Raw genomic sequence first — 245,861 nt, forward strand, 5'->3', positions numbered from 1 at the left:
AAAATTAAATACACATTAAAAAAAAGTTGTCTTCGTTTGAGCCACTTACCGACCACGCGTGAACTCCTCTCCAAAGATGCCGTTTTTCCATAAACTTTTCACAACCTCACTATTTACATGCAGATACTGTCTTAAAAGTTTTTCCCCCCAAACAACCAGCTTCACTTAGGGCACAACCACGTTCTTCTCCCTAAACAACAAATACGTTCCCACTCCTCCTACCTTTTTTTCCTTTCTTCCTGACAAATTTTTCAAGAAAGAACGGGTACTTGTTTGACTGCTGGCCAACACACGCAGGAGAAAAGTCTTCTATTTAGTGCTGATAGTTCTAAAGACGTGTCTGTTTCAGTGAAACTAACAGTCCTAAATTAGCTTTAGGACCAAGTAGTTCCCAGATCAGGTGAACTTGGAAAGCTGTGTTAGTTTCTGTCTGAGCTTTGGAGGGGGGGGCCAGTTTTCAAATGCCTCCTTTTATTTGTTTGCCCTGAGGATCTGTTCAAGCTTTCTATTTCCTCCTGATTGAGTTTTGGAAGAGTGTGGGTGTTTAGGAATTTGTCCATTTCTTCCGGGTTGTCCAATTTGTTGGCATGTAATTTTTCATAGTATTCCCTGATAATTGTTTGTATCTCTGAGGGATTGGTTGTAATAATTCCATTTTCATTCATGATTTTATCTGTTTGGGTCATCTCCCTTTTCTTTTTGAGAAGCCTGGCTAGAGGTTTGTCAATTTTGTTTATTTTTTCAAAAAACCAGCGAAGAAATTGAATCAGTTATCAAAAATCTCCCAACAAATAAGAGTCCAGGAGCAGATGGCTTCCCAGGGGAGTTCTACCAGACGTTTAAAGCAGAGATAATACCTATCACTTCTCAAGCTATTCCAAGAAATAGAAAGGGAAGGAAAACTTCCAGACTCATTCTATGAAGCCAGTATTACTTTGATTCCTAAACCAGACAGAGACCCAGTAAAAAAAGAGAACTACAGGCCAATATCCCTGATGAAAATGGATGCAAAAATTCTCAATAAGATACTAGCAAATCGAATTCAACAGCATATAAAAAGAATTATTCACCATGATCAAGTGGGATTCATTCCCGGGATGCAGGGCTGGTTCAACATTTGCAAATCAATCAACGTGATACATCACATTAATAAAAGAAAAGATAAGAACCATATGATCCTGTCAATCGATGCAGAAAAGGCCTTTGACAAAATCCAGCACCCTTTCTTAATAAAAACCATTGAGAAAGTCGGGATAGAAGGAACATACTTAAACATCATAAAAGCCATTTATGAAAAGCCCACAGATAACATCATCCTCAATGGGGAAAAACTGAGAGCTTTTTCCCTGAGATCAGGAACACGACTGGGATGCCCACTCTCACCGCTGTTGTCTAACATAGCGTTGGAAGTTCTAGCATCAGCAATCAGACGACAAAAGGAAATCAAAGGCATCAAAATTGGCAAAGATGAAGTCAAGCTTTCGCTTTTTGCAGATGACATGATACTATACATGGAAAATCCGATAGACTCCACCAAAAGTCTGCTAGAACTGATACATGAATTCAGCAAAGTTGCAGGATACAAAATCAATGTACAGAAATCAGTTGCATTCTTATACACTAACAGTGAAGCAACAGAAAGACAAATAAAGAAACTGATCCCATTCACAATTGCACCAAGAAGCATAAAATACCAAGGAATAAATGTAACCAAAGATGTAAAAGATCTGTATGCTGAAAACTATAGAAAGCTTATGAAGGTAATTGAAGAAGATATAAAGAAATGGAAAGACAGTCCCTGCTCATGGATTGGAAGAATAAATATTGTCAAAATGTCAATACTACCCAAAGCTATCTACACACTCAATGCAATCCCAATCAAAATTGTTTGCCCTGAGGAGACACTGTTCCCTAGGTTTGCATTTCTTTTCTTTCTTTCTTTCTTTTTTTAATCTTCTTAACCATTTAAAAAAATATATAACTTATCGTCAAGTTGGCTAACACACAGCGTGTACAATGTGCTCTTGGTTTTGGGGGTAGATTCCCGTGGTTCATCACTTACCTAGGACACCCAGTGCTTCTCCCAACAAGGTGCCCTCCTCAATGCCCATCCCCCATTTTCCCCTCTCTCCCATCCCCCCATCTCCCCTCAGTTTTTTCTCTGCATTTAAGAGTCTCTTTGGTCGGCCTTCCTCTCTGTTTTCCTCCCCCTTCCCTTCTCCCACCGAGGTTTGCATTTCAGAGAATGGCTCTCGGTCAGGGGGGAGCCAGAGGCAGGACGTTTGTGTCACAAAGCAGACAGAGCATCTTAGGGGAGGCCAGGTACACCTCTGTTCCCCGGGGCCTTTCAGCAGATGGCTGTTTAAAAAGGCCTCATCCGGGGCGCCTGGGTGGCGCAGCCGGTTAAGCGTCCGACTTCAGCCAGGTCACGATCTCGCGGTCCGTGAGTTCGAGCCCCGCGTCGGGCTCCGGGCTGATGGCTCGGAGCCTGGAGCCTGTTTCCGATTCTGTGTCTCCCTCTCTCTCTGCCCCTCCCCCGTTCATGCTCTGTCTCTCTCTGTCCCAAAAATAAATAAACGTTGAAAAAAAAAAATTTTTAAACCTAAATGGCCGTAACAAAATAACCAAATAAGCCTCAACATATCCCTGGTAAGAGAAGCTAAGGTACACTAGCATTTATCACATGCAATGTAAAATGAGCCCGGGGAGCTAGTCAACCACTCCATCCAGGTTTGGAAAGAGTCGATTCCGACGCTGCTGCTGAGTCATTTACACTAAAAATCCATTTACTGTATCAAGTTCGCTTGTGCGAGAAGTAGTATACTAGAAAGTACCTGTTTCGGGGCGCCTGGGTGGCGCAGTCGGTTAAGCGTCCGACTTCAGCCAGGTCACGATCTCGCGGTCCGTGAGTTCGAGCCCCGCGTCGGGCTCTGGGCTGATGGCTCGGAGCCTGGAGCCTGTTTCCGATTCTGTGTCTCCCTCTCTCTCTGCCCCTCCCCCGTTCATGCTCTGTCTCTCTCTGTCCCAAAAATAAATAAATAAACGTTGGAAAAAAAAAGTAAAAAGGCCTCGTCCTTTTTTCCTTCAGTCTCAGGTGATTCTGGTCTGTGTTCACATCTTAAACGTTTATAATTTTAAGGGACAGAGAAAGAATGTAAAAACATTTTTTTTCCTAGAGTTTTAGAGTAATTGCTATTTAAAATGTCGGGGTACCTGGGTGGCTCAGTCGGTTAAGCGTCCGACTTCAGTTCAGGTCATGATCTCACGGGTTGTGGGTTCGAGCCTCGCGTCGGGCTCTGTGCTGACAGCTCGGAGCCTGGAGCCTGCTTCGGATTCTGTGTCTCCCTCCCTGTCTGCCCCTCCCCCGCTCAAGCTCTTTCTCTCTCTCTAAATAAACATCTCTTTAAATAAACGTTTAAAACAATTTTTTAAAAAGCAAGAATAACTCAGTGAAGCATATGTGACTTAAAACACACACGCTCGCCAAAAACAAACTTAGTAGGTAGAAAGGGGCAAAGTCCTTGGTTTATGAGCAGTATGTGGAACACCCTTCTTCATTTTCCTCGGCTGCTCACCCCTGAATCCCAGCCCCTTGTCTGGAGAAGTGTGGGATCGGAGCCTCCTGGCCTGCCAGGGTGGTGGGACAGGGGTGTCGCCTCTTGTGGCGTTCCCTTCCCGCACCGCCGAGAAGGGTGGCTCGTAGCTGCCCGGTTCCTGCGTGTTTTCAAGGTCGGTGCTCCGGCCTTTCCAGCAATTCCACGCACCCTCCAAGTTCCTTCCGGAATTTCCCTTTCCACTTGCGTCAGCCAGGGCTGGCTTCTGCTAGCTGCAACTGAGAGCCTTCCAGGTAGAGGAAGTTCTACAGAAACCCGCAGGAAACCCCGCTCTTCTCTGTGAAATACTAGCGCGTCCCCTTATGTCGCCGACGAGACCGCCATCAGCCCCACTCTCGAGATGGGAGAAAAATCACAGGCAAGGACAAAGGAAAACCGTTAAATGCCAAAAAGGAAGACACAAAACTGTCACGACGGATCCCCCCTCGTGGGCACCCCAGGTAAGTCCCGTGGGGGCGGGACTTTTTGCCTTTTCGGCTCATGATGGGTGTTGAACCGGGGCTCGCATTTGGTGGGTGTTAGGTTCGGCTTTGCTAATTAAATCAATGGATTAACCAAGAACAACAAAATTCAAGACAATGCACGGAGAAAGTCTGAACAAATAAGAATTCAGTAAAATACGTGCTGTAAGGTAAGCTTAGAAAAATCGGTGTTTCTGGGGGCGGTTCCTGGGGGACTCAGTGGGTTGAGCATCAGACTCTTGGTTTCGGCTCGACTCACATTCTCACAGTTCTTAGGTTCAAGCCCTGAGCAGAGACTGCTTGGGATTCTCTCCCTCCCTCTCTCTCTGCCCCTCGCCTGCTCTCTCTCTCTCTCTCTCCAAATAAATAAATAAACTTAGGGGCACCTGGGTGGCTCAGTTAGCTAAGCGTCCGACTCTTGGTTTCTGCTCAGGTCATGACCTGATCTCACGGTTGGGGCTCACGTCGGGCTCTGCTCTGAGTGTGGCACCTGCTTGGGGTTCTCTCTCTCTCTGTCCCTCCCCCACTCGCGCTCTCTGTCTCTCTCAAAATAAATAAATAAACGTTAAAAATAATCGGTGTGTTTGTTAAATATTAGCAGTAGCCAGTTTGGAAATGGAAAACTTCTCACTCATAGGAGTAGCAAGAACAAAATACCTAAGAATAAATTTCATAAGAATTGCTCACGACACAGAGAAACGTTTACCGTTTAGCAGGGAGGTGCGAGAAGACGTGACTCATCCCGTAAGGGCGACGCTGATGGGGGGCTTCTGGTCTGCAGAGTCGGTGGCCTCGTCTCGGCCCCTGACCAACCCTCGCGGCGACCCGGGCACGTGGACAGCACTGACGACCTTCCGTTTTACCGGACAGGGAACATGTTACCGAACTTTGCCTGGAACGACTCACACAGGAGGAAGGTACCAGCGTTCCGGACGCAGGCAGGGGACCAGCATTTGGAACAGTAAGTGGTCCCAGTAAAGCTCGAGGACACAAACATCCCAGTGGTAAGTGGACCGAGCCGCGCCTCCAAGAGACGGAGCTCGGATGGCGCCTGAACCAAGAAGAGGCTTCAGGGAATCGAGTTGAAGTGAGCGCCCCTCCCCCAATGCGGTGACTGTGCCCCACCGGCTCCCCCCTCCCCGTTCCAGCAGCCCCTCGTGGCACCCCCACTGCCCCTCCTTTCCTTGGCCACCGATCACTGCCCGCATGAGCCCCCCTATCCTCAGCCCGTCTCCCTGCAGGGTCCCCACCTGAGCGGCCGCTGGGCCCCGTCCACGCAGTTGGGAGGGAGTGCCCGAGAGCTTTCGTTGCAAGCTCACGTCCCCTCCCCGTGAGGTGGACGTGGGGCCTGAGAGCCCGCCTCCCACCCGGCCCCACGCCCAGGGCGTCCTTCCCCGTCACAGCCCTCAGAGCTGGGCACTGCTGCGGGCCGGGCTCCAGGGAAAGAGGCTGAGGCCGCTGGAGCTCTGGGGGACAGAGGTGGGTCACCCGGGAAAGGCAGGCGGGAGGCCGGAGGCCTCCGAGTCAGCAGCACAGCACAGGGGACCCCACGAGAGACACTCGGCGGTTCCCAGAGCTTCCAGAGACCCCGAAGGAGCATCTGGAGGGGGCAGTCCCCTGGGAGGGCCTCCCCCCAGGCAGTGCGCACACGGCTTTCCTGGGCCACGGCTGCGTTGGAGGAGGTTCTGAGGGCCACGCTGGGCACAATATCCCGAAGGCCAAGGCGGGTGTGTCTGTAGGATCTGGGGGTGACCAGGAAAGCCCTGGGCTTGGTTCCCCCGGGGCAGGAAAAGTTGTCCTGGGGAAAAGATTAATACGAGGCATCTGTTTCCCCAGCGGCCTGGGGGCAGCCCGTGACCTCTGGTTGTCTCAGGGCCGCTGAGGGACAGAGGGCTGACCTGACCTGACCTGACCGGCCTGTTTCCTCCCTCCTCCAGCAGAACACAGACTCTTCCGAGAGTTCCCGGGAGAGTCCGTGCCGTGCGGGCTATTTTTGGGAGTCGGCGTGACGAAACGCTTAGAACTGTAAACAGCGTGCCGTCGTCACTCTCGGTCCCCAGTCCGCACTTGCTCCACGTCCCTGGCGGTCTAGGAGCAGGGCCTCCTTCCAAAGGAAAGGGCGTTGTTTGGTAAGAGCCCGGCCGGCACCTGCCTGGCAGCGTCCAAAACAGGAAGGAGTTCCTGGAGCAGAGACACCGTCCCGCCAAGGGCGGCCTCCGGAGGGCTGGGCGGGCGCTGTTTGTTTGCTCCCGGACGCTGAGGAGACAGTTCAGCTGTTCCCTCGGGGAGAGACGGCCGGGCGCCGAGTGTGCAGCAGCCAGCGAGGGGCGCGGGAGCCACGCGCAGGGCAAACACAGTCACGCGGCCACGGCACGTGGTGGCCACGGGGGAGGCCGGAGGGGCGCACACGTGGGGCGGCAGCCGCGCTGAGAGGCTCAGGCTTCAGGCCCGGGAGCTCAGGACTTGAACGTGCCCGTGACCCAGGGCCGCCCTCGGCCCAGCTTCTCCGTGAGCGGCACCCCCGGGGTCCGGCGGCCGCTCGGGCGGGCAGTGCCGAGCGCTGCACTGGAGGGACAGGCCGCAGGGCCCCCGGGCGGCGGGGGGACGTGGAAGGCTCCCCCATCGGAGGCGCCCCCATTTTACAAGGAGACACGCAGGTGCCGTGACGAGCTGGCTCTCGGCGAATGTCGGATCCCCAAGAAGACAGGGCCAGTGACGAGCCCGGGGGGCGGGGGGGGGGGGCCGGTGATAACTAAGGTGGTGCCGGTGGCTTTGTCCCTCCATGGAAGCCCCCCAACCACACACACACAGCCACAACCAGAGTGGCAGAGTTCTGAGCCCTTAGCCCTGAGACATGGCCCCCAGAGCCTGGGCCCTGTCCCCGCATCCAGGAGAACAGGGGGGAGCTTTCTGGGATAGCCCGGGGGGGGCCAAGGCTGGGCTTGGCAGGGAAGGCCGTGACCTGCCCAACAGAGGGAGAGGGACCAGCCAAAGCTGTGGGGATGCGCTGGCTCAGGTGGCTGCAGGTGGGGAGGTCACGCTCTTTGCCAAGTGTGGGACGGAGAAGAGGAGCCGCTGAGCGGGTGTCTGTGGGATGACAGCAGGTGCAGCTGGGCGCAGACCTGGGGACCACAGCGGCTGGTCCGGGACCGACCGCCGGGGAGCGGCCTGCCGGGGAAGGGTGCAAGGACGGGAGCCCACGGGCCCAGGATGGAACGGGGCTGCACATGGCGGGGGGGCACCCAGGATGCCTGCAAGGGCCACCTTCTTGAGCTCAAGGCCGGGCACGGCCCCTTAGGAGGATAATAATTAGCCACCAGTGGTTTGCATCTTTGTCCAGACGCTTTCCCAGGACTGGGACGGGTGGAGCTGGTCGGAAAAGACGCTGCCTGCCCTCGGGAGCCAGGGCCACATGTGCGGGAGCACTGACGGCGTCACTCCAGACACAAAGAAGCGCTGGGCTCAGACAATCTCAGAAGTTTCTCCCGAGCCCGCCTCGGGCTCTCCGCCTCACCCGGGACACCCCCGTGCCCCGCGCCTGCTGGGGGTCAATGACCCGGGGTCCTTCTCTCCTGCTCCCCTGCTGGCTCGGGAGGTGACCAGCTGGTGACAGACGCGCACGTGTCTGTGTTGGCTGTGCCCCTCCTTCCGTGCCCACCTCCCCAGTCAAGAGTTTTACTTCTCCTTCTTTGGTTTTCGCTTCGTGCCTCCAACCACTTCAAGCCCACTGCCAGGCAGCCCAGAGTCTAGGAATTAAATCGAGCACTCAGCCCCCACGCAAGGCTGTGAGAGCACCGTCCACACCGTCCCGTCCACGGCCACACCATCCGCTGCCACACCGTCCACACCGGCCCATCCATAGACACACCTTCCACATTGTCCACGGCCACACTGGCCACACTGGCCCATCCACAGCCACACCATCCACGGCCACACCGTCCACGGACGCCCCCTTGGCACCGCCCTCACTGCCCCACCTGTGCCGAGCTGGAGCCAGGGTGCCCCTTGGGTGCCGTCCCTCCTCGTCCGGCGTCATTTTTGCTCCTTAACCTTATCCCTCGAAAGAAAGAAAAGGAGAGAAGCCGGTGAGGGCTTCCCATCCTGTGCACACACACCACTCAGAGTTTCTATCCTTTCTTCCCGATGGCCTGCCTCCTCCGGACGTCCCTGGACTGGTCTCTGCATTTTCCCAACGCCCGCCATCCCGCCAGGTGCGTGGCCCCATCGCTCTTGTCCATAGCACCCGGATCTCCTCCCGAGTCCCCCGAGCATCAGCGGCTGGAGAGAAGGTGACCCCGGTCCTCCCGGGGAATCCCTCCTGGGTGTGTCGATCTGTGCTCCTCCTCCGGGAAGGAGCCGGCCGCCGGTCCACGGAGCTTGCTGGCAGACATCCTCTGTCCCCTCCACCCAGGGGCCTTTCGTGTCCCCCGGACCCTGTTGTGGTGCCTTGCAGGAAATGCGGTCGGCCACACAGGCTGCCGGGCGGCCCGCCTGCCTGGAGGCAGCACGCAGTCGGTGGCCCCGGGGGGAAGCTGGCTGGAGGATTGCCCCTCATGGGACTTTCTGCCCCTCATGGGACGGCTCCAAGGGCTGGACACCTGCCTGAAGGCGATGAAGGGAAACAGAGAGACAAGGGCATCCCCAGGCCAGCCCCACTCTTTCCCCCCATCAGCTGCAGGTGGTGGTAATCCCATTACCCCCCCCCAGAGCTCTGGGACCGGACCCTCGCTGGGAACTGGGGACACAACGCGTGCTGGTGAGGAGGGAGGGCGGGGCCGGGGCCATCCGGAGCGCTTGGGCTGCTAAGGGCCAGCCTGTCCCACGGGACGGATCCTGCCTTGGGGGGTCGGGCACTGGCTTTTTAAAGCGGCGCGTGGGCGCCACCTTCCCCGCGTGGCCTCCTGGACGAGGTGCGGGGATCCTGACCGGCTTCCCCCTGGCTCAGGCCTCCCGTGAGGCATCCCATTAGCCGGAGATGGTCTTGTGCAGCCTCTTTTGTGTTTCAAATATCTAAGGGACCAAGTCAAGGTGTCTGGGACGCTGTCACTGTCATGACTCCCGAGGGCCGCGGTGCGGGTAGTCACAGGGGACATACTTGCCCGTGTCACTTGCATCCACGTGACGTCCGTGGGAAGGTGCCCGCTGGAGTCTCCTGGCAGCACAGGTGAGGCGGGAGGAGCCTCCCGCACGTGGGTAACCCGCTCACTGATCACTAAGATGTGTCCTTCTGACCCCGGCACGGATGTGTGGTATGACGACTGTCTTCCTACAATCAGTCTGGAGGTGTAGCGAAGACAAGCGTGGACAAGCAGTGGACAGGCCATGGACAGGCTCGTCCCTGCTGAGCGCGCCTGCCTGCCCGTCCCCTGGCTCTCGGCCTCCCCCAGCTGCCCAGGACGCAGGAAACTGAGTGCGCCCCGAGGGGAAGCCGTGGGCTGGAAGGTGGGGGCAGATTGGAATCTGGGAGGCGGGGGGACCAGCAAATGACACAAGGACGTCAGCAGTCCGTGGGCGCGAACTCCCGGTACCCACAGCCGTTAGGACGCCTCACACAGTGTCCACTACACGAGCTCCCGGGTGAAAGAGGCCAGGACCGCGGCCCTGCGGTCCTGGGGCAGGGCCGGCCGGGGACGCTCCGGGGAGGTGGTCGCGTTTTGTGTCCTGATGGGGTCTGCGTTACACGGATGGACCCCACGGGCAGAACTCACCAGCCCGGTCTGGAGGTGAAGTCTGGCCGGACGCGCCCTCCGGGGCGACCTCTGCAGGATCTCAACCCCCCTGGGCACCCAGGTCCCGGCGGAGCTGCCCCAGGCCGGCCTCGTGACCCCGGCCCGGACTCCGTCGCCTCCGGACTTTTGCCGCTGTGCCGCGCCGTCCCGGAGCCCCTGCGCGCAAGCCCCTCGGCGAGCGTTAGCCCCTCGGGTGAACCCCTCCCCGGGTTTGCTGTTCGGGGAGACGCTGCTTTGGGCAGGATCCCGCGGTCTCGTCACTTGCTGCAAACAAAACCCTTCCTCCTCCCGTTCTCTGGCCTGGTTGTGTCTTTTGTGTCCTCGACGCCCCAAGAGGGACCCCGGTCTCGGTGACAGCCGTGGCCTCGTGGGGGTGGGTCGCCCTTGAGTGGAGCGTACACAGCGTTTACGTGCAGCGCGGGAAGTGCACACGGTGCACAGGTGGGTGCGAGGCGCCACGAGCTGGCTCGGAGAGGGGTCCAGAGCTGGCTGAGCAGGTGTTCGGGGGCCCAGGGCCGGGGGTGCCTCCTCGGTGGACGTGCGTGCACGCGCACAGGCGTGGCAGGTGGCAGGTGGCAGGTGCTCCCTGGTGACTGCAGACTGAACCGAGTGAAAGGCACACACCTGCGCACGACCACGGAAGGGAGGCGTCTCGGCCAGCCCGGGCACCGTAACAAATCATCGCAGAGCAGGCGGGGTCCGAACAACTTGCTTCCCGGAGCTCTGGAGGCTGGAAGTCCAGCCGGGTCCCGGCGGGAGCCCCCTGCTGGCTGCAGAGGGCCGACTTCTCCCTGAGTCCCGAGTCCCCAGCACTGGAGAGACGGGATGCTTATGCGGGGGAGGGGTGGGGGGAGACTCTAATCCCATCATGGGCCCCACCCTCGTGACCTCATCTACCTCTAATGACCTCCCCAAAGCCCCACCCCCTAATGCCATCACCAGGGCAGGTAGGGTTTCAGTATACGAATTCGGGGACGGCGGTGACACGAGCTTCCTTCCAAAACAAGGTGTCGGAAGGGTAGGCTTGGCCTTGTAACAACGGGACAACACACACAGCGTGCGGGCGACTGTCTTTCCGTGAGACGGTTGACCTCCAGTCTGCGGATGAGGAATCCGTCGCGCCAGGGAGGTGAACGTCTCAGTGACCAAGAGGGAACGGCAGAGCAGGAGTTTGAACCTCGGTCACGTGCTCCCGAGCTTACGCTTGTAACCATCAAGCCAGTGTGGCAGCGCCTGCCGAATAGGACCCAGGGACCGTGGAGGGGACGGTCAGCAGTGACCTCAGAGAGGATACTGGCAGGGGCAAGGTTGTGACAAGCATGTCTGGGCTACTGAGCCAGGCTCAGCCGGTTGGCTGGAAGCCCAGTCACCTCTGTGGACTCTACTGGTTACCCGACTTCCATCCAGAGTGTGCGTGTCTTCCCAAGAAACCTGATCCAGAAGCGATGCCTACATTTATGAGAGACTGAATGCAATTAAGCGTGGCTTCATTCATTCATTCATCTGCCCATCCGTCTTTCTATTCCTTCCTCCTTCCTCCCATCCCTCCATCCTTCCATCCATCCGTTGATCTATCTATCCATCCACCCTTCCGTGTCTCCAACCTTCCAAAGTTCCTTGAGGAAGTAACATTAAGTTGAGTCAGAAACAGGAGAAAACGTGTTTCTCTCAGCACATTCAATGGTCCTGAGGCACAGAAAGCAGGAGGATTGGAGGAAAAGAAACCTGTTCGTCATGAAGCAGAATAAGCAAACAGAAGAGGGTGCTGAAGACAAGTCGGGAGAAACAGGAAGAAGGCAGGTTGTGGAGGGTCTCGTGGCCACGTGAAGCATTTTGGACCCGACCTGAGGGTGATGAGATGCTTTCATTGCTGGCTGAAGACTTACAGCAGGGGATGGGCAGGATCGGATTGGTGTTTTTGGAAGGTCTTACCCATGGATTAAGGTGGTGTCCAGTGGGAATGGAGAAAAAGGAGGCAGGCTTTCGTCACGGTCCTTGCGTGCGCCTGTATGCTTGCAGTCACCTTTCCATGCTGCGGTCACCTATGCGCTCGTGTGCACCTGTACGGAGCCCACCATGCGACAGGCGCAGCTCTGGGCTCTGGGGAGATGACACAAGGCAGAGCAAGGAGTGTGGTCTGTACCCTTGCGAATTCTACGTTCTAGTGGGAGAGATACACAAAACAGGCACCCGAAAGAGCACGCCATCTCAGAGGTCAGTTCGTATGATGGAGAAGAAGTGTAGCAATGACGCAGACTGGACGCAGACCAGGGAGAGGGTGCTGCCGTCCCGCCTGGGCCATGTGAGGAAGGCTGCTGGGGTGACATCTTCGCAGACCTTGAAGGAAGTGAGGGAGGAGCGTCCTGGAAGGGGAACAGGCGACGCAGCGGCCCGGGGCACTGGGCAACCAGCAGGGATCCCATGTGACGGGGGCGCAGAGACGGGCGGAGGGGGGCGGGAGACCGGGCCAGGGAGCCCGGCCAGCTGGGGGCCACCGGGTGGGGCTCCGGCAGCGGCTGGAGTGAACTGCCCACGCTTTAGGGCATCTCTCTGGCTGCTGTTGGGGCGAGGCCGGGAGCAGGTGTAGCACTTGGGGGACGGCAAGGATCCGGGATGCCGGCCCGGTCCTGGGTGGGGTGGGGGTGGGGGTGCCCAAACGGTGGAACTTTCCGTCTGAAGGCATAGTCGTGTTGAGACAGAGCGGCAGCTGTCGTTGCGGGATTCGGCACAGAGTGAGAAGAGAAAGGATCCGGAAGACGGTGCACCCGTGGTCCCCACAGAGGACCGAATGTGCTGTGCCCAGAAAGACCGCAGAAGAAACAGGCTGGGAGGAGCCGCGTGGCATCAGCGTTGGCGGGGGGGGGGGTTGAGACCCACTCCTTCCAGGGCAGGGGGGATGGGAGGGGGTGAGGAGGTTTGATCAGGGACGGGCAGGGTCTGACTGAGAAGGACTGGGGGCACGTGGGTGCCCAGAAGGGAGCCCGCAGTCCATCGTGGCTGTGTTACTCACTTTGTCTTTGCCTGGGTGGGGCTCCGGGAGGTATGGCCATTGAGCTCACCCTCCAACCCTTTCCACCGTGTGGCTCCGTTCTGCCAGTAAGTGCCGGATGGGGTGATTGTAACCTCATCACACCGACAGCATGTTCTCATGCAGGGCCTCCGCGTTCGCTGTTCTCTGCTCGGAATGCTCCCTCTCCAGATACCCGCATGGCTCCCTCTCTCCAACTGACCTCAGTAGGTCATCTGACCTCCTTATATGTTATAGAAAGCTTCTCTCCCTGCTGCTGTTGCTGGAATATTCTAACCTGTTTTACCCTGCATTTATTTTCTCCAAAACAGTTATACCTGACATCTTAAAAAGGTCTCACCGTCTGTCCCCATGGAATAGTTCTGTGAGGACAGAGGCTAGAACAACGTCCGGGGTCCAGCGGCCCCTGCACCATGAATGCTGGGCTGGGCAGATGTCTAGGTTTTTCACCCAGAACGGGGCCTCATGGCGATGTGGGGGTGGGGCCGCCAGGACCGTCAAAGTGAGTGATTCTTTTCACTGTCATCTGTGGGGTATTTTTTGAGATTAAAAATTTTTTATTTTATTTATTTATTTATTTCAAACTTTATATTATTTTTTTAATTTTATTTTTTAAATTTTACATCCAAATTAGTTAGCACATAGTGCAACAATGATTTCAGGAGTAGATTCCTTAGTGCCCCTCCCCCATTTAGCCCATCCCCCGTCCCACAACCCCTCCCCTAACCCTCAGTTTGTTCTCCATATTTACGAGTCTCTTCTCTTTTGTCCCCCTCCCTGTTTTTATATTATTTTTGCTTCCCTTCCCTTACGTTCACCGGTTTTGTTTCTTAAAGTCCTCATATGAGTGAAGTCATAGGATTTTTGTCTTTCTCTGACTAATTTCACTTAGCATAATACCCTCCGGTTCCACCCACGTAGTTGCAAATGGCAAGATTTCATTCTTTTTGACTGCCGAGTAATACTCCATTGTATATATAAACCACATCTTCTTTATCCATTCATCCACAGATGGACGTTTGGGCTCTTTCCATACTTTGGTTATTGTCAATGGTGCTGCTATAAACATGGGGGTGCCTGTGTCCCTTCGAGACAGCACACCTGTGTCCCTTGGATAAATGCCCAGTAGTGCCATTGCTGGGTCGTAGGGTGGTTCTATTTTTAGTTTTTTGAGGAGCCTCCGTCCTGTTTTCCAGAGTGCGTGCACCAGCTTGCATTCCCATAAAAATTTTTATTTTTAAGTGAACTCTATACCCAATGTGGGGCTCGAACTCACAACCTCGAGATCAAGAGTCCCGCGCTCCCTCGGCTGAGCCAGCCGGGTGCCCCCCATCTCTGTTAATTACGGTGAAAGACACCGAAGAGTGGGTCATCCAGGGCCGCCGAGATGTGGTCTTGGAACGGGCCCAAGAACGCGTGCGCGGCTCTTCTCTCACGCCGGCCGCCGCGTGGACAGCGGTAGTCGTGGCCTGCCCAGCGCTGGTTTTCCTCGGGAAACGCCGTCTGCTCTTGGCCCGAGGGGCCCAGGGGCCCAGGTGTGCTTCTGGGTGCTGTCCCGGGACCGTGGGAAAGAGGAGTGGTTCTCGGGGTTGATTTGCTCCTGTATTTCTAGGGCCGTGATGCATCTTTTTGCATCTTTTTCTTCTTTTTTTTTAAATTATTTTTTTAATGTTTACCTATTTTTGAGAGAGAGAGAGAGGGAGCACGAGCAGGGGAGGGGCAGAGAGAAAGGGAGACACAGAATCCAAAGCAGGCTCCAGGCTCTGAGCTCTCGGCGCGGAGCCCGACGCAGGGCTCGAACTCACAGAGCTTTGAGATCATGACTTGAGCCAAAGTCAGACACTCAACTGACTGAGCCACCCAGGCGCCCCAGCGTCTTTTTCTTCTAACGTAAGCATTTCAAGCTGTACGTTTCCCCTCAGGAGTGTTTTAGTCACATGCACAAATTTTGCTTTCCAGTGTTTTCATTGTCACTCAGATTACAATAGTTTCTAACTTCATTGTGATTTCTTTTTTGATCCACACATTATTTAGAAGTGTGTTGTTTACATTTTTTTTAATGTTTATTTATTCTTGAGAGAGACAGAGACGGAATGCGAGTGGGTTGGGGCAGAGAGAGGGGGAGACACAGAAACAGAAGCGGGCTCCAGGCTCCGAGCTGTCAGCACAGAGCCCGACGCGGGGCTCGAACCCACAAACCGCGAGATCGTGACTTGAGCTGAAGTCAGATGCTTAACCGACCGAGCTCCCCAGGTTCCCCTTGATCTTACTTTTTACCGAGTCTCACAATCTCTTTCAGCCGGAGTAGGCAGTGAATTTACAGTTATTTTACTCCTGACGTGCTTGGACTCCACCGTCTCCGAACTGGGTTTTTCTTCATTTGCTCAGAAAGAAAATGGTAAGCAGCTTAGCACTGTATTCTGTCCCTTGCCAGGTCCCCATCTCTTGCGCTCTCCTGTCACAGACTATGATTCAGCTAAGCCCCCCACAGATGTGAGGTCTTTTAGATTTCCTCCATATGCAGCTACACCATCCACAAATAATCCGGGTTTTCCCTTTCACCTTCCAATTCATATACGTTCTGGTTGTTGTTGCCGTCGCATTATGATGATGTCTGGGACCCTGAGTGCAGCGTAGAATGGAAATTATGATTGTGGGCCTCTATGACCTCTTCCTGGTCTTAGGGAAAATTCTATCAATTACGATGACCTATCCTTCCACTAGGAGGATCTATTTTCCTTTTTTTAGAAGATACCCTTCACCAGGTTTAAGAAGTTCCTCTCAGTTCCAGGTTTGCTTAGATTTTTTTTAAGGTTTATTTTATTTTATTTTTTTATTTTTGAGAGAGACAGAGCATGAGCATGAGAGGGGCAGAGAGAGGGGGAGACACAGAATCCGAAGCAGGCTCCGGGCTCCGAGCTGTCAGCACAGAGCCCGATGTGGGGCTTGAACTCACAGACCGTGAGATCGTGACCTGAGCCGAAGTCGGACGCTTAACCGACTGAGCCACCCAGGCGCCCCCAGGTTTGCTCAGATTTAAAAAAAAAAATTATGAATCAACGTTGAATTTTATCTGCTTATTTTTCCTGCGTTCATTTCCCCATCCACGTTTACTAATGTTAAGACTGATGAGTTTTTTTCCTCATTCTTATCAGGTTTTGCTCTTCTCATGAAACGAGTTGGGGACTGTTACCCCTTTTTCTATTATCCGGAGGAGTTTGTATAACATTTTTCTTCTGTTCCCTGCGCCTGTGGTGAAAACTGCCAATAAAGCCATCTGCGCTTAGAGTTCTGTTTGGGGGGGATTTTTTCACTACTGATTCAATGTCTTTAAAAATCACTTTTTTCTGAGTTAGTTTTGCTACACTTCTAGGATTGGTGCATTTCATTTCAAATTTATTGGCACAGAATTGACATACTCATATGATTTGAATTTCTGAAGGATTTCATAAATTTGTCAGAGGCTTATGAATTGTGTGGGTATTTTCAGAGAAGTCCTCGTGGCTTAGTTTGCCTCTCTGCGGTATGTTTCCCTCATTTCATCACGCTCTGCCTCGTACTTATTCGCTTCTCTGTTTATTTCACTGGGGTCTGGTTTGCCACTTCCCTGGGTTCCGGACGCTCAGCTCCTTCTTGTCAGCTGTTTTCCCTGCTGTGTACGCTCAGGCATGAAAACACTAAGTACACTTTAGTCCGTTCCACAAGCTTGATATTTAGCTTTTTCACCATTGCTTATTGAAAAGCGTTTTCTAATTGTTATCACGGTTTGTCCCTTGACCAAAATGAGTTATTTAGCAATGCGTTTATTAATTTCCAAACATATGGCCATTTTCTAGTTATCTTTTGTTATTGATTTCCAGATTTAATGGCATTATGGTCAGAGAATCTGCTCTGTATGATTTTAATGCCCGAAAAAATGTTTTTTTTAATCTATCCAAGTTTTTTTCTTTTTTAATTGATTTAAATTCAAGTTCATTAACATACCGTGTAGTATTGGCTTCAGGAGTAGAGCCCAGTGATTCATCTCTTACATATGACACCCAGGGCTCATCCCAACAAGTGTCCTCCTTAATGCCCATCACCCATCTAGCCCATCCCCCCCCCCACTTCCCCTCCAGCAACCCTCAGTTTGTTCTCTGTGTTTAAGGGTCTCTTATGGTTTGCCTCCCTCTCTGTTTTTCTCTTATTTTTCCTTCCCTTCCCCTATGTTCATCTGTTGTGTTTCTCAAATTCCACATGTGAGTGAAATCATGTATTTGTCTTTCTCTGATTGACTTATTTCGCTTAGCATAATACACTCTAGTTCCATCCACATTGTTGCAAATGGCAAGATTTCATTCTTTTTGACTGCTCAGCAGTATTCCATTGTGTGTGTGTGTGTGTGTGCGCGCACACACACATACATACCACATCTTCTTTTTCCATTCATTTGTTGATGGACATTTGGACTCTTTCCATACTTTGGCTATTGTTGATAGTGCTGCTACAAACATTGGGATGTATGTGCCCCTTCAAATCAGCATTTTTGTATCCTTTGGGTAAATACCTAACAGTGCAATTGCTGGGTCATAGGGTCAAAAATTTTTTAATTTTTTGAGGAACCTCCATACTGTTTTCCAGAATGACTGCACCAGCTTGCATTCCAACTAGCAGTGCAGAAAGATTCTTTCTTCACACCCTTGCCAACATCTGGTGTTGCCTGGCTTGTTAACCTTAGCCATTCTGATAGGTGTGAGGTGGCATCTCATTGTGATTTTGATTTGTATTTCCCTGAGGATGAGTGATGTTGAGCATTTTTTCGTGTGTCTGTTAGCCATCTGGATGTCTGTTCTTGTCTTCTGCCCACTTCTTCACTGGATTATTCATTTTTTGAGTGTTGAGTTGGTAAGTTCTTTATAGATTTTGGACACTAACCCTTTATCCGATATGTCATTTGCAAATGTCTTCTCCCATTCCGTAGGCTGTCTTTTAGTTTTGTTTATTGTTTCCTTTACTGTGCAGAAGCTTTTTATCCTGATCAAGTCCCAATAGTTCATTTTTGCTTTTGTTTCCTTCGCTTCCGGAGACATGTTGAGTAAGAAGCTGCTACGGCCAAGGTCAAAGAGGTTTTGCCTGCTTTCTTCTCGAGGATTTTGATGGCTTCCTGTCTTACATCGAGGTCTTTCATCCATTTTGAATTTATTTTTGTGTCTGGTGTAAGAAAGTGGTCCAGGTTGATTCGTCTGCATGTCGCTGTCCAGTTTTCCCAGCACCACTTGCTGAAGAGACTGTCTTTTTTCCACTGGATATTCATTCCTGCTTTGTCGAAGATTCGTTGGCCATACGTCTGTGGGTCCATTTCTGGGTTCTCTGTTCTGTTCCATCAATCTATGTGTCTGTTTTTGTGCCAGTACCATACTGTCTTGATGATTACAGGCTTGTAATATAGTTTGAAATCTGGAACCGTGATACCTCCAGCTTCGGTTTTCTTTTTCAACATTACTTTGGCTTTTCAGGGTCTTTCCTGGTTCCATACAAATTTTAGAATTGTTTGTATTAGTCTGTGAAACATGCTGGTGTTATTTTGACAGGGATTGCATTGAACGTGTAGATTGCTTTAGGCAGTATAGACATTTTAACAATATTTATTCTTCCGATCCATGAGCATGGGATGTTTTCCCATTTCTTTGTATCTTCTTCAATTTCTTTCATAAGCTTTCTACAGTTTTTAGCGCACATATCTTTTACCTCTTTGGTTAGGTGTATTCCTAGGTATTTTATGGCTTTTGGTGCAATTGTAAATGGGACCAACTCCTTGATTTCTCTTTCTGCTGCTTCATTATTGGTGTATAGAAATGCCACAGGTTTCTGTACGTTGATTTTATATCTGACAACTGTACTGAATTCATGTATTAGTTCTAGCAGGTTTTTGTGTGGAGTCTTTTGGGTTTTCCACATAGAGTATCATGTCATGTATGAAGAGTGAAATTTTGACTTCTTCCTTGCCAATTTGGATGTCCTGTATTTCATTTTGTTGTCTGGTTGCTGAGGCTAGGACTTCCGACACTATGTTGAACCACAATGGTGAGTGTGGGCCTCCCCGTCTTGTTCCTGACCTCAGGGGGAAAACTCTCCATTTTTCCCCATTGAGGATGATATTAGCTGTGGGTCTTTCGTATATGGCCTTTATGATGTTGAGGTGTGTTCCTTCTATCCCTACTTTCTTGAGGGTTTTTATCAAGAAAAGAGGTTGTATTTTGTCAATGTGCTTGGAAACTTTTTGAGACTTGTGCAGAACTACTTGGGCTTGAAAATATTGCACGTTGTTGAATATAGTCTTGTATATATGCCTGTTAGATCCAGTTTGTGATGAGGTTCAATTTTTTTGTATACTTACGGCTTAGTTTTCTGTTTAATAATTATTGAGACAGAATCTTTTCTTCCACTCTGGCTATGTATTTTTCTATTTCTCCTTATACTTCTGTCAAGTTTTGTTTTATATACTTTAAACCCAAGTTATTATATGCCTACACATTTACAATTCATATATCTTCCTGATGAATTGAACACCTTATTATAAGCAAACATCTTTATTTCTAGTAATTCACTTTGCCATAAAGTCTATTGTATCAGATATTAATATGGCGACACCAGTGTTGGGGTTGGTGTTGGGATTGGTGTTGGGGGTGGTGTTGGGGCGGTGTTGGGGGTGGGGTTGGGGATGGTGTTGGGGGTGGTGTTGGGGATGGTGTTGGGGGTGGTGTTGGGGTGGTGTTGGGGTTGTGTTGGGGGTGGTGTTTGGGGTGGTGTTGGGGGTGGTGTTGGCATGGTATGCTTTTTCCTCATCCATTCACTTTCAACTCACCTCTGTTTTTACATTTTTGGATGTGTCTTTGTTCCTAAATAACTTCCCACATTCTAAGTTCAGTTGATTGCTTCCTTCTGATGCCTCTCATCTACAGAAAGTCTGCTGTCTCCAAATTCCGGTATTTTTCCTTCATCTGAGACTATTTTCTTTCACTTTCTGTCTTAGTCCATTCAGGCTACGGTAAAAAAGTAGCACAGACTGGGGGGCTTGTAAACAGCCGAAATTCACATCTCACAGTTCTGCAGGCTGCAAGTGCCAGAGCGGGGTGCCAGCAGAGTCAGTGTCCCCTGAGGGCCCACTCCCTGCTCCACGATGGTGACCTTGCTGTGTCCTTCCAGGGTGGAGGGGCAAGAAGGGCCTGTGCTGTGTCTTTTACTAGGGCGCTAATTCCACCACCAGGGCTCTGCCTCGTGACCTAATCCCCTTCCAAAGTCCCCACCTCCAACCACCATCACGCTGGGCGGCGGGGTGGTAAGATTTCAGCATATGGACTTGGGGAGCACACACACATTCAGTCCACAGCAGTTTCATTCTTGAAGGATATTTTCTGTGCACATAGAATTCTGACAGGCTTTGTTCCCAGCATTTAACAATGCTGTTCCACATCCTCTATCCTCCATGTTTTCTGCAGTAATTCATATTATTTCCTTGTACACGATGTATCATTTTTCCTGGGCTGCTTTCAGGATTGTTTTCTTTGTCTTCGTTACCATATTGGGCAAGTTTTCAGCCATTATTTCTTCAAATTTTTTTTTCTTTTTTTTTTAATTTATTAAAAAAATTTGTTAAATGTTTTTATTAATTTTTGAGACAGAGAGAGACAGAGCATGAGCAGGGGAGGGGCAGAGAGAGAATGAGACACAGAATCCGAAGCAGGCTCCAGGGTCTGAGCTGTCCGCACAGAGCCCAACATGGGGTTCGAACTCATGGACCATGAGACCATGACCTGAGCCGAAGTCAGACACTTAACCGACTGAGCCACCCAGGCGCCCCTTCAAATATTTTTTTCTTAACCACACCTTCCTCTTTTTCTAGGAGTTTGAGAACACAAATGTGAGGCGTTTCAATATCGTGCCACAGGTCCCTGAGTCTCTGTTCATTTGTTTTTGAACCCCTTTTTCCTCTCTGTAATACAAAGTGGGTCATTTCTATTGATCTGTCTTCAAGTTCACTTCCTCTTTCCTCTGCCATCCTCGTTCCACCACCGAGTCTCTCTAGTGGGCTTTTTGTTTTGGTTATTATATGTTTTACTTCTAAAATTTCCATATCATTCTTCTTTATATTTTCTATTTCTTGGCTTTCCACTTTCTCAAGAGTGTTTACTCTTACTGGCCAGAGCATTTCTGTAATACTTGCTTTGTCACCGAATCCCAATGTCTGTTTTTTCGGCACTGGTGACTGTCATCTCTTCACATTCCTGTTGACATGTTCATGGTTCTTTGTTCGCCAGGCAATTCTGGATTGTATCTTGTACGTATTGAATATTATGTTATGACACTCTGGTACTTGTTCAATTATGGAGAATGTTGATAAGTGTCATTGTACGAGGCATGTAACACAGTTGAATTCATGCTGAATGTTCCATCTGACCTGCGCAGTACTGTGTGGGTCTGTCCCTTGGGTGCACCACCCAGCGGGACCAGGGCAGCAGCCTGGCCCTTTGTGCACTCTCACAGTCTATGGTTGGCTGCTCAGGTTCGGATGTGTGCCTTTGCAGCCCAGGGGTGTTTCCAGGAGATCACACACAACTTTCTTCCATCACTTTTCTTAGTAACCCCCTTTCTGCAGTCTCCTCATAGTTATCAACTTCCTGGAGCATCTCTTTTTGGGCATTTTCCCAGAAAGCTTTGTTATATACTTCTGATTACTGCACCTGCATCTTGGGCCACGTGGGGGAAGAGGAGGAGGACAGAAAGCAACAGTGATTTGCCCAACCTTTTGGGAGCAGAGTCCCCCAGTTAGAGAGGAAGATGCTCCCCTCCTGCCAAGGTGTTAGGCCCCTGCAGCCCCTGCAGCCCCTGGAGTTGCTGCCACCACCATTGGGTTTTGCGGGGTTGGCGCACAAGGGAATGAAGAAAGGAAAAAATTAGAGGGAGGGTGTACTCCCCCTTTGGTAAGCATTAGGGAAACCCTTTCCTATTTCTTCTTCTTCTTTTTGTATTAGCTTATAACTGCATATTTATTACACTAGAAAATAGTTTGCAAAATTTCATTTAAGTCCTAGTTAGTTAACATATGGTGGAATAATGGTTTCAGGAGTAGGATTCAGTGATTCATCACTCACATATAATACCCAGTGTTCATCCTAATAAGTGCCCTCCTTAACGCCCATCACCCATCTAGCCCATCCCCCCACCCACCTCCCCTCCAGCAACTCTGTTTTTCCATTTAAGAATCTCTTATGGTTTGCCTCCTCTCTGTTTTTCTCTTATTTTTCCTTCCTTTCTCCTATGTTCATCTGTTGTGTTTCTCAAATTCCACATGAGTGAAATCATATGTTATCTGTCTTTCTCTGCTGACTTATTTCACTTAACATAATACTTTCTAGTTCCATCCACATTGTTGTAAATGGCAAGATTTCATTCTTTTTGATTGCCAAGTAATATTCCATTGTATATATAAACCACATCTTCTTTATCCATTCTTTTTTTTTTTAAACATTTATTTATTTTTGAGACAGAGAGAGACAAAGCATGAACAGGGGAGGGTCAGAGAGAGAGGGAGACACAGAATCTGAAACAGGCTCCAGGCTCTGAGCTGTCAGCACAGAGCCCGACGCGGGGCTCGAACTCACAGACCGCAAGATCATGACCTGAGCTGAAGTCGGCCGCTTTACCAACTGAGCCACACAGGTGCCCCTTCTTTATCCATTCTTGAGTTGATGGATATTTGCACTCTTTCCATAATCTGGCTATTGTCAATAGTGCCATTACAAACATCTGAAGGGGCATTTTTCGAATCAGCTTTGAATCAATTTCGAATCAGCATTTTGTATCCTTTGGATAAATACCTAGTAGTGCAATTGCTGGGTTGTAGGGTAGTTCTATTTTTAAGTTTTTGAGGAAACTCCATACTGTTTTCCAGAGTGGCTGCACCAGTTTGCATTCCAACTAGCAGTGCAGAAAGATTCTCCTTTCTTCACACCCTTGCCAACATCTGTTGTTTCCTGAGTTATTTTCACCATTATGACAGGTGTGAGGTGGTATCTCATCGTGATTTTGATTTGTATTTCCCTGAGGATGAGTAATGTTGAGCATCTTTTAATGTTTCTGTTAGCCATCTGGATGTCTTCTTTGGAAAAGTGTCTGTTCATGTCTTTTGCCCATTTCTTCACTGGATTATTCATTTTTTGGGTGTTGAGTTTGATAAGTTCTTTATAGATTTTGGATACTAACCCTTTATCCGATATTCTCTTTGCATATATCTTCTCCCATTACATCAGTTGCCTTTTAGTTTTGCCCTTAACTATTTCTTGAACTAGAATTGGAAGGCGTCTCTCAGAATGCTCTCTGTTCAGCCCGTGCCCACTTCCAGGTTGGGGCTGGATTTAATCCTGGCTGGGAAGTAACAGAAACTCACAGCCGGGTGATGGTGCTCCAAATTCTGGTCTCTCCCCCCAATCTACCTGCTACCATTTACCTTCTAGAATTCTTAAATAGCTACTCCATGGTTTCTGTTCAGATTTTATGGCTGCATTTAGGACAGAAATGGGGGGGGCAGTGTCCTCACTCCATTTTATCTAGAACCAGAACTCTCTGTTCATGAGTGTTTTTCCAACCCTATCTGAGTTTCCAATTTTTATTTTGAGACAGAGGGAGAAAGAGTGAGAGACATGCACACACACAGAGAATCTCAAGCAGGCCCCACGCTCATTGTGGCTCAATGCAGGGCTCCTGATTGACCCTGGGATCATTACCTGAGCTGAGATCAAGAGTCGGATGCTTAACCGACTGAGCCACCCAGGCACTCCTATGTTTTGTTCTGTTTTTAATTTGCTGCTAGAGACACTGAACTGGCACAATATTTTTTTTTAAGTTTATTTATTTATTTTTGAGAGAGAGAACAGGGGAGGGGCAGAGAGAGAGGAAGAGAGAATCCCAAGCAGGCTCCACGCTGTCAGTGCAGAGCCAACGTGGGGCTTGATGTCACAAACTACGAGATCATGACCTGAGTCAAAACCAAGAGTTGGATGCTTAACCAATGAGCCACCCAGCTGCCTCTGAACTGGTACAATTTTATGTTGTAAACGGTTGTTATGCTTTATACAATCTTCATATCCATGCTTACCTTTTGTTTTGAAAAACATTCAAATATATAGAGAAGTTGTGATCATAGTGACTGTACTCATGCTGTTCCCTTATCCAGGACTGCTCATTTCATGGTGGCGCCACTACCAGTGGCGGGAACAGCCACTCCAAGGCTTCCCCGGGATTCAGGCGCCTGCCCTGACAATGTCTGCCTTAATGCCTCGGGGAGGGGAGAGCCTTTATGCCATGCTGGGGGAAACAGCAGGTGTGTGGGAGGGGTGCGCATGATAAATCCCCTCCATCTTGCCTGTCTCCCTCAGCCTTTAGATGAGAAGCCCCCTAAGGGCCTATTCGACCCATCCGACCAAAATAGCAAACTCTAAATTTAGTGAGCAGAACTGGACTTGAGTCACTATCCTAGAAGTCACCGCCCTCACACGACGGTCAGACCTGAATCAGTTCACAGACACCACATCCTTTTAATTAAGGAGAGGTTGGGGTGTCCCTGGGGAAGGATCCTGTGCTAACACCGTGAGTATTCGCAAAGTTTCCTCCCGGCCTTTCAGAAAAGGACCTGTAGCCACACTCCCCAGATCGTGCACAAGGGAAAGGAAAACACTAGACCTTTAGGGGATCACTGCACACTGAGCCTGAACCCGCACTCATCAGGACAGAGGCCTCACCAGAAACCAGGCCCTGCCAGCACCCAGATCTTGGACTTCCAGCTCCAGAACAACAAGAGGATACACGTGTTGTTACAGCCCCCCAGTCTGTAGGATTTCGTTGTGGCCGCCTGAGCAGGCTGAGACGAGATTGTTCTCAAGTAACATGTAAATAGGCTGCCCGAGCAGGTAGCTGACCCCCTCACCTTCCCTCCACGCATCTTTAGATTTATGACCAGCTCCCTAAAACCCACTGACTGATGGCTGAGAAACGGAGCCTGCTGTGCACATGATTCTGTGTGCGGTGACGCTCTTGGCTGGGGCGCTGCTGGAACGGGCCCCGGTTGGGGGTGGGGGTGGTGATGGTGGGGGGGAGCCCACCCAGTGGGTGGCTGCAAGCAGCATGTTTGGTTTTCCACTTTCCTTGGAAGGAGAGTGAGCTGACAAATTCCCCTACGCTGATGCTCAGGGACCGAGAAGGAACCACTTGGGAGGATGGGGTCAAGGGGGTCTGGATGGACCTTTTGGAGCGGGCTCAGGTGTGGGAATATCCGTGTTCCACACGCAGGCCCGGCAGACGGGGAGACACCTGTTCTGCAGGTGGCAGCCAGCCGCTCGCGGAAGGAGCCCCAGTCGTAGCGTGATGGCGATTCCACACGGGCCTGACGACCTCGCTCATCCCCAGCCCAGGCTACTGCCGCACCTCCCGCTCGGTCTGAGACCAGCAGCTGAGACCGACCCAGAGCCACGCCACGCGCCCCCGTGATCCGCCAGCCCCCGTGGGACCTCATCGGAGTAAAGGCTCATCCCGGGGTAGTTTCTCCTTCCCTGCTCGCCAGGTCTCCACCAGGAGCGCCATCCGGAGACTTACAGAGCGCGTTCTCTTTCACACTGAGCCACTCACCAAGGAAGGGCAGACGGGGGCTGCCACGGTGGGACTTCCAAGTCGTACTCCGTGTCCATCATCCGGATGGCAGGGAATGTTGGAATGGGCCAGTTGAAGGTGCCCCAGGGTGTCCGGTGGTGGGAGAACAACTCTTCACGTGAGCTTCTGTGCTAGCAAACGTGTTCTTAGCCAACAATCCCCGGACGGTTCTGGGTTTCCTGCGGCCAAAGTGCCTGGGTCTGGGAGGAAAGGAGGAGGGGCACATGCACCTGCGAGGGTCACCAGGAATCATCCGCTTGCAAACACATTTGCTCTCACGCGCCGAACTTTGGGGTCTGCTGATTTCCAAGTCTGGGTGTGGGAGAAGGAATGTCCTTCCCAGGGGCCATCGTACCCCACGAGTCGGTTTTCATACAATCCTTACCCTGCCCTGCCACACCTATCAGCCCAGGGAGCCCCTCCGGCAACTCTCAGAGGCGGGCACTTTTCCGGGGGGCCCCCCAGAGCCGGAGCCTGAAGAAGTGGGGGTGCTGGGACCCTGAGGCCAGCAGCCCCAGAGCCCGCGGCTTAACGATGGAATTGTGGGTCTGGTTCCGGAGCACGGAGAGGATTGTTCCACGCACGGCTCCAAAGAGCATTTCTCTCTCATCCGGGGCGTGGAAGGCAGCGTTTGGAGACGGAAGCCGGGAGTTAACGGCTAAAACACGCACGTGCAAGTCTTCCGGGCTGCGGGCTGCGCGGCGGCGAGGAGTGTGGGTGAGTGGCTCTGAGCGCGGACGCCCCCGGCAGCACGGGGTGGGTGGCGGTCAGTGCGGGCGCGGCCGAGGCGGGCCTCGCCCGCCCCCCCTCCGCCCTGCGCAGCACCCGGGTTATTTTCGGCAGCATCGTCGCCGGCTTTCCGTAGACGCAAACCCGCTCCCCGCCAGCCTGAGATGGCAGAGGAGGAAAAGAGGTGGGGTTGGGGTGTCGCGGGGCCGCGCCCGGCGGCGGCAGCGGGGAGTGTCGGGGGAGGGCCCTGGGTTTGGGGCGCCCGCCCGCCCGCCCGCGGTGACGCGCGCCCCCCGCCCGCCGCAGCGCCTCCGCAATGGCCGAGCCGGGCCGTCGGACGCCGCCCGGAGCCCGCCGCCCGCGGGGAGCCTCGGTGAGCAGCCGCCGGCCGCCCCCAGCCCCCCCGCCCGCCGCCCGCCGGGCCTCTGCGCTGCGCCGGCGCCTGGCACCGTGCGTCCCGGGGCCCCTGCGCCCTGCGCGGCGGGGTGGCGGTCGCCCCGCGCGCTCGTCCTGCCCCCCCGCCCCTGGGGGCGGCCGGCGGGTGGCCCGGGAGTGGCCCGGGGTGGGGTCCGGAGATGGCGGGGGGGGGGGTTAAGGTGGGGGGGTGGCCCGGGGGAGGTTCGGGGTTGGCGGGGGGGGGCGGGGGGGAGGTGGCAGAGTGACGTTCTGTTGGTCGGGGGGCCCGCGGCCGGGACGCCCCTGTCTGGAGCCAGGCTCCTCTCGGCTTCTCCGGGCGACCCCGCGGGCCACCTGTCTCAATCGCGCCCATTTCGCGGGAGCTCCCGGGAGCCGGCGGCAGGTGCACAGGCCTCTGTGCTGGCAGGGACGCCGGCCCGGGTGGGCGGCGCGCAGGTGCTGTCGTCCGGGTCCGCGCCACTTGGGCGTTTCCGCACCGCAGACTGAGCTGCCCCCACCCCCCCTCGGTGTCTAGTGTTTTGCTTTCACGTGTTCCTGTTTCCGGGGGTGGCGGCAGGGCGGTCGGAGGGTCACGGTATCCGAAGCCTCGGAAGCCGCAGCGCGAAGGGCTCGACTCGGGTCAGGAGTCGGAGGGGAGGCTCGGGCTCCACACCTTTCCTAGAAAACCCCTCCGGCCTGTCGCTTTGACCTTGTCTCTTGGAGAAGCAGGATTGTGGGCAGCGACTTCCTGCCGCACCTGAGGTTTTGGTTCAGTTTCACTTCCTGCAGAGGAAGGAGTGCGCGTTGTCTGCAAACACGGGGACCAGGGTGACCACTGGCAGGGCAGCCGGAAATCAGACGCACCCTCTCTGCCTTGGGTGCCACGGAGGGAGCGGGGAGCTGGTGGGCACTTTGGGGGGGTGCAGAGGGCTCTCCCCGCCTTAGGGTGGGTGGAGGGGAGAAGGCACCAGGCGGTGTGTCTGCCGGGGTTTAGGGTTAGAAGGAGGGACGCCCCCGCCCCTTTCTTGCCTTTCTGAAAGCCGGTCTGCATCCCTGAGTTAAGACTTGCTTTGGCCGCTGTCTGCAGTGTCCCCCCTCCCCCTCCCCCCACATTAACGGCTCACAGACCTGTTTACCTTCTTGTAAACTTCGGTAACAAGGAGTGATATGCCCCCTTTCGAAGCGTTTCCGGGACAGGTCGGCAGAACACTGACGTGCTTTCAGAAGCAAGAACCCTGGCCCAGCCCAGTCGATCTCGGGCTCCACTGGGGACCTGCTGTGGCGCTCACGCCCCATCCAGGGGCCGCCTGGGCAGCGGCTGCTCTGTGGGGTACAGAACAGCACCACCAACTGGCCGCAGCGGGTTGGGGTCCCGGCCACTAATGGGGAAGGGAGTAAGCAGTCCTTACCACACCTGCTTTTTCCCAAAAAGACTATGGTTGGAAAGAAGGAGCTTTTATAGGGGTGCCTGTCAGTTGGGGGCCGATGAAGTTACGATTTCAAGTCCAAATAGGATTTTCAAGCAGACTGATGCATCGTACGTGCTGTTGTTTCGGAACTTCACGTGTGCTGAAGATATTTACACAGGCGTGACTGGCATTTATTATCAGTACTGATGGTGGCCGCTGAGAACCGGGCCCACGGGGGGAGGGTGAAGGGATGGACTGGTAGCAGGGGGTCAGTGCAGATGCCCGGGGCCACGGCGTGTTCCTGCAGCCACCCTGTCCCACGTGCCTGAGGCCCCAGGAACCAGTGCGCGGTGTCTGCCTTTCCCAGGGGCGGCTGGTGACATCACGACCGACGCGTTCCAGGATCTGGGCTTTCAGCACGAGCAGTTTGCTTTCATGATACAAGATCTAAGAGGTTGTGAACGATGGCATAGCAACAAAAAACTGTTATAAAAAGAGGAAATAGTGAGGATAAAAAAACCCTCACCTGTTACACAGCCTGCTCTATGCCAGGCTCTGTTCTGATTTCTGTGTGTTAAGGTATGTGGGCATGACTTTGAGAGAAGGGATGGGCGGCAGGAGGCCTGGGAGAGGCTGGAGGATGCCGGTGACCCGCCTTGAGGAGGGTGGAGGGAACCAGGCTGGGGCCACATCCTCGAGGAACCTGCAAAGGACAAAATGACAGTATCGCAAAGAATCATCGAGAAGTGAGGAGCCCGAGACCCGGAGAGGGGGAGGGTCTTGTCCTAAGTTAGGATCTGTGACTCTTAGTCCTGGCACATAAGGGCCCTCCCCTGGGCCCCGGATCGCACCCCAGACCTGTGTCCCGGTCTCTGCTCTGCTCCCCCCTGGGGTCTCCGTGCCCCTCCTCCACGCTTCCCGCCAGGGCTCGGCCTGGACCGCGGGTCGTCAGTCACGGTGCTGTGCCACGGTCCGGAGCAGAGTGATGAGGCCTTGTCCCCGGCCAGACTTCCTGCTGAAGGTTACCTGCCATGCCTTGCCCTCCTCCCTCCCCTCCGTGGCGAGCCCAGGCTGTGTCCCCAGAGTCCCCTCCCTCTGCGCTCTGCCCGGGTAAGTGAGCCCAGGCCCTCAGCATCCGTGAGCGCGGAAGGATGTCGGGCTGGGAGGGCTGCCACCAGGCTTAACTTCCCTTTAACGACCCGGGGGCTGAGCGCCCATTCTGTCCTCTCTCTCTGGTTTGACGGTTCCTCTGCGGCTGAAATTTACATGGGTCATTACAATATTGGAGATAATTAGCAAAAACGGGCTTCACCAGCTTCACGTAGTTGGTCCTATCAACGGCCTTTCCTCTTGGGAAGCCTTATGGCCGTTTATTCTTTTTTTTTAATTTTTTTTTTTTAATTTTTTTTTTCCACGTTTATTTATTTTTGGGACAGAGAGAGACAGAGCATGAACGGGGGAGGGGCAGAGAGAGAGGGAGACACAGAATCGGAAACAGTATGCGTTTTCACGGTGGCTTAAGGCACGTCCGTCTGGCTGCTGACCACTCCCGGAGGGCAGAGACCACGTCTGTCCCTGTTCACCGACCTCCCCAACTGAGGGCCACGGTGCCCGTCCCAGACAAGGTGACTGATTTCATGTTTTGTGGGCAGCGGGAGGCCAGGTCACAGGCTCTGGGGGAACCGGGAGACACCTCCCGCTGGCTGGGGGTCCAAGAGGCCGCTCAGGACACAGCCGTCCGAGGGGAGGAGCAGGCCAGCCCTGGGGCCTGGAGGAAGCCCGTGAGGGTAGGGTGGGGACCCGCGGGCCAGGAGCAGGCTGCGCAGGATGCTATGGCCGGGGGCGCTTGCTGCGAGGCTGGGGCAGCTGGACCCTCAGAGCTGAGGGGCTTCTCAACATGTGTGGAAGACAGAGGTCAGGTCCGTGGGTTTGTTCTGTTTTGTTTTCTTAAAGTGTATTCATTTTTGAGAGAGAGACAGAGTGCGAGCGGGGGAAGGGCAGAGAGAGAGAGACACACACACAGAATCCAAAGCGGGCTCCAGGCTCCGAGCTGTCGGCACAGGGCCCGACGCGGGGCTCGAACTCACGAACCGTGAGATCGTGACCTGAGCCACCCGTGCACCCCTCTTCTGTTTCGTTTTTATAAATTGTGGTAAAACACACATCACATAAAATTGACCATCTCAGCCACGTTCAAGGGTGCGTTCAGGGGTATTAAGCACACTCACCTTGCTGTAGGGGTCACCACCATCCATCTCCAGAACTTGTCACCTTGCAGAACTGAACTCTGTCTGATGAAATAGTAACCCCCCATCCCCCTCCCCCGCCCCTGCACTCACCCTTCTGCTTTCTGTCCCCACGAGTGTGACTCCTCTAGGTTCCTCTGGGGACCTCACGTAAGTGGAGTCGGACGGTGTTTGTCCTTTCGCGACTGGCTTGTTTCACTGAGGACAACGTCCTCATGGCTCATCCACGTTGTGGCACGTGGCCGGATTTCTCTCCTGGTCAAGGCTGGATAATATCCCATTGTGTGCGTGGACCACATTTTGTTCACCGTCGGTGGACGCTTGGATTGCTTCCAGGTTTTAGGTATTGTGGGTAACGCTGCCATGCACCCGCGTGTACAAGTATTTCTTCGAGGCCCTAACTTTCTGTTCTTTCGGGTGCACACCCAGAAGTGGGATGGCCGGACCACGTGGCAATTCTGTGTTTACATTTGAAGGAACCTGCGTACCGTTCTCCACGGCGGCTGCACTGGTTTGCGTTCCCACCAACAGCGCATGAGGGTCTCGACTTCTCCACATCCTCGCCAACACCTGGTTTTCTTTTTCATTTATATATGGAGAGAGAGAGAGAGAGAGACAGAGAGAGAGAGGTGAGGTGGTGTCTCGTTGAAGTTTCGATTTGCGTTTCCCATTAGTGATATTAAGTATCTTTTTACGTGCTTATTTCTTAAAAGCTTTATTTTAAACTAGTTCCAGACATACAGGAAAACTGCAAAAATGGCACGGGGCCCCGTTTACCCCTCATCCGGTTTCCCTAGCGTTGACGTCTTCTGCAACCATCCTGCATCACCAAAACCGGGACATCGATAGTGGTGCCGCCATACGGACCTTATTCAGACCTCCCTACCCACCAACGTCCCTCTTCTGCCCTGGGGTCCCACCCCAGACCCCACGTTGCGTGCGGGTGTTGCGTCTGCCTGGTCTCCTCCAGCCGGTGACGAGTCCTCAGTCTTGCCTGTCCTCTTCCGACGTCGATGCTTCCGCAGGCTACTGAGGAGCGACGTTGTAAAAATACCCAGAATCGGAGTTTTTCTCATGATCGGAACACGGTTATGTGTCTTTGGCAAGGAGCCCGCGGCCGCGCGGGTGTCCTCTCCTCCGCGTCCTGCATCCGAGTTGTCCGTGTCTGTCTCCCGCTCGCGGTGAGTCTGGCCTGGGTGTCCGGGGGCCGGGGTTTCTCCGCCGTGGCCGGGCGGTATCCTGGGGAGATTCTTCGAGGCGTGCGGACCCTGCTTCTTAAATCCCCCCTCGCTAGCCTCGCCTCCTCCGCGTGTCCCGTGCCTGACGGTCGTCACCGTGCCGTTGCCACTGGGGGCCCTGGAGCTCCTCACGTGGCTGGTTGGAACGCTCCTTTCGGGAAAAGCCGCGCCTTCTCCTCGTTCTTCACACGATGATTTTCGTTTGGGTGCGGACACGCGGACGACCGTTTCGTCCCCCGGGTCGGCGTCCCACAGCCACAGGGCAGGCTGGTTTACCAGACGGCTGCAGCTGGTGGCCTAGGAGCACCTGTGTTCCTTCCACACGCCCCATCTTGTCTGTTCCGTGAGATCTTGATTACATTATCATTGTTATTTAGCACTTTCTTACTTTCTGGAACCGCGGATGTTCCGGACTTGGCTGGTTCTGAAATCCTTCGTTCATGGTTTCTTTCATTGATTTTTTTCTTAATGTTTCCATTGTTTCCTTGCTTCTGTGTTGGTTTAAAAGTCTGACCCGTTTCATTCTTTTGACTCTGGAAGGTAACTGATCTTTTTGCCTGCAGGCTTTGAGGATTTTACCTTAGTTTTGAAATCCAAATGTTTTGCTGGGCGCGTCTCAGGGTTCCCCAGTGAGCCCCTTGAAATGTGCAGATCAGGTCTCTTTCTGTGCGAGGAAGGTCTGTCTCCCTGAATCATAGCTCTGAATAGGAGGCCTGCAGAGCACGATCCCAGCCCAGGAGCACGTCCCCATCCCCCAAGCATGTCCCCATCCCGAGAACATGACCCTGTCCCACAAGCACATCCCCGTCCCAAGAGCACGACCCCAGCCCGGGAGCATGACCCTGTCCCGTGAGCACGTCCCCATCCCGGAGCATGACCCCATCCTGCGAGCATGTCCCTAGCCCAGGAGCACGACCCTGGCCCAGGGGAGCACAACCCCAGCCCAGGAGCACATCCCCATCCCAAGAGCACGATCCCGGCCCAGGAGCACAACCCCGGCCCAGAGGAGCACGACCGCAGCCCAGGAGCACGACCCTGGCCCAGGAGCACGTCTCTGTTCCAAGAGCACGACCCCAGCCCAGGAGCACGACCCCGGCCCAGAGGAGCACGACCGCGGCCCAGGAGCACGTCCCTGTCCCAAGAGCATAACCCCATCCCACGAGCACGTCCCCATCCAGAGAGCATGTCCCCAGCCCAGGAGCACATCCCCGTCCCAAGAGCACGATCCCGGCCCAGGAGCACAACCCCGGCCCAGAGGAGCACGACCGCAGCCCAGGAGCACGACCCTGGCCCAGGAGCACGACCCTGGCCCAGGAGCACGTCTCTGTTCCAAGAGCACAACCCCAGCCCAGGAGCACGACCCCGGCCCAGAGGAGCACGACCACAGCCCAGGAGCACGACCCTGGCCCAGGAGCACGACCCTGGCCCAGGAGCACGACCCTGGCCCAGGAGCACGTCTCTGTTCCAAGAGCACGACCCCAGCCCAGGAGCACGACCCCGGCCCAGAGGAGCACGACCGCGGCCCAGGAGCACGTCCCTGTCCCAAGAGCATAACCCCATCCCGCGAGCACGTCCCCATCCAGAGAGCATGTCCCCAGCCCAGGAGCACAACCGCGGCCCAGGAGCATGTCCCTGTCCCACGAGCACGTCCCTGTCCCAAGAGCATGACCCCATCCCGGGAGCAGGTCCCCATCCTGCAAGCACGTCCCCGTCCCAAGAGCACGACCCCAGCCCAGCACCACGGTCCCTGCTCTTATGGGCCCCGAACGCTTCATGAGCGCTCATTGCTGAGATAATTCGGGTCTTTCTTTTATTTTCTTCTGAGGTAAGTCAAGTTTTCACTTATTCTCATTTCTGATCCATTTTAGTGTTTGGATTTCTAACTCCGGGTGGTTGTCCGTGCCCTCCAGGGCATAATTCTGTGTGGCTTTACAGGTTTCTTCTGCCTCGTGGCTGCTTTTGAACAAGAGAGACTTTGCATCAACTCTTGTGTAAAATTTCGTTCCTGATTTTCTGCACGGGGCATCTGCGGACTTGACTTGTATTCGTGTTTATGACATCGGGTGTTTGGGGGATTTTACAAGATCCCTAACCTAACGGCCCCCTTTCCCGCCAGCCTGGCGAAGTCCCCACGCTTCAGGGGGTTGTTTTGAGGAGAGGGTCTTGGCCTGAAAGACCCTACACTTCTCCTTTTTTCTTCTTTTCTCCTTCTCTGCTTGATTAAGAGTTTCTCTTTTTGCCTTTTTTCTACCCAGAAGCTCTGTGTTTGGAAGGCTGACCTCTTAGACACGTGTGTCCTTCATGACACGCTGGCCTCTGTTCAGTGAGTTCGTCACTTTCAAGAGCTCAGCCGGCTTTCTCTCTCCGTCACTGGGGCCACCCTGCTCGGGGTTGGGGTCGGGGTCAGAGTCAGGGTCAGGCTCAGGCTCGGGTCAGGTGCGGGGCCTGCCAGCCCCTCCCCGCCACCGGCCGGACTCCGTGGTGCCCACACGGGGAGGTGTCCCCCCCGACCCCGTGTCCCCGACCCCTCCAGCCACACCGTCCCATTTCCCCGTGGCCGGGCACAAGCGTGAGGGTCGGTGGTGCTGGGATCAGTTGGCTTTTCCCTTTTTACTCGTGGTGACCTCACGGTTTGGGGACACTCTGTGTTCACGCAATGCCAAGCACGTGGCTTTGCAAAGAATGTTTGATGTGAATTATTTGTGTAGTTTAGGGAGGAGATTTGGGGGAAATTCGTTCCCATGACACAGCCTACGGGATTTTCTACGCGGGACCTTTTTTTTTTTTTTTTTTTTTTCCTTTCTTTTCAACGTTTTTATTTATTTTTGGGACAGAGAGAGACAGAGCATGAACGGGGGAGGGGCAGAGAGAGAGGGAGACACAGAATTGGAAACAGGCTCCAGGCTCCGAGCCGTCAGCCCAGAGCCCGACGCGGGGCTCGAACTCACGGACCGCGAGATCGTGACCTGGCTGAAGTCGGACGCTTAACCGACTGCGCCACCCAGGCGCCCCCCGGGACCTTTTTTTAATACATCTTTTCGTGGACGCGCCTTTTCGTCCTGTGAGGAGGTTCCTGGGAGCGGACGGAGGGCATCGTCGGGAAGGTGTACGAATTATTTTATGAGTGGCCACCAGAACGTTCCCCCAAAACGGCCACGCATTTGGTGCGAGAGTCCCGGTTGCTCCCGTCCTGGCCGCGTCTGTCGTTTGACCTGAGTCTTAGTCCGTTTCCGTTTCCGTTTCCCTAAAGACTGACACGGAGTCGCTGTGTTTGCGCTTGTTGGCGGCCAGCACGTGAAGCGGGTTCACATCTTTTGCCTCTTTCACTGGTTTGTCTTCTCGAATGGTAGGTCCCAGTTCTGCGTGAGACACGACTTCTTGCCTCTTCCTTGTCGTAGGAAGTTTTAAATTTTGACAAAGTCTGATGTATCCGTTTCTTCCTTTGTGGTTATTGTTCCCTGCGTCTCGTCCGGACCCTTGCCGGCCTCCCCCCCACGGCCCCGTGGTCCCACGTTTTCTCCTTGTCTTCCTGAGCGGAGCCCAGCAGTCTTGCATCGCGGCCTCGCGTTCAGATCCCGAGTGCCCGCCTTGCCCACGTCCTGAGCATCCCCCGGGGGCCCCGGCTCTTGTCAGTGGGAAAGCCCCACAGACCCGAGTGTCGGAGCCGAGTGCGGGGGGAGCCCGTGGCTGTTGAGCCGGTCACGATTTTCCAGGTTTTCAGAGGACAAACCTAGAAGAAATTCTAAGAGAAATGTATCATCGTTTTCTGATATTTTGTTTCTTTATTTTTCCTTTTCCTTTTATTTTTTTAAGTTTACCTGTTTATTTTGAGAGAGAGAGTGAGCGTGTGCAAACATGAGCAGGAAAGGGGCAGGGAGAGAGGGAGAGAGGGAGAGAGGGAGAGAGGGAGAGAGAGAATCCCAAGCACGTTCTGTGCCGTCAGTGCAGAACCTGACTCGGGGTTCGAACCCACGAACCGTGAGATCACGACCTGAGCCGAGATCAAGTGTTGGACACTTAACCGACTGAGCCCCCCAGGCGACCCTCTCAGTGGCAGTATTTTTAAGGTAGTTTTTTAGTTCATATTTCCCTTTAAAAATAGGTTCAGCAAATGCATTTGTGTGTCCACATGCCCTCTCCCGTCTTAGGCGAAATGCAGCCGACCGGGACCCTGCCCCACTTTTTCTCAGTACTGCGCCTCGGTCCCTTCCTGTCACCGAACAGCCGTCCCCCTTCCTTTCCTGCAGGCGCGTGGTCATCCCCGGGTGGCAGCTCGTTCTCTGTTCGGTCTCTATCAGAAATAGCTCTACTCTGAAATGGCTCTGTGTGTTTTCCAGCGTGTCTTTGACTCGATCATTACAAAAGGGATTTCCAGACCAAAAGGAAACAAACAGGACTCTGTAATGGGCTGTAGGCCACTAAGTCCCCTCCGCAGGGCCCCGCGTGTTGTGACTTACCACTTAGCTTTGCTGTTTCGTTACTTTCCTCTGTGTTCCTTGAAAGATTGCAAAGCATCTCTCTCCTGACGAGATCGGCTTGTCTGGCCGAGGCTCCGTTTGAGTGGAGACCCTGTTTTCGCGGTAAAGCACTTGTTAGCGACCCCTGGGCTCTGACGGACGAGGAGCGGGTCCAAGGCCCTCACTGTGTGGGCGTTGCTGGGGTGCCTACGCTCGGTCCCCCGGTCCAGGCAGAGCCCACCTCCCCCTCTTCTCGGTGGCGATGCCCGGGGCTCCCGGATGGCTGGTAGGAAGCCTCCGTAGAGACCCCTCGGAGAGACCACTGTTGGGGTGTGCACTCTGGGGACACGGCCACCGCCCTGGAGAGGACACCTGAGCTCCCACCACCCCCGCCCGTGCCGACTCCCCATCCTGGGGTGGAGCCCAGCCCCGCAGCCGCTCCTGACAGCACGGGGGTCGGCAGGGAGCCTCGCAGCTAAGCTTTCCCCCAAGTCCCGACCCTCCTGCCCCCGAGCAGAATAAAACACGTGTTCTAAGCCAGTAAGTGTTGGGGCAGTTGGGTAACACCATCAGCGGGCAGGAGGACGGTGTTTTGTCACCTTGCTGTGTGGAAAATGTTTTTGATGTTTCCTGTGCTTTCTTGCACTGACTGTTCCATTTCCGTGTTGAGAGGAGATGGGGAGGGGGGTGCTTGGAATGATGACATCGTCACTGCCGTTCTGCGTCCACCTGAGAAGTACGTTTTCAAATTTCCACTTGATGGTTTAGGGGGTGTATTTGGGGTTGAACTGTGTTTTATTTTGTGTTATTCTGTTTGTTACCCTTCTCCTCCCCCTTTCTTGCCTCATCTTGCACCGATTGAGGGGTTTCCCCCCTTCCCTCTAAATTTCGCGGAGTCTGTTTTCTGTTATTTTCATGATTATCATAAAAGTAGCAGCAAAATCATCTTACTGAAGGTAAAGCGAACCCAAATCTTCCCCAGAGAAGAAAAAGGAGCTTGAGAATTTTAACCGAGCTCATCCTTGTTTGAAATTTTGTGTTTGTGTTGTTGGCATCTTGTTTCCATCCTGTTTCTCTCATAACACCACGAGAAATTGTCAGTGTTTCACAGTCACTGATTTCAGACTTCCTGTTGTACGTAACACTTCTGTCGTTCTCCCTCTCTTCTTGCCTCTTGGACTGTCCGTTTGGAATCACGCTCCCGCCCGAGGCACACCCCGTGGAGGTTCCTTTATTTCCCCTTTTTTGTCTGAAAAGGTCTCTCTTTCAAGGATGAGGGTGAAACTATTTTCACGGGGGACAGACTTCTTGCTCGGCAGGTACTCTTAAGGCACGGTTGGCGCGTTACTCCGCCGTCCTCCGGCCCCCATCGCGCCGCCCTCCTGCCTTCCGACCTGAGCTCGGTTCCTCGGGCAGATTGTCTCCATTTCTGTCGTCCTTGCTGTTTTTTCCCCTCAAGTGTCATTACGATGCGCCTAGATTTGGGCTTACTTTGCGTCTTGACGTTTTCTTCCGTCAAACCCTGAGAATCCTGTTCACTACGTCCTCAAATTCTGCTTCTAAGTTTCCCCCCCTCATTTTTCCTTCCGGGAGAGCTTCTCGTTCTCTCTGTACCCCTCCTCTGTGCGTTCTCTTTTTTGTGTCTTTGTGCTCACTGCTAGGTAATCTCTTCCGAATTGTCCCCCCCCTTCGCGGTTCTGCTGCCCGATCTGCCACCGCGAGCGTCCACCAGGTGTCTGATTTCAGTTATTATATTTGTTTTTACAAAGTCCTCTCTTCTTATTCAGCTTTGGCGTATCCCTTCTTACAGTTTTCTACTCCCTGAAGTTATTTTCAAGCTTGCAACTTATTTCCTTAAATAAACCTGGAGGGTTCTGTGCAGGCGTGTACGGGAGTTCTGCTGTTTGCTCAGTTTTGCTGTGAATCTAAATCTGCTCTAAAAAAAATACGGTCTATTTAAAAAGCAGGGCGACTTGTTCTTTTGTGACCCGTGCTGGTTAAATGCAGTGCCTGAAGGTCCTGTTTCTTTGAACCTGGTTCTCGCTCATTTGCCTTGCTTCCTGGTTTCCTGGCTCCCTTAGCTGCGTGTTTGTCACTGTCCTCAAACATTTGCTCGTGGGGTTTCCCTGAGACCTTGGACGCACGCGCCCTTCTCTAAGGAGGGTCACGTCTGCCCTTGCCAGGCGGCTGGGGCACCCGGTAGGGACCATATCAGACCCGGCCGGACCTGGAGCCCCGATGCCGCTCAGACCGTCTTCTGTGCAAGGACCATCTGTGGTCACCCCTTCTCGGTGAGGGGACTCCCTGCTGCGACCGTGGCCGTCTTCCCACAGCCCCTTGGAGTCAGGCTGCGGTGTGGGTGGACATGTTCTAGCACGTCCCCCAGGGGCTCCACTGTGGGGCGGGCGACCAGCAAAATGCCCCACTGGAGCAGGTACCAGGGGTCTCTCCTGCCTCCTTCACCGCAAGAGGCTAAGGAGCAGGGGTCCATGTGCAGGGTGCGGGCCGACTTCTTAGGCAAAAGCTGCTTTGAGTCCTTCAGTGAGGCACTTCTCTCTCGGTTGGGGGGGGTGGTGCATCTGGGATTTGTCCCCTCAGCATTTTGCTGTCTTAGGAGGAAGGGGAGTTAGTTCTGACCCAGCCTAGCCCACCACTCCCTGGGAAAGAGTTCTGGAACTCCTCTGCCCCCATGGAGAATCAAGGAGGGTCTGCAGGTGTTGGCTTCTGTCCAGGTGGATCTGTTAGCAAAAAGCCACGGAAAGCAAGACTGTAAGCTCAAGGTCATATTGTTGGGGTTTCAAGTTCACTTTTGGAACGACCCAGGGGGACCAGGGAGCCTCACTCTGCGAACTTGGAGGAGGATGTGGAAGGAGGAACCCACATCACGAAACGATTTCTAAGCCCAGTGCCTACGGCCAGTGTCAACCGTGGCTTGGAGAAACCAGCGGGCTAGGGAAGCTTCGCTTAGGGTAAAGAGCGAGCCTGGGAAAGGCCCGGCCCCCCTTCTCTTTCTCCCAACAACTTCTGTCTCCCAAGAATTTTAGAAATGGTCGTGTGCGTGTGGGAGAGCCACCACGTAGCTCCCTCGGTGGACAAGCTGAGCAAATAACTTCTGGATTGACGTCTCTCAAGTCACTCACTTGGAAGGCTCTGCCGAGGTTAGGAGCGTCGGCAGATGTGGGAGCAAACGAACGGTGACCTGATTGGGGCAGGCAGGTGTGGGGCAGGCGGGGCGCGGGGGTTGGGAGCAGATTCCTTCTCCAGTGGGAGCGGGTTAGCAAGGACCAAAGTGTCGTGCGCAGTGGACACGGCTGTGTCACTTGGGCCACCGGCCTAGGTCGCTAACTTGTCTTGAGAACCACCACTCAGAGTAATTGCTTTGAGAAACGTCGTGAATCAATTAAAATTTAGCATCTCTTTTCCGCCAACATTTGGGAGGAAATTAAAGCAAAGCAGGCCTTGCCAAAAAGCCTGTAGGCCACGGAGAGACCAAATTGGGAAGGAAGACTGCCGGGAAGCCGGGGGAGAGTCAGCGGCCTGCAAAGCAGCTCGTGGGGCCTGAGCGGCCGGCACCGTGGCTTTAATTAATGCTCACTCTCACTCCCTGACTTTTTTTTCCATCTCAAATTCTGTCTGAACTTGGGAAGCTGGTCAGCAGGAGGTTAATGAGCGGCTGCCTTCCTCTCTGCAAGCGGGTCAACAGCCCGCGTCGTGAGACCCCTGGGCTGAAGGACCCAGTAATTGGCCTTCTCCCCCGGGGGCGACCCAGCCCTCTGACACCCCCCTTCTCATTCAGGCAGCCGCGGCGGGACTGCAGGGCCCTTTCCCTCCCTGCCACCGCATGTCACTCGAGCCTGTGTTTTCTGTGAGGTGCTGCTGGTGATCCCTTGTCCCCCCGGCCAGCTTGCCAGTGGCCACCCAGGGCCTGTCTTCCAAAAGTCTGGCTCGAGAGCTGGAAATCTGACTCCAGTGTGGCCTCCTCGCTCCTGGCGGGACTCCACTCACCTCTCCGAGCCCAAGCTTCTCCCTGAGAAGTAGGGGTGCTGCTCGCGTGGGGCTCTGAGGCCCGGTGAGGGCTGAGGCGGCTGCAGGACACTGTCCTGCCCACACCCCTGCCCGCCCTGTGGGCACCAGTTTCTTCATCGCCCTGTGAACATGGCCTCCTCTCTGCTGGTTGCAGAGAAAGCCTTTGAAACACTAACGCCTGGAGCCCCGACTGCCCCCGGGAGACCCCCCTCCCCAATAGCAGGCCTCGCCGCCTGGAAGGGGGCCCCCCCAGAGTCCGTGGGGCTTTGGGAAGAGCGGGTTCCCCGGAGCTCCTGCGCCCTTCCTGCTCTGCTCCCATGCACGTGTGGACACCCCCGTCCCCGTCACCGGGAGAGGCAGCGCTGTGCACTCTTGAAGAACAAAGGGCCCCCTTTCAGGACCCGCGGATCCGGCCCCAGATGGTTCTGCCGACGGGTGCTCTCCGTGAGCTGCTCTGTGAGGCTCCCCTTCCCTGCGCCCCGCCGTTGGCTGCCTTTGAACAGAGGGGATGCCTTTGGCTCCTGTCCCGCCACCGGCCGCCCCAGGGCTTTGCCGCGGACACAGCCCCCCGGTTTCCACTCCACGCCGCGCGTGTCGAAGCTGGAAGCCCGATTCTGGGCGCCTCCGCCACCGTGGGGTGTTTAGTTTCCTTAGGTGACAAAGGCGGCTGTGGGGGCGGGGGACGCGGCCTCTCCAAGCCCAGAGTGACACCCGGACACCCCGTCTCCTCCTCCCAGGCCCTCGCTTTGGCACCAGAGACCGCGAAGGCCGTGCACAATCTTCCTGGTGGACTTGTGTTTGTAGCTGGTTCCTGGACCCCGTGCTCAGTGGGCACAGGGGCTCCTTTCCCGCTGCCCCTGGGGTCTCCCCGCCTGAGGTTGACAGTTGGGCAAGTCTAGCTGCCATCCTCTGTGTGCAAGGCCACCATGCCGTGACACAAGTCCACCACCCACCGGCTGCACCGTGTGACCGCGATGGTGACCCCCCGGACGTAGAGTGACCCTCTGCTCCCACCTTCCACCCACCCTCGTCCTGCTCCACCGCCATTGAGGGTGCCACACCCAGCTTCTTGGTGACAAATCCTCCCTGGTGACAGACCCCTCCCTGGGGCCAGACCCCTCCTTGGTGCCACACCCTTCCCTGGGGAACAGACCCCACCTTGGTGACACTCCTCCCTGGTGACAGACCCCTCCCTGGGGCCAGACCCCTCCTTGGTGCCACACCCTTCCCTGGGGAACAGACCCCACCTTGGTGACGCTCCTCCCTGGTGACAGACCCCTCCCTGGGGCCAGACCCCTCCTTGGTGCCACACCCTTCCCTGGGGAACAGACCCCACCTTGGTGACACTCCTCCCTGGTGACAGACCCCTCCCTGGTGCCGCCCCTCCCAGAGGCAGCTCTCTGCAGCCACTGTGGGCATGCCTAGTCCCCTGGAGTCCTTCCTCCCCGAGACAGACCTGAAAAATGGCCTGTGTGTGGGGCGTGTGTTTTAGGAAGGGGTCCCGGGGAATAGGAGGGGGGGTGGGAGGGGCAGGCCAGGGGAGGGGGGCGGAGGGAAGGCCCACACGAGGGCTGTGTCGGCCGCTGGTCCCTGCTCCGCGCACCCTGGGTGGGATCCCACCGGAGCGGCGCTGGAGGAGGGGTGGACAGAAGGACGTGGGCGGGACGGCCGCGACAGCCGGCCGCTGCGCTGCGGGGTCACGTCAGGGCTGCGGGGACGAGGGCGCAGGCACCCAGCACCCCGCGTTGAGCTGGCGGTCAGCTGTCCGGGCAAGAGGAGTGTGTGCTGTCTGCCTCCCGCTCTTCCTCAGCGGGCCCGTTGGGCTGGGGCTGGAACAAGGACAGCTGTGTCCTGTGTTTTTGACCCTCATGAAAGGGGAGCCAGGGACAGTGGCCCACTCCGCCCCTCAGCATGAATGCGGCATTCTTCGCTGTGGCTCTGGACGAAACACGCTAATTAGCACCGGGCACAATGGGCCGGGTCGCCCTGCGCACTGGGGCACACGGCGGGGAGGGGCTCCAGGGACGACCCAGCCAGAGGGGCGCGAGAGGTGGGGACCTGCGCTCCTGCAGCCCCAGCCGCGCTCCGGTCATTGACCAGGGCCGACCCGGTGACTTGGGGGCCGCTCGGTGGTGCCGGTGAGTGCGTCCTTGTGGGTTCTCGGTCAGGGTACAGGCTGTGTGCAGGGGAGAGGGGGGGACTGGGGCTCATGGGTTCTAGAAGCAGCCAACACTCAGGGCGTGTCCCTGGAGGGCAGGTGCGGGTGGGGGGGGGTGACCCGCCCCTCCCCCACAGGAGGTGGAGTGGGCACGGCGTGAGCCCCTTCCCCAGGGCGCTAGGCTTTGCTGCCACACCTTGGGGATGGACATGCCCTGCTTGCGTGTGTCCGTGTCGCACGCGCTCTGATACGGGTGTGTGAGTGGAAAGATTAGTCACCCACTAGTGAAGTGAGTGGGGGTCCACAGGGTTTCTGGAAAATCGCAGCTGATCTTGGTGGAAAGTTCTATTGAAAATAGAAGGTTCATGGGGCGCCTGGGTGGCGCAGTCGGTTAAGCGTCCGACTTCAGCCAGGTCACGATCTCGCGGTCCGTGAGTTCGAGCCCCGCGTCGGGCTCTGGGCTGATGGCTCGGAGCCTGGAGCCTGTTTCCGATTCTGTGTCTCCCTCTCTCTCTGCCCCTCCCCCGTTCATGCTCTGTCTCTCTCTGTCCCAAAAATAAATAAAAAACATTGAAAAAAAAATAAAAAAAAAAAAAAGAAAGAAAATAGAAGGTTCGGCTTGGATCTCGTGACGCCACGCCCTCCCAGCTCCAGAGCCCTCCTCCGGCTCTGGGGCTCCGGGCACACGTGGCCCTCTGTGTCCTGTGCTCCCGTGCTTGTCCCCAGGCTCCCTACGCACCGGTGGGCGGGAGCCGTCCCCCAACGGGCGCTCACACGGTGGAACGGCCTGCCGTCCAGGCTTCTGGATGGCGATCCTCTCCTGTCTGATTCTGAGCAGTTGTGCAGGTCAAGGGCTGGGGTTTCCTCTCCTGTGGCCCAGGCGGGAGGGGCTTTCCTCCGGAAGGTTCTGTGCCGGGGACCGAGTTGCCATATTCCTAGGAAGGTCACGCAGTGAAGCCCCCTAGATGGTGTCCACGCTGCCCTCCACCCCCAGGAGACACACTTGTCCTGCCGCGGTGGGGGGTCCGTCCGGGGTCTTCAGTAGGAGCTGAGATGTGTCAAGAATCTTCTTGCTTGAAGCAAGGCCACCGTGTGGAGGATGGAGGTGGAATCGTTCACTTGTCCAAGTCAGGAGGGACCTTAACACACCAGCTTCATACATTTTCGAGTAAAGACCGCGTTTTGCGCAGCACCCGTGGCCGCGTGTGACCGCCAAGCTGTCCTGCTGAGCAGGAGGACCAGCGGGCTGTGGTCCTGCCAGTGGCTCTGTGCTACCCTGTCCTCGGGGCCTGGAGGACAGTCCCTCGGGACGTCTGGCCTCGGGACCGCACCACCACTGTGTGCTCCTCGGAGAGGAGGCTGCAGGGGCCGCTTCAGGACGGGACGGGACGGGGCGGGTGCACAGTCGGAGCCGGGGTCCCCAGGGTCTACGCTGCCCATCACTCTCCCGGCCGGGCTCGCCCACAGGGGTTCAGGTTTCGAGAAGCTGGCTTTTGAGAACCAGAGGGGGGTTGGGAAGTTGACATTTTGTTCGAAGCTCGTGGTATCGAGGCGGAGGGGCTGCAGTTTAAGGGGTGAAAGGAATTGTTGGCAAGGTGGCCGGTGAGCACAGCCTGGGAGACCTTGCCTGCTCCCAGCACGGCTGAAGGGTCCAGAGTTGTCTCCAGCTCCTTTTACAGGGGAGAGAGGGAGGGAGGGAGAGGGAGAGGGAGAGAGATCCATCTGGGGTCAGGAGACTGCGTAGACACCCAGAGCTGTGACCCAGGGTCTGCAGCCAGCGGCTGGGCGGGCAGGGGTTTGTTCCTGCCCGAGCCCGCACCGTCACGCCCGCGCAGGGACGGGGAGACCAGACAAAGCCTCGCCGAAGCGAGCGGAGACTAAGACCCGGCCGCGCGCTCGGACCCTCGAAAGGCCGCCCCTCCTGAGGGGGCTACGAATGCCCACCAGCCCTGTCGCCACTCAGTCTGGGTGGGAAACATCTTAGGGAGACTTTCAAGAGTCAGGGCTGTGCCTCTGCCAGGTTCGGGGCTTGGAAGAATGGGAACAATGGTGAGAGGGGTCCAGGCAGGCGACCCTGGGGCAGGGTGGGGGACACGAGGCCGGCTCCGAGGGACGGGGAGAGAACCATACGGTTCCCCTAACAGAAGCAGGAGAAGCCTTCCGGAACTCCCAGCAGCCCCCACAGTGTGTACAAACGCACGCTTGGCAGATTTGGGATGCAGGTACGTTCTTTAACCTGAGGAACAGAACCCATCGGCTTGGTGGCGAGACACCAGGAGCACCCGTCTTCAAGTTGGAAGTAAGAGAGAGATGCCAACTGTGTTACTTCCCCCTAACGTGCACTGGGAGTCCTGTCTGCACAAGAGCATGGGAAAAATAGTTTGAAAGTGTAAAGACTGGAGAGGAAGGAACAGGATGCCCGTTTCTGGAGAATGTAGACATGAACTGTCAGAGCTGGGAAGAAATTTTAGGCCGTTGCTCGCACAAGCTCAATATAAAAAAGAAAAAAATCAATTATGGGGGTGCCTGGCTGGCTCTCGGCGGCTTATGTGGCTCTTGATCTCGGGGTTGTGAGTTCAAGCCCCACAATGGGTGTAGAGAGTACTTAAAAATAAAATCTGAAAAGAAAGAAATAATGTTCCTCTACAGCAACTTTCTGAGTTACCGTGGAGAAAGGCGGTGGTGACTCCCAACACACCTTTCGTGATAGCAGCACAGATGTCAGGCACCACGAGTACGTAGATCAAGCGTTGTGCGAAACCTTTTGGAGAAAATGAGCCAACTCCGTTGAAAGACTTAAAAAAAAAGGTCTAAATAAAGGGAGAGCTATACTATTTCATGTGAAGGAGACACAATATCAAAGAGATGTCAGCTCTCTCCCAATTAATCTGTAAGTTCAGTGTAGTTCCAGGCAGAATCCAGACAGGGTTCCCACAGCTCTGGACTAGTTGACAAAGAAGAATAAACGGTAAAAAAAAAAAAAAAAAAAAAAAAATGCCAAGTTTGAAAACAACAGGGCAGGGGCAGGGCACCTGGCTGGCTCAGTCGATAGAGCATCTGACTCTTGATCCCAGGGTCATGAGTTTGAGCCCCACGTTGGGCATGGAGCCTATTAAAAAATAGTAATAAAATAATGTCAAAAAAAAAAAGGAAACATAACGGGGCAAAGGAGACGAACCCTATCAGACATCAAAACTTCTGACAAAATTATATAATGAGGCAGTGCGCTATTTGTGGAGATTGACAAAGAAACCAGCACATTGGAACAGGTGGCTTCGAGTCCTGTAAAATCAGGAGGCGGTGAGGCCAGGCTGGCATCAGACCGGCGGGACGGACGAGTCCGCACTAAGGAGGACGTGCACGCTAGGTTTTCGACGTGAGAAGATGGCCTGCGGAAACGGAAGACAGGAACACGTCTGGAGGGGAACCTCGGAGGGTGCCTTAGCGCGTCGGGGAGGCGTTTCTTAGGCGAGAAACAGAACCATCCTACAACAGAGGAAATGCTGGGCAGAGTGGTTGAGTTTGAAGTCTCTGCGGGATGGAAAACAACGTAACATCGAAAAAGACCAGCCAGGACTTTACCAACAAAGGGTCAGTACCCAGAATAGATACCGGCCTCCCTCCCAGCAGTGAAGGACGACTCTCGGACAGAGACACGGGTGAGGGAGGGGACGGAGGGTCACGGACGCAGCCGGCGCGGCAAAGACGAGCCCCTCGTCAGTCGTCAGGGACCAGGCTGGGGGCGCAGCGGGGTCTCCTCTCAGCCGTCACGCCGGCCGGCGTCACGCTTGCTGAGATGTGGGGAGACAGGCATTTCTTGGGGCTCTGGTAGCTTCTCTGGCCGCCCTCACGCCAGCCACGCCCTGCCGGGGACCTGCCCACCGCCATCTGACAGACGTGCCTCGGGTGTGCACAGGGCCGTTGGCTGTGGCACCAGCAGGGCGGTGGGAACGAACGCGTGATACGGTTTGATGCTGAGGGAGCACGCTGGAGTGACGGGATCCACGAGCACCATCGTGCTGAAACCTGAAGGACACGGTGTTGAGTGAACGCAGAAAATGCAGAAGGACACGCAAAGTGTGACACCACATTTGCTGTTTTTCAGAACACACGGAGTGGTAACAAGGGAGACGCGGACGCGCTTGGAGAGCCGTGCCCGGGAATGACAAGGAGTCTGGGTCAGGAGAGCCTTGGGGCTGGGTAGCGACGGTGACCGAGGGTGGGGGCTGCGGCGTCGCCCCAGGGGAGAGGGTCCTGGCAGGAGGTGGGGTCGGTGGACTGGAGGGCGGGAAGAGAGGAGGCCGGGACCATGGTCTGGCTTTGACTTGGACAACTGGTGGCTGGGGGGGTCCCACACTGGAACAGGAGGGAGGGACGGAGTAACTCTGGACCTGCTGGTTCCGGGAGGCCCTCGAGAGATGCTGGAAGAGGTGAGGCCAGCGGAGGAGGTGTGCATCTGGGGCTTGGAGCTGTGGGGACAGCAGGACGGGCCATCGGGAATGGCCTGGGGCACAGCCAAGCTCTCCTAAAGGCTGTGGGCACCTGCGGGGAAGGAATCGGAACCCAGGGGCCTCCGGGGACCTGGTGAGAAGGCCGTGTGGCCGGGAGTCTTCCGCAGACGAGAAAACGGAGGTGCCCCAGCACTCACTCTCACTCGGTGCTCCCAGAACGCCCCCACCGTGCAGCGCCTCGGTGCTGCCGGGCATGGCTGTTCCATCCTGGACTCTCAGCCTCGGTTTCCTTCCTTCCGAGTCCGGGTCGGCAAGTGGCTCTTGAAGCTTTGTGAATTAGAGCTTTTCTCAGTAGCCCCCCCTCCCCCCCTCGCTCTCTGGGGTCTTGGGAAGGGTTACTGTCTCCCATGGGGTTCTGTGCGAGCGCGGTCTGCAAGGGACATGTCGGTTATGGTGATAAAAGGCGTGTACGTGGGTCTGTGCGTGTGCCAAAGTTTGTTTGAAGATAAAAGTTTTTTTTTTTTAATTCTAACAATAAATACGTATTCGCGGTTTAAAAAGTGCATACGGTTCGGAAAGATTAAAGCCAAGAGTCGGATCACCTGAGATCCCATCCCCCAGAGAGATGGCCGCTTTCCACCTGGCCTGTACATTTTCACTTCAAATTTTTCTGTGAAAACAGCACACACACGGTTTTTCACTTTGTTACTGTGTTAAAATACACACGACGTGCAACCCACCGTCTTAACCATTTTTAGGTGTGCGGTTCAGGGGTGTCACACACATCCACACTGCTGTGCAGCCGTCCCCGCTGTCCGCCCACGGGGCTCTCTTTGTCTTGTACAACCGGAACTCTGCCCCCATTAACACCAACTCCCCGACCCCTCCCCTGCCCCTGCTGCCCAACCGGCCACCTTCTGTCTCTGTGACCTTGACCCAAATGCGTCATGTAAGTGAAATCACGCGGTCTGTGTGTCTGCACGACCCCACTCGGCAGCGTCCTCAGGGTGCACCCGGGCTGCAGCAGGTGTCACAGCGTCCTTCCTTTCCAAGGCCGAATAGTATTCCGTCGTGCGGATGGACCACACTCTCCTATCCCTTCATCTTGTCAGCGGACACTTGGGTGCTTCCGTGTTTTAGCTCTTGTGAACAGTGCTGCTGTGAACACGGGGGTGCAAATATTTCTTCGAGACTTTGCTTTCAATTCCTTTGGGTAGATACCCAGTAATGGAATTGCTGGACCGTGTGGTAATTCTATTTTTAATGTTTTAGGCGAGTCTTTGCAGTTGTCCACAGCAGGTGCACCATTTTGCATTCCCACCAATAGTATACAACATTCCAATTTCTCCACATCTTTGTCAGCACTTGTTTTCTGGTTTTGGGGGATTTTTTTGATGGTAACCGTCCTAATGAGTGTGAGGTGGTATCTCATAGTTTTGATGTGCATTTCCCTAGTGATGAGTGATGCTGAGCATGTTTTCGTGAGCTCATTGGTCATCTGTGTGTCTTCTGTGGAGAGATGTCTATGCAAGTCCTGTGCCTACTTATTTATTTATCTATCTATCTGTCCGTTAGATTTTTTATTTGAAAGAGAGAGAGAGAGAGAGAGAGAGAGAGAGAGAAAGAGAGAATCTCAAGCAGGCCTCACACTCAGTGCAGAGCCCAACGTGGGGCTCCATTCCATGACCCTAGGATCACGACCTGAGCCAAAATCGAGTTGCACCATCAACCGACCGAGTCACCCAGCCTCCCCCTTTTGCCCATTTTTGCATCGAGTTGTTTGTTTCTTGGTTGTTGAGTTGTAGGAATTCTCTGTGTATTCTAGATACTAATCCCTCATCAGATACATGATTTGCAGGTACTTTCTCCCATTCTGTGGGTCACCTTTTTGTTCTGTGGATCGTGGCTCTTGATGCACAGAAATTTTAAATTTTCTTGAAGCCCAGTTCGGCCATTTCCTGTTGTTGCCTGTGCCTTTGGCCCTGAATCCAAGAAACCATTGTCACATCCACTTTGTGAAGCTTTTATCCTGTTTTCTTAAAAGAGCTTTGTTGTTTTAGGTCTTACGTTTACCTCCTTGATCTATTTTGAGTTCATTTCTGTTTGTGGTGTCAGGTAAGGGTCCAGCTTCACTCCCTGGCCTGGGGACATCGAGGTTTCCCAGCATCGTTTGTCGAAAAGACTGTCCTCTTTCCATTGAATGGTCTTGGCTCCCTTGTGAAAAATCGTTTGGCCATATGTGTGAGCATTTCTTTCTTGGCTGTCTATTCTATTCTGTTGGTCTGTATGTCTGTCTTTAATGCACCCGCTTATTTTGTCAAATAGAAATGTGCTTGTACTATACACACCGGCGTTTAAAAAAATTTAGCGTGTTGTCTACACCCCTCCATGTCAGTAAGTGTAGACAAGCCATGTCCAAATGGTGCCCTTGTAGTCTGGCTTATGTGCATTCCATCGTTTGTGTGAATCATCTCTGTTGTGGGCATTTAGGACGCTTTCAATTGTTCGAGCTGTGTTATGGGCACATCACCATAATTATCCTTAAATGAGTTGTATTTGAGGTTGTCAGAGCAGTGCCTGGCACAGGGTAAGTGCTATAAAAGTGTTTGTTACATAGAATAAGCTCAAACGCCATTATTCTATCATTTCCTTGGGACAGATTTCCAGGCGTCACATTGCCAAGTTCATGGGCATGTACCACCTGTTGTCTCCCTCCACTGGCCTGGAGAGCAGCCGCCCCGAGACGGGCACCCGGCTGGACCCGAGCCCACGAGTGTAAGCGACCTTGTCTCTGGGCGCTGTTGAGGGTGGAGTGTGGACCTCGGTGTCCGGAGCCCCCCGGCAGGTGCGCGCTGGCTCCGGCAGCTGTCGCCTGTGTGATGGTGGGCAAGCTGCCCAGCCTCTCGGGGCCTCAGTTTCCTCGCCTGTGCGGGGGAGACCGTGACAGTCAGCCAGTGGGGCTTTCGTGACTGAAACGAGTTCACGCCTACGAGGAGCTCAGGAGAGCGTCAACCAGCACGGTGTTCTGACTGTTTCGAAGGCACAGCAACAGTCTTAACCGGAACGACTTGGTGATTTGTTCTAATTTCTTAGTCGCCCAGGTGTAGACAAGCACAGGATAACCCACATTCTCATTTCCGAGCTACAGGCGATTGGCGTGGGTATTTACCCTGTGGGTTCCCGTCAGAACGATGCCCTCTGGGACTAGGATGGGGTGAAATTTGGACGTCTGGGTCCAAGTTGAAGAGTTGGAGTGAAAGGGAAGGGCGGGTGCAGGGCTGGCTGGGGGCAGAGGGACAAGTAGGGCCCTCACGGGCCTGAACTCCGGAGAGCCAGGGCCGGGAGCCTCGTTCCTCGCCCCCTCACGGTTCTAGACCCCGGCGCAGCCACGGCCGATGTCCCCAGGCAGGGCCGTGAGGTGCAGGGACCATCCGTGTCCGTGTTTCCTTGGTCGGATCACACTGGCTCTTCCTAAGTGCCCTTCAGCTTCAGCCCCGTGGGCCCTGCGTCTTCCTGTGGTCGCACTGGCTTCTCTGGGGGTTTATTGTGGACTTGGCCGGATTTCTGGCAAGGAGAGCTCGTGCCACTGCACAGTCGCTCCACCAGCGCTGGTCTCATTCGTTGGATTCGTTTCTACATTTTCATTCTCCAGGGCTTAATGGATACACCTCCCTTCTGGCACCTCACCATTGGAAGAAAATAAAGCCGCCCTTTGGAGTGGAACTTCCTTCACATTGTGGACCCTGTAGCCACATAAAACCCAGGGGGGGATTTTCTCAGGAAAAGGGGCCGGAGATGCTCTCCTGCAGCGGCTGCAGACAGGGAAGGCTGTGTGCACAGGACTCAGCCAGGCCTGCCCGTGTCCCTCCCTTGTTTTCCCCGGAGGAGGTGGGCCCGGAGTCCTCCCCGTGTGCGCACGGAAGGAGGCGGCCGTCGGGCCCGGTCTGCAGGGCAGGGCTGTGCCTTTGCGGCGGGCAGGGCAGCCCGCCTCCTCCCCCACCCAGGGGCCGTCCACGCGGTCAGGGGACCCGACACCATGCTGGGCGTTCCTGAGAAAGCCTGTCCGGGCAGCGGAGAGCTGAGGGACCGCTGCAGGCATCTGCTTAGAAACGCCACGGAGACGGTCCCTCCCCCTGGATGTAGGCACGGCTGGTAAATTCCAACTGGAAAATAAAAGCTGAGTGCTTTGCTGAGTCATAGAACCCTGGGAGCCGGCCGCATGCGCTGGCCTGAGTCTCCAGCTGCCGGAAGGATCCCCGGGCAGGAGGCAGCGCAGGTGAGCGCCCGGGGCCTCGGTCCCCGGCGGGAAGGGTTTCTGTTTGGAATGGCGCAGAGCCTTGGCTCGGCCTGGCCTCCGGGTCTTTCTGCCTCTTACACTTGAATTCGCTTCTATATTTAGTATGCAGACGTATGCGGCCAGAAGCGAGCGGTGTGGAAGGAGAGGTCACGCTAGGTGTGCAGAGACCGGCACGGGATGCTTGATCTCACGCCCATCCATCTGTGGTGCTGCGTGCACGGGGGAGGCCGGGCCCGCGTCCTCCTGGGAGTGGGTTTCTCCTCCTGAATGTGGTTGTTTTCCCGTCTCATGGTCGAGGCTGGAGCTTGTTTACGTGGTGGCCGTGGGTGCGGCGGGGGGGGGGGGGGGGAGGGCGCCAGGCCGGGACCCTCCCCCCCCCCCCCCCCCCCCCGGCCGCTGCTGGGTGTGGTCAGCGCCTCACTGGCTCCCTCCTCCCTGATCCCGATCTCCCTGATCCTGATCGGAAGGGTCTGGGAGTGAGGGGGGGCGCCCTTTGGGCCTGGGTTTCTTTTATGGCTCACGTCCTTATCGCCCGCCTGCCCCCTGCTTGGGCGGTGTCTTCTCTGTGAAACTTACTCTGGACTCACATGTTGTCCCCCGACACCACGTGTTATGCGAGGAGCTCGTGTTTGGGGGAAACAATGGCTTATTAACTGGTTTCCAACACTTCTCCTCGAAAGAAGCGGTCGCTACCACACCGTGCCTCAGTTTCCCCTGTCGTTCAGGGAGCATCGGTGGTTGACCGGGGCGGGCACGGTGGGAACGGTATCGCAGGCGACCAGGCTGCGCGCCGCGGTGGGAAGACGAGCCGCGCGGCAGGGGAGGGTGCCGGCGGCTTGGACGCTCACCTCCGCCTCGGGTCTGCTGTGGGCTCCTAGGCGTGCGAGCGCCCGTGACAGCGAGAGAAAGTTTTCCCTCGTTCGAACCCAGGACCAGAGTCGTACATCTGCGAATGTTCTCTGCGGGGCCGAGCCTTGGAGCAGGTCAGTAGCGGCTGGTGGAACGGGGAAGCGGGCCAGGGCACGACCTCACTCCCACGTCCCGCGTGGACGGTCGGCCTCTGTCTGAGGCTCTCTGGGGATTTCGGGAAGCCCTGTCCCTGGCGGTCGGTTCCCTCTTCAGGCCGAGGATGTGGGGCGGGGCCGAGCGCATCCGAGATTCCGAGACAATCTGCCGCCACCGTGCTGACCGTGGGCAGGGCGCTGGCGGTTCCCGAGGTCACGTGCATGCCCGAGGCCGCCGACAGGCCCCTCCTGCAACATGCACACAGCCGGGTGCCGCGCCTGCAGCCAGGCGGCTGCGAACGAGGACCCAGGACGATTCGTACCCCTCAGTCCGGGGCACGCTGCTCTGAGGTGTGGGCTCGCGGGGCTTCAGCCTGAGTACGGGCTTCTGCGCACTGGGGTCTCCACGCAGGACAGACGTCACGTCTGCTCATTTCTCCTCGCCTGCCCCGTTTCCAGACACAAGTGCGGGGACCCCGAAACAGCCTCTGTGGGGCAGAAGTCAGAGGGTGAAGAAGGCCGACACAGACCCCAGAGACCACGGCCTTTCTAGAAACATGGCCCCACCCCGTCTTCCCCCACAAACTCACGGGCACACGTGTCCCATCTCAGGGACTCCGTGCTGTTGGTCTGGCCCCCACGTAGGCATCCAGCAGCATGAGGGCCACTCGGGAGCCCCTGACGGGGGCCGGCCTTCATGCTGCACAGGACGTGGTGCCGTGGGCTGTGGTCACCCAGCGGCACCCTCTCGGAGGCCTGAGTGCCACCACTTTGTGACGGCTCAGGAAATTAGAACATCTCCAAGCGGGCACAGCGGACAAGGCAGGTTGCAGGAACCCGCGTCAGTGACACAGAGGCTTGGGCCCAAGGGCAGCCTGACCTCAACGTGCGGCCAGGCCCAGGCCTAGTGGGGGAAGGGATCCTCGTCCGCGGGGGATTCTGTCCTGCTCCTGATGAGGGGTTTGACCCAAGACGAAGGCCGTGAATGTTCAAGGCCAGAGGCCCATAGACGCACATGGTGACTCCAACCAAGGTCAGAGAGCACAGCCGCCAGAGGAGATGCCCGCCACCAGGTGAGGGGTCCTGCCCGGGCACAGGCTGGGGCGACTGGAATACCTACTACAGCAAACTCAGATAAGAAAGGAGAGAAGGCTTCTTCCTGGACGGGCCCTGGGTGCAGAGACGCGGGCCTCGGTGCACAGCCTCCCAGCTCGCAGGCGGGTGATATCTCCTCCCACCCTTGGGGTCTGCGGCACCCGGCTGCCAGCTGTGTGCCCTCACGGATGTGTCCCATCCCCCAGGATGGGAGGGGGCACTGAGGGTCTGCATGGTTCTAACGCATCAGTAGATGTGTTTTCTCATTATGAAACTTAAAAAATCTAGAAAAGAAAAAAAAAAAGACAAGATACCAACAAGACAAAACTTCCCCTTTTAGAATAAACTCTTACCGAGCAATACTTTAAAGTCCACACGGTATCTCATTGTGCGGAAACGTAACCCATAAGAGTAGAGATTTTTCCAGGTGTTCACGATTATAGCCAGTGCTGCCTCGAACATCTCTTGAGTGTGGGGTTTTCCCCGTATTCAGATGACCTCTTTGGATAGACTGCTGGATAGGAGAGCCCTGAAAAGTTAGGGGCGGCCTGGAGATTTGTTCATCCGTATGATCACCTTCCTTTCCAGAGGAGCCTTTGCAACCAACCTTTCTCATCAGGGATACTCAGAACAGCCCATTTCGTGGAATATTTGTGGCTTTGAAACTTCTCTTTCCACCCGCAAAACTGCGTTGACCGTCAAGATAGTGAACTTAACCTCCCTCTCTAGAGGTTGTACATCCCTCACGGACAAGCCCCATCCCCCCAGGCCGCCGCCGATCCGCTTATCACTAGATCAGTTTGTTTCTCCAGAATTGTGTATAAATGCAGTCCTATGGTATATATATGTATACCTTTGAGGGGTGCCTGGAGGGCTCAGTTGGCTAAGCGTCAGACTCTTGATTTCAGCTCAGGTCGTGATCTCAGGGTTGTGAGATCAAGCCCCACTTCAGTTCTGTGCCGGGTCTGGAGCCCGCTTGGGATTCTCTCTCTCGACCCCTCTCCCCTCTATAAAAGATGTGTAAATGGCTTCTTTCACTCAGTGGAATTATTTTCAGATTTGTTGCTGCACGTACCATGAATTAATTCTTTCTTTCCCCTTTTTCTGAGCAATGTGTGGCTGTCCCCAGTTGTTTATCCACACGCTGAGCCGGTTGCTGGATTTGGGGTTGCCGCCAATGTTTGCTCTTACAGGTGAAGCTGCTACGAACTTTGACGCAAAGTCTTTGCACAGACCTGGGCTTTCGCTCCCTTTGGGCACAGACGTGGGCTTGGGGTAGGGTCCCCTCCCTAAGGAGAGAGAGAAAAGGTAGAGAAAACTTCAAGGTAAGCTGGCTGTGCGCCTGCGTGACAACATCCCTCATGACCTTGGAAAGCGGGACCGCTTAGTCAGACTGCGCGTTTATGTTACCATAGGTGGGAGACAAAGAAATAGAAAATGTACAGACAGACTCTGCCGTGTGATGTCCACCACTCAGTTCTTTGGGTAGGAACCCAACTGAGCGGTGCCGGCACGAATAAAAGTTGCTTCCTGGATAAGAAGCCTCGGTGTCATGACTCTCTGTGCGAGAAGCCTGCTACAGGCTCGCCTATGCTCTGTGTGTGTTTCACTTTTTCAGAAAGTAACAAAGCGTTTTCCGGGTGCTTGAACCGTTGCGCGTTCCCAGCAGCTGCGTAGGAGAATTCCTGTCTCCCCCCCCCCCCGTTCCTCGTGTTCCTCCTGTTCCCCACGGTCCTTCCGTTCCCCCTGTTCCTCCCCTTCCTGGTCAGCCGGTCAGCCGTGCTCCCAGGGGTGCAGCAGGCGTCCTTGCTTTACTCTAAGCATCATCTTGACGACTGATGATGCAAACACCCTTCCATGTGCTGATTTGCTGTCTCTACACTTGCTTTGGTGACGGGTCTTGCAAATCTGTTGCTTATTTTTAAATTGGGTTGTCTTTTTGTTATGGAATTTTGAGAATTTAAAATATATACATACCTATATATTCTGGGTACAAGTCTTTTACCGGAAGATGTGTGTGTTGCAAATATGTTTTCTCAATCTGTGGCTTGTCTTTTCCTTTTTGTTAACAGTATCTTTCAGAGATAAGACGTTCAAATTTGGGGGGAGATTTTTCTTTCTTTCTTTTTAAATGTTTGTTTATTTTGTTCTGAGAGATAGAGAGAGGGGTTGGGGAGGGGCAGAGAGAGGATCCCAAGCAGGTTCCTTGCTGTCAGCCCAAAGCCCGGCGTGGGGTTCCATCCCAGGAACCGTGAGATCATGACCTGAGCTGAAATCAAGAATCAGATACTTAACCAACTGAGCCACCCAGGTGCCCCTCTTTCCTTTATTTTAAGATTTTATTATTTTTAGGTAATATCTACACCCAATGTGGGGCTCAAACTCACTACCCCAAGATCAAAAGTCACTTGCTTCCCTGACTGAACCAGTCAGGCATCCCCAAATTTAAAATTTTTATAAAGTCGAATCTGTCGATATTTTCTTAAAAAACATTTTTTTTAACTTTTATTTATTTTTGAGAGAAAGAGTGTGGGCAGGGGAGGAACAGAGAGAGAGAGGGAGACACAGAATCCGAAGCAGGAGCCAGGCTCTGAGCTGTCAGCACAGGCTGACGCGGGGCTCGAACTCCCAAACCACGAGATCAAGACTTGAACCGAAGTGAGATGCTCAACTGACTGAGCTGCCCAGGTGCCCCTGTCAATATTTCTTATATGGTTTTTGCTTTTTTGTCTGAATATTGTGAAGGTTGGATGTATGTTTTCACCTAGAGGTTTTATACCTTACAGTTCCACAATCCCTTTCTACTTGGTTTCTGAATATGATGTGAGGTATGGGCTGATCTGTGGGTGTTTGGGGGCTTTTTTGTGACTTTGGGCATAAAGACGTGTAATATTCCAGCATGATTTCTTCAAAAGACCATCTTTTCTCCAGTGAGTTTTCTTGGTTCCTTCATTATACATCAGTTGATCAGATACTTTGTGGTCTGTTCTGTTCTGTTCCACTGACCAGTGTTACACTCGGTGACCATAGCTTTATTGTGAGCTGGAAGTCCGGTAGTGATATCCAACCCCAAATGTGTCATTTTTCAAAATTGCTTAATGTAGATCATTTACCTTTTCCGTAGCCATTTCAGAAACAGCTTGTCCGTTTATACAAAAAAAAGCCCTGTTCGGATTTTGATTGGGATTGTGTTTAATCTAAATTTCAATTTGGGGAAAGTGAACATAACAACAATGTTGAGTTTTGTGGTCCATGAACACTGTATATCTCTCTGTTTATTCAGCCTTTAATTTTCTCTCGTGAATATCTGGGGGTTTAAAGGTATAAATATTGTAAATATTTTGTTAGGTTTATTCCTAGGTATTTCATATGATTTTGGTGCTGTTGTAAAAGTTATTGTTTTGTGATAAAATATCTTATTAGTATAAAGAAATATAACTGATAAACATAATTGATTTTTCTCTTTGACCTTTATTCTGTTAACTTGCTAAACTCCCGTGTTCCAGGTACATTCTTTGGGATTTTCTACATAGGTGATGAGGTCACATGTGAGCAAAAATTATTTCTTTGCTTCCATTTTTTATGCCTTGAGATCTTTTCCTAGCTCACCGTTGGATGGAAGTGTTGAGCAGTGTGTGCAGGTGTTTTGCCTTGTTCTGTATCTTAGGGGAAAGGCGGTGAGTCTTTCACTATGAAGTATGGCGTTAGCGGCAGTGTTCTTTTATAGACACTTCAAGTTGAGGAGGCTTCGTTTTATGACTATTTTGCTACACGTTTTTATTGTGAACGGATCTTTGAATTTTGTCAAAAGGCTTTTGTGCATCTTTCGAGATAATTATGTTTTCATTTCAGTGTATTAATATGGTGAATTAAAGGGACTCATTTAAAAATATTAAACCAATTTTTGCATTCCTTATACATGCTCCATTTGATCCCATTGTATTATTGCTGAATACAGTGGGACTATTTTTTTATATATATTTATTTTTGCTGAATTTGAGTGGCTATTTTTGTTAGGTATTTTTGCATCCACCTTAATGAGGGACATTTTCTTGTAATGCCTTTGTGTCATTTGGATATCAGAATAAGGTTGGCCTCATAAGAAAAGTTCTAGAAGAGTTGAGTAGAACTGTTGTTGTTCTTCCTTGAATGTTTGCTAGAATTCACCAGTGCATACGTCTCTGCCTAGGATTTTTCTTGTTGGAAGATTTTACTACAAGTTCAGTTTCTTTAATGGATAAAAGGTTACTCAAGTTATGAGTGAACTTTGTTAGTTTGTGTCTTTCAAGGAATTTACCCATTTCATTTGTAAATCTTTTGATGTCTGTAGGACATGTAGTGATGTCCCCTTGTTGATTCTTGATATTGTAATTTATGTCTTCATTTTTTTTTCAGATCAGTCTTTCCAGAGGTTTATCAGTATTATTGATATTTTCAAAACACCGGCTTTTAGTTTTATTGATTTCTCTTATTGTTTTTGTTTTCAAATTTATTAATTTCTACTAACATCTTTATTGTTTCTATTCTGCTTATCTTTTTTTTTTTTTTTTTTTTAATTTTTTTTTTTCAACGTTTATTTATTTTTGGGACAGAGAGAGACAGAGCATGAACAGGGGAGGGGCAGAGAGAGAGGCAGACACAGAATCGGAAACAGGCTCCAGGCTCTGAGCCATCAGCCCAGAGCCCGACGCGGGGCTCGAACTCACAGACCGCGAGATCGTGACCTGGCTGAAGTCGGACGCTTAACCGACTGCGCCACCCAGGCGCCCCTATTCTGCTTATCTTACATTTACTTTATTATTTGTTTTCTGTGTTCTTAAGATGGAGGCTTAGACTAGGATTATATTATGATTGGAGACCTTCCTCATTCCCAATATGAGCACTTACTGTCCTTAGCGCCCTCCCAGTACCACTCTGGTTATGCTCTGCAAATTCTGGTGTTTGTGCTTTTATTTCCATTCAGTTCAAAACATGTTTCTAATTTATTTCGAATTTCCTTTTTCACCTATGGGTTGTTTAAAAGTGTGCTTAAATTGCCAAGTATTTAAATTTTCTCTTGATATCTATTACTTATTTATAGCTCATTTTGGGGGGAGGGGGCAGAGAACATCAGTTGGATCATTTCAACTATTTTAACTTTGATGAGATTTGTTTTATTGCACAGCACGTAGTCTGTTTTGATGAATATCTTATGTGCACCTGAAAATGCTGCATATTCTGGTGTTGGATGATGTACCCTACAAATGTCAACTGGGTCGAATTTGTTGATACTGTTTTTTAAATCTCTTATATCCTTAACTGATCTTTTATGTTCTTCTTTCACCGCTTGCTGAGAGGTGAGTGTTGCAGCCTCCAATTCTAGCTGTGAAAATTCCTATTTCTACTTGCATTTCTGTTGTTTTTTGTTTAAAGTATTTTTGAGGTTCTCTTTGATTGCTGTGTCCTCTTGATCCATCAATTCCTTTTTCATTATGTAATGTCCTTCTTAATCCCTGGTAATGTTCCTTGCTCTGAAATCTCCATGATTTAGCATTAATGTAGTCACTTCAGTTTCTTTTGATTAGAGTTTGCATGATATAACTTTTTCTGTCCTTTGACTTTTAACTGATCTATGCCTTTATATTTAAAGTGAGTTTCAGATTGTGTAAAGTTGGTGCTTGCCTTTTTAAAAAAATATCATCTGGAAGTGCCTGCCTTTAAATTGTGTTTTTTAGCCCATCTGCTTGTTGTTTTTAATGATATGGCTGGATTCGAATCTAGCTTTTTGCTCTTTATTTTCCATTTGTGTCATCTCTTCCTTGGTCCTCTTTTCTTGACTTCTGAGGGAGTGAGTATTTTTAGGACCCTGTTCACCTATTGCTTATTCATTGCCCTTCTCTTGCAGGGTAATTGTTGATTCTCATGTTAGGGGCTAAACATCGTCTTTAGCTCATCAGTCCTTCTTGATATTCTGCTAGTTCTCATGTAATTAATGACTTTCATTTTCATTTTCTTTCCCATTTTTAAAAAAAAAATTTTTTTTTCAACGTTTATTTATTTTTGGGACAGAGAGAGACAGAGCATGAACGGGGGAGGGGCAGAGAGAGAGGGAGACACAGAATCGGAAACAGGCTCCAGGCTCTGAGCCATCAGCCCAGAGCCCGACGCGGGGCTCGAACTCACGGACGGCGAGATCGTGACCTGGCTGAAGTCGGACGCTTAACCGACTGCGCCACCCAGGCGCCCCTCTTTCCCATTTTTTGTATCGTTTTCAGATATTTTAATTCTGTGTTCGCTGTGCTCTACACTTGCACTTCCTGGTTTTGCTTTAGCTCATTTGTTATCTTTTAAAGGGATGAAAAATAGGGGTGCCTGGGTGGCTCAGTCGGTTAAGTGACCGACTTCAGCTCAGGTCATGATCTTGCAGTTTGTGAGTTCGAGTCCCATGTCCGGCTCTGTGTTGACAGCTAGGAGCCTGGAGCCTGCTTTGGATTCTGTGGCTGCCTCTCTCTCTGCCCCTTCCCCGCTCGTGCTCTGTCTCTCTCTCTCTCCCTCTCAAAAATAAATAAACGTTAAAAAAAATTTAAAGGGATGAAAACTAAGAAAAGAGCCTGCTCTCCACACCCTCATCGTCACCACTGTGAGCGTGCTTCCATTCTCTGTGTGCATCAGTTTCCAGCTTGACAACATCTCTTCTGCCTGTAGAACTGCCTCCAACATTTTTTTGTAGCACAGATCTTTTGCCAATAAATCCTTTCAACTCTTGTTCTTCTGCAAAAGTCTATTTCTCCTTCTTTTTGGTAACAGATTTAATAATATGTAAGTCACCCACTTAAAGTGTGAATTCACGGGGTTTTAGTGTATTCACAGAATTTTGCAGCCATCACCACGGATTTAGAACATTTCTGTCACCCCAGATAGAAGCCCTGGACCATTAGCCGTCACTTCTCACTTCCCCTGTCCTAAGCCTGCAGCAACCACTCATCTGCTTGCTTTTTCTTTTTTTTTTTTTTTTTTAATTTTTTTTTCAACGTTTATTTATTTTTGGGACAGAGAGAGACAGAGCATGAACGGGGGAGGGGCAGAGAGAGAGGGAGACACAGAATCGGAAACAGGCTCCAGGCTCCGAGCCATTAGCCCAGAGCCTGACGCGGGGCTCGAACTCACGGACCGCGAGATCGTGACCTGGATGAAGTTGGACGCTTAACCGACTGCGCCACCCAGGCGCCCCATCTGCTTGCTTTTTCTATAGGTTTGCCTTTTCTGGCCATTTCACACAATGTAATCATAGAGCATGTGACCTTTTCTGTCTGGCCTCTTTCATGTAGGGCCACGCTTTCCAGGCGCGTCTATACTAGCCTGTACTGCTACCGTATTCCTACTCACTGCTGGGTGGTGGGCCATCGTATGGCTATGCCGTGTTTTATTGTCCGTCTACCAGTTGGTGGACATTGGTGCTGTTCCCACTTTCTGGCCGTTACGAGTAACGCTGCAGTGACCTTCGCGGTGACGTTCGTGTGGCACATCCCCGGGAGGAGAATTGCTGGGCCACATGGTGTTTAACTGCGTGAAGAAAACGCACCATTGTACGTCCCCACCAATGGTACACAAGGGTTCCAATTTACCCATGTCCTCATTTGTTCTTTTCTGGGTTTTAAAAAATATTTATTTAAAAAAACTTCTTATGGTGGCCGTGTTAATGGACGTGAGGTGGTCGGCTCCTTCATCCCCACGAGGTATTTTTGCCGAGTCTAGAATTCGGGTTTCATGGGTGTTTTTGTTTTGTTTTGTCTTTCTGGCTCTTTGAGCCACGGCCCCATCATCTTCTAGCTAGTTCTCGCCTTGTCCCTCTGCGTGTCGTGTGCTCTCCTCCCTTCATTCTGTTCCAGGTTGTTTCTTTAGTCATGGTTTTCGTCAGTTTGACTCCCGTGTCTACATTTCTCTCTGCCGTTTGAGGATCTGTGAGCTCCGAGTCCGTAAGTTGTTGTGTTTCACTAATTTTGAAGAATCCTCTGTTGTTTCCTTTCTTTATGTTTTCCTTCTCCCTGTTTTCTCTTTGCACTCTGGGAGTCCACCCCCACCTCTTCCAGGCTTCTTGATGTTGCCTGGCCCTGTTAGAGACTGTTTTCTTTCTTCTCCTGGGTTTCACATCAGACAGTGTCCTGTCTTCAAGTTCACGGAGTCCTTCCATTGCCAAGTGCGTTCCTCTAATTCTCACCTCTGATGTCATGACCCTTGTTTCTAATGACTGCGTTTGAGCCTCTCTTGTAGTTTCCATTTCCTTGCTGGGTCTCCGTCTCTTCCTTTAGACCCTCGGGCATATACGTTACTTAAATGTCCTGTCCAGTAGCAGCAACAACTCAGCATCTCTGAATCCGGTTCTTCTGACTGCTTGACAATGGGTGGTTTTCCTTGTTTTTTTGTTTTGTTTTGTTTTTTGTTTCCCTTTGTCTGTGTCTTGTAATTTTTTTGTTGAATGTCAGACATTGTAGAAGAACAGCAGAAGGTATCTATCTGCGGAAAATGATATTTAAAAAAAATTTTTTTTTATTAACGTTTATTTATTTTTGAGACAGAGAGAGACACAGACAGCATGAACGGGGAGGGTCAGAGAGAGGGAGACACAGACTCCGAAGCAGGCTCCAGGTTCTGAGCTGTCAGCACAGAGCCCGACGCGGGGCTCGAACTCCCGGACCGCGAGATCACGACCTGAGCCGAAGCCGGGCACTTAACCGACTGAGCTACCCAGGCGCCCCCGGAAAATGATATTTAGCACAGATGTGGACACATCTCTCCTTGTGTCAGCGTGCGGGCTGGAATGAAGACAGGGAGTAGTTGAGCCGGCTTAGGGGCTTGTAGCCTGTCCTTAGGCCAGCCCAGCGCGGGGTTGAGACTCGTCATGGCGGGCTGCCCACACACTGTGCTGGGGGTCTCTTCCGTGCTCCTGCTGCACCTAGCCCCCGCACCCCCTGCACCCCCGTACCATGCAGGGGCTCCTTCTGCAGCCTTGCCCCTCTCCCAGCTTGACTGCGGCTGCTTGTTCCTTGGCGTGAGGCTTGTTTTGAGGAAAGGGGATCTCAGTTTCTTCTGGTGCAGCCTTAGGTCAGTCAAGGCATATGCACCTGAACTTGGGTAGTTGGCCTTGTAAGGGTCCCTGCCTTCCTCCGCAGCGGCCAAGCTCTGCTCTGTTTCAGTGCAGGACTCCGAGCCCCAGTGCCTCCGTCTTCCTCCCCAGGGGCAGGTGTTTGGGGCTTCGACTCTGACCGTAGAGGCAGAGATTTTTTCCTAGTGCCTGGAGCAGGAAGGAAGGAGGGAATCTTACTTTCGTCCTGAGCCCAGGGACCCTGCGGACAAGAGGCTTTGCTGCCCTTGTCCCGGTGGCTTATGGCTTTTGCTCTGTGTGCAGGACGGGTTCTGGGGGTGGGGAGAGCCCCGTACCTGTCCCAGGCGGCAGGCGGCCTCTTGCATATCTGCACCAGGGGGGAGCCCCTCCAGCCTCTGCCCTGCCCTCAACCTCTCTCGTGTCTGGACTCCAGCGATTCCAAACTGACCTGCCACGTGCAGCCCTTAGAATTGTGTTAAAATTGGAGCTGATTTCTTCCCACTTCTTTCTCCTGTGCTCCGCCTGACCATGCGCCCGTCTCCCCTCAGGGGGGCTGGTCACCATTTGGAATCTGGTGCTTCGGTTGCCTTGGGACCTCAACTCTTTCATGGGCTCAAGGAAAGACAGGGTTTTGTTTATGGGCGAGACGTTCTTTTGCGATTTCCTACATCTTAAGCAGAGGAGGTTTCTTTGTGATTTTGAAACCCCTTTTTCCCTTCTTTGTAAATTCTCTCTTTTGATAGTTACCCATTTATCTTGTGAGATCTTAGTGTTTTTATTATTGAGTTTCACAGTCTTCTGATATAGTAAAGATATTAACTTTTTAATTGGATTTACTGCAAATACTCTTTCAGTGCATTTTTAGCTTAATTGCACGCCATCTGTAATAAAGAAACGTAAATTTTTAATGTGGTGGAATCTGTCGGCTTTCCCTTTTGTGAATTCCTTTTATCTTCTCTAAGCCCAGGAAGGCCTCTCTGTCCAGAGATTTGAGAAATGCTCACTTCTCCTTTCCCTGCTTTGATTTTCATCCTCAGCCTCTTTAATCCACTTAGAGTTCCATTGGGTGGGCAGTTTCCATACATCTATTATTATTATTATTATTTTTTTTTTTTGACAATTAGCCAGCTAATCGCCTGGTGTTTTTAGGTGACGTTCTTCTCCTTACTGTGGAACGTGACGTATGTGGGAGAGAATGTGGGGCCTGTTTCTGAACGGGGTGATCTTTCTCAGTCGTGAGGTTGGGGTTTTTCCTGCTTAGCAAAAGGACACGGTTTTGACCAGGGAAACTGTTTTCTGTTACAGAGTCTGCCGTGCCTCTGCCAGGCTCTCTCCGGACACCTCGGTCTGAGGGTGTCTCAGCTGTCACTGGGCGGGCCCACTTTCCTTCCCTGCCGCAGCCCTGGGGCCGGCCACTGGGCTTTAGGACCCACGTTTAACCATGGGCCTCCGAGTTGTAATGGACAAATACACACGTGTACCCTGAGCGTGAACAGGGTGTTGTGAGACCCTCCAGGCCCGAGGTCAGGCACGCACCCCAGCGCCCCATCCCTCCGACCGGACGTGGAGCGGCCGCCAGGTTGTCTCGAACGGGCCCCGAGGTGCCCGGTTCCCAGGGCCCTCCTCCTGCTGTCGTGCCTCCCGTCTCCCGCTCGCGCTTGTGGCCCGGGGGATGGGGGCGGCGTCCCGGGAGCAGCCAAGGAAGGGGAGACGCGGGCCTGGCCTGCAGGGGTCACCATGGGGGGCTGCTGCGCGGCTCCAGCCCCACCTCGGGCACCAGTCTCTGTATTAACCTTCTGTGGCTGCCGGCGCGAATTGCCACAAGTCTAGGAGCTTAAAGCAGCACGGACCCGCTACGTCGTGGTTCTTCAGCCCGATGTCTGGCGGGGGCTGAGCTGGAGCGTGGCAGGCGGCTCTCCTGTCTGGAGGCTCCGGGGCCCGTGTCCTTGCTCACTCGCTCGTTAGTGGCGCTCATTATCTTGCTCATTATCGAGTGCAGGCTCGATTTCCTCGTGCTTGGGACCTGCAGGCCCCTCGCCCCTGGCTTGCGGTGTCTTCTCCCGCGTCCAGGCCAGCGGCTCGGCCCGCGTCTTTCTCAGGCGGCGCCCCTGGGGTCCCGTGGGCCTGGATTGGACCACAGACCCCATCCCGGGGTCTTGGCCTCCCCCTTGTCGCATAAAGAAACACGTTCACAGGTTCCAGGACTAGGATGTGGCCGATATCGGGGGACCAAGCATTTGCTGTCCTGGCGGAGTGCTCCCTGGGTGTTCACAACCTGACCGCGGACCCTGTTTCCTCAATTAACACAGTTCTTCTGCTGGGATGGAATAGTCCGGTTTCTAAGACACCTTGTATTCAAAAAAACATCCTGAAACAAATTATTTCCATGGATAAAATGGCAGGGAGCTGAAAATTTCAGATTTATGGTAACCACGTAAATTGTCTACAAAACCTCACTAGTAAAGGAACTTCATCACTGTAGGTATATTTGTAATGGACAAATACACAATACATACTGGCTAATCGAGACAGACAAAATCAAGCTTAAATGTAAGCCGCGTCAATAGTAGGTTCCGGGACCTTCCGGGTAAAATGCAGGTCCCGTTACAAGCGGCAGCAGCACTTGCTGAGCTCCGGCCACACACCCGCAGCTGCTCGTGTCTCTGGGCTGTTTGCTACGTGGCCTGCTGTCTGCGTCGGGAACGTGGGGGCTCTGCGTCCCCAGCAACTGTCCCCCGAGGAGAGAGGTCAGGAAGTAGGTGTTTCTAGACGTCGTCCTGAGCACTTTCCTTTTTCCCAGAAGAGCTGTTTTGGGAGTCAGACCCCTGTCGATGCGGGGCGGGGCTGTGCTGTGTGCCCGTGTGGACACGGCTGCCTCCCGGCGTGGGGTCAGGGTCACCTTGTCCTTCCCATTCCTGGGCTCCATCAGACCCCCGCACACACACACACACACACACACACACAATTACAACTATAGGCTGACTGTTCTTAAACAATCTGCTCTCTCTCTGCTGCACACCAACACTCATTCCAACCATTACAGCGTTTCCCCCTAAATTATATTTGCAAAACCCTCGCTCTGAGGTGGGTTCCGTGAACACAGTGGTTCCCGAATTCCCCTCCTGGCGGGGACGGGGTCGCTGGCACTGACCTTGTCCTGCCACCGTTAAATTCCCCAAGAGCGATGGGGCAGGGAGGCCGTGCAGCCGCTGTCCTTGGGCGTTGGGCCCCGGCTGCGCGCAGGTCTGTCCCCGCGTGCGGTGCTGTCCCGGGTCACACACGCGTGCTGCCCCGCTTCTGAGCTGCGGGCCTGGTGCTGGACCGCTGTCTGTCCTGACTCAGTCCCTGTCTTTCCTTAACGCCCTTGGAGGGCCGTGGCCCCTGATGAGCCGCGCTGTTGTTCACGCACAGTGTAGGACTAGTCGTGGGATCAGCGAGGCCTTCTGTTTGGATATGTGGTCCTCGTGAGCTGAGGAGTCTCAGTGGACCCTGTGACGCTTCCCTGACACCAGGGGACCCGGGAGGCGGGGCACAGCAGGCCTCGCTGAGGCCCCGTGCTAAGGGCCAGGCCTGATGTCTGCTTGCGGCAATGAAACGCGAACCCTTTGGAAATGGGTAAACCCCCCTCCAGACCTCAGGCGAACTCCCAGGAGGCCTGGGAAAGCTCACCGGAACTCCGGCTGCATGCTCTGGGAGGGAGAGTGGGGGAGGCTGCTTTTGTCCCTCCGTCTGTCAGTCGGCCTTCTCGCCTACCTGAAGATCGTCCTTCACGTTACTTGTTTCGATCAACTGTTTCCTGTTCATCTGTGCCAGGGCCGCGAGGAGGAGCAGCTTGACTCTCGGGTTGGTTTCCGGGGCTGCTCCTCCGACGTAGTGACTGCCTTGCTTCAGGCCATTTTGCTCTTGGCCTCCAGCTCGGGCTGGGGGCTCAGGAGCTGGGTCCCATCCTCAGCCGAGGCCTCCTGAGGGGTCCCGAGCTGAGCGGCGACCCCAGACCACAGCCGCTGTCCTCCGATGGGCTCGGGCGTTAACACACACACGGAGGAGCACCCCAGACGCCGAGCTTTCAACCCCACGCTGCAGCTCAGTGGCTACCTGGTTTGAGAGCCACAGAAGCTGTCCGTGAGGACAAAGATAGAAAAGATTTCAGTGTTTCACTTAAACTCTTCCTGTATGTGGGGTGATGAATGCAGGAAGCCAGTGTGATGGGACCAGATGCCATCTGCCGACGGGAGGGGGGGGGTCCCCTGGCCCAGGTTTCTGGGGGGGAGCCAGGCCCAGAGGCAGTGCTGCAGGTGAGGACAGTTTCCTCAAACAGGTGGTCGGCTCCCACGATCATCTCCTGTAACATCTGCGTCCTCTATCCTGGGAGGTGAGCTGGCAAATTTTAAGTCACGCTTGTGACTTAAATTATAACCACTTATATTGTTATTATTATGATAATCATTATTATTATATGAAGGTAAACACAAGCGTAAGATTTTTCCTTTGATGGAGAAAGCCTTCCGCCTCCAGGAAGGCAGGGTAAACCCAGTTTCTCCTAGCCCTCCCATCAGTACGATGAAGCACTCTGGATATTGGATCTAGAACAAACATAAGAAGAAGGTGGAGAAGGAGGTCCACTAGGGACCCGGGGACCAGGAAGACAGTGGCGAGGGCGGAAGGGCCTGGAGGAGCCTGCCGCCTTCGCCGAAGGGCCAGGAGAGCAGCCTGGTAGCACTTCACTGAGGGGGACGCGCAGACGGCAGACGAGCACGGACAGGTGTCAGTCACGATTAGGAAAAGCAAAGGAAAACCACGGTGAGGTCGTGCCTGGCAAAACGCTGAAATCGAATACAGTGGCACCGAATGCGGGCGAGGAAGCAGGGGAGCCGCGTCCCGCACGCGCTGGGGGTGCGGCCCCTGCGGAGCGCGGCGTGGCGGCTTCTCTGACACCTCATCGCTCAGCCACCACGCGGCCCAGAAACGGCGCTGGCGAGCGTTTGTATCGGAGGAACGAAGACTGTTCCTCAGTCACCCGCAGGTGCACCTGTACAGCAGCGATGTTAGCGGCGGCCACCCCGCGAACGCCCGGACGTCCTGCGGTGGGCGAGCCGTGACACCCGCCACGGCGGGTCCGCGCCGGGAACACAGCACGGCGGTAAACACAGGGAGCCAGGGCTGCACGCGGTGGGTCCCCGCAAGGCCCCCTGCCGCACGCTTGCGTTTCTGTCACATTCTTGACGTGCAAGACAGAGACGGAAGGCAGGTTCGTGGTTGTCGGGCGAGGAGGGCAAAGGCGGGCGCAGGCTCCCCGGGCGGCACCGGGAGTCCTGTGCACACACTTCGGAGTCAGTGTCCTGGGGCCGTGCCGTTGTCACCTGGGGGCGGTCTGCTCCTGCCCTTGCCGTCAGGGAAGCTCCCACCCCGTGACCTCACGTGGCACGCTTGGACTCTTGACCTCTGCGCCTGGCTTCTAGAAGAGACACACTTCCGGATGGAGCGGAGGCCTCAGCCTCTGTGTCCCGACAGCGCGGTCTTGTGCAGCCCCGTGGTCGTCGGTGGGAAAGACCCCGGCGTGCCTGTGTGTCCGCCGTCCCAGGGTCGGTGCCGACGGGGGGTCGGCTTCTTCCCCGCCGGCACCCAGGCCCCGAGTGCTGCTCCCCTCCTCCCGAGGCCTGTCCCCACCCCCGCTCCAGTCGCTCTCCTGCCCCACCGACGCGACTGCCTCCCCGTCCGCTTGTGGACCCGGTTCTTGTGTCAGCACTTGCTCCCAGACGTGCCTGCTGCCGGTTGACTGCGCTCTGGGTGTCTCTTTTCCGGAACAAGTGCGTTTTGATGGGAGAGGGGTGTGGAGTGGTGGCCCACCTTCTGCCGGGCTCCCCGTGAGGGTCCTGCCTGGAGAGGGGCCCCCCACCGACGCCCCACGTATGCCCGACGCGTGGCCTTGGCCTTTGCCCACTCTCCTCCCAGATGCACTGCCCGACACGGGCCCTTGTCCGACTGCCAACAGGGAGCACAGGCTGTACTCGGAGGGTCCCTGTGGATTTGACAAGTGTCTCCCACCCCCCCTCCCTTTCCCCTGCCTTGGATTTCCGTGGAAATAAGGCTTAGGAACATCAGATTATCCTTTCTTCTCCGTAGATAAAATCTTTAACCTGGAAAGGATCTGGGTCAGATACTATCAACTTTACAAGGTCGAAACCCCTTTACGACCCAGGACACTTGCAAATTACATGGGGCCTTGCCCTGAGCGGTTCGCGGGCAGGCGGTTTTACTGCCATCAGGGACCCTCTCCCTACACGGTGCAGTGAGGACAGGAGCCTGGGCTCCGCGGGGGAGAAACCCTGGAGGCCAGCAGGGACCTGCTGGGGAGCGGCGCTGACCTACCCACTTCCTGGTTAGCGGCTCCGGTTGGCGGTCGGGGCAGGCGCGTTCATCGACTGTAGAGCTTTGACTCCTTCTAAACCCTCTGAACATACAACCGCTAACAGCGAGAGCAGAGGGAGCTCCTGACCCCGAAACAAAGGTGGGCGGACTGCACTGTTAATCTGCTCGTGTAGCGACTTCCTGAAAAAGTGTGACCCACGTGGCGGAGGCAGTGGGCATCGGGCCGGTGCGTGAGCCTGAGGCTTGGACGTGACCCTGCTCCCCCCTTCCTCCCACACACCTGGGTCTCCCGAGCAGGTTGGTGACACTTACGGGGGGGGAGGCGCAAATTCAATCCAGAAAATATTTGAAATGCCCAGTGTTGTGCATTTTAGGGAGCTGGCTCCCCCTTGGGCTGTTGCTGCTGGGTCCCTCCACACCCCTGCCCCCCACCTGCACGCTGACCTGGTGACTGAGCTCTGCCGACAGGAGGCCCGAGGCCTGACCATCAGGGTTGTTCACATCTGTGGTTCAAGCAGTGTTGACCGTGGCCCCGTGGAGACGACACTCCCGCCCACCCATGACCTGGTGGGTGGGGGGCTGGTGCAGCCTGCTCTGACCAAACCCTCCACCCCCAGCCCCCGCTTGCAGAGGCCAGTGATTCTCCCAGGCAGGGGTGAGCGCTAGGGCGAAAGCATCCAGCAAAGCTCAGGGGCCTCCCAAGGCCTGGTGTCCCCCTCCAGCCACCTCTTCTGTCTGCCAGGGTGACAGGAAAAATGTGGGATCCGTGACCTGGACACAATGGTTATAGCCAAGGCTTTACTGGGTGTGGGCACGGGGGGCAAAGCCACGGGGCATACAGAAGCACGTAAGACAGAACAGGGGACCCTGGACACCCTCGGTGCCACTTGTCCGTCCCCTGCAGGAGCCTGTCCCCCAACATAGACGGCGGGTGTCTCGGGGGCCGGATGCCCCCTTCCACCAAGCCCTTATCCCGTGCAGGCTTCAAGCTGATATCATCAGCACAAGTAGGACTTGGGGTAAGGCGGGAAAACCGCTCTCCTTCGCCTCGGCAGTGATCTCATCAAGTGCTCCCGGAGGAGGGTGCAGCCTGGGCTGGAAGGAGGAGCCCGTCCGAAATCCCTGCCCGGGGTGTGCGTGAACAGGGCCCGCCAGGTGCCCTCGGAGGACCCGGGGGCGGGGGGGGGGTGTTTCTTCTGTTCCCACTCATTTCCACAAATAATAAAGTCAACACGTTTACCACTGTGTCCCCAGATTGGTATCGGAGAAAGATACTCACGCTGCCTTTGGGGAGATGTCAGGGAGGGCTCGAGACCCCTGGCTGCATCGAAAACTGTCGGGGCAGGGTGGCCAGTACCGAGAGGAGCAGTTCAGCCCCCAGGGGCTGGGGGGCGGCGGGCAGGAGCCCTGAGCCCAGGCCAGAGCAATCAGTCTGTGTTGAGCTGTGTGGGAGCGTGTTCCAAGCAGAGCAAACGGCATGGTGGGCGGAGGGTGCGGGGCAGGGAGGGGAGGGGCCCGTGCCGCCTCAGGGCGTGGGGCAGGTGTCTGTCTGGAACCCGCGCGCAGGTGTCTCCCTCTTTAGACACCTGGTGACGCTGGCTGTCTATCCAGGAAAGGCCTGCGCAGTTTCATGGTAAAACACGTAACAAACAATGAACCCATTTAGAGAGAACAGTGAGTAAAGAATTGTTGGGGTGGAAGGCAGCCTTGGCAAATTGTCCAGGAGATTGGGGGTTCACTGGAATCTGGGGCGGGCAGCAGGGAGACATGCAGGGTCTTGACCAAGCGAGGGGGAGGCCAGGGCTGTCACCCGAGACTGGGGTCCCTCTTGGGGCGTCGAGGACACAAAAGACACAACCAGGCCAGAGAACGGGAGGAGGAAGGGTTTTGTTTGCAGCAAGTGACAAGAACGCGGGATCCTTCCCAAAGCAGCGTCTCCCCCAACAGCAAACCCGGGGAGGGGTTCACCCGAGGGGCTAACGCTCGCCGAGGGGCTTGCGCGCAGGGGCTCCGGGACGGCGCGGCACAGCGGCAAAAGTCCGGAGGCGATGGAGTCCGGGCCGGGGTCACGAGGCCGGCCTGGGGCAGCTCCGCCCGCGCCTGGGTGCCCAGGCGGGTTGAGATCCTGCAGAGGTCGCCCCGGAGGGCACGTCCAGCCAGACTTCACCTCCAAACCGGCTCTGGGGGTCGCGCCTCCGATGAGCCGTCCCTCGTGTGATTAGGTTGCCTCCTGCCTGATGGCGGCTGCTCGTCCTTCTTCCTGCTTTCCCAAGGCGGCCGGGGCCTGAGATGACTTTTCTTCCTCTTCTTTCTTTTTTTTTTTTTTTTTTTTTTCAAGCAGGCTTCATGCCCAGCGTGGAGCCCGATGTGGGGCTTGAACTCAGAACCCTGAGATCAAGACCTGAGCTGAAATCAAGAGTCAGATGCGTAACTGAGTGAGCCCCCCAGGCACCCGTGAAATGACTTTTCCCGTGTCCGGAAAGCTGCGTCTGTCTGTCTTTCCAGGCCCCTCGACCCTCTCTGCCCACAGGGCCAGGCTGTGTCTTGAAATGGTGGCGTGGGAGTCACTGCAGAGAACAGCCTGGAGAGAACGTAGGGAGGGTGGTCAGGAGGCCCGGGTCTGGGGGACACGCCGACACTGGTCCCGGGACACAGGGGCTCTGCTCGCAGAGGGCCGTGGGCTGAAGACACCAAGCCCTCGACCCAAAGCACCAGGCCAGCGGGTCCCAAAGGATGTCCCCGGGCCAGGGCGTTTAAGAGCTTCAGCAGGTGCCCGGGACCAGCATCGCACCCCAGGTGAGGCGTCCAGGACATGTCACCGAGGCAGGCAGAATGCTGTCACTGGGTGTGTGAAGAGCAGAGTCCTTTTTCCATCATTTTCTCAAGCGTGATGGGTTTTGGGGTCAAGGCAGCTCCTAGGCCTGGGGTCCTGCAGGACCCGTGGACTCGGCCTCCGTGAACTGATGGAGCCTCCCCCCACACCGCTCCCCCCCCCCCCCCCCCCGCCTCGTGGGCCTCCGTCCCCATCAGGTGCCCCCACCCAGCTTTCCTTGTGGTGGTTTCCTGCCAGGGATGGCCGGGGGCCCCCCAGCCCTCCTCCAGGTCCCTGCTTTTGTTTGTGAACCCCAGCCCTTGTCCTGGTTTGCTTTCCTGCCTGAGCCCTCAGGGTGTGAGCTGCAGGCTTCTTGGCCCAGAACTAGCACGGGTCTAACTGGTCTAACCAGTGGGGCCGGTGTGGGCACAGCAGGTGCCTCACATGCGCCTTCAGGGGCCCTGTTGGCAGCTGGCAGGTGCCTGGAGGTGTGAATTCCACCCAGACCCGGTGTGAATTCCTTCTTGAGGCCCCCTGGCCCCCCAAGCAGGAACTGGGGGGCTTTTCCTCCAGTTTGGATGAGACTTTTAACTTCCTACACGTTCCCTCACCCAAACGGAGCCCCGCCACACCACATCGCTGACCCCACCCACAAATGGAGCCACACAGGTCAGAGCCGCCGGGACCCTGTAAAGCGGCTCCGTCTGTTTCCCAGAGCAGAGCCGGTGGAAGACAGCTGTTCTGTTGGCTACTTTTTATCCTCCTTCTCTCCACACACCCCGGTGCCCGAGCATCAGGCACCTGCAGCTGTCGGGACGCCCGTGACCACCGCAGTGGCAGCAGCGGAGGGGCGGTGCGCGGATGGGGTGCAGGCCTGCCCTAACCTGCCCTAACCAGCCACAGCAGGAGCCCACGGGTCTCAGCGCCAGCTCTGAAGACTTGAGGGTGTGGGGGGAGAGTGGGAAAGGTCACCACAAGCCGGCAGAAGACCCTTGCACACGGGCTGGAAAATCTGCAAAGCGGTGCCCAGGGGTGACTTAGAAAACACACCCCAAATCGAGAGCCTGGCCTCAGCCCCTCCCCTCCCCTCCCCCAAACACGCTCTTCACGTGACAGGTGGCTGTGGGCAGGGAGACGTGGGCCAGCCACCGGGCTCGGGCGGGGGGACCACGTGCCTGCTGGCATCTCTTCTGAGACACGGCAAAACACCTTTAAACTCTCGGCCGGCCCTTTTCTCTCCTTCCTCCGGAGGCTGCTGCCCTCCCGAGTCCCTCTTCCGGCTCTGCACCCAGGCCCACTGTGAGCCCCTTCCCTCACCGGCCCCCGCCTCCTAGCGGCCGCCTCTCACCGTTGTGCCGCCCGGGCCCCCTGCACCTCTGGGGCTTTGTACTCATTCTGTGTCTCGGGGCCTCGGGGACCGAGCCGGGAGGGAGGACAGAGGCCGTGGGGACACGTCTGGAGAGCCTTCCCCGGGAAGTGCCGATAACCCAGCCCGCGCCCAGGCCCCCACTGTGAAAGCTGGACTTTGACGTCATAGCCCAGGTTTGGGAGGGACCGTCCCAGCCTGTCAGCTGGAGCGGGTGGTGGGCACGGGGCGTCTCTGGCCCAGGTCACTTGTTTGGACAACTGTTCTGGTGTCTGTAGTGCAGGAAGGAGGCCTCGGGGGCCAGTGACATTCTTGTCCCCACTGTGTGCAGGGGGCTTCCCGGGTAGTAAGTGTGGAGCAGCACTCCAGCCGTGCCTCCTGCTGTTGAGCCCGGGCCCATACCGTCTGTGCGGTTGGTTGATGGGCCTGCTTCCCGCACTTGGCGCTGGGGCACCGAGGAGACGCAGCCGCAGGCCCGCGGGGTGGTGGCGGGTGGGCGGCCCAGGGCAGCGCCCCTGCTCCGTGGGCTGGATGAGGGTGTGCGTTCACCCCCTAAGTTGGCTCAGGGTGAGAGCGTACGTCCTCCGGGGCGGAGTTCTTGGGCCCCCTGGGGGGTCTGGGGGTCCCTGCCTCTACGCCTCTGTCTGAGAAGCTCCTGGTTCACACCCACCATCGCCACCAGGATGCCACCCACCCAGGTATGACATTCGGGCCTTAAAGTTGGGTGCCCAGCCTCTTCTTCCAAAGGGGCAGAGAAAGAACTCCTCTCCAGCTCCCCGTTCGTGCCAGGCACTGAGAAGTGCTTTACTTGTGGGGTCCCTGTCAGAGCTGCTGAGCACAGGGCCGAGGGCCTCTGTGGTCTAGGGCTGGGGACCCCGGGTGCGGTCGGGATGGCTTCCTCAGGGCACAAGATGCCAGCCTTGTCCCACCCCCCGCGGCCCAGCTCCCACCAGAGTTGCCTGGCTCCCATCAGTGTCTCGAGACTCCCACCAGGGTCTCGCGGCTCCCACCAGAGTTGCCTGGCTCCCATCAGTGTCTCGAGACTCCCACCAGGGTCTCGCGGCTCCCACCAGGGTCACCTGCCTCCCACCAGGGTCTCGCGGCTCCCACCAGGGTCACCTGCCTCCCACCAGGGTCTCGCGGCTCCCACCAGGGTCTCGCGGCTCCCACCAGGGTCACCTGCCTCCCACCAGGGTCTCGCGGCTCCCACCAGGGTCTCGCGGCTCCCACCAGGGTCACCTGCCTCCCACCAGGGTCTCGCGGCTCCCACCAGGGTCTCGCGGCTCCCACCAGGGTCACCTGCCTCCCACCAGGGTCTCGCGGCTCCCACCAGGGTCTCGCGGCTCCCACCAGGGTCACCTGCCTCCCACCAGGGTCTCGCGGCTCCCACCAGGGTCTCGCGGCTCCCACCAGGGTCACCTGCCTCCCACCAGGGTCTCGCGGCTCCCACCAGGGTCTCGCGGCTCCCACCAGGGTCACCTGCCTCCCACCAGGGTCTCGCGGCTCCCACCAGGGTCACCTGCCTCCCACCAGGGTCTCGCGGCTCCCACCAGGGTCTCGCGGCTCCCACCAGGGTCACCTGCCTCCCACCAGGGTCTCGCGGCTCCCACCAGGGTCTCGCGGCTCCCACCAGGGTCACCTGCCTCCCACCAGGGTCTCGCGGCTCCCACCAGGGTCACCTGCCTCCCACCAGGGTCTCGCGGCTCCCACCAGGGTCACCTGCCTCCCACCAGGGTCTCGCGGCTCCCACCAGGGTCACCTGCCTCCCACCAGGGTCTCGCGGCTCCCACCAGGGTCACCTGCCTCCCACCAGGGTCTCGCGGCTCCCACCAGGGTCTCGCGGCTCCCACCAGGGTCACCTGCCTCCCACCAGGGTCTCGCGGCTCCCACCAGGGTCTCGCGGCTCCCACCAGGGTCACCTGCCTCCCACCAGGGTCTCGCGGCTCCCACCAGGGTCACCTGCCTCCCACCAGGGTCTCGCGGCTCCCACCAGGGTCACCTGCCTCCCACCAGGGTCTCGCGGCTCCCACCAGGGTCTCGCGGCTCCCACCAGGGTCACCTGCCTCCCACCAGGGTCTCGCGGCTCCCACCAGGGTCTCGCGGCTCCCACCAGGGTCTCGCGGCTCCCACCAGGGTCACCTGCCTCCCACCAGGGTCTCGCGGCTCCCACCAGGGTCACCTGCCTCCCACCAGGGTCTCGCGGCTCCCACCAGGGTCACCTGCCTCCCACCAGGGTCTCGCGGCTCCCACCAGGGTCACCTGCCTCCCACCAGGGTCTCGCGGCTCCCACCAGGGTCTCGCGGCTCCCACCAGGGTCACCTGCCTCCCACCAGGGTCTCGCGGCTCCCACCAGGGTCTCGCGGCTCCCACCAGGGTCACCTGCCTCCCACCAGGGTCTCGCGGCTCCCACCAGGGTCTCGCGGCTCCCACCAGGGTCACCTGCCTCCCACCAGGGTCTCGCGGCTCCCACCAGGGTCTCGCGGCTCCCACCAGGGTCACCTGCCTCCCACCAGGGTCTCGCGGCTCCCACCAGGGTCACCTGCCTCCCACCAGGGTCTCGCGGCTCCCACCAGGGTCTTGCGGCTCCCACCAGGGTCACCTGCCTCCCACCAGGGTCTCGCGGCTCCCACCAGGGTCACCTGCCTCCCACCAGGGTCTCGCGGCTCCCACCAGGGTCACCTGCCTCCCACCAGGGTCTTGCGGCTCCCACCAGGGTCACCTGCCTCCCACCAGGGTCTCGCGGCTCCCACCAGGGTCACCTGCCTCCCACCAGGGTCTCGCGGCTCCCACCAGGGTCTTGCGGCTCCCACCAGGGTCACCTGCCTCCCACCAGGGTCTCGCGGCTCCCACCAGGGTCTCGCGGCTCCCACCAGGGTCACCTGCCTCCCACCAGGGTCTTGCGGCTCCCACCAGGGTCACCTGCCTCCCACCAGGGTCTCGCGGCTCCCACCAGGGTCTCGCGGCTCCCACCAGGGTCACCTGCCTCCCACCAGGGTCTCGAGGCTCCCACCAGGGTCGCAGGAAGCCAGCCTGCTCACCAGGTGTGCTCTCCCTGCAGGTGATGGAGAAAATGTAGCAGATCCACGGTGAGGCGCTACCTGCCCAAGCGTGGTGCGGACAGACCAGCCTAGACGAGCGGCCCTCCCCGGGCCCCCCGTGGGCCACCCTCACCATGTCCAAGAAGGGCACGGGCGGCCGAGGCAAGGGGGACAAGGCGGAGGCCTTCGCTGCACTGCAGGCTGCCAACGAGGAGCTTCGGGCCAAGCTCACCGACATCCAGATTGAGCTGCAGCAGGAGAAGAGCAAGGTGGGCCCCCCACGCCCTGCCCCTCTCACTTCTCCACACCCTCCTGGGCCCTGGGGTCTGCCCGGAGCCGGGCACGGTGGGGTCTCTGCCCAAGTGCCCGCCGGCTCTCTCCAGGCAGCTGGGGTGCACAGACAGCTCTGGAGAAGAGCGGGGCAGGGGGTGGGCTGGGGTGAGTGAGGGGACCGTGCCGGGTCGGTGCCGGGGCCGCCAGAGGGACCTCAGCCTGTGGCACCATCCTGGGAAATGTCCCTTCCCCCCTGAAGTGGTCACCGTGGAACTGAGCCCACATGTAGCAGGCCTGGCATGTGGATGAAGGAGACAGGCCGGGCTTGCTGTTTCCACGTGTGGTCGGAAACGCGGGGCAGGCCCGCAGGGGTGGTGGGGCCCAGAGACCACAGTGGGAGGCGCGAGATGGCCCCACCGGACATCAGCACTTGGGGTCCTTGAGGCCCATAGGGAAGGCTGGGGCCGGGGCCTCTGGGAGGAGTGTGGGGGGCTGGTCACAGGGCAGCTCAGTGCCAGGCCAAGCCTGGGTGGTGGGCATCCCACCGGCCCACCGCCCCCCTCTCTGCCATAAGTCTGCCCTCTGCCCTCTCCCCATCCGGGGAGGTTGAGAAGAAAGGATTTGGAGAGAGGCAGGTCTGGAGGGGGACGGTTCTTGCGGGAGGCGGGTGGGGGAGGGGATCAGGTGGTTGGGCCCAGTTGCCTAACGCCTGGGTTACCCGCGCGGGTTAAATCACGAATGCTGTACTATTCCGTGCCATGTGGTAATGACACGAAATTAGATTCAGTGTCCAACCGACTGGTATTAGGACTCGGCCACGCTGCCCATCTGCGTGCTGTCTGCTGGTTCAGCCACGAAGCCTGCGTGACTTCCCGCCAGACTCTTTACAGGAAGAGTGTGTGGCCCACGCCGGGTGCTTACCCTCTGCCTCAGGTCCCTGCTCCGCACCAAGGGGGCAGTAGCAGCACCTTCGGTGCCAGGGAGGGACAGCTCGAGGGGCCCAGGACGAGCTTGCCGCTCCGATGCCATCGGCTGCGGTCACAGTGACCACGTGGCCGCTCCCGTGGCGAGGCGTCCTCTGTGGGCCCACAGGAGAGTCGGAGCCCACGGGGGAGCCCGGCGGCATCGACGTCAGCACTGCTCGGGGTCAGGCAGTCACCAGGTCAGCAGGGGCGGCACCGAGAGGCGCGGGCGCACGGCGTGGGTGGAGTCAGGGCCAAGGTGCAGACGTCTGGAGGCCCAGGACCCCGCCTCAGACACCGCTCACGGGTTGTCCGATGGGACGCGGACAGCAAGGCCCTCGTCTCACTGGGTGAAAGTGCTCCTCGTCCAATGCGCAGAAGCACCACGCGGAAATCGCCGAGCGGTACTTGCCTCGTGTGCCGACTCTGTGCCCGTTGCCACGGCATTGCCTTCCTGTGCGGTTTTACCAAAACCCACCCATCCCCACAGCCCAGGGGAGCGGGAGGGGGCCGCCTCCTCGCTTGTCAGCGCCCCAGGCCGGCGGGGTCGGAGATCACGCCCTCTCGCTGCCGGGCAAGGGCCCTGGGGCTGGGGCCCTGCCACCATTTATGTTTCGGAACGATGACGTGCCTCTCGGTACAAGATTCGGAAGGAACGGACGAAACGGCCCCGGTGCCCGCTCCGGAGGCCTCGTGTTACAGGCTCCTCGCTGCACGTCCGGGGCCCCTTTCTAACGCAGAGATGACGGCAGAGTGCCGCCCCCGGGTCCTCTCTCTTCACCGCACACAGGCTCCTGGGGGTCCCGCGTGCGGCTCCGGAGCGGCTCCAGCACCCCTTCGCGATCCTGTGCCCGATGTTTGGCCCACACATCCTGGCTGCTTCTGATTTTTGGCTGACGGGGCGCCGTGCAGGGAGCACCCTGTGTGCACGTGTGAGGGTGCTTGCAGAATAAGCTCTCGCAGGTGGGTTTGCTGGGTCCGGCCGTGTGCACGTTTCCAGGGATCACACGGGCGCCCACACCTGCCCCGCCCCACGCAGGTCCGGTGGGTGACACATTCCTCACGCCTCTTTCCAGTTCCCGCCTGCGCTCCCCCGTCTCCCCCAGCAGCCAGTTCAGTAACTCAGGATCCCTTCGGATCCTGAGAAGGTGCCTCCGGCCGGTCTGTCCGCTCAGCCCATTGAGAGGAGCCTGCAAAAACGCTGCATGTGGGCCGCGAACCACGCACCTCGGTCGTCGTGAAGTGGGGGGTGGAAAACCCAGTCCGGTGATCACAATTGTCAATAGCCTCGTCCTCATCAATCCTGAAATCTTTACACGTGCCACAGTTAGTGTCCCTGGTGCACCCACGGGACAGATTTGCATAACCAGACCCAGAGGCGGGACTGGCACCTTCTGTCTGGTTTTCGGCATGTTCCAGATGTTCTGGAAGCACCCAGGGAGGAGGGCTTGATTCTGTGCTCACGGTGGAAGTCCAGGGACGGCCACAGGACCCTGTCCTCTTCTGCAAGCCTGCCTGGACGGCGGGAGTCTCACAGAGGCCGTGGAGGCACTGACCCCACCTGCGCACAGCGCCCACCCCTCACCAGGAGTTCCCAGCGCAGCAAAATTCTGGAGGAGAAACATCTCGTTTTGCAGATTGCAGCTGTCATGGTGGAGAAAGTCGCTGGAAGCCTGGAAAGATGCCAGTGAACGTCGCCGCCAGAGCAGAGCACTCTGGGTCTCGGGCCAGCGGTTAATTTGTCACCGAAGGCTGCTTGTGTGAACGGAGACTTGACAGTAAAGAATAAAATGACTCAAATGGAAGCAGGACTGTCCTCCTGCCCGCCCTCTGTCGGGAGATTGAAGCGGGACCATCTCTGGTGAAGAACCTTCTGGAAGGAGGGAGCCAGCTCTGCAGGGAGAGGAGCTCAAAGGGAAGGCCTCACGGGAGCCGCCATGTCCCAGTGAGGGAGACACCAAGGAACAGGAAGGCGGCCGGGCCAGAGGAAGCCAGGCTGGCAGGCACCTGGGGTGCAGTCACCCCACCTGGAAATCGGGGAGGGCCTCTCAGAAGAGGTGGTTTTAGACAGAGACCAGAATGACCAGTAAAGGTGGGTCTGAGGGTGGCTCGCTCTGGGCAGGGCTCACCTGATGCAGCGGCAGGAAAGGCGGTCCGGAGTTGAGGCCAGGGGGCCGTGCAGGTGGCCATATTGTCTGGACCAGGACACCTGGGAGAGCGGAGGGGTCCTGAAGCAGATCAGGACCTACTAGGAGACCATGAACTTAGCCTCAGGCTCGGCGTGCGCAGTATCCCGGTCACAAGGTCAGTGTGTTTGTTACACTAAAGCAGTGAAGGTTGCAGTCTTTCCAAACCCAGTGAGGTGGGGGGGTCTAGAAATACCAAGTGTCCTGCCCGTTTGTGATGAGGAGGGGACATAGCAGGAGGCCAGGCAGGGAAGGGCACGGAATGAGGGCAGGAGGCTGGAGCAGAGGCAGCCCACGGTGCGGGGCTGGGTCCACGGGGAGTGGTGGCATCAGCTCTGTCCACGGAAGGTGTGGGAGTCGACGGCAGGGACTTAACCGCCAAATCCCCAAATCCTGACTGTGTCCACACCTCCTGTGGGAGACAGTCATTCGCTGCTACAGGCCTGGAACCCAGTCCCCGCCACGGTGCCTGAGGGGCTGCAGGGAAGCTTCAGACTTCTCCTCGTCAGGCGAGACTTGGACATAAATCTCACTGGAAATAGAGCCACGTGGGACTTTGGAGACAAAAACATGGTAGGAACAAAATAACGAGCCAGAGAAAAAGTGCCTTCTTCATAAAGCTAATAGCTTGAAAGAACAGAGACTAAGACAGAATGTTCCGGAAACTGGCCTAACATGGGGAAGGGCCACAGACAACCCGCGTGGAACATACGAGGGGTGCATTCAGTCATTCAGAGCAAGGCCTGACTGTGCACCAGCCAGGAAGTGGGCCGTGGAGCCGTGGCACACGTGAAGCGGGCCCTGCTCCCCTGTGGGTCCTCATGCAGACGGCCGAGTCCTCAGCACCCCATATCTGAGGGAACCGCAGACTATTTCCTGGAAATAAGACCGTAGACAAACAAGTCCTTTCCACGTGGCCCACAAGCAACGAGGCAGCGTCCCAGTGGGACTGTTGATCCATTTAACGTAAAATTCCGTCGACCTCTGAGCAAATTCGTTAAGCAGTATTTGAGAGCCACGAACGTTCATGGCATCAGAAAGGATTACAGCAGCTTCCACCCGTAAATGGGTACGGAGCAGGATCCCAGAGCCCCTGTCAGGAGACGGAGGACTGTTGGTGGCGTGGCCGGTGCCCGTGGGGCCTGCCCAGCACGGTGGCCTGAGCGCAGGACCCCACCTGCCGGCCCGAGGCCGTGCTGCTGCGTATTGGAGCCGTGCCTTTTCTCTGCGGTTTGAGTCAATCACACGAACTCCGCTCCTAACACACACCTCGGTCGCCTGCCTACGCTTCTCCAGCTAAGACTAGGTGCACCTCCATTCTGCTCAGGAGGTTGTTGGTGGGAGACTGTGTCCCGACGCCCGGCCGGCTCCATACCGACCCTTCAGGGGAGCGCCCGTCCTGTGAGCACCTGCTCTCTGCCGGGCCTGTGCTGGTCACGGGCCACGAGTGGGCCATCCTCGTGGGGCTGAGGTCTGGCCTGAGCGTGAAGCCGGTCTTGACCCGGGAGGGGAGACGGTCGCGTCCACCAGCGAGGCAACGGCGCGCCTGTAGGCAGTGTGCGCCCTCTGTTTCCAGGGCAGGTCCGAGCCACCGGGATGGCAGGCCGGGCGGGGCCCTCCTGTGCCGGCACCCCCACCTCTGGGAAAGGCTGGCTCGGCCCCGTGTGGGACGCGGAGGTCTCGTCAGTGTCCACCCCCACCCCCCAGCTCCAAGGTTTCTTCGAGGACTTCGGGCAGCACTGAACACAGTTTCTCTCTGAATTAAACTTGAGGATGGCGAGGCCACGTGTGCTCCGTGGCCGGTGGGTCTTGTCGGGGCAGAGCAGTGGGAAAATGAGGAGACACCCTGGGATTCCTCAAGGAAAAGACGCAGAGCCCAGAGAGCAGGGCGGGACCGTCACGGCCACGGAACCGACCACGCAGGCACGGCACGGCCGTGACAGACTGGGAGGGAGCGGGAAGCGTAGGGGAACAGGCGCTCTCGTCATCACGGCGGGCGGGCAGAGCGCGAACATCGCAGCCACTGTGTTCGCCCGACCGCACGCCTCCCGCGGACCAAGTGAAGGAGTGATTATGGGATGTTCTCCCGCCATCCCTGGTTTCCTTGGCAACCAGATTCAGCGCGAGGGAGCGGAGGCGCCAAAGCCGCCAAGAACTGGGACAGAAGCCCCGCGTTTGAGTTGGAAACCGCGTGGGAACTTCAGGGCGTTTTACCACGTGAACGGGGTCCACCGGGAAGGCCTGCCACGGAGACCAGCCCGGAGCAGGGAGCCGCCCGGGGCCCGGGCCGTGACTGGAATACCATTTCCCATAGCAAGAAATCAGGGCGACTGGAGGACAGTCGTGGGCAGGAGGCGAGCACGCGGGCCCGGAACGCTCGGCCTGGTGGACAGCAGACAACCGGGGTCACGGGGCGTCCGAAGGGCTCGGGGCCGCCTCTCACTGGCCGCACACGGGGCGCTCGGGGCGCCAGTAAGGGTGAGGCCAGCAGCGGTTGAGATCGTCAACTGTGTTTAAATCCCTTCTGAGGCCGACGTAGTCCCTTGAAAACTGGGCCCCTTGAAGCAATGGATCAAGCGGGCGTCCCGCAGCGTCGGGGGGACCAGCCACCCCAGATGCAGAAACCGCTCGGCCCCGGGAGTCTGAAAAGGCAAAGCCGCAGCCCCGCTGGTCGAGAGCCCCAGCCACCAGCCCTGCCGCTGAGCCGCCCACAGCGCGTGGCCACGTGAGGCAGACTTTAATGAGGTCCCGGGAGGCTGCGGCCCGTCGGGGGACAGCTGTGGGTCTCGGGGAAACGTCTCTACGTGCTTCATTGGTGGAATAACCTTCTCAACAACGCACTATAAAGCTGTCGTGTGTTCCTGAAACAGGCCTGAGTCACGAAGGGCCCCCGGGGCTCAGGGCCACTTTGCTCACTGTGTCCGGTGCTGTGACCCGCTCCTGTGGCCGCTGCGAGGCTGCCGTGAGGCTGTCTCCACTTTCCGTCAGCCACCTCTCCCCCACCCGCGTGCTCGGGGCCTCGCGCCTCCCCGCCATCCCGCATCTCCAGTAGGGGAGACTCAGACGCCAAGTGGGGAGGAATTCGCGGGCTGCGCGTGGAGGGAGCTTCAGAGGAAGCCCGCTGCGGGAGACAGACGGGGGGCGGACGGCAGAGATGGGGGCCCAGAACCGCAGGCGAGCGAGGCCGCAGACAGTCCCGGGGCGCAGAAGCGTCTCCTGGGAGCGCCCCGTTCTGCTTGTTCCTCTGTCTTCAGCGGCCGGTTCCGCAGCGGCCGTGGCGGGGACGCGGGCGCTGAAGGGACCCCGGCCCCGTTTGCTCCCTGTGAGCCGACCGCTCGCATTCTGAGGCACGCGGGGCAGGGCGCTCCGTGCGGGTCTGGGTGTTCAGCAGGCCCTTCGGGCGCTGGCAGACCGTCCCGGGGCGGTCACGGGCACCGGACGGGAGGGCCCCGTTTTCCCCCAGACGGCTTCGACGGTGGTCAGCACTAAACCCTGAACGCTTCTGGTACTCTCTCCTCCGCCCGCCCTCCCAGCTCCGACCAGCACCTGCTCTGAGTGCAGATTCTTGTTCTTTTCTCTGCTGGTTCCGTCCAGGAGGCCGTTCTGGCTCCACCACGTCCAGGCGCGGGACCTCCGGCACCCGACCCTCGGCGTCCGCACCGCACAGTGGGGGCCGTGGCAGCCTCCCACGTGTGCTGACACCACCCCGGAGTGGGCGCCCTCGAGAGTACAGATTACTAATCGCGCCGCCCTGCCCCCACGACTGAGAACCGCTACCAAAAATCTGCTTTTCCACGTGTTCTCAGTTCAATTTAAACTGGAAAAAAGGGCAGTTCACGTTGGATGGAAAAGGAGTAAATACCCGTGTGCGCTAAGCTCCAACAGCCACCCCCTTCTTTGGAGGAAACCCAGAGAGCTGGCCAGGGGCTCGCTCCGCCCCCTGTGCCAGTGTCAGGGGCCTGGACGGCTCAGACAGGGCTCCGGGGCTGGAATTTCCTCCAGCACTGGGGGCTCCAAGCCGTCCGGGGACACTTGCCCTGCAGGAGGGACGCTCTGTCCCAGAGACAGGGATGAATAAGGCACTTTTTGTGCAGGGGCGTGAACGGCGGGGTCAGCGTGCAGAGGCAGGGCTGGAGACTGCAGGCAAGATTTGCAGGCACTTGGGCAGGGTCCAGGGTCAGAGCTATCGCCCTGGGGGAAGAGCCCACAGTTGCTGGGGTGCCAGTGGCCCTGACGGGGGGGGGGGCTGAAACTTCCCCCAGATGGCGTGGCCGGTGTTGTCCACCCGCAGTGGTGCCCCTGGCTCTGCCTCTACTCTGAACGCACCAGAAGCAGAGAAGAGGGCTGGGCAGGGGCTTCACCCCTGCAGACTCCTCCTCCCGCAGAGAGGGTGGCAGGAGGTGGGCGTGAGACGTGGCTGCCTGGAGTGGGGAGCGGGGAGGGGAGCCAGCTCTAGAGCTGGGGGCTGGGGTTGGATGGCTTGGGGGGACAGCAGCCGAGGACCGTGGCCCCACATGAGGTGCTGTGGATGGGGATGCAGAGTGGAGGTGGGGTGGGAGGGGCAGGCTGGACCCAGGGCAGCTTAGCCTCTGTTTCATCCCGTGTTAGGTTCTGAGCACCAACTTTGTACCACATGTGGGTGGTGTGGTCATTGAGCCGAGGGTGAAGTTCTAGATAAAAACAAAAGATTCAGTAAAAAAATCCAAGTGATTCCAAAAATCTAGACGTTATGCGTCATCTAGACAGAGTGCGGCGGCCTGGGTGGGCCTCCCCGTTGGCCAAGACCGTCACAGAAGGTGAGCGTGACACCCTTGTCAGGGGGCTGGAGGGTCGTGCCCGAGGGGCCTCCCGCGCCCTCTTCCCGGTGGTTCACCCGAGAGGCGGCCGCTGGGCCCCCTGCACGGCTGGGCCTGGCCACGGGGGAGACGACAGAGCACATCTGTGTGCGCCCACGTGTCTGTGACCTCACCCTCCAGGCTCGCGGTGTTTCCAGCCTCCCGCCCCTGCGGACGCCCACGGGTGCGTGGTCCCACCGCCCGCGGGCAAGGCTTGACTCGGCCTCCAGTCCGCACGCCGAGGAGACATTCTGGAAGGGAAGACGGCTCCCGGCCTGGCAGGAAAGGACCCCGGAGGTCCCCGCGCCCGCCCGGCCCCCGGGGCCCGCGGCGGCAGAGGCGGGTTCCGCAGCAACACGCCTCCGCGGTCTTGTGTTTCAGGTGAGCAGGGTGGAGAGGGAGAAGAACCAGGAGCTGAGGCAGGTGCGGGAGCACGAGCAGCACAAGAGCGCCGTCCTGCTCACCGAGCTGAAGACGAAGCTGCACGAGGAAAAGACGAAGGAGCTCCAGGCCGTGCGGGAGGTGCTGCTGCGGCAGCACGAGGCCGAGCTGCTCAGGGTCATCAAGATCAAGGACAACGAGAACCAGCGGCTGCAGGCGCTGCTGCACGCGCTCCGCGACGGCGCCCCCGACAAGGTCAAGACCGTGCTGCTGTCTGAGGCCAAGGAGGAGGCCAAGAAGGGGTTCGAGGTGGAGAAGATCAAAATGCAGCAGGAGATCTCTGAGCTCAAGGGGGCCAAGAGGCAGGTGGAGGAGGCGCTGACCATCGTGATCCAGGCCGACAAGATCAAGGCCGCGGAAATCAGGAGCGTGTATCACCTCCACCAGGAGGAGATCTCCCGCATCAAGAAGGAGTGTGAGCGGGAGATCCGCAGGCTGGTACGTGCTGCGGGGTCGCGGGGCGGGGGCTGCTGGCGGGGTGGGGGGCGCGGGGCGGGGGGCGGGGGCTGCTGGCGGGGCCTGCTGGGCGTGGGGGGATGTGGGGCGTGGGAGCTCACTGGATCCAGAGGGGTGAGACCAGAAGCCCCCGGGGGGAGGTCCTGGGCCTCCAAGGCCGTCCTGGCATCGATGCCTGTGCACTACCTGGGAAAGCACCCTCTCCGTCTGGGCCGTAGCAAGCGCGTCTCGTCGGGTCGGAAGGGCCAAATGCTGGCAGCTGCCTCTGGGGCGTCCGAATGGCTCCAGGGACCGGCTGGCCGTGGCCGGCACCCGTAGACTCCATGTTGTCAGAGACCCAGAGCTAAGAGGTTGAAGAGAGTGGTCAGGGTTTGTGAGGGGTTGTGCCTGACCCCCCCTCCCTCCCCCGGGAACCTGGACCTCCTCCGTGCTTTTGGGGGAACACCGCTCGAGCATCGAGCCCTGGGTCACCTGTCAGGGGCTTCGCCAGGACCCAGCTGGCTTTGCCGCCCATCCCACGGAGGACCCTGGGGGTCCCCTTCATGGGATCAGCAGTCTTTCCAGCCGGCACAGCTCTGCACCCGGGGCACCTCTCCCTGCTTCGGGGGGCTCTGATTTCCAGACGCTGCCCCCAGGCTGTACCGCTTCCCAGATGGGGCGTGGCCCTTGTCCGGACCGGTGGCCCTGAGGTGAGCACAGACTTGTGAACCACACACAGCGCTGCCATGTTGTGCACGTGGGGGCCCTGAACTCTCCCAACCTGGAGGGCCCCCTCCTTTCCCAGAGTGTCCCCTGTTCCGGGTACCCCCCAGACGACTCTAAGCCATGTGTCGGCACCTCCTTGAGCCACCGAGGACCTGGCCAAAATACCACCTCTGAGCAGTGGGGTGTTCCTCACGTGACAGGATGGCCCCTCGGCTCCTCTTCTGCCCCAGAGAGGAACGAAGCCAGTGCCCAGGCTGCTCAAGGAGGGAGGGGCAGGGCGGTCAGTGCCCGATGCCCAGTTCCAGGTGGACCCTGTTCACCTCCATGGGATTCACTGTGCACAGGCCAGTGGCCCCATCTCCTTAGCTCGGGACCTGTAACAAAACTAGCAGGTCCCTTGCGGGTCCCTGTGGGTCCCTCACCCCCGGTGTGGATGCCCCCGGAGGCAGCTACGGGCAGTGCTTCTAGCGATTCTTCTGGAGTCTGTTCCAGCTTCTCAAAAACATGCTTAAATGTGTACTCCTTGAAACCTCAGTTTCCACTGTGCTCCCGCCTCTGCCTCGATTGTCCTGGCCAGCTCCTGTTGTGGGCCAATTCACAATGGCGTGGGCAGTGTCAGGGGAGAGCCGGGGGTGGTGACCACAGAAGGGGCTTGCTGGGGCCCTGGAGAAGGGGCGGGCGGCGACCACGGGACCTCCGGACTCCTGGAGGGCCCTGCCACAGCCAACTCAGCACAGTCGGGAGGGGGGAGCATAGGGCCATCCTCCTGGGGGTAATTTGGGGATAAGAGAGGGTCCCGTGGGACACTTGGAGCTTTACCTTGGCTTAAGTGAATCACCGTTTGCTTGACTGTTGCTGTGTTAGCGTTACTCACAAAAGACCCACAGTGACCCCTGGTTCTATTACCTTTGTTATACGTACTTTTGTTTTTCCGGAATTAACTTTCTAAGTGCCTATTCCTAATTCACCCCGGGATTTCCAGTAAAATGCGCCTCTGCTGTGAGCACGGTGAACAATGAACGATCAGTCCACCCATTGACCTGGTTTCTGAGACACCCCTTCTGGAGCCCTCTGCCTGCCGGCTGCCCCTGCTGCCAGCCCCACCCTCCTCTGCCGTCATCCTGGGAGCCCCTCCTCTCTCCTGGGCTAGATTCCTCCCACATCTTCCTCTTTTCTTTTTTTGGAAAAAAAAGAAGCCAAAATTTTATTTATGTTTATTTATTTTTGAGAGAGAGAGAGAGAGAGACAGAGCATGAGAGAGAGAGACAGAGCACACAGCCTGACGCGGGGCTCAAACTCACAAACCTTGAGATCATGACCTGAGCTGAAGTCAGACACTTAACCGACTGAGCCACCCAGGCACCCCCTTCCTCTTTCTTGATCAACGTACTTTCTTATTGCGGAGGAGCACATTCTCCAATAGCTTCCTGGAAACAGAGAGGGTGGAGATCAATGTTGTAAGACCTGTGTGTATGAAAGTTTTATTCTACTCTCAAACTCGATGCTCTAACTGGGAAGGGAATTATAGGTTGGAAAAACCTTCCATTGGGAATTTGAAGGTATTTCTGCATTGTCTTTTAACTTCCAGTGTTGCCTGAGGAAGTTGGAAAACATTCTGGTCCTGATCTTCCTGTGGCCCCATTTCACTCTCTGCTGCCCCCTGAAGCTGCAAGGTTCACCCTGTGCCCTGAGCCCCGAGCCCTGCACCCTGAGCCCTGTGCCCTGCGCCCTTTGCCCTATGCCCTGTGCCCTGAGCCCTGAGCCCTGGGCCCCATGCCCTGAACCCTCTACCCTGCGCCCTCAGCCCTGCAGGGTTTGCCCTGCACCCTGAGCCCTGCACCCTGAGCCCTGTGCCCTGAGCTCTAAGCCCTGAGCCCTGTGCCCTATGCCCTGCACCCTGAGCCCTGTGCCCTGCGCCCTGAGCCCTGTGCCCTGAGCCCTGAACCCTGTACCCTGCGCCCTGAGCCCTGCGGGGTTCGCCCTGCACCCTGAGCCCTGTGCCCTGAGCTCTAAGCCCTGAGCCCTGTGCCCTGTGCCCTGCACCCTGAGCCCTATGCCCTGCGCCCTGAGCCCTGTGCCCTGAGCCCTGCGCCCTGTGCCCTGAGCCCTATGCCCTGTGCCCTGAGCCCTGAGCCCCGTGCCCTGAACCCTGTACCCTGTGCCCTGAGCCCTGCGGGGTTCGCCCTGCACCCTGAGCCCTGTGCCCTGTGCCCTATGTCCTGAGCCCTGAGCCCTGTGTCCTGCGCCCTGCACCCTGAGCCTTGCGCCCTGAGCCTGTGCCCTGTGCCCTGAGCCCTGTGTCCTGAGCTCTGCGCCCTGTGCCCTGAGGCCTGGGCCCCACGCCCTGAACCCTGCACCCTGTGCCCTGAGCCCTGTGGGGTTCACCCTGCACCCTGAGCCTGCACCCTGTGCCCTGTGCCCTGAGCTCTAAGCCCTGTGCCCTGAACCCTGCGCCCTGAGCCCTGCACCCTGTGCCCTGTGCCCTGAGCCCTGAGCCCTGCGGGGTTCACCCTGCACCGTGAGCCTTCACCCTGCGCCCTGAGCCCTGTACCCTGTGCCCTGAGCCCTGGGCCCTGTACCCTGGTGGTGATGCACCTGGTGTATTTGTTCACCCACCACACCACGTGGTCGGGAGCTTTTCTAACTGGAAACTCAGTCACTGGCTTGGGAAATCTCATGTGATTGTCTCCCCTACCGTCTTCCTTCCGGACGTCCCGTCAGCACGGCACTGGGCCTTTGAGCTGGCGCCCCAGGTTTCCCGTTCTCCCCTCTGGCCTGGCGTTGGCTCTGATTTCTGGGATCTCCCAGAAAGTCCTCAACCCCGTGTCCTAACTTTCCTGCTCAGGCTTTTATTTCTGCCTCCATACGCTGAATTCTCCAGCACGTTCCTTCTCCGTAGCCTTCCCGCATCCTCGGAGACGGAAGGCCCCTCATTTCTCTGAGGTGGTGATGAAAATCGGCTCTGAAAGCGTCTTCTTGTGCTCCTTCCCGCCGGAGGGCGCCCTTGAGCACCAGGGGGCCTCGTGGGGCTGGCTGTAAGGTGGACCGGAAGAGAGTCTGTGTCACGAGGGGGACTTCTCTTGACCTTTTGGTTTTTTTTCCCCCCTGCTGAGGAAGTTGAGTCAGGGCGATGAGGCCAAGGAATGAAACTGAAGACGTGGGGCCGGAAAGGAAGAATTAAAACATCTTTCTTGCAGGTGCCGTGACCGTAGGGAACCCTAGGGGATTCACCATAAAACCACTAGAACCATTGAAAGAGTTCAGCAGGTTTTCAGGATCGAGATCAATGTGCCAAGATCAGTTGTATTTTCGGGCTCGACAGACAACCTGTCCAGAATGAAGTTTGAAGAACGTCCCCCCACAAGGGCATAAAGAGAATAAAATACGTGGGAATAAGTTTAACAAAAGATGTGTGGGACCTGCACCCGAAACCACAAAACACAGCTGAACAACTCGGAGGGAGATGTAGATACACAGACCTTCCTGCCCAGGCTCAGGAAACTCAGTGTTGCTAAGATCCAGTTCTGCCCGAATTAACTTAAAGGTCGCAGCCGCGCCTGTCGGAATCCGGCCGCTCTCCTGCAGGCGTGGACAAGCCGGTCTGAAAACTCTAAGGCAGCAAGCGCCTCTCCCCACGGGCCATGCGCTGAGCGGTAGCGTCTCCTGATCTAAAGCTTCCAGGTTTTCTAACTTGTGCGTCCTTTCCTGTGGGGCCCGTGCTTGTTGGGTCTTGTTTGAGAAATGCTTTTATTCTGAAGCCACGAAGCTTTATCTTTTTGAAACCTTAGGGTTCGCCTTTTGTGCGAAAGTCCTTGCCCCAAGTTCGTGTGTGCGCGTGGGTGCACGTGCGTGTGTGTGTACGTGTGTGCATGTGTGCGTCTGTGTGCATGCGTGTGTGTGCATGCGTGTTGTAAGGGTCACCTCTGTCAGGCAGCGCGTGTCCGCCGGGGCAGGGGCCATCTGATGGCTCCCCTCTGACCCCTCCAGCCCGTCATGCGCGAGCTGACCCAGCTTGGTAACCGTGGTGATGTCTGGAGGGCGAGTCTCCTCTCCTCGTTCTTCTTCCAGACAGACTTGACTCTTCTTGGGAGTTTTTCAAACTCCCACAAAAACCTCAAAATCAGTTTCCCTAGATTAAAAACAAACAAAAAACCCGCGGGGATTTTTGTTGGGCTTATGCCCAAACCGTTAAAGGGTACAGTGAACCCATGGCAAAAATCCCACTTATTTATTCATGAGGAAACAAATAAAATGTTGCCACCAATTCACATGAGGATTTGATCTGAAGAGATCTGTGTCCCTGCCTGGCAAAGCTCCCTTGCGGCCCTGGGGACAGGAACCGTGCATGTGTCTGTGGACAGCAGCATTTGGAGCACCCACCGTCTCTCGGGCGAATGTCGCGCTCACAGTCATCAAACGGCCCAGAGAACCCCCCCCCCCCAGGCCCAGGTGTGCAGATACGTCCAAAGTACAACATGAACGTGAGCTGGTGTGGCTGGTGCAAGGGTGCGGCCGAGTGTGGTGTCCAGCCTGGGGGGTTGGGGGCAGCCTTGGTTGGGAACGGGTGACCTGGGGACGTTTTTGGACAAGGCGCCCACAGTGGGGCTGGGAGGAGGGTGGAACAGAGGTGGAGGGTGGAGGCCCGAGGCGCCTGTGCCCAGCAGACCAGGGTGGGTCTGGGAAAGGTCCTGGCTCGAGGGACGGGCCAGCTGGGGGCTGTCTAGAGGTGGGGCCCAGCCCGGACGCACAGTGCACGGCCAGGCCCCTTGGTCCAGGGGGAGGACGGCAGCCTCCCGGGCCCTGGCAAGGAGGGAGGACATGACCCCAGTCCCAGGACAGCGCAGCTCTGGGTGTGTAGAGGCTCGTGGTGTCGGCCCAGGGCGACGGTGGCCGGATCTTTCAGGGCTGCCCCCGTGGAAAGGCCCCGATGCTGTCACATGTGAGGATCCTTGACAATCCTACTTCCTTAACAGTCAGGTGGAGTTTGCTGTGGCTCTGGCTACGGCCCCGGCCCGTTCCGGGGTGTGGCACCGCTTCTCAGGGCCTGGGATGCAGGTGTGGAGGCCCCAGAAGGCCAGGGGGCAACCGGTGCCCAAGGCAGCGCCGGCCCGCGGGAGAAACCGCTGGCTGGTGTGCGGCCCCAGGGCTGGCGCTGGGACCAGGGTGCGTGAGAGCGGCCGGGAGCCGTGCACAGGTCCGCGGACAGACAGGCTGGCGGCTGAGCGAGGCCGGTCCTGGGACGGGGCGCTGCGGCCGCGGGCACCTTGCCCAGGACGCTCGGGAGCGCGCGCGGAGTTCTATGGTGACGATGTTCCACGCGTGGCAGACGCCCTGAACAAGGGGGGCTCTGCTGAGGACTCTGCTGGTGGCAAACCTGGGGCCTGAGTTTCCCCTCCCTCCCCCCCCCCCAAGCCCTGGGGCAGGTCTCACTGGCAGGCCGGCAGGGGGAGGGAGGGAGCTGGGAGGGAGTGGATTTCAGCGAGTGGCGGTGGCCACTTTGTAAAGGCCAGGACGACCCCCAAAGCCAGGGGGTCCCCTGCAGCTACCTGCTCACACTCGCTGGCACCCGGGCCTGGCCACTGCCCCCTTGCCCCACCTCCAGCCCTCGTGTCCTCTGGAACGTGGCTCTGGGTGCTGAAGGGAGGCCGTGGCTGTCCGTGGCCATCTGGCCTGGGGCCACCCTGGTGTGATGGGGCCCCAGCGGCAGGGCTACAGCTTGGCTTGGAGCAGAGCAGAGTCTGTGACAGTTAAGTCCCTGTCTTGACCCGAAGACCCTAAGTCCTGGCTGGAGGCGTGGCACCCCATGGGGGTCACAGAGGTGTCAAAGAGAAGCCACCTGGAGGGAAGCCAGGACACAGGCAGGGTGACTACAAGCACACCGCAGACAGAGCCAGGGCAGGGCTGGGACACGGAGCTCCAGGGGTAGGAGACACCATGAGGTCGGGACTCAGCCACGCCCTCACCTTGCTCCTGTCACCCGAGGGACCAGAGGTGTGGCTCCAGGGACACATATCAGATTGCCCGGGGAGGGGGGGAGGGGGGGCTGGAGGTGGATTTCAGGAGGTAACTGTGGGTTGAGAACCTCCCTGGTGAGGCCCAGGCCTGCAGGGGCCCCTTGGTCTCACAGAAGAGGAGCCTGGAGCTTCAGAAGGTGCTAGAGCCAACTCCTGTCCCACAGTGCCCCTGCAGCAGCCAGGTCAGGGAGGGGCGGGATCCTGGTCGCATTTCCCCCTAAGGCAGAGTCAGTTTGTTCAGGGCTGTGCTGGGCGGGGAGGGGGTGAGGCGCTGGGCCCCCGGGGCGGCCTTGACTACTGAACCCGGGAGGGATGTCTGTCTGGCACAGGCAGCTACGTCACACGTCAGTCATTCACACGCTCAGTCAGTTACTAGAAGTTCCATAAAGCCAGACAAGGAGAGGCAAAAACCGATTCTGGCTTTCTCACAGAAGTCTGCGAGGCGTCGTCCCCTCCCCACCCAGGGTCTGGAGCAGTGATCAAGCCCCAGAAAAGATCGCTGTGAAAGGAGACCACGTCCTCCTGGAGCGCTGCTCGCTGGGGGAAGGGGCCCGCTCGCTCGCCTTGGTTCCCACGGAGACGCAGACTGGCGGCAGTGTGCGAGAGGCCGACTCTGGCGGAGCCTGGCAGGGTCTGGGCAGGGGTGAGCTTTCAGAGGGGACGTTTGCAAACACAGAGGCGACACTGCATCACAGCCCCCCGGCTGGGTCCTAGGCAAGGTGGGTGACGGAGAATTCCAGCCGCCGGGGCCAGACGCTGCCAAAGAACGTTCCTTCGCTGGCTTCTTTGCTCTGTGAGGAGGGTTCCTCCCTGGAGCAGGTGCAAGGCCAGGGAGGGTCCTGACGGAAGGCCACCCCTCAGGGTCCCTCGCTGCGGTTCCCAGGTGGGAGCGGCCACGAGGGTGCTGGGGCTGGCGCTTGGCACCGCGGGACGGAGGCTCTACCGTGCCTGCCCCGCAGTCAGCTGGCGTGCTTTTAAATGCGGGCTCCCAGGCTCCACCTGGAGGTTCTGGTTCTGTGCATCCCAGCCGAGCCTGCTCTGTCCTGCAGGGGGCGGGGGGAGGGGGCGTCGGGCGGTGCAGGTCTCCCCCCACCCTCCACAAGGCCCTTCTGGCCTCAGCATCCTCCCGCACACCCCTTGCCCAGGGACCCACCCTCCCAAGGGCTTCCCCTGGTTTCCATCCACCTTCTGTAACTTGGAGAGAGGGAGTGCAGGGTTGGGCATGGGGAGCTCCTGGGGGTAAGGGGAGGGGGAGGGGTGAGGGGAGATGGCAGCGTGGGGGTGTGGAGGGTTGGAGGTGTGGGAGCTCCTGGGGCTGTGGGGGGGGGGTGAGGGTGAGGGGGTGCCTCAGGGGGAGGAGGGGTGCAGCCCCCCACCTCCTGCACCGCCCACCCCTGCTTCCCTGGCCTGGCTGGGTGTTGTATTTGAGTACGTGCCCCAAGTCGGAAACTGCTCCTAGAAGTGAGGGGCGGGCCCCACACGACCTGGCAAAGCTCTTTCTGTGTCTCACCTGGCATCTGCACCGAGCGCCCAGGCTCCCCTCCACCACTGGGCTTTCTGGGTGGAAGGGGGTGGCCTCGGCATCTCCTGCCAACGGAGACTGAGCGCAGAACGTGCAGAACCCCGTGTTCCACGGAGACAGTCACTGACCGTAAAGTGACTTCCCCCCTTTCAAAAGTGAAATCGTGCCCCTCTGCGAGCGCACGTTTCCTCGAATTCCCTTTGTGGGGGGACCCCCTCCCTTGGCTGCAGCACGTGACCTGCACGGGTGACTTCTCAGGGAGGTCTGCGTTTTGGTCCAAACCGTCGGCTTAAACACCTCATTTAAGTGGGATCTTTGTGTAGAGACTCTTATCTTCTTGTTTTCTATGAAAGAAAAACGGTTTCTAAAGTATCCGTGTGTGAGTGTAAACGTCAGACCCAGAATACAGCTGCTTATTAATATGATTTTATTTTCCTGGCCCCTTTGTTTTCACTAATTGAGTGTGTTGCCTCTTTCCGCATTTCTGTGTGCCCGAGTAAATGGGAAGTTGGCAATTAAGGATTTCTTTTATTCTGTTCAGTTCATCGCTTGCCTGTGAATGCTGTGATCTGGGCTAATTAGACATCTCATCGCTTTGTTCCTAAGCTGACTTCAGCAGATGGCTGATTTATTAGCTTATTTAGCCTAAAACAGCAAGTGAAGCATCGAGGGGTCCTATCCTATTCTGTTTTGAAAATATGTTTCAAACTGGGTCTGAAGAATGGGTAGCAGTGGGGTCTGTCCCGCCTCCCGCCCTTTGGCAGCCCGGATGAGGGCCTCGGGGGCAGGTGGCTGCCGTGGGGGGCTGAGCGCTCTAGGGGCAGTGGGGAGGGCTGGCCAGATCAGAGGCTCCTGTTCTCCAGGCTGGAACCTACTTGTCCAGAGACCCCTCTCCTCCAAGCTTTGGTTCAAAGCAAGATTAATTACAAATGCAGCTTTGCCCGCAGACAGTGGGGCAGCAGCTGGGCTTCCGTCCACGCCTCGGAGCAAGGAGAGGCTGGAGGCAGGATAAGCGTGTGGGCTCCAGCCCCTTCTGGGCCTAGTGCCCCTCAGAGAGGGGAGGAAAGAGGCCGTGAGGAGCTCCGCTTCCCGTGTCCACAGCCTGCCTGTGTGCAGACGGAGCTTGCTGCTCACAACCCCTACTGATGGGGTTCAGGGAACCCGGGGAATCCCCCTGCCATGCCCAACACGGAGCTGGAGGGGGCCTCGTGGACCTGCCAGACAATGCCAGCCCCCCGGCGGCCGCCTAGGAGCCCCCGCAGGCCAGCACCCAGGAAGGCGGTCCTGCCAGAGCACAGGGCGGCTGGGAGGGCTGCACAGGGCGGCTGGGAGGCTGCACGGAGTCTAGGAAGGAGTGTGTGTCAGTTGCACGAGCTCGGACTGACCCAGCAGAGCAGAGCCCCCCCCCCCCCCGGGACCGGGGAGTCCTGCTGCGGCCCGAGCGGTGGGGCTCTCGGTCCAGGGCTACCTGCTTTGCTCCCTTCCGGTCTCAGAGCCGGGAGACGCTGGCGGGGCTGCTGCCGTGGGGACCCTCCCGATGCTTGTTCGTAGCTCTGCTCCATCTGTTTCTATGGTAACCGCAGATCTGTACTCTGCCTGCCTGTGTGATTGTGTTCTGTTCTCCTTGTAGATGGAGGAGATAAAATTTAAAGACAGAGCAGTCTTCGTGCTGGAGAGAGAGTTAGGGGTTCAAGCCGGGCATGCTCAGAGACTGCAGCTCCAAAAAGAGGCTTTAGATGAGCAGCTGTCCCAGGTCAAAGAGGCTGATCGGCACCTGGGCAGCCCCAGGCGGGAACTTCCTTACGCAGGCGGTGCAGGAGACGCCTCAGACCACTCGGGAAGCCCTGTAAGCACCTCCCCACGCTTTGCCTGGTGATCCAGAGTCACAGACAGACACCGCTGCACGGAGCTATGTGGCCCTGCTCTGGCAGCTCCGCAGGGAGTTGAGAGCCTAGGTCCAGAGTCCAGAACCAGAACCTCCTGCCCCGGGGACCGACCATATCTGCAGCCCACCAGCCAGACCCCGGACCCTTCGGCTTATCTGGCTCGGCTGGGAGGGCAAACAGACTTCCTCCCTTGCTAACGTGACACAGCACTGGCCGTCACTTGATCACCCCCCCGTGGGCCCCCAAGGCTTCAGGCTTCCGGCTGGAGCCCACCTGCAGCTGCCGGGATCCCCCGGTGGCTCAGGGCCCTCGCTTGCTGGTGCTGGTTCCGGCCCCGGGCTAGCGGGATGAGGCCATCTCCGAGCGCACGGGCTCCTGGCTCCTTACTCGCCCACATCCCCACCAGTCACCCCTCACCCGCTTTCTGTGTGACCGTGCCACCTTTCTGCTGCTCTTCGGCCTGCTGTGACAGCGTGGGGGCAGCCAGCAGCCGCAGGGCCGTGACATCATTCATTCGTCATCACTGCTCCTCATTCAGAGCCCTCTGGAGTGGTTCTGGGAAATCTGGGATGGGGGGGGGGGTGGGGAATCTAAATTCCATGGACCCTCAATGCGGGTCCTGCTGGGCCTGCTCCCTAGCCTCTCCTGCACCTGCTGAATGAGGAACCCTTCCTCAGTCCTTCCTGGACATGCATTTGTTTGCTCCGAGGACAAAAGGTTTGAGCTGAGCCAGCCCGAGGACAGCGACATTTCAAGAATAGAAAATGATTTTTTATAATCTTATTATAAATGGCTGAATTAAATCCTGCTCTGGCACTCGATAGATTGCAGTCAGCTCCAGAGAGATTTTGAAACTGGATCAAAACGTTTTCACTGATTTTTGAATGAGGTTCCAGACGTTTCAAAAGTGACCTTTTAGAACCTCCGTGTGAGGGAGCACACTTCCTGGGAAACCGCCCTTTGCAAGCCTTCAGTTGAACTTCTTTTCCTGTGCTCAGGTCACATTGCGAGGGAAACAGGCGCAGGGCGGACCCCCGCCCTGAGCCGTGGCCAGCAGCCCCCAGCGCGGCCCGGAGCAGCCCCGTCTGTGGTGCCTGCATTTGCACGCCCTTGCCTGCCTTACACCTCTGCACGCCCCTGGACATTTCTGCTCTTTCCTTCTGTCCCCATTGCGCGGCTTGCGGTGCCCCCGGCGGTGGAGCCAGCAGTCACCTGCCCCGGGGGTCGGTCCGTACCCGCCCACCCGCCATTTGGAGTCACGGGCGCTCATGACGCGGAACCGCTTTGTTTTCCGTGGTGTGTTGGGATTGCAGAGGTTTTCACGTCTGTGTCTGTGAACAGTTATTTGCAGTTGATTTTTGTTTTAGGAACAGCAGTTGGATGAAAAGGACGCTCGGCGCTTCCAACTTAAAATTGCAGAGCTGAGCGCGATCATTCGGAAGCTGGAGGACCGAAATGCCTTGCTGTCGGAAGAAAGGAATGAGCTGGTGAGTCGGGGTCTGGGCCCTGCGGGTCTACGGCTGCGGTGTGGGTGAGGGGCAGGGGGCGCCCACTTCCAAAATTCCTTTTGGAGAGGAGGAGCGACAGTTCCAAGGGCAGCGCTTGCCTAAGGCCTCTTGGCTATTCCAGTAAAGCTTTATGAACAAAACCGGGGGGGGGGGGGGGGGGGGCGGGGGGGCGGGGCAGATGCGGGCCTCAGGCACTGGTTGGTTGATCCCGGTTTCTCATTACTGAGCAAAAGTACCCTCAGTCCTGTGTGTCATCTGGGATGAATGAGGTCCTCACCCCTAGGTGGAGCCATCACGATTAGTCCTAACAGGCCCTGAAATTTCCAGGTGATTGTGTCTGAGGGTGAGCTTCTCCAAGAGCCCTGAGGGGTCACGGGCGGGGGAGTTTACTGCAGCTCTAATTGGCAAAATAGAGCCTTGGCCCGGGACCGTTGGCCAAAGCGTACTCTGGTCGGTTTGCCGACTCTGTTCAGGGACTGTTGGTCCCATGTCACACTTAAAATCGTGTCGTGTCTTTCAGTTAAAGCGCTTACGAGAAGCTGAGAGTCAATACAAACCGTTGTTGGATAAAAACAAGCGTCTCACTCGGAAGAATGAAGATCTGTCCCACACTTTGCGTCGGATAGAAAACAAGCTAAAATTTGTCACGCAGGAGAACATAGAAATGGTAAGGGGCCCTGACTGGTCCGTCAGGCCAGCGGGATTGCTCGAGAGCTCACCAGCAGCTAGCGACCAGCTGCCCCACTGCTCACACATCCCCGCGGGCCTTCGGGCCCAGGCCTGCTGGCTGCGAGAGGAGGGTCCGAGCACTGCTGGGGAGCGGTCCTGGGCGCCGCCTGGGGGAACCCGGCAGGGAGGTCACTGAGCAAGTCCGGCCCCAGCCGCAGGCCTGCTGCCGGGGTGTAACACGAGGACCTTGGACTGCGCCTGTTCTCACTCTGAAAACTCTCGGGCACAGATGGGGAGAGTCCCAGAAGGCCTGCGTGGAGGGGAAGGAGTCGGCCGAGCAGCACCCCGCAGACCCCGCGTTGGGGGAGGCTCACTCCTGCACATCCACGGAGTGTGGGATGGTTAGCGGGTGTCTCCTGCGTCCCTTCCGTCCCAAAGGCCCCAGAGGCCGCGGGCGAGAGTTTAGCCAAAGAGTAATTACTCAGTACGACGTTCGGGAGTGGGGTGTCCTCAGCACCCGGCTGCAGAAATGCCTTCTTCCCGCGCTGAGCTGGGAAGAGGCGGCGGGTGAGGGATGGCAGGCCGCTCACGCCGCCGCGTCCTGGGGTGCAGACTCGCCCCGCACGTGTCCCCAGGGCCCTGCAGCCCGCTGCCCCGAGGCCCGAGCAGAGGGGCCCCTGCCCCCCAGCAGACGGGCTGCGCGTGCCCGCTGGCAAAGAAGACCCCGTTCCCCCGTCGCCCGGTCGACCCCTCATCCACCCCCGCGGTCTGCTTGGCTTGGCAGAGACAAAGAGCCGGGATCATAAGGAGGCCCAGCTCCTTAAACGACCTGGATCAAAGTCAAGACGAAAGAGAAGTTGACTTCTTGAAACTTCAAATTGTGGAGCAGCAGAACCTCATAGACGAGCTTTCTAAGGTGCCCGGCGTCCCCTCCGCGGGGCACTCGCGTCCCGCCGCGCCACCCCTGCGCCCTCCAGCCTCCGCCCTCCCCATCGCCCTCGGCCCCGCCCCCATCCCCCTCGGGTCCCGCCCCTCCCCTTATCCCTCCGCCCCTCGCCTCATCCTCTCCCTTCTCGTCCTTTCCCTCTCCGCCCCTTCCCCCCCACAACCTCTAAGCCCTTTCCACTCCCTCGTCCCTGGGCCCCACCCTTCTCATCTTCTTCGGCCCCACCTCTGCCGCCTCCAGCCCCTCCCCTCGACCCTGCCCTCCCCTCCCCTCCCTCTGCCCCGCCCCTCCAGCTTATCAGCCCCTCCCCTCCACCCCTGCCGTGTCCCTTGGCCCCTCTCTTTCACTCTTTCTTTTTCTCTCTGCCCCACCCCTCTACTCCCTCAATCACATCCCTCCGTTCCCTAGGCCCGTCTTCTCCCCCTGGGCTCCTCCACTCCTCCCTCGGCCCCTCCCCCCCACCCTCGGTCCCTCCTCTCCTCCTTCCCTAGGTCCTTCTCCTCCCTTCCTCGGCCCCTCCCCTCCCGTCTCCCTAGGCCCGTCCTTTCTCCCTGGGCTCCTCCCTTCCTTCTTCCCTCGGCCCCTCCCGTCCTCCTAGCCCCCTCCTCTTTCCCTGGGCCCCTGCCCCCTCTTTCCCTGGGCCCCTCCCCTCCTCCTCCCTCGGCCCCTCCCCTCCCCCCCTCCCTTCGGTCCCTCCGCTCCCGGCTCCCTAGGCCCTGCCTCTCTCCGTAGGTCCCTCCCCTCCTTCCCTCGGCCCCTCCTCTTTCCCTGAGCACTTCCTCTCCTCCTTCCTTGGGCCCCTCCCCTCCTCCTTCCCTGTTCTCCTCCTCCCTCCGTCGGCCCCTCCCCTCCTCCTCCCTTCGGTCCCTCTCCTCTTTCCTCCCTAGGCCCCTCCTCTCTCCCTCCGTCCTTTCCTTCCTTCCTTCCTCAGCCCCTCTCCTTCTCTTTTCCTCGACCCTTCCCCTCCTCCCTTCGGTCCCTCCCCTCCTTCCTCCCTCAGCCCGTCCTCATAGGCCCCGCCTCTTTCCCTGGGCCCCTCCCCCTCCTTCCTCCCTCGGCCCCTCCCCGCCCACCGGGTCCTTGCATTGGGGAACCCAGCAGGGGAGTCCTCCCGGCCCTCCCTAGGGGCCCCGCTGTCAGGCCCCAGCGCTAAAACTGCGTGGTCCCCTCCTCGCTTTAGACCCGGGGTTTCAAAGGCAGCAATGCCGCAGTGTCAGCTCCTGGGACCCCGGGACAGAGCAGCACACCTGGGGGCTAGCTCGCTTCTCCGTCTGAAGGCCAGAATCCAGTCAAGGTGCGGGCAGGGCCCCGCTGCTTCAGGGAGCGCCAGGGCGGGGTCCGTTCATCGCCACCTCTCCTCTCTCTGAGCTCCGCCTGTCTCCGCGGGGCCTGCTCTCTGTGTCCCTCCGGTTCTCTTCTCTCCTGAGGACACCTGCCCACCCTAATCCGGGATGGTCTCACCTCCAGAGCCCTGACTCAAACGCACCTGCAAAGGCGCTATTCCAGATAAGGTCCAGAGCCAGGTTCTGGGCATTCCCGGGGAGGGGGGCCCATCCAGCCCTCTACACTGCCCTATCCCTGTGGCCCCTACAGCCCCAGCACAGTTTTGCAAATAGTCCTGCATCAGACCCCCTCCAATTACCCTGCTTGGGGGCCTTCTGCTTCTTGTTGATCTGAATGATCTGTTCAGAGCAAGTGGCCTTGGTCATTCTGTGACCTCCAGGGGCATCCGAAGGGACAGCATCGTCTCTTGCTGGTGTGGCTTGTGGCCCAGAAGTGCTGGCCTGGCCTGGCTTGTTGTTTTTTGTTTGTTTGTTTGTTTGTTTGTTTTTTGTTCCCGGTTTTTTTAGTAAGCTCTATGCCAATCGTGGGGTTTGAACTCAAGACCCTGAGATCAAGAGTCCCATGCTCCATGGACTGAGCCATCCAGGCGCCCCAAGGCCAGTTGCCCCAAGCAACTTAAGTTGCTTCCAGAGTAGCAGGAAGTTGCCCACTGCGGGCTGCAGGATGGCGTCTCCCCAACACAGCCTTCTCTGGCCGTGCCTGAGAGCTGACCTCTTTATTCAAGCACACAGTGACCGTCGATGCCCACGATAATGAGAATCTATGGGGGAATATAGGAAAAGGAAGAAATCTTGGTCAATTACAATTGTACTTCAGTTTCTGAAAGGAAGGTGACAGGACCTCAGCCCTGAGCTGAGGGCCCCTGGGCACTTCTGCAGGTTCACGGTGCCCTTGGGAGGTCAGCTTGGGAGGGAAAAAGGACCGCGAGGGCCAAGTCACATGCTCCCTCTCCAGGCAGTGGGAATCGGTAGAGGTTTGGGGCAGCCAGCAGGCTCGGGGTCTCCCGCAGGAGCAGGTCTGGGCCCCCAGTTCTCTAACATGCTGTTCTCCCCCTAGACCCTCGAAACCGCCGGCTACGTGAAGAGTGTGCTGGTAAGTAATTCTCTCTCCTACATCCACGCCCATTTTCCAGGGCACTTGTCCCGGGGACCCCTGGTGCTGGTGGCTCCTTCCAATCCAGACAAAGGTGGCTGTGCCCACACAGCACTCGCTACCTGCCCAAAGGCTTTGCAGCAGTGGCCGAGAAGCCCATCCATTAGGGTCAGATAGGTGCCCCACATGGCCTTTGGTGATGCCTGCAAGAGCCAGCACCCAGCTTTGCCGTCCCTGGGGCACCGCACCCCCACGCGTTTCTCCCCCGCCGGCGTGGTCCAGCAGTCTAAGTGTGGCTGGCGCGTGGTCAGGGCCACGGAAACACCGTGTAGCTCCCTGGGGAGAAACGGGATTTTTGTCTCTGCAGGATCTGTCTCCACCCGTGCAGGGCTGCCGTTTTCCAGACACCTGCTCAGACAGTGCGGAGCGGGGCTGGGCCACCGTCCCTGCCGGTTCCGGTTCCGGTTCCGGTTCCGGTGTGCGTGCTGCTCAGAGCCCGCCCCCTCCCCCCGCACACTCTGAAGGCGGCTTTGCACGCTGAGCAGGGTGTGGGGGGAGGGGGAGGGCCCCCCCAACGTGGGCCGTCACTCACTTCAGCCCAGGCGGAAGCCACAGGGCATCAGCGCCTGCAGTGTGACGGTCTTCCCTGAGCAGGGCCGTGTGTTCATGAGCATTCAGCGTGCCCATCCAGAAAGCACTCTGCAAGTCCGTTCAGATGACCGCGCGGGAACATTAACTGAGCTGCTCAACCACTCAGAAAATCTCTTCCACTGGTTTTTGCAGGAGCGAGATAAGCTTTTAAGATTTCGCAAGCAAAGAAAGAAAATGGCGAAACTCCCCAAGGTAAAGGAGACAGCACTGACGTGTGCACACACAAAACGCGTGTTTTTAAAAGCCACTTAACAGGAGTGAGTTTCTCTCTGGAGGTGAAAAGAAGATAATTTTATTATTTCCTTTTTATTAATGTTTATTTATTTGTTTTGAGAGAAAGAGTGCACGAGCAGGGGAGGGGCGGAGGAAGAGAGGATCTTAAGCAGTGGAACCCAATGCGGGGCTCGATCCCACGACCCTGGGATCAGGACCTGAGCAGAAACCGAGAGTCAGACGCTCATCAGGTTGCGTCACGCAGGTGCCCTAATAATTCTATTTTTTTTTTAAGTTTATTTATTTTGAGAGAGAGAGAGCACAAGCAGAGGAGGGGCAGAGAGAGAATTCCACGCAGGCCCCACATTGTCAGTGCAGAGCCTGATGCTGGGCTTGAACTGACAAATCATGAGATCTTGACCTGAGCCGAAATTAAGAGTCACACACACACTTAACCGACTGAGCCACCCAGGCGCCCCAATTGTTTTTAAAAATCGTTACTGTACAATAACCAAAACGAACACAAATCAATACAATGATTATAATTTTGAATTTAGAAATCCTACCTTGTTGCTTTTAACTTTCCCAGAGAAGATATGATTTCTGACGGCCAGGAGGAGGGGCTAGCCTTGGACCCTGACCTTCCTCTGCCAGCTCGGAGTTAGAGTTCCCTCTTGCGCTGGAGTCCACAGGCCTGCCTCGTCACCACATGGTCCCCGGCCAGCACTGCAGGCTGCAGCACCCGTCTGCTGGCCCCACACAGGTCCCTCCCAGGCATGCCTGCGCCGGTAGGGAATTGGAAGCACAATCCTTTTCAACAAATGTGTGCTTTTTATTAGAGGAGATTCAGGAGAGGGGGCACCTGGGGGGCTCAGTGGGTCGAGCGTCCGACTTTGGCTCAGGTCATGATCTCATGGTCTGTGAGTTCGAGCCCCGCGTCAGGCTCTGTGCTGACAGCTCAGAGCCTGGAACCTGCTTCTGAGTCTGTGTCTCCCTCTCTCTCTCTGCCCCTCCCTCACTTGTGCTCACTCTGTCTCAAAAACAAATAAATTAACTAATTAATTTTAAAAAAGGAGACTCAGGAGATAGCCTCAAGGAACAGTAACTTGTGTGCTGCTTTCTGCAAAATGAGTGTTTTCTCGTTTGGCTTTTGAATGCTCAGTGGTCGTTCCTCACACAGGCTGTGAGATATTCCTTAGGCACAAATGCTGGCTTCTCTGGCCCCCAGAAAGGCCCACGGGAGGAGGGAGAGGGTTTGGGGGTCTCTATCTTTGGGATTATGGCAGAGTATTTAGAGATTTTCTAGAGGCCCGGGAGCCCGGCAGTGCAGTGGTAAGAGTGGACCTGCTGCCCTCCACCGGGCCCCCCTGCTCCCCGGGCTTCCGTGAGGCAGGAGTGGGGAGAATCCGGGCAACTGGGATAAAGGCCAGGAGCCCTCAACGTGCAGGACAGGTTCAGCAGCCGAGGACGGGATGGTGAAGGCAGGGAGCATCGGCCACGGCGCCCTCCAGCCTTAGTGACCGGTGACCCTCATGAGCCTGACCGGGAAGGGCCCCATTGGGGACTCAGCAGAAGGAGTCCCTGGGGACTCCTGGGACCGTCTGGGCCTGTATCTGGGAGAGAGTCGGGGACACTGGCAGGAGGGACTTGGATAGAGTGGACATGGGGTGGGGAGGGCACATGGGTCCGTGTGTGGATTAACCCGGTCCCTCTTGGTCAGAAGCCGGTTGTGGTGGAGACGTTCTTTGGATACGACGAAGAGGCTTCCCTGGAATCTGATGGCTCCTCTGTCTCTTACCAAACGGACAGGACGGACCAGACCCCGTGCACCCCCGACGATGACCTGGATGAGGTAGCGTCCCACGGGGCCTCTGCACGGGCCGGGGCGGGGCTCCGGGGGTCCAGGGACCTGGCGAGGAGGGCCACGTGCCTCTCCCTGGCTGCCTGCACCCCTGCCTCTCGCAGGCTGCCCTGGGGGTCCGGGCCACGCCGAGACGTACATCAAGGCAACAAAACAATGAGGAGCAGCCCTGTCTTTGATAAAAGCCCAGCCAGCCCGTCCTGCCCAACCCCCCTTCCGGAAGGAACCGCCCTCATACGCAAGCAGACATCTGAGCCCCCTCATGTCGCAGGAAGCCCGTGCTGGGTTTGGTCTGACCCGCCCGGCCCCTGTGGCTGAAGGACACGTAGTGTAGTGGCAGGCGGTCCACGGACCTGTCCAGGGGCACTCGGGCCATGAGCCAGGCCTCCCCTGGCAGATCCGGGCAGGTGGCCCCATGGCCACCGACCCACGTAGAGACCTAAGCCATGGTAGCCCAGTGCTGCCACTGGACCCGGGGATGAGGAGCAGGGGCCGGGCTCCGGTCACTCTCAGACACAGCCACCCTCCCACAGCAGACCGGGGTGTTCTCCTTGGAGCAGCAAACACTTCGGGGTCTGCTGGCCGCAAGGCATGTGGGGATGGCCGTGGGAAGGGAGCCTGAGCTGTGCGGTGGGGTGGGGAGGAACCGCCTTCTCGGGCCCAGCGCTCACCTGGCCCGCAGGGGGGCCCCAGCTGAGGCCCTGGCCGGGCTCCCGGCCCCTGAGGCTCACCCTGGCCTCAGCGCAGCCCGCTGGGCCTTTGTCCCTGGGGGCTCCCGGCTCACCTCCCCGGGGCCCCGGGTAACAGCGTGTCTCCGTGCACCTCCCCAGGGCGTGGCCAAGGAGGAGACGGAGCTGAGGTTCCGGCAGCTGACCATGGAGTACCAGGCCCTGCAGCGAGCCTACGCCTTGCTGCAGGAGCAGGTCGGAGGGACGCTGGACGCAGAGCGAGAAGTTAAGGTCTAACTGACTTCTACTCCACGACGTTCCGGCTCCCGCCGGGGCTCCTCCCCGCTTGACCCCCCGGCCTTGGCAGGGACACTGGCATCGCTTCGCCTTCCGGGCCAAGCCCTCTCCCACGTCCCGCGGTTATTGTCGGGCCCGGCGATGCTCGCCGAGGCCGTCGGGAGCCCGTGTTTGGGAAGTGGCGCCGGCCGTTGGCCGGCCGCGGGTGGGACCCCAGGGCAGCCCCGGGCACAGGTGTGAGCGGTGGCCCCCCCGGAGAGCCAGGTTTGTCCCTCTGGGCACTGCAGTTGGCGGACAAGGTAAAGTCGGCTTCCTGGCCAACCTGCTGGTGGCGCTCCTGGGACCTCCCCATAACTGAGGCCCAGAGCCGGAGGAGGCCCGGCATCGCAGCTCGGTTCTTGAAAGAAGCCAAGATTATTTGTTTGTCCGGTAAACGCTGAGCTCGGATGCCGTGCCCCCCTTTCCCCTGAGCCTCGCCAGGCAGGCCCAGCCGGGAGCAGGTAGTGTCCCCTCCTGCCCCTGCTTCCCTGGACCCTGGGTCAGGTACTCATGGTCCATCCGCCAAAGGCAGGTGCCCTTGCCGGCCGCCAGGGGAGGCCGTGGTGGGGGGCTGTGTCCTGCCGCCCTCCCCCAAACCGCCTTTACCCCCGTCCCTGATGCGTGGCCTGCTCTGCCGGGGCTCAGAGGGCGTGCCCAGCATAGAGAGATAAACTTCGTCCCTGTGGACCGAAGGGTCTTCGCCCTGCTGCTGTGGGGCCTGGGGGCCAGCTCTGTTCCCAGCCGCACGGGACAACACCACTTGGCCATTTCTGCAACTCTGGCTGGCCGGCTGAGCACGGACGTCTTCGAACCAGGGCACAGTGTCAGCGGGGTCCCCTCCCCTAGACCGTATGTGTCCTGGCTGCCTGGAGAGCCCCTGGGCCTCCAGGGAATCGGGTGGGGACTAGCTAGGACCCCGGCCAGCTTCCCTTTCATCTCTGCGGATGGAGAGCAGAGGCCAGGGGAGGGGACGGGGGAGGGAGAGCCGGGTCCACCGATGTCATGAGGAGAGGCACCCAGGGCCCGGCCAGGGGATACCCTGCCCTCCCCAAGCTGAGGGACCCCTGACCCTGTGCCCTCATCTGCCCTGGAGGCTGTTCCCCGGGGAGCAGGAGCACCAGAAGAATGGAGTGCCCTATAGCTTGGACCTCACGAGTGCACATGAACTCCCAGGAGGGCAGTTTGGACCCTTGGGGGCCTTGCACGCACCAGGGCAGTGAGGGTGGGCTTCCACAGGGGGCCCTGGGGGGAGAAAGTGAAGTCAGCAAGCAGAATCCAGGTGAAGCCAGGACCGGCAGAGGGCGCCTGTGCGGGAAGGGAAGGGAAGGGCGTCTGGTCCCTGCTGGGCAGATGGCCAAGCCCTGCCAGTGTCCTCACTGTCGCCCTCGAGACTGGAACCAGCCCCCCTGGGCCGCACCCGGCCACGCCCATCAGCTGTTCCATCCTGTGAACAGACTTCCTTCCGCCAGCACGCTCTCAGAGCCAGTCTGCAGGCCGTCCCTGTGGTCAAAGTGAGGTCGCCTGCTTCAAACCAGCCTCAGAGTTCTTTCCTCCGTGCTGAGCACTCCTTGCAAAGGGGAGAACGGCCTCCTCTCCGGTAGCAGAGGTGGCGGAGGCAGAAGGCAGAAGGTCGCTGAGAGTCTCTGTCCCTGTGGGTATGTCCTGGCTTTTAGAGAAAGTTGGATGTATGTCTCCTCCCGTCCTACAGACCCGTGAGCAGCTCCAAGCAGAGGTGCAGAGGGCCCAGACGCGGATAGAGGATCTCGAGCAGACCCTGGCTGAGCAGGGACAGGTGGGTGTGCGGAGCCCGGGTCCCTGGGGGGCTCCAGGGGGTCGGAGGGAGCCTGAGGGGCACGGACTCCTGGGGAGGGAGGCGGCCCGTGTGCGTGCATGCGGGTGAAAGTTATTGGCTGCGCACTGAAGACTCATACCTCAATCAAAAATGTGAAAACTGGAAGAAATCTGTATCCAGAGGAAGGAGACAGCAGCCTTGACGGGGCGGGCACGTGCCCGGCCGAGAGTGCGTGGCCTCTCTGGGCTTGGTCTGGGTGGGCCCCGTCTCTCCCCCAGCTCGGGGCCAGGATTTCAGGCCCCTGGAGATTGTCACTCCCTCCCTCACCACCTCGGGGCTCTTCGAACCCCGCGGGAGGGCATCGTCCCGCCCTGGCCACGGGCCTGTGACCTGCTGGATGGCGCAGCTCCAGGTGGAGCCACGATGCGGCTGGACGACGTCCACGTAGGGCTGGGAGGGTCTGCCTGGGAGGCGCCTGGCCCAGCACCGAGCCCCGTGCAGACCCACGGCGGTCTTCGACGTGTCAACTGCCGGGTGGACGGCCGGCCGGGCAAGAGGAGGGCCTGAGTGACACCGGGGCCACACTGTGAGCGCCCCTGCCTGAGCACGTGGCCAGGCTTCAGCGCCAGACTGGCTCGCGCCCCACCACGGCCACCACATCTCCGCCCGCGGCCACGGCACACTTGGGCTGCAGGAACGGCGTTCTGGAGCTGAGCTGCGCACAGTCCTCACGGACCCTGCCTGGACTTCGAGAGTGAGATCCCTGGGCCCCACGCCATGCTGGATAGGAGCAGTGGTGGTAGCTGGGACACGAGGAGGAGGAGGAGGAGAGGGAGGGACAGGAGGAAGGGGAGGGGGGAGGAGGAGGAGGGGGAGGAAGAAGAAGAAGAAGGAGAAGGAGAAGAAGAAGAAAAAGAAGGAGAAGAGGGAGAAGGAGAAGGAGAAAAGACAACGCTGCCTTTCATCTGCTGAGATGAATCTTTCAAGCTTCAAAGATGACTTTGCTGGGAAGAAGCTGGGGCAATAGGCCTTCCTCCTGACACCTGACTGGAAACGCTGTGGAGGCAGGGGGCAGGGGGCACGCTGGAGACCCTGTGCTTCCCCCAGGGCCTGACCCTGGGGCGGGGTCCGCAGGGCGGCCACACACATCTCTCGCTGTTGCACAAATGCCTCCGTCTGAGTGTCCGAGAGTGAGATGGACCGGGCGCCCCCCTCCCACCCCGTCGAGGGAACCTGGCTCCCGCCGGCTCCAGTCAGGGTCCCCGGACCCGTGACGTCCACGTGGTACCACGTGCCGCTGGTGCCTGGCCGGGAGCGCTGTCCACGTGGGGGCGCGAGGGGTCCGCCTGAAGCGGGGCTGCCCCCGTCTGCTCTGTCCGGGCCCCTCCCAGGAGATACAGGGTGAACTCAGAGGTGTTCATTAGCTGTGCGAGTGAGCCGTCCCGGGTGGTCATGTCAGAAGCTGGGTGTTGAGTCCTTTGGTCGGATCCTCTGTTCTGCTGAATTGTGATTTAAATGCTGACTTGGAGATTAACCCTGTGGCGAATCTGTTTCTCCAATTCGATTCTGCGTCCAAGGACATGAAGTGGATTGAAGAGAAGCAAGCTTTGTATCGAAGGAACCAAGAGCTCGTGGAGAAGGTATGTCTGTGGCCGTCCGGCCCTCTGGCCGCCTCCCCTGTGCTCCCGGGCGTGTGCGGCCAGTGCTGCTGGGCGGGGGTGGGGGGCGGGGGGGTCGCTCGGCAGAGCCTCCGTGGCCGCCCCCTCGCCGGGCCTGCTGGCGGCTCACTCCCGGGAGGCCGCCCCCTCCGCCTCCTGGAGACGGTGAGCCGTGCGTCTAGAGCTGCGTCTGGGCTCCTGTTTTGTCCCACGGATGGGCTCTGTGGTTGGCGAGGGCCAGGCAGGCTCTGTGGAAGAGGTGTCCTTTCAAAACCACTGGAGTCACCCCATTCAGAAGCCTTGTTGAGCCAGGACACTGTATTCCGGGAAGAGGTCCTTTGAGGGTCCCCGGGAGCTGGGCTTCAGTTTCTGTCACCACCGCGCAACTGTGAGGGCGTGTGACGTGACCAAAGCTTCCCTGGCAGTGGCTGTGGCCGTGGCCATGGGCTCTCCTGGCTGTGGCTAACAGGAGGCTCCAAAATGCTGTCGTCCCTGTCACCCTGCCCCCAGACTGGGGCTTTTTGGCTGGAAGACTTTATGTGACCGGTCGGGAAACACGGTGCACAGCTGGCCAGTGCCTGTTAGTGGCCTGAGCTCCTCCCAGGAGCTGCCTGGCTTCCCCTTGTCCCTGGACGTGAGACGTCCGTTCGTGGGCACCTCCGCCTACATCACCACCTCTCTGATCCAGCCCGTTCTTAGGGCCGGTTCAGGGAGGGACCCACAGCACTAAAGGCCGAGGACTGTACATGGTTCGTCAGATGACACCTGGACAGCTGGGGACCGTCCCCAGTGGGTAGGGCCCAGAGTGCTGTAGCAGGTGGCTCGGAACGGGGTGGGAGCCGGAGCTACATGTTCAGAGGCAGAAAGGCCATCGGGGCTTACAGTTGGCTCCCGCAGCCCCGCCATTGTCATGCCTACGTGACGGTGCCGTTGTGGCCCGTCCCTCCCAGCCACAGCCCTCGCCCTGGGCCAAGGACTTTCCATGGCATCCACCGCCCTTACCGAGAAGAGCCAGACTAGGGTGTCCTCACGAGCCTCAGGGCCACCTCCTCGACGGTGCTTCCCACAGACCAGCAGCCCCCAAACCAAGGCCGTGGGTCCCAGTTCAGTCGCCCGCCCCGCCTGAAGCCGTCAGTCCCACGCGGGGCTTTGGGTATTATGTCTTGAACAGCGAGTGACACCTACGTGCTTCCCGCTTGTATCTTAGATCAGGACAGCTGTGCTCACCTTCTCTGGTGCTCACCTGCACACGTAAACACGTGTGTGCATGGAAATGCTTGTGTGCACACATAACGTTCACGTGCACTCTAAAATCTTGTGTGCCCTTAAACATGCACGTGCACACTCACTCATGTGCATGCAAACACACGTGCACACTTAAATGTTCTTGCATACACACCCATGAGCACATTTAACCACTGTGCACACTTAAATACTCCCTCGTACACATAACACTTGCGCACACGTAAATGCTTGTGTGTGCACAAAAATACCTACGTGCTTGTGTGCACACATACATGCTCATTGTACTCCTGTACTCACTCTTCTCATATATGTTTCTGTGCACACACATTTGTATGCATACATTTAAGCACTTCTTACATACTGACACACTCACATGCATGCAATACATACACGTGCACATTTAAACACACACATGCACAATGTCCATGTGCAAACACTGTGCACACTTCAAACCTGTACTTTTCTCTGGCTACCACGGACGTGGGGTCACATTCTTGGCCTGTGGGTGCTCCCCCACGGCCTCAGCTGTGACACATGCACTGTGATAAGGCCCTGCCCCTGAATGCACGCCTCCCTTGCTGGGTGCTGAACCCCTGGAACCATCTCTCCACCCACTCCCGAGCATCCCAGCAGGGCATTCAGTTCCCCAAACTCAGTTCGGGAGATGGGCTGAGTCCCCTGCCCGCAGCGGACACCCTTCTGGAACATCCTCTCCTGTGTTCACAAGGCCGAGTGCCCCAGGATGCGTGGCACTCACCCTTGGGAGGGCATGGGCCGTGCGTGTTTCTGATTCTGTTTAAACAACCTCCTAATTAGTAAAGTTCGCTGTGGAGGGGGTCAGGCAGCGATGGCTCATGGCCTTCCATTGCTTCTGGGCCAGCCTGGGCTCTAAGGAGCACTGTCATACAGGGACATCTTACCGTCTCTTCCCTTGATGGGTCCCTTCCCTTCCCCATCTCTGCTCAGATGGCTAGGCCGAGCTCCGGGCTCTCGGGGCTCCTCGCCCCCTGATCTGGCCCTGCGTCCCCCCATCCTGATTAACCAACGGCTGGAGACTCAACCCTGTCTCACTAGGATGGACCCACATGGACTCCAGCTGGAGTGAGGGCTCTGGGCACTGGGGTGGGTCGGCTGTCCCCACAGAGAGCCAGCAGCTGTCAGGACAGCTGGGGAGTTGACCTGTGACCTCAGGCGTCTCATCTGCCTTTTATCTTACAGATCAAGCAAATGGAGACGGAAGAGGGTCGGTTAAGACACGAGGTCCAGGATGCAAGAGACCAGAACGAGCTGCTAGAGTTCCGGATCCTGGAGCTGGAGGTGTGTCTCAGGGCGGGCGCAGGCGTCAGGGCACCGGCCACCAGCCTGTGGAGCCGGGGTGGGCACAAGGGGCACAGGCCACCAGCCGTGGACGGAGGGAGGCCTGTTGGCCGGTCACTTGGCCTTCCTGACCTGAGCTTTTGTTCATGACCCCAAGAGGGAGGGCCGGAAAGGGGGCTTCTCTCTGCGTGGGGAACCATGGAGGAAACAAGGACAAAATGTACCCCGAAAGAATGAAACATGAGTGTCTGCTTCTAGACCCGTGGGGGCTGGACAATCATGGCTGTGCCTCGTTGTGCTGTGGGGGCCACACGCCTGACCACAGTGGTCAGCCCGGCCGACGTTTCCTTCTTGCTCATTTAAGCCCCTGAGTGCAGGCAGCTGGGTGCCACACGGTGACCAGGCGCCCTTTGTCTGTCCTCTGCCATGACCCTGGCCTCCTGCAGCGGAGGGAGCGGAGCAAGGCTCCCTCGGGGAAAGGGCCAGCCACGCGTGGACGGCCACATTTCTGCCTTCACCTGCCACTGTCACTGCTCCCTGTGAGGGCAGCTGGGGGCACGGTCCCCCTGTGAGGCATGAGGAAGTGATCTGGACTGGTGTTTGCCCTGCTGGCCGCCTACACACCCCTTGGGGGCCCCCTTCTCGGTCCTGGTCACCATTGGGACCTTTGGTGACAACGAGGGCATGACCCTTGCTGGTGGGAGCGACCACACTTCGTACGATACTGTGAGAAGGTGGGGGTCCCCAGGGTCTCGCTGTGGTCGGCCTGTGGAGGACCCGCTCCTTGAGGCTCCCGACAGCCCTGGAGTTCACGGCGGACGGCAGGTCGGCAGCGGGGGTGGTGACCGGGGAGCAGGGAGCTGAGCCGGATCCCCAGGGCCTGTCTGGGCCGGGAGCTCCCTTCTCCGCCAGCGTCTGTCTGCACAGGGGCCGCCTGCCGCCCTTGGGGCTTCGTTTCACAAACGTGGACCCTATTTGCGGGTCCCCAGCACAGCTCCGCGCCAGCCTCCCGCTTTCTGTCCTAGGAAAGGGAGAGGAAGTCGCCCGCCATCAACCTCCACCACACCCCGTTCGCGGAAGGGAAGAGCCCGCTCCAGGCCTACTGCGAAGCGGAAGGCGTGACGGTAAGCCCCCCACCCCCCCTCCCTGCGCCCCGTGCTGCCCACCCGGCTGGCGCTCACCCCAGCCCGTCTGTCTTTCTAGGACATCCTGGTCGCGGAGCTGATGAAGCAGCTGGACATCCTGGGGGATAACGCCGTAAGTGTATGTCGCTCTCCTGACTTGTGCATGCCTCCTCATGCGAGCCACCACCCCCATCAGCCCCCCGGGGTCAGGGGCCCCGTGAGTCCCGCCGTGAACCTGCCACAGCTGCCCTGCCCGCCCGCACCCTCCCTGCGGCCATAGCGCTTGGGGCGGCCCCTTTCTCATGTTGTCCCCGCGTCCGGCCGGGTGGTGCCTAGCAGCCAGAGACACGGAGCTCGGCGCTGTGCTCTGCTGGGTGGGGGGGGCCTCCGCCTGCACACCGTCCCCTCCGGCAGTGGTGCTTCTGGCTAGTGTTTTCTCAGTTTCTGGAATCCTCTCCATACCCCTGATACTCTGCAGCTCCTTCCTGTACCTTAGATAGCCCAGACTCTTAGGGGTTCCCATCTCCTTGGTTTTGGGAGAGGGGCAGGCACCGTTTATAATCTGCAAATCTTATTAAGGAGACAGTTTCAATTTCTACGGCAAACTCCTGGAAGAATACTAATTACTGAGTGACTGTACCCCTTCATCCCACCCTCCGTGCATCCCTCCCTCCACCCTCTACCCTGTCTGTCATCCCTCCATTTGTCCATCCATCTTTACTCCTTCCCTCCATCCTCTATCCTCCATTTATCCATCCACCCATACTCCATCCACCCACCCATCCATCCCTCCACCCATCCCTCCACCCATCCCTCCACCCACCCATCCACCCACCCATCCCTCCACCCACCCACCCACCCATCCCTCTACCCATCCCTCCATCCCTCCATCCATCCACCCATCCACCCATCCACCCACCCACCCATCCACCCACCCATCCCTCCACCCACCCATCCATCCACCCATCCATCCATCCATCCATCCACCCACCCATCCATCCACCCATCCATCCATCCACCCATCTTCTATCTGCCCTTTATCCATCATTCTGCGCTCATTGAGTCCCCTGTCCAATGAGCAGTTCAGCTGTGCTAGAAGGCAGCCTCACTCACCACCCAGAACTTTTCCTCCTCCAAGGTATACCGATAAGCATACAGTCTACGGCTAATCCTAAGACACCTTGGTTTCCCCATCCTGGTCACTGCTCTTGAGAAAGAGCAAGCCACTTAGTCAAATTAGCGCACTGCACGAAGCGGAAAGAGAAAAACTCAAAAACAAATGCATGTAAACACACCCACACATACTCAGGCACACACACCCAAACCCAGGCACTCACGCATATTCCTGGGGCTAGTTGTTCTTCCCAGCAGCTGTGACGTGTACAGGGCCCTGTGTCGACAAGAACCCTTCTGTCCTTGGCCCCCCTTCACTTGGGAAGGGAGGCTCCGCTGGCTGTATTTGGCCCTCCCCCAGACCCATCTCGGCTGTAGGTCGTTGAGGCCTCAGCTCGTGGCAAGGATGGGGTCCGGTCCCGAGTTGCCAGGCCCCATCACAGGCTCTTGGGAACCATATTGGTTAACCTTCCAATTCACAGCTGGAGAAACTGAGGCCCAAGAGGACACCCGTTCAGGGTCACAGAGCTGGTGTAGGTTCAGCCTACCTCTGTCCAGTTCAGTCCAGGGCCCCTCCCCAACCCTGTAGCTGCCTACTCAAGAGCACACCAGGAGGCAGGACAGCCATGGGGCCATCAAGTGGCCTCAGAGTATGGGGACAGAGGCTATTGGGGCCTAGCGGACACACCTTCAGATTTATGCTCGGGTGACTGTGGGGAGACCATGGCAGTTCCATGGACATCCCTTCAGGTGGTCACAGTTGAGCATATGGGCACACTTCACACGCACCTCATGACCCAAGACTGTGCCCCATGGAGCCTGAGCCCACAGATCCATTCCTGGAGCTCAGAGTGGCCTGGCACCTGAAGCAGGTGACAGGGACAGCCTGGCCCCTGCTACGGTCACGGCCAGGACATACTCGTGCTGTGGCTGCTTGGCACAGTCCACCCCCGAGAAGCTCGCAGCCTCCAGACTGGCCACGTGGGTGCCTGAACCCCAGACCTCGGCTTGCTCAAGAGTCGGGGCCCTTGGAGTTGAGCAGAGGCTGGCAGGGGCCGAGTGGATCCCCGCCCTCCCTGGTGGGCGGCGCCACTCGCCACTGCTGTACCTGGACCGTGGAGAGATGGGTCACCCCGGGAAGGCGGAGCAGATGGCACCTGGCTGAGGTTGGGGTCTGGGGACGGGGTCACCTCCTGGCCAGGCTGCTCGCCCCATGGGATGCTGCAGGCCCTTCAGCCCCCGGCATAACCATGTCCTGGGAGGATCTCCCTGAAGCCCCTTGCTCACCCTTCCCTGGTTCCTGGCTTGGGAGGAGGGCGTGCACGGGCGCCTGGCCAGCTTCCCCGAGAGCTGGGGGTGTGAGGAGCGTGTGCCCAGCCCGGCTCCGTGCCGGGTCGGGGTCACTGTGACCCAAGGACACAGCTTGCTCTGCGCCTGTGGCACCTGGTCACTGCCCCCCCCCTTTGCTGACTGCTGCTGGGGTAGAGGATGGTGAGAGACCCCTGCCCTTGGGAGGGCTTTCTGAACAGACTGACCCTGAGTCAAGGGCGTTCCAGGCTGTAGGGGGCTGTCCTCCGGCTCAGTGATCCCAGCAGCCTCTGCCCTGCTCTGGTCTCTGCTTCCTCTCCACACCACGGCTGTCCCGCACACCGGGCCCCGCAGTGGGGACGGTCCAGCTCCTGCTCTGCCCCGGTGCTGCTGCAGGTGGGAGTCAGGGTCCGAGTGAGTGAAACGCCTGTAGCCTCCGAGGACGCTCGTTGGCCCCAAAGCCAGACTCGCCCAGAAGGAGCACCCAGGTGGCCCCTTGGGAAGAGGCATGAATACGCTGAGCAGAAAAAGACAAAGAGCCAGGGAGGGGTGGACACCATTTCGTAGCCATGAGTGTCAGGTGTTCACCCCGCGTGTCCGGGCGGTGTTTTAGTAATAGTAACGTGGGCTGCACATGCGGCAGCTGGCTTTCAACAAAGACGCGGACGGGAACGGCGGGGACACGTGTGTTGCCGCTGCCTGTGTCATGCTACCCCCCCCACCCCCGCCTCTGCCTCAGCTGGCTACTTACAGTGTCCTGGTCACCAGCAATGGAGGACAGAGGGGACAGAATAGAGAAGCGCCTCGGAGTCCCCAGGGTCAGGAGTAGAGGGGTGGAAGACCCCAGGAGACCATTTCAGAAAAAGTGACCTTAGAGGTGACCCCAGTCCCCTGTGCTTCTCCATCAGTCCCACTCCTGGCACCCCTACTCACCCCACCAGGAACCCCAATTCACCCCTCCCCACCGGCTCCCCCAATCACCCCCTGCCTGCACCCCTCACAGCCCCCATTCACCCCCCTCCGGCAGCCCCTACTGGCACCCCCGTTCACCCCCACTCACCCCCCACCCAGCACCCCCATTCACCTCCCTCCTCGTACCCCCCACTGGGCACCCCCATTCCCCCCACCTGGCATCCCCATTCATCCCCCTCCTCTTACCCCCCCACCAGGCACCCCCATTCACCCCCCACCCAGCACCCCCATTCACTTCCCTCCTCGTACCCCTCACTGATCACCCCCATTCACCTCCCACTGGGCACCCCCATTCCCCCCACCTGGCACCCCCATTCATCCCCCTCCTCGTACCCCCTAACCGGGCACCCCCATTCACCTCTTACACTCACCCCCATTCACCTCCCTTCTCGTACCCCCCCCACTGGTCACTCCCATTCACCCCCCACTGGGCACCCCCATCCCCCCCACCTCGCACCCCCATTCATCCCCCTCCTTGTACCCCCCCACCGGGCACCCCCATTCACCTCCTACCTTCACCCCCATTCACCCCCCACCCAGCACCCCCATTCACCTCCCTCATTGTACCCCCTACTGGTCACTCCCATTCACCCCCCCGCTGGGTACCCCCATCCCCCCCACCTGGCACCCCCCCATTCATCCTCCTCCTCATACCCCCCACTGGGCACCCCTATTCACCCCCACCCAGCACCCCCATTCACCTCCCTCCTCATACATCCCACTGGTCACTCCCATTCACCCCCCACTGGGCACCCCCATTCCCCCCCATCTGGCACCCCCATTCATCCCCCTCCTCATACCCCCCACTGGGCACCCCTATTCACCCCCCACCCACCACCCCCATTCACCTCCCTCCTCGTACCCCCCATTGGTCACTCCCATTCACCCCCCACTGGGCACCCCATTCCCCCCACCTGGCACCCCCATTCATCCCCTTCCTCTTACCCCCCCACCAGGCACCCCCATTCACCTACCCACACTGCACCCGGCACCCCCATTTGCCCCCCCACCTCATTATTTCAGTCTGGGCACCTCTGAAAGCGCTGCCCCTGACTGCACACGTGTCTGCTTTGGGTGCAGAATCTGACCAACGAGGAGCAAGTGGTCGTCATACAAGCTAGGACAGTCCTGACCTTGGCCGAAAAGGTAACCATAGCACCCGTGTGGATGCTCTTGGGACGGGGCTGGGCCCCGCAGGCCTCTCTCTCTGTGCTCAGAGCCCAGAGAGGATGCGGTCCTTGGAGGAGGGGCTTCTGGGCTGGGGGTGGGGAGGCCGTTAACCCTGTCCACCTTGGGAGGTCTGGCAACACGCCGGTCAGCGCCCACCACACGTGCGTGCACATCACACATCCGCCAGACTTTGAGTCAAGGCCGACTCTGCCTCAGTTTCCTCCCCAAGGGCCAGGCAGTGTCGTGGGTCTGTGTACCATTTGCTTTCTGTTCACCCCACCGGGACCCTCCTCTGGGTGCTGCCCGGCCCACCTGGGCCCCCACCCCCCAGCCAGAGTCTGGCTGGCGGGCCGGCCGTCAGCACCCACTCTCTGGCAGGGAGGGGAGAGGGAGTCCCGGCAAGTCGGGCTCCAGGGGGCATGGGACTGGGGGAGAACGTCCTCCGGCTGAGCTCTCGGGTGTATCTTCCCGCCGAACCCCTGCTAACGACCCGACCCTCCCCTCCCCTCCCCTCCCTGGAGAAGTGGGGCACAGACTTCCTGGAGGCGAAGTGGGGGTGTCTGGACGCTGGGCACGCGGAGCGCACAGTGCCAACCCGACCCCCGCTCCTAGGCCGCCTGTGGAGCCTGGGGGGAGGTGGGATGGCTTTGGTGCCCGTGTGGCCACCGGAAAGGTCACCGTCACCTGCTCTTTCGGTTTGTGTCCAGTGGCTCCAGCAGATCGAAGAGACGGAGTCAGCCCTGCACCGAAAAATGGTTGACCTGGAGAGCGAGAAGGTTGGTGGGCGTCTTGCCTCGTGTCCGCAGCACGATACCGCCAGGTGGGTGCCCGAGGCCGAGACACGGGTCCTCTTGTGTTTCAGGAGCTGTTCAGTAAGCAGAAGGGTTACCTTGATGAGGAGCTGGATTACAGGAAGCAGTCCTTGGACCAGGCTCACAGGGTAAGGACCATTTGGCGGGGCAGGTGCAGATTTGGGAGAAACGGGGGGAGTTGCTCACACGTCGGGTGCCTGGGTCCAGGGTGACCACCGTGGGGTCACTCTCTGCACGTCTCCCTGTCAGTGAGGTCCGAGATGCCCTACTGCCCCGTCAGCACTTTGCCCTGTGAAGGCAGAACTCAAATGGATATTTAAAATGAGTTGAAAAAGTAGGATTCATGAGAAGTAACGCTGCTACAAGTTAACTGAACACAGCTGCATGCGAGGAACCTCGTTCTCTGGGGATTCCGGCTTGTGTGCCCCCGCTCCGAGTGTGCGTGTGCCCCCGCTCTGAGAAGTGTGCGTGTGCCCCCGCTCCGAGAAGTGTGCGTGTGCCCCTGCTGCGAGAAGTGTGCGTGTGCCCCTGCTGCGAGAAGTGTGCGTGTGCCCCTGCTGCGAGAAGTGTGCGTGTGCCCCCGCTGCGAGAAGTGTACGTGTGCCGCCGCTCCAGGAAGTGTGCGTGTGCCCCCGCTGCGAGAAGTGTGCGTGTGCCCCCGCTGCGAGAAGTGTGCGTGTGCCCCCGCTGCGAGAAGTGTGCGTGTGCCCCCGCTGCGAGAAGTGTGCGTGTGCCCCCGCTGCGAGAAGTGTGCGTGTGCCCCCGCTCCGAGAAGTGTGCGCGTGCCCCCGCTGCGAGAAGTGTGCGCGCGCCCCCGCTGCGAGAAGTGTGCGCGCGCCCCCCGCTGCGAGAAGTGTGCGCGCGCCCCCCGCTCCGCGAAGTGTGCGTGTGCCCCCCGCTGCGAGAAGTGTGCGTGTGCCCCTGCTGCGAGAAGTGTACGTGTGCCGCCGCTCCAGGAAGTGTGCGTGTGCCCCCGCTGCGAGAAGTGTGCGTGTGCCCCCACTCCAGGAAGTGTGCGTGTGCCCCCGCTCCGAGAAGTGTGCGTGTGCCCCCACTCCAGGAAGTGTGCGTGTGCCCCCGCTCCGAGAAGTGTGCGTGTGCCCCCACTCCAGGAAGTGTGCGTGTGCCCCCGCTCCGAGAAGTGTGCGTGTGCCCCCGCTGCGAGAAGTGTGTGTGTGCCCCTGCTGCGAGAAGTTTGCGTGTGCCCCCGCTGCGAGAAGTTTGCGTGTGCCCCCGCTGCGAGAAGTGTGCGTGTGCCCCCGCTGCGAGAAGTGTGCGTGTGCCCCCGCTCCGAGAAGTGTGCGTGTGCCCCCGCTCCGAGAAGTGTGCGTGTGCCCCCGCTGCGAGAAGTGTGCGCGCGCCCCCGCTGCGAGAAGTGTGCGCGCGCCCCCCGCTGCGAGAAGTGTGCGCGCGCCCCCGCTCCGCGAAGTGTGCGTGTGCCCCCGCTGCGAGAAGTGTGCGTGTGCCCCTGCTGCGAGAAGTGTACGTGTGCCGCCGCTCCAGGAAGTGTGCGTGTGCCCCCGCTGCGAGAAGTGTGCGTGTGCCCCCACTCCAGGAAGTGTGCGTGTGCCCCCGCTCCGAGAAGTGTGCGTGTGCCCCCACTCCAGGAAGTGTGCGTGTGCCCCCGCTCCGAGAAGTGTGCGTGTGCCCCCACTCCAGGAAGTGTGCGTGTGCCCCCGCTCCGAGAAGTGTGCGTGTGCCCCCGCTCCGAGAAGTGTGCGTGTGCCCCCGCTGCGAGAAGTGTGTGTGTGCCCCTGCTGCGAGAAGTTTGCGTGTGCCCCCGCTGCGAGAAGTGTGCGTGTGCCCCCGCTGCGAGAAGTGTGCGTGTGCCCCCGCTGCGAGAAGTGTGCGTGTGCCCCCGCTCCGAGAAGTGTGCGTGTGCCCCCGCTGCGAGAAGTGTGCGCGCGCCCCCGCTGCGAGAAGTGTGCGCGCGCCCCCGCTGCGAGAAGTGTGCGCGCGCCCCCGCTCCGCGAAGTGTGCGTGTGCCCCCGCTGCGAGAAGTGTGCGTGTGCCCCTGCTGCGAGAAGTGTACGTGTGCCGCCGCTCCAGGAAGTGTGCGTGTGCCCCCGCTGCGAGAAGTGTGCGTGTGCCCCCACTCCAGGAAGTGTGCGTGTGCCCCCGCTCCGAGAAGTGTGCGTGTGCCCCCACTCCAGGAAGTGTGCGTGTGCCCCCGCTCCGAGAAGTGTGCGTGTGCCCCCACTCCAGGAAGTGTGCGTGTGCCCCCGCTCCGAGAAGTGTGCGTGTGCCCCCGCTCCGAGAAGTGTGCGTGTGCCCCCGCTGCGAGAAGTGTGTGTGTGCCCCTGCTGCGAGAAGTTTGCGTGTGCCCCCGCTGCGAGAAGTTTGCGTGTGCCCCCGCTGCGAGAAGTGTGCGTGTGCCCCCGCTGCGAGAAGTGTGCGTGTGCCCCCGCTCCGAGAAGTGTGCGTGTGCCCCCGCTCCGAGAAGTGTGCGTGTGCCCCCGCTGCGAGAAGTGTGCGCGCGCCCCCGCTGCGAGAAGTGTGCGCGCGCCCCCGCTGCGAGAAGTGTGCGCGCGCCCCCGCTCCGCGAAGTGTGCGTGTGCCCCCGCTGCGAGAAGTGTGCGTGTGCCCCTGCTGCGAGAAGTGTACGTGTGCCGCCGCTCCAGGAAGTGTGCGTGTGCCCCCGCTGCGAGAAGTGTGCGTGTGCCCCCACTCCAGGAAGTGTGCGTGTGCCCCCGCTCCGAGAAGTGTGCGTGTGCCCCCACTCCAGGAAGTGTGCGTGTGCCCCCGCTCCGAGAAGTGTGCGTGTGCCCCCACTCCAGGAAGTGTGCGTGTGCCCCCGCTCCGAGAAGTGTGCGTGTGCCCCCGCTCCGAGAAGTGTGCGTGTGCCCCCGCTGCGAGAAGTGTGTGTGTGCCCCTGCTGCGAGAAGTGTGCGTGTGCCCCCGCTCCGAGAAGTGTGCGTGTGCCCCCGCTGCGAGAAGTGTGCGCGCGCCCCCGCTGCGAGAAGTGTGCGCGCGCCCCCCGCTGCGAGAAGTGTGCGCGCGCCCCCGCTGCGAGAAGTGTGCGCGCGCCCCCCGCTCCGCGAAGTGTGCGTGTGCCCCCGCTGCGAGAAGTGTGCGTGTGCCCCTGCTGCGAGAAGTGTACGTGTGCCGCCGCTCCAGGAAGTGTGCGTGTGCCCCCGCTGCGAGAAGTGTGCGTGTGCCCCCACTCCAGGAAGTGTGCGTGTGCCCCCGCTCCGAGAAGTGTGCGTGTGCCCCCACTCCAGGAAGTGTGCGTGTGCCCCCGCTCCGAGAAGTGTGCGTGTGCCCCCACTCCAGGAAGTGTGCGTGTGCCCCCGCTCCGAGAAGTGTGCGTGTGCCCCCGCTCCGAGAAGTGTGCGTGTGCCCCCGCTCCGAGAAGTGTGCGTGTGCCCCCGCTGCGAGAAGTGTGTGTGTGCCCCTGCTGCGAGAAGTTTGCGTGTGCCCCCGCTGCGAGAAGTTTGCGTGTGCCCCCGCTGCGAGAAGTTTGCGTGTGCCCCCGCTGCGAGAAGTGTGCGTGTGCCCCCGCTGCGAGAAGTGTGCGTGTGCCCCCGCTCCGAGAAGTGTGCGTGTGCCCCCGCTCCGAGAAGTGTGCGCGTGCCCCCGCTGCGAGAAGTGTGCGCGCGCCCCCGCTGCGAGAAGTGTGCGCGCGCCCCCGCTGCGAGAAGTGTGCGCGCGCCCCCCGCTCCGCGAAGTGTGCGTGTGCCCCCGCTGCGAGAAGTGTGCGTGTGCCCCTGCTGCGAGAAGTGTACGTGTGCCGCCGCTCCAGGAAGTGTGCGTGTGCCCCCGCTGCGAGAAGTGTGCGTGTGCCCCCACTCCAGGAAGTGTGCGTGTGCCCCCGCTCCGAGAAGTGTGCGTGTGCCCCCACTCCAGGAAGTGTGCGTGTGCCCCCGCTCCGAGAAGTGTGCGTGTGCCCCCACTCCAGGAAGTGTGCGTGTGCCCCCGCTCCGAGAAGTGTGCGTGTGCCCCCGCTCCGAGAAGTGTGCGTGTGCCCCCGCTGCGAGAAGTGTGTGTGTGCCCCCGCTGCGAGAAGTTTGCGTGTGCCCCCGCTGCGAGAAGTGTGCGTGTGCCCCCGCTGCGAGAAGTGTGCGTGTGCCCCCGCTGCGAGAAGTGTGCGTGTGCCCCCGCTCCGAGAAGTGTGCGTGTGCCCCCGCTCCGAGAAGTGTGCGCGTGCCCCCGCTGCGAGAAGTGTGCGCGCGCCCCCGCTGCGAGAAGTGTGCGCGCGCCCCCCGCTGCGAGAAGTGTGCGCGCGCCCCCGCTCCGCGAAGTGTGCGTTTCCCTGCCTTTGCGCGTCGGCTGGCCCCGTGGAAGCAGGCGTCCCTCTCGTGCGCCTGGAGGGTGTCCGCTTTGTGGCACCGAGACCGGGGAGTGCCTGCACACGCCGCTCGGTCACCGGGACTCCGTCCTCGCTGACCCGGGTTTGAGAACCGGGATTCTCATGTGAGCCTCAGGCTGCCTTTGTCCCAAGAGGGTGAATCCGAATCAGGGACGGTCTGGATGCTCCTCAGAGGCGCGCTGCGGGGCGTCCCGGAGGTGGGAGGCTCCTCGGGCGCGAGCGTGTCCTTGGTGGCGTCTGTTACCCACCCCTCAGGTCAGTGTCCCCTTCAGCAGCGCTTCCAGACTGCGTGTGCCTTTCTCTCCCCTGGACCGGCCGTCCCTAAGGCCAGCGCACGTCATGGCCCCTGTTCAGGGAGAGCTGCCCCCGGTGGCCCGGGAGAGGTGGCCCGAGCGTTGCCGAGGGGCCCGGAAGCGACCCTGCCGCTAGCGGACGCCTGAGGCCAGAGGCGTCCGTGCGGTAAACGGGGGCATTAGTTCCCGCCCCCTGGATTGTGAGGACAGCGAGGTAATTGTGTGCGGAGCGGGCATCGCCCAGCTTGGAATCTGGCAGCGTGATGTTTCTGTTCACCCATCAGGGTCCCTCGAGGCAGGGCAGAGGCTCTGCTGGGTGCCGATGGCGTTGACAGTGGCCCGCTCACCAGACAGTCGCTGCGGGAGCAGCCGCGGAGGAGGTGGCAGAGGGAGGTGGCCTCAGAGAGCCGAGCTGGCGCTGATGGGCCGTCCCAGAAATATGTGCCAGGGTCCACGTTTCCAGTCCATGGTGCCGGGTGGGAAGCATGCTCACGGTATATGGGGGGCAGCCGGACAGCTCTGAGCCCCCCGCCGCCGATGCTCCCTGTGCTCTGGTCCTGCATCCCAGACAGTGCAGGGAGGGGACAGCTCAGCCCCAGGCCCCGGGCGTTCCTCAGGATACAGCTCAGGAATAGGAATTGATTATATGTGACATCAGTGCAGAGAAGCTAGGTCGGTGAACGTGATGTCGGAGAGTGGGCTGCATATCGCACACACACACACACACACACACGCACCTGCACCTCAGAGGGTCGGGGAGCAGGGTGGCCTCTTCAGCCGCAGGGCTGTGTGATGTGATTGGGGCTGGGGGGCCGTCCCCGGGGGAAGACCACTGGGGGGACACCCCTCCCCCGTGATGCCCCCTTCCTCCAGTTCCCATAGGAAGGACACACGTTTGCTGTCTCTTGTTTTCTTCACCTGCCATTCACGCCTGCACTTCCTGCTGGACGGTTAGTTTTATCTGCCATTCACGAAGCCCTGTTATGGAGGGCGGCACAGACCGGTGCCGGCGTGCCCTGTGGGTACCTGCCCGGGGTTTACACCCTCCCTGCTCTGTCTGTGGACACAGGGCCACGGCTGGGGTTTCGAAAGGGTAAAGACGGTCCGTGCCGTGTGATGACCGCCCTGGGGAAGCTGCAAGGACCAGGGTGTTCCTGCGGGAGGCTTGGGAGAGGCCGAGGGCCCAGGGGCGGTTTCCAGGTGGCCCATGGCTCAGGCTCACATAGGGACCGAAAGTCCCCACACATCTCTTGCCACCAGCTTTGTGTCAGGCCATTGTGATGCCAATTCTTAGCCCCACACTCAGCTGCATTTATTTCTTCTTTAAGTGCTTGTGCTTATCTTAGCCGCCTAAGCTCTTTTGCTCTAAGAAGTGGTGGTTGGGGCGCCTGGGTGGCGCAGTTGGTTAAGCATCCGACTTCAGCCAGGTCACGATCTCGCGGTCCGTGAGTTTGAGCCCCGCGTCAGGCTCTGGGCTAATGGCTCGGAGCCTGGAGCCTGTTTCCGATTCTGTGTCTCCCTCTCTCTCTGCCCCTCCCCCGTTCATGCTCTGTCTCTCTCTCTGTCCAAAAATAAATAAACATTCAAAAAAAAAAAAAAAAAAGAAGTGGTGGTTGATGGGGACTGTTGAGCTGCTTGTGACAGCTGGGGAGAGTTTGTTCTGTGGCTGTCAAAAGCAATAAAATGTGAGGTCCAAAGGTTTTATTTATTTATTTTTTTTCATTTCCTAAAACGTCCAGTAAGCCGAAAGGACTTTTCAAAATCATTTTGCCTGGAGAAATAGAACCCTTCATTCATGAAGATGTTATGGCTTTGATAGGAAGAGGGGTTTCTGTAGTTGAAGAACTTGGTTTTTTCAAAGATTGTACCAGGAGAGTTTCCCGAGGAAAGAGCTTTGAGAGTACTCCAACCAAATTGGTAAATCCTTAGGAATTTATAACAAGGTACGCATTTTGGCTGCTGAGTTACAGCAAAGAGATCATGTTGCATTGGTTCGTGGTTTCTGGGCATTGCATTGGACTTCTGGGAGGCGGCAGAGGGGTGAGCCCCACACCCCACGCGGCTCTCTCCTCGTCTTGTGTCCCCGCCCCCCCTCCCTGGCCCACTCTGCCTGGGCCCCAGCCCGGCTCTCTCAGCCCTGGCCTGGGCGTCCGGGGCCTGGCTCTTCGCGGCCTGTCAGCCTCTCTGCTTTTCTTGGGTGCTCTCACGGGAGGGGAGCCTATGGGATTATGGGTCCTTCCCCTGAAGTCTGCGGTGAGCGCTGTGGCCCCTAACTGGGACTAGCACATGTTTGGGGACCGTGGTCACGGAGGGGTAGGGTGGCTTACGTGCTTGGGGACCAGGGGCCTGAGGGGCTCTCTATTTGAGCCCTCACAGGCAGGGTGAAGACTAGACTCTGGAGCAAGCCCCCTGCAGGGTCCGGGCCCCAGCTGTCCCCATGGGACCCTGTGCAAGTTGTGTGTCCCCACTTGTCTCACGACCTGGGGCTACTAAGGGCTGCAGCCTCGTGGAAGGCGTGGGCACCGGATGGCTCTGCAGAGGTGGCATCTTCAGCTAGGTCCAGTAGTATGTACTGGGCACCACGGGTGCAGGCATTTTGGGGACTTATCGTCTTGAGACTGGAGGTGATGCAGCCGGGAGGTGGGGACCGCGGCACACAGGGCCTTGAGGCTGAGTGGCGGTGAGGCCTTGTCTGAGGCAGTAGGGAGCAGCTGAGAGAAAGGGGTATTCTCGCAGGGCTCAGGGGGCCAGAGTCTGAGAGCCCGGTGTCCCAGGGCCATGCTCCCTCCGAGGCTCCAGGGGAGGGTCCTTCCTGCCTCCTCCAGCTGCTGGGGGCTTCAGCGGTTCCCCCAGCCTCTGCCTCTGTCTTCACGTGGCTTCTCCCCCATGTCTTCTGTGACTGCCTCCAACTCCCTTCTCCTCACAAGGACACAATCCATTGGATGCCCGCCCCACCCCCCCAATCCAGCATGACCTCATCCTAACTTGATTACAGCTGCCGAGACCCTATTTCCAAATGAGGCCACACTCACGGGGTTTGGGGATCAGGACTTGAACGTATCTTCTTGGGGACGCGACAGACCCACCACAGGTGTCATTGAGGACCACAGAGTGGCCAGGCCTCAGAGAGAAGCTGGAAGTCAGGGACTTACTGTCAATTTTGTCCTTGTATCAGACAAACCCCTGTGAGCACTGCCCCTCTTCCTTCATTGGGGCTCATAAGCCCAGGGTTTGATGAAGGCCATGAGCGAAGGAAGAGGTCTTCCCTCTGTCATGCTTTCCCCGACTCCCCAGGGGCTGTCATCCTACTCTGGTCTCAAATGTCTGCTGACCTGTGTTCCCTGATGTTAGCATGACATAAGAATTCTGCCACTGAAGTCTCAGTGCACGTGTGAGCAGTAATTTAGAGGTGAATGCCCCTGGACGAATTACTCCTGGATTGTGTTTCCACTCTACAGAAGGTCATTGAAGCCAGTCCAGGGGAAATAGTCCCCTCCGTGGGTGCTCTGGGGACGTTGTAACGCCGGGGGTCACGGGATTCCCTGGCCCCCATCAGGCCCAGGCAGCCCTTTGAGAAGAAGGCAAGACTAATGCCTGCCCTTCCGCCACCAGCACATCCTGGAGCTGGAAGCCATGCTATACGACGCCTTGCAGCAGGAGGCCGGGGCCAAAGTGGCCGAGATTCTGTCACAGGAGGAGCGTGAGAAGCTCAAGGTGGCCGTGGAGCAGTGGAAGCGTCAGGTCATGAGCGAGCTGCGCGAGCGTGATGCCCAGATCCTGCGGGAGCGCATGGAGTTGCTGCAGCTGGCACAGCAGGTGCGCCTGCAGGTGGGGGTGGGGTGCCCGAAGAAGGGGGCTGCGCGCTTCATTCCCGAAGTCCCATGGCCACGCCCTCCCGCGGCGTGTTCTCCAATAGCCTCATCTCCAACGGCCACGCCCTCCGCTGTGTGCTGTCCAATTGCCACAACTCCAGCAGCCACGCCCCCCAGGGCCACACCCTCACCCCAGTGGCCACATCACCAATGGCCGCGCCCTCCCATGGCCATACCCCCTACAGTGTGTCTTCCAATAGCCACCTCTCCAACGGCCACGCCCTCCACGGTGTGCTGTCCAATAGCCAAGTCTCCAACGGCCACGCCCTCCCGTGGCCACACCCCCCACCCCAATGGCCACATCTCCAAAGGCCATGCCCTCCCATGGCCGGGCACTTCACCGGGTGCTATCCAATAGCCACATCTCCAACGGCCACGCCCTCCCATGGCCACCCCCACCCCCCACCCCAATGGCCACATCGCCAACGGCCCCGCCCTCCCACTGTAGGCCCTTGTGCCAGACTCCCTGTCCTGTCTGATCAGCCACCTGGGCTGTACCATCTGCTCCTGTGGGTAGCACATCCCTCTCTCTTGGGACCCCTGACTGTGAGGTCTCTACAATGATTCCTCCTTCGATGGTCAGGACCTGGTGAAGTTGTCTTCTGGGGAGCAGCAGCTCGTGTGTTGGGGGAAGCCCCTGGCTTCTAGCCTCGGGCACTTTGGGACCTCAAGCCAGTCCGTAGGTCCATTTCTAACAGAAGGTGCAGGGCCCTGGCACTCTGGGCAGCCTTGGTGTTACGGACGTGCCTCTGCTCCCCTGTGTGCGCCCTTGGGGCCTGGAAGGGGGCTTTACGGGTGGGTTCTGTGTTCAAAGGCTCAACCTGTGAAGTCAGATAAATTAGTAAACCACGGTTTCCTGCGAATGTTGGTGGGTGACGTCTGACCAGAGGATCGTCAGCTACCAGAACAGTCTCTGCCAGATTCAGGGTGGTCAGTGTGGCCATTACCTGTGGACCCCTCTTGCCCATCCGACAGGCTGTAGCCAGAGTTAGGCTGCTTGCAGGGTCCAGACACGGCATCCGGTTCTAGAGTGGACACGCAAATTTGCATGCAGTCGGCCTGGTATACCACAGCGAAGACTGGGGCTTCGAGTACCGTGTCACCTTGTCGAGGAGACTCCTCCCTGGGACTGGCTTTGTGGCCTTGGCGTTGTTGTAGGGGCATCTGGGAAGGGCGTGAATCGATTCCTTGGGCTTCTAGCGTTATGGTTTACGATCTGAAATCGTAGGGGGCGGGAAGACGTCACTCTTGTTGGAGCAGAGCCACCGACTAAGAATGGCTGTGTCCAAAAGGGAAACCGAGGGGAGCAAGGCTACTCCTCTGCTCAGACACGGCCTCCAGCATTCCACGGACACAGGACAGACAGGCTCCTGGCCCCTCACAGTAAATGAGTGCAAACCTCGAAAGGGTTTTTTCCAAGTACCTGGTTTCCCAAATACATGCTGTGGTTACTGAAGATTTTCCCCTTCTTAACATTGCAGAGGATTAAAGAGTTAGAAGAGAGAATAGAAGGTCAGAAGAGGCAGATCAAGGAACTGGAGGAAAAGGTAAGACAGATGCACGTTCGGGGGCTTGTTCTGTTCACTGGGAACACAGACGGCTGACACGTGTCGTTAGTGTGCGCTCTGGGGGCTGAGGCGCGGTTGGACAGAAAGAGGCTCCAGGGCAGAGCTGGGAGCCCTGGCTCTGGGAACGCCCCCTCTGCAGTGACCCAGCCATGCCACCTGGGAGGGGCCGTGTTGCTCACGGACTCCGTGTCCCCAGCCGTAGCCGTGGGAGCTGAGCCAGCGACCTAGGGTCCTTGTGGTGCTGGTGGCTGTGTGGAGTACGTGATGCCTCCACGTTTCCCAAGCGGTTGGTCTAAAACTCAGGTTCCTGCAGGACTAGATATTCTCTTGGAAGCAGGCCATCCGTCCAGTCCCAGTCTCTCGTTTCCGGTCCTTCGTGTCCTTGTTTCCAGGCTTAGGAACCTGAGGTCCCGGTGTGCAGTTGGTTTGGGGCCACGCAGCTTGGGGCCCCAGGGCGGACGGTCTGGCTCTTTTCCTGGACCCCCAGCCCTGCCAGGCGTGGGGTCACAGGCACTGTGTCCACTCTTGGTGACAGCCTGACTTGGCGGTCCCCAAATCAAGGTGTCTGGAGCGTGCCTGGAGAGAGCCCTGCCTCTTCCCGTGGCATCGCTTACTTTGGCGTAGTTCTTTTCCTGTGATTTAGGGATGTGTTAGCATCTCCGGGGTCACACTGACGTTTGGTTCTTGCAGTCGGTCCCGCCTGTGGGGTAGGTCTCCGTAAAATGGCCAGCTCCCCACTGAGCGCTCAGTGAGGTGGCCGGTGGGTCCACCTCCCTGCCTTGTCCTTTCCGGGAAAGCAGGAGGTTGGCGCTCACACGGGAGCCCTACGGGCTGCACATCCTCAGCCTTTGCCAGAGGAGGAGCCCGCAGAGGCCCCGTGACCGAGGGAGGGTGTGGCCCCTCCCAGTGGCAGCCCACCCCCCCGGCCCCCCCCCCCACCTCAGTGACAATGCCTGCCCTTTCCCTGGACACTTTACCGCCATCTGCCCAGTGGTCGTCACGGTAACTAACGTGCGACCCTGCCGTGCCGGTGCCCCTGGACCGTGCAGGGTGGATGGCAGAGAGGTGCCCTGCAAACAGGGTTTGCTGCCACGTGGACGCTGACACTTGGGGAAGCTTCCAGCAGACCCCGGGGGCGCAGGGGCGCTGTGCTCGGGGCTCCAGCCTCACGGCGCGTGCAGCCTCTCCTCCAGAATAAACGTCGGTCTTCCCTTGCGTCTTAACGTGGGAGCGTTTGTCTGCATTAACTACTTGGGTGTTAAACACTGGGTGTGAATTCCTCTCGTGCGGTTCCAGAGGCTCTGGACCCTCCGCCAGACCTTCTCTTGTGTCTGCATTGGCTGTCCACCCACCCCCGCCCCAGTGAGGCCCCAGTGTGACATCGGTCCGGGTGGCTGGCCCTTTACCGTTACAGTGGGACTGCGACCAGAGTCTTATCGGGGCGCCGGGTTTGCCTGGCCCTTGGAGGGGCTCCACAGGACCCCCTCCTCGTGGTCAGCCAGCGAGGGGCCCACCGTCGGCCCCACGGAGGAGGAAGAGCCGGGGGGGGGTGGGTGAAGGCGCTCGTGTGGGGCGCGTGGGGACACACTGTCCCTGTGGACCCAGGACGTCCTCACGGCCCCTCCCAGCGCCAGCCGCGCACGCAGGACAGCAGCGGGGTCTGCTCCTGTGCCCGGCGGACGGCGCGTCTTGTTCTGTGATCTCTGTGATCGCCGTCCTTTCTCGCCAGATGCCTACAAACTCTTTTTCTCTCTCTTCCCCTCCGTCTCTGCCCTCCCCCGTTCCTTTTCAGTTTCTATTTTTGTTCTTATTTTTCTCCTTAGCTTTCATTCTGTGGTCATAGCTCGCCTGGGCCCCCTGACGTGGTGAGTATGGCATCGGCTGGTCGTGGTGTGCGAGGGTCCCGCCTGCTCCCCGGGGGCCAGCAGGGCCCGGCCCTCCAGCTGCCTCCAAGGGTCGTTTCGCAGCCACCCGGCCGCCTTGAGAGCCCGGGCTGGGATTCAGGCTCTGGCGACGTCAGAGGGCTCGAGGGCACTGCCTGTCCTGAGCAGGAGGGAGAGTGAGGACCCCTCCTGGAGGGCCTCTCCCAGGAGGGGCCGCGTGCACGGCACCCCAGGTGGGCTCCTGCTCCCCGCTTGTGGCGTTGGCAGGAAGCAGTGCTGGGGAGCACGGTTGTCTCGTGTTTCTTGTCCTTTTCCCGTGGTACGGAGCACGAGATTGGGTCACACTGGACACTCGGCCACAAGTGCCCGGGATTCCGTGACACGAGGGTCTCATCCACGGACGCGAACGCGGTCGTGCTCAGCTGTGGTGTCGTTACCGTGGCGTTAGACCAGGCCCACGTACAAGGCCTGCCCGCTGCTTCCTTCGACACAGAGGAGGACCGGAGGCAGCGCTGGCCTCGCCGACCCGCTCGGCCATCCCTGCCCTTCTGAGGGCGTCCCCAGAGGCTCCCCCTGGGGCAGCCGCATCCTGTCCCCGTCCCCCATCCCGCCAGCCCCTTCCGTCCAGAGGAGTCTCCCTGACGTGTGTCCTGCCCTTTCCTTGCAGCCCCCGGAGGAGCCAGACCCCTTTCCTCCAGCTGGACCAGAGAGCAGCCGGTGCCCGGGCCACCAGACAAGACGCCCTGTCTCGTCCCCGAAGACCCGCGAGGATCCGGTCTCTGCGGACCCCGGCCCGTCGAGGAAGAGGGAGAAAGGGGCGCTCTGAGCACCTCTGCGTGGGCAGCTGTCCACTCTGTGAGCCAGAATTAGAACCAGTTCTTTGACTGGGGCTCCTCTGGAGGAGGCCTGGTCTTGGCTGCTGGACCCTGGGGTCTCTCCTCGGGGCGCAGCCTCCCTGTCCCGGTGACAGGGATGCACGAGTTCCCTGCTGAGCAGGTGCAGAGAGCTGCTTCTGTGCAGAAGCGTCCGGCGCCCCGCGCTCCCACCTCACGGCCCCTTAATCGTGCGACGTGCGTCTCAGATGAACGGACACAGGCACCCCACCACGTGACACAATGAAGCCCGCGGCCAAGAGGCGACCTTCATTCGGGGAGGCCCCAGACGGGTCCCGTGCCATCTCGGGTGGCCTAGGGGGACTCGCTTGCCGGGGTCCTGAGCACCTACTGGCTGACGCACCCCTGCCTGTCACCCGCGGGAACAGCCGTGGCTGCCGCATGCACCGTGCCACGAACCCCCGGCCTCCTAGGCCTCCCTGAGCCTCGCAGAGGAGCGCGGTGGGACCGACCAGAGGGAGACTGAGGAGTGTGGTAGTGGGAGGTGGGACAAGAGAGGGCCCAGACCCACTGCAAAGGGGCCTGGCTTTCCTGGAACGCAGAACCCCGGACACTGCGGCCCTGGGCGCCCGGTGCCACCCCAGCCCGGAGGCCCCGGGCCGAGCGGGGCCGAAGCTGCGGTGCAGACCTCCGGCCTTCTCCCTCGAGGGCAGTGCCCACCGAGGGCAGCCACGCACCCGTGGTCCCGCAGATACGAGGAGGGAACCCGAAGCGCAGGTGGTGAGGAGGTAAGCGCAGCCATTCGTCCGTGGGAGGCGGTGTTCCCTGTTGCCCGTCCCTCACCGTTTGGGGCCCTCGCGGGCACTGCCGTACCTCCTCTGCTTGATCCCGTGTGGTCCCGGCGGAGATGTGGGTTCGGTTTGCTGGGGCCTGCCCTGCTGTGGGAGCCCTGGGCGTCTGCCCCGGCCAGTGGAGACGGGGAGGGGTCTCTCCACCACCCCTGGACCACAGGGTGCTCCCTGGGGACGTCCCTGTGTGGGCGCCTCAGCGTCCCTCAATGTGGTGACCCCTGGGGGCTTCCTCGCCCAGACCCAGGACACTCCCCCCATGCATCCAAGTGTGTGCCACGGGGACATCCCTGAGTTCCAGGGTGGCCTCCTGTCCCGCCAGTGAAGGGCTGTCCAAATGTGCCCCGGCCCCCACGGGTCTACCGGCCAGCCCTGGCCACCCCCACCTTCCTGCTGCCAGACGCTTCGGTAAAGGAAAGCTTCCTACTCCACCCTGCAGAGCAGTCCCCCCCCCACCCCCCCTTCCTGAGCCCCAGCCCCCAAGGCTCCCCTTCCCTTCAGGCAGAGTCATGCACTTGGCTGAGCTCAGGGGTCAGGAACTCACCCCTCACCTCCTCTCTCTGCCCAGCCCCCGCACCCTGCAGGCTAGAAGGCTGGTCCTCAGGGGGATCAGGCCCAGGCAGGGTGCTGCACGGCTGAGCTCTCAGCCCCCAGGGGAGTTTCCTAAGTGAGGCCACTTCCGTGAGGCCTGCTGAGCTGCTGGTGGAGGCTGGTGGGCCACACCCAGGGCTGCTCGGTGAGCCCTCTCCCCATCGAGGCTCCTGCTCCTCAGGCGGTGGGGCTGCAGGGGGTTCCCCAGGATGTGCACTGCTGTGTAGGGAAGGGAGCAGAAGCGGAGGCAGAGGCCGGGGCTGTGGGAGGGGGAGCGTGTGAGGTCACCACCTGCTCATCCAGGAGGGGTCCAGCAGCATGGTCTTCGTGTCGTGGAGCACGTGTGGCACACATCCCTTCCAAGGGGCACATAATGGCACGTGTGGGACCCCGGGGTCCTCCGGGGGTGCGTGGGCACGGCCTCGGGCCCGGAGGGTCACTCTCAGGCTTGTTCCGGAACGAGCAGGAGCCAGCCTGGTCCCAGTCCTGCTCCCGGGACGCCCCGAGGGCTTACGTGAGCTCCAACCCAAGCATGCGCTTTGGGACCTGCAGTCCCTGGGGCTCGAGCCGCGGTTCACAGCTGGTGCGGAAGCCCTCAGGCTGAGCACATGGTGCTCAGGAAAGTGCTGAACACGCCGCCCTTGCCTTTGACTGCTTGGCGAGGACCGTGCACGACCACAGCCTTAAAGGTCGCCCGTAGCGAGGTGACGGTGAACGCATGCGTCACAGCGGCACACGCCCCTCTGGAAACACGCTGTCCAGGGTCCCCGGAAATGCCCCACCCACATCCGTCCCCGTAGCGTGTCCCCGGTGAGCCAGCCAGTGGCTCTGTGGCCTGCCCTACGGTGTTCGCGGCAGGGTGGTTCTGCCAGGCTTTGGAAGGACGCTCGGTGCCCCCAGAGCTGCGAGCGGGTCCTACCGGTAGGGAGGGCAGACACAGCTGCCCTCAGTGACCTCCAGGGCCTGGGCGGAGCTCCGGGTGCTCACCGTGGGGCATCCTTAGCTCGGGGCTGGCCGGGGCTGAAGGCAGGGGACACACCACACGGCAGCCCCCTCGAGGGGGGGCAGACGGCCCTAAAGGTGTGCAGACACAGAGCCCAGAGAGAAGCAGGCCTCCTCTCCGCCCCGTCGTCCAGCCTCCCGGCTGCCCGGGCATCGGGGAGGGAGTTCTGGAATGCTCGTCAAAGTGGGAAAATGTATGAGACGGGCCTCGGGCTGGGCTGTCACAGCAGGCAGGAACAGTAGGTCTGACATCCTGATGTCCCGTGAGAGGTGGTCCCTGACGGCCGAGGCAGCCGGAGGGGCTGGGGCCACAGTGTCACCGTGAGTTTGCCCAGCCGAGTGACACGATGCCCACGCATCATGCATCCTGGGTGACGTTAGCCTTTATCACCGGTGGACAACACCTCTCAGGCTCTGCACCAAAGACGTGTTGTTCGTGCCCGGTGAACGCACTGGGGAGAGGCACCTGAGACCGCAAGGGTGCTGTTTCTCCAGAAGCTTCTGGGCACAGACTTTGGCGGCGGTCAGCGGGCCTTGCCGCAGCCGTAGGATGTTGCGGTGCTGCTGCGGGCTTCCTGTGCCCCATTCCTGCTGTTTTTGTTTTTTTTTTTTATTTTTAATTTATTTTTAACGTTTTATTCATTTTTTTTTAAATTTTTTTTTCAACGTTTATTTATTTTTGGGACAGAGAGAGACAGAGCATGAACGGGGGAGGGGCAGAGAGAGAGGGAGACACAGAATCGGAAACAGGTTCCAGGCTCCGAGCCATCAGCCCAGAGCCTGATGCGGGGCTCGAACTCACGGACCGCGAGATCGTGACCTGGCTGAAGTCGGACGCTTAACCGACTGAGCCACCCAGGCGCCCCCCATTCCTGCTGTTTATTCCCGCTGTTCCCTTCTTTGTCCAGCGATCCGGGTCGGGATATTTATTCTGGGGGCTACAGTCCAGCGCCATCACTGCTTATCTTCCTGTCGGGTTGTCCCGGCCACTGAGCGCTCGTCCAGGCAGCTCCTGTGTCCTGTTGATGCGCCCCGTGTGCTGCTTGAGCACATGCCTTACTTTCTGCACATGCCTCCTTTTATTTCTGCACCTACCCACCATCTGTCTACCGTCTATCATGTGTGAATGTATGTATGTATGTATGTATATGTCTGTCTTGTCCGTTTGTCCATCATCCATCCATCCATCCATCCATCATCTATCCATCCATCCATCCATTCATCCATGTGCTTATCTATCATCTATCTGTCTGTCCATCCGTCCATCCATCCATCCATCCACCTATCCATCTATCGTCTATCTCTCCATCATCCATCCATCAGTCTGTCTATCACTCATCTATTTATCTATCATCAATCATCTATCACCTGTCTATTATAAAACCATGAGTTCATAAGGATACCTCCAGTTCTAGGTTAACACTTCAACATCCATCTGGCCTCCCCCCATCATCTGTGACTCCTTTCTTTGGCTCTGGCTGTATACACTCTGTGTGCTCACTGGCTCAGCCCCAGCGTACACACGGAGTAGCTGCAGAATTGCTAACCTGTACAGCCTGTGAGAAACGGGTTGACCGACGAGGGTGCCTTTGTGCACAGCTGCCTGTCTCTGTAGCTTGTACTATCCAGACAAAATAGTGTTTTCCCACATAACTTAGCCCTTTTCTTTCCCATCTCTTCCCCATAGGCCTGTGCCGTCCATTTGTCCGCGGTTAGTTCATGTGTCGCGGCTTGGGTTCCATTTGGGCTTCCCCACAGAGTGGTCTGTGTTTTATTTACACGCTGTAAAGGTCACCGTGCTGTACAGATCTCTGGGCTTGGGCACGCACGTGTGCCCGCCACAATCCGATACGGGATGCTGCCACCAACCCTCAAACTCCCTCTTGTGCCCTCTGCATTCACCCCCCCAACCCCACCCCCTCCACCTGTCACCCCCACCCCCACCCCCACCCCTACCCCTCAGCGTCGGACCTAAGAAAACTGCCTGATTCAAAATCACAAGCGTTTGCTCCCGTGTTTCCTTCTAGAATCTTGTGGCTTGGTGTCTGGCATCATACCCGGGACTGGTTCCAAGTCCGTTTTCACACACCGGGAAGGAACCGTCTGGGTCGAAGCACGAGTTTTGCCTGTGGTGTCCCACCCCCTGCTTCTCCCCTCCCCTCTTTTGGTCAAAATCCCTCTGCTTGTCTGGTCCCAGTCCTGCCCTGCGGTCAGCCCTGTCCTGGCTGGAGTGTCCTCCCCAGCTCCGAGTCAGCTCACGCCAGGAGGCGGGGACAGTGTGCTGCTAGCTGCTGTCCCCGCACTGGCCGCAGCCCGGTCCTCACTGGTTCCTGGGGCTGGGGAGCAGGCCTGACGTGCGTGACATTAGCTGTCAGCAGACCCGGATTTACAGCTGCCGGCGAGCAGCCTGGTGGCGGGTCCTTTATGCGCCGTGGCGTCCCAGGTGGCGCACGAAGGGTGATGGCGTCGTGCTGGAGAGGCTGCTTCTGTTCACAGCGAGCAGGAACCCTCGTGCGAAATATCTGTAGTTTCTTCATTACAATTCAATGGAATTTTCTTCTTCATTCATGTGTATTGTTTTATTAATTAATTTACCTTTTATGGAGCAAAAGGTAGGCTATTTTCCCTCGCAGAAGGTTCACCCAAACGTGAGCAACTAGCTTTTTGTGAGTCTTTTCTTCCCAGGGGTGGAGGCTGGGTTCAGAGGAGCGCTATCCTCAGGCACCGCCTGTCCCGTCTTGAGGGCACCGAAGGGCCCTGCCCGGCACCTGCCTTGTTCCGGCCGGGCCCCCGTCCCCGGGGGCAGCCAGCCCTCCAGGGGGCTTCCTCGGCCTGGGCTCCCACCCCAGGTGGTGATGAGGAGGGGTCAGAGGCTGCGGTCAGACGTGTGCCTGTCTGATGGCAGGCGACAAGCCCGTGCAGCCTCCCACTCACGTGAAGCCACGGTGTTCGTGCCACGTTTGTGTGCACAGGAGCCAGCTTGGAGGCCGCTGCCGGTGCACAGAGCTGCGTTAGTCCCGACACTGGCCCCTGCCACACTCTTGCCCCTGGTCCGGGAGTGGCCCGGTAGCCATTCTGTTTGTCCTCTGACCTCTAACCGCGGACCCCCGACGCATCACCAGCCCCTTTCTCCCGAGGTAACTGCCATCTGGGACCGGGGGCAGCGTCCCTGTGCAGAGCTTTGTGGCAGACACGTGGGTTTCTGACAGGTATGATTTTTGTTGTTTTGTAAGTCTTTGGAAAAGGAGGCGTCACGTGTGCTTTTGGAGGCACTCTTTACCCTTGCTATCCTTGCGCTAAGATTCACCCCCGCCGTGTTTTGTGTGCGACTACTGGTTGGTGCTGGGACCTCTTCCTGGCACCTGACGCCCTTCTGGTGGATGCTTGGGCCTTCTTTTGTGAAGCCCGTCAGTGTGCTGACGCAGGAGCTGCCTCGGGTGTCGCCGGGCCATCCGAACGCAGCTCAGCCTCGGGAGGCACGCAGGACTCTCCTCCGGTCACAGTCACGGCGTCCAGAGCACACTGTTTGGCTCTCGCTTAGAATTCTGTGTTTACCTTAGGGCCTAAGGTGTTCTCTAACTTCGCTAGATTTGCCCACGGCCTCAGGCAGAAATTGAATAGCTGGCTTGAAGCCAACGGTGTCCCCTCCCCCTTTTTATCGCTCCGTCGCCTCCTCCATTCTTTCCAGCCAGCAGCTCACGCCTGTGGCCAGCTGCCCGGTGATCCGAAAATGTCACCATCTCGGTGACAGCAGTGATGGATCTTCTCGCTAGCGTGACCGTGAAGCCGTTAATAAGAGATGCCGCTATTAGAGAAGTCATAGTTAGAATCCCCTCCGGGGCTGTGAGGGCGGCTGCCTGTGACCCCCATAAGAAGCAAAACCGAGACCCGCTGGAGCACAGGCAGAAAGTCCATGCGGTGCGTGAGTCCACGCACGTGCCTGTGCACTGAATGTGCGGTATGTGTGTGCATCTGTGCGTTTAGTAGTGTCTGTGTGTGTGCAGCCCTGTGCATTTGGGTGTGTGTGTGCACGTGTGTGCATTTGGGTGTGTGTCTGGATGTCTGTGCATTTGGGTGTGTGTGTGTGCACGTGTGTACATTTGGGTGTGTCTGGATGTCTGCATTTGGGAGTGTGTGTGTGCACGTGTGTGCATTTGGGTGTGTGGATGTCTGTGCATTTGGGTGTGTGTGTGCACGTGTGTGCATTTGGATGTGTCTGGATGTCTGCATTTGGGTGTGTGTGTGCACGTGTGTGCATTTGGGTATGTCTGGGTGTCTGCATTTGGGGGGTTGTGTGTGTGCACGTGTGTGCATTTGGGTGTATGTCTGGATGTCTGTGCATTTGGGCGTGTGTGTGCACGTGTGTGCATTTGGGTGTGTGGATGTCTGTGCATTTGGGTGTGTGTGTGTGCACGTGTGTACATTTGGGTGTGTCTGGATGTCTGCATTTGGGAGTGTGTGTGCACGTGTGTGCATTTGGGTGTATGTCTGGATGTCTGTGCATTTGGGTGTGTGTGTGCACGTGTGTGCATTTGGGTGTGTGGATGTCTGTGCATTTGGGTGTGTGTGTGTGCACGTGTGTACATTTGGGTGTGTCTGGATGTCTGCATTTGGGAGTGTGTGTGCACGTGTGTGCATTTGGGTGTGTGTCTGGATGTCTGCATTTGGGAGTGTGTGTGTGCACGTGTGTGCATTTGGGTGTGTGTCTGGATGTCTGCATTTGGGTGTGTGTGTGCACGTGTGTGCATTTGGGTGTGTGTCTGGATGTCTGCATTTGGGAGTGTGTGTGTGCACGTGTGTGCATTTGGGTGTGTGTCTGGATGTCTGTGCATTTGGGGGGTTGTGTGTGTGCACGTGTGTGCATTTGGGTGTATGTCTGGATGTCTGTGCATTTGGGTGTGTGTGTGCACGTGTGTGCATTTGGGTGTATGTCTGGATGTCTGTGCATTTGGGTGTGTGTGTGCACGTGTGTGCATTTGGGTGTATGTCTGGATGTCTGCATTTGGGAGTGTGTGTGTGCACGTGTGTGCATTTGGGTGTGTGTCTGGATGTCTGCATTTGGGAGTGTGTGTGTGCACGTGTGTGCATTTGGGTGTGTGTCTGGATGTCTGCATTTGGGAGTGTGTGTGTGCACGTGTGTGCATTTGGGTGTGTCTGGATGTCTGCATTTGGGTGTGTGTGTGCATGTGTGTGCATTTGGGTGTGTCTGGATTCTGCATTTGGGTGTGTGTGTGTGCACATGTGTACATTTGGGTGTGTCTGGATGTCTGCATTTGGGGGGTTGTGTGTGTGCACGTGTGTGCATTTGGGTGTGTTTGGATTCTGCATTTGGGTGGGTGTGTGTGTGCACGTGTGTACATTTGGGTGTGTCTGGATGTCTGCATTTGGGTGTGTGTGTGCACGTGTGTGCATTTGGGTGTGTGTCTGGATGTCTGTGCATTTGGGGTGTGTGTGTGCACGTGTGTGCATTTAGGTGTGTGTCTGGATGTCTGTGCATTTGGGTGTGTGTGTGTGTGCACGTGTGTGCATTTGGGTGTGTGTCTGGATGTCTGTGCATTTGGGTGTGTGTGTGTGTACGTGTGTGCATTTGAGTGTGTGGATGTCTGCATTTGGGAGGTTGTGTGTGTGCACGTGTGTGCATTTGGGTGTATGTCTGGATGTCTGTGCATTTGGGTGTGTATGTGTGTGTGCACGTGTATGAATTTGGGTGTGTCTGGATGTCTGCATTTGGGTGTGTGTCTGGATGTCTGCATTTGGGGGTGTGTGCACGTGTGTGCATTTGGGGGTGTGGATGTCTGCATTTGGGTGTGTGTGTGTGCACGTGTGTGCATTTGGGTGTGTCTGGATATCTGCATTTGGGTGTGTGTGTGCACGTGTGTGCATTTGGGTGTGTGTCTGGATGTCTGCATTTGGGTGTGTGTGTGCACATGTGTGCATTTGGGTGTGTGTCTGGATGTCTGTGCATTCGGGTGTGTGTGTGTGTTCACATCTGTGTGTGTGCACGTCTGTGCAGTGTGTGTGTGTGTGTGTGTGTGTGTGTGTGTGCATGCCTATGCATTTTGGGGGGTGTCGTCAGGCGGAGGCCTGGGACCCTGTACACCCACACCAAGCAGGGAGACTGGCCACATGGAGTGCATACAGTACGTGTGTGAGGGCAGGCAGCCTTCTCTCCAAGAGGGACGGGGAGGCACTGGCTTCTGAATGTCCTCTGGCCATTGCCGGAGGGCACGGCCCTGGTCCTGGTGACTTCTGGGCTGATGTGAACTGGGGGGTCCTGGGTGCTCAGGTGGTTGGAAGGCGGGGATGTGCTCATTACCAGCCCTCGCTGGTCCCTGCAGCATGAACACAGCACTGGAGGTGTCCTGCCCTGCCCCCACCTCTGGAGTTACCTCCCCCCCCCACCGCGTCCCCAGGGATGGCCCCTCACCGCAATGGTTCCCCGATAACCAGGCGTAGGGGCTTGTGGGGGGCTGCGGAGAGGACCACGGGCCCCATCTCTCCTGCGGCCAGCCGTGGTGAACGGGGGAAGCCTGGCACCTGGGGACTGGGTGCTTCGTCACCCTGCACCTGTGTCCCCGCTGTCCTGAGCCGCAGCCTTGTCTTCTCGTGTGCTAAGAGCTCAGTGGTGTGGGCTGCGGGGACACCACCCTCGGGTCAGTGAGGGCCCAGCCGGCCACAGCTGGTCGGCGCTCTGGGCTGAGGACCAGGACGCACATCCCTGAAGCAGCCTGGCGTGGCCTTCTCTGCAACGGGCCTCGGGAGCCACAGACGCGCAGAGGCCACAGGGGCTTAGCGGGGCCGCGGGGTCCAGGCAGGAAGGCGGTGAGAGGCAGGGTGGGCTGTGGGGCTGCAGGGGCGCCTTCCCCATCAGGGTAAGGGCAGGTGGGGGATCCAGGGACCACGGTGCCCTGACGCTCGCCTCCCGAGCCAGCGGGGCCCCGCTGCCCTCGCTGCCTCCTCCGGCTCCTCCACGGACTGAACGGCCCTGGAATCTGCCCTTCTGACGAGTCCCGGGGATGCTGAGGCCACGGGCTGTGGGACCCGGGGGCCCGCTTTGAGACTGTTGAGTCCCCGATGGGCAGGAGCCTCCACAGGCACTGTTGCCCCCCCCCGCCACCCAGGATTGGGGTCGTGAGTGGACCTCGTATCTTGGCGCGGTGTTGTGCTTATTGTGGTGGCTCTGGGATTTCAATGTTCTCCGAGCCCCTTTCCAGCCGCACCAGCCACGTCCGTCTGTGTGGGGTTCTGGGGGAGCTGTGGCTGCCGTCAGGAAACTTGGCGACTGCTCCGGGGCCAGCAGGCTGGGTCCGGGCCCTGCTGCTGCCCTGAGTCATGCGGCCACAGCAGGTGAGGTGACCGGTGTCCACCTCGGCCTCCCTAAGCTATGGAAGGTTAGTCCGGAAATGCGTCGTTCTGGCCGGGTTCCCCGGAGAGACAGAGCCGGTAGAACATACGTGTCTCTATCCCGCCTGTCATAGAGAGGGGATTCTTGAAAGGAATTGGAGGCCGAGAAGTCCACAGACCCAGGAGGGCCGCCTGTGTGTCTGCAGCCCGAGGCAGAAGGTCCGAGAACCGGGAGAGCCGATGGTACAGATTCCTGTGCAGGACTGTGGCCGGGAAAAGGCCGACCTCCTAGCTCACGGTCGGGCAAGAGGTTTCCCTCTTCTTCAGCCTTGTTGTTCTATTCAGGCCTTCGACTGATTGGATGAGACCCACCTGCATTGGGGCCGCCGGTCTGCCTGTCGCTTCAAATGCTAACCTCACCCGGGAGCACCCACACGGACCCACCCAGGATAATGTTGGCAAACGTCTGGGCCCCCCGAGGCCCATCAAGGTCACGCGTGAACTTCACCATAGCATTCAAGGGTCCTGGGGCACGTCCTCACCTGGGCCTGCTGTGTGAAGCGGCCGCTGCCTTTCTTAAATGTTTACTAAGCAGCCCCGGAGTGAGAGCCGGAGGAGGGCCCAGAGCAGGGCGCGGTGTGGGTGTGGATGAATCCGGAGGGGAGGACCGGCCCAGCCCCCGTGTGGGCCCCGCGGGGCTGCGCTGTGGGGCCGGGGAGGGCGGGCAGGGCACCATCCGCAGGGCGAGTGGGAAGGCCCTGCAGGACCCGGGGGTCCGGAAGCTTAGGTGGGTCTGGGTGAGGCCAGATGTTTCTTGATGTTTCCCCCAAACCAGAGCTTTGGGGAAAAAAGACCTTAGCCCCAAACAGTTAGTTTGGCCGATTTCTTTCTTTCTGGTTTGACAATGTTTGGCTACACTTTTCCAGACAAACAGAGCTTACGTGGAAAAGCTCTGTTTTTAGCCTATAAGCGGATGCTGTGTGTGTGCGCGCGCACGTGTGCGTGCGTGCGCGCGCGCGCGCGCGGGTCATCTGGGTCTGCGGCACAGGAAGTAGGGGCGGGTTTGGGTTTGGGGGCAGAGAGGGAGGTTTGGGCTGCAGGGGGTTCTCCCGGCGGAGGGCACCCACCCTGTGTGGGGCCGAGTTTCCCTGTCTCGTGTGCGTTTCTGGAAACCCCAGCGAGGCGCGGGCCTGGGGCTTTCCCTCGGCGCCCACCATCTGCCGTTGGCTCCGAGCGCAGTGGGCTTCTCCGGCCCCAGGAAGCCGCCGTCTCCTTTGCCAAGAGCTTTCTGTTTCGCAACAGTCGAGATCCCGGTGAGAATTCCCGGCAAACACAGATGGCAGAGCCTGTTCCTCGTGCTCTGTTTTGACATTAATCAGATGCTGTTTCCTGATCCCATTTGCATGTGTTCCCAGTGGGCGTCACCCGTGGGGGTCCCGCTTCTGCAGCCGTTAGCGAGGCTGTGGGCCGGTGCCCACGCGGAAATGCCCTGCCGCCCCCGGCAGGGTGATGGTCCAGCCTGTCACCCTCTTGTCCTCGCCCTCTTCTGTTCATTTTGGAACTTAGGAAGTGACGGCTATTTGTGACTCTGACGGTCAGCTTACTCCTGTATCTTCTCCCTGGGCTTCAGCGCAGCCCAGTATGAAAATTGTGTCATAGCCTCTCCCTTCGGAAGGAAGGGCGGGCTGTGATGCTTGGTGCCCACCCTTGTCAGGACATCACCTCATCACAGGGCAGTCGTGTGCCCCGCAGCCTCCGCCCCCTGGGCTCTGAGCTGGTTGGGGTCTCACCCGCCCCACCGTGTGCCACGAGCCCCTCCGGTGTCCCACGTCTCTCCTGTCTCACCGTGCTAACCCATGTTACCATCAGCGTACTGGGCTCTTGTGATCGGTGGGGAGCCGCCCACGGCAGAAGTGTCCCCGACTTGCTCACTGCACCGTCCCCAGTGTGGCCCCAACATATACTCAGGCGGGGCCTGGCCCCAAGACGCACACAAATGAATGGTTGCCGCGTGAACCACCAAGTAAGTGAGCAGATGTCTCGTGGAGGCCGGGCACGGTGTCTGATCCGTCTTACGGCCTCACAGTCGACCTCGGTCCCTGGAAGTGGGAAGCAGTGTGTTCTGGGGGCCTCCAAGGATGCCCCTGTTCTCAGTGAGTCACTGGGGTTCTCGGGCCCAGCACACAGTGGTGCCCTGGCTAAGGTTCATTTCGGCAACGTAGGAAACGTGGCCGGATCTCGAGGGATCCATAAGCCCGTTTCTCTGCCTCCTGTGGGGACCACACAGAGCACACCCTTCCCCAGTGGTGAAGACGTGGCTATCCATCCGTGTGCACTGTCCGTCCCCCCGGAGAAGCCCCTTTGACGCTCAGAGTTCAGGTGTTCCGTGGAGGCTGCTCGTTTGGGGAGCCCACCCCTGTGCCGAAGCGTCAGGCCCTCAGAAGGAAACGGGTGTTTGCCATAAGTCACATCGTTTGTGCAAACGGTCAAGGCCACTCCACCGGCACAACCTTATGGCTCAGGGAGCGTCTCAAAAGCAGGCTCCCAGATGCCGGTCAAGGGCTGACCTCGCAAGCGGGCCCTCCTACCCACAGCGGTCTCGGCTCCTGCCGCAGACGCACCGGAGGCTCTGCACCGGCACCGGGCCAGGGGTTTGGGGGGGCGAAGAGCCCATGGGGCCGTGAGACCAAGGTCACACCCAGCGGGTGATCTCACCCTCACCTGCCTCGTGTCTTTTGTGGCTTCAGCCTGGATGAGCTCATGGGCTGGCTGTGAGGACAGTCCGGAAGTCAGGCCCGTGGTCAGAACAGGGAGGGATCAGGAACACCTTGTCTCCCAGAGGAGATGGGACTGGGGGGCAGAAGGCTCTTGGGAAGCCTGGAATCCTGAAGCAGAACCATGCCTCTGCGTGTGTGTGTGTGTGTGCCCACGCACGTGCGTGTGCCCCTGAGTGTGGGGGCGGAGTGTTGCAGTCACGGACAAGGACAGAAAGCCCCCCCCCCCCCCCGCTTCTGGACACAGTGGCAGCAAACAGAGTGTGTTAGCAAAGTCAGGCAGGACTGGCTCCGGGAAGAGGGTCCCGCGACCACAGGCAACCAGATGCCATTGTCCTGTTCCTCCACTTTGGGGAATGACTTTTTAGGACTCTGCACGTCATTCTCAACAAGATGTCTTCTGTGTTTGCAGGTGTGAGATGCATGCCACAGGCAGTTACCGGCATAGCTCAAGGGAAGCAGTACTGTGGTTGGGGGGCGGATGCTGGCGGGCAGGTGGTCAGGGCCCCTGGCCCTGGTCAGCCTGGGGTGTGACCTGAGGGAGCCCCTCTAAGCTCAGAACTTCAGACTTCAGTCTGCAAGGTGAAAAGGCCAGGCCGACCCTTTCACATCTCACATCCTAGAAACAGATGATTCGAGGGGAACCTACTTAGAAATGGATCCGGTTAACGTCACAAAGAACAGTGCTTCATTTCCATGGCCCTGAGATTCGCGCATAATGTGTGCCACGTGGGCAGGAAGTGTGTGTGATTCCCCCCGGTTTCCTTTGTCTCGTGCGTTGGGGGGAGGGGTCTTCCTACTAGAAGGTGGAAAACCCCAAATGCACAGAACCCTCTGCAGCCTCTCCTAGCCTAGGAACGTGTGGGCCCAGGGTCCCCCCCCCCTGCGAGTGTCCGTGCCCCTCATCGCCTCTCACCCCATTGATGCCGGTGCTGCCCCCGCCCTGCGGCTGATGTGGGGCCCACTCTCCTTGTGCAGAGAGGAGACCCGTTCCAAACATAAAAACGTAAAAGCTAATGAAGAAATGGAACCTAACAGAGGCCTGCTTTCTAAGTAACGAGATGAAATGGAAATCGGGCGGAAGCGTGGGCATCTGCCCGGGGCGTTTCGAGGCAGGTCCGAGGCCACGTCTGCACACAGCTTTGTGGGGCACCGGGACACGTCTCTGCGGCTCCCGCACCAGCCGCTGGAGTCTGACTGCGCCGTGTGGAGCCCGTGCCCGGGGCATCTCTCTGCCCCTTCCCACCGCCAGTGTAACCTCAGAGTGCCTCGGATGGCTCATGCTAGAATAAAGCTGTTGTTTTCCCTCTTTTCCAGGGAGGAAACAGCACGTCGATGAAGCTCCTTTGAAGCTTCCGTTCCTGCCTAGCGCTCTGGCCGCAGCCCAGGAACGTCTTCCAGCACTCGGAGCCAGCCCGACTCATGGGCGGAAGAGGCTCTTCCATCGACCCCACACCCTTGCTGGCCTGAGGTTGTCGCTCCCAGGGCTGAATTCGCAAGGTGTGTGTGTGTGCGCGCGCGTGCATGTGCGTGAGCCTCTGTGTGTGCGCACGTGCGTGCTCAACACGGAGACGAGATTTGGGCTCTTTTGAGGCACCTGGAAGTTTACGTGCTGCATAGTGACACCTGCAGCCGGGTGAGAGTGCGGCAAACACCGCGTAGAAGAAAAGCAGACTGTGTTTCCGAGGAGCGGAAGGGAGGGGTGACTGTGTTGTCTGCAAGTGTCAGGTTCATCTCATATTTGCGTCGGAAGACGCGTCCAAGCCTGGCGCAGATGACTGGCACCAGGCAGGGCTCGATTCCCTGGGAGAAATCGGGAGGAGGCTTACGGGATCGGACAGAGACACTCTTCTCTAGTGGGTGCAGGGTTTCTGCTGGGCAGCGTCCTATTAGTCAGACTTGTCCCGGGACACCCGTCCTTTCTGTGGTCATTAACGCACGGTTACTTACTCACTTGGACGAGATCCAGGGTGAGTCCGCTGCTTCTCTGGCTGAGCCTGATGTTGGGGTTTGAGGACCAAGCCTGAAAACTTGTTTCATTCTCCATGACTAGTGTTGCCTCGTTCTAATGGCCGCATCCCCTGGATACATTTGATGTGCCCAGAACCGAATGGCAAACGGCAGTCTTGAGCTAATAAACGCCCCTGTGGAGCTACGGATGAACTCCCAGATTGGGGCTGGGTGGAGGGTGTGACGCAGGCGTCCAGAAACTCTGTAGCGGCAAGCCCTGGGGGCGCTGCCGCCTCTGGTGCGGCCCCGCCCGCCCCAGTGGGTCCTGCCCAGGGACGGCAGCTGTGCGGGATGGCCGTTCAGGATCTAGCCACGTGCAGCTGAGACCCAACTTCGCCCGTGTCTATTTGGATCATCCCGATTTTGCATTTGTCTGGAGCACTTCATATTCCCTCCGCACACGTGCCAGACGTTCTTAACCACGGCTTTGTAGTTTCGAAAAGGGCAAACTAGGCAGGACAGAGAAGCATGTAGATGCGTGCCAATGCCTGTGAAGTTGTTTACATGTAAAAGGATGTAGCGAAAATGGCCCCGTTTTAATAATATCCCGTGTACCGAACCACATTTGTATCCTTGCCTGAAAGTCCCCATTGAGTCCCAATGTTAGTTCTTCTCTTTAGACGTCATTGTTTTTATTCGTGTATCCTGGGCACCTTCTTTTCACCTGATTACGAAATCCAGCATTTCAGGACTGGGCTTTTGCCAACAACAGAAAACAGGCGGGGGGTGGGGGGAGGCAAAAGTGGATACGAGCATTTGTCCCTGCTTCCCGCTAGTCCAGCGAGCATCCGAAGAATTCAAGCGTTTTAAAATAATGTGCTCTTTCTAAATCCTAGAGGATATCTTTTATGCTAAACCAGTGGGCTGGACTGAATTTGCTGAAAGTATCTGTGCCCTGTTGTCGCAAACCTCCTCAAACAGGAGAAGGGTGGGTGAATGCCACTCTCTCGTGGAACAAGGGGAGGGGTCAGAAGTTGCCAGAAATGTTTACTGTGCAACCAGGACGTGGACGTGCTGACAGTATAACAGCATCAACGCGATCCCGCTGTGTACACAACACCCAGAACCGCACAGATGTTTTCGTTGGTCTGAACTGGAAATCCACGTGAATCGCAGCCGTGTGTGTGCTGACACGGACGTGTGTGTGCACCTCATTTCCACGGTCTAGAGTCCCGCTGCTGAAGGACTGTGCTCTTCCTTAAAGTGCTCTGCCCCTGCAGAACCTGTAGCCTACAGGACACCCCGCGTGCCTTACACGGCTGTGCATACCACCCTGGTTGTCAGGAAGGAGGGTGTGTGGGAGTGGGTTTGGAGGCACTGTGACGTCCGTCTACATTTACCATCACCCCATCACTGAAACCTTAAGGTGGATTGTGTGTTTTAACACAGAAATGGATTTATATTTAGGCTCAGGAAAATCAAGTTGTAAATATATGTATCAAATCATATATTTGTTTACTGTATTTTAAAAAGCTTTACTGTACATTTATGCAAAAATGAGTTCGGACTTGTTTTATCATGGCATTATGCCAGCCAGTATGTGTTCTCTTACTAACCACATTCTAAACACGATATTCTTCTGTTCAGTGCTAAACAGTATTCACAGGCCTAAAATAGGTGCCTATGGTGGTCAAGTACAAAATTTTACACTTATTTTTGTATTGTGATTCCTATGATGTATACCAGAGAATTTTTACTCATTTGTAAATTATTGTACAGTTTTAATAAAAAATGTTTTAAATCTTAGAATATCAAAGTTACCCTCTTCCCACGGCATTAAAGTTTGGGCATATTGGCAGTGCTAGCCACTTCTGTGTCCCGTGTCCGTTCTCTGAAGGCAGTGTCACGTTCCACGCCGGGAAGGGAGCCTGGCCCTCCTGCGCACGGAGGAGCCAGGCATCTTACCTGCAGCCTTACCCTACCTCGTGGAGAATCACCTGGAAGACAGGCTCTGAAATCAGAGGTACCGGGCAGCACCGGGCTGAGGTCGGCCACCAGGGAGGCTTCTTCATGTAGCTGCTTATCAAGTGAGAACCAGAAGAGAAAATGTGAAAAGCTTAGGAAAGTAAGAGAATTTCTGCGAGTGAATGAGACTTGGCAACAGGTTTCACTTGCAGATGGCTTCACACAGGTGAGTAGAGGCTGGTTTTATTAATCACCCTGGGGGTGGGGGGGGGGTGTGGAAGCCAGAGATGTGGCAGGGGTGGGACAGGTGCTGATCTGGCTCCGTGGAAATGCTCCTGCCACACCAGCACGAGTGTCCTCGAGGTGACTCTCATGTCCAAACGTACATGTTGAAATGCCGGCTGCGTTAGAACACAAAGGCTGGATGTCTTTTCCTGAAAAGTCACTCTCAGCAGGGCTTGGCAGAGTGACAGCATCGTCCTGTGACCCTGGACGGGCTGAGTCCCTCCGCCTTGTCTTACCCCAAAGCCTTGAACTGGGGCTTAAGGGCGGTCAGGAGCAGCTCTCCCGGGGCGCATCGCCCCTCCCTGCCTTCCCCTCCGACCGTCCCCACTTGCCAGACGTTTCGGAGTCAGAGCCTCCGGCTGGGCCTAGGATCTACCACGGGGCTCGGAAATCTGGCTGGAGTGTCGACAGGCAGGGGTCTCTTCAGCGCGTGCCCCGCTGGGTGGGCGGGAGGTGGGAACTCTGGCTTCGCCCAGACGGAACGCGAGCCCTCGGGCCGGCTCGGCGCGTTCAGCACTCTGTGCGCGGACAGCGCCAGCCCCGCGCGCGGGCTCGGGGTCGGTTTGGGGTCGGTTTGGGGGCGGGGGCGGGGGGAGCCGGGCCGGTCGGCCGGGTCACGCGCCGCGCGCACACCCGCCGCAGGAGGCTCCGGGACCCGCGACCCCTCGCCCGCTCCCTCCATGGCCGCACGCCGGCCGCAGGAGCCCGCGGAGCCTCTGCCCGCGGGCCCGGGGACGCTGGGCTCAGGCAGCCCGCGGGCCCGGCCCAGGCTCGGCGGCGTTTTCCGCTGCGTGGAGGACGCCTTTGAGAACAAGACGCTGCAGCTGGACGCGTCGGGCGGTGGCCGTCGGAGCCCTCGGGCTGGAGAGCCGTACAGCGGGCCACCTGGCGACCCAGAGGGACCCGGCGAGCCCCGCCGAGATGACCCGGAGGCCGCGGCAAGTCTGGGAGGGCCGCCCCGCTTGACCCAAAAGCGGGCAGTGAGAAGCCGCAGGGAGGGCAGGCCGCCGGGGCGGGCGTGGACCAGGGGCTGGTTCTCTTCCCAAACCCCCAGCCTCTCCGAGGGGACGTGAGGGCTCAGGGAGGGGCCTCCCTCTCCCTGACTGGCCGAGTCCGTCCCCGGGAAACTCGCTGTCCTGAACCCGCGCGCGTCGGGCCTCTTCTGCCTTGGTTCTGCTTCTCCGGTCTGTCAGGGGCTCTGGGTAGCTCTCTTTCTCTGCATGTCTCAGTCTCGCTCTGCCTTCCTATCTCTGTGCGTCCTTAACTTGTGCCCTTGTCCCCTTCCTCCTGTCCCCAAGCTTCACGCGGCCGGCCCGTGGAGCAGCCTTGCGGGAGGTGTGTCCACCGCGGGGTCCCGGAGCCAGTACACCGCCCTGCGTCCCGATCCGGGCCTGGACCATAGGATGCGAAGGAGCCAGGCTTTGGCCAGAGGCGCCTTCCCGGAGGGAGTCCGGCTCCCGCAGCGCCCGGGCCTGGATTTGAGATTAGGATCAATCCCAGTGGCCTTGGGTGCGTCGGGTCACCAGGGAGCAGGCGGCGGGCCCTGGCAGGGCAGGGGCGAGGGCGGGGCCTGCAGGACTTGGCCCGACTTCACCCTCTTTCCGGGAGCCAAACTCCGCACACGCAGCGGCCAGGACTTGTCGCAGGCCTCTCCCCCTCCCCAGGCAGCATGCGTCCGCGGGTCCGCGCGGCGCCGGGGGCGCAGGGGTCCCGCCTGTGGCCTTCGCCGGGGCCCGGGGCGGAGCGGTTACTGAGCACGGCTGGGGTACTGTGGCCTCCGCCGGGGCGGCTAGCGGGTGGGTACTGAGCACGGCTGGGGCGGGGCTTGAATGCAAAGGAGCAGCTGCGGGCCGGGGGCGGGGCGGGCCCGGGGGCGGGGCTCGGCACCGGAGCCGCGCGGCCCGGCGTGCTCGCACTCGGAAGCCCGGCGCCCCCGCGTACAAGCCCGGGCTCTGCGCGCCCCCGCCCGGGACCCCCAGGGCCGCTCCGCTTGAGCTAGGCCGCGCCGGCCGAGCGTGGGGGCCGCGCGGGCGGGAGGAGCAGGATGTCCTTCCAGGGCAAGAAGAACATCCCTCGGATCACGGTGAGCCCCGCTCCGGCGCCCCCTTCACCCCACGCCCCCTGCCCACCGCCGGGGCCGGACCGTCCCGGCTCCGCGCCCAGCTTGCTGCGCTCCGCGTCTAGCCCGCGCCGGTGCCCCCCTCCCGGCGCTGGTCCTTCCAGCGAGCGCCGCGCCGGACGCACAGGTCCCGGGCCCTCCTGTGCGCCAGGGAGGGCGCGGGGCCGGGAGAGGCCTGCTCCCCAAAGCGGGGAGGGGCCTCCTTCCCCGCGGCGGCCGCGCGCCGAGGCGGGGAGATCCGGTCTCGGCGTCCTCCCGGGACGCGCGGCCTTTTGTTGGCACCGCCGGCCGGGCCTCGGGTGCGTCCCCCGCGCGGCGCGGCTGGCCTGGCTCCGGACCGCGCCTCCGCCGCGCGGGGAGCTCTTTGTCCGAGACAAAGCGCCTCAGCCCCCGTGGCTCAGCCTGGAGCCCCTGGAGGCCCGAACCCCTCCACGGAGCCGGGGTTCGGAGACCCCAGGGGAGGCGAGCAGCTCCCTCGTAGCCGCCGAGCGGGCACCCCGGCAGCCCCGGCCCTCGGGAGGGGAGACCCCCCAACAACCACAAGCGAGGGTGCGGGAGGTCAGACGGTTCACCCCGCGCTGCCAGCAAACAAAGCCGCCCCCTCCAGGCGGCCGGCCGGGAGCCGGCGGAGGGAGGGGGAGGGAGGCGCCCCGGCGCCAGCTGGACCGTGGCAGGGGGCGCCCGCGAGGCTGAGACCCGACTCTGGAGTGGACCTCGGCGGGAGGGCGGTGGACTTGCGGATTCCCGTCCTGAGAGATACTCCGGGAGGAAGGAGCCCCTGTCCTTCGCGGACTGGAGGGGGTCTTGCCTCGTGACTGGCTCGGGGTCCAGCCCGATTCGGGAAGTCTGCCAGTGGCTTGCACGGGGTTGGGGTTTTGGGGGGGGGGGAGTCAGACACAAGATGGCTTGTTTAGGGGAACTTCCAGCCTCATCCTGGTGAGCACCTCATCCCAGCTGCATTTCCCTCTTGGTTCCAAACCCAGGAAGGTTCCCGAAGTGTGAGTTCAGGTGCCTGGAAAGGGGAGGGATGTAAAAGACCACAAGTAAGGTCTTCCTACCTGGGCGGGGCGGGGCAGGGCACACAGACGGCAAGTGTCCTCCTGCCTGGGGTGGGGGTGGGGGGGGACACAGACCACAAGTAAGGTCTTCCTACCTGGGGGGGGGGCACGCAGACCACAGCTCTCTTCTGCCAAAGCCTTCGTCTTCCTGGTCAGGGTTTCCTTGGGCTTACTTGAGGATGGTCGGTCCACTGGGGGCTGCACTTGGCCCGTGGCCTGGCTCATCAGACGTTTTGTAGACAGTGGGGGGTGGTTTTACGAATCAGCACAATCCTGAGAAGTCAGTCCAAATGGAAATGAGGACGAGAGGAGGATCACGTAGTGAGGAAGGCCCACCCGTGACGGGTCATGTGCACCTCAGCGGGCTCTTGGGGTTCCTGCTAACTGCACTGCACAGCCTGGCTCGGGTGGCCTCGGCTGTTGGTGCGTGGAGAGCCACGCCTCCCTGTGGGCGCACTTGTCGTTCCTGCCGGGCCAGGTCGGAGGGGTGTTGAGGCTCAAACAGGGGAACAGTCCACAGCCTTCTGTGTCTCTGCTCCTTTCCCACGTTTCTCCCCATCATTCTCCCGAGTCCGTGCCAAGTTCCGTGCATGACACCCTACTTTCTGCCCCACTTTGCACCTTCCCCACCACTTGGCGGGGTTCCTAGAAGTGGGTTTATGGCTGCTGAGCACTGGGCCAGCCCCACCCGGTGCCGCAGCTCCACGCTGTGCAGGTGACCCACCAGCTGGCCTCGCCTCCTGGCACTTTGTCCACCCACGCGGGGTACCTCCAGGCAGCACCACGGCCTGTGGTCACCCTGATGTCTTCCTGGCCCTTCACCCCCATGGCCTCTCCATCAGCAGCTCCTGCCTCCCGAGTCCCAGCCTCTCTGGACTCTATCCCTCCTCGGCCCCTCAGCACCCCCAGACAGCCTAAGAGAGCACCAGGCAACACCCCCATTTCCATCACTGAACACCGCCCGTGAGCGACAGTGGCCTCCAGACCCCTCTGCCCCATTCCTGGGGGTGGGAGACAGTGCTGGCTTCCTTGCTCATTTGTATGTGTACACATTGCATCTGAGTGTTCCAATCCTAATTCCAGAGGAAGAAATTTTGGGGAGGATGTTGAATAGCTCAGTTTGGAGAAAACCTGTCTTTTGTTTGCTTCCAATAGAGCGACCGCCTTTTGATCAAAGGCGGGAAGATCGTGAATGATGACCAGTCCTTTTACGCTGATTTGTATGTGGAAGACGGTTTGATAAAGTAAGTTTCTGCCTCAAATATCTTCACAGATCACACGTGTGCACATTGATTGCACATTGTCCACAAGTTTACCTTTGGGTGAACTCCACCTAAATGTTTTGTTTTGTTTTCTTTACTTTTCCAAAATCCCGTTCCCTGGAAAGAGCCCCAGCCCAGGCCTTTAGTGACAACAGAATCTTGTCAGTGAGTGGCAAGGTCTTGGGAAGCAGGACAGTGGCTCACACATGTATGTGTGTTATCACAGCTGTAGGATGATTCAGGGCTCGCGGTAGGTGCTTAATAAATACTTACTGACCACACCTGTCAGCATCTCTGCTCCTGTCAGCGGCTCTAGTCCCTAGAGCAACACGTGGAACCCAGGTGGGCACCGCAGGGCAGTGCCCAGGGTGGGTCTTCTGTGTTGACTGTCTCAAGCCCACGGCTGGTATGTCATGCTCTCTGACGGTCTCCGGAGGCCAGACCAGTTAAGTAATCTTTGTTGCTTTCAGACAAATTGGAGAAAACCTCATTGTCCCTGGAGGCATCAAAACCATCGACGCCCATGGCCTGATGGTCCTGCCAGGCGGAGTGGACGTCCACACGAGGCTGCAGATGCCCGTCCTGGGCATGACGCCAGCTGATGACTTCTGCCAGGGGACCAAGGCCGCCCTAGCGGGAGGGACCACCATGATACGTGAGTGTCTCCCGCGTGCAAAGCATCCGTCCCAGGCTCCGCCGGCCAGGCTTCTGTGTTGCAGGAAGAGCCTTACAATAGAGCGATTTTTTGGTCTATTTCCCTTTATTACCTTTCAGTCTAAGAAAGCCTCGCGTATGCTTTTGTTCTCCCTGTTCACGTTGTGAGTCATCTTGCCTTGGCCAGCTCCGGCGTGCTCCTGGGATTTCCATGGGAGCAAATGGATGTGTGCCCAGGAATTTCTTATTTCCTGGGAAGCTGGCAGCCGGCCAAGGACTAGGTTTTCCAAACCAAAATGCCTTGCACGAGGGGAGGGGTCATGTCTGAAGCAGCCACGTTTGCTCCTGAGCCTCTGAAACTCGGTTTGCACAAAGTTCCTGCCCATGTCGAGAAGGAGGCTAGGTTTTCAGGAAAAACACGACAGGAATACTTACTGTTATCTGATCAACAGCCACCAGGGTTGCCCTTTCTTCAGTGCTGGCTCTGTGCCACCTGCAGCTCGTAAACCCTGGGAGCTCGGCAGACAAGCCCCGCCTACCTAACAGCTTGCAAGGCGGATTCACCTGCCCGAGGTGAACCTGACTGTGCTAAGCTCAGAGCCAGGACGAGACCCCAGCCCTCCTCTCATGGCCTTGAATGCCACCAGCTGGGCGGTGCCGAGTGCAGGCACCCTGCTGTGGTTAAGACCTGGTCTAACATGCCTGGTTGAACCCTGGCTTCACGTTCCAGCTGTTCGACTTCAGTAACTCACCTAACTTCTAGAAGCCACGCTTTGCTAACCTGTGAGGCGGGCGGGAGGGGAAGAGCCTCCTTAGACGGCTGTGGGGACTAAGGGAGTCAGTGCACAAGTTGCTCTGTTGTGCCTGGCACACGGTGCGTGCTGTCAGTGCTGCCACCAGGAAGGCTGCCCTGAGGACTCTGGGCTGCTTCACAAGTTATGTTTAGCTATTGCCCAAACCACGGCTTCGTTTGGTTTACTCAACCATGAAGCAAACACCAACAAGCCAACAATGGTCTTGTTTTTTAGTTTGAGGAGACTGGCCATTTTATTATTTTTTTTATTTTTTTTTCAACGTTTATTTATTTTTGGGACAGAGAGAGACAGAGCATGAACGGGGGAGGGGCAGAGAGAGAGGGAGACACAGAATCGGAAACAGGCTCCAGGCTCCGAGCCATCAGCCCAGAGCCCGACGCGGGGCTCGAACTCACGGACCGCGAGATCGTGACCTGGCTGAAGTCGGACGCTTAACCGACTGCGCCACCCAGGCGCCCCGAGACTGGCCATTTTAGATCACTGCTCATGCTCATCACTGGTGGCCCCGGCCAGCCAGGACACTTCGTGATTGTTACCTGCTCGTGCCAGTGCCCAGGCATCAGACAAGCCGTGAGGTGTCACTGTGAGGACAGAGAGATGCTGTGGCTTGAAGCTAGCCTCTGGCTAACCGTCTTCCCCAGGCTGGAGCCATGCAGGGACCACAGGGCAGGGTAGCACCCTCTCCCCCAGGGTCCTGGGCGTGAGATCTGACCTGTGGGGAGCATGGGAGACCCACCTGGGGGGGGACCCACAGTCTGCTGGGGGAAGGCACAGCGTTTGCCAGTAACCCTTGGGTGCGTGTGCCTTCTCGTTGGCCACCCCTACTCTGAGCTCTTTCCCGGCACCCAGGGGAGACCGTGAGCAGTGTTTGGACCTTGGACCTGAGGTTGGGTGGGGGAAGTGATGGTGTAGTGGCCAAGTGCCCTCCCTCCTGGTTTCCCCAGGGGTGGGGTGGTGGTGTGTGTAGTCAGTGAGGTGCAAGTAAGGGGAGCCAGCCCCGTGCTGCTGTTCCGGGCTGGCTGGCCAGGTTCAGCACCACGGACAGCACCACCACCTGCTTCTCCGCCCTCCACTGGCCCTCCAGGTGCGCTCACTCACGTAGACACCTGTGTTGGAGGTTAAGGCTCTGGACTGCCACCGGCGCTCCTTGGGGTGAACGTGTCCATCAGGGCGTGGGTGGCTTGAGTCTGGGCTTTCTCTCTGCTCAGAGAAGGCCAAGGGATATGAGGCAGAAGGTGCCTCTTTGGACAGAACCAATGAGCAGGTTCATAGCAGCACCAGCCTCATGGAAGCGACCCGTGGCCTCTCCACGGCTTTTTCAGAGGCACTTCCTGATCTCTTGGGAACATGAAACCAGTCTCCCTTGGAGGCCAAGGTGGTTCCCGGTGACCAGAGTGGGGGCTCGGCTGACCGCACTGCCCCCCCCACAGTGGACCACGTGTTTCCCGACACGGGTGTGAGCCTGCTGGCAGCCTATGAGCAGTGGCGGGAGCGCGCGGACAGTGGGGCCTGCTGTGACTACTCCCTCCACGTGGATGTCCCCCGCTGGCATGAGAGCATCAGGGAGGAGCTGGAGGCCCTGGTCAAGGACAAAGGTAACGGCATGTCTAGAGGCCGGCTGGGGTGGCTGGAGGGCGGGTAGGCATGGGGGCCCACGCTTCCCTGGTATTGGCTGGAAAGGGCCCCTACCCCCAGCCCCTGGCCAGGCTGGACTCTGCATCTGTTGGACCCCAGGGTGGGGGGGTTGGGAGCTGGGGGGAAGAAGGACAAACTGGAGGGTCTGTTCTACTTGCAGAGGATCCAGAGCAGGAGGTCACCTGCCTCTGTGTCTGAGGGACGGGTCCTGTCACTGTCCTCAGCTGCAGCCCAGGCCCCTTGTCCCTGTCCTGGACGAAAGACAAGAGCTACAAGTTTTCCTAGCGTCGGTTTAGGAAGGGAATACTTTCCAACCTGCAGTTCTCTGTGCTGTCTGCACTGAAAAGCCAGTCTGTGAACAAGGCTTAATTTCTTTTAATCAAAAGTCCTGAAGCAAAACCCACATCAGAGCTTCTTGGGGACTTGACACAAGTCAGTTTACGAGCAGGCCCGTGGGAGAGGAGATCAGGGAGCAGGGGCGGCCCCTGGGCGTCGGACCGACAGCGGCTGGGATCTGATCCCCCCTGCTTGTCCTCCAGGCGTGAACTCCTTCCTGGTCTTCATGGCATACAAGGACAGGTACCAGTGCACCGACGGCCAGGTGAGGGCAGGGGCTGAGAGGAGGGGACAGCGGGTGCTTCAGGCCGCTGGCAGGGTGCACACAGCCCCACACGCCTTGTGCGCTCTCTTCCCAGATGTACGAGATCTTCAGCATCATCCGGGACCTGGGTGCCCTGGCCCAAGTGCATGCAGAGAACGGGGACATCGTGGAAGAGGTGCCCGGAGGGCTGCCCGCAGGGTGGGTGGGGGCGGATGAGGGGCCGGGGTGGCTTCTGGACACTCACATGTGGGCACTTTGTCGCACAAACCCCCAGGGAGGGAACAGTGGACATATTCTTGTAGGCAGGCTGCCCTGGATCAGAGGTCAAGCAAGCAGGGAGTTGGGGGGCCTGGGGGCTTTTGTCCATAATGGAGATTCCTCCGTGATCATCACGCTTCTTTTTTTTTTCAATTTTTTTAACATTTATTCATTTTTGAGGAGGGGGGAGGGGCCGAGAGAGAGAGGGAGACACAGAATCTGAAGCAGGCTCCAGGCTCTGAGCTGTCGGCACAGAGCCCGACGCGGGGCTGGAACCCACAGACCGTGAGATCGTGACCTGAGCCGAAGTCGGACGCTTAACCGACTGAGCCCCCCAGGCGCCCCTGATCATCACACTTCTTATCAGAAGTTTCCCAGAACCAAAATGTTGCTTCCAGGGGGCCCGAGGCAGGCTTTCCTGGTGTCCTCTGCCCCTGTGGATCGAGGCCCCACAGAGAATTAATTGCTCCTTGTGGTCACTGAGCACAGGTCCTGGCCCCCACCGGCCCCTGTGCCTGGGCTGTGGGGTCGGCGCCCGCAGGTGCAGGTGCTGTGGGTGCGGGGAGGTGCGGGGGCTCCTCACGGGGCAGCATGCCTCCCTGGCATCCCAGACACAGAGAGGCTTCCTGGTGGGTTGGGCTCTGCCTCATCCCCAGTTGAAAGCAAAGTGGTGACACCTGGGGAGGGGCACGTGCGGTTCCCAGGTCCTCATCCACCCACCCCGCCACGAGAGCGCCAGGTGCCGTGTGTGGCCTCCCTGGTCCAAGGCCAGGCCGGGCTTCAGTTAGGAGAACGCCGTGGGTCTGGCTCAGTATGCGGGCAGGTGGGCAGAGCGTGCCAGGGAGACCCCACCAGTGTGGGGGGTCGTGTTCTTGGGTCCACGGGATTCTGCTTCCCGCCGGTTCTTCACGGTGACTCCCGCATCCACGTCTTCATTCATGCGCGAGGCACAGATCTTCACGGGCGTGCTGGGGAAAGTGCGTTCTGTCCACCCCTGACCGCGGAGCCCCCGGTGTACTCCTGGATGCCCCCTGCTGGCGAACACAGTATGGCAGGCGGGGTGCCCTCTCCAAGCCCCAACCTTATCTGTAATGTAGGGAGCTGGGGTCACTCCTCTCCAGACCCACCCTACTCCTCCGTTCTGAGTTCTCTGTAGTTGGTGATTCGGGGGCCTGGAGGCCCGGAGCTCAGTGTAGGGGAGGAGAGCTCACATGAGCGTCAGGGGGGCAGGGCACATCTTGGGGGCGGGGTCTCCTGGGCTGCCTACATCACGCCCAGACTGAGGCTCTGTGAGACTCCGGCTGTACCCGGGCCGGACCGTGATGTCCTGTCCGTGTTTTTAGGAGCAGAAGCGGTTGCTGGAGCTTGGCATCACCGGCCCCGAGGGCCACGTGCTCAGCCGCCCCGAGGAGGTAGGAGTTTGCCCGCTGAGCGCCGTCCCGGCCCTGACCGCATCCCAGACAGCCACTTCACGGGAGTGGACCTGACCCCGTGGGCGTCCAGGGCTGTGACTCGCTGGTCCTCCTCTGGCTCATGTCCCCCATCACCACCGGTGGCCCTTTACCCAAGGCCAAGAAGGCGGTGAGGTCAGGCTCTGGGAACCACCTGGGGCAACCTAGACCCTCCTGGGCACTGAACTGCAGGCTGGGGTCCTCAGTCACTCACGCTGCCCCCTCTGGGCCCGGGATCTGTGGGTGATGGTGGCCGTCCATGCCCACACCGGTCAGGAGGCCCCAGGGCCCGCTCAGTCTGAGCTCCCGTCCCCAGGTGGAGGCCGAGGCCGTGTACCGTGCCATCACCGTTGCCAAGCAGGCCAACTGCCCCCTGTACGTCACCAAAGTGATGAGCAAGGGTGCGGCCGACATGGTCGCCCAAGCCAAGCGCAGGGGTGAGTGCCGGGCCCTGGGCCCCAGACGCTTGGGGGTGGATCTCTCAGGGATCGGGGGTCGCGTTCTCAGGACTGGGGGCCCAGCTGGCTGAACTGAGGCTCAGAGCAGGGCAGGCCTGATGGAGAAGCAGCGGCCACCCTGCCTGGCCTCTCGGCGGTGGGGCCTCGGGTGAGGGCTCCAGGGGTGAGTCCTGCGGGAGACACAGGCGCCCCGTCCCTGTACAGGTGGGGCCCAGCCTCCTGGCTCGTTGAGGTAGCAGCTGCTCACCAGGGGCCATGAAACAAGGGGCCTGTCGGTCCCGTGTGCACAGAAGTGACACAGCTGTACGTGCGTGTGTGTGTATGTGGCGTGTGTGTGTGAGGGACAGCTGACCCTACTCCTGATGGGACCTCGCCCCCCTGCCCTGTGCTGGGAGCCCCACATCACTGTGTGCTGGGTGCCTCCGTGCCTCCAGGAGCTGGGGTGCACACACTGGGAGCCCGGGGGGCCTCTGCCCATAGAACACCCCCAGTGGAGGAGGCGGTGGGGACACAGAAGAACGGGGGTCCTAGGGGACAGGCCTCAGACTGGCAGGGGCGGGCAGAGTTGGCCACTTGCCTGCCCTCGGCCCAGCTGATTCCCCACAGGCCCGACCTCTGGCAGGTGGTGTGAAGGGGAGGGTATGGAGGGGACCCCCACGTGGGAAGGTCCGGGTGTCCTGGAAGGCAGAGACGAGCCGTCCAGGGTTTGGAAATCGAGGGGCATAGCAAGAGCACAGTGCGAAGGGCCCTACCCTGCCCGGGTCCGGGGGGCACGCAGGCTGTGGGGGTGCCTCTCACGGGCCTCCCTGCAGGGGTGGTCGTGTTTGGGGAGCCCATCACCGCCAGCCTGGGCACCGACGGCTCGCACTACTGGAGCAAGAACTGGGCAAAGGCCGCGGCCTTCGTCACGTCCCCCCCCATCAACCCGGACCCCACCACCGCAGACCGCCTCACCTCCCTGCTGTCCAGGTAAGAGGCCCCTCCGGGCGTCCCTCCACGACCTCAGCCCCCAGCAGCCCTGGGCTTCTGCGCGAGCCGCGGGCCGGGACCCCCCCGGGCAGAGAACCCACGCCGATCCGTCCTGGCCCTCCGTCCCCGTGCTGAGCCACCGGCCGTGCCCAGCGCTGCTCCGGGACAGCCTCCGGCCCCCGTGGGCTGTGCTGGCCGGGCAGGGGGGCGAAGCCGGCTGGCTTGGCCGGCTCAGGAAAATCAGGCCGCGGTGGGCTCCCCTGACCCCCCCTTTTCTCAGCGGGGACCTCCAGGTGACCGGCAGTGCCCACTGCACCTTCACCACCGCCCAGAAGGCCGTTGGCAAGGACAACTTCACGCTCATCCCCGAGGGCACCAACGGCATCGAGGAGCGGATGTCTGTGGTCTGGGAGAAGTGTGTGGTGCGTGCGGACTGGGGGTCTTGGGCCATCCCCCCCCGCCGGTCCCTCAGAACAGAAAGCCACTTACCCGGTAAACACACCGCCTGGAACACAGGTCGGGGTGTGTCGTGTCCCCGGGGCATCACGCCCCCAGCCCTGCCATCCAGGGCTCCCCAGACGTTCAGTTCTGGTACCCCTGGAGGAGACTCCCGCCACTGTGGGGCAACCAGATCACCTGCAGAATGCATCTGGGAGAGCCGGGTCGCTATTTGTAATGGGATTATGCCCAGTCTCCCCCAAAGGCCTGACGTTTCCTCAGACTGCCTGCACCCCTGCACTCCCGCCCTGAGCTCCTCCCCCCGCAGAGGCCCGGACACCAGCCCCTCTCGTCCCCCTTCTTCCCGAGGCCTGGCCACCCCGGGGGACGGTCATGTCCTCCAGGGGAGATAGACGTCAGCAAAACCTGGCCGCTGATTGCCTCACAGGGTGAGCACGGTGCTGGTGTGCGGGGCCCAACAGGGACGCGTGGGTTTGCGACAGCGGGGCCCTCCGACGCCCTGGGAGCACGGTTCTGATGCCGCCTGCTGCCTGGGGACAGGGGCCGCCGTCCACACAAAGGCCGCGAGACCAGACCCCCGAGGGCTGTTCGGACAAGCACCACCACCGCCCCCACCCCCCCCCCCCCGCCTCACCTTGGCCCTCTTGTTTCCCAGGCCTCAGGGAAGATGGATGAGAATGAGTTTGTCGCTGTGACCAGTACGAACGCGGCCAAAATCTTCAACATTTACCCGAGGAAGGGGCGTGTGGCTGTGGGCTCTGACGCCGACCTGGTTATTTGGAACCCCAGGGCCACAAAAATCATCTCTGCCAAGAGCCACAACCTGGTAAGAGAAGCCTGGGTCCCTGGGTCAGGGTCAGGGTCAGGGTCAGGGCTGGGGGAGCCCCAGGGACCTGCACCACCTGCCTGCCCCGCCTTGCGGGAGACTCAACCCTGTTACAGGCTCACCCGCAGGCCCTTCCTCCCGAGACACGCGTTTTAGAAACTGGCGCGGCCCGTTGTGGCCAGTTCCGTCCGAGTTCGGTCCAGCCGGGGTGACCGGTTCTCAGAGGTCCTAGAACAGGGGCCCTAGGGCTCCGAGGGTGCCGGTCAGCCCGCAGGGGGGTGAGGCCGGCCCTCCACCCTGTCTCCCCAGAACGTGGAGTACAACATTTTTGAAGGCCTCGAGTGCCGAGGGGCCCCCACGGTGGTCGTGAGTCAGGGCAGGGTGGTGATGGAGGACGGGAACATGTTCGTCACCCCCGGGGCCGGCCGCTTCATCCCTCGGAAGACGTTTCCCGACTTCGTCTACAAGAGGATAAAGGCACGCAACCGGGTAAGGCCGGAGCCGGCCGGGGCAGGGGGCGGGGGGGATGGCTTGGACTTCTCCGACCTTGTCCACCTCCACGAGGTTTCTCCTCCTGGTCAGCCCGGCCCGGCGGAAATAAGTGGGACCAGCGCCTGCTTGGGGAGTCGGTTCTTAGTAGTGGCTTTATGTACTTTTGTTTTTTTTTTAAATCTTTATTTATCTTGAGGGGGAGGGAGAAGGAGCAGAGAGAGAGAGGGAGACACAGAATCCGAAGCAGGCTCCAGGCTCTGAGCTGTCAGCACAGAGCCCGACCCGGGGCTCGAACCCATGAACCGCGAGATCATGACCTGAGCCTAAACCAAGAGTCGGACGCTTAACAGGCTGAGCCCCCTCTGGCGCCCCTCCATGCAAACTTTTATTACCCAAGTGGCACAACAAAAGTCAGTGGTGGCCGCCTCTCTGAGCGAGCGCCCTAGACCGTGCGGGGGCACCGTGGGAGCACCCCCACCCCGCCGCCCGTGCGTGGACGCGCGTTCACAAACAAGCAGGGGCCTGTGGGCTTGACAGCAGCTTTATGAACCGGGGATTTGGGAGTACTTTCCACATCTTTCCTTCCTTCCTGCAACCCTTGGCTGAGCTGCCCCCTGCGTCTGAGGGACGCACCGGGCGTCTGACCGGCCCCGCGGCACGCGTCGCCGGCTCGCGCACACACACGCACACGTGTACACAAAATTACTGCACACACAGGTTTGCTTTATCCAGCTTTCTAGAAGGACGTTGTCTGAGCTCAGAGCAAGGAGGGCCGGCTTCCAGGGTGGGCCGGGGGCCGGTCTCCTCCAGGGGGAAGGAGAGTGGAATCTGCTCTAACTCCCGGAGATGCCGCTGTCTCAGGGCATGAGGGCCACACAGCTGCTCCCCGAGGTGGGGCCCAGAGAACGCGGCCCAGCTGGCCCAGGTGCAGAGCCCAGGCCGGAAGTCCAGGCACCGCCCTCCGCCTCCCACCCAGAGGGGTGGGGGTCCGCTGCTGGGCTCCTGCAGACCCTGCCCCCACACGCAGCCCAGGCAGGGAGAGGTGGCTCCCGGTCCCTCACCCTGGGTGCTGGAGGCGGGGTGTGGACCCAGACCCAAGCCGTCAGACTCGAAGCCCCACACCTGCCCCACCCCCCCCGCACCCTGTGGTGACCCCCTGGGACTGGCAACAGTCACGAGTCTGAGCGTGAACCCCAGGGAGGCACCAGCAGGAAACGGCACACAGGAGGGTTTTGCTTCGTCCACGGACCGTCTGTCCATCATGGTGGCTACTGGGGAGACGTCTCTGGCTTTGGGGCCGTTTTCAGGGAGGACGGGGCCCAGGGCTTCCTCGGGGCTGGGGTGGGGGCTCTGCTGGGGCCACGAATGAAGCCTACTGATGAGGCAGTGGCCACAGGGCCCGGCTTCCCCTTCCTTAAAGAGGCCACGTCCTCAGGGCTGCCCTTGTCTGAGCGTGTCCTCTAGCCTCGGGAAGAGGGGCCATGTGCACAGGTGTGAGTGGGGAGGGAGGGGTGCGTTCGAGGTCGCGGGTGGTCGCGGGAGGAACCCCTCCCTTGGCTGGGAGCCCCGGGGTTCCAGAGCCTGGCAGAGGGGGGCCCGCAGAGCGGAGCAGGCTCGGTCCCCCTGACGCCCAGCCCCCTCGGCCCCACAGCTGGCGGAGATCCACGGCGTGCCCCGAGGCCTGTACGACGGGCCTGTCCACGAGGTGATGGTGCCCGCCAAACCGGGGGGCGGTGCCCAGGCGCGCGCGTCCTGCCCGGGGAAGATCTCGGTCCCACCGGTGCGCAACCTGCACCAGTCGGGGTTCAGCCTGTCTGGTGAGTGGAGCTGGGGCGGGGACTCCTCTGGAGAATCCCGAGGGTCAGGAAGCGCCCCCGGGGTGGGCCCCAGCACCCAGCCTGTGGCAGGGTGAGCTCATCAAGGCCGCAGACCACCCGCAACCGTCCGCAGATGGGGAGTGTGGGGATGGGGGGGCAGGACATGCCACCCCCACCCTCCAGGGGCCAGTGGGGAGGCCCTCCTGCTCCAGCGCCTGCCCCAGTGTGGCCGTGGTGACCCCTACTTGCATCATTCGCGCCGCGGAGAGGGCTCAGTGACGGGATGGGCACGCGATGCCTGTGCCGGGTGCCGTGTGGGGTCCGGCCCCTCCAGCCCGGGAGTTGCATGTCAGGCACATGAGGAAGGGCTCTGTGAGCACATGGGGACACGCAGGGACACCGTGGAGGGCTCCGGGGGCCCAGGGTGCAGGCTGCCCCTTGGGCATCTGGTCAGGGTCCTGGCTGTGCCGTGACAGATCCCTGCAGATGCACTGGGCCCGGGTCCTACCTCTTCCCACCCCTGATGTCCCCGCCTGTCCTCCCTCTCACTGGCGGCAGAGTCCCTGCTGGCCTCCTGGGGTCATCATAAAAGCTAGGGGCAGGCTTCTCTTGTCGTGGGGCCCAGACCCACAGGTGGGACGAGCAGGCCTGGCCGCCCCACCTCCCTTCCCGCACACCCGCGGCCTCGGTGTGGGAGCGTCTGCGTGGTCTGCTCGTCTGTGCGCCAGGCTGTCCGCGGTGTGGGTGCGCGGGGGCTCCGCAGCCATGGCCCCGGTTACGGGTGCAGCCAGCGCGTCCGTGCCCCTGACCTCATGCCCACCCGTTCTGCAGGGTCTCAGGCAGACGACCACATTGCGCGACGCACGGCTCAGAAGATCATGGCGCCCCCTGGCGGACGTTCCAACATCACCTCGCTGTCCTAGGTGTCCGCGTGGGACCCCGCGAGCCAGTGCTGTCCCACCCACGGGGCGGCGGCTGGCCGGGGCTGCTCACCTCACATAGCTCTCCCTTTGTCAGACTTACCTGAAAGGTGCTTGGCCTCACCTTCCCCCCCCCCCAAGAAACTACCCTTTTGGGGTCCCAGGTCCTGTACGAGGAGCCTGTGCAAGGAAAGGGCTGAATTTGGGGGGTTTCACTGCCAGGTTGAAGAGGCTGGATGTGATGGCGGAGTCAGCTCAGGTGGCCCCGAAGGACAGCTGGGTGCTTCACAAAGGCAGGGCTGCCGCCCCGCCAGGACCACGGGAACCACGGGGGCCCCGCAAATGCGTGAACAGCAGGCCCGGCCGCAAGGCTGGGGCGTCGGCTCCCGTCCGTTATGAATCACTGCCCCACGGAGCCCCAGGCCTCCCCTCTGCTCCTGGGGGTGAAGGTGCAGCCTGCCCCCCTTCCCTGTCCGCCTCGGTATGGGGGGGGAGCGCCCGTGAGCTGAGCCCCCTGCCCCAGAGCTGCTGTGATTTCAGGGACCCATCAGGAACTTCGCAAAGGGCAGCCTCGTTCGTACGTTGCCAAGGACCAAACTTCCGCTCTTGTAGTAGCCCGAGTCCAGGGGAATTTTAGGATCCTTTAGCTGAGATGCTCTCCTTTTACGACCAAGTGTGCGGTCTGGTAGTTGATTAGCGCAGCACATCGTGCACCAAGGACGGCTGTAGCCAGGAACCTGCATGCCACCCACAGCCCGAGCGGCCGCCTCTGCCCCGCGCGGGCGGGAATGGGGTCTATTAAAGGCGTCTGGGTTGAAGCTGCTGGCGTGTGGAGCCCCGACTTCTCTGACCCCGCACCACGTCCCCACCAGCGGTTCGCGTGCGGGGCACTCGAGAACATTCGTGCCGGCTGCACGGACGGCCAGCCACCCCTAAGGATGGCTCTGCTCGGCCTCTGGGTGGAGACGGGGCAGGGCTGGCTCTTCCTCTCAAGGGAAGGGGCCCGGGAACCGTGGCCGCACCCAGGCCTGCAGCTCAGACACGGCCAGAAGATGCTGGTGGCCCGTGGCCAGATGCGCAGAGCGAGAGAGTTGGGCTGGACGACCTCCACCACATTCTGACCAGACGGGCCAAGAAGGTGGTGCAGCCCCAGCCTGAGGCCTGTGTCCCCTAGGCCCTGCCCCCTCAAGACAGAGCAAACCAGGGCTTTGACTCAGAAGGCACTGACGGCCTGGCCTCACTGCTTTCATAGAAATCGTGCTGCTTCTCTGCCCCAGGTGTGGAATGTCCCCGAAGGGTGTATTTGCTCTAAGAGCAGGGTGTTCATGGTCACGGGGACAAGCTGCACCGGTCGGGGACAGTCCCTTCCACCCTGCGCCTGCAGCGCCCATTCCTGGTGGTGACCAGGGAGCTTTTCCAGCTGTGCCCTCTGGGGGAGCACAGCCCCAGCCTGGAATCTGGGCTTCCTGTGGGGCTGCCCCAGGAGAAGGCCCAACCTGGTGGTCCCCAGATCTGTTTGGTCAGTGCAGCCTCAGAGCTGCACTTCCGGGGCTCCGCCGGGGCCGACGTCCAGGCACAGGCGAGAAGTGATCGAGGAGCCAGGTCACACCCACATCCCTGCAGCCAGCACAGGAAAGGGGTGTGCTATCCCCTGGGGTCTCAAAGTACACACCGAGATTCACAAATGTTTACAGAACCCTAACCTCTTCCTCCTTCTTGCCTCTGGCACCACCAGGTCTCCACCTAGAGCTTTCTCTGGGGGCTGGCACCACCCACAGGTGTCCTGCAGCTGCCCACCTCTGGACCCTGGCTTCCCGGTAGTGACTCCTGTGTCCCCTGCGTGGGCACACGGGGTTGTCTCTGACATGAACTCCCCCGGCCCTCGGCGAGCGGGGAGCTCCCTCTGCCCAACTCAGCCAGCTCTTTCTCACGCAACCTGCGGTTCTGGTTCTGGTTCTCCGCTGCCCCCACGCCACTGGCAGGCTTCGCCACCGTCCCTGTCGGCAGGCTCCGCCCCTGCCCCACCCCACCGGCAGGCTCCGCCCCTGCCCCACCCCACCGGCAGGCTCCGCCCCTGCCCCACCCCACCGGCAGGCTCCGCCCCTGCCCCACCCCACCCCACCGGCAGGCTCCGCCTCTGCCCCGCCCTCACCGACGAGCCCCGCCTCTTCCGTGCCTCCACTGGCCGACTCCGCCTCTGTCCCGCCCCGTTCCCGCCAGCAGGCTCCGCCTCTGCCCCCACCCCCACCCCCCGCCCCAGCTTTGTACAACCCCTGCCGGCTTACAACACGCACGACACTGGACACCGAGCAGCTCTTAGGTCGTGATGCTCAGAGGTGACAACTGTACAGAAACACAGCAGAAGTCGCCAGAACAGTGTGTCTATAAAAACACTCCTCACCTTTCCGCACGAGACTCCGGGCGCCCCCGGGAGCCAGTGCACGGACGTCCGGCAGCCGACGGCGGGGCCGGTGCCGAGGGCTTATGTACAGCTGAGGCTGGTGGCACTGGAGCCTCTGTGACTTGCCAGTGGTGGGCCGGAGGGGTGGGGGTGGGGGGGCACCAGCGGAGGCCGCGGGCCTCCTGCCACCATTGCAGGTAACGGAGCCACCGGCGCGCGTCCCCCACTCCCGGCGGTTGCCATGGGCCACGGAGAGCCCTCGAGCAGGCTCGGCAGTCAGCCCGTCCCCGTGCAAACAAGGCCAGGGAGCAGCGGGGCCACCAGGCCCGGGGTCTGTGCTGGGAGGGGCCGGCCGGGCTGCTCGGCGGGGCATGTCCACGCTGGGCCTCTGCCCGCCACCCCGTCCTGTCCTGGCAGACCTGAGTCTGCGAAGCAGCGGGAGCTAACTCTCGGTGAGGCGGGAGGGGCAGATGGGGCCGCACATGGACAGGGCGGGGCGCGTCCCTTCGCGGTCCTCCGCAGCCTCTCCGGCCCCGGGGGCGGGCGGCGGCTCGCTCGCGGGGTCCTGGCTCTTCTTCAGCCTGTGGGGGGGAAACACAAGGAGGGGCTTTCTGCAGCCTCTCCGGCAGCCGGCAGCCGCAGGACGCTTCTGGCCACCCCCAACCCTGGCCTTGGCCCAGGACTTGCAGAGTGGGTCCCCCAGGGACTCGCCGGAAGAAGTGCCCCTCCAGGCACCGCAGGGGGGCAGAGAATGGGCGTGGGGTGGGCCAGGGGTCAGCCCAGCCCAGCAGCACCCTGCCTGACCGCTGAGGCCTCAGACTGCAACAGTGGGGCTGGGGAGCCAGAGCCGAGAAGGACACCTAGTTTAAGGGCATGTCCTGTGGGTCAGCAGTTTTGGAACAAAGCTTGTCAAGAGCTTGCCTGAGTGTCCTTATCCAGGCCTCCGGCCTCCAGGATGGCAGCCAGTGCCCTAAACCAGTGCCCACACATCGTCCTGGTCACCGGAGTGCAGAGCTGCCTCCTCCAGGAAGCCCTCCGTGCTGCACCTTACCACCCCTCTCCTGGGCCCGCAGCGCTGGGCTTCCTCCCTCCACTGCAGCAGGTGTCTTAGCTGTCTGAGGCTTGTCATAGCTTCCTGCTAACCAGCTGTGCCCTTTCTGTCCCATGGTCCCTGACATTCAGGAAAGTTTGTGGCGTGCACGAGGGAGGGATATCAGTCCGTGTGACTGCAGGACTGCCCAGCCATCACCTCCGGCTGGGAAGTCCGCGGAGTCTCTCCTCGGGAGAGGCTGGCTGTTAGACCTCAGTTTAGAAGTGCAAGTTCCCGAGCTCCCCTCCCTCCCACACAAGCCTGAGCAGGGGCCTCCCACTCTCCCTCCCTGGGAGGGTGGGGACCTGCTTCCCGGGTCCCCCGATGCCCTATGGCTGCCGGGGCTCAGGACCCGTGTGGCCCAGAGAGCCTCCGCCTCCTCTTGGCGCCCTGCTGCCCGCCCCCCAGCGCACGCACTCACTTTTCTCTGTTAAAAATCACAAAGTCTTGCTGGATTGCATCCAGGCAGTCCTGAAGGTAGTCATTCTCCTGTTAGACACACCAATGAATGTAATGGATGCTGTTAGACTCCCTCCCCTCCCCTCCCCTCCCCTCAGATGGGTTCCCGAGCGCCCCTCCCAGCCTGTCTCTTCCCCTGCTGTGGCCTGCACCTGTGGCTTTCCGTGGAGACCTGACCCGGGCTGTTGGAGAAACTCTGCCCTCAGGCAGCCGAACATCTGGGAGTGTGCGTCTCCTGGGCGACCCTCAGCCAGTGACCAAAGGGTGCCCAGTTTGGAAGCCCAGCCACTGCCTCAGGGCAGGCGCTACCATGAAGGCAAGGTCTGCAGGACAAAACTTGGGCCAAAAACCACACCTGGCTTGGCTCCCTCCCCTCCCTGCATCAAAGCCAAGGTCCTGGGAGACAGAGCTGGCCTCTGAAGCCTGGGAGGGCCTGAGTGCACACATGTGGCCACGAGAGGGCCCTCCCCGCCGGAGGACAGCAGCACCTCCCCGCCCCCCCCCAACCCATCTGCCTCCACCTGCCCCCAGCAGCAGGGCCTGTGTGAGACCCGCTAAGGTCAGAAGGGCACCGCCTGGTGCAGGAGCAGAGGCTGGGTGGGTGCCCGGAGGCCTGACGGGTGTGGGGCATACGCAGGAGGGACAGTGTGGGTGCGGGGCGTCCTCCCATGGCCGGGAGCCAACTCCCGGGCAAGGACCCTGGAGGGGGTCTAACATGCTGCCGGGCAGCTCCTGGAAACTTGGAAGGAATGATGGCCCGCTGAAGATTCCAGAACAGCCCGGGACGAGTGCTGTCTCAAGAGAGGTGGGCAGCCAGAAAGGGCGGACAGACCCAACATCGAAGAACTGATCGCCCTCAGACAACCATGCTCTCCGGGGGGCCCAGAGGACGTTCCTTTCAGCCAGGCGCTAACGACTGAGCTGGTGAGGGGGCAGGGCACCATGGAGCAGCTTGGCACCGCCTGGGCTCTGCAGGAGACGCTGCTCTAGAACTGAGCCCCCCGGCGGCCACGGTGATGATGGTGCGCCAGAACACCACGAGCCTGGACCCAACTTATCCGGACCCAGCCAAGTGGGAGTAAGCCCTGTAACCGGCCGCACCGTGCAGCGGGAAGCAGGTCCCCCTGCGCCCGGGTCTAGCGGCGTCCAATGGGTCCCAGCGCTCCTAGGGCCAGGGACACGGACAGCCAGCCCATGCTCACACACACACACACGTGCACCCATGCACACAGACGCATATGTGCACACATCCTCACACACGTGCACAGGCGCACACATCGCACGTGCACATACATCTCCGTGCACACGCACACACGTATTTACACGCGCTCACGCAGTGCACCCATGCTTGCACACGTGCGCACACCTTCACGCACAAGCATGCTCACACACGTGCACCCCTGTGCATACACGTACGTGCACACACGTGCGCACACTTTCACACGTGCACACATGTGCACAATGCTCACACATGCACATACATGTGCACACATGCTCGCGCACACGCACCCACACACACCCACACACACACACGCACACATGCACAGTAAGATCAAGGGTACGAGAGAAAGCTGTCACCAGCCACCTTGATGGAAATTCACACCATTTCCCGGGTGTACCTTTGGAAGTCTGTTGGATACAGGGTCTGAGCTAACGCTTGGCCACGCCCACCTTGCAGCTGGGTGGGAGCAAGTGTCCCCACCCCGCCCAGTGGCTGGCCCCCAACACCCCCCACCCCCGCCCTGAGTGCATAATCAAAATCCGCTCATTTGGCTTCTGGTACAGCCCTCGTAGCTGGTCCTGGATCTGTGGGGTAACGGCTATACCATGCACGAGGCCAAGAGGCTCCTGAAACTGCACCCCCCCAACAAAGCAGCCTAGATCTACATAAACAAGTCCGCACCAGAATGGAATGGCAGTGACAAGTGCCACCGTCACGACTGTAAGTCTGTACCTTTGCCTTCGAGCCCCCAGGGCACAAGGACGCCACTCCCTGTTACCCTCCCGCTCACTATGGAGACCTGGCACCTGGCTCAGGGCAGACGATGGGGACCGTGGCACATGTGGCCCAGGGCAGCTCCAGGCACAGCTGCGGAGCCCGAGGCGGCATGTTACCAGCGTGGACCATGCACGGCTCTGTGTGCGGCACACAGCCACCGACCTGACAGGGCCACCCTTCCAGTGCCCACAGGGGAGGGGCTAGGGCCAGCGTGCACGCACCCGAGGTGGACGACTGTACTTCCAGGAAACGCTTATTTTGGGTTGATTAGTCTTTGAAAGCCATGCCAAGCAGTTCAACGGGAAAACAGCAGCAGCGTCTTCAGCACATGAATGAGTGATATCCACGTGCAGGAGTGACCGTGGACCTGACGCTACCCATAAAAGTTAACTCAAAACGGACCCCAGACCTAAACGCGAGAGGTCAAGTGACAGAATGCGAAGAAGAAAGCGCAGAAGGAAATCTTCGGTAAGACGCCAGACGCACAAAATAAGAGAGCAGGAGTGGAGACACCGTACTTCATCAACATGTCGCAAACGACCCCACCCGGCGAGAAAAGAGAAAGCCACCGAACAGAAGAAACTATTTGCAGCTCATGTCTCCGATGAGTGTCTCAGGACAGGTGAACGGCTCTTAGCAATCATAAAAAGATAAGGAGTGTGGTTCCGGTGCTTTCGCGTGAGCGGCTCAGAGTCCGTCCGTGCTCCCACGGTCACAACAGAACAGCCCCAGAGAGAAACGTGCGGGGCCACACCTGCAGTCCCACCTCTGAACACCAGGGGCCGCCACCAGCAGTCCAGAGTCCAGGCTCCCAGGGTACCCCCCAGCCCGGACCGGGCAGTGTGCTGAACGTGGCTGACACCCGGCCCCCGCCTGACCCCTGTGCCCGGGAGCAGGCCCGAGGAGGCGGCACCAGGGCTGGGGTCTTCTGCCGACCCAGACCGGTCCAGGGGCAGGAGGGACACAGCTGTGACTGCTGCCATCTGCACCTATACCCCAGCTGCTTCTGTGAGCACCAGCTGTCCCTCGGGGACAGGTGCAGGGTTGATCCCGCGCTCACACGCGAGCTCCCCAGGAGCGCCCCCACCCTCCCGGGAGAAGCTCTGTGACCTGGGGCAGGCGAGGGGTATCTGTGGGTTTCGCTGTGTCCCCCCAGAGTGATGTCCTAACTCCCAGCTCCTTGGAACGTGACACAGAGTCACATAAAGAGAGGGTCATCGGGGTTAGGGTGGGTCCTAACCCGTGGGTGATGGGTGTCCCTATAAGAGAAGACACATGCGTGTGCCCCTGGGGGCAGAGGTGGGAGTGATGCGGGCCCGGGAGCCCTTCCACCAGGAGCAGGAAGGATCTCGAGGTGCTTCCACCTGCTGAGGAGAGGAAGCCAGGGGCTCGGCCGGGGGCTGGGTTTCAAGGTGGTGCCCCGGAGGGAGGGGGGGACCCCACACCAGGCCCCCCACTCACAGACTGAGAGCTGTCTCTGCTGCTGTCCCGGGACCTGTTCTTGGCCAGACGCTTTTTCTTCTTGTGCAGAGGCCTGGACTCCAGGATCATCTCCTCCAGCTCAAAGGTGGGGTCGCAGTGCAGGCGGCCTTTCTGTGGGGGGGGATGGGAACTGAGCCCCGCCACCCCGTCGGCGCCCGCCCACCTGGGGCCCCGCCCACCGCCCGCAGGCTTACGTTGGGCACGAAGCCTGGTGCCACCTTCTTCTCGCTGAGGTCCTGCCACAGCACGCCGGCCAGCGATGGGGCCGCCTGCATGTCCTGGAGGCTGGAGGCTCGGTGCTTGGGGTCCACAGTGAGGAGCTGGAACACGACCCACGTCAGATGGCGCCCACGCCCAGCACAGCCCTGGCGCCCACAGCTGGCCGGCCACCTGCCCCAGGCCAGGGCACCCCACTAAGAGGATCCCAAGGGTCAGGCAAGGAAAGGGGGCACTGACTCCAGATCAGTGCAGTCATGTGGCCAGGGGGACAATCTGGCCAAGCCCCTGGAGCCCAAGGCCAGTGGAGGGCGTGTGGGGTCCACGGGGACCTTTGACTAAGAGTCACCAGCAGGTGGCAGCCTCGGCCCGGTGAACGGCAGGAAGGGCCCCAAGACCGGAACTAAGTGGACACAGCCCCTGGGAGCCTCGGGGTGCCGTGTGCGGTCGGGTCAGTGCGGCTGGGTGTCCCCTCACATGCTGTCCCTGTCCCTGTCTCAGAGAGAAGGCAGCGAACCCTATCCCAGGCGTCCCTGAGGCGTGAGGCTTGGTGCACGGATGGCCCTTACTCCCTGCTTGGGTCTCTGGGGCCCAGGTCCACCATGGGAGCTACCTGGGCAGGGGTGGGCAGAGCCGGGTGGGGTGGAGGCTGGGTTAAGAGCCTCTCAGGAACTGGGAGAGGCCGCTAGCTGCCCGTCTGTCATTCCAGGGGCGAAGGTCTCCAGCAGCAGGGGGGACATGCAGGGAGGGCCCTGTGGGCCAGGAGACGGGGGCCGGCTGGGCCTTGTGTGTCCTGCAAGCTCTTGCACGGCCGGTCCCGACCCCGGAGGCGCCCGTGTGCGACTCTCTGAGTGGAAAGCGGTGGGGCCGGCTGAGGGGCAGCCCCAGCCCAGGCCTGGACACCGGACCGAGGCACTGTGATAGCAGCACCTGGCCTGGGTCCCTGCCAGACTGAGGTCCCCTGGCTGCTGCAGCCACCTGTTCAGCCAGCGGGGGGTGCAAGGGGGGTCTGGGGTCTTCTTCGTGTGCTCCCGGGGGGTGAGCCCGACTGCTGGCAGCAGGGCAGTGGCCACCCGTGTCTGGCAGAAGGTTGGGGTAGAGGAGGCCAGAGCCTGCACGCACCCTCCCCCCGACACGTGTGACAGGGGGGCCTGCGCCTCAGTTTGGGCATCTGTGAAATGGGGTGATGCCGGGTCATGGGATTTAGTTGGTGATGGGCACGTGGCATTCGGCTCACAGCCAGTGCTCGGACTGGCCCAGCTACCGCAAGATGACAGAGAGCCCGGCGGGAGTGACACGGACGTGCACACGCAGGAAGCCGGTGCTTCCTCAGCGCGGGGTGGGGGGGGGGTGGGGACTCACCTTCCGCAGCAGGGCCACCATCTCCTTGGACCAGGTGGGGACGTACTGGACGCTCACCGTGCTGAACAGCTGCACCAGGGACTCCACGGCATTGCTGGAGTGGACGTCGTAGGGCCTCTGGGGCGGGGGAGGCAGTGCTGCGGCAGGGGCCCCGCCACCCAGAGGCCCCCGAGGCAGCGCCCCACCCCCAGCACACACATAGCGCGGCCTCCGCTCCCAGGAAGATGCCGGGTCTGGGCCGTGCCTGCGTCCAGGCCGGGAAACTGGCCAGGACAGGCCGTCCCTCTGGCCGGGCAGGAAGCACATCACCCCCATGGATGCCCCGGCCTGGGCGGATCGGCCCTGGAGGCCAGGAGGGGCCACCTTCCTCCAGGCTGGGGCCCTGCAGCGTGGCTGAGGGTGCAGGGCCTTGGAGGCCCCCCAGGAGGGATCGGGAGGGCCCCAGCCTCCCAGGGCTAGAGGGTGAGAGCAGGGGGACCCCACAGGAAGGTCCCAAGGACGCAGCCCCACTGACAGTTCTCTCCTCTGCCTGGCCCTGCAGCGCCCCTCCCCTTCCCCCCCCCCCCCCCCCCAGAGCCCATGGTGGCTTCCCTCCTGCGCTGGGTCAGGCACCACTCTCCATAGACACTGCACTGGAAGTGTGCGTCCACGGAACGGGTGACTGTCCCTGAGCACCTGCAGGGACGGCCTCATCCCTTCCCAGGCACTCAGGCCCCCCCACCTCCGTGGGACACAGCCAGCTCAGGTCGAGGGCCAGCCCCCGGCCCCAGGAGCTCCGTACCCATCCACGTAGCAGCTCGTAGGCCAGCACCCCCACCGACCACCAGTCCACCTCGAAGGAGTAGCCGCTGCCACCGCTGACGAAGGACTGGAAGATCTCCGGAGCTTTCCAGGGAGGGAGAGGCCACTGAGCATCCCGGAACCGCGGGTCCCCTCCCCGGCTGACCGCCCGGGGGACCCTCCCCCACCTGGTGTGGGCGGTGGGCCGACCCAGGAGTGTGTCCTAGCTCTCACATCGTCACCTAGCGTCTGTCCGAGCCTGTCCCGCGCTACGGCAGGCTGGCCGGGCGGGTGCGAGGCTGGTGGCCGCGGCTCACCCATGTATGGCTTGGTCCCCGCCAGGGCGGTGGCCCTCTCCCCGTCCTTTATGATGGTGGCGATGTTGAAGTCGGTCAGGTGTGCGTGCCCTGCGAGGAGAGAAGACACAGCCGGTGTCCCGAGGGCTGCGGCGCATCCCGTGGGCGGGGCGCGCGCCCCCACGGCCAGCCTCCCGCAGCGCGGGCTCACCTTGCTCGTCCAGCAGGATGTTGTCGGGCTTGACGTCCCTGTTGCGGGAGCAGGAAGTGGGGAGATGGTCCGGGAGCCCTGGTCGTGCCTTGCAGTCCCGGGCAGGGCTGGCGGTTCCCTCACGGCCCCTCCCCACTCAAGGCAGAGGCCCCAGAGACCCAAGTGGGCCTTGGGAAGATGCCACCCGGCAATTCTGACCGAGCCAGGTGAAGGGAGCCGTTCCGGTTTCTGGTGAAGTGCCCCTCCCACCTGGGTGAGGCCAGGAAGACAGCAGGAACGTACTGGACACAAGCGTGCCAGAACCCCCAGAGGACAGCAGAACGCCGTCCCCAGCGCCCCAGGCTGGCTCCTCTCCCAGCGCCCCCCTTCGTGGCTGGCCCTTCCCCAGCCCCCCCCCCCCCCCCGGGCTGGCCTCTCCTCAGAGTCCCGGGGCTGCACAGAATTGACGACTTGGGCCTCTGCCTTGCACCAACTGGCCTCAGGCCTCACCCTGCTCGGTAAACGTTCGCTGCCTGAACTGTGACCAGACAGCAGAACCCCCAGGCAGACGCACAGAGACCCCATCTACTTGGCTTCGTAATGTACCACATGGGCCTCCTCGTTTCGTTCTGCGGATGCAGCTCTGTCTTCCTAACTTCATCTGCTTTCAGCTAATGTTACAATCAGCCCGATTCCCCAGGGGCACGGCAATGAGCGAACGGACTCCGGCTAGGGGTGGCGGGGACCCGGCAGCCGAACAGCCCAGGTGAGGGCCGCCCTGATCCCGGCCGAGCCGGGGCCGCTCGCCCCGGACCCACCCCGAGGTGGACATCAGGTGCGCAGCCTTGGAGCCAGGCGCTGGCTGGCCCAGGTGCCCCGCCTGGGGGCGGGGGGTGGCCAGAGCAGGCAGGAGCCTGCCCGGGAGGCCGTCAGGTAGGCACACACCTGTGGATGATGTGCTGACTGCGCAGGTAGTCGAGGGCCAGCGCCATCTCGCAGATGTACAGCCTCACCGTGTCCTCGGAGAACTGGACGTTCTGCTGCAGGTGGTAGCGGAGGTCCCCGCCCAGGAGCAGGTCCACCACCATGAACATGTCCTCCTCGTCCTGGAAGGAGTACCTGCGGGCGCCGGGGGAGGACCTGGCACACACGCACGGCTGGGGAGCCGGGGTCGCAGTTCCGTCCACAGATGGAATCCACAGACGCCACACCCGACGAACCCCCACCTCCCACGGGCACTCTCCGGGAGCAGGGTCCCGCCCGGGGTGCTGACCCGGCTCCTGCTCGGGAGCCGCTCTGGCCGGGACCCTTGGGGAAGATGGAGGGGCCTGTCCTGATGGGAGAAGCCCAGCTGGGGGCAGAGACATGGGAGTGACCGGTGGAGAGAAGGATACATCGTCTCTGGCCATTTCCCTGCTGCCCCTCTTCTCTCAAAAGGGGATAAAAGCATCTGCTTTGGAGGACCTTAAGGAATGGAGACCTCAAGGCGAAATGCTCAGGCAGTGCTGGGCAAGGGGCCGCTTCTAACAACCGTGGTGGTGGGGACGGTGGTGATGGTGAGGGTGGGGGTGGGGATGGTGATGATGAGGACAGTGGTGATGACGGAGATAACGGTAGTCACAAGACAACATTTAAGGACCTCCTTCCGTTTTGTAATTTCTTTTGTGAGCTCTCAGAGGGCAGTCTTACTGTTGAGCAACTGGCTCTTTCCAAAATAAAGTCACGGGGCGCCCGGGGGCTCAGTCGGTTAAGCGTCCAGCTTTTTTTGGCCCAGGTCATGATCTCACAGTTCGTGGGTTCGAGCCCCCATCAGGCTTCACGCTGACAGTGCAAAAAGCCTGTTTGGATCCTCTCTCTCTTTCCCTCCGCCTCTCTCTCTGCCCCTCCCCTGCTCGTGGTCTCTCTCTCTCTCTCTCTCTCTCTCTCTCTCTCGAAATAAATAAGCTTAAAAAAAAGAAGAAAGTTACAAAGAATTGATTTTTTTCACGTGATGTTCCTCTCGCTGCCCACCGGAAGCCACCCTGTCCTCATCTCAGGGGCAGGTGGCCTGGGGAGGGGATATGGGACCAGAGGGCAAAGGGACTCGGAAGGCCAGGCTCCGGGACAGGCCAGGAGTCCTGGGGAGCAGTGGACAAGAGCAGGCGGCCTCCCACGCCGGGAGCTGAGGCTGCGGCGGCCCCGTCCTGGTGGCGGGAGGCATCCCTGGCAGGCCCGCCCGTGGGGCTGGGGTGCTGGCCGCAGAAGCAGGGCAGGAAAACATCATGCTGACGGGTCACGTCCCTCAGCCGTCCTACGTGGACCACTTTGTCCGTGTACGTGCGTCGCTAATTCTGCACTGGGGACCACTGCCACCCCTGCTCCACAGACGGGATGTCGTCTGCCGCGGCAGGAGGAGTTTGACGCGGGAGCCCGTGCTCCTGGCCACTAGGCACGTGGCCTCCCAGAGAGAGCCCCAGAGGGTGCGGAGGGAAGCAGAGGCCCCCCAGGTGGGAAGTCCTGGGTCTTCTATCTCGGCAAGCCCCAGGGCCGGTGTCACGGTTGAGGGTCGGCCACACACGGCAGCCCCTTCCTGAGAGGCTGCAAGCAGGCCCGGCCCGGTGAGGCCCTCCCTGGCCGGCACAGAGTGCCGGGTGGGTTCGAGGGGTGCTTGGACGCCCCTAGCTTTAGAACCACGGCCCCAGGATGCCGAGAAGACCGCCATGGAGCACACGGTGACACCGTGTGGCCCCGCCGGCCCCTCTGCTTGCCTGGACACTAGACATTCGTAGGGACATCGGGCCACAGTGAGGGAGGCCCGGGGCCGCGTGCAGGGGTGAGGGGCTGGAGGAGGCCCGGGCAGCCGGGCTCCACCGCCCTGGGCCCTGCTCAGCACCTCGCCCTCTTCCCACAACCACGTGGGGAAGGCCACCCCCCCCCACGCACAGCCAGCTCCTTCCTCCTGCCCGGTCTCCCCCCGGAGCGGGACCACGGTTCCGGTTCCGACGGGGAGAGCTGGCTGCGGGCTGCTGTCCACGGCGCGGTACCCTCCCACCTGCTGCGGCCCAGGTGAATAAGCGAAGGGGGACCTGCGGCTCTGAGTGCGTCCTGCAGGAGCTAGCACCAGGTCACTTTCAACGGTGCACCATCCCCGCCTCCCTCCGGTCCCGATGCCGCTCGGGCGGCCTCTCCCTCCATGTTGGGCTAACGGACCCTCCCAGTGGGGGCGGGGCTAGGCTCGTCTCTCACACGCCTCCCAGCTGCAGCAGCACCTGTGCCCACAGAGGGCCCTCGGGAACGCCACCGGGTCTGTGAGCCCATCGGGGAGCACAGACCCCAGGACGGGAGGCCGTCAGGGAAGATTCGGGGAGGACCCCGGCGGGGAGGACTCTCGTGCAGCCCGACGCTCACGGAAGAGAGAGGAGGGTGATCTCACTGCAGCCTGTGTCTGCCTCCCCTCAGGGGCTGGTCTTGGCGACCATTCTAGGGAGGAACTCAGGCCCCCAAAACTCTCCCCCACTGGCTTTAGCGCCAGAAACTCCAGGGGCCACAGGCCTCCTTCCGGGGAAAGCCTGGGCTTCCCGTGGGTGGGAAACCTGCATCAACACGTGCGTCGCGCACACCTGGACGGCGCTGGCCCTGGGGAACCTGAAGGTGAGCGTGTGGGGGTGGGCCGTGGGCGTCAGGGCATCCCAGAGGCAGGAGAGGGGGGAGCAGCGGGGAGGGGTGCCGGGGGCAGGGGAGGGTGGCGGCGGGTCCAGCCTGGGCTCTGTGCCCGCGAGGCGAGCTCACGCACCACAGGTTCACCAGGAAGACGTGCTCGATCTCCTGCAGGATCTCCAGCTCCCGGAACACGTTGCGCACCTCGTCCCGCTCGATGCAGTGCTGCTTGTTCATGTACTTCATGGCGTACATCTTCTCCGTGTCCCGCTTCTGCACGATGCACACCTGGGGGCAGAGAGCGCTTCAGGTGGATGCCACCACCCCACCTCCCACGCTGGCCACGGCAGACGTGACTCGGGAACGACTGAATGTCTTTGGTGGGGCAAATTCCTGTGCAAGGCGCCTGCGGAAAGCAGGCAGGACCCAGCCAGGAGCACGGCGCTGGGGCCCAGGAACCCCACCCCCACCACCAGTGGTGACCCACTGCCCCTTCCTGGGGCTCGGAGCAGCAGCTGGCTTGGAGGGCCGCTGGGGACGAAGTGGGGAGACCCCTCAGCCAGAGCCCTGCACCTGGGAAGGCCCCAGGCGTGAGAGCTGCTGTCCTCGTCACCCCTGAGCCACCATCCCCAGAGCAACAGGGACCCTCCTACGATGGCGGGGCCCCTGCACGGCTCTCAAGTGCTAATCCCACCCAGCACGGAGCTGCGAAGTCCATTCGCGATGTTGGCGGCATTTGCATGTTGGGCAGAGGGTGGGGGTGCAGGGACAGTAGAACCACAGAAGCAGCACAGACTCGTGCGAGCCCGAGTGGCCAAGGGGCGTCCATCAGAGCCACGGACAAAGGTCTCCAACAGCAAACGGGGCTAACGCACAAAATCACAGGCCGGGGGCCACGTTCCCCACTCAAGTCATCGAGGGACCTCTTGACAGAAAGTCCAAGTCACTCCTGAGGGTCCCCACAGCCTTTGGGCTCCAGGTGTTCAAGTAGCCGGAGCTGGGGGAACTCGAGGAGCGGGGAGACTGTCGGGGGGCCCACCCAAAGGCAGGTGGCCTGGACCTGACCGGAAGTGTCAGTGAGCATCAGGGTCGCGGGCCAAACCCGCGGGATGCAGCCCTTTTGGGTGAAGCCCACGGTCCCTCACCTGGGAACACATCCTAAGACACGAAGGTGTTCTGTGGGTTTTTTTCAGAAGATGTTTACCAGTTGAGCAAACCGCTCATCACAGACTTTCAACCAACCTGGGCATCCAGCAACCTTATGGACACCGGGCAAGTGAGCTCAACGAAATGCCACACGGCCACTGAAACTGTATTTATAAACACTGTTAAGCACGTGTGACGACTTTCATAAGGCCAAGCAAAACCGCGAGGCTGTGCCATTTAATGCGGACGCGGCGATGACGTACCCGACGCGGCAGAACCGGAACTGAGCACAGGGCACGCACCGCCCCTCACTCTGGCTCCCGCATCGTCACCGTGAGGGCGTCTGGTGGCAGCGCTGCCCCACGGTGGGGAGGCAGCGGTGACTGCTGGCTTCGGGGTGCCGGACACAACTGAGCAGCCTGCGTGCTGAATCCCCCCATCCGCCAGGGACAGGACCCTCGTGAGGCACAGCAGCACCGGGCACACCTCCCTGCCAGCCCCAGACGGGCAAGGCGTGTGGCGTGGCGCCCGCGTGACACCCACGTGACATCTGCGTGACGCCCGCGTGATGCGCCTGGGCAGCTCCCACCTCAAACCCGCCCAGGGGCCGTGCAGGCCACCGAGACCCCCGCAGAGCTCTGCCTACAACTGCCTCTGGCTGGGCTGACTCCCCAGAAAGCCCGCAGTCCGGGGCCGGGGACCTGACCTCAGACCTGCGTCGTTTCGGGCGTCCAAAGACCCCCATCTGCTCTTGATGCCGTGAGAGTCAAGGCCCCCACCCTTGTTGTTCTGCCCAGACTCGAGGGGGGGGGGGGGCGACATGCAGGAGCCCCGTCCCTGAGGGGGGGCAGAGCAGGGCCGGGAAGGGAGGCCACGACCAATGTCCTGCCCTAACCTTGCCGCCAGGCCTTCCCACGCAGAGAGAGGTTTGGAGCCATCCCCGTCCTCCTGACTGTCCCCCAAAGGGAACAGCGGGGGCCACTTCTCTGACAGGAGCATAAACAGTCATAAAAACATCCCCAAGGGGCGTGGGGACGGGCAGAGCTCTGCTGGTGGGGACGGGGGCAGTGACCACTGTGCCCGCCGGCTCCCCCGTGGGGACCTTGCACGTTCGGGGACCCCTGCTGACCGGGATGAGGCAGGGCGCCAGGCTGGGTCTGAGAAAGAGATGCCCAAGCCACAGGGCTGCCCCCGCCCCCTGGATCCCCCCGTTGCTCTCCCGGCCCCTGTGGCCACACACAGCAGACAGACCCCTGTCCGGGAGCCCTCGGGCCGCCCTCGTCCCTGGGCCCGTCCTCCGTCATCCGCTCCTCGCCGGCTGTCCAGCGGCCTCCCCAGCGGCTGACCCTCCCTCTCCCCACCTGCTAAACGTGAACGTTACGCTGGCTCGCAAGCCTGTGAGAAGTCAGGACCTCTCGTGCTCACGCGTCCACTGACCACGGCTTTGTCTCTGCCACGCTCAGCTGGCCAATGGCCTCAAAGACATCCACGTCCTGGTCCCTGAGCCCCGCGACACGTGACCTTCCCGGGAGATCATCCCGGACTGTTCAGCAGGGTCCTCATGAGCAGGAGGCGGTGGGAGACGTGAGCCGCAGGGTGTCTGGGCCAGAGCGGGCAGCGCGGACCCGGCCGCTTCAGTAACTGACTCGTTTCTCACAGCTCTGAGGCTGCACGTCCAAGACCAAGGTGCTGGCAGATTCCGTTCCCGGTGGGGGCCCGCTTCCGGTGCTCACGTGTCCTCAGCAGCCTGTCCTCCGTGGGCGCACGCACAGAGCTCTGGTCTCCTCCCCTCCCCTCCACAGGTGCCCGACACTGACGCCATCACCCGCCCGCCTGCACACCCTCCGCTAAGCCTAAGCCCCCCCCAAAGCCCCCACCTCCAAATACCATCACACGGGGAGGGGGGCTTCAACATGGGAAGTCGGGGCACAGTTCAGTCCACGGCAGAAACGTGACGCCCAGAGGGAGGGGCCGCCACGTGTGGTCATTTGTCGCAGTGGCCTCAGGAAGCCACGTCCTGGGAGCTGTGAGGGACAGCCGGTGTCACTGGGCCGCGTGATCCACCTCTGCTGTGAAACGCTCTCCTTCCGAGCCGTCGGGGATGCCCTGGGCGCAGACGCAGGGTTCGGGGGCCTCGACGGATGGAGACTGGATGGAGGCCAGGCCAGACCACGAGGTCTGTAAAGCCTCTCCCGCAGACAAGGCCATTAGTGTGAGAACCGTTCCCTTTCTTGAATCTTTCCTCTCATTTCAGCCAAACGGCCCGAAGTTCGTCCACAGGATGGGCAGCCGAGGCGCTCTCCGGGCTTCCACACCCGGAAGCTGTCAACGCGGCCCAGAGAGTGGGCTTACCGGCTCCCCCGTGTCTCGGTGAGCCAGGCCTCGGATCTGGGACGTCACCCAGAAACGCAGACTGAAGGAGCCTCGAGACCCCAGCTCTAGGCAATTATGCAAATGCGTCTGATCAAGTGTGATCACAGCAATTAAAAGCCAAATCACCCGCTGTCCCCTCTGCTCTCCCGACGCTCTTCCTCGAGATTTCTGAGCTGAGTGGGGACGGCTGGAGTTCTCTCCCGCTGGCTGACGATCTGAGGGGCCCCACGGTGGCGGGCGGACTGCCCACAGGGGCTCCTGGCCGGGGTCACTGGCGGAGAAGCCCAGAGCTCCAGAAACACCTCCGCCTCCACCCGAGGGGGCACGTTCGGTGGCTCTGAGCCTGGCTGAGTCCCCCGGGGCTCTGAAGGCCTGTGCTGCCCCCAGAGCCTGGCCACCCTAGCGGATTCCATCAAGCAGCTGCCAGGAAAGGGCCTGTGAGCCATCCTAAGGGCAAATCTGCGTGCCCCCCCCCCCAACTTTTGTCAGGCCCACTTGTCTGTGCGCCGACACGGAGGGAGAGCGGATTGTGAGCCATCCTAAGGGCAAATCTGCGTGCCCCCCCCCCAACTTTTGTCAGGCCCACTTGTCTGTGCGCCGACATGGAGGGAGAGCGGATTCCGGCGTGCATCTGAAGGTGCTCTGGAAAGGCTCGCTGCGTGCGGCCCCGTGGCTGGGGACACAGCGGCCATGCGGTCCCTCCTGCCATCTCCAAGGAAATCGGCGTAGGCGGTGCTGATGGGGTTCAGCTCGCTGGGCCAGGGGCCCGGGGGGAGGTGGAGCCCAGCCGAGCAGCAAGCTGACCTCAGGGCCACCAGTACCCACAGCTCAAGGGCCCTTCCCAGCCAGAAGGAGGCAGGGCGAGCCGAGCCCAGACACAGACTCCCTGAATTTTTGGGCTCTGGGTCCTGGAAGGTTCAGAGCTCAACTGATCACAGCCGAAAACCTGGAGGGGGTGGAGGCAGAGCTTTGTCTTCATGATTTCTGGGGAGCACGACGGGACAGGAAGGGCCTGGGAGCCCCCCTCCAGACCCGGCTATGGGCCCCAGCACCACAGGGCAGGAAGGGCCTGGGTGGCCCCCGCCCAGAGCCTGACATGGGCCCCACAGATGGCAATGGTCCTCCCTTCCTGAGGTCAGCTCTCCGTCCCCACCGCCTGCTCCAGAGAGGAGGGAGGGTGTCTCCAGTGACTTTTTCTAAGTTCAGAGGGGCAGGAGAAAATCATTGTAAGACCTGGTTCCGTGACGTGTAGCCTCGGAGTCAGGGCCGGCGGGTTACAGATCCTCAGCCTCCCGATGCTGTCCTCTGTGTCCCCTGTCCTACAGAGGCCACAGGGGCCACCGTCATCTCTCCCCACGTGTCCTGTTCGTGCTGGGAAAGTGTCCAGCATCACCGGTCCAGTGACAGACCGGCAGGTCCGTGATTTAAGGCGTCCTACCTCATGGGAGCCCGAAGCTGTTTTGACCTCCTGTGACAACAAGGCTCTTGGCCTTCTTACTGTCGTTGGCAGAAAGTCTGGACCTTGGGAGGCCCGCATCATTTGCGCCCTCTTTGGGGACACCACTTGTGTCCTTTGTTAAATCATAAAAGGCTAATTGGTTTTAAGCCATACAAAGGCCAGCTGATTTAAAATCCCATTAAAATAGGTATGCCTTTAAAGATTTGGACTTTTATTCCTAAAAGGATTTTTTAGAGTGCCCTCATCCTAAATAATGTCCTGGCAGTGCCTGTGGGGAGATTAAATTAACGGAAGACTCACAGGGATGTCTTGCTACTTAGAGCCTCCATAGTGAGAAGGAGCCGGGAGTCAAGCCCACACCCCCTGTAAACTCCACCTGCGCTCCCCCAACCCCAGATGCCGGTCCCTCACTGCGACTGTGACCAAAGTCCCTCAGCACCAACCCCTCCCGTTTGGGCCCCCACCACAAAAAGTCACTGGACTACCCTATCCGTAGGGAAAGAAAAACTTAAAATTTACCCTAAGTCCTTGATAATAGGAAAAGACATCCCAGAACTCCTTGATGAAAATGTACATTCTTTCCTGGTGCCTTTGAGATGCACAGGTGGTCTCTTCGCTAGATGCGAGCCCTCTGGAGGAAATACAAGCTTCTGGCGAAATAACTCGACTTCCAATCGAGGGAAACAAGAAGGGAGCTGTTTGGGACTAAACTGACAAGTGAAACCCTCTTAAAAGTCTTTTCCACTAGAGCTGGTTAAAATGTTGGTGGGACACAGGCGACCTCAACTTCCAGAAATGCGTTTTTTTTTTTAATTTTTTTTTTTTTAGTGTTTTTATTTATTTTTGAAGGAGAGAGAGAGACAGAGCAGGAGCAGGGGAGGAGCAGAGAGAGAGGAAGACACAGAATCCGAAGCAGGCTCCAGGCTCTGAGCTGTCAGCACAGAGCCCGACATGGGGCTCGAACTCACAAACCATGAGATCATGACCTGAGCCGAAGCCGGACGCTCAACCGACTGAGCCACCCAGGCGCCCCTAGAAATGTGCTTTGGATCCAACTGGTCTTTCATAAACTAGTGAGTTTTATATGATCACACACCTGCCTCGTGTGGCACATTTCCCACCGGGGGGATGGGTGTGGCCAAAGGATTTGTAACAGTTCATCTGGGCGGCTTGAAGGAAAATAAGTGAGGAAGTATTACGTGCTTAAGTATTCTAAAACTCTCAGAAATACAGAAACTAACCCAATTTTTTTTTTAAGTTCACGTGATCTAGGAAATCTTCAGTGGAGAAAAGCTAGTTTAAGTTTGCTGCCATAACGAACACAGATGCGTCTTCAGAGTTGTTGACATTAGATATAATGCGGACGTACAACTTTCTCCACCTGGGTTTTTACTAGTCAAGTAAGTTCATTTTACCTCTATGCTACAAAATTTGTTGGCAAAAAAAATAATAATACTAACTGAAGAAGATAGGTACGTAGCTGTTTAACATCTCATGAAATTTTTGAGAGCAATCCAAGCATAATTACCAAAAAGAGAAAAAAATTAAATAGATGTAAGTAGACCAAAAGTTTGTAAATGAACTTTTCCACAATAACAAATGGCTACTTAAAAATAGTTTCCAAACTGGGGTGCCTGGGTGGCTCAGTTGGTTAAGCATCAGACTTTGGCTCAGGTCATGATCTCACGGTTCGTGGGTTCGAGCCCCACGTCGGGCTCTGTGCTGACAGCTCGGAGACCGGAGCCTGCTTCAGACTCTGTGTCTCCCTCTCTCTCTGCCCCTCCCCTGCTCACGCTCTCTCAAAAATGAATAAAGGGGCGCCTGGGTGGCGCAGTCGGTTAAGTGTCCGACTTCAGCCAGGTCACGATCTCGCGGTCCGTGAGTTTGAGCCCCGCGTCGGGCTCTGGGCTGATGGCTCAGAGCCTGGAGCCTGCTTCTGATTCTGTGTCTCCCTCTCTCTCTGCCCCTCCCCCGTTCATGCTCTGTCTCTCTCTGTCCCAAAAATAAATAAACGTTGAAAAAAAAAATTAAAAAAAAAATGAATAAAAAAATTAAAAAAATAAAGACATAAAATAGTCTTTTTGACCTCAAACTAACTTTGGGCTTTTCAGAGCGTCCCTGAGGAAAAAGATTTGTTATTTCTCCTTATAAAAATACAGAGGTTACATTAATTAGGCTTATTTGACGCATGAAGTGACACAGGGAAACGGTGAAGTTAGAAGTGTTGCTAAATCTTTACGTTACATTTGTGTGCACATGTGCCGTGATATACATGTTTCAGAAGTTATGTAAAATGACCGGAAGCTTATCAACATCCTCAGCGGTTGTTTAATCGGTCGTAATTCCAATTATCTTAAAACGTCACGTACCGTAGAAATAACCTAATTTCCTTGTCAACTGCACCACCTTTTGCAATAAACTGTCATCAGATCTGTAACTACGGCTGTTTTCAGTCTGTCCCTGTTTGGAGATGGTCACTGGTTTACCGACACTTCGTGGAAAGCTTCTTAGAACCACGTACAGACGAGAGAGTTTCATCTGCAGGAAGTCCGGGACCGGCTTCCACAGGGACCCTGGGAGAGAGGTTTCTGGAAACTGTGTGATCATGGCCCTGAGCCAGAGGAGACCTTCTGAAACTCTAAAGAAGCCGACAGCCCAGGATGGAGCACACCAGATTTAATTACGCGGGACCGAAGGAACCCGTGAGGGAGATCACCACATCTCTGACCTTTGTTTGAAACATGGCTGGTTCCCTAATGTTTGGTTTTCCAGACTTAAGAAATCCTATTTCTCCTTTCTCTCAAGCTGTCTATAGCTCCCAGCCGTCTGGTAGATTATAGCTTTGGAATGGGATGGGGACATTTGGCTTTTCTCCCCACCTGATTCCTCCAAAATTTAGCAACTGCTACCAAATACTCTGACTTTCGCGCTGATGATTTGTGTAGGTTCAACGGGAATCTGTTCCCTTAGCAGTAGGACGTGATTAAAACCATTGGTTCTATCACCAAGACTGACCGGGAGGCCACATTTGAAAGCGCGGCCAGACGTGAGAAACTCCTCCTCTGAGCTGACGGGGTCCACGCTTACCACGGGCCCGGAAATGCCAGCCTGATGCCTGCTCACGGGTTCCTGGCCCTGCAGGTGAGTAAAGACGTCACTTCTTGACAGACCCAGGAATCCCAGGGCACCTTGGGGACCCGGAGAAGACAGGAATTCATCCAAATTTCTAGGTCCTGAAGGCAAAGCCTGACCTGGTTTCTTAGCCTCAAGAGCCTACATCTGATCCGAGATTCCTCATAGAAGTTCCAGCAACGCTGACTTAAAAGGGCCTATGCGGTCAGTCACTATTCTCGCCATACTTACGTAACTGATGAGGCCACGTTTGATGAGCCTTGACTTATTTTGCAAAAAAATTAGTCTGACTTCAATCGTCTTTAATGAAAATGGGGGTTACTGTGGGGGAGAATTTTGTTTCGATGAAAGCGATGATACCCTTTGTGGGGTGTCCGCGGTGCCACGCTTCTTCCTTGTAAACCGCCTCCTGCCATTTTGTGCGTTCTGTCAATAATTAACATTTCCACATTCCCCCCCCCCCCCGATCTTTCTGACTTGGAAAAACTAAAAATGAAAACTGCCCTTTTCCCAAAGCCCAAAGCAGCTGGACAAGCTGATATAACTTCAGAGAAAGCACGCCAGCAGACCGTGTGCACGCGGCTGCGTGGGCCACTCCGGAAGCTCCCCGCGACACCCCAGGCCACCAGAGACATTCCAACTAAACACCAGGAAACGCACCCACTGCCCCCGTCTCTCCTCCCTCCACCATCCAGAGGCACTGAGACCAGTCACTTAAAATCTCAGCTGACCGCCCTCCGGGCTCAGAGTCCGTCTGGGTTTATGATTTAGTCCGACATCAACCTTTGTTTTGTCTTCGTTTCCACAGAAACGCTTCTCATTAAATACCCAACTGCTCACACTTTAGAGACAGGCGTGGCTTTGCGGGGACACCACCTGCAACGCTGAAACCCGTTTCGCTGAACTGACCTACTCTCGGGACTGACGAGTGATAGAGCAGACTGTCCACTCGGCGCCTGGACTGTGACGCTCTGGGGGAGCTTCAAGGGGGCGGGGGTGTCGCTAAAATTCGCCACTCGGGCACAACATCATGAGCTGAGACATTTACAACACCAGCAGGTGCGAGAAAGGCGCCCCCTTCCTTCCTAACAGAGAACACGCCCCACGCGGACAATGGTGGAAGATGTCCCCCCTGCACCAGGAGGGAGGTAAGGCCGAGAGACTTCTGGACAGACCTGCTTCTCACCTTCCGGTCCCCCCAGAGTGTGGTTACTCTTCCACATTGCCTCTGTCCAACCCGACGTGAAAACACGTGGGCCCAGCCACTTCTTTGGGTCTCCATGACCTCACGAGGGCTCCTGGGCCACCTAAGACTTGCACTAAATAAACGCGTCTTATGTCAGCTGACTACTCGGGCTTAGCGGCAAACCCTAACAGAGCAAAGTCTGCCTCCTGTGGGTTCTCAGGAGGACCCAGCCCAGAGGACACACCGACTTTGGACTTCTGGTCTCCAGAGCTGTGGGAAGATACACTTCTGTCGTCGGAGGCCCTGAAGCTGTACCACTTCCTTAGCGGCCCCAGGACACGGATCCTTTCCCCGCACCTTCTGGAGGTGCCCGCCTCTGAAAATACCCTGCTTCCTTCTGGTGTCGGAGACCCTGCCCGCTGGGCCCCAGCCTCTGCCCTTACCTGACACCCGCTGTCCTCTGTCCCTGCCAACCGGGCCATTTGTCACGTGGCCCCACTGCAGCCCCCTCTGACCCGCTGTGTCCTCCAGCCGGGGCCTGACCACACCACTTCTAGGAGGCCCACGGGCCGCCGGGCACTCGACAGTTGTCCGGGAGGGGCCCTGGGCTCCACCCTGGCGTCCTTCACATTGGCCACGGGGCTCCCCCGAAAGGGCTGGCGACCACCCTCGGCTGGAAAGGCTCGACCGGCCCGGCCTCCACGGTCTGCACGGTCTGGTGCCATCCCTGCTCGCGGGGACCTCGGGCGCGCAGGCCACACGGGCAGCAAGCACGGAACGGGAGCGGGAGCGCTGGGGCCTTTCACGACTGAGCCTCTGGGGCCGTCCAATCGGTTCCTCGAAAACGGCTTTCTGAGCTGCTTCCTCCAGTAATCGACTTGGGTGGACTAAGAAGAAATGCAACCGGATGGTCGCACGAGGAGTGGACTGTGCCGACCCCAGGACCCAGGGTGGTCCCTGTGAGTGCGGCGGCCGGGGGTCCCCGCGAGTGCGGGCGGCCGGGGGTCCCTGTGAGTGTGGCTGGCCAGCACGGCCCGGAAGAGCTGCTGAGCAATGACGGTAATTGCCGTGTTCGCTCAACGCTGTTTATGCGCTTTGCAGATTTAGTGATTCACCCCAAGCTCTTTTCCTCTCCAAGTAATTTTGCTCCCCAGAAAGCAAATGCCTGATGACAGGTCCTTGGAGCCTCAACACATCATAATGAAACTGCCTCCTGGTCCCTCCTGGCGAGCTTCTCCCCACGGGAAAGGCCGTCTGGCTGTGGATGGAGGGAAGAGTGGGAGCCCGGCCTCCATGGCACCAGCTTCCCGAGGGTGCCCGGCTTCACTGACCCGGGGACCCACGTCCAGACCCCACGGCGGCTACACTGACCCGGGGACCCACGTCCAGACCCCACGGCGGCTACACTGACCCGGGGACCCACGTCCAGACCCCACGGCGGCTACACTGACCCGGGGACCCACGTCCAGACCCCACGGCGGCTTCACTGACCCGGGGACCCACGTCCAGACCCCACGGCGGCTTCACTGACCCGGGGACCCACGTCCAGACCCCACGGCGGCTTCACTGACCCGGGGACCCACGTCCAGACCCCACGGCGGCTTCACTGACCCGGGGACCCACGTCCAGACCCCACGGCGGCTTCACTGACCCGGGGACCCACGTCCAGACCCCACGGCGGCTTCACTGACCCGGGGACCCACGTCCAGACCCCACGGCGGCTACACTGACCCGGGGACCCACGTCCAGACCCCACGGCGGGGCCGCCCCTAGCGGGGGGAGAGCTGGGATCAGGATCTCCCGGGCGTGCAGACCTCTGCATGCCAGACTGCCCTGCAGAGCAGGATTTTATCTGCCTCGTTCCCACGTTTCCCAGCACCTGCAACGGGGCTGGCACATAGTGAGGACGTTTTGATAAACATGTGACGAAGGGTCCAGTGCCGTCCAGAGAGGCTTCCTCTCCAGGCAGAAGGAGCAGGTGTGGCCAGGCTCCTGCCCCAGGGTCCTAGCAGGGTGCTCAGCGAGCCAACCGCGGGCATGTCCTGGCCACACGGGGCCCCTCATCCACAGACAGGCCCTCGACCAGCTACCCGGGTACTGGGGGTGGGGCTCCGCTTCCATTTTCTCATGTAATCCCCACAGCACCCTCGTCTTGAGGACGAGGGAGCAGGGTGCAGCCGGTCCCCACGAGGCCTCCACTCCGGCCTGCAAACACGGGGCCCAGCGTCCAGGCCAACCCCAATGGAAGACGTCCAGCCACCTCGACGACTTTGTTTTGTGTCTGCATCAGACAGAAGCAAATAAGCACCGGAAAGTGAGGGAGACTGGTTCTCTCCTGAAGGACTCGGGAGTGAGCTGAGCTCGTGCACGGCGGGCCGGGCCCACCTGCCTCTGGCTCCCTCCCCAGGGGCTTTATCAGCACGGCCCAGCTCTCCTGGAGCTGACGAGCTTGTCCTAAAATTCATTTGGGAAAACAAGCAAAAATAGGCAGAAAAACATTTAAAAATTTTTTTTAATTATTATTATTTATTTATTTATTTTTTTTTTTTTTTCAACGTTTATTTATTTTTGGGACAGAGAGAGACAGAGCATGAACGGGCGAGGGGCAGAGAGAGAGGGAGACACAGAATCGGAAACAGGCTCCAGGCTCTGAGCCGTCAGCCCAGAGCCTGACGCGGGGCTCGAACTCACGGACCGCGAGATCGTGACCTGGCTGAAGTCGGACGCTTAACCGACTGCGCCACCCAGGCGCCCCAGTTATTATTATTATTTATTTTTGAGAGAGATACAGACAGAATGTGAGTGGGTTAGGGGCAGAAAAAGAGGGAGATGCAGAATCCGAAGCAGGCTCCAGGCTCCGAGCCGTCAGCACAGAGCCCGACGCGGGGCTCGAGCTCACAAGCTGTGAGATCATGATCTGAGCCGAAGTCGGACGCTCAACCGACTGAGCCCCCCAGGCGCTCCCAGAAAAAACATTTAAAAGGAGAGCAAGGCAGTGACCACAGACACTAGAACTTCACCCGTGAAAGTGTGTCCTCGGGCAGGACAGGTGTTCAGGCCAAAGGGAAGGAAGAGAGAAGCCAGAAACAGACCCGCCGCAGAAAGGCTTCGTGTAGCAAAACGGTGGCATCTCAAATTTATGGGAAAGTGGACTTCTTAAAAAGCGATGTTGGAATAACCGAATCACTATTTAAAAAAAAGATACAGTTGGATCCATTCATGACAAGCCACAAGCCAGGACAGATTCCAGACGCAGTTCTAAGACGATGCACGAGATGTAGGCGTGAGAAAAGAAAACACGGTGGGGGCAGGGACGACATTCCCAGGACACAAAACCCCTGGCAACAAGGAGAAAGGTCAATAAACAAGACTACATAAAAATAAAACATTTTACGTGGAAAAGACACATAAAACTGAAAGACAACACACGGGGAAAATATTTGCAAACTGACAGCAGAAACGAAGGGCTAACATCCCTGGTATACAATGAGCCTCTAAAAAAAAAAAGACCATCAGCTCGATAGAAACACAGGCAACGGCCCGTCACTTGGCCTCCTAACACTTAAAGATGCAAGACCTTGCTTATCATGAAGTGCACTGGAGGGTGGCAGACGCCTCCCGCCCACAAAGTCACCTCGCCAAGGAGCGCTGCTCCAGTAGCCGCTGGAGGAGGGGGGATCCCCTTCGTCCCGGAGCGCCGTTCAGTGAAGGGGACAAAGGCCTTTAACCCGCAAGAGCTGTTCCCTACAAACTTCGCTGACGGCGGGGCGCCTGGGTGGCGCAGTCGGTTAAGCGTCCGACTTCAGCCAGGTCACGATCTCGCGGTCCGGGAGTTCGAGCCCCGCGTCGGGCTCTGGGCTGATGGCTCAGAGCCTGGAGCATGTTTCCGATTCTGTGTCTCCCTCTCTCTCTGCCCCTCCCCCGTTCATGCTCTGTCTCTCTCTGTCCCAAAAATAAATAAACGTTGAAAAAAAATTAAAAAAAAAAAAAAAAAAAAAAAACTTCGCTGACGGCAAGTTTGTTTTGTAAATAACTATGGCAGCTCATCAGAGAACAATCCCCCGGAAGGAGGGGGTAGCGGTGGTCATCGCTGGCCGCCACGCTCTGCCGGGGACCACGAGGTGGGGGGTGCGGTGGGGTCGAACCTGACCCGCCCCGCAGGTGGAGACCACGACGGATGCACACAAGGCAGGTGGGGAGCATGTCAGGGACCAGCACGCACGACGGCCTGGAGGCCCACAGAGGGACCACGGGGATACGGGGACACGGGAGCGGGGCCACGGACTGCCCCGGACGGGCCTCGTGTGGATGGCGTTGCGTGACATCGCGTGGGCCATCACCATCAAACCACGGAACATTTGTGAGACGTCGGGGAACGTGAACCTGCTACAAGCGACTGGCGTGAAGCATCTCAGGCGTGGGAGGGGCCGTGGTCATGCTTGAGGAGAGTCTTCCCCTCTCGCAGACACACGCTGCAAATGCCGATAAGGGGAGACACTTTCCCGGGGTCATTTCCCGGAGTGTGGGCGGGAGGCGGGCAGTGGGCGGCACTGAAACTACGCGTCCACAGAGCTGGAATGCCCGGGTGGTGCGGAACTGCTCTCCTCCTCCCCGTCTGTACCTGTGCTTGAAGTTTTCAATTTATTTTTTATTTTTTCAATGTTTTTTAAAATTTATTTTTGAGAGGGAGACAGAGCGTGAGTGGGGGAGGGGCAGAGAGAGAGGGAGACACAGAATCCGAAGCAGGCTCCAGGCTCTGAGCCATCAGCCCAGAGCCCGATGTGGGGCTTGAAGCCACAAACTGTGAGATCATGACCTGAGCCGAAGTCGGATGCTTAACCGACTGAGCCCCCCAGGCACCCCATGTGCTTGACGTTTTTTCAAAATTAAAAACTAAAAATTAGAAGATGTGAGGCCTGAGCAGGGGCCTCAGCAGTAACACCGGGTGAACCCCAAGAGCTGCCTCCCCAAGAGGCGGAGCCCACAGGACGGGCAGGTTTGTGGTGGGGGTGGGGGGAGCTCAGCATTGGTGCTGGGGGAGGCCTGGGGGTTGGGATCCTGGGGGCTGAGGGCTGAGTGCCTTGGGAACCTCGATTAGCCCACCTGAGGCGGCAAAGCCCACAGGTGGCCAGACACCCAGACTGGAAATGGACCCGGGGGGCTCCTGGGACAGCCTGGTTCCAGGGCGCCCACGCCGCCTCCCACTCCTGAAGCACCCAGGCAGCCGCACCGGCCTAGTAAAGGAAGCTTCCTTCTCACTCAGGACACACGTGGGGGTGGCCGTCCCTGGCGGGCTGTGGGCTCACCCTCCGCCGTCCACCCACGTGGCCCGCCCCAGCCACTCCGCCCAGAACCAGGTGCACCTCTCAGGCGTCAGTCCCCCAGCAGCCCCGCAGCCAGGACGATGACCACTCACACGCTGTCCGGGGACAAGAATGAGAAAGCAGGTGTGAGTATCCTTCTCCAGAATCAGCCTCTAAGGAGATGGCTATTTTAAGGCACAAAATCGAAGCCTGGGTGACCCAGAGACCAACCCAGCAAGTTCACATTGTGCTCTGGCCCACTTCGAAGCCCGTGGTCTGTTCGATGTTGCTCCCAGGGGAACCCGCCACGCTGGGTCTCTTGGCTCCGAAGGTGCCGGTCCCTGCAGGTCCCGTCCTGGCCTTGCCCTCAGCCTGGGGGGCGTCCAGAGCCGACCCCTCCACCAAGTGAGCTCCCTGTGGTAGGGAGAGGAAGGAGGCTGTGCTCTCGGCCTCTGCCCTCCCCGCTGCCCCGTCCAGTTCCTTCTCACTGGACACTGACCGCTCACAGTCCCTCCCACCAACGCACCTGGTTCTCCGACGGGCGCCTTGTGCCCCTCCCCCAACTCCTTAGGGCTTGGTCTGTTTGGTCCCAGGCATCCCTCTCCCCTCCAGAGTCATTGCCCTTTAGCCCCACCCCACCCTGCCCAGCAGGGTCCCTTTTTTGGGGGCAGAATAGACAGACCCAGGTCAGCTAGGCAGGGTCCCTCATCGGGCTGGTGGCTCTGTGGCTAAACTCTTCCTATCCGGGCACCCCAGGTAATAGCTGCTCATAAGATCACTTATGAAATTTAAATCCAAACATGGGTTCTGCAGATCGGAACCAAGATGGAAAGGCAGCCGCGCAGGAGGCCCAGGGCGCCGGGTAAGAGTTGTGAGCCGGTCCGGCACCCGGAGAAAGGCCAAGGCCAAGCCCCCCCACTAGTGTTCCAGGGCTCAGGGCCTGGGGCGTGAGCAACCTGGGCCTCACCAGCCCTGCCTGGGGGTCCGGGTCAGATGAGCCAGAACTCAGGAGGGTCTCAGGGGTGACCCTCGTTGGAGCAGGCGTCAGCCCTTCCCTGCTTTGAACGCTGAACGATACTGCATGGACGGACCACTGTTTGTCCACTCGTCCACGGTGGACACTCGGGTCCCTTCCACCTGTGGGCTCCTGTGAATTGTGCTGCTGTGAACATGGGGGTGCGGGTGTCTGAGACCCTGCTTTCAGTTCGTGAGGGGGCCCGCCCGGAAGTGGGATGCATGGGCCGTATGGTCCCGTGGGATATTTTAACGGCAGGGTTTTAATTTCTTTCAAGGTCTCTTCTGTTCATCGGCCTATTCAAGGTTTCAACTTCTTCTACCACCAACGTGGATGATTTTCTATTTGCTTGCCTTTGGATTTTGATTTTGGCAGGTGTGTGTGTATGTGTGCGTGCGTGTGTGTGTGCGCGCGCTGGCTCCCTGTGGGGTGGGATGAGGCCCCTCACTGTCCAGGGTCATTTGTGTGGCCAAGAGGGTGGAACTTTGGGGGAGAACCAGGGTGTGGGCACGTGCGTCCCAAGGTGACCAGCGCCAGGCCGCCAGCTGCGGGCTCCTGCCCACACTGCCGGCCGCGGCCCGCCTGCCTTCGGCCAAGCTTCCCGAGGTTCCCTGAGCGACCTGCGTGGCGGGGTCACCATCAAGCATGTGACGGGAACAAGAGCATGGTTTCTAAGATCCAGAGTCCAGACCTGGTGCCTGGACGTCTCAGGATGTGACCGGGTCCAGGAGCGGCAGGAATGTGACGCCTTGGAGCTCCGGCCACTGCCGCTCCCTCCCCGAGGCGCTTCTGCCATTACGGATAGTGAAGCCCCCAGAGAGGCTCCTCCCGGGTCAACTGGAGATCCTGTAGCTCTGGGTGGCTGGTCACTCGCGTCGTCTCAGGTGCTGCCAGGGCAGTCCTGGGACGTCCCCACAAACAGGGTCATAAGCTTCAGGACTGCTCTTTCCTCCCAGCCCACCTCATCTCCAGAGACCATATGAGGAGCTGGGGTCACAGGGGGGTCAGAAGTTTCCTGAATTAGTGGGGTCTGTGGCCAAGGTACATTGTGCCCTATCTTAGTTGTTTCCCCATAAACTGGAGAAATACGAGACACGCTACTCCGGCCACGTCACGTGAGGCTGGCCAGTGCTTTCCTCCCTCCACGAGTAACAGCCCAGCCAGAGCCCTCCCACAAGAGCTGGACCCTGGGGGGAAGGGGAGAGTGTCCCCGGGCCAGATTTCACAGCAAGTGCCCTAACTCAGAACCCACGGCCTCCTGATGGGTCTGGGCTGGGTGGTGGGCAGAAGGCGGCCAGGCCCACCCACCTGAAAATCGACAGCAGTAGGCACTCCCAGAGGCCTCTGTGTGAGCTCCAGCCCAGCCTTTCTGTAAGTTCAGAGAGGAAGATGGTGCCCTGGGGTGCGGGACACGCAGGGCTGCGGGCAGGAGGAGGCCCGGCCAGTGAAGGGCAGAAATCCGCCCAGAGACAAAACCAGGCCACGGGGCCAAAAGGGGCTGGGGTACAGGACAAGGGCTGGGACACTCCCGCTCAAATACCACATCGTGACCACTGCGAAGAACGCACCCAGGTCAGGGGACTCTGCACTCACAAAGGGACACCCCATGCCCAGGAGACAGGACTTTGCTTCCTACAAAGGGCTGTGCCCGTCTGTTGCCTCAACCTTTGCTTCCTGACGATCCAGCGGCCTGACCAGGTGCACACTTCAAGGAGGCTCTGTAGCCCATCATGAGTGGGGACCCAGCCTCTGCGCCAGAGACAGCATCACCGGGAGCCCAGACCTTCCAGCATGGAGGACATTGAGTCCCAAATGCCCCTGGTTCAGTCAGGAGTGGGAGTACAGGTTGGCCAAGCCAGATCCCCCCACTCCACACCCCCCACCCCGGCTGGGTACATCAGCCACAGCCAGTGACCGTCCAAGTCCTCGGCCACAGCAGCCAAGGGAGGGCAGTCAGAGGGCAGCAGAAGCCGTAGGAGAACAGGGGTAGGAGGGTGACAGGGTCTCCACTTTCCAATACGCTGGAAAAAAACTTAGAAAATAAAATCTATTCACAATAACAAAAAGAGACGATGTGCACAACAGCTCAACATATGATAACTACAAGAATGATATATAATAAACAGTAAAACGTGAGGGATTAATATGAAAATATATGACAACATTTGAACAAAAAAATACTAGATCTCTAGCTAGGTAACATAACAATCTTCTCTTAATCTTTACATGTAATTCCTACCCAGATTTCACGTTTATTTCGATCATGACAAAACTTAGGTAAAAGTTCCGTTGGAAACATACGTGAGGACAGCAGGCATCTTGTAAGAGCAGGGGGGCGGGAGGGGGACGACTTACTAGGAGTAGGGGGTAGGAAGCCAGTACAGACCCTGGGGTGCCCAGGGAGGGACGGACAGGGCAGCCCGCCACTGGCCCAGGGGCAGTGAGGCCAGGTGCAAGGTTAAATTTCTGATGGAGTAAACAAGTCTTTTCCAACCCTGAGTGTTTGCTTTGTTCTGACTAAACACAGTAATAGAGGTCTTAAAGCAAGGGCGCCTCAGGGGCAGAAAGCTGAGGGGAGGGGGGCAGGGAGGAGGAGGCTAGGGGCGGGGGGGGGGGGGGGGGGCATTCGGGAGCGGGGCGGGGACAGGCTAGGGGCGGGGAGAGAGCAGACTGGGGGCGGGCAGGAGGCGACAGGGGGCGGGGAAGGGGCAGGGAGGGTTCGGGAGGGGCAGTCCAGGAAGGCCTGGGTCAGGGAGGGGGCCGGAGGGAGCTGGAAGGAGAAGCAGCGGGAGGCTGGGGCGGGGAGGGGGCGGGAAGGGGTGCACCTCACCGACCCCCACCACATCCACCCCGAAAAGGCGGTGTGCCCGGCCCTCGAGTGTCACGGCCGCAGGGAAAGGGCAGCTGGGGAGGCAGGGCCGCCCCTTGCCCCGGGGAGGGGTGGGGCGCAGCCCCGCAGAGGGTTTGGGGTGGTTTGGGAAGGAGCACAGAAGGGCCCCCGCCCAGCAGCCCGGCCGGGACGCGCGGACGTGACACGAGGCCCCAGGGGTCACAGAGCCTCGCAGTTCCGTGCTCGCAGCCACTGTGGGCACCACTCTGCCCCCCTCGACCCGGCCCGCTCACGTGACCGCCAGGGCCAATCAAAGTGCCCCAGCACGCCCGCGTGATTGGTGCCGGGCCGCGGCACAGGGCCGCACCCAGCCAATCGGAGGGCTGCCTGGTGAGAGCGGCGCGGACGGCTCCCCGGGCCCTTCTCCTCCCACCTGACCGTCCCCTGTGTGGCTCACTTGGACTAAGGGTCACTTGCCACCGGAGGCCCCGGGCACCGGCAGACAGCGCCTGCCAATGGCTGTCACACTCGTCCCCGCGGAGGCGCGCACCTGCTCCACCTGCTCACCTGAGCTGTCACCTGTCCCGGAGCGAGGCACGCAGCTGGGCTCACACCCGCTTGGGCGCGCCGGTCCCCCGGCCCCCAGCCCAGGCACGGGCAACGCGCGAGGGTCCGCGGCAGCGGCCGCCCTCCCGGCCTCCTGCACTGGGGACGCTCGCAGGCTCCTACGCCCGGTCAGAAGAGCCGGGACAAGGCTCCTCGACCCACGAGCCGGGGGTTCTCGGCATCCAGACGGTGGACTGGCACCACCTGCTCCCACGCTCCCCGGGACGTGATTTCTCCTAGAATCGGGAACTTGGGAGGGAAAGGGGAGGTGGTGGTTAATAGGGGCAGAGTTTCGGTTTTACTAGAGGAAAAGAGTCGAGGCGACGGAGGTGGACGGAGGGGTTTCTCGCACAGCAGTGTGAACCGGCTCCATGGCCCTGAGCCGCACACTTACAAATGGTTACAATGGTACGTTTCCTGTTACGTGTAATTTATCACACACACACACACACACACACACACACACACACACAAACTGGGAAAAAACAGAAACGAAAACAATAAGCAGTCTTTGTACCCAAGGACCAGGTACAGCAAGCTTGGATAATCCATTTTCCGGAGCTGTTGTCCCCAAGGGCGGGGCAGCCACATGGCAACTGCTCACACCAAACGCACCAACCGCTTTGCCCCCATTCACTGAGGGGCATGCGTGAGCTCCGAATGTTTACACCCACTCGACCAAGAGTGGCTTTCAGAGTCATTCTTACAAGGCCAGTCTTGACTGTGGTGTCCACGTGGGGCTGAGTCCATGCAGACATCTGAAATAAGGCCGCGCACAGAGAGGCACATTGCGCCAAGCCACACACACGTGGAGCCGGTTGTGGCGAGCCTCCAAATCCTCATTCCTTCTCCAGTGGGGTCACTGCCCTAGCCCCCGAGAACAGCCGGAAGGACCAAAGCCCAGGTCTGCCCACAGTCCGGAAACCCGTCCGGCACACGGCACCCCACAGCTGCAACCTCGTTAGGGAGCAGGAAGGAGTCCTCCCACTGCACCGCAGCTTCTAAGGGTAAAGTCTCAGCAGGACCCTGTGGTTCCCTTCCCTCCCCACCTCACCACCCCGCAGAGCTCTGTTTCCGGGACCCTGTGGCCAGCTGGCTTTTAAAGCCAAGAACTGGTCAGAGGAGCCAGAACCCTGGGGTTCTGCAGACGCTGTGGGGGGTGGTGCTGCTCGGCAGCGTATGAGGGGGATGGTAGGGATGGGGAGTGGCGGGACAGTGAGGTGGCTGCCCCAGGTCGGTCCCCAACACCGCTCCTCAGTCCGTTTCCAAATGTCTGCGTGACTTCCATGTTTCCCCATAGAAGCCAGTCTTGAATCCTGGTCGGGGTTGGTGCCCTCCAATGCCTAACCCTAACCCTAAGCCCCACCTTGTCTGCCCCTCGACCTTCCCCACGCTCTCTGTGGCTCTAGGGGGCAGAATTTACACTCAGTTGGGAGAAGCAGGGAGGGCAGAGGTCAGCCTGACCAGCAGATGTTAAAGATACTCTCTCCGTAAGGAAAGAGTGCTTGAGTGAACTCCTGCAAAGGAGCTAATTGCTCCGGTTTATGACTTGCGCAGGCCTTGGGCAGCCTGGGCCACTGCACCCACACAGCTGTGCGGAGAGGGGGCCAAAGGCTTCATCTGCCAAGCCTCCTTATCTGCCGAAAAGAAACTATCCGTTCAGAAGTGACCCATTTACGACAGACCCATCAAGGCAGAGTCCCGAGAGCTAATTTTAACCCTCCCGGAGCGCTCGTTAAGCCTCTTTGAGTTATAATTACCCCCAATCTCTAGACATTAGGAGGCAGCAATCAGGAAGTTAGATGTGGCCAGAAGGAACTGGAGACGGTCTCCGCACAGGCCTATTTCGAGGAGCCAGCGGCACGGCTGTTCTGGGTGAGACCCGTGCTCCCCTGCACCCCAGTCCTGCCGCTGCTCCCCTGGAGAAGCTGCCTGGCCTCCGGGCTCCAACTGCAACAATGGTGTCCGAGTGTCCCAGCGGCTCCCGGACACTGGACATCTGCCGCCACCCCCTCCCCACAGCAGGGGCTTCTAGGACACTTCCCTTTGAGGCCGCGAGCGGGCCCATTTCTAAGGAAAGCCGCCCCATTGGAGAGCAGGGGTCAGGGTCTCGGCCCCGCGGAGCCGAGAGCTGTGTCGTCTGCACCCTCAGCTCCCGGCTGACTTACAAGCCCCCCAAAGACCTGGACTAAAGACCTTAGTGCTCCTGAGTGAGGCTCCCTAGTGCCCCTGACACCCCCCACGTCGCCAGCTTGTCCACAAGGCCCACCGACAGGCACAGCTGGGGCTGGCCTCTCCAGAGCTGGCGGGCAGAGGGGTGGGTCCCGTCATGGCCTCCTTGCTGGGTCCGCCTTACCTTGCCGAAGCTGCCCTTTCCGATGGCCCGAAGGATCTGGAAGTGGTCGAAGTTCACTGCAGAAAAAACAGAGGGATGCCGTGTCAGGTGGCAGAAAGACCCGTGCCCTCCACACGCCTGGGGCTGGAGCAGCCCCCAGAGGCCACCCCCCACCACTGCAGGGAGCCCCCTGCGGCCCCCCAGTGACACACTTCACCCTGGAAGTGGGCCTGGGTGATGGCTGAAGGCGGAAGTCAGGCTCCTGTGCAAAGCTGGGAGCGCCTGGGCCAGGGCAGAGAGGTGGGTCCCAGGGGCCATGCCGTCCCTTGTTCTGGGCTCCTTGCGGGGTCAGGCCAGGCCACCACACCCACGGACCCACAGCCGGGATGGGGCGTGAACAGAGCCGATGGTGCCCGGAACAGCCCTTCTTCGGTCCCAGGCACCCAGACACCCCCTCCTGAAAGCTGCACCCGACGCATGAAGCCTTGCAAGCAGGGTCCCAGGGGTCCCAGGTGCCCAGAGCCTTGGAAGCAGGCCCCCCACCCTCCTGCCGCATCTCCTGGGGGTGGTCGCCTGTGGGTTCGCTGAATGAGCTAAAGGGGAGCCTGCCACAGTCCCAGGGTGAATAACAGGGACTTTCCGAAGGGCGGTCCCCGGGCCTGTGGGGACCACGGGTGAACCACCCAGATCCTGGTTTCTACCAACTTTGTCCAGACATGAGCCCCTCCCAGAGAAAGGGGTCGTTAGAAATCGCAGCCTTGTTAACTGTCACAACTCTCAGGGAAGATGCTCCCCGCCAGGCACACACAGTGCCCCGGGGAGCGTTAATCTGTGAGTGAGAGCAGTTTGGTTGGAATCGCCAGTCCGGGGCTCCCGCTTCTGCTCTCAACCTGATGCCGTGTTTCCTTCCCTCTTGCATTTCCGGGCTCCAGGCAGCCCCAGCCAGCCTTGCTTTCCACACCTGCCCCCTCCCCGTCCTGGCTGGGGCTCCCCCAGCTGACTCTCAGGCCACCAGCTGGGCCCCACCTGTGCCCCAGGTCTGTTCCCCCCCAAGTTCTGTTCCCCAGGTCTACGTCCCCAAGTCCGTGCCCCCCTAGGTCTGCACCTCCAAGTCCATGCCCCCCATGCCTGTGCACCGGGCTAACCTGGCTCCATGTGCCCCCAACACCCGTCAGAAACTCGGGGTCTCCAGATGCCCACGAGCCCTGCGGCCTGGGCCGCCCCCACAGGGAGCGGCAGACAAGGGCCGTGGCGTGCCCACCCCGAGAGCGAGAACGGCACATTGAGCCTGCGGAGGGCATCTGCCGTACAAGGCCCAGCACGTGGCGCTGGGAGGTCCAGCCCAGCGAGCCCCGGAGGAGAAGTTAGGGTTCGGCCGGCACGGTGCTGGGCCCCGAGTAGGGGCACCACCGGGCCAAGGGTTAGCAAGGGGGCTCAGCCAGCACAATCCCCGGTTTTAGAGAAACCACAAATCCTGGACTTCAGGTCCTTCCAGGAGAGGAACAGAACGGGAAAACAGGAACCAAGGTATATGAAACCACGGGTCAGGAGCACAAGGGAACCCACACCATGCTTCTCCCTGCACTTTTACGCCCTGGAAAGCGAGGTTATCATGGTGGGCTTCCTGGATGGAGAGGCCGCGGGGAAGAGGCGCTCAGAGGTCTGCGGGGCATGGGAGCAGAGAGTGCGAGCACTGTGGGGAGCTGTGGCCTGGCTCCACACTGGCTAGCCCCGTGGCCTTCCCCGGGCCCGCTTCCGGGACAGGGAAGGGAGGACGTGTAACCCAGTGCACGGCACCCTGTGGTTTTGAGCACTTCATAAGACCCCAGGGTTGGGGGGCGCACGACGGGATTCCCAGACAGCAGGCAGGGCACTGAGCCGGCCACGTGGAAGCTTCACAGGGGAGACACAGGTGGGACGGGAACCCCAGCCGTAGCCGCTGGACAGGCGAGGCCGGCGAGCCGGGAGGGGTCCCCGGGCAGGCCCAGGGCTGGGCAGGGCGGGCATCCCATCGGGGCCAGCGGCCGTGAGCGAGGCCGTCCCAGAGGGCGGTAGCCCTGCCCACAGTGACCCTGCTCAGAGGAGCAGCCGGCCCGGACCCCACCAGGGGAGCCTCGAGCCCCACTGGGCGGCCAGAGTCACTCTGTCCTCTGCTAAGTGGAGGCTCCTCGGGTCACCCCTCGGGCCGGCTGCTCCGCCCCGGCGCCCAGGCCCCCGTCACTGCACCCAGCGGCTCACACGTGCTCCGGAGACCCTCCAGGTGGAACCGAGAACCAGCTGCTGCTCTGGGTCCCTTCCCCCACGTGGGCTCCGGATCCACTCTGGGCAGGCCCGGGACCTCCCCTAACCGCCCCCGCCCAGCCCCCGCCCAGCATCCTGCCGCCGTCAGCCCCACTCTGGCTCCTAAAGGAGGCGCTGACTTTCGTTCGGGCCTCCAGAGGCAGGGTGAAGAGGGGATCCACCACCAGGGTTTGTCCGAGTAGCGGTGGACGGACGTGGCGGAGCGTGCCGTGTTGCATCAGGTGGATGCGCAGAAGCCCACACGGCATATACGCCACCATCCAGAAGTCCGCGGGGTTCAGGAGAGTCCGTGTCGATAAAGTGTGAAGTTCCCCCAAACACTGAACCCAGCGGGTCTCACCAACAGGAGGAAAGGGCTGGGGCCCCCAGGAGCCCGCCGCCCCCCAGAGTCGCGAGGAACACAGCAGGAGGGCGTGGGGGACGGGGCCCCACGCAGGGGGGTGGGCTCCGTCAATGTTTGCTCAACCCAGAGAGGGGCTGCAGCCACCAGGCAAATGGAGCCCAGAGTAAGGCTGGTTCTCACCCTGGGTGGGGGCAATGCGGTGTCCCAGGAGGGCGCAAGCCCAGTGGCCTCCAGCCCCGCCTGTCTGCCCCGCCCCCACCCCACCCTCAGCTCCTGACGGGCCCCACCACTGGGTGCGAAGCCTCGGGCCCAGCTCCTTGTGGGGTTGAGCCCAAGCCCTGGAGGCCACGCTGCTGTCCCGCATGCAAACCTTCTGCTCCCCACAGACACAGGTCACCACCCCGGTCCCTGGGAGTCTCTACCCTCTCGTCCCCTGGGCACACCTGCAGCCCCAGAGGGCGCTGCTCTCCTGCACCTGGCACCGGGGGCCCTCGGGCACCCCCATCTTGCAGGGGACACTCCGCTTCTCTTAGGCCATTTGGGGCTGGGCCTTGGTGTCGTCCGAGTGCGGGCTCCGGCCACAGATCTGCTCAGGAGGCTGGGCCCCGCTGAGAGAGCCAAGGTCAGAGGCTGCTGCAGGAACCACAGGCCAGGTCTGTCCTGGGCCCTGGGAGAAGGCAGGGAGGGGCCCTCCCAGGCTGGACACTATCGTGGGCGACAGACTCCAAGCCAGCAGACAAATACGGCGCCTGGTGCCTGGGAGAAAAACAAAGCAGGAAGAGGGGTGGGTGGGACTGCTACCTTTTCCAAGGTCACTGGGGAGACATTTGGGCCCAGAGATGAGGTCGTGAGCCGGGAGTACATGGAGTATGGTTGACCGAGGCCAGTTTGCTGCACCTCACATGTGATTTCTGTGGTTGTGTGACGCTGTCGGCACACCTCCCGCCCCCACCGTGAGACACCTCCCCCCCCTCCCCCCCGCCGTGAGACATCTCTGACACCGTAGGTCAAGGGTAGCTCTTCCCCCACGGTCCTATCGGATGCTTCTGTTCCTCCTGCTCAGAAATCTAAGCGCCTCAGGTGCAGCCGTGCCTGCGAGGAGGCGGCCAGCTCTGAGCTCAGCCTCCGCCAGGGCTCCTGCCACACACACGGACACAGGCTGTCCCTGGTGCAGGTGAATATTTAAAACACAAAGGTTTAAGAAAATCTATTCTTCAAGGAAGGCCTTTATTTTGCCGAGCTGGCAATCACAGAGCCCCGCATTGCTATGAAAATAGGTCATCTCGGGCGCCTGGGGGGCTCCTTCGGTTGAACATCCAACTTCGGCTCAGGTCAGGATCTCCCGGTTCGTGAGGTCGAGCCCCACGTCAGGCTCTGTGCCAACAGCTCGGGTCCTGGAGCCTGCTTTGAATTCTATGTCTCCCTCTCTCTCTGTTCCTCCCCTGCTCGTGCTCTGTCTCAAAAATAAATAAACACTAAAAAAAATTTTTTTTTTTTTAAAATTTTTTTTTTTTCAACGTTTATTTATTTTTGCGACAGAGAGAGACAGAGCATGAACGGGGGAGGGGCAGAGAGAGAGGGAGACACAGAATCGGAAACAGGCTCCAGGCTCTGAGCCATCAGCCCAGAGCCCGACGCGGGGCTCGAACTCACGGACCGCGAGATCGTGACCTGGCTGAAGTCGGACGCTTAACCGACTGCGCCACCCAGGCGCCCCTAAAAAAAATTTTTAAAAAGAAAGAAACCAGGGGAAGCCTGGCGCCCAGACAGACCTCCCCAAGGTGTTCTCGGAGTTTCTCAGCCGCCACAACCACCGCTGGGGAAAAGGCTAGGCAATCAATGCTTCCACAGCCTTGTTCCGGTAAGACTCACGAAATCCTTCTGGTTTCCCAGTGACCCGACCCGACCTGACCCAACCCGATGGCCTGGCCACTGTCACACAGGTGGCTGGAAGGAGAGGGAGGGGGTCGCCCCCAGAGTGTGATGCTGGTCGCATGCTCAGTGAGCAATGAAAGCCAACAGGAGGCCCTCGTGCAGTCGCCTCAAATCCAAAGACGATGTGAGGTGCTCTCTGAACACTTTTCCCTAAAAATAACAATGGTCTGCCGACCGGAGTTCAGCACTCGCCCTCCGTGGGCAGAGGAACCCGTCAACTGCTGTAGGCTCAGTGGGCTCAGGTCCTTGGGCAGCCGTGAGGCCCAGAAGGTTCATAAGCCAGCATCCCCAGCGAGGAGGAGAGCGGGAGAGGAGGTGAGCCCGGGGAGGGTAAAAATAGAGCCTCTGCAGGGCCGTGAGTCACCGCTATTGTCACTGGTGACACTGCCCGCGCCACGGGGTGGGGGAGGGGGCCCCTGCAGACCCAGAGGCCAGCCTGCTCCTGACGCCTTCAGGGCCTGGCAGGTGGGCCCCGTGTGGAAGGTGGCCTGCCCGTGGCCCCGGGGACGAGTCCCCTTCCCGGCCTGCCTCTGTGGTCACCCAGGAGAGGCCCGGCCCTCAGAGCGTCTTCGGGGGAATTCCATACCAGAAGTGGGGATACTGGGAAAGCTGCAATCATAAATCAAACATCACGAGTCGCTGCAATTCATTCAGAAGTCGATTCCATTTTGTCTTACGTCCTATGACCCAGAAAACTCCCGCAGAAAACCATCCAGTCCGGCTGAGGCCGGCCCTCTGCAGGGTCTGCGTGGCCTCTGTGGAAATCCCTGCCTCCTCCGGGCGCACGGGCCGGCCGCTGCACAAGCGGGTCACCTGCAGGCACGGTCACCACTGAGGCCTCGACCGGCTCGCCACCAGCGGTCCTGCAAGGCCACCGGCTCTGCCGGGAACCAGGACCAGCAGGTGCCACGACCGGGCACTCTCTGAAGCCCTCCCGCTCTGATCCCACCAAGTTCTCAGAGCCACCAGGTAAGGGGTGGATGCTCCCCTTTTCCAGGTGAGGAAACAGCTGGAGAGTCACAGCAGACTCCGGGTGAAGGACCCCGGGCCCCTCAGGGCAGAAGAGCAAGGGCCTCGGGGAGCCAGCACCACAACCCAAAGACCCAGGCCTCGCAGCCTGCCCTTCCTTCCATCTGGGTCCTCTCTGCACCCCACTCCCTCCCTGCCAGCTGCTCAGCCGTTGGGCCCTTCTGCAGGGAGCCTCCGCTGGCCCCTCTGAGCACTCGTGCACCTGCCCCAGCATGGGATGCCGGGGGGGAGGGGGGGGCGGCGCAGCTGCCCTTCCCAGTTCAGTGCCCTGCCCAGGGTGGCAGGAGCAACACGCCCGCCCTGTCTTTTCTGAGGAACAGACACAGCAGCGAGGATGTGTACCAGCCAAGAGACTGTGCCGAGGCCTCTGGGGTCCTAGGTTCTGGAATAATGCCCCTTCTCATGCCCAGGAAGTGCCTAGGCCTGGGGACCTGGGTGACTGGAGAAGCCAGGGGTGCTGACGCCTTCCTGCCCCCGTCTGCTTACAGTAAAAGCCTTGGCCCAGAAACCCAACTAGTGATACCTTCCCAGAGCAGCACTGTTTACCCCGGATCCCATCCGGTCCGCAAAGTCTGCAGCTCAGTTCCGGCGTTAGGCACAGACATCCTCAGACGGCACCCGAAACCTTCATAAGTCAGTGATTAACGCAACAGCCAGATCAATAATGCATCTCTGCCTGGGGCCCCGCCGCTCCAGCATCCGAGGGGGAGTCCGGGCGACAGGACCTGGCGTTCCGGCCAGGCCGCCTCCCGTGGCTGCGGGTGGCAGTGCCTCCCCCGGGGACGCCCAGAGGGGTCCTACTCAAGGCCCACCCCTGGCCACCTCCCTCTCCCAGGTGCTCAGCCCCCTACCAGTGCCACCATCAGGACCAACCTCGAACACCCCAATAATACGCGGCGGTGGAATCTGCCCTGGGGGCCCCCAGTTCAGCTGCATAGGGACACAGGAGTGCACTGAGGACCCAGGAGCTGGGTGGGGTGGGGGGCTGAGGAGGGGGGAAACAGGCCTTTGGAGCAGCTGAGTCCTGAACCCCGAGGCAGGTCTGCCCAGTAAAGCAAACGGGCCCCAGACCCCTGCTCCTGACCCAACTCTGGTCTGACCTCTGAGTCCCTCTCCCTCCCTGCCCTGTCAGGACCCACCCCACCCCCCCAACCCAGCATGCCCGGATTTGGCATGCATGTACCTCCTGGGTGCTCGGAAGGGAGAGCTGGGCCTGGGAAGGGGCAGAGCACAGCTGGCTCTGGGGGGCAAGCAGCGCCCCCCCACCCCCGGCCCATGTCAGCACCAGCCCAGCCCCCGCAGCCAGCAGCGCAGACAGACCCAGAGGCCAGGGCGGCTCAGGTCCTGGTGGCAGCAGCCACACTCGAGGGGGGTCCCAGGTCACATGCTGGGAGTCCCCTAGGATGCTGGTTCCCAGGGGGGAACAGGGGTTCCCAAGTCCCTAGGGATATGGACAAATCCCAGGATGCAAGTCAGAGGTCAACACTCGGTGAGAGATGCTCGGCCAGGCCAGGGGCTAGAGAAAGCCAGTCCTTCTGTCTTTCCATCTGCCTGTCCGCAGCCTCTGGGCTCCAGGCACAGTCCTGCAGGCCCCACCCCCTTCCCCACAGACGGGGGCCTCCCAGGAAGCTGGAGAACCTCAGAGGCTGGAGCAAGGGGGCACCGGGGTTCCCGGGCCACCAAGCAGCCGTGCCCAGAAGAGGGGGCGCAGGCTCGGGGGTCCCGGGGGAGGGAGACCAGGGGGATTGGGGGTGGGGAGGCCCCAGCCCCCGGGAGGGGACAAGGTGGGGTGCTTCACGCTCGCTTTGGCCGTCGAGCCCTCCTGGACCAGCCTCAATGATGCAGCCTCAATGTCAGGCCCCGTCACGTGTCCTGGCACCGAGAGCCCAGTCACCCCTGTCCACCGGGCCCTGGACCCTCCACCCTGGTCGCCGAGGCTCCCGCCGGTGGCAGAGGCCCAGGCCTGCCACCCCACTGCCCAGCCCCTCGTCAGCCGAGCCCCTTTTCCGACGCCAAGAGAGGCCCCAGGGTCAAGGCCACCAGTCCCTGGGGTACCCGTGAGCCGCCCGTGGACCCGGGACCCCCAGTCGCAGGCTCAGGCTGGGGGCTCTGCTGCACAGGTTGACCGGGCGCTAACACTGCAGCCTGTCCGACCACGCGTGGGGCTGCCGAGCCGCACACGAGGCCACGAAACTCCTTTCCCGGCCAGCCTCGCCAGAGACCCCTGCCCAGGCGGGGACACTGGCCGTGCGTGGCCCCCCTCCACCAAGGTGGGTGCAACCAAGTGTCTGGGGAAAGCGCCTGGATATTCCAGAGCTCTCCCTGCCGCTTCCCTGAGAAATGCGACCCGCAGACTTTCTGGGATGTGGCTCCCTACAAGGCAGGTGCCTTCGACGAACGGGCCCAGCGTTTTCAGCTCGGTGGGTCTTTACGTGGCGGCTGGTTGGCAGCCTGGGGGCTGTCGCCATAGTTCCCCGCCACTGGGAGGACGGGGCCACGTCACCAGAGCCACACAACACAAACAGCATTAAATGTGATTCAGGGAAGAAGGGACGGGCAAAGCCCCGCTCACAGGCCAGGGGCTCCCGTATCAGGGCCGTCCCTGCAAGCGGGGGCGCGTCGTGCGCGCCCCCCAGACACGACAGCTGCCAGAGCAGCCTGGGCCTCACCCGGCAAACCGCAGAGACACCCGCGGGCCCCACAAAGCGCAGCCAGGGTGCAGACCAAGGTGGTTTCTGGGCGGGTCCTGCTCAGAACACAGGACTCCTGATGTCAGCGGTGTGGGCCAGCCGGGGACAGGGGGCCTCCGGGCTCTGCTCACGGCTGAGCCCCCCGCTCCAGCCAGCTCCTGGGTCCCGGGCGAGGGGCACTGCCCCAGCCCCCTCCCCCCCACCCTGCACCCCTGCCACGCACACACAGGCTCCCGCACCACGGGCAAGCTCTAACCACAACGCGGGGGAGACCGAGTCTTTCCGGAGCCAGGAGGTCACAAGGGGTGTGTGTGCAACGCTCAGGAGGGCACAGGGCCCCACAGGAGGGCCGGCCTGGGCCCCTCTCAGCTGGCCAGTCCCGGGGGCTGCAGTCAGGGTCTGCTTCCCAACCCCTCACCCAGGGACCGGAGGAGCATATAGATACACAGGGTGCCCAGCTCAGGCCCGGACACAGCGCCTGCAGCAGGGCCCTGCCCTCCGCATTCCTCGCCTGGGCCACAGCAGCCACGTGGGCACCATTTGCCCATCAGAGGCTCCCGTGTGTGTGGGGGGGGGCACGGGGACACGGGCCCGGCTGAAGGCAGCCCCAGATACCACAGCAGCCGCTACAAGCACAGACCCCGAAGCTGCGGTCACTGCTTCCGCTCTGGGAGCCAGCAGGCCAGCCTGGCACCCGCGCTGTCACACCAGCGATCCCGAAGGGTGGCACTGCTGGTCCTGGGGAACCTCGGAGGTGACGATCCGCCCTCCGCCTCCACCCGCACGGCAGCCCACACCTGCCCCACGTGGCCCGGCCCGAGCTGGGCCGCAGCACGGTCACAGCAGACGCAGGAAGAAAGGACATGGGACTGGACGAGGGGCCCGGGTCTTCTGCAGAGGCCGGTGCACAAGCCTCTGCCCAGCTCCTCAAGCCCACGGCGTCCCAGAACAGTCTATCATCCCCCTGCACGGCCCAAGAAGCGTCTGCTTACAACGCGAGAAGAGGTCTTATTTTCTCAAACTGACGGAGAAAGAGGGTCCTGGGGCTCCGGTGCTGGGTTTGTCTCAGCGAATCCACCCCACACAAGTACATCCAGTGCCCCGTGACCCTGAGGCCGGCCGCTGAGCCTGCAGGTGGGACGGGCACGCCTGTGCGCAAAGTCAGGGCACGGGCAGGCCACGGAGGGGACACCGGGGGCCGGCCCCGCCCAGGCCCAGCTCACACTCCCTGCGCCATGAGCCAGGAGCCTAGAAGCGCCACACAACTCAAGGGGTACAGGGAACCCCTCAAGCAAGCCCCAGAAGGCAACAGATGGTCTCTCTATAAAGTTCGAACACAAGCGAGGCTGTATAGCATGCTGTTCTGGTGTGCGCGCGTATCGAGAAAGGTGTTTTTTTTTAATGTTTTATTATTTATTTTTGAGACAGAGAGAGGCAGAGTGTGAGAAGGGGAGGGGCAGAGAGAGAGAGAGAGAGGGAGACACAGAATCCAAAACAGGCTCCAGGCTCTGAGCTGTCAGCACAGAGCCCGACGCGGGGCTCGAACTCACTGACCGCGAGATCATGACCTGAGCCGAAGTCGGACGCTTCACCGACTGAGCCACCCAGGCGCCCCATATGGGGAAAGGTTTCTAAAGTGGCTGCAGAATCCAGCTGGCGGGCACCCTGAGGGAGCACAGGGATGGCGCCACTGGAGGCGGTTCAGCTCGGGCTGGGGCAGCGTCCCTGCTGTGCACGAGAATCCCACATTCGAAATTCAGGAGATGCGACTCAGGACCCCGGCCTCGCTCCAGGAAACGCGTGCGGGCCGGAGGCGGTGCGGGGCTCACCGTGCTGGTGCAGGAGGACCGCGGGGCAGAGGCGCCTGAGGGAGCAGAGCGGGTAGGGAGCCCGGCACTCGTGGTGAGAGGCGCACCACGGACAGGGGACCCACGAAACAGCCAACAGGTGGGGACAGCCTGAGTGCCCCGCAGCTCGTGGGCGGTAAGCCACACGATGCGGTGTTATTCCTCCACCAGACGGGGTGGCGCTCTGGCACCTGCTGCAACGGAGACAGGCCTTGAAACCCTGGCGCTGGGTGACAGGGGCCCGAACTGACAGGCCCCGCGCGATGTCACCGGCCAGGAGTGCCCACGATGGGCGGCCTGTGGACCAGAGAGCAGACCACAGCCGCGGCTGCCAGCGGGACCGGTTTCCACGGGGAAAACGTCTCGGAACTAGGTGTCAGAGGTGGTCCTTACACAACGCTGCAAAATGTGCAAGATGCTGCCGACTGGTCGCTTTAAAACGGCTGGTTTGGGGCGCCTGGGTGGCGCAGTCGGTTAGGCGTCCGACTTCAGCCAGGTCATGATCTCGCGGTCCGTGAGTTCGAGCCCCGCGTCAGGCTCTGGGCTGATGGCTCGGAGCCTGGAGCCTGTTTCCGATTCTGTGTCTCCCTCTCTCTCTGCCCCTCGCCCGTTCATGCTCTGTCTCTCTCTGTCCCAAAAATAAATAAACGTTGAAAAAAACAAAACAAAACAAAACAAAAAAAACGGCTGGTTTTACGTGACGTGACTTTCACTTCAGTAAAAGCAATAGTAATTGTTTCTGGAAGTGAGCCACGACCGAGTGGGCTGAGGCCACGTAGGGGGCATGGCTGCCGTTGCATGGCCCCACACAGATGGCCCCATGTGTGGGGACGGTGGTCAGGGCAGGCCCTGTGCGGAAGAGGGGGCGTCCCCGGGGCTTGGACTCATCAGTGGGCGCGTGCTCCGCGGAGGGAGGATTCTGCCAGAACCAGCACGGCTAGGCTTCCGCGTGCACACACACCGGGCCTCACAGTCGCCCCAAAGCTGGCCAGGGGGCCAACCAGAACGGGGTTTAGACGACTTTCCTGTTTCAAGGTGATCACCCTAGGTGGGAGGGAAGGGGGCAGGACAGTCACTAATCCTATCTTTTCTTAATGGAAAACATAAGAAATCACACGTGGGGCGCCTGGGTGGCTCAGTCGGTGAAGCGTCCGACTTCGGCTCAGGTCACGATCTCACGGTCCATGAGTTCGAGCCCCGCGTCAGGCTCTGGGCTGATGGCTCAGAGCCTGGAGCCTGCTTCCGATTCTGTGTCTCCCTCTCTCTCTGCCCCTCTCCCATTCATGCTCTGTCTCTGTCTCAAAAATAAATAAACTTAAAAAAAATAATAAAAGAAAAAAAGAAATCACACGTGTGGCTAAGGCGGCTTCATTCTGACCCCTTTGCTTTAGAACAACATTAAACTGTGTTAAGTTCATACAAACCCAAGCCCCACCCATCAAATCTGTATTTTATTTACACTCAGTCCAGTTTCAAAACAGGATTCCAGGTGGACCTCCATTCCCTTGGTGCTGGCGCATCATGACCGCAGAGCAGCGGGTCCGTCCGGGAGGACAGGACAGCCTGTGTCCTGCTGCCCTCTGCGAGGGGCAGCGGGGCCGACTGCACCAGGATCTGCTCCCCTCCGCCCAGGAGCCCCCGGCTCTCTGAGCACCCGCCCGCGTCACACTGCCCAGGCCTGGCCCGTCAGAGCGAAGCTGTCCGACTGGAGCTGGCCCTGGGCTTCCGGAACTCAGGAGAAGTGTCCACCACGGTGGCAAGAGCAGGGCAGAAGGAGCAGAAGGAACCATTTCTGGGGCTACCGTGGGAGCACGAAGCCAGCAGAGGGGATGGGGACGAGGACCAGCAGCCCCTGACCCCTCCTCCTGGACCCGATACACCATTAGAGTCTCCGTTTCTCTGGCCCGCGTGGCCTTCTTACTAACGTCCCCTTGAGTGCCGACTCCCGAGGCCGCCTGTGACTCAGACCAGAGCCCTCCTGTGCCTGCGCTGCCGGGTCTGTGCCTTCCCTCGTCCTGCATGTCTACCCCAACCAACACCGACCTTCCTCATTTAGGCTTTACGGCGGACACTGGTGCCCAGTGGGGGAAGCCACCACGGGCTGTGGCCTGCCTTCTCCAGGGGCCCTTGTTCGTCCACGTCAATCGTCTGTCAGTCCATCAACTTCCACAGAAGCCATAGGTTGTTTGTTTCTCTAAATTCAGTGCTCTGGGGGCACCTGGGTGGCCCAGTCGGTTAAGCTCTTTGGCTCAGGTCATGATCTTACAGTTCATGGGTTCAAGCCCTGCATCGGGCTCTGTGCTGACAGCTCAGAGCCTGGAGCTTGCTTTGGATTCTGTGTCCCCCCTCTCTCTCTGCCCCTCCCTCCCTTGCACTCTTTCTCAAAAATAAACATTAAAAAAATAAAAAAATAAAAATAAATTCAGTACTCTGAACATCAGTTGTGCGGAAACAGACATTGTTATGATATTTGCATCCACTAAAATGCCATGTGTCCTCACTCACTTCGGGCGTCCTCCATATAGACGTGGCCCAGCTTCTCTTGGTGGCCTACAGTACAAGGCATTTTCACGGCTTTATTGAGACATGAGTGACACATGGGACAGTGAACGTGGAGAGCACGTGCCCGGATCGGCTCTGACATCTGCACGCACCCACGTACTGCTGGTACGGGACACCGTGGGGGCGCAGAGCGGGGAGAATGCACTCGTAACACAGATACTGGACAAAGACGCCCAGTGCACAGAAACATCTCCTACAGCTCAGCAAGAAAAAGACAGAGAACGGCCAAGTTCTTCAATAGGCACCTCACGCGGAAGAGACCCAAGTGCCGGGTCAAAACGGAAACAAGCTGGGCATCTCAGCGACCAGGGGTATGAAACTGAGCAGAGCAGGGACCTCCCCACGGCCAGCACAGTGACCGACACAGAGGCCGGCAGGGCCGTGCACAGCGGGGACTCACACGCGTTGCTGTGGGAGTGAGACTGGGCTCCGGGTGCCGCATGGCCCGGCCGGTCCACACGCACACACACAGCACACGCCCGCCGAGACACGAGTGCAAGAGAGGCGGAACGGCGCAAAACTGGAAATGACCCCAAGTGCTTGGCCTTCGTCAAATGGATAATAATAAGGTGTGACGTAGCCACACAGAACTCTAGGCACGACGAGAATGCGGCGGCGACTGCTACACACGGCCTGGACCCATCCCGCGGACGCGACGCATCGAGAGAAAGGGGCCGGACACACTCCACGGTTTCACTTATGTAAAGCAAAATTTTAATAAACATTCCTTGTTTGTTTTAGAAAACCATGTGTTTCATAGTTCCTGGAAGCAGAATTCTACACAAGCCCACTGTCTGCTGGAAGGTTCCTGTCTCTTCTTCCCCGGCCCGACAGGGACAGAGAGACGCAAATCTGCTACGGTGCTGAGTTTAGCCACTGCTCTCTGCAGGTCCCCTGGGTGCTGAGGCTCTTTGGTTGGGTACGTACACGTTTGAAAACAAAACATAGCAAAAGTGATGTAGCCATGGTGGTTTGAAGAGGGAAGTTTACAGCTCCAAGTACTTACATCAGAAAACAAGACGATGGAGAGACCATGGGACTCTTGATCTCGGGGTCATGAGTTCGAGCCCCATGTTCGGCATAGAGATTACATTAAAATGTTTAAAAAAAAAGTTAAAAAAAAAAGAAAAAAAATAAACAAGATGATGGAATAGAACAAAGTATATCCAAAGTAGAAATTAGAAAATAGTAAAGAATGGAAACCACTTAACTAGAGACAAGTAACAAAAAAACAAAAGTAACAACAAAACTGAATGTTATTTTTGTGATTCATAACATCGACAAACCTTTGGAAGACTGATTTTTTTTTAATAAGAGAGAAAGCACAAATATTAAGAATTTTAGAAAAATGATGCCATTACCCATCCTACAGGCATCTGAAGAATAATTTAAAAAGATTATGAACTAACTTCATGTCAACAAATTATGCTACGTAAATGGAGAAATTCCTTGAAATACACAATTTACCAAATGAATACAAAAAGAAACACACCACCTGCACAGTGTCACGTCTATTGTTCCTAAATAATGCATTCATAATTGAAAACCACTCTGTAAAAAAGAAGTCCAGCCCAGATGGCTTCACTGGTGAATTCTATCAAGTTTTTTAAGGAAGAAACAATACCAGTCTTACAGAAGCTCATTTAGAAAATAGAGAAATCGAGCACCTTCTAACTTGTTTTATGAGATCAGCATTTTCCAAACACCGGAGCCTGATAAGGCCATTACAAGAAAACCATAGATCGAGATTTCTTGTGAGCATACACACAAACTTCCTTAACGAAATATTAGCAAATTAGCAGCAATATAAAAAATATAATACATCATGACTGCTGAAGTACACACCAGGAATGCAAGGTTGGTTTAACTTTGAAAACCAATCCACTTAGAGTCACTACACTCACAGAATGAAGGACAACCCTATGATCACCTCAACAGAGGCAGGAGGTGCGTTTGACGAAATGTACAGGTGTTCATGATGAAGACTCCACAAATGAGAACAGGACCTCTTAACTGTCACACGGGACACCTGCAGAGTCTGCAGCTAAGACCACATTTAGCTGTAACGCAGTGAATGCTCTCCCAAGATGGGGAACAAGGCAAGGCTGTCCACTCTCATCATTTTCCTTAATGTTATGCAGCCCTGGCCCACGACATAGGAAAAGTTAAAAATAAACCACAGAAAAGACAACCTAGTGGTCTACAGAGAAGATCCTAAGGACTCTACAAACCCCTTCCAGAGCTAAAAACTCTGTGAATTAAGCAAGGTTACGTGATACATGGTCTATACATAAAATTTTTTTGGATTTCTAATGTACTATCAACAAGCCATTGAAAAGAGATTTTCCAAGTCCCTCTTACAATAGCACCAAAGGCCTTTTAAGGTAGGACCATGTCTAAGAAAGCTGTACAAGACCCTCCATGTAACACTGCAAAACACTGAGAGATTAAGCAGGACCGAGGTAAGTGGAGACTGCCCCTTGCTCCCAGGGGACTGTGAACATTGTGCGGGACCCACTTTTTCCCAGAGGTAGTTATAGAACCAATGCAATTTCAGTCAAAGCCTTAGCTGGCTTTCTTGGGCAGAAAGGGGTGATCAGACACTAAAATTTATATGCAAATCTAAATGACCTAGAATAGTGAAAAATAATGCTAAAAAAAAGAGCAAAGTTGGAAGACTTGCACTACCTGATTTTAAGACTTCACATAAGGGTACAGTAAGTGGGTGCTTGGGTGGCTCAGTCAATTAAGCATCTGAGTCTTGGTTTTGACTCAGGTCACGATCACACAGTTCGTGAGATGGAGCCCCGAACTGGGCTAAGTGCTGACAGCACAGAGCCTGCTTAGGATTCTCTCTCTCTCCCCCTCCCCTGCGTGTGCTCTCTCCCTCTATCAAAATAAATAAATAAGTTAATTAATAAATATTAAAAAAATTTTTTTAACGTTTATTCATTTTTGAGAGACAGAGACAGAGCAAGAGTGGGGGAGCTGCAGAGAGGGAGACGCAGAATCTGAAGCAGGCTCCAGACTCTGAGCTGTCAGCACAGAGCCCGACGTGGGGCTCAAACCCACAAGCTGTGAGACCATGACCTGAGTCAAAGTCAGATGCTTAACCAACTGAGCCACCCAGGCGCCCCTTTAATACTTTGAGTGTAGAGTTTTGTGACCACCAACAGTTTCTTGTTTTGTAGGCAATGGGAAAGTAATACCTGAGAAAAGCTAGCATACGTTTTGGTCCAAATTAGTCTGTGCTCACTGGAACAGGTTGTTGAAAGGCAGGACTCACGTTTATTGCACGTGAACGAACACCCTCCTTCCTGTACTGATGGGCTGGTGATGAAGTGCACGCACGCTCCTTGGCATCACGTCTATGTCCGTGCCTTGCGGTGATTCACTGTTGCACATTGGCTGCCCCATCCAGCCCGAACCCAAGGCTCTGGGCCCCACAGGAGGTTCGCACACCTCCAAGGCCTTCGAGAAGACATAGGAGTCACTCTTATTGCCCAAAGTCTTACTGAAAACTTAACATTTGTTCAGAGTAAAATTAAATGGCTAATTAAAATGTTACATGTCCTTGCTTTTCAAAATGTGTAAAGTCAGTTTGTCAGCTCTTTGCCTTTAAATTTTTTAATTTTGTTTTTTTCATTTATTGTTTTTTTAATGTTTTTATTTATTTTTGAGACAGAGAGAGACAGAGCATGAGCAGGGGAGGGACAGAGAGAGAGGGAGACACAGAATCGGAAGCAGGCTTCCAGGCTCCGAGCTGTCAGCACAGAGCCCGACGCGGGGCTCGAACCCACGAACCGTGAGATCACGACCTGAGCCGAAGTCGGACGATCAGCCAACTGAGCCCCCCAGGCACCCCGAAAAACGTTTTTAAAAAAGGTACAGTAATGAAGACTGTGTGGCGCTGGTATGAAGACGGACGCAGGGCAATGGAACAGACTCGCTGTTCACCAACGGCCTCCAGCGCATGTGGTCACCTGGGTTTTCCAATGGCACAAGGCACTGACCAGGTCTATGGGGCAATGTGAGCCTTCCACAAGTGGTGCTGGAGCAGCTGAGCATCATCGGGAGAAGTGCCAACTGTGCCGTGCCCAAAACATAATTCTTGGTAGATTGCAAACATACACACAAGACAACTCCTGGAAGAAAAACATACGGTCATACTTTTGCAGCCTGGAGACAGGCGAAGACTTCTCAGACACGATGCCAGAAATGCTAACCATGAAAAAATTGATAAGTTGTGCTTCGCAGAAATCAAAACCGTCTGCTCTTTAAAGGACACTACGAAGGAAGTGAAATGTTTGCAAATACACACGTCCAACATAGAGCCTGTAACCAAAATATATAAAGAACTTCTGCAAATGAAGAACAAAATTACTGCCCCTCCCCTGCTCTACACTCTGTCTCTCAAAATAAATAAACTTAAAAAACTAGTTCAGAGCTCTGCATTTTACTGTAATTACCCCCCCATACGTAAAAAAGAGATGATGCCACTTTGCAGAGGGGGCGGGTTATAGGTATCCAGCCTTTTATGCTGCAGGAAGGAGCCGTTCACTGAGTGAGAACAGGAAACGGGATCAGAGAGGCTGAGTGACCATGCAACAGTCACAGGGCCAAGAGACAGAGCAGTGGGTCAGAATCCAGTCTCTGGGATCCTCACGCACCTGTGCCCAGGGCCAGATGGGAGGGGCCAACCAAGATGCTGAGAGAGACCGGGGGCTATGAGGGTGGTGCAGCGGGGGGCTGGCCGGTGATGGGGGTGGGAAGCTGCTCAGAAGGCTCTCAGGGGGACACAAGTATTCAGAGTGGGCTCAGCTGGTGGGAAGGGGCGCCAAGGGGCGTGTGGACACGAAGCCCACGTCATGTGAGCAGGACCTGGCGAGGGTGACCACGGAGGCCCAACCAGCAGGACTTGCTGGCGGCTCTGGGGCCCGGGGCTGAGGTGAGGAGGCCAGGAGGAGCCACGGCTGTGGCCTCTGCCACTCCCCCCAGCTCTGGGGCGAGGCCCTCTCTGATGGGCAGCTAGGCTAGGCGGGGGCAGCCATGCCGGATGCTCTCCTGGCCCCTGCCCGCGTGGAGCCACCACGGCCGGACCAGCTGGCCACAGAGCCCCCAGGGGAGTGGGCCAGCTCTGAGACTGCTCAGTCAGCAGTGGCCCCGGGCACCCCGCACAACCCAGTGCTCAGCCCCAGGACCAGCCCGACCCGCACAGAATCACCCCTCTCCCCCACACTGCCTGGAGGCTGTGCCCACAGAATGTGTCCCGGGCTCCGTTTGGGCAGAGCTAACCAGCCGTGCCAGGGGCCACCCCTCTCTAGAAACAGGGTGCTGGGTGCAGGCTGCTGGTCTCCTTTGGAAGCCCTTTGAAACCTGGCCAGGGCGCCTGGGTGACTCGGTCAAGCATCCCAACTCCAGCTCAGGTCATGATCTCCTGGTTCGCGGGTTTGAGCCCTGTGCCTGGCTCTGTGCTGACAGCTCAGAGCCCGGAGCTACTTCAGATTCTGTGTCTCCCTCTCTCTCTACTCCTCCCCATCTTTCTCTCAAAAATAAAACGAACATTAAAAAAAATTTTTAAAAAAAAGAAAAGAAACCTGGCCAAAACGGAGAAGTTTGCACAGTACAAAATTTATTTTTATTCTGAAGCCCAATGATACACCTCAGATCACATCTGTGTGTGCATGTGCCTGTGGGTGCGGCTCTGCGTGTGTCCATGTGTGCCCGTGTCTGGGAGTGTGTGCGTGCATGTGCTGGCTGTGGGGGCAGCTCTGTGCCTGTGCACGTGTTCATGTCTGCGGGCGCATGCATACGTGTGTGCCCGTGGATGTGGCTCGGTGTGTACGTGCATGCACACGCGTGTGCCCGTGGATGTGGCTCGGTGTGTACATGCATGTGCACACGTGTGTATGTGTGCACACGGAGGCCTGACACAGGCTCTCTTCGAGTGGGTTCACTGGGCAGCTGGCCCCGGGTCTGACAGACACGTCCAGCCTGGAGCCTGCACGCTTCCCTGGGATCCTGGCAACTTCTAGGCTGTGGGAAGGATGTGTGTTATGAGGGTGCCGGCTGATCCAGACCTTCCCCCAGAGAACTCCCGTGAGCTGCAGGGGAGGGAGGTGCCAGGGAAAAGCTGTCGAGGGAGCCTGGGGCCTCGCAGCCGTTTATCACCACCCCCCCTGCCCCGCTGCGAGCCGCCGCCTCCGCCCCTGCAGCTGCTGGGCCTCAGGCTGAAGGACCGATTTATCCCCAAAGGCACGAAGGCCCTTGCCAAGCCGATGAGGCTGGACGGTCGCGCCCCCGTGCGTCAGCTTACACGTCAAGAGGCTGCCAGACCCCAGGCTGCCACGGTGCGCCATCCGCCTGGGGGGCCCGAACTGGCCCCGTGCACAGGTGGGGCCACCCTGGGGCCCCTGCAGCTCACACAGCCCCAAGCACCTCCCGTCAGTTAATATCCTACTTAAGCCTCACCGAGAATCAGTTACTGTCTACCTGGCCTTCTAACAGCTTGCAAACAAACTGACGGGATTCGGACCGTGCCTCTGTGTTCAGGACACGGCCTCACGCAGGGGGCGGCCTCCACCTGACCCAGGAAGCTCCTTGTCCCAAAAGGTACTCTGAGGTTCTGCTGCCGGCTCCTGGCAGGTCCGGGCGCTGCCCTCCGAGGGGCTCAGCAAGCTGTCCTGCAGCGTCCGGCCTGGCCCTCTGCGCCCGAGAGACACTTGTTGAGTGCGTGAGTGAATGAATGAATGAGGCAGGGAGTGAAGGAGTGAGTGTGGGAGAGGTGCACATTTCTGCCCGGTGTCCCAGAGCCGGCTTCCCCAGCACAGCCCGCCGGCTGCCGCGAGCCAGTCGGCGCCCGGGCGCAGCCCCGCTGGGACCTGGATGCCGGCCAGGCTAGGACGCAGTGGAGGGGCCACCTCCCACGGCCTGGGGGCTCCGGGCAGAGGGACAGGTCTGGGGGCTCTGCCTGCCCGGGGAAGCACCAACAGCCGACCCTGGCCCAGCGCGCACGAGCGGGCAGCCTGGCGTCTCCGTCAGGCCGAGCCCACGCTGCGTTTGCATAAACAGAAGCAGTGCAGCACTGTTAAGGGAAAGTTGCTATTTTAAATTCCATCTCACGGTAAGTGCACGGTTTTATGTCAGACCTTTTCTTTGAAAAGACATTTGCACATGGTTTTGATGGAAAAGTCGAGATTTAAAGATTAATAAACCACATGGTTGTTTGTTTTGCAGGAAATGAGTATCGACAAAGCCTTTACCAGGCTGACATTTACCCAAGGCTCGGGAACCTGGTGGGCCTGGCCTCGGGGCTGTCCCCTGCCCCTCGTCCAGGCAGCAGCTGGCCCGGTCCTCAGGCCACCTCAGTGCCTCAGGCAAATGCAAGTCGGAGCATCAGGGGACCAGGACAGGAAGGGCCCTTAGACCTCCCCGCTGTGATGTCCCCTCAGCAGCTGGGGCCTCTCTGGTGCAGAGCCACACGCCGGCCAGGACCCCCGTGGCAGGCTGGCCTCCTCCCCTCCCAGGACCAGTGGCTGGGGCGCAGGCACCCTCTCTTCCAGTCTCCAGGGGACGTCCCAGCTGCTGGGACCAGGCTGCTACACCTCGGAGGAAGGCAGATCAGAGGTCACAGCTGTGACGGGGACCCTAAGAAATCAGTCCATGGCCCCTGAGCCCCAAGGACCCACCCCTGACACAACAGGGCTTCCTTGAGGCACCAAAGGGGGCCCAGTCCAGGGTGCCGTCCCCAGCACCTGCCGCGCTGCCTCTGGGCCCACCCAACAGCCGTCAGGGCAGGTACACTGTCCGCGTGCCCACCGGCATAGGGCCGCAGGCGTCCACACACAGACCCCTGGGTGGGGGTGGGTGGGGGACGAGCTGGTGCCCACAAGCAAGAGGGGGTGCGCGACAGCAAAGGAGCCCCGTCCTCAGTGGAGAAGTGGTCCCGGCACCCCGTGCACCAGCTAAGAGCCCGACCCTTCCTGTGGACCTGAGCCGAAGGAGAGCCCGCCCCCATGCGTGACCTACTCCAGGGTCACCCCAGAGCCCAGCGTCCATCCTTCCACCTCGACCCGCTTTCCTCAACATGCCTCCTCCAATGACAAGATTTCATGGCACCAGAAGACCAGGGTGGGGCCAGCCCCATGTAGCCTAATCATCTGCACCCCTGAGTTTAAATTGGACAGTCTGGGACCACCGGACCCCTGCACCTGCCCCCCAGAGCCCACCCAACTTGTCTTCCTCTGGCACGCACCAGACCTCACACGACCCCCCTCCATTAGAGAGGCGCCTTGGCCTCCCGCCTGCCGGGCACCTCCGTGAGGAGGCCAAAGATGCTCTCACTTGCGGGGAAGCAGAGTTTACGGGAAGTCCAGTCTGTCCGGAAAATCTAGGCGCCAGCCCCTCCTGGGGGCCTCCTGCCGCAGGGAAGTGGTGAAGACAGATGTCCAGCAAGGGTGGGAAGACAGCAAGGAAAATGTTCACAGAAAGACATAAAATGGTGAGCCATAAGGGCCGGCTTGGGGTTGGCTGTGTCAGTGCCCTGACCCCACAGACCCCTCCATGGAACCCTGGCCAGGGACATGTCAGGGCCACCACCCTGAGCTGGCTCCAGGGCGTTTAGACAGGGCCCACATGCTTGCTCACATCCCGGAGGCATGACCACATGTGTGGGGAAGCCTGTGCTTCTGCTGCTGGGCTGGTCTGGACGGCCGTGCCCTGGCCACACCACACCCCCAGTGGCCAAGATGCCGCCCCCTCCTCCAGCCCAGCACCCCTTCCTCCCCATTCTGGCTCAAGAGGTTGGACTGTCATCCTAGGAAAGGGTGGGCCTATTTTTGGCTAAATTGAACAGAATTAAGGAAAGGTATTATTTCAAGACAGAGCATAAGACTTCTGTTTCATGTTTCCAAAAATAAGAATCAGAAGAACTGAGTGGCGCCAGGAGTCTGCATTCTTGTGGGTGCTCCATCCAGCCTGTGGTTTCCAGGACGAGAGTCTTGGCCAGGATACGAAACCATGTGAAGGTGGGATAAAGCTGGCCGTGCCTAAGAGGCGCCCCCCGAGAGCCGTGAGGGGAAGAGACAGGACTCACTAGCATCGGGAGACGGCCGGGCAGGGGTGAACCGGGACCACACCGGGGCCCCAGACCTCCAGGAGTCAGGAACGTGGGCATCCTGCCTCCCCTGCAACCTGAGCTTCTCCTTGTGAGTGGGCGTCAGGAGCCTGGAGAGCCTGCCCGCCACCCACTTAGCCTCACTCCTGCGCCCACGGCCTCCAGCGGACAGCACCATGGACAGCACCTGCTAGCCTGGGACCCTGGGACGACCCCCACGGGCTCCGGTCCAGACCTGGAGGGGTCTGCGTGTGGCCTGGACCTGAGCAGGGGGAAAGCCCTGGATAGAACAGGTTTCTCCTCCGTGTCCCTTGAACACGTATGTGCGCACACACACTCCTTTCCAATCCTCTGCCTTCAGGCTGCAATTCACTTCTTACCTGGGGCCTCAGCATACCGGCCTGACCCTCCACCCCATCAGTACTCAGCCCTGCCACCCAGGGCCAGGCTGCCCTCTGACCAGCTGGGATGAGGGTTTTGTCACCTCCCGAATCACATCAGGTCACATTCATCCTGCAGAAGTCAGGTGCATGGCAGAGCTTCCGCGTCCCGAGCGGTGGGATCCTCAAGGGGACAGACCCCCTTCATGTGAAGATTCCCAGGGATCCCATCTCCCGCCACCCTCACCGCAGTCCTTGCCCTCTGGTAGGACTTTTAAAAGGGGGTGAGGGATACAGTCTGCCGTATAACCAGACAGACAGATTGTCCCTGTGCTGGTGACAAGGGAGCAAGGGGAAATGGAGGGCAGAGTACAGGCTCACAGCAGCACCCCCCCCCCCCACCCAGGGGAATACGTGTGACGTTCCTCGGACACTCCTGGCCACCCGAGAACAAAGGAAAGGGGTTTAAGTGCTGGCCATGCCGATGTGGGAAACTCAGGCAAACGAAAAGTTAAATTCCCTTACTGCCACAGCCCATCCACAAGTCCTTGAGACCGGCAGAGTGACCTCCCTCTAGGACCTCAGCTGCCTCGATGAGGACGCTTTGCTGGGGCAAAAGAGAGTCTTAGCTTGACGTCATCCCAACCCCCAGGATCCTGCACGTCTACTTCCTTTACCTCGACTCCCCCAAGTATATGCTGGCGATCACACCCCCAAGCTGATGGCCCCCGATACACATCTGGAGGGTCTCGTGACTGAGGTTTCATTAAGCGGTAATAAGTGGAGCTTCCCTAGCAACAGCCAGCCCCTCGAGGTCCTGGAAACCTTGCTTCCAAAATGCCTCAGGGACTTACTCTATCCCTGACCCCTTCGAACCTGAGGGGATATAATGAGTCACCTGTCACGACCCCAGGGCAGCTCTTCCTGCCCACGCGTGGGTCCCGTCCCCGTGCTTTAATGAGATCGCCTTTTTGCACCAAAGACGTCTTCAGGGATTCTTTCTTGGCCGCCGGCTCCACGGCCCCACAATACCCCCAAACCTCGTCACTGGCATGTGGAGAGAGACCCAAAGACATCCAGAACTCAGTGCGGGACACAGGGGGCTTGTGAAGAGATGTGACACTTAGTCCCCCTCAGACCTGATGACAAAACAGATTCCCAACACAACACAGACAGGCGTGTGCACACACACTGAACCCACAAGAGCTCTAAACAACGGGTGACAGTGAATTCATTTGTAATTCTACAGCAAGACAGACAAATCCAGAAACCACAGAGGCATCAGTTCAATCATATGAGAGATGATAAAACTTCTGTGGAGAGAAAAAATAAACACTTTAAATCAAAATACTACCAACTGTGAAAGAGTATTTGCAAGAAATATGACAAGGGGGGCTCATTTCCTCCCATCACAGTGAACCTGTAAGGTTCGTGAGAAACCCAACTGGACAAGAAAAGAAGCGGGGGCCCCACAGGCAGGTCAGAATGCAACCCTGTCCCCCCTGCACCCTCAGCGTAAAGATGTCCACGGACAACACAGAGATCCCATTCTGACCTGTCACAGTGAAAGGTCTGGTTCCGCCTCGTGCTGTTCGCGCTCCCGGTGGGAGTGGGGAGGCCCAGCCCTCGCAGGAGCTGCTTGCAGCGGGGTGTCGGGGCACGCCCCCTCTTTCGGGCAACAAAGCCGCTGCCGTAGGGTCCATCAAGGTCTGTGGGCAGTGCACGCACAACTACAAAACCCAAATCGCCTGAACGACCCAGGTGCCACAGCCAGTGGTCGTCGCGTGGCTCCGTCACAGCTGTGACGTGAACTTCGTGTGGATGCTGAAAACCAGGCAGATTTCTGTGCCGGTGAGACAAGCGCGAGGTTTCATAAAAGTGCGGAGAACCTGCGGATGGCGGCTCCTTCTGTGTAAACGCACCTCTCGACGCGGGGGGCCCGTGTGTGCAGACACGAGCCCGCGAGCGACCCAGGGCCTTCCCCTCCCCTCCCCGCCCCTCTGCGCGGCTCTCCCGTTCACACCCTGCACGTGAGGTACTTTCTCAGGCCAACAGGGATTATCTGGGCCTCAGATGATTTCTTTACATTACATGATTTCTTTCTCTGTTTATCAAAAACAACAAGCCCTGTTGCACGTGCTGCCCCCCCACCCCCCCCCCCCCCCCCCCACTGGACGAGAGAAGTCCATTCTGCCTGCTCTGATGGCCCGGCACGGGGCCCTAGCTCAGGGGGACCAGCTCAGTGGGAACCAGAACCTAGAACCAGTTCCGGGGACTCAGAAGCCCTCAGATCCAGGCGAGGAGGCACATGTCGGGCGGGGCTGCTCCCGCGTGAGCCTCAGGCCGGCTCCAGGGGAAGCCTCTGTCCTTCCGTCCGTCTGTCCGCGGTGCGGTGGAGGGGAGGGGCTGTGCTCTGCACCCAGGCCGGCGCAGCACCAGCACTCGTGGGCAGGCCCGGCTCTAAACCGCGCAGCCGGCCGCCACACTGTGCTCGGCAAGAGCTCGGGCCGCACTGGAACCGCCACGGGACTTCAGAGGCGCCGATGACCGTGGCACCCGCAGGTTTTGCGGAACCAGCTGCCACAGAAAAAAGTGGACTTCTGTGGCCCCTCTGCGGGCCATGCAACCCCGGCAGAGCCAGAGTGCTGGCCAGGCAGTCCCCCAGGCGTCAGCAACGTTGGCCCCAGACGCACACAGCACGGTGTGTTCTCTGTGGCGGCTCTGTGAGGCCTCCTTCCAGGGCTGGGCACCAGCCGCCCCCTTGGTGTCTCCTGACCGAGAACCATGTTGCCCACATCACTCCCGGCCCTTGGCTTCGTCGGGGAAGCCCCCACTTAAGGAAAGAAACAGGAAAGTCAGGGACAGTTAGGCAAATGCAGCAAAGGGCATTCTGATCTCTCGGCTGCCCTCGTGGGACCGGGGCCATCAGTTAAACGTCTTGGCCACCTACTGCCACTCCTGCTCGGAGCTCGGCCAGCAGAGGAGATTCTCCACATCCTGTTTACAGCAGAGGGAAGGGAGCCCTGGGGGAAGGCTCCGGATGGTAAAGCCACAACTCAGCAGGTCCACGACAGGAGGCAGGTCCTTGTCAGCCCCTCAGAGGCTAGGGCCTGAGTCCTCTGCTCCCCCACAAAGGGCCACCGCCAATGTGGACAGCCCACGTGCACCAGGTGCAGGCGTCCCGCGGATGGCGTGGGGTCGGCAGGGTGAGGCACAACCTGTGGTCAGCTGACGACCCGGGGACCCGGCTGCACTTGCCATCTGGCCAGAGTCTGCTGCTCTGTCTGGAAACCACTGGAAGCAGCTCTGGAAAGGCCCTGGTTCCCTGTGCTCAGCAGCGAGTGGCACGTGGCTGGCAGCTTCAGGAGCAAGGGCAGGTGGTGTTTCCTTGCCGTGTGACCAGGACACCCATTCACCTGGGCTGCAGGCCACGGCCTGAGGCCCGACACAGGGGGGCCGCTGTGCCCACTGGGCGCAGAGGAAGAGGACGAGGGAGCAGTTTGCTCCCTGGAGCAGATGTGGGTGGCGTCTGTGGGAGGACAGTCTCCTCGGCAGCTGCAGAAGCAGGGAGCCTCTGGCCGGCTTTCTTGGTCCCAGCGCCTGCCGCAGAGCCGAGGGCCCGGGAGGGGAGAGGGGGATGTAGACAGAGGCTGCCATGGAGATGACCCAGCGCCACAGCGAGTGGGGTAAGCCGATGACGCCTGCTCTGCATGGAAGCCACCAGCTGTCGCCTCCCACCCCTTCGCCCCCATGGGCCCAGATGGCTCCCACTTCTCCCCACACAGTCCCAGGCTGTCTCCGCCGGCCCAGCCCAGACCCCGCACCCCCATTCAAAGGCCAAGGGTCCCGAGTGCCAGAGGTAACAGGGAGACAGGGACAGACGAACACGCACGCACAGCACACAGCCAGCGCCCAAAGGGCCAGATTCTCCGAATTCTGGGACTTGCTGCTGAGGCCTTTGCAGGCCGACTGAGGAGAAGCATCCTATAGGCACGTAGCCTTTAAGAGGAGACAAGGACCAGACAAGGCCCAAGACCACCCAGGCCACACGCACGGGCTTGCCACGCTGCAGGGGAAACCCAGGAGCATGGCCTTGCAGATCAGGAGGCAGTGGCTCACGGTGGAGAACACGGGAAGAGGCAGAGGCAAAGCCATCCCACGCAGACACCACGCTGACCACACGGGCCCTTTGCATCCAGATCAACAGTCCATGGCTGCAGCGCTGGGCCCAGCAGACAAAGACCAGGGACAAATTCAGTACAGTCACAGGGTAAGGTGCTGGGGTGTCAGTGAAAAAGATTCCTCTCCCTTTATTTTCTAACACGTGGAAATTGATAAACAATTGATACACAATTAACAGATGGAGAGAAAGGAAAAACAGAAAAAATAGTGCACCTGTAGACTCAAACGCAAACATATATACGGTTATATTAAAGTAAGTGGATTAATATTCCAACTAAATGGCTGACGTTTTCAGACTGGATTTTAAAAAAGCAAAACTTAATGACGTGTTATTTATAAAAGAACTACTTCTTAAAGATATAGATGGCGTAAATGTCAAAGGGTGTAAAATGATATATCGTGCAAATATCAATCAAAAGAAAGCCACATGGTCTCATATACATCAAAGTGGACTTTAAGCCAAGGACTGTTACCGGTGACAAAGAGAGATAGTTCCTAACGACCACAGGACCACGCCATCAAACAGACACAACAGTGCCAGCCACGCACACACCCACCCAGCAGCAAAACCAGACAGAACGACAGGAAGACACAGACCAACTGACAGGGTTGGAACTTTTCTTCTCTTGGTCACAGAGGAGACACAAAACACCACTACCAGGAATGACAGGGGAGGCATCACTACAGACATTAGGAGAACGACAACTTTATGCCAATGAAGTCACTAGCTTAGCTGAAATGGGCAGATTCCAGTCCTTGAATGGGAATCCAAAACTAACACGGGAAGAAATGGAAAATGCAAATATGCCGTATCTATTAAAGAAATTGTGTTTGTAATTAAAATCTTCCCACAAGGAAAACTCTAGGCTCAAATGGCTTTGCCGGTGCACTCTAGCAAACACTTGAGGAAGTCATGCAAACTTGTTCAGAAAACAGAAGGGGAAAGAACACCTACAACCCATTTTCTGAGACTAGCATAAACCTGATACCAGAACCGGACGAGGACATTGCAAGAAAAGAAAATCTAGGACAATATCCCTAATGAGCATGGAGATAAGAATTACTGAAGAAATATTAGCAAATTGAGTTCAATGATAGATAAAATCCAACCTAGTGATGCAAGGCTGGGATACTATTCAAAAGACAATGTCATTTACCACATTGGCAGAATAAAAGAGGGAAATCATGTGATCACCTCCACAGGAATAGGAAAAGCACTTGACAAAATTCAACATCATTAATGACTTAAAAGCAAAAAATCCCACCACACTAGGAGGAGAAACTTCCTCAACCTGAGAAGGGCATCTTTGAAAAAGCCCAGCTGACACTGTGCTTAATGGTGAAATACTAAACCCCTTTCCCTAAGACCAGGAGAAAGGCCAGGGTGCCTGCTCTCCCACTTCTGTTCAACTCTGTGCTGGGATCCTAGACAGTGTGCTAAGGCATAAAGTTCTAAATGGAAGAAATAAAATTGTCTTTGTTCACAGATGCCATGATCGTGACATACAAGGTTTTAGGATACAGTGGATGTGCAACATTTTTTAAATTGTATTTGTTTTTTGTTTGTTTGCTTTTTTTTAGAAAAAACACAGGACTACTGCTCCCATTACAAAGGGCAGGTCTTTGCAGGATGAAGAAGGGAATTCTGAGGGTGAGAAGGAGGCCCCTACTTGTCAGTGATGAGTGGGTTCCACAGGACCATGATGACTCAGGCCCTGCGCAGGAACTTCTTGGAGATGTAGTGGTCCTTGTCGACTGGGGTGGATTTCTTGCCCTGATGCTCTTGGGGACTCGGTCCACATCTCCTCCAGCACCGTGTCGCTGTCCCTGTCGAAGGGCATTCCTATGGCCTGGGGGCTTCTTGTCGTTGTGGCCACTGATGAGCACTTGGGTGTTGTTCTTGACTGACTGTGAGCACAGTGAGTGGACCCGGGTTAAACTCTTCCTCGTCCCGCTCCTGCAGCTGCTCCAGGGTCACCTCCTCTGGGGTTTGTTGAGGACACTCATAGTGGCAGTGGCTGTGCTCCCAGGTCAGTGTCGACTCCTCTGCATTGCTTCTGCCTCTCACGACTTATTAAGTATTAGATATGGAGAGAAAATTGAACAAAACTTGTGCAACCCCTGCACTGAAACTATGGAATGAGACAGAAAGTAAAGACCGGAATGGACAGCACGATTTGCTATGTTCATGGATTCGAAGACTCAAAAATTTAAGAGGCCCATTCTCTCTGCATCAATCAATAATTTCAACGCAATGCCAATCAGTATCTCAGCCAGCATCTTTTAGGAATTGACAAACTGATTCTAACATATACATGGAAAGGCAAAGAATCTAGAATAGTGAAAACAATTTTGAAAAAGAAGACCAAAGTTGCAGGGCAAGCACATCTGCGTTCAAGATGTATTATAAAGCTACAATAATCAATATGGTACAGTATTGGTGTAAAAGATCAAACAGACATCCCTATTGCAAAAGAAGGAGGAGGAGGGGGAGGAGGAGGAGGAGGAGGAAGAGGGGAAAGGGGGAAGAGCAGAGAGAGGGACGGAGGGAGGAAGAAAGACAAGAAGGAAAGAAGGAAAGAAGGGAGGGGGGAACCTTGGCCCTTACTTCATATTAACACAAAAATCAACTTGAAATGGAGCTTTAAAATTAACAGCTAAAACTATAAAAGTTGTAGAAGAAAATAAAGGATAAAATCTTTGTGATCCTGAGTTGGGCAAATATTTCCTAGAAAGGACAAGAAAAGAACAAACCATAGAGGAAGAAATTTTTACTTCATCAAATTTTGACTTATTTTCCAGAATCCCCTTTAAGAACCAAATCGGAATCGTATATACAGAACTGGCTCCTATAAACCAGCACACAATTGGATTAGCCATAGGGGATGGGGGAAACTTTCTGGGATGAAAGAAATATCCCACACTTGACAGCAGTGGTACTTACAAAACTGTATACATTTGTCAAAAGTCATTGAATCACATCCTTTAAAATGATAAATTTTACTTTACGTAAATTACAATTCAGTAAACTGAATTCAAAAACTAACTGCTGGGGCACCTGGGTGACTACACCCACTCTTGACCTCAGCTCAGGTCTTGATCTCAGGGTCGTGAGTTCAAGCCCTGTGTTGGGCTCTGCCCTGGGCATGAAGCCTACTTAAAGTTTTTTAAAATTATATCTCTATGTAGTACTAATTAAAAACCTAAAAATAAAACTATAAAAAAATTAGGCCCCTTATGATAGCATCAAATAAACAAAATGCTTGGAAATAAAATTAATGAAAGATGCACAAGACCTGCATACTGAAAACTCCAACTTGTTCCTAAACAAGAAATAAATAAATGGTGAGATATACCATGTTCATGGATTAGAAGGCTCACTATTATTAAGATATCCATTTTCTCTAAAATTGATATACAGATATAACATAACCTCAACAAAATCTCGGCAGACTTTTTTGTAGACTCAAAATTTATATGGAAATACAAAGGCTATAGAATTGTCAAAACAATTTTGGTAAATGAACAAAGCTGGAAGACGTACACTATCTCTTTTCAAGATTTACCATAAAGCTGTAACAATGAAGAGAGTGTATCACTGGTATAAAGAAAGAGAAAGACAGATCCCAAAACAGACTCACACATGCAGATCAAATGACTTTTGACAAAGGTACCAAAATTATCCAATGAGGAAAACAAAGTCTTTTCAAGGGATGGTGCCGGAATAATTGGGTATCCACATGGGAAAAACCAACTCCCTACCTCATGCTTTGCACAAAAATGGGTTAGAAATTGGCCCTAGACCTAAACTTGACTCGAAGGTGGACAAAATTTTCAGACAAGACAGAGAAATCACCAACCAGAAGGGAATGACTGCTCATCTAAAAAGAACATTGAGGGGAAGAACAGGCCAACCACAGACGGGGAGAAAATATCACAACACATCCGTCCATCAAAAGACCTGAATCCAGAATGTCTAAAGAACTCCTTTTAGAGAGCTCAGTATTCATACAGAACTCAGTGTTAACAACGCACACACACACCCCAAACGGGCAAAAGACTTAAACAGACCCTTCACACAGTAAGCTGTACAAATGACCAATCAGCAGATGAAAAAGTCATCAATACCATGAGTCATCAGGAGAATGCAAATGTTCCTAACACGAAAATTTCTCTTTGTTCATCATTTTTGGAACACTCATCATCTGCCAACGTAAGAAGCATAATTTTCTTGATAATTGTATAGTTCTCCATGACAATTAGATTTGGCCGTGCCTACTGGAGAGATCCTGCCGAGCCTCTAAGACACCAGCCGGCCGCCCTGCGGGCCAGCAGATGCCTTCAACCCAGACCCCACGAGCACTCCCAGGGGCCCAGCCAGAAAGGAGAACAAGTCTGGGCCACGACTGCCCCTGCACAGTCCAGAACATTCCCTGAAGGTAGACCCGACGTGTGTGACACCCATCGGGTCAGAAAGACTCCAGCTGGGGTCGGTCTGAGCACTTCCAGGTCAACTCGCACGTTCCCTCCTTCCACTCAGTCGACTTAAATGCAACAAGCAAGGCCCTGGGAGCCCCCGGTAAATACAGTGTGGTCCTGCCCTCGCGGCATTGCGGGCACTGGAGAAAGATGCACATTCCTGTGACAGGAGACTCCTGGAGAGGGTCTCTGTCTACTGTGCAGGCTTGCGTGCACACGCACGCGCACGCACAGGCGTGCAGCACACGCAAGAACACCATCTCCAAACAGAAAGCTGCTTTTCTTGGGCCATCCGTGCTGCTGTCTGTGAGTCTGGCTTCCACGAGCCCCCGGGAAATCGAAAGCCCCCTGAGTCCTCGACCCAAGGCCGTGGCCATGTCCTGTGTGCCGTGCCCCGAGGGCCTGAGGCCCAGGCTGCTGGCGGGCTGACCCAGGGTCTGGGAGCTGAGGCACCACCAGTCAGAGGGTGCTGAACCACCAGCTCCCACCTCACTACTCTCGTGGAGGACGGCTCTCTTTGCCGTAGGGCTGCCGTCCACTCACCAAGGTGATGTCAACGGCAACCGCATTGGAAACGGAGACACTGCAAGATTGTGTAATTAACAGAGCCTTTCGGGACGTTTCAATTAACTCAGTCTGCAGATGAGCAAACTCCTGTTCTCTGGAGCACCGAGATTTTTTAATTAAAAGGAATTTGAGATAATTTTGTAAAGGTTTCTTGGATTCCACTGGACACGCCCACAAGGGTCTGAAGGCAGGTGGCCCGCCTTGTTCCAGGTGACCACCGTCCCCTCGGCTTTCTTGGCCTGCAATGCCCTCCCTCCAAGACTGCACACGTGGGCCCGAAGATGCGCATCATCCCAGCAAGAGGGTGGGCTCAACTTTCCGAGGACTGAGGAGCCCTGTCGGCCCCGGAAGTGATAAGCCCACAGGTGAGCTGGGCTGCACAAACCTTAACTTCCCGGCCCCAAGACACAGCTCTGCCACCCTGCGCACTGCCCTGGGGACGCTCAGCCTGCGGGCTGGGGGTGCGGTCAGCACGGGCTCCGCGTCCACCTGTGCGCACAGGACAGCCTTTCCTAACCTCGTGTCCAGCGAGACAGACATGGGCCCTGGCAGGCAGGCAGGGGGAGGGTCCCCCAACACTGGGCCTCTCTCAAGATCCAAGGCTCCCTCTGCAAGGGTCCAGGGGGCCCCGTCGATACAAAGCATCTCCTGGGCCCCAGACCACTCCAGCTGCTTCCTAAAGACACAGGAGCCAGAACATTGGGCAGCAGCCCACGAAGGCTGCTACCGCGAAGTCCAGCAGCACCATGCACGGCACCCCCTCCACGGGCAGGAGGTGCCCACACGGAGTGGACAGCTAAGGCGAGCAGAGCCCAGGACACTTGTCGGCCAAGCAGGGGCCGCTCCCACACACTCCCACACACACAGGCATAAATATATCCTTATATTCTCTCTCTCTCTCTCTCTCTCTCACACACACACACACACACACTGCCAGGTCCATGGGCAGGGACTCCCAGAGACGCTTTGGAAGGGACGCCAACTCCCCAGACCCTCAGCCACGCCTCAGCTGCATTTCCCAGCCAGTGGTCACAAGAAACTCAAGGCTCAGTGCTCCCAGTGGCTAGCACTGTGGTTCTCAGCAGGGGGCAGTTGCCCCCTGGGGACACGTGGCAATGCCTGGATGTATGACTGACTGTCACAAATGTGGGGGGGGGGGTTGCTGCTGGCACCAGTGGGCAGAGGCCAGGGATGCTGCTAACATCCTGTAGTGCAAGGAACCGCGCCCCTCCCCCTCCAAGAACGACCCGGCCCGGATGTCCACGCTGCAGAGCCTGCCTGGCTTAGAGGTGGCCCCTGCTCCACCCTGCACAGGGCAGCCCCCGCCAGCTTGGCCTGTGGAAGTCCAGGGGACCCTGTGGTCAGAGCTGTACCCAGCTGAGGCCCCAAAGCCGCCCTGCACACCAGTGACCGCCCCAGAAGGCACGGGGACCCCGTGCGGAGGGAGGCGGCTGTGGCCCCGGACACGAGGCACACACCTGCTCACCAGCCGGGTTCTCAGCTCCTGTCACATGTGCGTTTCATAAGCAGCCCACACACAGCCTCTCCAACCCAATCCAGGGAAAGGGCTTTTGGGACAGCGGCACCTGCATCTGCCCAAATTCATCCGTCACGTTCAGCCCGAAGGCAAGTGCAGCCAGTATCCTGTGTCTCCAACAGCCGGGACAGCCACTCCCACCCCTGTGCCCCATTCCCCGTCCGCTGCAGGCCCTGCCCTGACTGCTCCTAAAGCCCAGTGTCCTGAGCCTGTTTGTCCAAGTGACCAGGCAGCTTCACCTAACTTCTCTGACGGCCTGGAACAGAACACACGCCCCCAGAGAAGACGGAACAGAGTCATCCAGAACCGAAGCCAGGGTCTGGCCGTCCAGAGGGCTCTGCTGCTGCCAGCTGGGGATGGGGGAGGGCAGGGGGCAGGGCCAGAGGGCCCGGACTGCCACGACAGGGCACTGAGTGGGCAGGAGCCATGCCGGACACACGGGCTGGTTACACCCGGCCCCAAGGAGGGCTCGGGCCTGGGGGCGCCAGAACTTGGTTCTGAAGGGGCCGAATCTGAGAGTGTGAGACACATCAGTGGTAGTGTCGAGTCAGAGACTGGACAGAAAAGTCCGCTACGTGGGAGGCAGGTCCCGGCTGGAGATATAAATTTGGGAGTCGGCATATGGATGACATTTGAAGCCGTGAGGCGGCCGATGCGTGAGTGTAGTGACACACGGTGGGGAGAGAAGGACCGGCCGAGGGGCCGAGGAGAAGCCAGTGGCGGCGCCCTGGGAACCACAGCGAGGGAGCGACTCTGGGCGGCTCCGCGGTGCTGGGTGCTGCCACGGGTGGAGGTCGAGCAGAGCTGGGGCATCACTGGCAGCCACGTGGAGGGGACCTTCCCCCGGGCGCGGGGCCGCAGGCTCCCAGGGGCAGAGAGGCAAGGACGAAGAGCCCCTGATGAGTTTTGCGGGAGACGGGGAGCAGCGCACATGCAACGCCTACAGGACGCCCGCACCACGAGGGCCCTGGGGACACAGAACCACGTGGCTCCACCCTGGCCACCCTCAGGAGCCGGTGACGCAACCCGTCAACACGCACGAAACCTGAGCTGAGCTCAACACAGGGCTCGGCTGAACCCGGGGGGCCCGGGAGCTCGACCTGCCCGTCTCCGCTGCAGCCGCGGACGGCTCTTCCCGCCCCCACAGAGCCTCTGAGACGTCCTGGGGCAGGGAGGGCAGAGATGCGCACATTCTGTCAGGCCTACACCTAGGAACACATCCTGGGTTGTAGGGTCATTGCCCCCCAGCCGAGGGCCAGTAGGAGCCATCTGAGGCTGGACACTTCTGGCACGACGGGGGCCCCGGCCATCTCAGCCGGAGGGTATTTGCGAGAAGGGCCGGGGAGGTTTGGGCTCAGTGCGGCGGCACGGGGGCGTAGGGGCAGCGGCCTGGCCACTGTCAGGGTGCTTGGACAGCTTTAGGGCTGGGCATCCTCGTAGCTCGTCCACAGAAGGTGGGGGGTAAAGTGGGTGCAGAGCCGTGACTGGCAGAGCCGGGCAGGGGGAGTCCGGCCATTTGGGCTTGGACAACACTCGTGACGTGCCACGGAGGACTCTTGTCTATGTCTTGGCCCATCACGGTCGGACGTGGGTGTTCTGTGATATCGTTTACATGCCACACGAGAGCGCCAGGGCCCGGCCGCGTGCCAAGCCAGCTCCAGACGTGAAGGCTGGGCTCTCTCTGCCACGTCCCGCCGAGCAGCTTCTGAAGTGGTTGTGTGAATTCACACTCCCTCTGCCCGGGGCGTACAGAGCAGGTGCACACTACAGATACTCAGCTCGCTGAAGGAGGTGACGGGCACACACCAGAGCCCGTGCTTCAGAGAGACGGTCCTTTCCCAGGAACAGTGAGCACCCCTGGCACCCGGACGTTGGATCCCGGCACTGTCCCCTCCCCGACAGAAAGACCCGGGCTCCCTGGAGAGCTGACTGACTCCAGCACCGGGCCAGGGGACAAACCTTGTGGGGCCAGAAAGGAAGCGCCCAAAAGGCTGCAGGAACAAGAGAAGGGCGACGGGGCGTGCCAGGGGCACGGGAGCCAGCCGAAGGCCGGGCCGGAGCTACAGCAACAGAAGTGACAATGAAGTCACACTGGATTATAACCCAAGTGCCCGACTAACACCCTTGCGTCCACACTAATATACGTGAATGACCCAACAACCACACAAATGGGGAGGAGAGACAAATCCGCGCAGAACGTAGACGCCTCCGCCTCCGCCTCCAGGATGGGGGCCTGACACCCACCCCCTAAGCGTGGGTGGTGCGTGGGGACTGCCGACAGGACAGTCCCTGACGGCGGACGCTCCTGAGTAGGAGGCCGCAGCCACAGGGACAAGGTCAGAGCCCCGCTGGGCTCCTCCCACAGACCCATAACCCAGTGGGACCCCGACATGCTACAAAACACCTGACCAGCTCTCCTCGAAACCACCGAGGTCATCAAAAACCAGGAAAGGCTGAGAAACTATCGTGGCCCAAGAAATGTAAAGAGAGGCACGTCACGTGGAACCACGGAACAGAAGAATATCAAGTACAGACGGGAAACCGGAATCAACTATGGGCCTCCGTTACTCAGCTGTGACTGTTAATTCCACGTGTCAACTCGATTGGCCACGGGCGCCCAGATCACGCACTCTCCCGGCGGGTCTGGGCGTGTTTCGGGTGATGCCAGCACTGCAGTCCGTGGATTCAGTAAAGCCGACCCCCACCCCAGCGAGTGTGGACATCGACCAATCCACCGAGGCCCTGACGGAGGAAGGGTGGACTCTCCCTCTGTTCCTGCCTCACCTTCCGGGACGGCTCGTGTCATGTTCTGCCCTCGGACTGGGAGCTGCCCACGGATGCAGACTCAGTTCCCGGGGCCGGCCGGCCCACGGCTGACTGGATCCTGCTTGGCCCGGGTAACTGTGCGAGCCCCCCGGTCGAAATAAATCCCCCAATACGCACACACCCCCCCGCATGCACGTGCACACACGCACACACCACACTCTTGTTCTGCAAGTGCACCCCCCCCCCCCCGACAGCCCTGACTACTATGGGGTCAGGTCACGGTGGGCTCACCAGGTGTGGCTGTCTGACCCTCCACCCTAACACAAGACACTGATGTTCGTGGAAACCCGTGGTGACGGCTCGTCGCACTGCCTTCAGACTGTGCTGCAAATCTACAATATTCTCTCTCTCTCTTTTTTTTTAAGTAGGCGTCATGCCCCTGAGATCAAGACCTAAGCTGAGATCAGGAGTTGGACGCTCAACCCACTGAGCCACTCAGGGGCCCCTAAAATACTCCAAGTTTACAAGAAAAAACTTTTGAAAAAGTAACACATGCTTCATACGGATCCAAGCATGGATTGGAAGGCGATACGGAAAACTGCAGGTGGTTGTTATATTAGTGCTGAGGTTACATAAGACGCTGAATTTCTTAATATTTTTTCTTGTCACTTTTTGTTATATAATAAGAAGCTATAAAGTTTAAAAAAAAAAAAAGGAGCGTCCTGGCAACAGCGTCTGGTGGCTACACGAGCAGCCACGTAATTTGTCACACAAACCAGGACACGTCTGAGAGTGACAGGGAGGCCGTTCATCACCACGCCCGACCAACCAGCAGGAACCGGCGTCGTGCGGGGTACAGGGTCGTAGCTGCGTCCTCCCTAAGTCCCTGCGCATCGTGGCCCCAGAGCAGAGCCGGGTCAGCGGGGAGGCTTTGTCAGAGGCACCGAGACGTGCACATTGGTGTCCGGGGGCCCTTCTCAACCTTCTCGACCCTGTGAGCCCGCACAGCCAGCTCACCCATGGCTGACCACGCACTCTTGCCCGAAGCACCCTACAGGGGTCGGGGGAGGGCCACCCCAGGTTTTCCAGCTGCTGTATGTGCCACGGGGCCGCCAGCCCAGGCATGAACTGCTCGCGCACGTGTGGACGGGGACCCCCTCTCTTTGTGGCTTCCTTCCTGTTTCCCTGTCCCCCACCCTCCCAGTCATGTGCTAATTTTGCAAAGCATCCTTTCTGCCGAGGAGCTAAAATACAGTTTCAGAAACACACGACGACCTTGATTCTAGAAGAAAAGGAGAAAACAAAAGAATTGGGGACGAAGGAGAGACACGACCCAGGACAGCCCAGGTGGGTCCCCTGGACCCAGGGTCCCTGTGAGCTTCCCGGAAAAGTCCCCAGGGCCAGGTGGGTCACAGGCGCTGGCAGGTGCACAGCCCGCAGGCTGCCTGGGCTCCATTCTTCACACCCAGGAGGCGCTCGCTCCCCCTCTTTCTTCCTGTTTGTTTCCGAGACGGACGGCACTTCCCCGGAGGCTGAGTTTCGAGGCAGAGAACCGAATTCCGCGAGTGTCCCAGGGATTCCCGGGGCTCTGACACAGCGACCGGCTCTCTGGGTGGTGCTGGGTCCTCTTGCCACACTGGCACCCTGCGTGGCCCCGGAGTCGAGGTGGCCGAGAGGGCGCTCACACAACACGGGGAAGGCAGGCCTCTTCGCGAGGTGGCCGCGGGCAGGCACACTGAGGGGCTTCCGGCTCGTCCCTGCCGGCCACCCCCGTGTGCGTGCTCTCTCCCGAGCCCGAGCGGGACCTGCTCCAGCCACGCAATGCGGCGGAGGGACAGGCTGCCCGTCCACACCCACCGCGTGCCTCAGCCCCCGTGCGCTGGGCTCCATCGGCCTCGGCGCTCTCGGGAGGAAGTCCCACTCCCCCGCGGCAGACACCTGCGGACACGGACGAGCCCCGAGACCACGGACGATAGGCCCACGCAGCCGCTGGTGATCCCTTCAAAGGGTGGGGCCCGATTCCCTCCCCTTGAGTGTGGGCTAAACACGGTGACCCACTTCCGGCAAGTGGCCTAAGGCGCCAGGGACAGCATGTGACTTCGGAGTGTGGCTTCCTCCTCTCTCCCGGCTCGTGGAGAGGCTGGCCGCCGTGGCGTGAGGCCACGCAAGCAGCCCCACGGAGAGGCCCACGCGGTGAGGGGCTGGCGCGGGAGCAGGGCCCCTGCCCGTCAAAGCTGCAGACTGTGCGGGTGCGGCCACGGCTCACGGCTCCCGGGGGGCCCGGAGCCAGACGCACCCGGGAGAGCCGCTCCTGACCCCCCAACTCACAGAAATGGAGGTGACGGCACGTCTTAAGGCCTGAGGTTTCGAGGTGGTTTGCTACGTCACAGAGAACAGGAACAGATAACACACAGCAGGCGACAGCGTGAGCCACGACCCCCGGGGACGTGACATTCGGCCTCCAGGCCTCTGAGCCGTTCCAGCTGGGAATGAGGCACCGTGTATGTGAGCAAGGGAGCCACCACGGATGTCCTGGGGGACCCGTCCCCACCGGACCCTGGCCAGTCACGAGAAATAATAAGGACAGGCGTTGTTAAGTCACTGAGCTTTGGGGCCCTTCGTCGCCGCAGATGAGTAACTGACGACTGGCCCTGCGGCCACAAACAGCGTCCAGTCTGAGAGACTCGGTGCTGAGACCCTGCCCCGCCCCCAGGGCTCCGGGTCACACGTGGCCAGCCAGGTCCCAGGAGAGGCCCGGGTCCTGGGAGAGGCAGCCGACAGCACAGCAGACGCCTCCTCGCCCCGACGCTGCCACAGGCACGAAAGAACAAAGGCCACGCTTGCAAAGGCCCGAGTGTCTGTGCCAGGCCTGACACGCTCCCAAGGAAATCGCAAAGTCGTCTATTTCTTGCTTTTGTGACCAGTTCCACCTCACGCATACAAAGTACGAGGAGTCATGATGTGAATTCTGAGAGCAGAGACCTTTCTAAAGTCAACTTCTGAAATCGCTGTGAGAAATTGAATGTGCTCAGCTCTATTTTTAATAAATTGGGGGCGACACTGACTCCCACCCACACCAGCTCCTCGGTTTCGGAGCCTAGATAACAGCCAGCCAGGATTTCGCAGGATCGACGCGGGCCTGTGCCGGAGCCTCCGTGGGCTCCCAGGCACACGCGGGACGTGGCGGGGGGAGGAGGGGCCTTCCCACAGCTGAGTGGAGCCAGGCAGGGAGAGCCCCCAGCGGTCAGCCGCCTTGGTTTTTAAAGTAATAGATTTTAGGTCAATGACGAAAAACATTTTTTGATGAAGCAGGCATCCCAGATTTTAAAAATAACAATAATTGTATTAATTACAGCTTCTCCCAAGTTGTCTCAAATTCTGATCATGGAAATCACTCCGCGTTTGGATCCAGCCACTGTTTGGGGAAGCAAAAAGTAGCCCAGCGTGTCCTGCGGGGGCCCGGCCGGCTCGCACCCCGAGAGGAGCTCGGTGTCCACCCGCCTTGGGGAGAAGGAGCAGAACGGAGGAGGCCTGCGCGCTGGATGGCGAGGACTGACCGTTTGTGGGAACACCAGCCAGCAGGAGGAGCGCTTACCGAAGCCGTGTTTGTGTCCGTGGTCACACACAGGTTGCGGAGCGAGGCAGGTGTGAGGAAACACACGGTCGACCTATTCGAAGTAAGGAAGAACGACGTGCACAGGAAGGACAGGGACCCCAGCCCCAGGGCCAGGCCCTTCACTAAGGTCAATGCCACATTTGACTGAGCTTCCTGTGGACAGGGAGCTGGGCACAGGCCCTTAAAATAAGAACCAACCGGCCCCAAAGAGGACCAGAGGGGCCGTCCCGGGCCCCCCAGGAGGGCAGACGGCTCCCGTCAGCCCCCCAGCAAGGCCCTCAGGTGTGGGGCTGGACCGCCATGCTCCCAGCACACACCGGAGGGGAGCCAAGCGACCTCTGGGACACGCGAGCCCTCGGCACCCGCCAAAAGCCAGCTCTGGGACCAAGGACACGCACAGAGGATCGGGGAGCACCTAGGTGTCCCTTAGCAACCCCCACTGGTACACTTGCCCGGCACGCCTGGGGAGGGATCAGAAGGAAGACGCCAAGTCCCCGCTTACGAAAAAGGAAAACGGTGGAAATGTGCTGTGGTTACGTGTGCCCCAGGCCGTACCTGAGACAGATCACGAAGAAATAAAGACACAACTGAAGGAGACACGGGGCCATCTCATAACCAGCAGCTTCCCGGTTAGAGCCAGCTTGTGTCCAGGGCCCGTGTGGGCTCCCGTCCAATGCCCGTCACCCAGTGCGCCGAGCCCCAGGGGACTCTGCCCTCAGCATCTGGGCCTGCTAAGCCCTCCGCGCCCAAGGTGCGTCCCAGGGTGGGCGGCAATGGCACCACCTGGGAGCCGGTTGGCAATGCAGACCCTTGGGCCCCACCCCAGACCTGCTGAGTCGGAATCTGCCTCTTCACAAGGCCCCCGGGGGGGTTGGGGCCCAGGACGGCTGGGCCGCCCTGACCCTGTTCAGAATGAGTGCCCCTCCACGGCTTTGCCACCCTCAGACCCTCATCCTCAGACAGAAACCCTGAACAAAAATTACCCCCGCGCATTCGTACATTACTTCTCAACTGGAAAGCTGGGTGGTTAAATTTTTAAAAGAAAATCGGCTTATTTATAGCACTTTAAAACACACAACCAGATGGACAGGCGTGCAGAGATGACGTGACGGTAGGTCCCAAGTCCATTCTGAGACCAGCCTTGTCAGCCACGGGAGAGAAACACGTCAAGCTCCAGGGCTGCCTAAACGCCCTCCAGGACACTCAGTGCTGCCCCCCAGAACCCCAGAAACCCAGGAACGAACACGCAAGGGGGCTTTCCAAAGGGGCCGCGTGCCCTCCTACCCAACCTGAACCAAATGCCCGCCCCACACCAAGGGCCTCTGCATTGCCTCTACCAGCTGGTCAAGGACCCCAGGGTCCCAGGGTCTGCACCCACAGGGCTTCTGGCCACCAAGGCCCCTGCCACGTGGGGAGGGCGTGTGAACCGCCATTAGCCCAAGTCTGGGCCCCACAGGGAGCCACCGCCCGGCCCCCCCACCCCCTCTTCCCAGTCAGGAGGGAAGGAAAAAGGTACTTCCTGACACTCAAGTCTATGCCCCCTTCAAACAGAGTCTTAATAAGGAGGGGCCGGACTGACCCCCACAAGGGTGGCCCCATGAGCACTAGCAGGCCGCCACCCGTGTGCCCCACCCGCTGCTCTTGGCCCTGCAAGCTCTAGACAACACAAAGGAAAAGTGGGGCACACGCACCGTAGAGTAGTGGACAACCCTTCTTTGCTGCTCGTGTGACTGGCCACCCAGAAAGCCCAAGCGCAGAAATCAAAACCCTGGGAACCGGCAAGGGTCTCAAGCAGAGTGGCCACTTCCAGGATGAATAGTTTCAAAAGTAAAGTTTCGGGGTGCCTGGGGGGCTCAGTCGGTTGAGCGTCTGACTTCGGCTCAGGTCATGATCTCACAGTCTGTGGGTTCGAGCCCCCCCGTCGGGCTCTGTGCTGATAGCTCGGAGCCCGGAGCCCGCTTCGGATTGTGGGTCTCCCTCTCTCTCTGCTCCTCCCCACTCGTGCTCTGTCTCTCACACCCAAAAAATAAACATTAAAAAAATTTTTTTAAACAATGAAATAAAAAGTAGAGTTTTCCTTCATTCCAGCACTAACCAGTGCGGAAAGATCCTGTTCACAGTTCACCGAAGCCCAGCAGCGAACACACAATAAAGGGCATTTAAACTTAGAAGCACCCTAAGTGAGCCCACAGGAGGAAGACCTTCTCGCTGCCATCAGATGTTGTTCCAAATGGATTGGAAGTTTCCATATGAAGTATTGGAAGGCAGCGCAGGTGCAGGTTTAGAAACTGGGAACGGACGACAGTAACACGACACCAAGGCCAGGCCCTGCCAGGAAGGAAGCTATTGATGAATCCGACCACACAAAAATTAAACACATCCGTACAAAGAAACCCCCAGCAACACTGCAAGATAAGTGGCAAATGTGCATAGGGGCTGTTCGCGGGTGAGGCTGTGTGCACGCGGAACAGTGAAAAGAAACGGGACAGCAAAGGTCCCAGTGGGAGGCACGCGATTCACAAGAGACAGCCGCCCCAGAGATAGAAAGCAAAGAGATTAATTACCAGTGCCATTGGCAGAGAAACTCCAAGCATTAATACAATCGTTACCTTGCGGACCGTCAAAAGTGTAAAACATCACCACCAGCCCAAGTTGGTGAGGACTCAGGGAAAGAGGGCTTTGGAGCACACGGCGAGAACAAACCACCACGGCCTTCCGTCCCGGCTGCTCCGTGGAAGTCTCTGCCCTCTCACCCCTCCCCTGGGTCCCTCCTGCCATTCAGTTTACTTATTCACATTTCCTGTCCGCTGTCCGTCTCCCCACTGTCCCCCCCTCCCCGTCTGGTTACCCTACACGCAGCAGCCATACCCATTTGGTCACCAGCGTGTAAGGCGCAGCCCCGACGGCAGCTGGCTCACAGAGGGCCGTTCGAATCGAGGCCAGCCGGGCAGACGTACCAAGATGCCTTGGGTAGACACTCTTGCGTGTGTCATTCCCAAGTGCATGAAGCTGAATGCACAGAGATGCTTGTGCTGAGCTGTTTGTGATATTCACAGACAGGGAAACACCCCAACGTCCTACGATAGGAAATGAAGTGAATAGGGAATGTGGTATCTACACAGAGGAATTGTCTACACAGAGGAGAGCCGAAAGGCAGGGACTCTGGGACCCGACGACCCATCAAAACCACCAGCAGGGCCTAAAGACGTAGCGGTGCTGAGCTCTGCCCCCACCCCCACCCCACCCCCACCCATCCCGACAAACTCAACTTGAATCTCTGGGGGGTGGGGCCCAGCCAGCCTGGTGTTTAAGGGCACCACGGAGTCTAGCTCGTGGCCACTTTTGAGGACCACGGTGGCAAATCTAGCCAACAAATGATGCTGTAGATCTATCAGGTATCTGCTACATATTGCTGAGTAAAAAAGCAGGTTACGACAGATCCACATACGGAACACGCTCCCATTTCCGTATCAGAGGGAAAAAGTGTGCTGCCACACGGCTGCACGCGTGAGAATGCCCCTAGGGCAAGGCTGCAGAAGACGTCTGCGTTCGCCACGGCGGGCTCTCGGGGCCAAGGACACACGTCTGAGTCTTCCCGTTGAGGACAATTTCAGGAAAAACAGCAAAGTATACACATTTATTTATTTTAATGCTTCTTTAATTAGAAAAAAAACCAAAGGCTTTTTTTTTTTTTTTTTTTTTGAAGAAAGGTGGCTTGAGAACGTGCTGGCCTCCTGTTCTGGCAGGCTGTCCACCCACCCAACAGACACAGGCGAGGCATTCTGCGGCCTTCAAGGCTCCCTTATTCCCGGTTTTCTTGGGGGAAGCAAACCTTTGCAGTGACTAGGTACTTACTCCCCGCTACTAAGCTAACGCCACACTGGGCTTGAGAAGGCCAGGTGCCCCCCGGTTATGGAGCTGCTCAGCAGGAAGGAGCTGGAGCCCCAGCCCCCACCCCATGGCCTCCAGCTCAGCAACCGCATTCCCCTCGGGACACCAAGACAGTGAGAGATGAGGGGGCTGCGGGACGGCCGCAACTCTGGGGCAGAGAGCAGAAGAAAGGCGGGTCCCCAGCAGGGTTCAGCTCCGGAAATCCAGGGCTCCCAGAAGTGGGCGAGGGATCTGAGGCGTGGGGGCAGGGGCGCAGGGAAAGGGGCCCCGGTCCGATGTGAGAGGCACACAGAGTTTGAACACGCGGCCGGCACCCGCCAAGTGAGCACAGGGTTCTCGGCGCCGCAGGACCCACAGGGACGAGGACACTTAAGACTTTCTATATCACAACCACGCTTTTTAGCTGGGATTTACCTGGCACTCTGTTAAACTGCCCTCTTTTATTCTTTTTTTTTTTTTTTCCGTTTCTCTGCACACCAAACTTGATACATTAATCGGGAGTTTTAATCCAAAAAATTCATCAGAAGGGCTTCCGTTGCCATAGCAACCATCCAGTCCCAGCAAATGCACGTCTCCAGCACAACTCGGCCGCCTCTTCCAGCTGGCTCTGCAGCGGGGCTGGGAAAGTCACGGAACCGCTGTCTGGAGGGGCCGGGAGAGAGCTGGGGTTCAGGGGCCACGGCTTGCGTCCCGACTCTCCTTCCTCCTTTCCAAACCCCACTCCTTCCATCTAAATAACGCCACGGATCTCACGCCAAGAGCTGTACAACATTCTCTCAGCAAACGTGTGCTGTGACTCTTGAGCCATATGTGTCCTGACAGTGACATGCAAACGTACGACAAAGTGGCTGCCGGCCTGGACATCGTTGCTGGCTGCCCAGCCCAGGCCCAGGCTTCGCCTCCCAGTCTCACCCAACAAAGTCCGGATAAGGCCCGATGGTGTGTTCAGTCTGGAGATGTGGCCACCGTGCCAACTGATGAGCAACTGACTGACGGTCACATGTCCGAAACAGCAAGCACCTGTAGCCCGAGTGGGCGCTCACTCCCACACACGTCCCCAAGAGCTGGTCCACGGCCGCTCTACTCCAGGCAGGTGAGGAGGGGTGCAGGATGTGCTCAAGAAGTCTCAAGTCAGACTGTGCGCATCATAAACAGACTCTGTGCTCTTTTTGCCTTTTCAATGATCCTTGAAGTCTGAGACACTGCACACCGTGAACAAACAGAAAAATCCCACCTTGAAAAGCTGGAGGCAGCCCCTGTGCTACATCAATTCCTCTACGTTCACATTCTCTGCCTTGGAGAGCACGGGGCTAAGGTACGAAGAGAGCGGCCGGCCCTTGGCTGACACCAGCACGTGCTCAACTCAGCCGTCTTTCTCATCCCGCAGCCAGAGAAGCCACATGTAGGGAGACCTGCTTCCTCACTCGTTCCCAATTCACTCTGGGCGTTCTCTACTTTGAATATTTATGTCAAAAGCAAAAACGTATAACATACGAAACACTCACAGCAGTGAGCTCTGCGGCTCTCAAGTTCAGAACACACTGTACCGATGGGGTGGGTCCGGAATGCACCCATGCCTGGCCCCTGCTGAGCTGCGGAGCCGGCACCCCCCCCCCCCACCAACCCCCGGGGCACCTACAGCAGTCTCTCCACTGCTCTCTGACGATTGCCTGCACATCCACCACCACCGGCCTCAGGTCGTATTATTGTAATTTCCTATAACGCTTAAATTATTTATCAGAAAAATAGCTCGGGCTCTTGTGCTGAGCTGTGCTCTAAAATTATAAAAGACCCATCATACCTCTGCAGGCTGCCTACAAATGAAAAATGCATATTTCAACTATTTTAAGAAAATGTCAGAAAACATCAAGTGTGTCATCATTGTACCATTTAAATTATCTGCACGACATCTGTAAAAAGAGCTGTATGCTTGCATGTGAATTTATCACAGTGCCCCAAAGGCAGACCTTCCCTGCAGGTGCTAAGTCAACAGTGGCCCATCACTCCTTTCCACTGGTGCCGCCTCCGCATGGCCACTCAAGAGATACCTCCCCTGGGTCAGCAGCTGTACCTGTAAGGGGACCTGAGAGGAAACTCTCAAAGGCAGTTCCCAAAGGGCAGGTCTTTGCACAAAGGCAAAGCCGTCTCCCCCACTGCACACCTGCGTGCAAAGACCGGGCACGGGGCGGCCACGCCACGCCGTCACCAGGCAGAGCTCCCAGGGCCAGGGACCCCGCGCCACCTGTGGGGCTGGCCTCTCTCCCTTCGCAAACGCGGCACAGTACAGGTGCAGAGCAGACCAAGCCTGCACAGCGCCCCTGAAAGGAAACTGGAAACACACAGCCGTCGCCACAGTACGTGGCTAACCCCGGGGCCACTCCGACCACGGACCCTCGCCCCAAAGGGCGGGCCCAAGCCTGTTCCGCCCGCCGCGCCGCCACTGGACACGGAGGACGCAGGCGGGAGCCCTGGATGCGCGTGGGCGCCGCAGGCACCACGAGCGAGTTTCCTCGGAAACCGAGCCGACCCGGGACGCCGTCCCACCCGGGCGGCCGCGGTGTCTGAGCGCGAGGAAAAGCTCCCGCCGCGGCCGCCCCGCGAGAGCGCGCACGGTGTCCGTGCGGCGCGGGTCCCCACGCTGCCCCCTGGAGCCGCCCGGGGGGCCCCCCGCGCTCACCGTCCTCCTTGTCGTCAAACACCGGCCTCCGCGCCGTGGCCGCCGACAGGGACGAGCCCATCCTCTTCTTCCACTTGCTCCACGGAAACAGGGGGCGCGGCTGCGCGCGGGCATCGCTCGCGTCCCGGGCCCGGGGCTGGCCTGCGGCGGGCGGCGGCGGGACCGGGGGCGCGTCGGGGCCCGGGGGGCGCGCGCGGCCGGGGGGCGGCGAGCCGGGGGGCGCCGCGGCGCTGCTGCCTCTGCGCTCCGCGCCGCTCCTCATGGCCGGGCCTGGGTGCGCGCCGCGGCCGCAGCCGGGGACATGGCCCGCCCGCCGGGCGGGGAGCAGGGGCGGCGGCCGGAGCGGCTAGCGGCGCTCTCCGTGCGCCCCGGCCTCGGCGCTGGCTGCCGGCGCGCGCGGGGGTGGGGCCGGGGCGGGGCCGGCGGCGGGGGGCGGGGCCTGGGGGCGGAGACCCGGCGGGCGGCGCTGGCGGTGGCGCGCCCCGCCGAGGGCCCGCCGCCCACCTCGAGCGGGGCCTGGTCTGCGCGGACCCTGCGGCGGCGGCACCGACTAGGAGGCGGGGACAAGGGCGAGGGAGGGAAGGCCACGATCCCCTCCGGGTCTCCCGAGAGGCCGGGAACGGCCCCGCTCGGCAAGGCGGCGGGGACTCGGGGCTCCCCTTGGGTGTCCCCACCCCCGCCGCTTTCGCGAACAAAGCCGGCCACCCGATGTGGGGCGGCCTTCAACTTCATCGTGAGGCCCTGCGCTTCGCCAGGCCGCGCGCGGGGCCGGGGAAGGGCGGCGGGGGCCGAGGCTGGGTGGGGGTCAGAGCGTGCAGGGGAGGGAGAGGGCGGGGCGGGCCGCGGGGCCGGGCACTTCAGCCCCTCCGCCATCGGTCTGAGGGGAGGGAGCCTGGCTGCCAGCGCGCGCACTCACGGACTCGTGCACCCGCGCTCTCGGGGTCTCCTTGGCAGGGTCCCCGTCCTCCTCTCGGTGAGGCCTGCCGGACGCCCATCCGGAGCTGGAGCCCCTGGCGCGGGTGCACTCCGCGAGCCCTCCCAGGAACCGTGTGCCCGAGTTGCCCAGAGTCCCCTGGCCCTGCCCGGGTCCGACGAGGGCCTTGGCGCTGACCGCGGGGTTCTCCACGGCCTTCGCGGCGTATTTGGGGAGCGCCACGCACAGCTTAACCTCGGTGAGTCTCCACCCCTGCTCGCAAGGCCACGTGAGACCGCGGGAGTCCAGCGCTGGGCACAGCGGACGCCCTAGGAGACGGTTCTGAGGAGTGCCAAGCCTCCTGCACCTTAGACTTTGTCACTGAAGAATCATTTCTGTGATGGGTTGGCTTTTGGAGGCCTTAAGTTCTGCCTGGTAGCCAGGCCCAAAGCCCGGTCATTGCTTCCTTCCCCGAGAGGTCGTGGAGGGGCCTTCTGCTTCCCCACAATGCGATGGACCCCCCCTCCCCCCACCCCCCTCGCTCCCCGCTTGCAGGTCCTGCAAGGCCCTGCGGATCTCCCCGCCACTGCTCCTCTGTCCACGCACATCCTTCGGCCACCCTGGGCTCTGCCCTGTCTCTACCCCCCAACCCCAGGTTGTGGTACTCAGTCTCTCCCTCACCACTCCGGTCTCTTTCCATGGTTGGCTACACTTGTACCCCACCCCACCTTTGAAATTCAGCGTGGCTCCTTGACCTGCTTGACCAATGAAGTGGGAACTGTGGTGAGCTGTATAACACAGGTGTGGGGCTGGCCATACATATCCCCTTGGCTAAGAGGAAGCCCCCATCACTGGGGACACTTGCAGAGCAGCCCCAGGCTTGTAGGACAGGTGTTGGGCCATTGAGATGGGGGAGGGGCGCATTTTTGCTCCAGCAGAAGCCAGGTTAGTCCCACTGATTTTGTGAACTGGTCTCTCACTTCTCCAAATGAGCTGTGCTTCCCTAGGGGGATGCCCCTGACAGTGAGCCATAATTGTCACGTAACCAGAGTCCAGCGCAGTCTCCAGTTTTCAGGTGTGCTTCATCTCATGTCACCGATATGAGATTAACACTTGTGGGCTGCCCGCCTCTTCGTAAACAGTCCTTTTATGGAACTCTGAGCTGCCCTGCTGGGAAGCAGATACCAGCACTGGCCCCAGGAAACAGGAAACAAGTTCAAAGGGGATTCTGATCCTGGGGCGCTCACCGCTCACCGACGTGGAGGGTCCCGGCAGGAGATGGGAAGCAGACCATCCCTGGCTGTGGGCCACCAGCACTGACTCTGCTGGGACCAAACAGAGTCCCAAACACGGTGGCAGGCAGGAGTTTGGGGGATCAAGTGCTGGGATGGTTGGCTGCCTGGCTTCTGATGACCACAGAGAGAATCATCAGAGAGGGGAACGCACAGCGGAGGGGCCGGAGCCCCATGGTGCATTGGAGGGCGCCCTTCGCCCGCTGGGATGGTACCAGGTCTGAACACAGGCTCGCGCATCGGTTCCCAGGGCCGCTGCGAGAAAGCACCGCAAAGTGGTGGCTGCAAACCACAGAAGTGGATTCTCCCACAGCCCGGGAGCGGAGCCTGTTCCTTCTGGAGGTACCGACAGGGAATCCGCCCCTTT

At 59.0% G+C, this 245,861-nt stretch overlaps 3 protein-coding genes and 1 pseudogene across 6 annotated transcripts; 2 read left to right on the forward strand and 2 right to left on the reverse strand.

Annotated features, from left to right (window-relative positions):
- Positions 1–26,547: 26,547 nt before the first annotated feature.
- Positions 26,548–145,904, forward strand: JAKMIP3 (Janus kinase and microtubule interacting protein 3). Its single transcript, XM_047073636.1, is given in 25 exon segments — positions 26,548–26,615; positions 75,707–75,955; positions 84,324–84,821; positions 94,711–94,926; positions 96,334–96,453; positions 96,995–97,141; positions 97,928–98,059; positions 100,490–100,525; positions 101,309–101,368; positions 103,113–103,241; positions 104,081–104,209; positions 105,963–106,046; positions 107,624–107,686; positions 110,168–110,266; positions 111,292–111,390; positions 111,470–111,523; positions 115,864–115,929; positions 116,661–116,729; positions 116,816–116,893; positions 124,980–125,183; positions 126,721–126,786; positions 128,631–128,672; positions 129,358–129,474; positions 129,476–130,311; positions 143,400–145,904. Coding segments are annotated over 23 exon segments (2,742 nt in total). The 5' UTR covers positions 26,548–26,615; positions 75,707–75,820; the 3' UTR covers positions 129,575–130,311; positions 143,400–145,904.
- Positions 145,905–146,962: 1,058 nt separating this feature from the next.
- DPYSL4 (dihydropyrimidinase like 4) lies at positions 146,963–162,861 on the forward strand. 2 transcript variants are annotated; one of them, XM_047072759.1, is made up of 14 exons: positions 146,963–147,262; positions 150,615–150,703; positions 151,192–151,376; positions 153,621–153,785; positions 154,365–154,426; positions 154,521–154,601; positions 156,028–156,096; positions 156,452–156,572; positions 157,406–157,562; positions 157,843–157,984; positions 158,677–158,847; positions 159,157–159,336; positions 160,991–161,156; positions 161,988–162,861. In XM_047072759.1, the coding sequence occupies exons 1-14, from the start codon at positions 146,963–146,965 to the stop codon at positions 162,077–162,079; spliced, it is 1,980 nt and encodes a 659-aa protein (XP_046928715.1). In that variant the 3' UTR covers positions 162,080–162,861. The 2 variants fall into 2 exon arrangements, with proteins under 2 accessions (XP_046928715.1, XP_046928716.1); XM_047072760.1 differs by lacking the exon at positions 146,963–147,262 and adding an exon at positions 148,277–148,365.
- Positions 162,862–164,919: 2,058 nt separating this feature from the next.
- Positions 164,920–243,551, reverse strand: STK32C (serine/threonine kinase 32C). 3 transcript variants are annotated; one of them, XM_047072761.1, is made up of 12 exons: positions 243,290–243,551; positions 197,394–197,449; positions 176,124–176,275; positions 173,297–173,470; positions 172,373–172,410; positions 172,054–172,272; positions 171,867–171,970; positions 171,086–171,202; positions 169,702–169,827; positions 169,487–169,618; positions 165,989–166,056; positions 164,920–165,058 (listed from the first exon to the last, which is right to left on the reverse strand). In XM_047072761.1, exons 1-12 carry the CDS (start codon positions 243,549–243,551, stop codon positions 164,920–164,922), a joined length of 1,587 nt encoding a protein of 528 aa, XP_046928717.1. The 3 variants fall into 3 exon arrangements, with proteins under 3 accessions (XP_046928717.1, XP_046928718.1, XP_046928719.1); XM_047072762.1 differs by lacking the exons at positions 164,920–165,058; positions 243,290–243,551 and having other exon boundaries at positions 165,985–166,053; positions 172,183–172,272; positions 197,394–197,444; XM_047072763.1 differs by lacking the exons at positions 164,920–165,058; positions 172,054–172,272; positions 243,290–243,551 and having other exon boundaries at positions 165,985–166,053; positions 197,394–197,444.
- Positions 225,423–225,763, reverse strand: LOC124506775 (small nuclear ribonucleoprotein Sm D2-like; annotated as a pseudogene).
- Positions 243,552–245,861: the final 2,310 nt, after the last annotated feature.

This window comes from Lynx rufus, unplaced genomic scaffold (genome assembly GCF_022079265.1).
Source record: "Lynx rufus isolate CCGP_SWC_20201006 ecotype Redwood Valley unplaced genomic scaffold, mLynRuf1.p SCAF_11, whole genome shotgun sequence".
In the NCBI taxonomy this organism is placed as follows: Eukaryota; Metazoa; Chordata; class Mammalia; order Carnivora; family Felidae; genus Lynx; species Lynx rufus.

What these genes read in the sequence shown, in the direction of transcription:
- DPYSL4 (XM_047072759.1), top strand. Translation starts at nt 146,963, where the DNA reads ATGGCCGCACGCCGGCCGCAGGAGCCCGCGGAGCCTCTGCCCGCGGGC. An exon ending in ACCAGTGCACCGACGGCCAG is followed by an intron (nt 154,427 to 154,520) that starts GTGAGGGCAGGG and finishes CTCTCTTCCCAG; the next exon opens with ATGTACGAGATCTTCAGCAT. An exon ending in CTGCCAAGAGCCACAACCTG is followed by an intron (nt 158,848 to 159,156) that starts GTAAGAGAAGCC and finishes CTGTCTCCCCAG; the next exon opens with AACGTGGAGTACAACATTTT.
- STK32C (XM_047072761.1), bottom strand. Translation starts at nt 243,551, where the DNA reads ATGAGGAGCGGCGCGGAGCGCAGAGGCAGCAGCGCCGCGGCGCCCCCC. An exon ending in AGTCAGCACATCATCCACAG is followed by an intron (nt 172,411 to 173,296) that starts GTGTGTGCCTAC and finishes CTCCCGCAACAG; the next exon opens with GGACGTCAAGCCCGACAACA. An exon ending in GTGATTTTTAACAGAGAAAA is followed by an intron (nt 165,059 to 165,988) that starts GTGAGTGCGTGC and finishes TCCCCCCCACAG; the next exon opens with GCTGAAGAAGAGCCAGGACC.